The sequence below is a fragment of the Engystomops pustulosus genome, chromosome 8 (assembly GCF_040894005.1).
Source record: "Engystomops pustulosus chromosome 8, aEngPut4.maternal, whole genome shotgun sequence".
In the NCBI taxonomy this organism is placed as follows: domain Eukaryota; kingdom Metazoa; phylum Chordata; class Amphibia; order Anura; family Leptodactylidae; genus Engystomops; species Engystomops pustulosus.
This window is the reverse complement of record NC_092418.1, coordinates 73,098,487-73,355,838: the sequence shown is the minus strand read 5'-3', so window position 1 is coordinate 73,355,838 and position 257,352 is coordinate 73,098,487. Positions and strand designations below refer to the sequence as shown.

The following is a 257,352-nucleotide window of genomic DNA, read 5'->3' as shown; positions in this document are numbered from 1 at the left end:
TTTCTTTAAATGCTGTTTGGAGTCTTATTGATGGCAGGTGATGTTGTAAATCGGAATGATCGCAGCTACTACCGAAACCAAAAGTCACAAAAGAGAGGCTAAACAGGCAACACATCACATGTGGGAAAAAACTTAAGATACATTGCAATGAGTAAGTAGGTCGACTTCAGGAAACTTGAAAAAGTTTCCCACTATCTGAGCAATAAATACCAACTTTATCTACAGCCAGTATTTAAAAAGACTGGTCCTTTTAAGGGGAATAGTTACTGGTTTAGCAAATTTTAATAATAATCTATTCATCAGGGTCGGAACAAGACACTTTTGTGCACTAGGCAGACAAACAAAATTGTGCCGCCCTTCTCTCTGTAAACCTGAAGCTAAAACATGGCAGAATCTGGGATGAGGGAAAAAAAAAAGAAATCCCCCCCCCCCCCTTCCCACCACAGTTAAAAAAAAAAAAAAAAAATCATAAGAATGAAATCTATGTCAACTGCTATGGGATCATCAGCAATAAGGCATACAATCAGTAAATATAGCACAAAGTATGTCCCTCCAGCAAAAATAGCTGACTGCATATACCACAAATATAAATATATATCTGAATGGTACATTCATTTCTGGAATATATTTATGTATTTGCAACAAACACACAGATACTAATGTCTATGCCACATATATAATTTACCAGCAATGAATAAACAGCACACTTAAAAATATCCTGCACATATAAATATATATCAAAAATAAATACTCTGCAAGCATAAATACATATCAGGAGGAAATAACCACACATAAATATATACCAGCATTACATGTACTGCACACCTGGGCTGCATTCAGACAGACATCACTTACTGTTCAAATTAGGTTACAGTCATTTCCTCCTGGTCCGTCCCGGTCTTCTTCCTGGCAGACTCCTCATAGTTGGAATCCTTCTCTATCAGGTAGAGAACATCATGGCAATGACTTATCACTACAGAATGTGCCAACCTGGTGACTTTGGCCTCTGGAGAACAATCTCCACACTCTGACCCTAAAAAATAAAAAAGAATCAGTCAATATAAAGTCCCCTTGATAACAGCTTGATAATGTACTCCTCAGAATGACTAGAGTGTGCCCCCTGAATACACAGATAATACACATGACCCCAAAATATATTATAATATATACTACCATATACCCAGCACATGCCCCAAAGTATATAGGTAGTCTCTATACATGCTCCCAGTATATATGTGCAACAACCCATGCATAGGCTAGATAGGTGGTGCAAAATTGTCCCTCTCCTTGTCAGGAGTTGCCTGCCCAACTTACTCAGAAGCTACCGCCCTGGTAAGCTTTTATAATTGCAGCTGGAAACCACTAGGAGGAAACCTGGGAGGGCAAGAGTTAAGATGTCGATTGTCCTTAACCAATGATATCCTTTGTCTTATTGTAAAGCAAGCTGGAAACTGATTGGAGAGTGCTGCCACCTGACTAGGGGAGTATAAAAACCCCTTGTGGGCCAGAGCACGTGGTCTTGGACAGTATATTCCAGAAGCAGAGGCGTGTGCAGCACTTGCCTGTGCTGCAGAAGTCAGTGTTCCATACCAGGAAGCAGAGGTGTCTCAGACCAGCTGCCTGACACCTTGGGCAGTCAGGAGACTAAGCCTCAGAGCAGAGGTCCACTGTCTGGACTCGGCTCCATCTTTACCAGCCCAGTCTGAAGGTATTACCAGGCTGTGAACAACCCTGCCTGCGGACCTCATCACCTAGGGATCTCAATATACACCTCACGGGTTGCCCCAGGGAGAAACTTATTCCATCAGCCTATCCCTCCACTTTTCTTGCACACACTGCCCTGCTGTAGACGTACCCGGCTGAAGGCTCGTACTCCGATCCCATAACCAAGCACCGTGACCACAGCATGCCTAAAACCGTAGAAGCCAGCCACTCAGGTATTCTGGGCCCCGGCTGCCACCAGCCACCCAAAGAAAGGACAGGCCCCAGTGGGGGAAGTTGCATATGCAGCACAGCATAAAAGATGCACATAGCACTCATTCCTGATATTGGGGGTCGGCGTAGTGCCCCCATGGTGGGAGGTAAGGGTGGTGCCCTTGGCAATCACCTACAATGACCTAGGGGTCATCCGGGCCCTGCTATACATTATTCAAAAAATTTATTTATTGTGAAAATAATTGTAGGATTTAGAATACCAGAAATACTATGATATACCTTTAAAATGAGTCAGCTCTGAAATCATGATCTTTTCATTGTGATCTGTCACTTTTGTAAATAATTCGTTTTAATATTTACACAAATTAGCCTCTCAGAGCACCAATAGCATTGCCACAATTGCTGTTGCACCTGTTTTATCCATGTCACCCAGACGTGCCCAAAATTATTAACATTTCCTGTAGAAATAAGGGCACATTCACATGGCCGTCTGCGGGGACCTACATGCGGCCGCAAATTTGCGGCCGCATGTACGTCCCCATAGACGGCAATAGTGGCGCGGCGCAGATACGGTGCCACACATGTGTGGCACCGATCCGGGCCGCACACCGCAAAAAGATAGGGCATGCTCTATCTTTTGGCGTGTGTGCGGCCGTGCGCCGCTATTCTCTATGGAGGGAGGAGGGGCCGCCTCCTCCTCCTCTCCAGCACACGGCAGTATGTCCGCACGGCGGGCATACCGCTGTGTGAATGTACCCTAAGGTGTAGAGGCTCCTGGTGCAGAGAAGCTCAATAACATAAAGATTAAAATAAGAAAAACTTTCACTAAAATCACAGTTCACTGGGAAACAGTAAAGGTTTGTCTGGGAATTGTCCTACCTGGTTCCATCTTTACTTGTAGGGGGCTGGTGAATTCCCTTTAATAAGACCTGGGAGAGTTATGGAGAAAACCAGGACCCATGAGCCCAGTGTATGGATCAGAAGCTAAATACAACCCGTAATATTATGAGTCACTAAGTCGTCCTTTTTGCTGTTCAGAACTGCTCCTGTAATTATACAAGGATTTGTGCCTTGTAAAATATTACTTGGGAAGATTATATTCGTGTATATTAAATGAATCATCAGGAGAGAAGACAATTATATCGTCCTCATTATAGCTGTCACTATGACAGGTCTCTTCTCTGCAGAACTGTGAGGGGAAGATTCGACATGCAACTTATTAAAGTGAAAAAAGAAACCTGACGCCGCGCTGCTGCGATATTCTATGATCATAAACTTAGTAAATTATTGGGAAAATGTTATAAAGAATCGTAAATGCTGGGGCCTCTCTGCCATTGATTTTCCTGCAAATCTCCTTCAAAATCTGCAATGGATGTGACAATAAATATGAATGTGTAACATGTCATGAGCCTTACCCCCAATTTGGAATGGAAATGACTGTATATATTGCAAGAAGTAAATCTCCATTATAACAAGCTTCTGTCTGCTCGTCCACACTGCAGGTTATTTTCCACTACATTTGGATGATTTTATAAAAACTTTTATAAAAAATGAACTTTGCAAGTAATGTAATACACAATTACTGATGTAAAATTTGCAGTTTGGTTTCTGTTAACTCCTTGAACAATTAATTTTTTTAGGCATTCAATATGAGACTGTATATTTCCTAAATTTTTCCGTTTTGCGCCGAATTCTGCCGGGATTTTGGGGCGCACGTAATCAGATTTTGGCGCAATCGTGCCGGCTTTCACGTGACAGAAATCGTGGGGCAGGCCTTCAGACAATATGACAGATTCGGAAAAAAACGTGTAATTTAAAAAACGAAATGTGTCGCAAGATCAAGCACTTACATGCACTGAGAAGAAGCAGGTGAACTCTGGCAGACCTCGGCACAGCAGCGACACCTACTGGATATCGGGTGCACGACCTTCGTGAATCCCGGCAGAACCCGGATCCACGTCGGACAACCTGCCGCGGGATCGCGACAGGACTGGATAAGTATATGAACCCCATTATTTTAAGCAGGGAAGCACTTCATAGAGAAAAATCAATTAGCAGTCATGTTTCCACTAGAGATCTTCTTTAAAGGGGTTGGCCACTTTTCAATAAATCTCTTCCATTAGATATGCCTCTGCATGTATAGACAAGAATCCTCATGTGGAGCAGCACCGAGCAGGAAATAAAACTGGGTGCAAAAATCTTCCAAACGGGTTCAGACACAACCCACCGTATTAGTAAAGTTGGCGATGAAGCAGCACTCCGTATAGTGAAAAAATATTAACTTTATTCCACCGTGAAAAAACTGCAACGTTTCACCTTATTAATAATGCCTTTATTGATAAGATGAAACGTTGCATGTTTTCACGATGGAATAAAGCTAAAAAATTTTCACTATACGGTGTGCTGCTTCATCGCCAACTTTACTCTCTGCATGTATATGTATCGTGTATTGCCTCCTTTGTGAGCTCCAGCCTTTCCCTGTTCTCAGCATGCTGCCCTCTGCTTCCTCTCTCTCTCACTTCTCTGACCTGTCCTCCTGGTGTCACCCACTGTGCCTCACTTTTCACAGTCCATGATTACTGACAAAAATAGAAAGAGGGGAGGGAGCAGGATGAGTCATAATGTCCTGCTACAGCTTCTCCTATTCAGCTAAGCTTTGACATGTAAACAAAGAAGCATAGAGGGTTTGCACACATAACAAAAGTAGCAGGACTGGTGAATCACTTGATGAACACTCAGGGTTTATCCACAAGAATGTAAAGTCACATGGACAACTTATGTTAAAGAGTGACCAAACTCTTTAAGACAATGGAAACTTAGACCAGTCTACCGCAGGGGAATATTTACTGAAGTGTCTGGATGATAAATCATGTACATTTTAAAAACTTTTTTTTCTAATATTCCACCATCAATTAGTAGGCGTATTTTTCTCCTTAATGAGCTGAAAAATCAAAACAAACCAGAATTAGGCTCAGTGATTAATTTTCCATTTACATTAGTAAATTTGCCCCATTGTTTGCACAAGAACAATATAGCAACAAAGTATAAGAAAGAGCTTTGACCAAATATATACAATTATACAATAATTATACAATTGTACAAATATATAATCATACTGTCAAAATAAGAAAAAAAGAGAAAATACACTCACCGGCCACTTTATTAGGTACACCATGCTAGTAACGGGTTGGACCCCCTTTTGCCTTCAGAACTGCCTCAATTCTTCGTGGCATAGATTCAACAAGGTGCTGGAAGCATTCCTCAGAGATTTTGGTCCATATTGACATGATGGCATCACACAGTTGCCACAGATTTGTCGGCTGCACATCCATGATGCGAATCTCCCGTTCCACCACATCCCAAAGATGCTCTATTGGATTGAGATCTGGTGACTGCTGAGGCCATTTGAGTACAGTGAACTCATTGTCATGTTCAAGAAACCAGTCTGAGATGATTCCAGCTTTATGACATGGCGCATTATCCTGCTGAAAGTAGCCATCAGATGTTGGGTACATTGTGGTCATAAAGGGATGGACATGGTCAGCAACAATACTCAGGTAGGCTGTGGCGTTGCAACGATGCTCAATTGGTACCAAGGGGCCCAAAGAGTGCCAAGAAAATATTCCCCACACCATGACACCACCACCACCAGCCTGACCCGATGATACAAGGCAGGATGGATCCATGCTTTCATGTTGTTGACGCCAAATTCTGACCCTACCATCCGAATGTCGCAGCAGAACACTTTGAGACAGAACACAAGGCATCATGGGATCTGTGGGCAAGCTAACTGGCCTCCGCCTGAAGCATAGACTGACAGACATTAGTCTCTGCTCACTTCACCTCTGGTGAGAAAGGTTTTTGCCAAACAATTTCAGAACAGAAAATGCCATAAGGGTGGAAAGAAAAGGGCAAGCAGCATAAAGTAGGGATCTTTTTGTTTTCAAAGGGGGAATCATATATAATAATTTGGTAAAATCACTATAGCTTTACAGTTATGCTTTAGGTTATTGCTGGTAATGGGTATTTTGCAAGGTATTCATTTGGGTTAATCACATAGCAGTATCCATTGTTTTTCTTATGAAAATCATGTTTTTACGTTTTGTTTTTTAATTATGTCCCCCCCTGTCTTTAATGCTTGAACCTCCTGGAGTCATATTATTTCCCCCTATAAATGAACGATCACACGTTGCTGCAGCCTGTGATGCCATGATCTTGTTCTGCCATCGCTGTGTGATTGGCAGCACAGTGTGTGGGCTTGCGAGGAGAAATTAACTTGCAGAACATTTGATTTACAGTCGATCTGGAAAAATGAAAACAGTTTGTGCTGACTGCAGTTGATAAAGAAATGACAGGTAATTGATGGGGAAAATGTGACAATCTGTGTGGTTCCAGATCACAGGCAATGATGAGAAATTACTGCAGGAATTAGAGGGCTGGAAATGAACCGTCTCACTGATTGAAGTATTGTGCACTGAATGAAAGGAAATAATCAGTTCTTCAGTTTATTTTTCCTGTTTTTATCAAATTCTTTTTTCCTTATCAATTGCTGGTAGAACATTGTTTTTAATCAGGATACTGGGGGATACTGGGTTTGTCCTGGTGTTACCCCTTGCCCCAGGTAATGTTGTTCTGGACAATATATCGATTAAGTGGGAGATTTATCATATCACGCTGTGCCAGAGTATGATGAAACCCCAGCCCTCCAGCACCACCGGATATATCAGGAGGCTGAAGCGACTGTGAAGGGGTGGCAAACTCTGCCGCTGGCCGTGCCCCATCTACACCCCTTCACATGACATGGCAGTGGCATGAAGGGGAAAATAATCTCAATGCCTGGCAGTTCGCCCTCATAAATTTCCCCTAGTAATGTAATGTAATGTAGCAGTTCATACATCCTAGGTAAGCTGTACAAGGGCGAGTGTGGTGTTTGGGATCAGTCCAAAAGTAGAACTGCTGAGCCCAGACCGGTCAATCCCACAGACACATGTAGTAAGTTTTTTCAAGTCTTCTGGATGTCTTTTAGAATTTAACTTTTTTGACACAAATTTTAATTAAGAATGATAAAATTTGCACCATTCATCGAACATCACAAATGATATATTATCCTACTTCAACGGGTCACTACAATTATACTGATACCAACCATATTCTTATTTTGCTTTAATCTTTTTGTACAACATGAACCCTTATTTTGGAAAAAAAAATACAAATGAAAAGATTTTTGTGCCATTATACTCTAGGAACCTTAATTTTACTTATTCAAATGGCTTGTTTTAAGTGGACAGGCTGTGCTTATTATGGGTGCAGATATATTTTATATCAATTTTTATTTCTTTTTCTTTGGTATGCAAATGTAATTTAGTTCATGTAGTTAATACTAGGTAATGTAGTTTAACCTTTTTTGATAATCTTCATAGGATTAGCTAGCGTCCAACACATGGGTGACAGATTAACACTTAACTGGCAGTCTCCGCAATAAGAACTTTTACTTCCCGATCCTAGTCACAAGCCTCTCACTCATGACATCATAGACCACGACTAAGGACAACATGGATGTTACTGTCCAAAACGCGTAGGTCTGCCACGCTATTTTTTAACAGTGAGAAACATTGCTCCTCACATGTAGCACTTTTGTCTTTCTGTATCTTTTGACCTAAATGTACTAAAATAAAGAATATGGACTTTTAATTTATCAAAGAGTGCTTGATCCACCTGCTCCTTTCCAATTACTATGCACCTGCAACGGCCCAGTATTCCTCTCCTTTCCGAGATCCGGGCACCGTTCACACTGCTGGAAGTCTAACGTCTGTAAATGAACAATCCGTCAAGTAGGTGAGCAGGAGATATACACTTTTGCTTTAGCTTGTTGTATAAATTTAGGAGAGCCAGTAATCCTGATAAGCCACATCCATTATACGTCAGGCTATGCCATTTTCATGCTGGTACCATTAATAGTATGAATGTGATGCACTCCATAATAAATTGATTTACATGGAAATGAAGATGAATAATCAGATACGGGTATGGCCTTGCAAACACATTTGTGACTTTGGTGGAAGGTTTGTAACAATAATCCTAATCATTCGGTCCATTTCGAACTCCTTTCTAATGTTCTCTAGTCATGTAAAGCCCCTATGAGAAAGCAGTTTATATTGATAGGAGGGGTCTTTGTGGCCTCATTTATCAGGTTGCTAATCCATTTCAGATTTAGTCGAGTTTAAGGTAGGATTTTTTACTAGCACGCAAATGATAGCAGCTTCCAATTCCTCCTGTGACCTTGTTGATCTGCAAGATTAATTTTCCTTTCCTTTTCCCCCATTTTACAAAGCACATTACAATAATAACATATCATCAAGCACTAATCCACCTCTCAGGGAGATAATGCAGACTCAAATCTCCCATTTAATAATTCATAAACTGTTCCTGCAGAGCCTCCGTACCTGATATTACACGTATACATTTATTGGAGACATTATCCACACCGCTTGGTTGTTAATATTACTTCTAAACATTGAGCAAAGTCTTGAAGAGTGCAACGTAATCGGATATAACATGCAGGAGGCGAATGAACTGGGTGTTAATGTAACCTCATTAGATGCAATTGATTCTGTTAATGGCAGAAATATACACATAAAGCAGCAGCTCCTGAATACCCTGAGTGCACAGTATGTCCCTGCAGTCGTAATGCTGTGACTCTTTAAAGGTCAAGTGCAGGGACGGATCGGTGAGATGATACTGGGTCAGAACTGATGACGGAGGCTTCCTGCAGTCTCAGGAATATCTTGCTGGTTCAGCACTGCATGACTCAGGATGAAATGGGGAACTGATAAATGATTCAATATAACACATAGGACACACCGCAAAAACACAGCACCTTTAGGATTTAGCAGACTTGAAGTTGCAAATATTTATTTAGTGCCTGTCTGACAAATGTCTGCATCTTCTCCCTGACCTTACGCTTATGTTTGGGAGTGCACCATATTCATGGAGCTGCCACCACAGAGAGGGATGTAGGGGACTGTATAGAGGAACAAACAGCCCCTGCATGTCTATACTACAAATTTAGTTTTTTTTTTTTTTTTAAGGATTGCTATTGAATCAGATTGACACTTTAAAAGTACCATGAAAAGACAATATGCATTTTATAACAGCACCATACACCTTGCTGGTTAGCATTATGTTCTAACTTCAGGCCGTCCCCTACTTAAGAACACCCGACTTACAGACGACATCTAGTTCCAAACGGACCTCTGGATGTTGGGAATTTACTGTACTTTATCCTTAGGTTACAATAAACAGCTATAACAGCTGTGCCAGAAATGAAGCTTTAGTGTTAATCCTGATTCTTATGACAACCCAACATTTTTTAAAATCCAATTGTCACAGAGACCAAAAAAATTTGTCTGGGGTTACAATTATAAAATGTACAGTTCCGACTTACATACAAATTGAACTTAAGAACAAACCTACAGAACCTATCCTGTACGTAACCTGGGTACTCCCTGTATATATATACAAAATATATTACTCATAGAATAAATGACTTGCATGTTAATTAAACAATCCCACATAACAGTTATATCTGCTTATTACAGAATCCATTGTAAATCTCTTTGTCCTTGAGTCACATTGTCTTTGGTTCTCAATGAAGATCATCCTTTAACAGAGAATAAAAAATACAAGGGACCAGAAGTGGAATATAATATAGGCGATTTGGGTGGCTAGAAGCTTTGGGCCCCAGGCAACCTGAACCAATCGGCAAGTGTGATACTGTCTTGTAGACAACAAATACGGATACGAGGGTTCTTCCAGGACCGTTGAGGATTCTACAAAAGGTCCTGCAGACTGCAGAACTAAAAGTGGACTGAAGGAACCTCCCTCCTTTCCCAATGCCATTACAAAATTAGACAAAATTAATCTCCAATGTAAGGGGCGATCACTAATATGTTCCTAATCTTTTAACAAAACATTGCATACATTATTTGTTCAGGATATAGAAAAAAAATTGCCTTTATGTGACTTGTAATCTGCATTGATACCAGTTTTTCCCACTGCTCTCTCTCGAATTCTGAGATCTCACTAAACTGTTATATGGAGACTAGCCAATATGATGTCTCCCACACACTGCACACAGAACATAGAGAAGAATTAGCTCCACGACTTTCTTTCTCAATCAAAAGCAACAGCAGGATCATACAAAGTGGTAACCATGTAAGAGCTTGGGATATACAACATTGTCAAGAAAAAGATCCCACCATTGATATAGTTATCAATTGCTAAAAAATCTGTGGTGGGGGTAATCAGGGAGGGAAATGAGAAAGTGATTACTACCCTGTGTACTTTATGCACATGCTCAGAGTAAGGGCTCATTTACACGGCCGTTCATGGGGAAGTACATGTGGCCGCAAATACGTCCCCATAGAGGGCAATGGCGGCAGTACGGTGCCACACATGTGGTGTAACAGGACATCATAGTCACTACAATAAAAAGAAGCAAATACAGATTTCAGTGCACAATGGTGTAATAATACTAACAAGACACCATTATATTTCCATTAGTTGTTCTGCAAATACATAAACTTGTTGTCAGAGTACAATATATAGACATGGCAGCTTCCTTGGTTCAGGTCTAAAGCTCCATTCAAGTGCACTAATGGGTTTTCCAGCTCCATTCTGCAAATCCACTTACCCATTTCCTAGCAGACTATGGGTCTGTAAAACTCATGAGAGTGGGAAACCTATAGGACTCTCGGGATGCAAAGACAATTTCACTGGTTAGAGATCTATAGGGTTGAAAGCCAAGAGCTGTTCCACTAATAGATCAGAATTACATTAAGAGATATATAGGGAAATTTGAGGTTTAGGTTTATTTATTGCCTGCTTTCACTATTGGCCTTGGTTACAGATTGGGGGGGGGGGGGGGGCATTTTAGGAAAAGATATTGTTACAGACAAGATTATAATCATTGCTTAGATGTGGATTCCAATCTCAATACATTTAGGGAAGTTATCTCTTCTTTTTCCATTAACCCCTTAGCACTCTGCGCCGTAGCTGTACTGCGCTGAGTCCTGCAAATAGCGCTCAGCACAGGAGCCGAACCGGCATCGGGGGTCGCGGGATGTCAGCGATAATCTACCGCTGACATCCCCTGCTGACACCCGCGGTCAGAGTGGGCTCCGATTGCGGGTGTTTAACCCATTAAATGCCGTGGTCAGTGCGACCGTGGCATTTAACATATCTTCCGGAGGTCTTTCCCCCACGAACGGCACCCCCAATTTCCCCACATTAGTGTTTTATTTGGCAAATTTAGTAAAACATAAGAAAAATTATTCATGTCCAGTATCCCCGTAATCGTATCGACCCATAAAATAAAGATAACATGATTATTAGGATATACAGTGAACACGGGGGAAAAAAAAAAAGTAAAAAATCCAGTACGGAATTGATGCTTTTCTACTCGTCACCTAAAAAAAAAAGTTCCAAAATTTTCAACAATGGGGATACCAACCCGAAAATGGTAACAATGGAAAAAGCATCTTGTCCCGCAAAAAAAAATGCCGTCACATGGCCCCAATAACGAAAAAGTGAAAATTTTATAGCCCTCAAAAGGGGCCAATGAGGAAACTAAAATCCTGGCAGCTGCAGGGTGCTCCTTCCCTCCTGCGCCTCGCAGTGCCCCCATAAAACAAGTAACGGCCACATGTGGGGGGGGGGGGTCTCTGTACTTGGGAGAAATTTAATAACAAATTACTATGAAGATCTGAAGGGGTTAACAATCTTCTTAAAAGCTGTTTCTGATAGTTTGAGGGGTGCAGATTTGAAAATGGGTTGGTTATATAGGGGGTTTTAATACTAAATATGTAAAATTTCATTTAAAACAGTATTTATCCCCAAAATAGTAAATTCTGAAAATACGGAAAATCGATAATCTATTTGTAAGCCATGCGACATCAAAATAAATTAGACATTTCAAAAATGATGAAAATGTAAAGTAGGCATATGGGAAATGTTATTCAGCAACTTATTTAGGTGGTAAATCTATCTGCCTGAACACGCAATTATTTTGAATTTCGAAAATGGCAAATTTTTCAAAAAATTCGACATTTTTTCTTTTTACAGGCAGTCCCTGGGTTACGTACAAGATAGGGTCCGGAGGTTTGTTCTTAAGTTGAATTTGTATGTAAGTCGAAACTGTATATTTTATAATTGTAGATCCAGACAAAAAAATTTTTGGCCCCAGTGACAATTGGAGTTTAAACATTTTTTGCTGTAATGGGACCAATGATTATCAATAAAGCTTCATTACAGACACCTTACAGCTGATTATTGCAATCTGGTACTTTAGTAAAGCATTCAGAGAGCTTCACCAGAGGTCAGAGGGGTCTGTCTGTAACAATGGGTTGTCTGTAAGTCGGGTGTCCTTAAGTAAGGGACCGTCTGTATTGTAAATAAACGCAAAACTTATCAACCAAAATTTACCACTAAAATGAAGTACAACATGGGGAAAAAATCGTTTAGATAAGTGTTCAAAAGTTATAACCATATAAAGCGATGCAAGTCAGAATACAAAAAATGGGACTGAGCCTAAGCTGTAAGATGGCTGCGTCCTTTTGTAAACCAAGCACACTAACATACTGGTGTGTAACCTCTGGCAGGATCTGCTCTTCTTTAAAGAATAACTGTAAAGCTATAGTGGTTTTACCAAATTACTATATGTGATTCCCCTTTTGAAAACAGAATGATGCCTACTTTGTGCTCCTCTTCCTTTTCTTTCCAAAATTATGGCATTTTCTGTTCTGTAAGTGTTTGACAAAAATCTTTCTCCCCAGAGTTGAAGTGGGTGGAGACTAATATCTGTCAGTCTATTCCCTCAGGCTGAGGCCAGTTAGCTTGCCCACAGATCCCATGAGTAATTTACCATTAAATTAATTTAGTTTCCCACAAGTAAATCCACTGAACACTGCAGACTGCACATACAGGATGTATATGGTGACAGCCTGGCAGCTTCCATCACATGGATGAGCAGGGAACATGTAATAAGTGGTAGAAATCATAAGTAACCCAGTTACATGCAGTCCATAGCCTGTGCTGTGTGAGCACTAAGGGTTAATAGTTTATCTGGACAGAGCTGATACTGTCAATGACAAGGTGGGGGAAGTGAGAAGATAAGAGACAGACAGAAAAAGTTCTGTAGAATCACAGACCGGGATGTGAGGATCTTGTACCTCACTATTCTGTGCAGGAGACATCTGCAAAATTGTTTTGCATCCCAAAAGCTATTGACTTGTGAAAAACAAACCTTTACAGTTACTCTTTAAGCTTCCTATGCCCTGGTTTTTAAGGGAAAAAAATACTTTAACAATTATGTAAGTAAGCATGAGGGGTTTCAGACTCCATTAACACCTATGGAGTCTATTTGCATAATAATAATAATAATAAACTTATAAAAACTAGGGCATAAGAAGCAAGGAAGGTAGAAAAAAAATAGTCACCCCTATCACTTAGTCCACTACACTTTAATCAGTCCTGTGACTTTGTCCCTGAGGAGGAGACAAAGGGCAGAAGATGGCCACAGGTCACATGTCCACATCACATGTTACAAATCTGCCTGGGTAGTTCATGTGATTATTGCTGTGCTTGGCTGTAGTCGGTGGCTTGCAGTGTATATGACCAGTGTTGCGGTAAATGGTCATCTCTGAGGAGATGTGCAGTGATGGATGTTACATACATCATTACTATGATAGCAGGACATTCTGTGAGCAGAGGGAAGCGCCGTTTGTGAGAAATGAGGGATCATGGGAGTTGTAGTTGTAGATGGTGGCCATCTTGGAGATAACTCTGCCTACTTTAGAAAGCCCATAACATTTTATGAATTATAAAAGCAAACTATTGAAGTGATTAATGACATTGAGTTGTGTTGTTTTCATTTATTTAAAGCATTATGGGATTTGGTATCAGACGTCCATATTCCCAGAATTCCCTTTAACTATCAATGAACCAGAGCAAAGCTGCAGGAAAGAGATTGGTGTATTGATATTCAATCCAAACATCTTAGCAAACATAAACATGTGTTCACACTACAGTGTAGAAAATTAGGCATAGAAGTACCATCAGAGCCTCTTACACCACACTCCACAGACAGAGGATGATGCCGAAAAATGTTACAGGTAAGTTGAGAAAAAAAAGTCGAAACAGTCCCATCTTAAAAGACAACTGAGTTTATTACTTCTCATCCGTTCAGAGTAGGGCGCTACATAGGATAGGTGAACGGTCATGGAGGCAGTCAGGATCTCTCTAATGAAGAGAGATCCTTTGCAGTCATTATGCATATTCCTTTCCCACAATCGTTAATAGAGGAAATAAGTTCTATGAGTCTTCATGGATCTATTTTTGCAGACATTGCTGTTTAACATCTATAACATTTTCTGTGACACATAGGACTATTTAATACTTTATATTATAATAGATATTTATTTTATTTTTAGTTCTACTTGAAATTGATATATAAGAAACATAATATTTTTACTTTTAGTATAATTTTTATTAATTTGCTATCATAAAAATAGTGTTTCCTATTTTGTGACAGTCACTAATACATAATATGTAAAAGCTAGGGCAAACAGGGCAACTATTGTGATGTTTAGCATTTTTGTAGACGGGAATTTTTCTTTAGATTTTAAGTTACACTTTATTGTATATGTGTTTTTGTTACATGTTTTCAGTGCAAATTAAGCCTGAATTTCAATCCATTTTGCTCAGTAAATCTGCCCTAATTACTACGTATTACAGTCTCTGACCAGTCCAATCAAGTGCTGATAGATTGCTAAGCAGTGAAAATGAAACAGTACAGTAAGAATAATGAGACTATAATAGGAACACACAGCGCCTTACTGAAGATTCCAGCAGCAGAACACTTCACAGGTAATAATTGGGAAGGTCCTCGCTACAGACCCCGTCCTATATATGTGGCCAACACAGGATAAATCGCTCAATGAATTATACGCATTAATGAAATCTTTTAAAATGGAATTGCCTCACACTGGGATTAACTGAGCGTTAAGTAAAGAGGCGATTCACAGAGTGGCAGGATTCCTGGATATTAAAAATATAAACGGACTGTACAGATGTAATACTGGATTAACCTAGATTCAGGACTCTGGAGAAAGTGGAACCCCACAGACCTGCACCCCTCCCTCCAACTGTCTGCTAGAAATTCAGGGTTATAGAGGGCACTGGAAAACAAGGACTCCTTCCATTATGGTAATTGTTCACACAATGCAGGTATATTCTGTCTTCAGACTGTCAAATGGAGGTACCACTATATGTCCATGCATGGATATAGTCCAAAGGACAATTATTCTCCCAATTCTATAAAATAAAGCAGTAACTGGCGATCTTGGCACATCTGTCATGGTGGTAGTGATGTAACTTACTACCAGTGTGAACACATTTTCACTGGGGATTTCCATAACATGTACACAGAACCTGTATGGAGTCATACGGAGACCCATCTCTTGGAGCAGGTGGCTTTCCTTTTACCAGTTTGGTGTTTTTTGGGGCACCATTGAGGACATAATGGGGGTCATTTACTTTGGGCCTGATTTGCGTTTTCCCGACGTGGTACCCGAATATTTCCGATTTGCGACGATTTTCCCTGAATTGCCCCAGGATTGTGGCGCATCGGCGCTGGCATGCACACGACGGAAATCGGGGGGAGGGGGCTTGTGGCCGACCAAAAACCTGACGGAGTCGGCAAAAAACGCAACATTTAAAAAAAAAAAAAAAAAAAAAAAAGTGTTGTGGGACTCGTGCTTACCTTCACTCGGTCCGGCTTGGTGAAGATCAGTGCATTCCGGGGAACTTCAGCGCCAATGTCCCGGCGTTAGGTAAATCCAGCTCTACATCTCCTTACAGCCGCAAAATGTCTTATCTCCTCGAGGTGGAAACAGGCAACCCCCCCTGCCCGGGCAGATTTTAACGCTCGGGTCCTAGAGGTTCACGCTATGGAGCGTTTAACAGCCCTGTTGAATAACAAATTGAAGCACTTTGACTTAATCTGGGTACTGTGGGATGACTTCTGGAGGAATAAGGACAATTAAGGACACATAAAGTGTCATTCACTTAATAGAGTGGGAGATATAGAAGCATTTTTATGGTGCCTGACACCCCCCCCCCCTCCTTTCTTCGTGTGTCTTTCCCTTGTCCTGTTGATTATACTAGTTAACTGGGGGTTTTCACCACCCTGGGTTTTATGTTACTCTGTATGATGTTCGGGTTAAAAATGTTAGCGGAATGTTGTACCGTGAATCTTCACATAAAAGCAGAAGTCATAACTTATCTCCACTGGTGTATGCACTCCATGTTCTAATAATTCATGTACTGTGAAAATTTAAAATCAATAAAAAGACAATTAAAAAAAAAAAAAAAAACAAAACACCATTGTAAACAATTGATACTTATGCAGCCAAATTAAAATCTCCTAATTTTACCACAATTTATCAATTGTATATGGACACCTTGAAGAGAGCCTATCACCAGGCTGTACCTCACTGAACTACTAGCTCCCTCGGGTAGGGTATGAATTGTCCTAGAATTCCCTCTTTTATGTGAAATCTCACCTGTTTACCACTCAAAAATATCTCACAAACGCATGTAAATTATGACTCTTCCCACCTCATTTTCACATAAGATAAGTCAAGTTTAGCGGTTGCAGGGGAAGTGTCACTTCAGAAGCTCCTGTCTTCCCATCTTTCAGATCAAATCTGACTCACTGAGGTCTATGGTGTTTCTATATAGGAGGGTAGTACGGCATAAAATACCCCTAGAGGATTTCTAAGTAACAGTCTATTATTAAATCTTTGGTCAGAGTGCAAATTGAAGCATATATTGTACTTTTTTTATTATGGTACATTTTTTCAGCACCTAGCACACATCCTCATTTACTTCTATGGGTTCATGCCGACGATTCCACTGCCCCATGCATGAGCCGACTGCCCGGGGTTGAAATTCTATAGCTGGAGCCATTCCTACCATAGTTTGCAGCCTGGGCAGTCTGTTTCTATTGTAATCGGTGCGTGGCTGACGCTTGTGGCCTTAATTTGTTATATATTATTACCATCACATTTCATGATAAATCTGGAATTTAAATTATTTACTCTACCAGAGAATTGAGTAGCGCCCAGGAAAGCGCCAGTCTGCCTTGGCTAAATACGTTGTGTTCCATTTCACAATACTGTGAACTCACAAAGCGTCTTCATGCATTCAAACATCATTCAATATTAATTTGCCCTTCAAAAACACATCATTTTCTGTCTGCATCTCCTGCACAATGTAGAGGACAGACGGGGACATTGGGAGCATCTGTTCTGGCCTGCTCTTGTAGGCATGTAAAGACAGACTGCAGTTTGGGAAAAATACACACTATATGGAAGCAAAATTGGAATAAATAGTAAATAAAGTAAATGGTCGGAACTGGTACTTTTTATGTACTAAAGGTCATATGATAAAACATTTCTACCATATTGTAAAATTAAAAAATAGACCAATATTATCGAAATCGTCAGCTTCAACAAACCTCCACATCGCTTCACTAGCTGCAAACAACCAAACTGTGGGTACGGAAAGTATTCAGACCCTTTTAAATTGTTCACTCTTTGCACCATTGCAGCCAATAGGTAAGCTCAAAATAGTCCTTTTTTGCGCATTAATGTACACTCTGCCCCCATCTTGACAGAAAAGAAACAATAATGTAGATATTTTTGATAATTAATTAAACAAGAAAAACTGAAATATCACATGGTCTTAAGTATACAGCCCCTTTGCTCAGTGTTGAGTAGAAGCAGCTTTTGAGCTAGCACAGCCACAAGTCTTCTTGAAAATGATGCAACAAGTTTTTACCACCAGGATTTGGGGATCCTCTGCCTCTTCCTTGCAGATCCTCTCCAGTTCCCTCAGGTTGGATGGTAAACGTTGGTGGATGCCATTTTCAAGACCGCTGGCACATCTCCACTGCTATCTGAACATGCACATTGAGTGTAGGGATGGCAGGCAGTAAGGCACCAGCAGGCACACAAATTCTGGAGTGTGTTGCGTACCTGCCTCACTACCTAGCAACCCTACACTAGACCAAGCACCGCATTAAGCGTGAGAAACGATTGCTTGGTCAGCAAGGAGGCACAAGCAGGCGGAAGCAAGGAGCGATAGGAAGAAAGGAGGAGTTCCTTTATTCAAATACCCGGAGGACAAGTAGTTATTGAAATAACGACATGAGCAGACAGGGAAAGTTTTTATATAGGTTATTGCTTTACAAAAATGCTGAATTCTGATAAAAAACTGTTTTTGGATAGGCTTGTTATTGACTGTGTGGACACGGGAAGCCTAAAAATGCTCCTCAGATTCCTTTTAATATGAGTCACAGCAAAGGGTTTGGATACTTTTGTCCATGGGAAATTTCAGTTTTTCTTGTTTAATAAATTATCAAAGATATATACATTTCTGTTTTTTTATGTCAAGCTGTGGTGCAGTGTACATTATTGAGCAAAAAAAGAACTTTTTTGATCCTACCAATTGGCTGCAATGAAACACAGCTAGCACCCCTACTTCCCCTGCTTTCTAACACAACCTGAACAACCCCAGGCCCTCCCAAACACACAGGAAACACGTCATGTCCCTGTGCACACAGTAATTGTGCAGTAACATCTTACAGGGGCTGTACCGATGACACATTTGCAGGTACTGCAGCCCCACTAGTAAATACAATCTAAATATTGATGCCATTTACTCCTTCGAAACAGAATCAAGAATGATGTCCTAAGTGGTGATTGTGTAGTTTCGTCACATTTCTTTAATTAAAAATTTAGGCAAAAACACAACATAAACATGTCTCACGAATTTGGGTGGTGACCTAGACGATCGTCTACCAGTCACCGATTTTAGCGGGTCACCATTATAAGCAGTGGTTGCCAATGACAAGCCGCAGTTCCAGGACACACAAGGAGGGGGAGTGGTAGGTAAGAGAGTTACATCGGGGGAAGAGTGATGGGGTCATTTACAAATTGGGGCTGAGCACTTTTTAAAAGTGTATATATGTTTGTATTTTTAACAAAATCCTCTTTGGACCCTTGAGGACAAGGGAATGAGCAATAAGCGTCTGGTGACTTTCTACATAAAAGAAAGCTCAATCATGAAGCTTGTTATGTGTATTTCTGCACATTTCCCGCTCTGTTTAGTGGCAGAGGTCTGTGTAGCATACACAAGCACAATTCCTTTATTCAGCCGGTATAGGATAATTAGAACGCACTAATCAGCCATTATTCATCACCATGGTAGAAGTACTATTATTATGTTCTTTATAGCAACCCCTAGGTTTCCAGCATCATAACAAGCAGGTGCTTTTGTCTTCAAAAAGCAATGTATTTGTCTTTTTATTTTTGTACTTTCACAGTTCAAATTTTCACAGTTTCAAATATTTGCCAGCAATAGGCAAAAGTACACCTGATGTAGGACTACCCCCTAGGCTGCACCAGAGCTGCTTATGTCTACTCTAAAAGATTGGGGCACAAAACACACCACGAGGCATCAACCCATTGGTATTTATACTGCGCACCAGTAACTACAGCACTAGTTTAATCTGACGCCTAAATAAAAACAGACAATACTCACCTGTTAATTTGCTGCTCTAGTACCAATGTTTCTATAACCCTACACTAGTATAGACACGAGGCATCCTCTACGCCTAGAGGAGAGGCGATTCTACCATCCCCATAGACATGGATTCTTTACTGTAAGAGCAGTGAGACTATGGAACTCTCTGCTGCAGGAGGTTGTTATGGCGGACTCTATGTACATGTTCAAGAGGGGCCTGGTTGCCTTTCTGGTAAGCAAAAATATCACGGGTTATGGGGAAAAAACATTTCATTCTTGTCTATTTTAGCGGTGTTGAGGCGGCGCCAGAACTCTTCCTGGGTTGAACTGTTGTCATTCAAAAAAAAATTAAATCATTCCTCATACTGTCTTCCCCAATAGGATTTTCCTGGGTAAAGACAGTTGAGAAGGTGACATTCAATAGATTGGCCCTTGGTTTTTTTTTTTTTTAATCATTTATATACTTGAAATATAATGTGGGACTATTTTTACTTTTCTTAGAAATATTTCTTTCGGTCTCTATTTTTGCTGCCTTTATCCGTGTTTTTTACAGAATTTATTTTTCTCTCTATAATTCTGTAACGCCTCATTGGTACCTTTTTGTTTTATCACCTTAAACTACTTATCTATCTTATTTATTTATACAATAATTTCTAAAAAGACTATAACCATCTATATAAAGAGCCCAGTCATAACTTTTGTACAGCCATGTTTCACCGATCTCCACAATATCATATTTGCCCTCCAACATTAAGAGTTCCAGTTCCTTCATTTTGTTTGAGAGGCTTCTGGCATTAGTGTACATAGATACACTTTCTATAGCTCCCCCTATCCTTATTTTTTTGGCTTCTTTTTTACTGATCTTACCCCAGCCCCTCTTCCTTCCCCATGTACCATAACTCCTCCCAGCTCCCTAGCTACACTGTCTTCTTGCCCTTAAGAAGTGCAGTTGCCCTCCCCCTAGGTCACTAGTTTAAACAATCCTCCAACCTTCTAGTCGTTTTTTGCCCTAAAACAACTGCACCCTCCTAATTGAGATGCAGTCCATCCCTGCTGTAGAACCTGTAGGCGACACCAAATTTAGCCCTGTTTTCCATGAACCTAAACCACTCCTATGCCAACCTTTAAACCACTTGTTTACCTCCCTAATCTCCTGCTGCCTTTCTGGTGTGGAAGGTGATAAAAAATTATCTTTGAGGTCCTTTCCCTGAGCTTATGGCCTAAGTCACCATATCACTACATAGTACTTCAAGTAAACAGAGGAAAGGTTTCAAATTGGAATTGTATTAGTGTTACACATACACATATAAATATACTGTACACACAGATTTTTCACAGTTCAGTTTTTCGAGAGCTTGCAGGAGATCCTTCTTGTAAAGCTGGGGAACATGGACGGCCATTGGCTGGAGTGCATCAAGAAGAAGAAGAGTTTCAGAACTAATCATCAATGATGGGTGGCGGTGCCAGGTGTAACTTGAAGTTCTCATTCTGAAAGACACTGTTTGAGGATACCCCGCCATAAGGGTTATGGGCAGAAGATTTTCCTGGGCTCTGAGAGCGGCACAACTCTGTCAGTAGAGCCAGCTGTAGAGAGGACATCAGAGATACATGTGAGGTGCAGTACAGTATGATCAAGATCTTATAGATCACATCTCTGTAGGACATATGTACAACACTCCTTTTTAGACAGGATGGAATATTATCATAAATATCTATTGAGAAAGAATTTTTTCGTTCATCATGGATATTACTCTGGCATCTTTTAGAGGAACAGGTCCATAAATAACACTTTCTAAAGTAAAACATATGGATATCCAGATTGAACCTGTCATGTAGCTAAAGAGTCTTTAATTCCACCTACACTATTATAGGCAAGCGGTCTGTCATTTAAAAATATACGTTTGTTCTCAGTAGTCACAAGCGTCACAGATATACATATGCATAAGTACTGTATGTATGTGCCTACATAATTATATAGAAGTATGTGCGTATATATACACATATATATATATATATATATATATATATATATACACACACACACAGAAATGTAAAAGGAAATCTACCATCAAAAATCTACCATCTACCACAATAATGCGGTGCTTCTAAGCCAAGCACACTTACATGCTGGGATGTACCTCGTGAAACAGGATCCTTTCTTTTTGCTTCTAATAACTTTACTAGTCTTAATTTTTGAGAAAAAAGTATTTTAAAATTATGCAATTGAGCCTCATGGGCTCCTGTCTACGTCCTGCTGGCTCTGCCGTCTGATAATTATTCATGCCTCCATTCAGTGTTTTGGCCCGACTCTTTCATCCTCTCTTACATGAGTCAGCAGGGTCTCATGTGACGTAGACAGGAGCCTCTGAGGCTTATTAGCATAATTTTAAGAGACCTTTTTCTCAAAAAGTAAGCTATTAGAAGCAAGAAGAACAATGGATCCGGTTTCAGGATTTAAGCTAAATATGTATGCAAGCTGGAGCAGTTATAGGGTAACTCCAGCCAAAATATTTTTTGGTTCCAGCAAAAAGTAGATTTAAAAAATTTTGGTTTGACACGGGAACAAGGATTTACAATAAAGCTTCACTGCAGACATCTTACAGCATACAGAGAGGTCACAGTGGGCAGAGAGGTCAGTTTGTAACTAGGGGTCGTCTGTAAGTTGGGTGTTCTTTAGTCGGGACTTCCTATATATCTGTTTATATTTGCCCAAATAAAAAAATTATTATACTCTGCTCTACTACATCTGTATCATCCCATCATCAACTAGCCTTTCTGATACTAAATACACTTAAGGATACTATAAATTAGGAAAAATGTTTTGTGCAGATTTTATAGAACAGATAAGGGAGTTTCTAGTCATGACACTTGTGAACACTCAGAGAAGCTCTCGAGCGGAGCCAGCAGACAAGAGACTTGTTACTCTACCCGTGAGGTTCCTTTGTAAAGACGGCAGAGTTCATTGAATGCCTGCAGCTGCTGTGGGTCGAGGACGGAATCAGAGCTTGACTGGAAAAAACAACAAAACAATTCAATATTAGTAAAAAAGCAGATGAGCAGTGGCCCCCAACAGGGACCAGTTACATGTGAGACAATTTTTCCAGAGACCAATAGGGAAAGTAGTAGTGGAGGGCGGTTACGGCGCCCCCTGCCCAAAAATATGCTATAATTATAACATTCATAAAGTAAATTACTAAATAGAACCATAGTGCAGAATCTGTGGGGGCATTGAGCTTGTTTCCCTGCACTGATGCGGACACACACTAGAATGAGGGATCTGTGGCGGACACACACTAGAATGAGGGATCTGTGGCGGACACACACTGGTATGAGGGATCTGTGGCGGACACACACTAGAATGAGGGATCTGTGGCGGACACACACTAGAATGAGGGATCTGTGGCGGACACACGCTAGTATGAGGGAGCTGTGGCGGACACACGCTAGTATGAGGGAGCTGTGGCGGACACAGGCTGGTATGAGGGAGCTGTGGCGGACACACGCTGGTATGAGGGAGCTGTGGTGGACACACGCTGGTATGAGGGAGCTGTGGTGGACACACGCTGGTATGAGGGAGCTGTGGCGGACACGCTGGTATGAGGGAGCTGTGGTGGACACACGCTGGTATGAGGGATCTGTGGTGGACATACACTGGTATGAGGGAGCTGTGGCGGACACACACTGGTATGAGGGAGCTGTGGCGGACACATGCTGGTATGAGGGAGCTGTGGTGGACACACGCTGGTATGAGGGATCTGTGGCGGACATACACTGGTATGAGGGATCTGTGGCGGACACACACTGGTATGAGGGAGCTGTGGCGGACACAGGCTGGTATGAGGGATCTGTGGTGGACATACACTGGTATGAGGGATCTGTGGTGGACATACACTGGTATGAGGGAGCTGTGGCGGACACATGCTGGTATGAGGGAGCTGTGGTGGACACACGCTGGTATGAGGGATCTGTGGTGGACATACACTGGTATGAGGGATCTGTGGCGGACACACACTGGTATGAGGGAGCTGTGGCGGACACAGGCTGGTATGAGGGATCTGTGGTGGACATACACTGGTATGAGGGATCTGTGGTGGACATACACTGGTATGAGGGATCTGTGGTCGACACACGCTGGTATGAGGGATCTGTGGTGGACATACACTGGTATGAGGGATCTGTGGTGGACATACACTGGTATGAGGGATCTGTGGTGGACACACACTGGTATGAGGGATCTGTGGCGGACACACACTGGTATGAGGGATCTGTGGCGGACACACACTGGTATGAGGGAGCTGTGGCGGACACAGGCTGGTATGAGGGATCTGTGGTCGACATACACTGGTATGAGGGATCTGTGGCGGACATACACTGGTATGAGGGATCTGTGGTGGACATACACTGGTATGAGGGATTTGTGGCGGACACACGCTGGTATGAGGGATCTGTGGCGGACACACGCTGGTATGAGGGATCTGTTGCGGACACACACTGGTATGAGGGATCTGCGGCGGACACACGCTGGTATGAAGGATCTGTGGTGGACACACGCTGGTATGTGGGATCTATGGCGGACACACGCTGGTATGAGGGATCTGTGGCGGACATACACTGCTATGAGGGATCTGTGGCGGACATACACTGCTATGAGGGATCTGTGGCAGATACACACTGGTCTGAGGGATCTGTGGCAGATACACTGTTTTGGGGGATTTGTGGTGTACACACACTTTTATGAGGGATCTGTGGATCATTTCTTACTTAAAGGCCCTACAATTCCCTCTGAATCCTAGACCCAGAACTCTGTCTGACTCAGCAGCAACACAGGCAAAAGCCGAGGAGGTGGAACAATTCTTTACTTACTGGATCACATGAACAATACAGTGGAACACACTGGTCCAGTAATTATAACCCTTTAAGAAACTCAATGGGGCAGATTTACTTACCCGGTCCATTCGCGATCCAGTGGCGCGTTCTCTGCGCTGGATTCGGGTCCGGACGGGATTTATTAAGGTAGTTCCTCCGACTGTGCTGAAAAGCATCGGAACGCACTGGAGTTCACCGAGCCGGGCTGAGTGAAGGTAAGTGCAAGCTCCGCGACAGATTTTTTATTTATTTTTTAATGCGGCGGTTTTCCGAATCTGTCGGGTTTTCGTTCGGCCACGCCCCCCGATTTCCGTTGTGTGCATGCCAGCGCCGATGCGCTACAATCCGATCGCGTGCGCCAAAATCCCGGGGCAATTCGGAGCAAATCGGAAATATTCGGGTAACACGTCGGGAAAACGCGAATCGGGCCCTTAGTAAATGACCCCCAATGTGTGTGGCAGTAACCTTCCCCCGCATTTACAGTAAAAGGGGAGTGGTTACTGTGGTACAGCCACTGACAGCAATACATAGCACCAGTACCCCCAGTGCAAGCTGTGCTCAGCACTTCTAGAAGAGGGAGTGGTCACTGTGGCTAGGTACCGCTGTCTACCTCTGATCACGGTACCTAGCAATAGTAATGCAGAGTCGGCTGTGCGTGGCACTGCTGTTCCGGCCCTGGAACGAAGTGTTACACGCGCAGCTGCTTCTCTATACGGGAGAGGCCACCCAGCGATCGCGTCCACGGCCCGGAACAAAGTGTTCCTAGACCCGGCTTCAAGTCGCAGCCTGGTCGTTGGGGACCATTCCGCTGAAGGGAAAGCAGGAAACAACCATGGCAGACAGGATTATGGAGAAGAATACCTGGACTGGGCAGCGATCCACCATAGAGGCTAAATTTCTATATATATAGGTTTGGAGTGAACAACCAAAATGTAAAAAACAGACTGTCTGGCTCTGCCAGTACGGATTACTAGTGTATCCATAATGCTTAACATGGTGCATTTTAACAGGAGGTGTCTGGCATTGTTCACTTGAAAATCCCACCCCCTCCCTGTGAGGAGGACCATCCTTATTACAAAAAACTTTACCACAAAGATAAGTGTTATGAGGGACAGCCATTCTTTATGTGCAAGAATACTGGGGGAGGCAGTGGTTGCAGCTGCAAGCTGTTGTTCTGTTTCCTGATTCTGTTGCTGACCTAAAATCCACTATGTATAACCCCAGCTTGTTACTGTTCTAGCACCCCTATCTCAACCCACTACCTGCTTCCTGTCTTTTCTAGTACACTTTCTGCCCTGAATTCAGACTGTCACTAACTATTCTCTTGTGTGAGCCTTTGGTGCCACCCTTCCTTGTTTCCTGGTCTGATCGGCCAAATGCTACGCACACCAGCACCTCTGGTAGCCCCCGAGACTGGCAACGCTTGGGATTAATAACCTTAGAGGTCAAACTGGATACATGCATAGTGGGCTGCATCCACTGGTTGTTACATTGCTTTGATCTTTTTGCCAATGTATGTTTGTTCATTATATGCAAAGTTCATTCTGTACTAGTCTGCACTATGTCCCTTTACAAAAAAAACAAAACATAAAATGTGATGCATGTTTTTTCTGCCAGTCTTTGATACAAATAAAGCTAGAATACTGGTGAATTAATCTTCGTAGATCTCCCCAGTGGAGTAATTTGAGGGTTAGCTGCAAAAGATGCCACACCTGAACCAGGGCCCATAATATTCTCTTCCCTATATGAGAAAACATCCTATAAAGGATACTTTGTAGTAGGGGACACTGTACAGATTTACCATTGAGACCAAGGTGCTTTAAGTTTCACTGCATCTCCCCATCCTATTACTGTATATCCCATTTTGACTGTGTTTACTTGATGAGACCTTTCTAGATTGTATACTACTTCACATTCCTGCCCGATCTTTAAAGGAAATCTAGCACATTCATTCAGTATAGTACACCAAGCACACTTACATGCTGGTGTGCGTCCGCTGAAACTGGATCCGTTCTTCCATGATGCTATAATGGCCCCATTTTGGAGAAAATAGTCTTATAAAGTTATACAAATGAGCCTCAGGGGCTCTTGTCTACATCACAGAAACCCCTTCTGACTCAATCATCTTCTGATTATGACGTTACTTGGAGGAGTGGAGAGAGGAGACGAGCAGTAATGCCTAACAGAGATGTGTATAATTAGCAGAGCCAGACGGGGCTTCTGTGGTGTAGACAGGAGCCCTTAATTTCCATCATTTTAAAAGATGATTTTCTCCAAAATGAGGCCATTAGAAGGTAAACTTATTCACTGATTACACAAAAATGTGAAGACTACATGAGAGTCTTGTGCCAGACGGATGCCATCAGAGTCAAGAATGCGTTTATTTTGAGTAAATGCTGTCAAAGCCGGATACATTACGGTCTGTGTACATTCATATTACTGCGCCTAGTCCTTTTATCCTCCGCCTGGTAGCTATCCGAGGAGCCCCAAGCCCCCCCCCACGTGGCACTGTGAAAATGCAGCGTGTAATTACTTCTTCTGAACTATTTTCCACTATCAACCTGAGCTCCTTCTCCTCCTCAACAACACACATCATTTCTCTGTTGTCATGGTTACTTGTCAACCCCCTTTTCCTAGATCCAGAGTCCACTCTCCGGACACATTCACAAAGAAGTGGGAGATTCATTGACTGGCATCAAGATAACTTACATATTCTATACTCTACATATTCTCCATAAAGATATAGCATAAAATCAGATAAGAGCAGCAATATTCACTAACAAAACTGATGAGAATGTGTCAAAAAACATTTGTAGTCACTAAGCAAGTGCTTCCTAAAAGTGTTATACTCTTTAAATTAATGGCAATTAATGCTGTTAATTATTAATGACAGCTTTGGTGGATACTAAGGGGGCATTATACCAACTACTATGCTCTTTTACAGTGTTCCTGGCAATCATCACATGTGACAGATGGGAGACCTGCTCGAAAACCCACAGTCAGAAAGACCCAGATCCTGCAAATTTAACCCCCTAGATACTGTAGTCAACTGTATGGGTGGTAACTGCTGTTGTAGGGTGACAATGTAGCTGAATTCTATATGTATACTATATACTTATATATAGCTTCCGTGTTTTCCATTGAACGCAAGATACACTACACTCTTTGTCTTTATTAACAGATTTCTATTGTAACATAGATCTATTGTAATGATATCACATAAGTTTATAATCAGGATGTGCTCTACAGTGAGGATAACACAATAGTATCTGTAGTTATCATGGGTCAACCTATATTGTTATGATATTGCTTATCATCATTCTAAACTTGTACTCATGGTTAAAAAGAGATTGTGTTTCATGCTATCATATGTTCAATTTTGGTCATGTTAAAATATTTAGGAAATCTACCATCAGGATGAAGGATTGTACACCAAGCACACTGACATACTGGTGTGTGCCCCCTCTGGCAAGTTCTGTTCTTCTTTTAGCTCCTTAGTTTTTTTTTTTTTTTAAAAAAGGCTTTTAAGATTTTAGAAATAAACCCGAGGGGCTCTGTCATATGTTGATTATACACACCCCGTCCCTCCCCAGCCAGACAGCAGGTGACTCTGGCTGGGGAGGGTACAGGCAGTAAGCCTGCAAGGAGCTAGTTTACATACATTTTAAAAGGCTTTTTTTTGTGTGTTGGGGGGGTGGGGGGGGGGGGGTTGGCGCATAAGCAGCTAAAAGAAGAGCAGATCCTGCCAGAGGGGCCCACACATCTGCATTTAGAAATTTTTCCCCCCCTCATACAACTCTGTAAGGGTGAGTTCACATGTTCAGGTTTCCAGACGTCATTTTTGAAGCCAAAATTAGGCGCGGATCAGAATGGATGAGAACATATAAATTAGAGGTGCTGCTCGTCCTCTTGCTTTTACTCCACTCCTGGTTTGAAAATTATAATCAGCATCTGAAAAACTGAACGTATGAACGCACCCTCAACAGAAAAGTAAAAAAAAAAAAAAAGTGGCCAGTCTTAGGCTACATGACGATGGGGCACGGGAGAGGAGGAGGGGGTGAGCGCCGCTCACCCTCCCCTCTCCAGAGCAATATATGGCACACAACGCCGTATTACGAGGAAAGACAGGACATGTCCTATCTTCCTCTCGACTACAGAAAGGTGCGCCACTCACCCCCACCCCTCTCCAGAGCGATATATGGCACACAACGCCGTATTACGAGGAAAGATAGGACGCTTCCATACGGTGCACTGCGCCCATTGCCGTCTATGGGGGACATATATATGCCGTATATATGTCCCCCATATGGTCATGTGAGTGTATCCTTAGGCTGTAAGAGTAGTATCCACCATATAACTAAAAGCTCACTTTTGGCTAATTTGTTAATTTTTCTGTGCTGGGAGACTAAGTTTTAGCAAATTCTGCCATTGCTGTATATCAAAGTGTTGTTAAAAACTTGGTTATCACAAAATTACATCTTTTAATGAGCCCCTAAGGACATCAGTGACGGGCTCTGCGGCGCTGTATATTTAACACTATACATCTTGTGCTGGGGAGAAGAAGAAATGTAAATACAAGGTGTTATATGGATGAGTGCTACAACGCTGCATATTCTGAATAGATATTTGTGCTAATGTGACTGCGGCCTATGAATACATTAAAGGCATCTTCTTTACACAGGGGCTGTGTGATATTACCGGGTACACAAACACCCTTCACATTTCTATATAGCCTTTAAATATTTCCTTTTTAATAAAATATTTATGAACTGCATATTTTGCATGGGGATATTAATAAAAAATGAGATGTGTATCAGTCTGAGAGTCCAGAACAGCTGCCAGCTTCCTTTCTCTTTTCCCTTCAAGGGTTTTTGCAGGGAGGGCAATTTCTGCAATTTCTGATGAGATAAGGCAGTAAACAAGGGGGAAGAAAGGCCATTTCAGCAGCTCCGTAATTATCCTGTCTCGGGTGAGTTTTTTAGCAGGGCAGCGAGGCGTAATAGTCTGCAGACCTCTCACATGTGCAAAATTATATCTAATATTATAACAATGCATGACACCGCCGCTATGTAATAACATCCACCACGCCCACTGTCTGATCCCACATGATGCACCTTAATCTTCTATAAATGCAGCTTTGCAGTTCTTTATATTTATGATGTAGAAATAGGTATATGTGCACAGTACTGAAATTATATATGTTATAAGCAATATGTTACCAGGTTAACGTTTATAATTTATAATTATTTACATTTCCTGCTAGTAGTTTTTCTTAATGAAACAGCTTCATTTTTTTTAAATTCAATTCATTGTGCAACCTGAATTATGGAGGTGTGTGCTGAAGTTTGTTTTTTTTCATAAACAATAAAAATGTATTGTGAAACACAGATTTTCCATAATAACTGGTACAAATTAGTTACAGATGGAGCAAAAAGGATACACAAAACATCATAGTATAAAACATGATAAAAGTAAAAAAAAGTTGCAAAAAAGTGTGGGCTGTAGTTACCACTACAGAGACACAGGCACAAAGGCTGCAGCTGCCCCTCCCCTGGGACTCAATACAGGCTGCTGGCAGGGAGCAGGTAATGTAAATGAAACTAATATAAAATACTGAAATGATTCGGAATGATGATAAAGGCATTTTTATGAAAATAGCATAGCACAGGCTATTGGAACCTGTCACCAGCTAAAAATGACATTCCTGGTGACAGGTTTGCTTTAAAGGACACCTGTCATCAGGTCTGTGTCACTTGTCCTGTCACCACTACCTGTTGGAGCAGCTCACAAGGATCCCATCCCAGCCTTTATCTAGTAATTTCATACATTAATCATTGCAAAATCATCTTTTCTTTGTTATGTAAATGAGGCTGTTCACATGGTCAGAGGCAGTGATGTCACCACTGTTCCCCCTCTCCTCCCCCTGCTCAAGTCTGTGTGTAATGTATAGTAAAGCATTGCTGGTGTGTGTGCTGCATCTGCTGACATGCTGCATCCTCCCATACACATGTGTGAGACACAGACATCGGCTACACATGTACCTGACATATTCTGCTATAACATGGCTGCATCCTCCTGATACATAGAGACACAGACATCAGCTTCACAAGTACCTGACATGTTCTGCTATACACATGTGAGAGACACAGACATCAGCTACACAAGTACCTGACATGTTCTGCTATAACATGGCTGTCTGGAGCTGTTGTATCTTTCACATATACACACACACATGCACACACAGCCTGCAGGGGGCGCCAGCAACAGGAAGCACATCATTATACAGCCTCACATCATTAAACAGGCTGTCAGTCATGCACTGGGGGTGTGGCTGTGCCTCCCACTCATGAATAAGCTGGACAGCTTGAATATGCTAATGACTCATTGGACATTTCACAGGTCATTTGCATACAGCTTTAGGACCTCATTGCTTGGGTTTACAGGCATGTAGAGGGACAATGAAGGGATAGAGGCAATGCTCTCTTATGGTAGTGTATGAAAATATATTTTGTTTAGGGGGTTATTTTGCCTGACGGGTTCTCTTTAAGACCAGCAGGAACATAATAAGATTCCACAAATAGTTGGATTTAATTAACCAAGAGCGGGATTCCCCCACAGTGCGGGGGAATCCTTGCAATTTAGTGAAATAAAATGCAAGGAAACCCAGCTTCCCTGAAAAACAGGAGTGTTGAACTGTAATCATGAATAGTGTTGGTGCTGTAATTCCACCAGCAAGCAGGGACTCCTTGCATCATTTATCACCAAGATACAAGTCCCTGGCAATGTACTCAGTCTATGAAATCTAAAGGTTTTCCAGACATACCTTTACTGTTACCTACTAAAAAAAAGCCAAGGTGCTGTGCCTCCGTAAACAAACAGGGGCCATGCACTGATGGACAGCAATGTGGGGCACTAGGAGCACCGGAAAAGGTAAGTACAGGTTTATTTTTTTGTACAGCCCCGCACAGGCCACCTCCAAATATTTGTATAATTCTAGACAACCCCTTTAAGATATATCAATCTCTTCATTCCATTTATTTAGCTTTCCATGTTTTCTATGGATACTTCACTAAATGCAGCTATACATTTGGTGTATGCACAAGTCAATTTACCTTTCTTGCAGATTCCCCACTGGGTGGCTGGGCAGAGGCAGTTCTCATCTGTTTAAGAGAAATGTATATGTATTGTTTCATAACAATGCGGGGGGGGGGGGGGGGCATATTTAAAAAAAGCAGTAGAAACTATCCATACACTATGTGGACTGGGATTATCAGTAAGAGTCCTGTGTCATGTACCACATGATTCTATATACAAACCTAATTTGATAGTCTAAAATTTACATCTGGCACACCAGTGAAAATGGATTACCGGGAACCATGCGTTCTCCTTGTTCATTTTCTTAAATATCAACTTACCCATTTGTTCAGTTTGGAAAAAGCAAATCGTTAAGTAATATGACGCAGTGATGCAGCAGGATTCAGAGTCTTGAATTCATCAGTACAAAAACATACAAGGGGAGAAACTAGTAGGATTCTTTAAAGGCCGGGATTACTAATATTTAATAAGCCGCTTACTGTAATTTTAGAAAAGTACATTTCATTGGCAATCACACTTAATACCAGGTGACAACTGGCTGCATTTAGAGTGTTGGCGTAATCCATATGCCTAAAGCGAATGATTGCCAATCCTCAGCTCTTCTAGCTCCGTTTAGACATGGGGGTCTAATCCGGCAGGAGTTAATATTTCACGTTTGCCATCAGATACATGGAGTGTGAAGAACACACTGCTTCTAGCTAAAAGATGTGATTAAAAACCCTGCAAAACTCTTTCATGTTACCTAATTGGAAATGTATGAAAATGAAGCATTGTGAGAAGGTGACACAGGCGTTCACAACCTCCTCGGCGAATATTGACAGGAAGGCTTAACCCTTAATTTGATGGAAAGTTTTCGAGCAAGCTTTTTATAGAAAAAATAAAAAATTCTGTGTAATAAACTAAGGGCTAATATACAGAGCAAGGGATTCCATGCGTTATAATGCTGTTCCGCAAAGGTAAAAAGTTCAGAGGGTCAACAGATTCCCTGACTCATTTCAGAAGAGTGTCGTAAGCGCACATTGCGGGAGATTTGTTACCGATTGTAAAGATACGATGGTGGTGATTCTGACTAGCTGTCAGCTTCCACATTGTAATAGATTTAATATATTTGCAGAGGTGCGCCAAAAATAAAATTTAAGAAAAAAAATAAGAAGATCCAGATCGTCGGTGTTTACATCAGATCGGGTGAGTAAACAATAATCAATTCCCCTTCATTGTATAATGAAAATATCCTGCTGCTGATGCTCTTTACAATAAAGAGACTGGCCTTGTATGATGGTGTACACAGTCGCCATCATATGGTGGTTTAATGCAACTCTGATTGCAAAACAGGGGGCCCCAATGAGTCACAGCCCCGTCCTGATCCTCAATAGTGATCAACAGTGCACCTTAAAGACGCACAAAGTGCTGATCACTGGACCCAGGTTGTGAGGTTTCCGCTGCCTGCGTCCTTTGTGCGACCCAGGCACCGCCGCCGGTGCTTAGGCAATGGCGCCGTCAGCCCTCTGCCAAAGAAAAGCGTGAGTTCACAAAGGAGGCTGCAGGGAGCATGGAAGCGCTGGAAGGTGAAGTGGGCTATCTATGTATGTACTGAGGGGGCACGTGCTTGGGGCTATCTATGTATGTACTGAGGGGGAACGTGCTGGGGCTATCTATGTATGTACTGAGGGGGCACGTGCTGGGGCTATCTATCTATGTACTGAGGGGGCACGTGCTGGGGCTATCTATCTATGTACTGAGGGGGCACGTGCTGGGGCTATCTATGTATGTACTGAGGGGGCACGTGCTTGGGGCTATCTATGTATGTACTGAGGGGGCACGTGCTGGGGCTATCTATCTATGTACTGAGGGGGCACGTGCTGGGGCTATCTATCCATGTACTGAGGGGGCACGTGCTGGGGCTATCTATCCATGTACTGAGGAGGCACGTGCTGGGGCTATCTATCCATGTACTGAGGAGGCACGTGCTGGGGCTATCTATCCATGTACTGAGGAGGCATGTGCTGGGGCTATCTATCCATGTACTGAGGAGGCATGTGCTGGGGCTATCTATATACTGAGGGGACATGTGCTGGGGCTATCTATATACTGAGGGGACATGTGCTGGGGCTATCTATATACTGAGGGGCATGTGCTGGGGCTATCTATCTATGTACTGAGGGGGCATGTGCTGGGGCTATCTATCTATGTACTGAGGGGCATGTGCTGGGGCTATCTATCTATATACTGAGGGGGCATGTGCTGAGGCTATCTATCTATATACTGAGCGGCATGTGCTGGGGCTATCTATCTATATACTGAGCGGCATGTGCTGGGGCTATCTATCTATATACTGAGGGGGCATGTGCTGGGGCTATCTATCTATGTACTGAGGGGCATGTGCTGGGGCTATCTATCTATGTACTGAGGGGGCATGTGCTGGGGCTATCTATATACTGAGCGGCATGTGCTGGGGCTATCTATCTAAGTACTGAGGAGGTATGTGCTGGGGCTATCTATCTATGTACTGAGGGGACATGTGCTGGGGCTATCTATCTAAGTACTGAGGAGGTATGTGCTGGGGCTATTTATCTATGTACTGAGGGGCATGTGCTGGGGCTATCTATCTATGTACTGAGGGGGCATGTGCTGGGGCTATCTATCTATGTACTGAGGGGGCATGTGCTGGGGCTATCTATCTATCTATGTACTGAGGGGGCATGTGCTGGGGCTATCTATCTATCTATATACTGAGGGGGCATGTGCTGGGGCTATCTATCTATCTATGTACTGAGGGGGCATGTGCTGGGGCTATCTATCTATGTACTGAGGGGCATGTGCTGGGGCTATCTATGTACTGAGGGGCATGTGCTGGGGCTATCTATCTATGTACTGAGGGGGCATGTGCTGGGGCTATCTATCTATGTACTGAGGGGGCATGTGCTGGGGCTATCTATCTATGTACTGAGGGGGCATGTGCTGGGGCTATCTATCTATGTACTGAGGGGGCATGTGCTGGGGCTATCTATCTATCTATATACTGAGGGGGCATGTGCTGAGGCTATCTATCTATATACTGAGCGGCATGTGCTGGGGCTATCTATCTATGTACTGAGGGGGCATGTGCTGGGGCTATCTATCTATGTACTGAGGGGCATGTGCTGGGGCTATCTATCTATGTACTGAGCGGCATGTGCTGGGGCTATCTATCTACTGAGGGGCATGTGCTAGGGCTATCTATATACTGAGGGGGCATGTGCTGGGGCTATCTATATACTGAGGGGGCATGTGCTGGGGCTATCTATATACTGAGGGGGCATGTGCTGGGGCTATCTATATACTGAGGGGGCATGTGCTGGGGCTATCTATGTACTGAGGGGACATGTGCTGGGGCTATCTATCTATATACTGAGGGGGCATGTTCTGGGGCTATCTATCTATATACTGAGGGGGCATGTTCTGGGGCTATCTATCTATATACTGAGGGGGCATGTGCTGGGGCTATCTATCTATATACTGAGGGGGCATGTGCTGGGGCTATCTATCTATGTACTGAGGGGCATGTGCTGGGGCTATCTATCTATGTACTGAGGGGGCATGTGCTGGGGCTATCTATCTATGTACTGAGGGGGCATGTGCTGGGGCTATCTATCTATATACTGAGGGGGCATGTGCTGAGGCTATCTATCTATATACTGAGCGGCATGTGCTGGGGCTATCTATCTATATACTGAGCGGCATGTGCTGGGGCTATCTATCTATATACTGAGGGGGCATGTGCTGGGGCTATCTATCTATGTACTGAGGGGGCATGTGCTGGGGCTATCTATATACTGAGCGGCATGTGCTGGGGCTATCTATCTAAGTACTGAGGAGGTATGTGCTGGGGCTATCTATCTATGTACTGAGGGGACATGTGCTGGGGCTATCTATCTATATACTGAGGGGGCATGTGCTGGGGCTATCTATCTAAGTACTGAGGAGGTATGTGCTGGGGCTATTTATCTATGTACTGAGGGGACATGTACTGGGGCTATCTATCTATGTACTGAGGGGGCATGTGCTGGGGCTATCTATCTATATACTGAGGGTGCATGTGCTGGGGCTATCTATATACTGAGGGGGCATGTGCTGGGGCTATCTATCTATATACTGAGGGGGCATGTGCTGGGGCTATCTATACACTGAGGGGGCATGTGCTGGGGCTATCTATCTATGTACTGAGGGACATGTGCTGGGGCTATCTATCTATGTACTGAGGGACATGTGCTGGGGCTATCTATCTATGTACTGAGGGGGCATGTGCTGGGGCTATCTATCTATGTACTGAGGGACATGTGCTGGGGCTATCTATCTATGTACTGAGGGGGCATGTGCTGGGGCTATCTATGTACTGAGGGGACATGTGCTGGGGCTATCTATCTATATACTGAGGGGGCATGTTCTGGGGCTATCTATCTATATACTGAGGGGGCATGTTCTGGGGCTATCTATCTATATACTGAGGGGGCATGTTCTGGGGCTATCTATCTATATACTGAGGGGGCATGTGCTGGGGCTATCTATCTATATACTGAGGGGGCATGTGCTGGGGCTATCTATCTATATACTGAGGGGGCATGTGCTGGGGCTATCTATCTATGTACTGAGGGGCATGTGCTGGGGCTATCTATCTATGTACTGAGGGGGCATGTGCTGGGGCTATCTATCTATATACTGAGGGGGCATGTGCTGAGGCTATCTATCTATATACTGAGCGGCATGTGCTGGGGCTATCTATCTATATACTGAGCGGCATGTGCTGGGGCTATCTATCTATGTACTGAGGGGGCATGTGCTGGGGCTATCTATCTATGTACTGAGGGGCATGTGCTGGGGCTATCTATCTATGTACTGAGGGGGCATGTGCTGGGGCTATCTATATACTGAGCGGCATGTGCTGGGGCTATCTATCTATGTACTGAGGGGCATGTGCTGGGGCTATCTATCTATGTACTGAGGGGGCATGTGCTGGGGCTATCTATCTAAGTACTGAGGAGGTATGTGCTGGGGCTATTTATCTATGTACTGAGGGGACATGTACTGGGGCTATCTATCTATGTACTGAGGGGGCATGTGCTGGGGCTATCTATCTATGTACTGAGGGGCATGTGCTGGGGCTATCTATCTATCTATGTACTGAGGGGGCATGTGCTGGGGCTATCTATCTATGTACTGAGGGGGCATGTGCTGGGGCTATCTATCTATGTACTGAGGGGGCATGTGCTGAGGCTATCTATCTATATACTGAGCGGCATGTGCTGGGGCTATCTATCTATATACTGAGCGGCATGTGCTGGGGCTATCTATCTATGTACTGAGGGGGCATGTGCTGGGGCTATCTATCTATGTACTGAGGGGCATGTGCTGGGGCTATCTATCTATGTACTGAGGGGGCATGTGCTGGGGCTATCTATCTATGTACTGAGGGGCATGTGCTGGGGCTATCTATCTATGTACTGAGGGGGCATGTGCTGGGGCTATCTATCTAAGTACTGAGGAGGTATGTGCTGGGGCTATTTATCTATGTACTGAGGGGACATGTACTGGGGCTATCTATCTATGTACTGAGGGGGCATGTGCTGGGGCTATCTATCTATGTACTGAGGGGCATGTGCTGGGGCTATCTATCTATCTATGTACTGAGGGGGCATGTGCTGGGGCTATCTATCTATGTACTGAGGGGGCATGTGCTGGGGCTATCTATGTACTGAGGGGGCATGTGCTGGGGCTATCTATCTATGTACTGAGGGGGCATGTGCTGGGGCTATCTATCTATGTACTGAGGGGGCATGTGCTGGGGCTATCTATCTATGTACTGAGGGGCATGTGCTGGGGCTATCTATCTATCTATGTACTGAGGGGGCATGTGCTGGGGCTATCTATCTATGTACTGAGGGGGCATGTGCTGGGGCTATCTATCTATGTACTGAGGGGGCATGTGCTGGGGCTATCTATCTATGTACTGAGGGGGCATGTGCTGGGGCTATCTATCTATGTACTGAGGGGGCATGTGCTGGGGCTATCTATCTATGTACTGAAGGGGCATGTGCTGGGGCTATCTATCTATGTACTGAGGGGGCATGTGCTGGGGCTATCTATCTATGTACTGAGGGGGCATGTGCTGGGGCTATCTATCTATGTACTGAGGGGGCATGTGCTGGGGCTATCTATCTATGTACTGAGGGGGCATGTGCTGGGGCTATCTATCTATATACTGAGGGTGCATGTGCTGGGGCTATCTATATACTGAGGGGGCATGTGCTGGGGCTATCTATCTATATACTGAGGGGGCATGTGCTGGGGCTATCTATCTATGTACTGAGGAGGTATGTGCTGGGGCTATCTATGTATATACTGAGGGGACATGTGCTGGGGCTATCTATCTATGTACTGAGGGGACATGTGCTGGGGCTATCTATCTATATACTGAGGGGGCATGTGCTGGGGCTATCTATCTATGTACTGAGGGGGCATGTGCTGGGGCTATCTATCTATGTACTGAGGGGGCATGTGCTGGGGCTATCTATCTACCCTGTTTCCCCGAAAATAAGACAGTGTCTTATATTAATTTTTGCTCCTAATGAGGCACTAGGTCTTATTTTCAGGGGATGTCTTCTTTTTCCATGAACAAGAATTTACATTTATCATTGAACAACAAATCAACTTCTTAAACATCCTTATAACTCTCCAAACTCTGAATTTCATGCTGTATTTCTTGTGACCCCAATCTCTCATGTTTAGTAAAGCACTTCCCATTAATGACCCTTCTTATCCTTGTGGCTGCTGGGGTCACATTTGCAGCACAGCAGACAGTGATTTAATTCCTTGAATTCTTCCCCATAGCACAACCTTCTGCAGCATCTAAAAGATTTCCATATACTAATGTATGGCGTGGGGGAAGCTGCTGCAATGACTGCCGCTAGGTCTTATTTTCAGGGGAGGCCTTATATTTCTAAGCCTGAACAATATTGCACTAGGTCTTATTTTCGGGGGATGTCTTATTTTAGGGGAAACAGGGTATGTACTGAGGGGCATGTGCTGGGGCTATCTATCTATGTACTGAGGGGGCATGTGCTGGGGCTATCTATCTATATACTGAGGGGGCATGTGCTGGGGCTATCTATCTATGTACTGAGGGGGCATGTGCTGGGGCTATCTATCTATATACTGAGGGGGCATGTGCTGGGGCTATCTATATACTGAGGGGGCATGTGCTGGGGCTATCTATCTATATACTGAGGGGGCATGTGCTGGGGCTATCTATATACTGAGGGGGCATGTGCTGGGGCTATCTATCTATGTACTGAGGGACATGTGCTGGGGCTATCTATCTATGTACTGAGGGGACATGTGCTGGGGCTATCTATCTATATACTGAGGGGACATGTGCTGGGGCTATCTATCTATATACTGAGGGGGCATGTTCTGGGGCTATCTATCTATATACTGAGGGGGCATGTTCTGGGGCTATCTATCTATATACTGAGGGGGCATGTTCTGGGGCTATCTATCTATATACTGAGGGGGCATGTGCTGGGGCTATCTATCTATATACTGAGGGGGCATGTGCTGGGGCTATCTATCTATATACTGAGGGGGCATGTGCTGGGGCTATCTATCTATGTACTGAGGGGCATGTGCTGGGGCTATCTATCTATGTACTGAGGGGGCATGTGCTGGGGCTATCTATCTATATACTGAGGGGGCATGTGCTGAGGCTATCTATCTATATACTGAGCGGCATGTGCTGGGGCTATCTATCTATATACTGAGCGGCATGTGCTGGGGCTATCTATCTATGTACTGAGGGGGCATGTGCTGGGGCTATCTATCTATGTACTGAGGGGCATGTGCTGGGGCTATCTATCTATGTACTGAGGGGGCATGTGCTGGGGCTATCTATATACTGAGCGGCATGTGCTGGGGCTATCTATCTATGTACTGAGGGGCATGTGCTGGGGCTATCTATCTATGTACTGAGGGGGCATGTGCTGGGGCTATCTATCTAAGTACTGAGGAGGTATGTGCTGGGGCTATTTATCTATGTACTGAGGGGACATGTACTGGGGCTATCTATCTATGTACTGAGGGGGCATGTGCTGGGGCTATCTATCTATGTACTGAGGGGCATGTGCTGGGGCTATCTATCTATCTATGTACTGAGGGGGCATGTGCTGGGGCTATCTATCTATGTACTGAGGGGGCATGTGCTGGGGCTATCTATCTATGTACTGAGGGGGCATGTGCTGGGGCTATCTATCTATGTACTGAGGGGGCATGTGCTGGGGCTATCTATCTATGTACTGAGGGGGCATGTGCTGGGGCTATCTATCTATATACTGAGGGTGCATGTGCTGGGGCTATCTATATACTGAGGGGGCATGTGCTGGGGCTATCTATCTATATACTGAGGGTGCATGTGCTGGGGCTATCTATATACTGAGGGGGCATGTGCTGGGGCTATCTATCTATGTACTGAGGGGACATGTGCTGGGGCTATCTATCTATATACTGAGGGGGCATGTGCTGGGGCTATCTATCTATGTACTGAGGGGGCATGTGCTGGGGCTATCTATCTATGTACTGAGGGGGCATGTGCTAGGGCTATCTATATATCTATCTAGCTGCAGAGGGTACAGCTGCACCTGGGCCCAAGAGCCTTAAAGAGCACATAATGTGCCTCTTCTTAACATGAAGAGTTACAAACAATACATTTTACTTGGGGGTCTGGTAAAGATTTTGCAGCTTTCAGTTACACCCCTGAAAAGGGGCTGAAATTGAGGTGATAAATTAGAAGACAGATCATTTATATGTGCTCTACTATTACTCAAATCATGACTAACCTGTACTAAAGATGCTGTCCTTCCCTTTTTTAGATCCGCCACTGCTTGTCGACCAGAACGCCCCTTATTGCTTGAATTACACTTGTGACAAATCCACTGAATTTGACCTTCTGCTTCCGCTTTGCAGTCCTTTCCCAGAAGACATAGAGAGTGGTACAGATGTCCACAGCTATGGGAAAAAGAATTAGAATAAATATTATTATTCATGTATTTATGTTGTCAGAATAAGATCTTACAGAAAAAAAAATGATATTATATGTATATATACCGTGTGTATATATATATATAGCAGAATACAGATTAAAGTACATGTTTTGTAGGTCCTCCAAATCTACACATAAATATATACAATTAATGGTTTTCACACTTGTTTAAAGTATTAAACTCCAAAGAATACAATAAATTAAGATATCAAGTATAGAGCCATAAAAGCCATAATCAGCTGCAAACAACCTACATATTTCCAGAAATCTGGTTTCTGATTGATACTACATGAGAAAACTCACAATGACAGGTCTGGAAGCAGAAGACAAGGAGGCATCCAGAAAGCATCCGCTACAGGCTAAAAGCTCATACCCGGAGTTATTACTGCTGTCTAGGGAATACCCTTCCTTTTAATGTGCAGCAATTGATGATGGACTACATACACAATGTTGAGCCTTGAGATAGTTATCCAAAACTTTGCAGCTAGTGCGACATATGTATTAAAGGGCTACTACTATAGTGTACACTCAGTAAAACCTCCACTCTCCCTGAAAATAAAGAGGCCACATTACTCATTCAGGAGCACTGCAGACTCTTCTCTCCATGCACAACCCCATATATTGTACATGACAGCTACTGAGCTGTGACCACACACCATGATGGGACATGCTGTCCCTGGCCAGTTAGGAGAAAGTGGTAGCCCTGATGCTGGGTATTAGACAGCTCCCTCCATCTGAAATGAACCGCTTATCCTAGGGTGTTGTCTTGAAGTGTTGTATTGACACTTAAATAATGACCCTCTATACACATTTTCTTAATTATAACAGCACCAGAGAAAGAGAAAATAACGATGTATCACAGACAAAGGAGCCTCCAAGTCTTGAAGGCTGTTAATAGATTTTGTATGGATTTTCTCTCAGACTCTTTAATGCAATTTCTGGCATAAAACATTAAGAAACTATTTCCATGCAGCCTCAAAGAAATCAGTGAGAGGACAAGATGTTTTAGAAGCTGGTTGGAGAAAGGCCACATAGAGTCCCTCACTTATGAGCTTATCTACACTCCGGTGTTTGTATATGAGGAATGTCACAAGCTCCTGGTCGGACACCAGAAATTCTGTGGCATTCACCATATGCAATAAATGACATGTTACCTGGCACTTCCAATCAGAGTCCCACCAGACCCGCATATGATGGTGCACAGCAACATACAAAGCCATTGCTTTATTTTCAATCTCAGTGCCAGGATACTCTATGTACAGAGATACATTATGGTAATCTGCATGGGTCAAACAACAAATCTTCATACAAAGAGAACCTGTTCACATCTCAAAGGACTTTTGTTGTTATCTGAAGTGCTCTATGGTTGCTTCCATTCCATGATGCTGTTGTATATTATTTTGAGATGAAGGGGAGACTCTCTGTGGGGTTAGGGGGCTTGGACCACCTACCAATGCAGACATTAGTATCAAAAACAGTGATAACTCCAAGCTCCTGTGCTGTAGGAGCTGACTACCACTGTTCCTAAAGCAAAGACACTCAGCTTCTCATCCAGTTACCCTTCTCATGGCCGTAACAAATCAGGTCCAGATGTCAGGATCAGGTCCAAAGGCAGTAAATTAAGGTAATTTTTTGGGTGCTTTTCCCAGTGGAAATGCTTTTTAGGAAAAGAGGACTGTACATAAAGGTTTTCCTTTTATGTACAGTGCCATAGATGTAAAGGGGTTGTCCACTTTTAGCAAATAATTGATATGGTTTGTGTAAGGAAAAGTTATACCATTTTCCAACATACCTTCTGTATAAATTCCTCACGCTTTTCTAGATCTCTGCTTGCTGTCCTTCTGTGGAAAGCTTCTATGTTTAACTTTCGGTGAATGGAAATGTGTCCATGGTCTTGTGATGGACAAGCAGGTGCATGAGGCATTAGTATCACGCTGCTCTGACTGTCTGTGATATTAACGGCTCCTTCACCTGCATGCCCATCACATCACTGGAAGTAAACATAGAAGCTTCCTATAAAAGAGAGCAAGCAGCGATTTAGAAAATTGTGCAAAATTAGTACCGAAAGAATATTGGAAAATTGTATAACTTTTGCTTACACAAACCATACCAACTATTTTCTGAAAGTGGAAAACCCCTTTAAGGCATTTATTTACATGGAGCAGCCAGGAAAAGGTTAAGCAAGAGGGACCAGTTGAGCTGCTGTGTATGAGGAAAGAGTAAAGGGGACAGAATCCAGTAAATATCAAGGAACAATTCTTTAGAGATATTATCAAAGCTAAAACCCTGGAGAATCATCTTGAGATTGTGCAACCATGAAAATGTTCAATGTCACATAGCAGAAACACGTGTAAAGTGTGCAGATCCTACACAATGAAGGGTACAACCTTCAGGCTGAGCTTAAGGAACAGCGAGTAATTAAGGAAACGAATTATGCTTTCTAGAGGTCAAGAATACAGTAAAAAAACAAACTTGTTATGGGAAGGATAGCGCTTAATGTTACTGGTACTCCAATGATAAGCGAGTCTTAATAACAAAAATACAATCACAATCTACTCAGGTCTCTCCCACTCCAGGTACTGTTCTGATGGTCACTATTATTATGCCACCTACCTCTGAATGGAAATTAAATGAGATAAGACATCACATTGATCTTATTGTCAAACCTTCCATTTCAGAAGATCTTTTGTGAAATTTGATCAGATTGAGTTCAGATGATAAAATAGCTTATATAAGAAGTTTGTTAACTGGACTCCACACCATGTAGACGCACTACATTTGTCATACGGAATCCTTCTAACTTTCAATATTCAACAGCTGGACTACAAATGCTCATCTGAAGTGGTTACTCTAATTCTGGAGCCCTGTACATAGGTATAAAAGGTCACCAGAAGAAATGTTACAAGGACAATTGACTTCAAAATCAGTGACATTTCCTTTAAGAAGTTGCTGCTCTGCTGGTATTCAAAACTAAATGCATAAGCCATTGGGGAGTAAAGATCTTTCACCATGACAGACTTCAGACCAAAGGCTGTGTATAATAAGAATATTTATTACAATGTGCCAGTAGTACATTGTAATAGAAGATCAGTAAAATCCCCATAGACTGCTATACTATAGTATAGCAGTATATGGTAGGATCAATCAGACAACCTAGGGTTAAAGTACCCTAGGGGGCCAAAAAAAATAGTAAAAATTAAAAAAATAACCTAAAAAATTCCTATCACCCCTCTTTGAATATAACTGATATAAAAATAAACATGTATTGATACGTCCAAAAATGTCTGATCTATCAAAATGCAATAAAGTTATTTCCCGTTTAACCCCATAATGGAAAATAGCACCCAAATGTCCGAAACGACACTTTTTTGCCATTTTGCAACATATAAAAAATTTTATAAAAAGTGATCAAAATGCCATAAATTAATGGTAGCAATAAAAATGTCATCTCATCTTGCAAAAAAAAAAAAGGCTTGTTCACAGCTCACCGTTCACCGAAGTATGAAAGTTATTAGCGCCAGAAGATGGCAAAATTAAGATTTTGTTGTTGTATAGAAGGTTTTGATTTTTAAAATATATAGCAAAACACAATAAAACCTCATGATCATACTGACCCAAAGAATAAAGGATACATGTCATTTAGGGCGCAAAATGAAAGCCATAAATGCTAAACCCACAAAAAGTGGTGCATTTTTCCACTAATTTCACTACATTCAGATTTTTTTCCCGCTTCCCAGTACATGGCATGGAATAGTAAATACTGACACTGCGAAGTGCAATTTGCTGAACAGAAAACAAGTCCACCCACAGCTCTTTACATACAAAAATAACAAAGTTATAGATTTTTGAATGTGGGAAGTGAAAAACCCAAAATCAAAAAAGGGACTTGGTGAGAAGGGGTTAAATAAAATAATGCCAGCTTTAGCATGGGATCTACCTGAAAATAATGATCTCATCGGATGATTCTTGTCTCTTCTTGTACTGCTGCAGACAGATACAGCAATAATCCTGCTTAGGTACAAGTGCCTTAGTGATAGAAGACTTGAGATTGCGCAGAGACCAGTGCAGGTCTTGGTTCAGAAGGCTTGTGGTGGTTTCCAATAGTGTCTGGAAAAGAAACAGGAGTATTGGAAAACTGTTGTCAATGCAGAAAGTCTGTTTTGGTAAATATTTAAAGTTCCTAAAAATAACAATCCCGGGACATATTTTCTCTGAACTGTAAATAAATTATAGTAATATAAAAGTATAATACGGTGTTCTTATTTCCCTTATAAGTGGGAAGTTTTCTTACACAGTCAGACATTATTCGGTTAGTGATGACATTGTCAAGACTATCAAGAGATACATCGAACTGATAAGATGAACAGATGGCACTTTATTGGTACATTTTCAGGAATAACAGAGGAGTAGGTTAACCCAGCTCTAAGGGTATGTCCCATAAATGTGATAAATGTAATTGGGAAAGCACATAGTAACAAAGACAAGACAGCAGGGTACGGGCTTCATTTCACATTGAAAATACTGTGTAAGAATTCCTGCCTCACCTGTTCATAGTTAAATGTATCCAACATTCCCAATACTAAGCCTTGTATTTCCCCCAACTTTCCTCTCCCGTACACAGGATCCTACAATCAGAAACAAACATGTAATAAAGGACGTGTACATAACAAATGTGAAGGATCATATACAGTATTTACAGCAGTAAGAGATCCAGATCATGCATTTTAGGGATACATTTACACTATAATTTTACGGAAAGGAATATCTGATGCTGTTTGACAGCTTTCTCCCTGTTACTGTGAATGGTGAAAACACTGTCAATCAGAGGGAAGAGGAAGTCTCTTTACATATTTCACAGCCCTACCAGCAGACTGAAACTAAGAAACTGAAAGACAAGCAAGAATAAAACACTTTTCCACATAGGGATAATGTAAATATGCTGACAGAGAATTAGAATTTGTATCCTTCTTCATTCACATTTAGTAAGTGTCACAGGCACTTTGCACTTGTATGATGTGTGTATAAGAACTTTGGGTTAGTATAGGTTTTTTAAGTGTAAAAGGAATAACTTCAAAACTAGATTAAGGTAAATTAATCCAACCCATAACGCTACAGTGTTGATACAGGGAATGGCAAAAAAAACCCTCTAACGTATTGGCCCATACCTCAATATGGCAGTCAGAATAGCAGGATTACACACAAATTAACAAAATGTTTTGTCCTTAAACATATAAAATTCATTGTGTCTGGAAAAGCTTCCAGGCCTCTCTTGAACTTGCACAAAGTAGCACAAAGATCACAGCATCTAGTGGCAGAGGGTCCCACAGTCTCGCTGCTCTTACAGTAAAGGACCCCTGCCTATAGCGATGGCATAGAGCAGCGGTGGCGAACCTATGGCACGGGTGCCAAAGGCGGCATCAGAGCCCTTGCTGTGGGCACCAGGGCCACCACCCCAGCACATCAGACAGAATCTTCTGGCACTTTCAAGCAACTTAAAATATGCTGCTTTCAGTGATATTTTAAAGTGATACTTACTTGGCTGCTTGGGACTGTAGGAAGAGGGAGAATGTGTGGACAGGGTTGAATTATCTTAAGAGTTCCTCCTGCTAGCCACATAATTCTCCATGTACAGTGCGACTCTGGAAAGAAACTACATTGATAGTGCAAGTTTTCCCTCCTTCTTTCTACTGTGTTGGTGTCTTCAGGAGGCCAATATGATTGAACGTTGTTGAAAAACAGGGAGCAATAAGTTACTTCTTTAATTTTTAGTTGGCACCTTGGGATAAATAAGGGGGGCTTTGGGTTGCAGTTTGGGCACTTGGTTGCTAAAAGGTTCGCCACCACTGGCATAGAGGATGCCCACATGGCGCCGGCCTAGGTGTAAAATCATAATTCAGCTTTTTGAAGTCTGCCGATGCACCGGTGTCTATTGAGTGGGAAAGGAGAATGGATTTATTATTAAAAGCAGAGGAATGGGGGTATGGCTTATTGAAACCAGGATTTAGAGAGGTTTGGGTGGCTCAGTTAACTAGGAGTTGTTGATCCTGTAAGGGGAAGATGCAGAGAGGGAGAAGTGAAAAAAATACCGTATAGAAAAACAAAAATTATTGCCCCCCCCCCCCATTTTATTTTCCAATGGGGGATTATGGTTTTCTATAAAAATAATCTATATATATTTCTGTTTCTGGTTCTATTTCTGTTATTGTTGGGATATACGTGGGAAAAAAGGGGAAAAAATGTGAAATGAGATTTGAAAATGTATACCTGATTTGCAAGTTGTGATTTTAATGTGTTTTTTTTTATTTGAATTTGTCTATAAAGAAAGTTGAAAAATAATTCATATTTCAACTCTATGAATCACAGTGTGTCCAGGATCTCCAGGTTCTAGAATCTATGTAGACAAGAGAGGCCATGACTCTCTCCATGCCTCTCAATCCAATAAGACAACACCAGAGAGCTGTGTGGTGTGCTACAAGGATATCCTAGTGTACTACTAGAGAGAGAACATTTTACAGGATTTGATCTGGTCACTTGCATTATTTAATCTGATTATGTAGAGTCCCTTGGTAAACATGTAAGGTTTACATAAAGGGCATTAGTACTACTTAAACCCATACAAACTATTGTAGGGACTGGAAATTGCAGTAACAAAAGTCTATAAATTGGTGTCCCCAAACAGGCCAGTGCCAGCACTGGGCATACCTGGGCAAGTGCCGGGGCCCAGAGCTGCTGGGAGGCCCACATAAGGCCATATATAAGAAGTCAATGGGGTTGAGGAGGGCTGTATCTAATTAATCCATAGGGCAGTGGGGATGCTTTATATAGAATAAGGGGCTGTATATAAAATAACCATAAGGGGGCTGTATATAAAATAACCATAAGGGGGCTGTATATAAAATAACCATAAGGGGGCTGTATATAAAATAACCATAAGGGGGCTGTTTGGTATAATAAACTAGGGAATATTTTAGGGAACTGGAGACTGTAGTTTCTAAATTTGTAACGCCACCATGTAAGTTTACTGGAGCCGACCCTGTCCCAAAATGTACTGCAAATTAGAAAAACAGTCCCCCCACCCCAACTGTTAAAAACTCCAGTGATTACATATGGAACTAAAGCAGTGGGACATTAAGATACATTCACATCACTAATGATCTCTCTGCATAGCAGGATGTCAGGACTGAGACTTATGCTGTGTAATTGGTGATCTAGGAGGGGTGTTTGTGTACAGGGCGCTGGCTGAACCCTTACTTCTAAGCCTATTGTACAAAGGCAAAACCGGAAACAACAGAAAGAGGCTCTGCAACTGCAATGCAATCTGCATTATCAGCCTAATAACAAACTATGTGACATAATGAAAACTAACTCGTAACCAGAAACGCTGATATTATTACATAAAGGTAGTAGGAAATAAGTTTTAGATATCTGCCATTATTGCCACTCAAGGCTTTCAGGTCTTACACCAAATAAAATATTAGACCAATGACAGACCCAATAAACACTTCTGTTACTTTCCACTACCCAATTGTTATTAATAGCGGGGAAAAAATGCAGTTACTCCGCTATTAATAACAGTATGTGTAGCGCACCGTGCCAAATACAGGTCTGAACTAAGACTTATGTGTACACCATGCTTGTTATGCATTAGAAATACTTATAAACTTGGAGGCAACATCTTGGGGTTTTCACTGTAGAGGAGCAGTTTGAGCGATTTTGCATGAGTAAAACTGCTGAATCATGACTTTGTCTGGATCTTCTAGCACATTTAAAAACCATTTTGTGTTTCAGGGCAGGCAAAAAACTATAAAGCAAGCAAACTTCCTTGTCTATGTAAATGTGAGATGTCATTAAGGAGTGCAAAATACAGAGCAAACATTCTACAAAATCAGCAAATGTAGAGAGCGGTGCTCACCCATGTAACCAGAGACCATATATTTTAAGTGCCTTTCTGGTCAATAGCTAGAGCCAGCTCCTGCTAAAGCCTCCCAACTAAATCTATTCTATGTAATGTTTGAAATTATTTTTAGAACACAATAAACCATATATTGCAGTCTTTGCACATTTTCTCCATTTTTTGTCCTGTTAGCTATACTTTCGCCCAGTCTCTTACTTTATAATGATTTATGTTGATACAAAGGGATTGCATGACCGGCATCAATTTTGTCAACAGGGTCGTATTAGGTTAAAGAACTCTGTTCTCATTCCAACTCTGTGTGGATCTCCAAATGGTCTCTGCTTACCTATCCCTCTCCAGTTATGTATCCTGTGGGTAAGTCGCACTATGGCTGTCGTTGGGATTTGTAAAAATCAAAGTCAGATAACCAGAATGATTAGATAAGTTATCAGAACTTTTTTCCTACAGATTCAAACACTTTATCAGATCAAAACAAACCAACATAAGACAAAAGGGTGTGAAAATTCAACCCAAAATAGTAGAAGCGAAGGCGAAGAGGCATGGAGAAAGAGAAAAAATTAGAGGGTAGCATGAGACAGGGTCTGTGACGTCTTTAGAGTCAATGAAGCCATGGAGCTCTTTATAGCTTGGAGAAGAGCAGAAGTTGACCTGTGGGGACAATGTGTGTACTCGGTCAGCGTCCTTCAGGTCAGGATGTATCAAAGAAAATCTACCATCACAATCAAGGGCACATACTCATAGATCCAGTCACAGTTACTGTGGTAATTTTCTGGGCTCTGGGGACTTTACCAGACACTTGCCATGCTGTAGCTTCACGGGCTGTTACACTGTGCAGCAGCACTTCTAAACCCCCCCCTTGTTGGCTCAGCACTTCTCCCTCCCTCTGCCTACTGTAATCTCACACAGTGGGAGAGGGGAAGTGCCTTGGCGTGTGTAACAGTGCTCCTACATAGTTTTCTGACATAGAAGCTCTGAAATAATTGCAATACCTAGCAAATTGCCAAGTGGGCGTGGTGAAGGGGGGAAGAGCGCATTCCTCCCCAGTGTCTGCACATTGGCTGTAGCTTGTGACTGTTGAAGCCTGAACGTTTGCTATTCATAGTGCAATGGCATACAATTGTAAGCCAGTAGAGTCGGTGCCAGAGGGGGGAGGGCTTTCATCATACAATGGACCACTAATGGGGGATCTGTAGATCGGCAACGCATGCAGCATTCAGCAAGCGTGGTATCTTTTTGTATTTAGGCAATGACATATCTGAATGTTGCTAGAGCAGAATTATCAGACAGTCTTTGGCCAGTCAAACCATGTAACCATTTAAAAACACCAAACCAAATGTGAATTTCTGCTGCCAAAGAAGATTCAGGAAACATTTAGAAATCAAACAAATCTAGAATCAGGTAGCAGGAATTATCAAACTCTGGGATGATCCATAAAGCACATTCACACTTTACACCAATGCTTTGATATGCAACTAGAGGGTTAATGTCTATGAATACCCAACCATGATAATACTACAGAGCTGGTATGAAATATGCATGAAATGGTGGCCCAGATTTCAAAGAGATTCTCCGGAACATCTGCATTCTGCAGTGAGCCAAGGACAAGCGGGCAGCAGATGAGACTTTGGTTGCGACTGCCATAGCGTTTAACCCATTAATGGATTGAGTAATTTGGAGGGGGTTCCATGTGTATGACATGTTACAAATTTTATGAAAAGCAAAATAACTTTCCGTCTGTGCCCCTATCTAATACATCTGAATTGCACTAATAATCTGTGGTGACTGCTTCTACAACCGTTCAGAAAGCAGGTATTATCACTATTGAGTCCTAGCAGAGCTGCGGATGTTACCTGTAGGATCCTCTGGAGTATGGACGGAAGAGAGATATAAGCAGCCATGCTATTTAGGACTTCCATCGTCAGACTCTTCAATGCTAATGGGAAAAACAAATAGATGAATATGAGACATCTAGAGGAGACCAAAATGATATCCTGCCTTTAGAACATGTATATGATGTACACATATCTGTATGGTGTATACTCTACAGGAAAAGATCTTGGTGTATATGCCAAGTGTTGCTGATGACTATCCTTATAGCCATTTTTAAAGGGAATCCAGACAATAAGTGACTCTTTCCAGAACATTTGCATATGGCTTTGGAGGAGATTTTTTTTTTATCGGAAAACAGGCGATATTTCAAATAACAGAGGGAATTCTAGAAAAAGACATTTCTTACCCTACTGAGAGGACTAGAAGATTAGTGGGGTAAAATCTGAGGACAGTGTCCCTTTAACAATGGGAGCCTAGTACTGTACGCTTACATAATGAGAGCTGGAGTAGCATTCTGTTGTAAATGTCACCACAGCGGTACATCAACCATAAGGTGATGCATGCAAGGGTGGCATCCCTAGCTTTCTGTTTTCTACAGACTAGTCGTGTACATAGGTCTCTTTGCGTGACATTTCAAACCATTTCTTTACAATTGCTCTAGTAGAAAAGCTTTTTGCAAGGTGATTGCACAGTCTATGCTTATACTTGAAGTACCAGGAAGAGGTAGGCAGGGAAGGTACTTACACTCGGAATATAACGGAGATGGAGAGGAACTTAATAGCTTCTGCGGTGACATCATTGCCTCAAGCAGAGGGAACCACAGCGCCTGTATAGGAAAGTGAACATGTTACAGACATGAAGGAGAAGGCTCTAGAAAATAAAAAATAATACAGCCAGAGAAAGCACATACATTGACAAAGTCACACAGCTCAATATATGCATTATAATCTGACTGAATAGTAAGGATCAAACAAAAATGTATTATGTCATTTTAATACAAAAATGAACTCTGGTTTTACTGATCATAGAACAGAAAGAAGATTGCCCTGTTCCGATCCTCACCTTGTGCATACTGTATATCTACTAGAATGCTGAATTTTATTTAGCTGCATCCACAGCAGTATATAAATGGAGCATGGACCTCCAAGGTGTTGTCATGTTCAAACAATGAAGAATAATGGGATTACAGTGCAGCTGTCACATGCTACACCCCAGAGGATGAAGCTTACACAAAAAAAAAAAAAAAAGCATAGCCACAACTTCAGATAAACCGGAATTCACTTGTCTTTTAAACCATTCACGACATAGGGTCATTGGTACCAGAATGTCCAGGTGAACAGTTACAGTTCTGTTAAGCACTTCTTTATGTTCATGATATGTTTGGAACAGCTTTACATAATAGTTTTTTCTTATTCATGACATGTTAAATTTTAGCTTGATAGGATAGATTTATTTTTTTTTTAATCTTGTTTATAGTTTGTTTATAACAGACAAATAGCTAAACATGTGAAAAAAATAAACTGTTCTGTCATCTTTCCCATTAAACCCCCATCTCCGCAACCATTTTCCACAACAACGCCTTCTACAAGCTATAACTTTTTCATTTTCTCTATAACTGTATGGAGTCTTGTTTTGTTTTTGGGCTAATCCCAAGCAATCACCGCTGGGTCCCAGCAGTATGTGAAAGCTGGGTTCCCACTGTAACAGTCGGGATTGTGATAATCTCAGTCCTGGATGTTTGACCCAATAGAAGCTGCGGTCATGGTGACCATGGTGTCTATAGGGCATTACCAGGATGATCGACAACTTCCGTACAAGAAACGGAAGGGGACAATTGCTTCTATGGCAGCCCTGGGTTCCGATGAAGAACCCAACAGCTGCCATCAGTAGATGCCCTGATCAAGCTTACAGCGTGAACAGTGCTACTGTAAGCCTATGCAGAATGCATAAGCTGACTATGTAATATGACCATTGGAAAGACGCAGTCCAGCTCCAAAAGATAGAATGCACCAAGAAATTAGGATAAAAAAAAAAAACTTTCAATGCTTTAATTTGATCGGAGTAAAAACATTGTATCAGGATACAAAGAACAGAATGAATCAAAATTCAGCCTACGCGTTTCGGATAAACGCTATCCTTATTCACAGCTTGTAGCCATGAATAAGGATAGGTTTTATCTGAAACGCATAGGTACTTTGTGATCTCATTTAATATAAATTTTTTATGGATTATTAAAAGAAGCCTTTATTTCTTGCAAAGTTTTTTTATCCTACGAAATAAATATTTTTTCTTAGATTACTTGGTCTCGTTTATAATGCACTGTACAACTCATGTAGTGCAGTGCATTATACTGTCAGTTACTGGCAGGATCTCTATTAGACCATACTTCTGACATGGGCTAAAAGAAAGCCACCCCCGGGATAACTGTAATACATCGGCCCCCAGTCATTGCTGTTTCGGGGTGTCCTCTTAGACACCACGGTCCTTGTTTGACGGGATTGTCTTAGGGGTTAATCACCCTGGATCTGAGCTTTTACAATCCTGAGTCTTAGTGTGATAACACAGCTCAGCTGTGAAAAGTGTTATTAAGTGTCCATCATCCTTTCCCAGGTTCAGAGACAGATGCAGAGGGTGCAAGTACTTCTGCAAACTGTCAGCTATCTCCCTGCAGCTCCTTCACCATTCTGCCATGTGACGGGCTGGAGTGGGCACACTACATATGGAAGGATCTTGTGAACTGTGACACCAAGAATCTCCCCTTTAATATCACACAAGGATTGTGTTTCTAGGTGACACAGAACCACATATATACACTGTTAAAGTTGCAGTCAGAAACATGATTTTTATATACAGCTTCTCATTTCCAACTTAAACAATAACTTTAACAGTGTATATCTCTGGTTCTGTGGCACCTAGAAACACAATCCTGTTGATTGTTATTTTAACCAGTGCTTCTCGCTGCTATGGGTCAGAGGATATAGCTGTTGTGCCACCAGCCATGAAAGCAGGCCAAAATAAAGCAATAAAAGAAAGTTTCTGGATCGTCAATAAATATATTAAAAAGAAACCTTTTGATGAGTAAACCTTAGGACTGATAAAATGGTGCTTAGTACAGGTAAACATATAGGTGTATAGTACTGTCCAATGATAGGATGTTGCATAAATTATATGTATATGTACATACAAAGTTGCATCATAAACATATCAAACAATTACAAATTACTTAACACTTATTACAAAACCACTTTTCTAAGAAGTATTACCGAGGTGCTGTTGTGTTTGTTGCTTTTTATATTACATTAGGGATAGGCATTTTACAGTACATATATGGATAAAACCTAATAACCATCTCTGCAGTAAAGCACCTATCAAGCATCCCCATACCTCTCTCTGCTGCTGGTTGAGAGTATGTGAAGTCCTTTCACACAAAGAGATTGTTTCTGATAGAGTTTCTTCAACATCTTTTAATACTGGTGTTTGCTTGGTATCTACAATGGGAGAAGTAGAATGTAATAAAGCACAAAGAACATGGGTATTATTCTCCAAATAAGCTTTCCACTAGGGACTGCAATGCTCTTTAGAGAACGATACTTGAGCATTTTAACTTCAAGTGCTCGGTCCTAGTTGTAGGAAATTTCCAATTCAGATCTATTTCATTATAATGGAAAATGCTTAATTTAAATATCAAATACATCTTACAGGAACCTCTTTGGTGTATCAATCACATCTACCTCCGTGCACTGAAATATGCATTTGTTTAAACGCCATCTCTTTCATGATGGTCTCTTTCTCCAGAGAATATGGATATTTCATTTCTGCAGATAATATCAGTATAACTGCTTCCACTTGTGAATATAAATAGGAATAAAACTGAGCAGAAAAAAAATAATGGCCATATATTTTACTGATCACTGAGGAAAGTATAAAGTGAAAATCTTGTTTGGGTTTGATGACTTGGTATCATTCCTTTTCCTGCCTGGCCTCTTTCCTAGACATGCTTAAAGATGTACAGTATAGAGCCAAAGCTTACCTGCTGCATCCACAGAGTCCGCAGTCAATGCTAAAAGTCTGTCTTGTAGCCTCTAAAAATATGATACAAGTACAAGTTACACACCAAGGACACAAAGTGAAAGTATATAGTGTGTATATATATATCTCTATATTTTATATAAAACTTGTATAACATCTTACTTCATGAGCATTACATGACCTACATGACACTATAGTAAAAACAGTATCCCCAAATCATAGTAAAGCTCCTTCAGCTAGCAAAACCAGCTCTGTACTCTGCACTGGTTCTGAGCAATCACCCTACGGGTCCTTTCACACCCAACATATGCTCGCCCGACTGTAGCCAGGCAAGTGTACAGTAGTATTAGAGCTGCTAACCCCTCCGCTCTCTATAGCAAAGCATGGTTCCCCAGGCCATAAAGATAGAGCATGCTCTATCTTTTCCCTGTGCATGGCAATGTACAGTTCCACGTGTGCCACCACTGGGCGCCTTTAGCCGCCTATGGGGATGTATATGTGGCCGTAAACTTAATGCCGGATATACGTCCTTACACGACAAGTGTGAAAGGGGCCTATGGCTCCATTCACACAACTGTATCAGGTGCCGTTATCTGCCAGCACAAATTGTGGTTAGATGATGGTCCCCATAGAGGTTTACGATACCCAATCATGGTGCAGTGCGGTGCCGCAAAATATAAACCAGGTGCTAAGTTTACACTGAGGATTACAGTCCAGGTGAACACAAAGTTGTGAAAATAATGCCCAAGGCTTAAAACACATGGCTGTGCTAAATCAGAGAATCCCAGGCTACGGGCTGAACACTGTGCTCTGATGGAACCCCATGCAACATAGTGATAGATAATGCAAGGACTCCATGTGGAACAACAGCAATAAGCTATCACATTATCAGTACAGTAAAATTGATTTAAATGGACTTGCAATATTGTCCTTTAGCATCTGCTTTACATCTCCTGTTAGTCCTGCTGGTATTTAAACAGATAGTTGGACACTACTGAGCAACAGCACTCACGGCAGATTTCTATGCAATCACTTTATTAGCATAAGTCATAGACAGAACGCGTTTCGGCTTACAAAGCCTTTATCAACTGATAAAGTGATTGCATAGAAATCTGCCGTGAGTGCTGGGATACCTCTTTCTACGTTACCTGGCGGATTCCTCGCCTGTCATCGTGCACCACAATCAACGCGGAGTGCCGTCCTACCTGTATGTTGGATACTACTGAGCAACAGGGCGGCCATCAGGGGGGGCTTAGTGGGACTGTGTTAAGGGGCCCCCCGTTCACAACTAAAAGAGGGGCTCACACAGTAGCCCCCTCCCCACCCCACTGAATGTGCCCCTTAATTGGACGCACCGCACGACACCTGTGACAAGTGCGTCCTCTGACCCCGGAGGATGACGCCTGGGTCAGAAGACACACACTCGTCACGCTGCTCTATAATATAGATAGATAGATAGATAGCGCGAGAGACACACACACTGGTACACGAATGATAATTATCACAGAGAGCAATCAGAGCAGTGTGACATGACCATAGACAGCTTTCTATCCATTGGAAGTAAACATAGAAGCTTTCTATAGCAGGACAGCAAGCAGAGATCTAGGAAACCATGAGGAATTGATACAGAAAGTATATTGGAAAACTGAATAACATTTCCTTACACTAACCATATCAGTTAATTGCTGAAAGTGGACAACCCCTTTAAATCAAACAATGAAAAGTTATTTTGTATCTTATGACAGAATTATGTGTCAATATCAACGGTTATATATACATGAACAGCACATTAAGGAGTGATTGGCTGAGAGGTCACGTTGAACATGGATATGCGGTCATCACTTCTGGAAATGGACCAGAAGTAACTGAATAATTTAGGTGGTGAGTTCTGACAGTTTAGAAATTTCCCTGGATACACCTTTAAATTGATTACATAAGGAGTTCTATAATACTGCAAAGAGGTTAAGCAAAATTCTAGAAGGTGTTCGCAAGAACTGCCATTTCACTTACTGTAAGCATGACTTGGAAAGCCGCCTGGATATCTCCTTTCTTCTCCAAGAGATAGGCTAATGTCTCATGATTATTGTGCTTTTTGGCAATCTGTGATCATAAAAACAATACATTATATTGATAAGATTTCTCAAAGAAGTTAATCTTAGAATAAAATCAATTACAGACAGTCCCCTGGTTACCTACAAGATAGGTTCTTTAGGTTTTGTATTAAAGATAAAACTGGTATACCAGCGGTCCCCAACTTAAGAACACCCGACTTACAAATGACCCCCAGTTACCAACGGACCTCTGGATGTTGTGAATTTACTGTACTTTATCCTTAGGCTACAATAAACAGCTATAACAGTTTTCACTGGTGTCTGCAATTAATTCTGGTTCTTATGAGAACCCATTATTTTTAAAATCCAATTGTCACAGAGACCAAAAAAACATTTGTCTGGGACTACAATTATAAAATATGCAGTTCCGACTTACATACAAAATCAACTTAAGAACAAACCTGTTAAACTGTGTGTAAGAAACTTCTACAGGAGCTCCCAACAAGACAATATCAGTGTCCAGAACCAGCTGAACAACAGTCACTTCCAGTATTAGATCGCATATCTTTATCCAAAAAGCCTGGACAATCAGACAGTCCCACCATATATGCAAAAGGATGCCACGGCCCCCGCACTTTCTGAAACACCCGGGATCTGCAGAGTAGAATATCTGTGCCTCCTTATGAGTCCTTTAGTTCAATTAGAGATGTATTTGCCAAGGAGTTAGATAACACTGTATGTAGCTCTGTCCCTCTATCTGTTTACCCAAATCTTTTTCCCATTTCAACATACACTCACCGGCCACTTTATTAGGTACACCATGCTAGTAACGGGTTGGACCCCCTTTTGCCTTCAGAACTGCCTCAATTCTTCGTGGCATAGATTCAACAAGGTGCTGGAAGCATTCCTCAGAGATTTTGGTCCATATTGACATGATGGCATCACACAGTTGCCGCAGATTTGTCGGCTGCACATCCATGATGCGAATCTTCCGTTCCACCACATCCCAAAGATGCTCTATTGGATTGAGATCTGGTGACTGTGGAGGCCATTTGAGTACAGTGAACTCATTGTCATGTTCAAGAAACCAATCTGAAATGATTCCAGCTTTATGACATGGCGCATTATCCTGCTGAAAGTAGCCATCAGATGTTGGGTACATTGTGGTCATAAAGGGATGAACATGGTCAGCAACAATACTCAGGTAGGCTGTGGCGTTGCAACGATGCTCAATTGGTACCAAGGGGCCCAAAGAGTGCCAAGAAAATATTCCCCACACCATGACACCACATTCTGACCCTACCATCCGAACGTTTTTCCAATCTTCTACTGTCCAATTTCGATGAGCTTGTGCAAATTGTAGCCTCAGTTTCCTGTTCTTAGCTGAAAGGAGTGGCACCTGGTGTGGTCTTCTGCTGCTGTAGCCCATCTGCCTCAAAGTTCGACGTACTGTGTGTTCAGAGATGCTCTTCTGCCTACCTTGGTTGTAACGGGTGGCGATTTGAGTCACTGTTGCCTTTCTATCAGCTCAAACCAGTCTGCCCATTCTCCTCTGACCTCTGGCATCAACAAGGCATTTCCGCCCACAGAACTGCCGCTCACTGGATGTTTTTTCTTTTTCGGACCATTCTCTGCTGATCTACTGGGATTTTCACGCACAACCATCTCTAGGGTTTACAGTTTCTGAAATACTCAGACCAGCCCTTCTGGCACCAACAACCATGCCACGTTCAAAGGCACTCAAATCACCTTTCTTGACCATACTGATGCTTGGTTTGAACTGCAGGAGATTGTCTTGACCATGTCTACATGCCTAAATGCACGGAGTTGCCGCCATATGATTGGCTGATTAGAAATTAAGTGTTAACGAGCAGTTGGACAGGTGTACCTAATAAAGTGGCCGGTGAGTGTATATTGTACTTTGTGAGGGGGAGTCACTAAGTGGTGAAGTAAGCCTGAAATTTTACCTGAAACATTGCTACTCCAGATTAAATATTCAAACAAGGAGAGGGTGGAAACATTTCCAGATGGAAAGGAAATGATGAACTTATCTAAGTCTCTCAGGCAATAAAATCCCTTATTGGTCGGCCACTGAAAAACTCTTCTCTGCATCCCGGAGGAAACTCCGGCTTGCAGCAAAATGGTCGCAAGAGTATAACGACTCGAGACAAGATTGTAATGATGCCTAAATGCATCTCAAACTTGCATATTTTGTGATAACACTCGAGTCGAGTCAGAGGATCGACTCCAGTGATATGGGTTGGCAAGCCACAGCCTCAATCTGGGCCCAATGTGAGTATTAGGCTCTTGCAAACATCTCAGTAAGTTGTGCTAATCATGCCGTATTATAATAATGTCTAAGATTCGGCACCCCCAAGTCAACCGCCAATTTTGTGGTAAAATACTTCTTTGCTTTATTCCAGGGATTCTACTCCCCCATAGAAATATCATGACTTTTGTTTCAAAAGCTCAGCAAAACCCCTCAAGGTACCGGTACCGGGAGAGTCCTAAAATGTACAACAATTTAGGCAGTAGCATCATCTTTATTTAGAGGATCCGCTTAATCCATGGCAACTGGTGGGTAGTCCAACTTTGAAAGCTATTGTCTGTTGTATCCTGGCAAGATGTTTCATTTGGATGGAATTAAGTATTTACAATTTCTTAATCCTACTCTTGTGGAGGATCTGATCTTTTGGAGCTGGACTACATCTTTTTCATGCTCGCAAAACGGAGTGTCTGTGCTCAAGATACACACCAGTATAATTACAATCAGTATACAGGTGAGCTGACTATTTCTCTGTATTGTAGTTAATTTCACTCCTAAATATAAAATAGAATGGGCAGCCCGTTGAAAGGCAAAATTAAGTTTCACAAGCTTAAGCATACAATCTGTGATAGACTGTTCAGTGCTACAGACTTTATGTGGTCGGACACTCTAGAAAACTTGTTTAGTGTGTGGAACAGATTGGGCAAGGATGTATGAAGATAGGTAACAAACATAAATATGTCATCAGCAAATAATGTACATTCATGCCCCAGTGGAGGCCACCCCAATCCCTTTGATGTCACTTTTCTTGTGTATAAGGGCCGCTAAAGGTTCAATAACAAGCGCAAATAGAGCAGACGAGAGTGCACAGCCTAGTCTTGTGCACCTCCTGATTAATAAAAACAGTCTGACTGGAGCTCCTTATATGTCTTCTTGTATATCCTTTAGGGAATCCACAATTTCGTTCCATTTTCCCTCTTGGAAACTTTTCTAGTGCAGTTCCACACAAGTGATATTTGGATGAGGATAGACCACTGTTCAGACAGTCCAGCTGCGTTTTCTTATATCTTGTAACCAAGATATACATTTACATTTATTGAGTGGTTACAAGATATAAGAAAACGCAGCTGGACTGTCTGAACAGTGGTCTATCCTCATCCAAATAATGCTTGTGTGGAACTGCACTAGAAAAGTTTCCAAGAGGGAAAATGGAACGAAATTGTGGATTCGCTAAAGGATATACAAGAAGACATATAAGGAGCTCTGGTCAGACTGTTTTTATTTTTACTATTTGTTGGACGTGGGATTGATCAGTGACTGTGAGGTAGCTCCCAAAAGGGTTAAGTGTGCAACTCAGAATACTTTGACCTCCTGATTAAGAGTGGGTCGGAAAGAAGCCCCTGCAGCATCCCCGCACCTTTGGATCACTATATACCGGTAATCCCTAAAGGAGAAAAATAAAAGGCTTACCTAAACCTTCTCCAGAGCATAAAAGATATAATCCCACAACACTGAATCAAATGCCTTATGGAGGTTTAAACTTAACGGCATACAGTTATTACCCATGGGTCCACCCCACTGAGAAAGCACTGCTCTCCTGGTCCGATCACTACCCTGCCATCCCGGTATAAAACCTGTTTGGTGCTTATGAACATAAGTAGGGAGAAAGGTGTTCAATGTGAGGAACTGGTATATTTTATATGTGTAACTGTAGACAGAATTTTTTGGTGCATGTGACAATTGAATAAGAACAGGAATCATCAATATACCTTCATTATAGAGACCTTTGATAACTCTTACAGCTGATCAATGCAACCTGGGGCTAAAGTATAATAAATTACCGGTATCGAGATGTCTATTTGTAACTAGGGGTCATCTGTAAGTCGGGTTTTCTTAAATTGGGTGACTGCCTGCATTTAATTTTTCTGAAATAGTTTTCTACTGCTCTGACCTGAATAGTCTCCTCCAATCGGTAGTGTTCCAGTATTTGTAGTACTTGAGTCACTTGACCAGGGTCATACTGACACATAAGATCTATGAAGTTTTCTGTGATATGGGGCTGGTTCTGTAACAGCTCAGGGCTCATCTGGGCTCCATCCCTGCAAAAACAAAATACATGACTACTTAATAACCATAGAGATAATGCCATCTGTCCTTTATACTTTGGGTCAGCACACTCACATAAATAAAAAAAAATATATAGTTTTTGCTGTCTTTTAATACCTAAAAAATTTAAAACCTTTGAAGAATTTTTTTTTTGCCATTTCCCTATATTCTGATGCTAATAGCTTTTTCATGTTTCAGTTGACTCCTAAGCTGTCAAAGGTGTAATATTTTGCAGGACGAACTGCCTGGATACCAGTCTTGGGACTGAACAATCTGTTGATCATTTTTTATTAAAATTTTTATGTGTTGTCAAATAGTGAAAAAGTGGGGATGTAAACATTTGGACATTTTTTCCCATTACGGAGTTCACTGCCAGGAATAATAATATTTTAGGTTTTGACAGATCTGGAATTTTTGAATGCAGGGATACCCAAAATATATGATTCTGTTTTGTTATTTATTTGCATTCTATGGAATGGGTGTGATTTGAACGTTTTTGGGTTTAACATTTTTTTTTACTATATCTAAGGCCCCATAGGGTACTTCAAGGGAACCTGCCACTGCTGTTTGCAAAAATTAAGTCATGGGCAGGTTCTTATAGAGTCCTTATAGCATAGGGGTGCCCTTTTTTCACCTAAAAAAAATCTACACGACAGCTCCGTCACGCACTGCGCATGGTAGCCACATGACATAGGGAAAGGAGGTGTGGACTCAAGCGTATGGACTAAGCTCACTTCGACTCACTAGATTCTTTGCCTTTATACCAATCAATGTTTATTTTATCCTTTTCTGAGCAGAGAATCTTTTTGTGTGTAAAAAAAAAGTGTCCTTATGCTTAAGGACCTGTCCAGAACGAAATTTTTGCAAACTGTGGTGGCAGGTTCCCTTTAAAAATGATCCTGCTATGACAGCATTGGGAACTGAGAACATGGACGTTTCAAAAATGATGGTGTCCATGAGCAGCTGGCATTCATGGCCACCGATTATTGGTGGTAGCCACAGCAGTATGTTACATAATACAGCAAACACCCGTAATGTATGGAATAGTATGATACAAGTTAAAAGGGGTTGTCTACTTTCAACAAATAATTGATTACTTCATTGTGATCATAGTACAATCAAGAAGTATGTAGCTGATTCACAGCTCACACGTGTGCGAGCTGATAAGTGAAAATTGAGGACTCTTTCCAACAGGAAATTATGTCAGGTTAAAAGAAGAGCTGCAAAAATGCCTTGTCATAGCAGCAGACAAGTTTTTGAAGCTGTTGGTGCTTCCAACGTCCCCCGGACAACAAGACGCAGGATCCTTCAGAGGTTTGCAGCAGTATGTAAGCCAGCTGTCAACCTCCTCTATCCACTGCCCACAAGAATAAATGGCTCCAGTGGGCCAAACAATCCATGAAAAGTCACTTCAAAACTGTTTTGTTCACCGATAAGTGCCCCGCACCGCTCAATGGTCCAGATGGATGGAGTGGAGGATGGCTGGTTGATGGACACCCCATGCAAACACGGCTATGCCAACAAGGAGGGGGTGGAGTAATGTTTTGGGCTGGATTCATAAGGAGTGAGATTGTCAGTCCCTTAAGGATTCCTGTAGGGTAAAGATGAAGTCCATAATGTATGTGGAGTTTCTCAAACAGCACTTCCTTCCATGGTTCAAGAATAAGAACCGTTGCATCATTTTCATGCATGATAATGCATCGTCTCATGCTGCAAATAACACATCTGCACCTCTGGCTGCCTCTGGCTGCTATGGGCATGGTGTGGCCACCATGCTCCCCTGACCTCAACCCCATTGAGAATCTCTGGAGCATCATCAAAAAGGAGTGTCTATGATGGCAGGAGGCAGTTCACATCTAAGCAACAGCTCTGGGAGGGTATTCTGTTCTTATGAATAACAATTGAAGCAGAAACCATCCAAAAGCTGACAAATTCAATGGACGAGGGGTCATATGTGCAAATGTAAAATCACCAAGAATACATTTTTGACTTGAAAACTGTTTGATTTCAGTTTGTAATGACCTGCTAATGCTTATAATGTCACAAATGACCATTTTTTTGTTCTTAGTAAAAATGAAAAGGTTATCTGCTGTGCATAATAATTTGGACCATGCATGTTGAGTATTTTTTTTAAATAAATATACTGTTATCATAGGCAGTTTGTTCCCAAACTTTTCAATTATACTCGAATAGTTTATCACTGGAAAATTACAATGACTGCAATTCATATAAGTAATTTTGGAAAATATTATTTGCATAATAATTTGGAAAACAGTGTAATTAGCAAGTGATTGAGTAAACTCATGAATAGTGATGAGCAGACCCATTGAATTAAAAAAAAAAGCTGTAAGGGTACTGAACCCGGACCTGAACCAGTAACATCCACAAGCAGCGGATGCACCAAATTTGGGTGTTAACTGTTTAAATGCTGCTGGCAAAGTCGCCAGGGACATTTAAATTACCAGCCTTCACCTTTTTGGGAAAGTCATTGGGAAGTGACAATCCTCCCCAAAATGGCTGCGCCGCTTGCCACCGGCAGGATGGTGCAGGTGCACACCACCACAGGGAATTTAAATACTGCATGCGACTTTGCCAGCAGCATTGGTGCTTAACGGCAGAGGGTTGAGCCAAACCCAGCCACAAACTTATAACTTTCTGCTTTGGGTCTGCTCACCTCAACACTGTCCATGTTCATTGGAAGGAAATCTTTACTGACATAACTGTTCTTTGTTCTTAGCAAGATAATATTAAATATAATACCCATTGCCTATAAAAATATGAGAGAACCGCATCCAATAAATTGGGAAAAAGTGTAAAAAAGACAGATACTAACCTTGGATCTAGAAGGCTTTTAAGAAACTGGAAAACCAAAAATGAATCCTGCAATTGGAACCATACAGTGTTAGTATTATTACTGACACAAAAGAAAAACACTCGTTATACAAACATGTTGATTGGTCATCAATATAGAAGGGTTAATATATGAACTTTAAAAGGACACAAGATTTCTCTTTTATGTGAAGCATTGTCCGTTTACCTATAGAAAAAAATATCCTCCAGAGTCATGTGAAAATGAGCACAAAAAAAGAGTAATATCTGCCTTAGAGGAGTCAAGTTTAGAGGCTGCATGGGGAGTGTCACTTCAGATGACCTCTATCTTTGATTACCTAGAAACATGCAGCTGGAGTAAAAGTAAAGATAAAATAATGTTTCAGATCTACATACCAACCCACAATTCACTAGCTATTTTATGTGTTTTAAAAATTGAGATGATACACTTTAAATTACAAGGACCCTTAATATTACCTGGAAATACAGATTCCAAGGCCCTTTACATTGGTTTTACACACATACAAGACAGTGACATGCCTTGTCTATACTCATATTAAAGTAGTCGCCAGTAAACAGTAGAATGAACCCGGCTCAGTTATGGCAGTGGGCGATGACCACTAGACACAAGGTTTCCAGACAAGTGATTGAAAGGTTTTGTGTGGTGAAGGTCAGGAAGGTGCAGAGCTGTCTATGTTGAGAATGTGCTAATGAACTCATTAAGTGTCTGCCAGCTGAGATGATTCAATTGAGCCGGTTAGAGGTGCATGAGTACAGACAGGAAGCAGAGGCTGGTAAATACATCTCCCTGCTTTCATCTTTCATCAAACGCATGGCAGAATATGCTGGATACACTCTAGAATCAGCGACAGTTACAACATAGTCAAATGTCCTCTTCTCATGATCCTCTACAGAAAGATGCAAATTCCTAACACTTTACTGCTACAAAAAAAAGCAAAAACAAAAAAACTACTTTTCAGTTAATTTTTACTTTAAATATGACGAAGATCATCATAAGATTGCCTGGTGTCTCCTCAAATGGATGAGTTTATTCAAAGACTGCAATCCACATGCGGTTACACATGCTGCTACGTGTTACGTTTGCTAATGAACGCTAGCGCATGGGGAAGGGGGGCGGGCTTTGGCCCGATTGGATATGCGCTTCCAGTGAAACACATGTGATCAGTAACCAGCACCCAACTACTTCCATTTAAACAATACAAGACACCATGTGCTTATTAGGAAAGGCAACACTAACGGCACGTGTGACCGCACTCGAAATAAGTAGTGTAACGTTTTAGTCAATATGGACTATGTATAGGTATGAACTGCGAGGAGAAAGTGGAATAGAACAGAAGGGCAGTGGAAAGAAGTAGCTTTATCCACCTCTGTCTCTGATTAAATATAAAGTCATCAAACTTATCTTAAGAGTGGCAAGTTTTGTTCTACATGTGCTCAAGGGTTGGGAAACTACTTGGGCACCCACAAATTACAGAGTGACGTGTATTTCTGTGCATGATATCTCTACCACTCTCTCATTCAGCTCCATCTACACTCTATAAGCTTCTATGGGAAGCTGTAATTTGATAATTCTGTTAGCGAACATTCCACTTTGCAACAGTTCATATAAGACAATATAAAGAAAACTGATCTGTACTGAAGTAAACAGAGCAATCTCCTCTTACAGTTTCTGCGCACTCCTCACCCCTACCGAATTTATTCCTCTACAAGTCTAGTCCATTTTGTTCTAGCAACGTGAAAGCCATGTTTAAGAGGGAAGAGGAGGAAGAAAATACTTGAGGTAGGTACCCTATTTACTCAAGTATAAGTTGATTTTTGCAGCAATTTTTTGTGCTGTAAAAGCCCCCCCCCCCTGCTTATACTCGAGTATATAAAAAAAATAAACAAACATAGTCCTTACATCTGGCGCTCCCCTCAGCTCCTCTTCTCTCTTCTGGTTTCTGTGTAGCAGCATGGCATGGGTAAAGACGGATCAATATGCTCTGCCCGCGCACACACTATGACATGACTGTGTGGTCACCTGCTGACATCATAGTCAGTGCGCGGCTAGAGTTCATGGAGTCGTCTTTACCCATGCTGCTACACAGTGCCCCAGAAAGAGATGTAGAGCTGAGGACGCGCCGGAGGCAAGTAATGAGTTAAAAAAAAAAAAAACAACAACAACTATAATATATATATGTATGACGAGAGGCCCTGTGTGCCGGGCATATCATTAGTGAGGTGAGGCTGCTGGGCATATCATTAGTTAGGGGAGGCTGATCGGCATATGATTAATGAGGGGGAGGCTGCTGAGCATATCATTAGTGAGGGAAGGCTGCTGGGCATTTCATTAGTGGGTGGGGGGGGGGGCTGTGATAGTCAAGCCAATACATTTTCCCAGTTTTGTGTGGTAAAATTAGGTGCCTCAGCTTATATTTGGGTGGGCTCATACTCAAGTATAAATGAAAAGTGGAAAGAGATGACTTTTTGTTAAATAAAATAAATTGAAAAATATTCACATTCACAATACCTGTAGTTTTCCAATAATCTCATCCAACTGTTCACTGTAATGGGTGCAGACAAGATCAGCTGCTTTATTTGGACTCAGTGTTATCAGTTCCTAGTAAGGAAAAGAAAATAGGGGAAAAAATAGGGAAAATTTCTATGAAATGTATTATATGCTGTAGAAATATAAAGATTACGTTATTATGAGCATAAAGATTTGGAAGCACCTTGGCTGGTTCTTGAATATGAAAATGTCTCCTAGAAGCATATGTCTACTGAGTAACAGCAGTGTAAGGGAACTTCAGCTTAGTCAATATTAACACAAAACTGCTGCTATATTATGGACCGAGGCATCTGATGTATAGGGCCTGGCACTGAGAGGCTGCCAGAACAGCTAACTAGTGAGGACACCAGGACCTAAATATAGGTTATCAGTATGAAAAATGCATAGGGCAAGGAAAACCCCTTTAACACGCAGGGAACCATGAGCTGAAAATCTCGCTCACTGCTTAGGGGAAAACTATTGACAAAATTGCAGGAAATGGTACTTCATAAATGAAGGTTATACAGCAGTTTCATATTATAGTGTGCTCCAACTAACCATTTTCTGTTCTCATTTAGCCATGTACTTTCATGGGTGCTTAATTTTAACATCACAAGAAAGATCTGACTGTTCTGAAAGCATTCCCTTTTTCTCAGTACCTACAGAAAGATAATGACCACTTGAAAAGGAAAGAACCACTACAGGTGGAAAGTAAATGGGATTACAGAGCCAATTGTAGATCTTAAGCCGGTTGCACTCAGTCAAAGTATCATCATAAATATGACTAGTTTTGGGATGTCAAATACACAGTGTAGGTTTACCATTGTTCAAACCATCCTTACTTCTTATAGATTTGCAGAAAAATCCTTTACCCAATATGTGCTTGTCATCATAATTCCTTTCTAGTGGCTAACAATGTTGCAATAAAAGTATAACCTCTAACAGAACCATTAATGTGCCCCCAGTGTATTCAACAAGACCCTTTTTTATTTCTTTATCATGTCCTTATAATTCGATTTAATTCACTAGGATTCAGGAAATTAAATGTAAATAAATAGAGACTAAAATCAAAAGTCGACTTCTCTTCCAAACCCCTCCCCTAACAGGTATAATACAGCCTGTATGACTTTAAGTTTTTCTTATTGTTACAGAAAGTTCCCGTTATCCATCTCTTCAGTTGGGTGATGTGATATAATGGTTGTGTTTTATCTCATGGTAGTCACAACCTCAGCCTTAAATTCCCTGGATGATGAACTGCTAAGGTTGTACCAAACCCTCCATGGAAAGAGAACCGCCTCTTATTACAGCTACAATTGATGATCAAATCGGTGTATGTTACTCATTTATTATGTAAAAGAGGACAGTACAACCTCCCTGAATGTATTGTTTTTTTTTAGAGGGATGTAGGAAGAATAAAATTCACACTGTCCTCCCAGCAGGCAGAGAGGCTACTTGTCCATTTGATGCTGTGCTGAAGTCTTATGGAATTGTTCACAGGAACAGAGAAATCTAACATTCAATATGTATTGAACACCAATGTGTAAGGACATGTTGGTGGTTTAGTGTCAGCTAACAGTTTTCTTATAAAGAACATCTGTAAAGATTTTTTTTTTCAAATCAATAGCTCTTGGGATGTAGAACAATTTTGCCTATTATCTTTTTTTATTTGTTATACCCCTCAGATTATCTCAGTGTGTAAGTAGCTCCTGTGTTGACAAGCCCTGGAGACCGTCTTATAAACGATTCTACAAAAACTCTATAGAGGAAGAGGTCATGTGACTGTGCTCTGTGTGTGTAGCAGACCTCATTGTGTTCAGTGCTGTGGATACAGATGTCTGCTGCACAAAATAGTGAGGTACAAGATCTCCCCTGTTCCCCATCAGTTCCTTCATCCCAGTCTGTGATTCTACAGAACTTTCTCTGTTTTTCTCTTCATCTCATGCTACACCCTCCCCACCTTGTACTCTGCACTATAAACTCTATAAGGATTTATTTGTAGGAAACTCACTGGATTTAATGCTAAATTACTTTGAAAGAAAACACAAGGCTTCATGGGATCTGTGATCAGATTGAATTGGACTCAGTTTCAAGGCAGGTACAGAAAGACACAAGTCTCTGCCCACTTCACCTCTGGTGAGAAAGATCACTTTCAGAACAGAAAATGCCATAACTTTGGAAAAAAAAGGGAGAGCAGCACAATAGGGCTTAAATGGGGAATCACAAATAACAATTTGGTAAAATCATTATAACTTTACAGTAATGCTTTAATGACATCCACCAAGGCGTTTGCTCATGCAACCACAAAAAACAGTTCCCAAAAGTATACAGAAATGGAGGATACCGATACAAACAATTCAAAAACTATAAAAAAGTCCATTTTGCTTATTAAAAAAGGATATAAAATGTAACATGCAAACAAAGTCAACACAAAAGTATATATATATGTTACTACCTTTGCTTTGTTTGTGGCATTTGCACTGGTAAATTTACTAGGATAGTATAACAATATACACCATGTATTTATGGGCAGTAGTAGATGGACATGGGCAGTAGTAGAGGTCCATGGAAGCTGCTGTGATTTCATGCTGCAAAACATCACAATGAAATCTACTGATTTTGACATACCTCCATATGACTCATTGCTTTGTCCCACATTGACTGCTTCTCCTCAGAACTGTATCCAGGAAGTGACAATATATTATGGATATAATTAAAAACTTCTTGCTGTTGAGTATAAATAAATAAGCATGACAAGGTTTATAATAGAACAAAAAAAGATGATACACAAAAGCTTACATCTAGGTAATTGAATGCGAGACTCATAGTTATGCTCTGCCACAAAATCCCCGTGAAAGATTCTCAGTAGGCAGGGGGATGTACAGAGATTCTCAGTGGGCAGGGGGATGTACAGAGATTCTAAGTAGGCAGGGGGATGTACTTAGATACTTAGTAGGCAGGGGGATGTACGGAGATTCTCAGTAGGCAGGGGGATGTACAGAGATTCTCAGTAGGCAGGGGGATGTACTTAGATACTTAGTAGGCAGGGGGATGTACGGAGATTCTCAGTAGGCAGGGGGATGTACAGAGATTCTCAGTAGGCAGGGGGATGTACAGAGATTCTCAGTAGGCAGGGGGATGTACAGAGATTCTCAGTAGGCAGGGGGATGTATGTAGATTCTCAGTAGGCAGGGGGATGTACAGAGATACTTAGTAGGCAGGGGGATGTACAGAGATTCTCAGTGGGCAGGGGGATGTACAGAGATTCTCAGTAGGCAGGGGATGTACAGAGATTCTTAGTAGGCAGGGGATGTACAGAGATTCTCAGTGGGCAGGGGGATGTACAGAGATTCTTAGTAGACAGGGGGATGTACAGAGATTCTCAGTAGGCAGGGGGATGTACAGAGATTCTCAGTGGGCAGGGGGATGTACAGAGATTCTTAGTAGACAGGGGGATGTACAGAGATTCTTAGTAGGCAGGGGGATGTACAGAGATTCTCATTAGGCAGGGGGATGTACAGAGATTCTTAGTAGGCAGGAGGATGTACAGAGATTCTCAGTAGGCAGGGGGATGTACAGAGATTCTCAGTAGGCAGGGGGATGTACAGAGATTCTCAGTGGGCAGGGGGATGTACAGAGATTCTTAGTAGACAGGGGGATGTACAGAGATTCTTAGTAGGCAGGGGGATGTACAGAGATTCTCATTAGGCAGGGGGATGTACAGAGATTCTTAGTAGGCAGGAGGATGTACAGAGATTCTCAGTAGGCAGGGGGATGTACAGAGATTCTCAGTAGGCAGGGGGATGTACTGAGATTCTTAGTAGGCAGGGGATGTACAGAGATTCTCAGTGGGCAGGGGGATGTACAGAGATTCTCAGTGGGCAGGGGGATGTACAGAGATTCTTAGTAGACAGAGGGATGTACAGAGATTCTTAGTAGGCAGGGGGATGTACAGAGATTCTCATTAGGCAGGGGGATGTACAGAGATTCTTAGTAGGCAGGGGGATGTACTTAGATTCTCAGTAGGCAGGAGGATGTACAGAGATTCTCATTAGGCAGGGGGATGTACAGAGATTCTTAGTAGGCAGGGGATGTACAGAGATTCTTAGTAGGCAGGAGGATGTACAGAGATTCTTAGTAGGCAGGGGATGTACAGAGATTCTTAGTAGGCAGGAGGATGTACAGAGATTCTCATTAGGCAGGGGGATGTACAGAGATTCTTAGTAGGCAGGGGGATGTACAGAGATTCTTAGTAGGCAGGGGGATGTACTTAGATTCTTAGTAGGCAGGAGGATGTACAGAGATTCTCATTAGGCAGGGGGATGTACAGAGATTCTTAGTAGGCAGGGGATGTACAGAGATTCTTAGTAGGCAGGAGGATGTACAGAGATTCTCAGTAGGCAGGGGGATGTACTGAGATTCTTAGTAGGCAGGGGATGTACAGAGATTCTCAGTGGGCAGGGGGATGTACAGAGATTCTTAGTAGGCAGGGGATGTACAGAGATTCTCAGTGGGCAGGGGGATGTACAGAGATTCTTAGTAGACAGAGGGATGTACAGAGATTCTTAGTAGGCAGGGGGATGTACAGAGATTCTCATTAGGCAGGGGGATGTACAGAGATTCTTAGTAGGCAGGGGGATGTACAGAGATTCTTAGTAGGCAGGGGGATGTACTTAGATTCTTAGTAGGCAGGAGGATGTACAGAGATTCTCATTAGGCAGGGGGATGTACAGAGATTCTTAGTAGGCAGGGGATGTACAGAGATTCTTAGTAGGCAGGAGGATGTACAGAGATTCTTAGTAGGCAGGGGATGTACTGAGATTCTCAGTAGGCAGGGGGATGTATGTAGATTCTCAGTAGGCAGGGGGATGTACAGAGATTCTCAGTAGGCAGGGGGATGTATGTAGATTCTCAGTAGGCAGGGGGATGTACAGAGATTCTCAGTAGGCAGGGGGATGTACAGAGATTCTCAGTAGGCAGGGGGATGTACAGAGATTCTTAGTAGACAGGGGGATGTACAGAGATTCTTAGTAGGCAGGGGGATGTACAGAGATTCTCATTAGGCAGGGGGATGTACAGAGATTCTTAGTAGGCAGGGGGATGTACAGAGATTCTCATTAGGCAGGGGGATGTACAGAGATTCTTAGTAGGCAGGGGGATGTACTTAGATTCTCAGTAGGCAGGAGGATGTACAGAGATTCTCATTAGGCAGGGGGATGTACAGAGATTCTTAGTAGGCAGGGGATGTACAGAGATTCTTAGTAGGCAGGAGGATGTACAGAGATTCTTAGTAGGCAGGGGATGTACAGAGATTCTTAGTAGGCAGGAGGATGTACAGAGATTCTCATTAGGCAGGGGGATGTACAGAGATTCTTAGTAGGCAGGGGGATGTACAGAGATTCTTAGTAGGCAGGGGGATGTACTTAGATTCTTAGTAGGCAGGAGGATGTACAGAGATTCTCATTAGGCAGGGGGATGTACAGAGATTCTTAGTAGGCAGGGGATGTACAGAGATTCTTAGTAGGCAGGAGGATGTACAGAGATTCTCAGTAGGCAGGGGGATGTACTGAGATTCTTAGTAGGCAGGGGATGTACAGAGATTCTCAGTGGGCAGGGGGATGTACAGAGATTCTTAGTAGGCAGGGGATGTACAGAGATTCTCAGTGGGCAGGGGGATGTACAGAGATTCTTAGTAGACAGAGGGATGTACAGAGATTCTTAGTAGGCAGGGGGATGTACAGAGATTCTCATTAGGCAGGGGGATGTACAGAGATTCTTAGTAGGCAGGGGGATGTACAGAGATTCTTAGTAGGCAGGGGGATGTACTTAGATTCTTAGTAGGCAGGAGGATGTACAGAGATTCTCATTAGGCAGGGGGATGTACAGAGATTCTTAGTAGGCAGGGGATGTACAGAGATTCTTAGTAGGCAGGAGGATGTACAGAGATTCTTAGTAGGCAGGGGATGTACTGAGATTCTCAGTAGGCAGGGGGATGTATGTAGATTCTCAGTAGGCAGGGGGATGTACAGAGATTCTCAGTAGGCAGGGGGATGTATGTAGATTCTCAGTAGGCAGGGGGATGTACAGAGATTCTCAGTAGGCAGGGGGATGTACAGAGATTCTCAGTAGGCAGGGGGATGTACAGAGATTCTCAGTAGACAGGGGGATGTACTGAGATTCTCAGTAGGCAGGGGGATGTATGTAGATTCTCAGTAGGCAGGGGGATGTACAGAGATTCTCAGTAGGCAGGGGGATGTACAGAGATTCTAAGTAGGCAGGGGGATGTACAGAGATTCTCAGTAGGCAGGGGGATGTACAGAGATTCTCAGTAGGCAGGGGGATGTACTGAGATTCTCAGTAGGCAGGGGGATGTACAGAGATTCTCAGTAGGCAGGGGGATGTACAGAGATTCTCAGTAGGCAGGGGGATGTACAGAGATTCTCAGTAGGCAGGGGGATGTACAGAGATTCTCAGTAGACAGGGGGATGTACTGAGATTCTCAGTAGGCAGGGGGATGTACTGAGATTCTCAGTAGGCAGGGGGATGTACTAATATTTTGGGTAGTCAGAAATCCCTCGTATAGTAGACCGTGAAAACCAAGAAATGCTTTCGTAACAAAAACTTGCGTTGAATAATTTAACATTACCTTTCTCATTGGATCTTGTAAATAACATTCAATGATTTTATCATATAGATGCTTTCGTTCATACATAAACTCACAGATCTGGTAACTAGATATAAAACATAGAACAGATTTTATTCTCATTATCCACATAAATATAATGTTAAATGTCATACATACTAGATAAAATGGCCATAATATTGCAATATGGAATATGAAGGTTGATACATAGATACCAAGACTGAAAAAAAGTCACAGGTGACACCAGTCCATCAAGTTAACCACAGTGCTATGGAGAGAGTTCAGAGGCATGAAAAAACTCTACAGCCATTCTTGTGAATGGTTGGAATCCCACAGGTCAGACCCTCATCAATTTTGTCACCTCAGTTGTGGGTAGTTAATGACCTGAAACTTGTCCACCCCTTTTAAAACAGAATGTGACACTTGTAGCCCATCTCCTAGATACAGCTCTGTGTGGTGGCTCTGGAAGCACTCACTCCAGCAGCAGTCCATTCCTTGTAAATGTCCACCACATTTTTGAATGGCCTTTTCTTAACAATCTTATCTAGACTGTGGTTATCCTGGTTGCTTTTGCACCTTTTTCTACCATGCTTTTTTCTTCCACTCAACTTTTACTAATGACCTCTTGTGCCTTTTCCTCCTTGTGGAGTGTGTCAATAACTGCCTTCTGGACAACTGTCAGGTCAGCAGTCTTCCCCATGAAGACCTGGGACCTTCTAAAACAGTGATTTTCAACCTTTTTTGAGCCGCGGAACACTTTTTATACTTAGAAAATCCTGGGGCACACCACCAACCAAAATAAGGTGTACAATGAGAAGTACTATGGCCATGAGGCCAGAGTACAAGTGCCAGCTCATATACTAAGCATATGAACTGGTAGTTGTAGTACTCCAGCCTCATGACTATAGTATTTCTCATTTTACATTTGTACATGTCAGTCACTTGTAAGGGAGGATGGCAGAGATAACATGCTAGATAAATGACAGGACACGGGGCTCTACAGCTTACCAGATGGAGTTCTTGATTTTCTATTGCAATGCATTGGCCTCTGTGCCCTGCATCGGAGCTGGCAGTACCCCTGGTGACGGGGAGGGCAGCTGAGGGAGCTTGGGGCAGCTGAGGGAGCTTGGGGCAGCTGAGGGCACTTCTGCACAACTTGTTGCTCCTCTGCCATGATGATCGCTGATGCTGGGCTCAGTGTGTGAGGGAGGGATAAAAGCAGGACGACAGACGCAGCTCTGCACACTTGTCCTTTACCCCGACCTCCAGTAAATCACCTCCCGTGGCTGTAGGGACATGACGGTGGCAGCTTGTCCGGGGGAGGGGAGGAAGGAAGGCAGCTTGTGGCATACAGCAGTGTGCAGCAGGGTTCGCTTGGACTGGAGGACAGTACAGGGCCAGGTGGTAATAGCAGGATGGGAGCTGGAACATGGCTTTTTTTACCTGGTTCTGCAGTACTGTGGAGCAGAGGAGCGTGTGTGAATGAAGTCTGGCAGTCGCACAAACTAATGAAACACGTGCAGACTCCAGTGCACTCAGCCAATGACAAAGCCCCTTACATGCGGCTTTATACTAACAGCGGGAAAGGAGCGTTGTTATTGGTCTTGTGGACACTGCATCATGTGCCGAGCAGTGCCTTCGCGCTGTGATCACAGTGATACTTTCCTCCACAATTGCAGCGCGCCGGTTTGCTTATCCAGGACTTTACAGGGTATAATTGCCAACCATACTTTTACGCATGGCAATTATTCTGAAGAGTAATAGCGCCTCATCATGCGTCTATGACGCAGCCTCTGGGGGGCACCATAGTTTGGGGAACTTTCCCCGCGGCACACCCAACCATGTGTCGCGGCACACTAGTGTGCCGTGGAACACTGGTTGAAAATCACTGTTTTAAAATGCTTAGGACACCTTTGCAGGGTAAATTATTCTAATTCTCTGAAATAATGACTTTTGGGTTTCCTGGGCTGTAAACCATAATCATCAACATTAACATAAATAAATGCTTGTAAAAGTTAACTCTGTTTGTAATGACTCTATATAATATGAGTTTCACGGACTCCTGGATGTTGGTAATTTACTGTACTTTAGCCTTAGGCTACAATAAACAGCTGTAACAGTTATCACAGGTGTCTGCATTTAAGATTTATTGTTAATCCTGGTTCTTATGACAGCCCAAAATTTTTAAAATTCAATTGTCACCGAGACCAAAATAATTTTGGCTGGGGCTACAATCATAAAATATACAGTTCCGACTTACATACAAATTCAACTTAAGAACAAACCTACAGAACCTATCTTGTACATAACCCGGGGACTGCCTGCACTGAAAATAAAAATGTTTTGTTGATATTGTAATTAATTGAAAGCACTTGTATGTAGGATCTTTCTTTTAAAGAGACACTGTCAAATGTAAGAGACCCCATTTTTTTTAACAATATGCTGTATTTATAAAGTAAAATGTATGTGTGACTATATCATAATTCAGATAATGCCAAACTTGGCATCAATATTATATGCTGCTGTCACTGGCAAAATTAGACAAGACATAAATCAATGAATTTGTAGAAACACCTATTATATAAAGTAGCAATGTAACAAAAAAATGGAGTAAAATGAACTTACAACTGTGCTCTCTCTGCGAGGAGAATCAATCTGTTTTCTTCAAACTGGACAATTCCTCCTGCCTGAAGCAGCTCAAGAAGAACCTAAAAAAGAAACCATCAAAATCCCTGGAGGAGGTCCACATGGTAGTTGGAGGAAGGCTTTTATAATTATGGAAGAATTCACATAAGATGCAGTGTAAATGTAGTCTTTATCAATGACCATTTGTTTAGTACAGAATTATTTTCTATTATTAGCTACAGTGTTTCCCTGAAGATGTAGTTTGCATTCAAATCTACATATAATTAGATATGTGTCACTATTTAAGTTCTGAAGACTTTCAATGTTGATGTCATAGTCACAGAACACTGTATTTTTAAGTGAAATACTTACGAAATAAAAATACAATAAATATGATAGAACAATGCATGGTGAACATGTAAGAGGTTGCACCTGTTGTCTCTCCGAGTGTCTGGAATCATCATCCGGACTGCACAAGAACTCCAGGACCTGATTTATTTAAGAGATTAATATTAATGAAGATAACACACAGTTCACAACACCTTTATAATAGCAGAACTTTGTATTTCCCTTGATTCACTTCTACAAAAAACAATCATCAGTATCTACCCAAGGATCCAATTATAAATGGATGCATGATATGTACCTAGACTGGCTCCCAAGACGTGCCTCTTTCTACTAAATAGGATCCCTAGCGGGTATCTTAAATGGAACAATCTTGGTAATGGAACAATCTTGTTTTTTTTGTTTGTCTTGCATTTACATTGTACACAGTGATTTGTTATGCATTGTTCACCTTGTTTGCAATAAATACAGATTCAACATAAATGGATGCATGTACAGTATATTTAGATCATGCATGTCCTTACATGTCAGGTGTATCCTAGATCACTGATAAAGTGAACAGTCTACATAAAAAGAAAATAACCAATCTGATAACAGAAAGAAATGACCGTCTTACCTGATCGAACAGTACTCGGTTAACAAAGAGTGTATTGTCTGGTTTGGCTAGTTGTCGAGCCAAAAACGTAAAAAGGCAGCCGACCTGAGACGGTGTAAAATCCGAGTTCTCAACCATAACCTTAAAACATAAATAGAGACAAAATATATACACAAACAAAAAGATACTACAGAGAGGAGCAATCACCTTTCCATGGAAGTATCGTACATATAAATATAGTTATACCACTAAAATGATGCTTCAGAAAGTCTGCCTGAAATCTACAGATCATTCCGTGTAACCCAATATTGGTGAAGCACCATAGGTAGAGTAAGACAGTAAGATAATGGTCTGATATTTTACAGCAGAGCCTGTATTTCTCATCGGGTAATGTAATAATTCACTTACAGCCCTAAAATTCTGACCCGGCCAGAGATTTAACTGGAAGGGCAACAGAGATGCAGTCACAACTGGGCCAGGTGCTTTTGGGGGTATACCGGTTTTACATTGAGCTTAGCAGCTTCAAGAAACCATAATCAGGGCACTTTGACTTCATGTTGCTGGGTTTTCCAGTTTAGAAAGTCCATTGTCATAGAGCCAAATCAGAATTCAGAAACAAGTGGCTTTTTAAACTCTTGGCCAAAGTGAAGACTGACACAAAAGTCTCTAACTCTAGAGTGTCGGCCGTACTTATAATACAAAGTAAACCCATGTAGAGATGAATGGCATGCTCTGCTCAGACAGCTCTTTCCTTTTCTATACAGGACATGAAGGACGAGCTTCTCTGGAAGGACAACCAGTTAAAAGGTGTAGAAATCTTTCACAGTTCACTAGGGGGATATATAGCACCGTCTGTTGTGACTACACACTTGTCACTTTATTTATTCTTTGAGTAAGTCTTTGCACTGGGGGGGACGGGAGAGAGGCATTTAAAAAAATAAAGGTATATCCACCTGCTCCGGTGGTATCGGTGTCCTGTGCCACCATCCATCGGATCCGTGTCCCTGCACACTTACTTACCCTAGCCGCGAGCGGTGAAGTCCAGCACAAGTGCGCTTATCATCCGCACTGCACAACCAGCTCACGAGGCACTACACCAGCTCCCGGACAGGGCAAGATGAAGGAGGTATGAATAATTATGTTAAACAGGAGCGTCGGAGCCTCACTTAAATATTTTTATAACTAATTTTTCGACATATTTCCACAGTTTCCATTAAGTAGAAAATAAGTAAGAATATGACCAGTAATTGAGCCCAGTTCAAAAGTCTATTTTAGAAGTGGTCGATTTCCTTTAATGCATGAGAGAATGCTTAGTGTTGAAGCTAAATTAGTAGAGGCCTCTGTAGTAAAGCCATTTTCATTTACCTTCAGTAGGATGTCCACAATCCTCTGTTGGTGTTCCACAGCTTGCTTATCGTTAGTAAAATCTTCAAATGTCTAAAAACAAAAAAAAAAATTACAGTAAGCCTATCAGTATGTTTTCTGTTAGTGATAATCACACTGCAGATCTGCTGCAGAGGAGTGAAGAAGGTATAATGAATGCTGCGTGAACTTATTCCTTACATACTGTATTATTCATCCTAGTTATGTGTAGTGTGTATGAGTGGTGCATGTGCTCAAAGGGAACCGATCATTGTAGTTCAAAAGGCAGTTAGACCATCCAAAGGTCCTCGGGTTAGTGTCCCACATTACCCAATATGGACACTGTCTGTGGCCACCTTAGAAAGAAATAAAGAAAGAAACACCTTTACTCACCCAGATACATACCCATCACCTAGAGATGAGTCCCAACAGACTTCGATGGGGTGTCCCCCACGCCAGAGTAATACTAGTACATCAGATATTTAGTGGTACAGCTACACTGAATGAGGCTTGTAGTAAATTTACACAATTTAAAAAAAAAAACTCTTGAGCTCCAGTACACTACGGCTACTACACACTACTAATAGCTGATAAGATCTGAGATTGATGATCTATAATAACAATAGGTCACCAAAAGTAAAGTCAATTCTTTCTATCGCCAAGCTAAGCCTCCAACACATGAGGTAACTGTTGCAAAAGGCTTTGTTCACATGTTGCGTTTACATTGCGTTTTTGTGTAAATGCGATGTAAACGCAATGTCAACTATGTAAACACTATGTTATCGCATTGTAAATGCAACAAGTGAATGCAGCCTAAATGTTTGTTCTGCTGACAGCTATCTCTCCTGATTCCTTCACATGCTAGAATGATCAGCACAGCATGGGCAGCACGGTGGTTTAGTGGGTAGGACAACAGCCATGCAGCGCTGGGGTCCTGGGTTCAAGTCCCACCCAGGTCAACATCTGCAAAAAGTTTGTATGTTCTCTCCGTGTTTGTGTGGGTTTCTCCGGGTCCTACGGTTTCCTCGCACACTCCAAAACATACTGGTAGGATGATTAAATTGTGAGACCCGTTGGGACAGGGGCTGATTTGGCAAACTTTGTGCAGCGCTGCATAATCTGTGTTCACTATATAAATAAAGGAATTATTTCTTATTTATTTATGTAAATATCGGAGCAAGTTGCTTCCAGACATCTCTGAATGTCATTTATCTACTGAGCACAAAAGGAGCAGTGGAACTAAAATTTTCCAAATCTTCAGGGGCTTCATACACATTAGATGGCTGACTGAACACACTAAAATTAGTGATATAAAAAAACAAAAGGATAAAATCTCGTATTACAAATTCCCTTTTGTATCCATGCTGACATGTTCCCATTGACCAAGTTCCACTGATGACGTAGGGTGTCGAAAAATTGGTGGTAGAGGTAACAGGTTGTAGTGATTATCATGTATATAATTTCCACAAACTTTTACACACCTTCCAGAAAATTAAACAAAGTATACACATAGTAATACTCCAATTAAAATGAAACAATCAGATTAATCCGAGCATTACCTATTCTTGGAAGATTTTACTTGACATACTGGACAGATTTGTGGCGCTCGTGTCTGTGAGGACTCCACAGTCCTAATCATCTGATGCCTTCCAACAACTTAATTATTATTCCCTGTTCTGTTACCAGATTATGAGCTCGGAGGGTGTTGAATAAACCTCATTTAATTTTGCTCAAATCTCCCGAGGACTATGCTTCAAAAAAAGAGACTTCAGAGAGGGAGAGACGCTTGGATTAAATGTCCTCCCTTTGAACTAAAGCCGAGTCGTGGTGTTGATAATAAGCAAGTGTTCCCCAAGCAGATGAAAGCCAAGCATTTGGGGGGAGAGGTGCACATACGTCCTCCCTCTACAGGAAATATTTGGAAAGGACAAAACGGTGGCAATCATGAGAATGAAAGATGTACTAAAACAGCAGCTTAACATTTGACAACTGACCTGCAGCACTATGGTAAGTATAAAACACTAGATCTTCTGCACTTTAGATCAGTGGATAACATAGCTGTGTGTATTAACTCATAGAAATTATTATGTACATGAGGGCTTAGAGAAAAATCTAAATTTAAATATTAATAATAATTAATATTAAAATTTTATTGTTTTCAAATTATGACTATTTTATTCAAAATTAAAATACAGTGTTTTGAATTCCCTATTTTATTTTCCAGAGGGCGAACCATGCAGCACAAACATAAAAGAAATCATTCGTATGGACCACACTACAGTTGTTCCAGATTATTTTCTGGAGCAGCTTATGGAGTTTCAATTGCATTGCACTATCCCCAAGTGCATTCTGTGCTCGCCATGGCCTGCTCCTCTATACTCAGCGTATCCTGCTCCATGCTCGTGGTCAGCAGGGCTAGCTCTGTCGCTTCGGCATCCCCCTTGGCATTCGGTGGGACCTACTCCCTGTAGCACTGACCCGGGCAACCCCTCCCACCTGGGATGACCTATGCCCCCCCTAAATGCAGGACGGCCACTTGATCACACCACTGTCAATCGAATCCACAGGGCTTCAGCACTGGATGGCTCACAGCACCTAGAGGCTCACATTTGAATGCAGTCACCTTACTGCTCTGAGCGCCAATACCAAGTGTTAAAAGGAACCAAGATGCTGTGAAGCGATCCTAACAACTGTACCGAGATGGAAAGGTGCACATAAACCAGGCCAGTCAGGAGAATTAGAGCACCGGCACCTGGCAACACACATCGTCTGCACTAGGCCCCGAGATACGAACACCCAAACCCATCACCGAAGACTAATTCCAGCACAACCCACCTGTGACCCCCCCCCCCCTACCCATCTGTATCAATATGTTATCTGTTCTTCTGTATGGTATGTTGTTTGGATTGATGGTCTTAAACATGTAATCTGCAACATATGTGTACGTCATATGTGTGACCCCTTTATGTAATTAGTAAGCTTTGTAACGATGAACCGACACCACGTTCAAAACAATTTCCCCCAAGGGATCAATAAAGTTTATTGCATCATGGTATAAAAAGCTGGGAAAGGCGCAAGTCCATCAAGTCCAACCTTTAAGAATTAAGCAAATGTTTTTTCCCGCTCTTTTTTTTGCTCTCCAGAAAGTCACCCAGGCCTCTCTTGAACATGTACATAGAGTCCGCCATAACAACCTCCTGCGGCAGAGAGTTCCATAGTCTCACTGCTCTTACAGTAAAGAACCTTTCTCTATGGTGATAATAATAATAATAATAATAATAATTCTTTATTTATAAACAACCTAACAGTATGTTTTTGGAGTGTGGGAGGAAACCGGAGTACCCGGAGGAAACCCAAGCAAACACGGAGAGAACATACAAACTCTTTGCAGATGTTGACCTGGGTGGGATTCGAATCCAGGACCCCAGCGCTGCAAGGCAGAGGTGCCGGTGACGGTAGAATCGCCTCTCCTTTAGGTGTAGAGGATGGCCCTTGTCTTGGTCACAGACCTGGGTAAAAAAAGATCTTTGGAGCGATCCTTATACTGATCATTCAGGTATTTGTACATTGTAATGAGGAAAACAACTCTATTCCTAGAGAAGGGTACCTGTAGACTCCCTTTGCATTACACGTACCACAGGCAAGCTGAAGTTTTGTGATTTTATACTATGTATATGTGTATATCTACAGTTCTCCACTTTTTAGGAGAAACTGTCCAACTCATCACTGCTGGCTGAGGGATTCGTAGCATCTGCAGTGACATAGAAAAGTGATTTATATGAGGCATTTCCAGAAAATGCCAAATAATTATATGGATATTTTTTCTCCAAGTCAGCAGCTGATATCTCACATAAGCAAAGCAGTACAGCAATAAATATTGTCATAGACTGCTCGTCGCTCATTAGGAAGAAAACATGATCAGCAACACTGCAGCAGATATATGTCATCCAGTGTCATTGTATTTTAATATTATGAGTTAAAAAAATATTCTTCAGAAACAGCTTAAATAAGATGCCAGCCGCCTTCCCGTGATTGGCACGGCTGCCTGACAAGAATACCGGATAAGGATACCAAACAAGATTTCTCCCTTTAGATTGTGAATACACTAACAGACTGTAGTATATGGTAATGTTCTCCGGCCCAGCGGGCCATATACATATCACATTTATATAGACCAATAATACTTAAAGGAAATCTACCATCAAAATCAATCATGATAAATTAGAGGCGCTTACTCATAGATCCAGGCCCCGGGACTGTGGTGATCTTATATTTCTTATCCATCGTCATTGGCTGTTGAAATGTCTACCCACCCCTCTGTTTCCTCACCACCCCCCTTCCCCTGGCCTGTTGGGATTTCACGCAATGAGAGGGAAAGTGCTCTTGCACAGTGTAACAACCTGTGAAGCTAGAACATGGAGAGGCTCTGGTAACATCCCCAAGAGCCATTCAGGCTAATTAGCAAAGTTTTAAAAGTTGATTTTAGAAGGGATGAGGCCATGGACAACAAATATAAGTAGATTAACACTTAGTTTAATCTTAGTTTTCAGGGTGATCACATAACACAAAGGATATGCATGTCTGCATATTAAGGTTTTCATTTTAAAATTTATAAGGCGAAAATCAAACATATTTATAAAACTGTATTATAGGGAAGCTGAAATATGTTATCAGTATAACCTAGAGCAGTGTTTGCCAGTTAGTCCTGCACTGGAGTATGGCCACAGCTGGGTGTTTCGGGCACATGACCCTTCATTATTGACCAAAAACTGGGACTGCAGCACCACACAGCCTCAAGACCCACCTAGTAAGCAGTATCATCCATTGGTCTGCACAAATGAGCATATGACCTGGCTGCCTAATAAAAACAGATCCACCCACCCCTGCTCTGCAAAATTAAGGAGCTACTAAGTGGGAATCCATGCCTCTTAACCTAGTGGGCCCAATTCACTTGGTCAAGATGATCAGGCTTCTTAACCCTCTCAAAATCTAACCCTCACTGCTAAAAACTAAGGATCTCCACAAGGCCTTAAATAAACATGTATTCTAGTTGCACATGTCTATGGAACTATTGGTTGGAACCTGCTCTTTCTTCACTTTTGGAATTCATATACCAGGTTTAAGTGTATTAAGAGGTTGACAGGCTTGAGGAGGAGTGAGGGAGCAACATATCTATGCAGTGTATATTGTGTAGAAAATCAAAGTATAAAATGGTTCACTCACAGAAAACTCAACAACCCAACAACTTTTCTCTTACCAATGCCAAAACATTAAGGAACTCTCGTGTATCAAAATGCAACAGAGTGCGAATATAGGGATACACATCCTCATCTTGTAGGGCCTCTGGTGAGTGCAAACGGATCAGGAACTCAAATACCTGGAGAAATATAAAAAAAGGCAAGTCTCTGTGATTCCTGTATATTTTCTATCAGTCTGGTATTGAGTATTAAAGGGGTTCTCCAGTCACTCTACCTCATTTTTTGTTTTAATATACAATATTGCTCTTGTTACCATGTTCATAATCATTACTACACCACCAGTCCTTGTAAATTATTTGATAATATCAGTTAGTTGTCTTGATGTGACCAGTTGCCACTGCTCTCAAAGATGGCCACCCTGCTGGATTGTTAAACTACAATTCCCTCTTCTTGCCGCCAGTGCTCATTCACATTATAAACTGTGCGGAAACTGGCCCACATACAACAGGCGCGCAACCGGACAGGAAGAGGGCAGTGCACATGCGCTAAGGATGATAGATCGTACACTGGTTGTTACAGTGGAAATCAAGTAATGCACAAAGGGAGGTCTGTTCAAAATAATAAATTTGACATCTTAAGAATGGTGCAGTCCTTTTAATAATTAGATATTATATATACAATGATGCAGTACTGTAAAGACAAATCTTCTCCAAAAAAAAAGAACCCCTTTAAGTATTAATTTGTGTGGACATAATAAAAAAAAATTGCATTTATTTAAATAATACTGTACAAATGTACTAAACAAAGTTCAAAAGGCACAATCTGTATAGTTATGTATCATGTATTAGTACTGTATTATCTCCTTATGTACACTTGCAGCAAATGAGCCATCGACACCTAAAATTTATCTCTTATACAGAAAATTTATCTCTTATACAGAAAAAAAACAAGCATTATAATGCTATTCATACCAAATATAACATATTTTAAATAAATATAACATATAGCATAGAAATAGATATCAAGAATTTGTTACCTTATCTAAAAGATCAATGACAAATGTCACAGAAAAGTACATAGAAGGTAAAGAGCCTCAACTGAAAGCTATAACAAATAGTATCATCTAGAACAAAATATCCACAGAGTACTAACCTGGTTCTTCACCTGTGGGACAAGGTCTTCTGGGATGTCTCCTAAAGGGTAAGCTCTCCCAGCTAAACTAGAGCTGTCAAGATTAATAAAGTAAGATTAATAAGTTATTATACATAAATGGAAATCAAATTAGTGGACTAAAATGGTAGTAAAAAATACTACTCAGAACAGTATTAAATAAACACTGGTGTTTCCATATTGTGTACACAGAGTGCACAAAGAGCAAGCGGTCTCTACTGCAATCAAAAAGATGATTTTCATTGGTAAGTAAAAAAAAAAAAAAAAAAAAGACACTTAATCCCTATCCAAAGGTCAACACGACTCCATGAGATGGCAAGAACTGAGGTCTCCAGGCACCCCCTTTAAGGAAGGAAGTCTTATTTTTTTTTTTTGAAATATAGTAAAAGGTTACTAGTAGACAGGTTTTCTTAAAGACTAGCAATATGACACTGATGACTACAGGTCATGGTGAGAAAACGTATAATTTCCATAGAGACACTAGTTTCAATCATTCATGAAAAAATTAAAATTACCCTATATACTCTAGTATAAGACGAGACTTTCACCACAAAAAATGTGCTGGAAAACCCTAACTTGGCTTATACTCGAGTCAAGAAAAAAAACAAAAAAAGTACACTTACCTTCCGACGTCCCCCTGGCAGGTCCTCTTCTATCCATCGATGCTCAGACATCGGATCTGCACCCCAGCGCGGTCCATCGCAGGCATCATGACGTCAGCTGCTCGCTGACACACTAATGCGTGCGCTGGCATTGGTATACAATATGATGTCATCGAGCGGCTGATGTCATGGTGCCTGTGACAGACCGCGTGCCGACACGGAGACAATGCCTGAACATTGATGAATAGTAGAGGAGCTGCTGCAGGGGTGTGAGTACACTTGTTTCTTTTTAAATACAGGCTTTATACTGAGGGCACTGGCTGCAGGCTATATACTGGGGGGGGGGGGAGGGGGCAGGGCTGCAGGCTATATACTGGGTTTTTTTTTCACTGAGTAAATTAGCGATGTTGATAAATAATGATAACTCCTTGATTCACTTAAATTCACTGTAATTGGAGATATAATGTCAAAAAAATAAAACGTATCTTTTATTTCTTCAAATTTAAAATAATGAGACAGAACTCTGAGTGCATCTTGAATTGTTCCTGTATTCCACTGCTAACCCTCATGCGTGCATATGAACATTCTGCTGCACTCCATAGATGGTTAATAGCAGGGGATAGGTAACATAACGGCAGCAGGGATGTGATTATGGATTTGCTCACATCCTTGCTGTTTAGTGAGGCAGTGTGATTACTACTATTTGTAATCTTCTTGTTGCAAGATAGTAGTTGTCAGACTCCTGCAGGTTGGTATCCTGCCTAATCCAATCCAAATGGTTACTGTATAGATTGGATGCTGGTATACTGACTGCCACTAATAGCTAACAGTGTGGTGACCAGATTTCTAATCTGACAGGCTGATATTCTATCCTGTTTATTTCACAGCTTCTATAGGCTGACTGAGCTGTATTCATACTGTGGCTGTACGTGGCTATCACTGCCTCACTACTAAATAACCCTAGGACCCGACGCGTTTCTTTTTGCCATTAATCATCAGGGGTCTTAAAGTTTGGCAAAGTAAGTTAGGGTGCAGAACATAAAGCTGTGTGCGGTGTGCACACCTGGGGGTTCCAGGGCTGCAGGCTATATACTGGGGGACAGGGGGCTGTCTGGCTACACACCACAGGGGGCTGGCTGGCTACACACCACAGGGGGCTGGCTGGCTACACACCACAGGGGGCCGGCTGGCTACACACCACAGGGGGCTGGCTGGCTACACACCACAGGGGGCTGGCTGGCTATTGTGTTAAAATTAGGGGTCTTGGCTTATACTTGAGTATATATACGGTACTTCCGTAAAAAAATATGGATATTATTTTCTTACCTTATATAAACGAGGAGCTTATTGCCCATCACAACTTGTTCATCTAGCATAGAGAAAAAATATAGCTGTAGATCAGAAATCCATAAAATGCCAAATTTAGTCATACACATACACATGCTTCCTATAAGGTTAGAACCACATTATTTTATTACCTGAACACACCCTTTGCTGTATCTCAATTTAGACTTGTTTTTATTTTGTATCCCTCTGTTATACTTGTTTTTATAGCAATATGTAGTCTGGTCCACTGGATTGAACTGCTTCTTCAGTGATGCCTGAATGGTTTTAGCATAGCGATACACAAACCTCTCCCTCGTGTTAGGTTGGCATCAGTTGGGGATATGCAGGTTGTATATTATCCATATTTTCAGAACTCTTTTTCTGGGCCAAGTCAAATCTGGAAACTTTGGGGGACATTTGTCATTAAGCAGCTTGCAATTCCAGACGCATGGGGTCCCCAATGAGGCCAAAGCTTCTTAGTTTATCAGACACATTGGGGCTCATTTACATTTTCGTCGGGTTTCCCGACAATTTCCCATTTGGGCACTTTCATGCGACGCAAATCAGGGGGCGTGGCCGTTGGACAGCCCGACGGATTCGGACTATGCGCGGGATTTAAAATTCAAATTGTGTCAAAGACACGCACTTGCAAGCACCAGGAAGAAGGTGGTGAATTCCGGCGGACCTCGGCGGGGGACAGATGCAGGAAATCGGCCGCACAAGCTGTGCGTGAACTTCATCTTTGTCGGACCATCCGGATCAGGGATCGTGGTAAGTAAATTTGCCCCATTGTGCGCTGGGGGAGTGAGGGTGTATGACATTGGGTGCTTTATCAATATATTCATTAACAATTACCAGAACACTGGGGGAGGGAATTTATGAAACCACTTTGTTGGGACTTCTGGACTAATCTGCTCCAACTATAACCTATTATGAAGGTTTTAGATTAAATTTTCCCCATTATCTTGCTAGAAAAGACGACAGCTGTAAGGGGTGTATTTGGTGCACGACAAATCTTTGTTACATTGCACATGTCACCAGTGGGACGCCTGTTAAACCCCTAAACATACCTTATAGGCTGCATTAAATGTTGTCCAGGCATGTCCCTATAATGATGGTGTGCCAGCCGCATGCTCAAATAACAACTTACACTCACCGGCCACTTTATTAGGTACACCATGCTAGATCTGGTGACTGTGGAGGCCTTTTGAGTGCAGTGAACTCATTGTCATGTTCAAGAAACCAGTCTGAGATGATTCCAGCTTTATGACATGGCGCATTATCCTGCTGAAAGTAGCCATCAGATGTTGGGTACATTGTGGTCATAAAGGGATGGACATGGTCAGCAACAATACTCAGGTAGGCTGTGGCGTTGCAATGATGCTCAATTGGTACCAAGGGGCCCAAAGAGTGCCAAGAAAATATTCCCCACACCATGACACCACCACCACCAGCCTGAACCGTTGATACAAGGCAGGATGGATCCATGCTTTCATGTTGTTGACGCCAAATTCTGACCCTACCATCCGAATGTTGCAGCAGAAATCGAGACTCATCAGACCAGACAACGTTTTTCCAATCTTCTACTGTCGGATTTCGATGAGCTTGTGCAAATTGTAACCTCAGTTTCCTGTTCTTAGCTGAAAGGAGTGGCACCCGATGTGGTCTTCTGCTGCTGTAGCCCATCTGCCTCAAAGTTCGACGTACTGTGCGTTCAGAGATGCTTTTCTGCCTACCTTGGTTGTAACGGGTGGCGATTTGAGTCACTGTTGCCTTTCTGTCAGCTCGAACCAGTCTGCCCATTCTCCTCTGACCTCTGGCATCAACAAGGCATTTCTGCCCCCAGAACTGCCGCTCACTGGATGTTTTTTCTTTTTCAAACCATTCTCTGTAAACCCTAGAGATGGTTGTGCGTGAAAATCCCAGTAGATCAGCAGTTTCTGAAATACTCAGACCAGCCCTTCTGGCACCAACAACCATGCCACGTTCAAAGGCACTCAAATCACCTTTCTTCCCCATACTGATGCTCGGTTTGAACTGCAGGAGATTGTCTTGACCATGTCTACATGTCTAAATGCATGTGATTGGCTGATTAGAAATTACGTGTTAACGAGCAGTTGGACAGGTGTACCTAATAAAGTGGCCGGTGAGTGTATATTCACAGGCAGATACCAGCCAGGGGGGCGGGCTTTGGGGTCCAGCAGTCAAGTGTTCACCAAGCCTCCGGCCAGCTGCGTCATCAAAACTCCTCCTACAGTTCTCTTTTCAACCGATTCCTGCCCTGCCCTGCAGTGCCTTTAATATCTCCTCTTCGGCCCTGCGTGTATCTGGAGAGAGACATGCGCGCTGCACATGCGCCACCAGCTGTGTACTTCACCATTGCGTAATTGATAGCCGGCCGCGCTGCCTCATGCACGTGCATGTGCATGGGCAGTGCACGTTTCTCCCTCCGGCTGAAAAGAGAACTATAGGAGGAGTTTTGATGATGCAGCTGGCCGGAGGCTTGGTGAGCACTTGACTGCTGGACCCGGAGCCCACCCCCCTGACTGGAAGCTGCCTGTGAATATAAGTTATTTCAGCATCCGCCCGGTACAACATCATTACAAGGATATGCCTGGACAACATTTAATGCAGCATATAAGGTATGTTTATGGGTTTAACAGGCATCCTGCTGGTGACAGGTTCCCTTTAAAGGAACAATTCCACCATAGCCAGGACCAAGGTTTCTCAATAGATCATTGCTCTATTGAACTCTTCCACAGGTAAAGGACCAAGATCAAAATTCCATTGTCAGCACTTGGATCTAATATTGATGACCATGGGACCACTTACCAGCCTGTAGTCACGCAGCCTGTAACTGTGATGCACTGAATGTTCAGGCACCTAACTGATTTTTTAAGCTTTAAAATATACGTGAAGCAGCCGGTACACAAGTGTTTTTGGCAACTTAACTTTTCAGATTTGTTGTCACAAGACACATGTTGCTGTGTAGTGTACTGTTAAATAGCCCCCTTAGATGTCGCACCCCCTGACAGGCAATGCAATTAGATGAGCCATGTTATTCCCTTAACTTGTCAGTGGCTTTATCATTATGCAGAGACACACACTAGGAGGGAAAATCCAGCATTCAATGTCACATCATTTAACATCACATTTGCACATACCTGTCAAAGACTTCCCAGAGCTGACAGATGCCGAAATGGATTTAAATAGTTTCTAAATAAGTAAAAATAGAATAATAAGTCAGAAGACTGTGTAAACCACACAATTACCTATTAAAAGTTAAATAAAGTCTAGAATTTCAAAAACCTTTATACACTTTCATATTCATTAAAATTTTAATGTATTTTGTAACCCCTTGAAGGCAATATGACCATCTGATACAAAAACCAATGATGCAATGAATAAATGAATATAACAAAACTCAATGTCATTAGTAGCAAAATGGAGCTTAAAGGGGTTTCTTCAATTAGATGTTATGAAAAAAAAAATGTTCCTGTGTGAAGATAATTTCTCATAAATGTAGTCATATGGTCCCTCAGAAACAAGACTGTGTCCTTGGCTACGGCCACCTCTGCTGGAGGGATTGCATAAAGAAACAAAAAGTTTCTGAATATTAAATGTCCGAGGAGTTACTGCATGTCCTATAGCTGTCCTGTGGTAATGATTGTTGAACCTTGGTGGCCCGGAAGGACTCTATAGGGCATGTCTGGCCACCGCTGCCAGAGTGTGAGGTGGTCGTATCTGAGGAAGCCATCTCGTTTCTAAGGGACAACATGGCTACATTTATGAGAAATTATCTTCACACAGGAACATTTTTTTTTATAACATCCAATTGAAGAAATGTTTACATATGACAAATGAATTTAATTAAATGTGAATGCACAGATGGGAATACCCCTTTAAATAATGTCCACAGCAAAAAATTGTAAATCAGCTCACCTGGAATGCAGATTAATTCCCTGACGGCATGATCCAGCACGGTCTCTCCAGCTTCTTTTGGAGTATGATACTAGTACAAACGAACACGGACCAGCTCCAGGATCAAGTATCCATAAAATCTTCAATGTTTATTTTGAATTTCAGATAAAAGCTTTACATCCGAACAGGAGTCCACATACAAGTCAGGAAATATCGCCTACGCGTTTCGAATAGATACACTATTCTTAATCATGGCTAAGTTTACTTACAACAATCATGGTCTTTATGTGGTGGCGGAGCCTGTCCCACAACCGGAAATGATCAAACAATCAGAATCAGCTGCGGAGGGGGCTCGGCACCGTAAACAATTTAAAAGTTTTTAAACATAACTTTTTACATTTAGCAATTATTAAAACATACACTAGTCATAATACTAAAAACATAGAGGACCCAATGCATGAACAAAGAGGTAAGTATATATGTACTATACTTATCAATACTGACATATCACGTCAACCCTTTTGTTTAACTCTTTCGGGACTCTAGTGTCTAGGGAAAATATCCAAAACGTCTCCCGATTGTATAATTTACGTTTATGGTCACCACGGCGAATCAGTCTAAACACCTTTTCTATAGCCATGCACTGAAACGTACTACAATTGCCGAGCCCCCTCCGCAGCTGATTCTGATTGTGAAATCATTTCCGGTTGTGGGACAGGCTCCGCCACCACATAAAGACCATGATTGTTGTAAGTAAACTTAGCCATGATTAAGAATAGTGTATCTATTCGAAACGCGTAGGCGATATTTCCTGACTTGTATTTGGACTCCTGTTCGGATGTAAAGCTTTTATCTGAAATTCAAAATAAACATTGAAGATTTTATGGATACTTGATCCTGGAGCTGGTCCGCGTTCGTTTGTACTACCCCTTTAAATAGTTAGATTTTTCAATTCCCAAAATTTTACCGCCTCATCTCCAAGATGGCGCCAAACTAGTATAGGTTTTACAATGCTTTCATACATTTACAAAAATTAAAACCTCCGGTACAAAAAAAAAAAAAAATTATGGCTCTAATAACTTTTTTATACTTGAAGTTTGCAGCTGTGGATGGTGTCATTTTTTTGCGCCTTTAAAAGATGTTTTCAAGGCTTCTAGTTTTAGAACTTTACAGCCTTTTGATCACATTTTATTGAATTTTTAAATATTTTTCAAAATGGCAAAAAGTGCCATTTTCGATTTTGGCCGCTATTATCCTTTACGAGGTTAAACGGCATGAAAACCCGGTGTTATATTTTGATAGATCAGGCATTTTGGGACGCGGCAATACCCAACTTGTTTATGATTTTTACTGTTTATTTATAAGAATTCTAGGGAAAGGGGGTGATTTGAAATTTTCCAAGTTTTTTTAAAAAACAATTTTTTTCCTTTTTTATTTTATATTTTATTTACTATTTTTCAGACCCCCTAGGGCAGTGGTGGCGAACCTATGGCACGGGTGCCAGAGGTGGCACTCGGAGCCCTTTCTGTGGGCACCCAGGCCTTCACCCCAACACAGAGTTTGCCAGCGAGGACTAAAGGCTTTCTTCTATGATCCAATAAAGCCCAGGACGTGCCATGCTCAGGTCTATTTGGCTGCCAGGACTAAAGGAGAAGCAAGAAGGTGTGGATAGAGATGGATTGTTATTGGAGCTCCTGCTCTGGGTCTCCTGATTCTTTCTCTTCAGGGACCCTGGTGGGAAGCTACAATCCATCTTTCTATTGTATTGGTGAACTCAGGACGCCAATACGATTAAAACCTGTGATACAGCAGGGATCAATCAGTTACTGCTTTAATTGTCATGTTGGCACTTTGCGACATATAAGTGAGTTTTGGTTGCAGCTTGGGCACTCTGTCTCCAAAAGGTTCGCCATCACTGCCCTAGGGTACTTTAAGCCTAGGTTGTCTGATTGATCCTACCATTTACTGCCATACTACAGTATGGCAGTATATGGGGATTTTCCTGGCATTGTCTATAGCAGTGGTGGCGAACCTATGGCACGGGTGCCAGAAGTGGCATTCGGAGCCATCTCTGTGGGCACTCAGACCATCACCCCAGGACAGAGTTCACCAAATAGGACCAAATCCACCAAGTCCCAGGCAACTTAAGAGATGCTGCTCTCAGCGCTATTTTAAAGCAAAACTTCATTGGCTGTTAGGAACTGCGGGAAAAGTGAGGTGTTAACAGAACTGTAATGTCTTTGAAGGTCATCCTGCTGGACCAATCATTTTTCCTCTTCAGAGAGACCCTGGATAGAAGCTACAACAAGAGTCTCAATTTGCTCTCCTTCTTTCAACTGTATTTGTTGCCTCAGGGGGGCGATACAATTGAAAGATGTAGAAGAACAGGTAGCAATAAGTTACTGCTTCAAATGCCATGTTGGCGCTTCACAGGAAAATAAGTGGAGTTTGGTTGTAGTTGAGCACTCTGTCTCCAAAAGGTTCGCCATCACTGGTCTATAGCATTTTTCTGCTAAAGGTAGCAAAATTTTAAATAACTAATGACATATTCGCTTATATTTTAAGATCCCACTTGTATATGAATTATTCCATTACTGGAATACCACTTTAACAACTTTTTTTTTTTTCTTACGCACTTCATATTTACGCCTTTCGTGTGTGTTTCAAATAAAGCCGTCCCCATTTAATTTTTGGGTCAGTATGATTATGTAGAAACCAAATTTATATAGTTATTTGTTCACGTTTTATTTCCTTACAAAAAAAAATTTAAAACTTTAAAGAAATATTTTTCCATTACTGCCATATTCTGATTTTTCATACTGAGTAAGGTGTCATTTTTTTGCAAAAGTTTATTCAAACTTTTATCTGTGGCGAAATGGCAATTTTTCTTTTTCGATACAGGGGGCAATGCAAGGGAATATCATTTTATGTTTTGATAGATTGGTCATTTTGAGATAATGAACATGTTTATAATTGACTGATGTTATTTTTAGCTTTTTTCATTCGTTTTTTTTCCTGATCCCTCATCCAATATACTGCAATACTACCATATTGCAGTACATTGGAAAGCTCCTAGATTTGTAAAAGACCGGGGGTCTAATAAAGATCATGCTGTGAGCTATGGGATCTTTGATACGGGTTAAGGGCTGTTACAGCAACTAATCGTTGCACAAAGGTTTTTGCTGTGGATTCATTACGGACAAATCCAGAATTGAAAAATATGCCACATGTGAATTATACACAAGGAATAATAATCCCAGTAATATTTACATGATGCAAAGTCTTGCAAATTATCCATGTCGTTTCACATACATAAGCTGCTTAAAATCTGTAGTATGCTGTGCCCATACTATGCCGTCTGGGCAGATTTAACAAAGAAAACAAGCCTGATGTCTAGAAGACATTATATCGCTCTGAACCTCAGAGACAAATTCAATGCCTGTTTACAGCATGGTAGTAATTGGCGACAAAGTCCAATCTCTGATCCAGAGCAGTTCAAACCCATGCGGATTCATTAGTTCCTATGACAGCTGGTCCAACAGAGATAAAAGGACCCGCTGATAGGAAAAAAACTATATTAGAACTAATTTCAAATACCCTTTCAAGTTTTTCATGCTGCATCAACTTTTATATATTTTTTCTTTAGTTTCTAACATTATCCAAATATATTTTATGCAAATTGTTTTTTTTACAGAACTAAAGCTTTAAAGTCTAAGGTACATTTGTCCAAATCTGCCTCGCCATCTCCTTTAATCTGGTTCACAGGGTTCGAAGCATGCAAGAACCAGATTCAGCCTTTAGAATAGGTGCCAGAATAGCCATGACCCGCTCTTTATTGGAGCTCCTGGTCTATCACAGGTCCTAGCACATAAAGCTCATGTGGTGTCCTTACAAGTCAGCTACCTCTCTCCATGCCCCAAATGTTAGAGCCAGTGGCGGTGAGGAGGATGGGTGTTGGGCAAGAGGAGTAGTTCAAAGAAGAACATTACATTTCTACAGTCTAAGAGCCCATGCACACAAATGTATAAGGGACGTATATACAACCACAAATTTACAGCCGCATATACGACCACCAAAGTTGTCTATGGCGCCCGGGCTCGCCACAAATGTACCGTATAGACTTGTGTAAAAGCAGAGTTATTTCAGAACAAAAAATATGCTGAAAAACCCCACCTCCGCTTGAGAGTATAAAAAATATAAGCTCCAAGCTCTCCCAATGCTCCCATCCCTGCGGCTCCTCTTCTTTCTTCTCTCTTCTGTATTAGCTGGCAGAGCGCATGGCCGCTCCTCTGCTAATACAGCAGAGAGAAGAAAGAGGAGCCGCAGGGACAGGAGCAATGGGGAGCCACGCCGAGCATGGGGAGTGCCGGAATGTGAGTATGTAAGTTTATTTATGTATTGGGCAAACTTGGAGCTGGCTGGCTATACTAAAGGGGTCTGGCTGGCCTTATACTAAAGGGGTCTGGCTGGCCTTATACTAAAGGGGTCTGGCTGGCCTTATACTAAAGGGGTCTGGCTGGCCTTATACTAAAGGGGTCTGGCTGGCCTTATACTAAAGGGGGCTGGCTGGCCTTATACTAAAGGGGGCTGGCTGGCCTTATACTAAAGGGGGCTGGCTGGCCTTATACTAAAGGGGGCTGGCTGGCCGTATACTAAAGGGGGCTGGCTGGCCGTATACTAAAGGGGGCTGGCTGGCCGTATACTAAAGGGGGCTGACTGGCCGCATACTAAAGGGGGCTGACTGGCCGCATACTAAAGGGGGCTGACTGGCTGCATACTAAAGGGGGCTGACTGGCTGCATACTAAAGGGGGCTGACTGGCTGCATACTAAAGGGGGCTGACTGGCTGCATACTAAAGGGGGCTGACTAGCTGCATACTAAAGGGGGTTGACTGGCTGTATACTAAAGGAGGCTGGCTGGCTATATACTAAAGGGGTTTGGCTATATACTACAGGGGACTGGCTGGCTATATACTACAGGGAATTGGCTATAGACTGGGAGGCCATGACCAATGCATCCCCCCCCCCCCTCGGCTTATACTCAAGACAATAGGTTTTCAATAGGTTTTGGTGGTAAAATTAGGGGCCTTGGCTTATACTCAAGTATATAAGGTACATCCCTTATGCGTCCGTGTGAATGCACCGTTACAAGTATAATCATCCCATTAAATACAACCATTAAGCTGATGTGGCCCTCGTTGTTATTGAATTTGACACCCCTTCCCTAGCCCCTCTGCAGTATATAGAGGCCTCAGCCAGAAGGCTTGGGTTATATTGAAATGGAGGATCACCAAAGCCCCTAGAAACATTCCTGGTCTGTATCATCTCTGTATAGTTATGTATTTAGTAATGCCTTCCCCTTTTCTCACTAGGTGATCTCTAGATTTATGGGTCATTTTCACAGTTCCTTCAGACACATTCCTTTATTAATAAAAGGTAGTTACATACCAGGGGAGATGATGCAGCATGTAACTTCCTTAATAAAGGCATGTGTCTGAAGGAACTGCATGACGGTCTTGTGGCGAGTGCCCTCCCAACCTTCTACTTTTGCATTTATTAGTGGTTGTGGCAGCATTTTTCCTTTTTAAATTTGTTTCTATCCTGTGAGATAATTATTCAAATAAAGACTAATTGTTTCTTGCATAAAAAGTAATTTGTTGTTGTTAAAGGGAACCTGTCATGAGAAATTGGCTTAATAAACGATTACCAGTTTGTTGGCTTTACAACAAATCATCTTGTAGATCATGCTTCTTTAATGGCCCAGCGTGATTCCATCATCTACAAATTCAACTTTGCAGTGAGACGTAAATTGGTTGCATAAAGTCAAGGAGGCGGAGAGTTTAACACAGACGTCTCCCAACCTCAGAACGCCTCCTCCCCTGTGATTTACATCATGCACAGAACTGAAGATCTGGTTAGTGATTCTTCTGGGTGCAGGACCATCAATTACAATAAATGTGGCATTCTGAGAAGGAGAGAGCTTGAATTAAGTATTAAAATGTCCACCACCATGACTTTATACAACCAATTCAACTTCAAAGTAGATTTTCTAGGAGAGGCTACTACACTGGACCATGAAAGAAACTTGATCTAGAACAGCGGTTCTCAACCTGTGGGTCGCGACCCTGGCGGGGGTCGAACGACCAAAACACAGGGGTCTCCTAAAGCCATCGGAGCCACGATTTTATTGCATTTTTTGGGGTCACAGCATTAGAAAGGTTAAGAACCACTGATCTAGAAGGTATTCAGCTGCATGACAACATACTGGTAGTAATATATATTAGGACAAATTTCTGCTAACAGGTTCCCTTAGCACCTTCGCGACTGAGGACAACCTATATTATCCTCGTGCTACCAAGGGTGTATAGAGAGAGCTTACGAGCTGAGCTCTCTCCATACACAGTGGGTGACGGCTGTATAATACAGCCAACACCCGCCTGTTGCTGCCGCGGTCGAACCCGACCCCGGCACCTAACTTACCGTTATATGAGTGCCGCCATCTTGGCTGGTCAGTTGCTATGGCAGCCTACAGTCTCATTGAGACTCGTAGGCTTGCCATGTACAGTTCAGATGGCAAGCTATTAGAAATCATAGCAAAATAGCTATATACTGCAATACAGTAGTATTGCAGTATATAGTATTAGTAATCGGACCCTGGAGGGTTAAATTAACCTAAAGGATCTAAAATAATGTTTAAAATTTTTTTTAAAAATTATGAAAAAATTCTAAAAAAGAGTAAAAGTTTAAATCACCCCCCTTTCCCTAGAACTGATATAAAAATAAACAGTAAAAATCATAAACACATTAGGTATCACCGCGTCCCAAAATGTCAGATCAAAATATATTAATAAAAAAGTTGCAGATTTTTGAAGATGGGGAGTGAAAAATGAAAATGAAAAACCAAAATGGCCACGTCCCTAAGGGGTTACTCATTGTCCTATGGGACTTGAAACACATTTTAGTTTTTTAGTGATGTGATATAAGAATATGATCACTTCACCCATAGCCTTAGGCTAATCACACAATGTATTACCAGAAATATTTGAGTCATTGAATATGACATCTTTATACCACTGTACTGGTGACTTGCCAGGGCCCTGCATAATAGTGTGAGGTATGTCAGTGGCCAGTGGTTGTCTACTGTAATGTCGCATGTTGGCAAAATACATCATCGCGGCAGCTTATAAATCCCAAACCACAGGATTTTAAAGCAAAGTTGCATATCAATATAGTTAGCATCCCAATTGCTTTGCTATAAAAGAGATGGATTCAATTCAACTAAACTAAATGTACATCTACCACCAGGATCAAGGATTGAAAACCAAGCCCACTTACATGCTACGAAAGGGGGGGGGGCGTATGTATGAAGGAATGCTTGTATGTATGTGGTTTGCGGTGTAATGCCATTTAATATTGTGTTTCGCTCTTTTGCTCGGCACATGAGGAATCTTTGTGTTACGATGTGTTAGTTATTGAATCTATGTATCATACTTTTGTTAAGTATGTACTTAGCCTGTGACAAGTTTATTTTGTCATTGTGTTCTTTTATATAAAAAAAGTTAAAAAATCAAACTAATACCATACAATTGTATTTAACTTGCCTGTTCATGTCCTCACGCCTGCGCGTGTGAGAAATTATTTGTATGATGTACTTTGCTTTACATGATTTGACTTTTTGAATCTATGTCATATTTTACTCAATAAAAGAGAATGATACAACAAAAAGTTAAAAATGCATAAATAAACACTTAAAAAAATAAAAGCATAGGAAGCTTAACCCTTTAACGACCCATGACTTAATAGCACCTCGGCTGCGGGTAGATGGAGAGGGATCACGGGCTGAGCCCTCTCCGTAGCCGGTAAGTCTTACCGGTAACACAGGCGATCGGTGCTATCCCGTACATCGCCACTGTCAAAGCTTCTGGCAGCTTCATAAAGATGGCGGCGCATGGGCGCCACCATCTTGGTGGAGATCGTAGCTCGCTCTGATGTCACCGGGGAGCGGTCGTTCGGGTCTTTCGAAGCACCAATGCTGTCTAGTTTTAACCCATTGTAATGAATGAGGAAAATCCCCATATACTGCCATACTGTAGTATGGCAGTATATGGTAGGATCAATCAGACAACCTAGGGTTAAAGTACCCTAGGGAGTCTGAAAAATAGTAAAAATAAAAATGTAAAAAAAAAAAAAAAACTTAAAATTTTTTTTAAAAAAAATTAGCGCCTGAAGTCGAAAATGCCACTTTTTTGCCATTTTGAAAAATATAAAAATTTGATAAAAAGTGATCATAAGGTTGTACAGTCCTAAAAACAGAAGCATTGAAAAAGTAATCAAAAGTCGCCAAAAATGACACCACCCACAGCTCCATACACCAAAGTATGAAAAAGTTATTAGCGCCAGTAGATGGAAAGGTTTTCATTTTTGCAAATGTATTAAAACATTATAAAACCTATACAAATTTGTTATCCCCGTGATCGCACTGAACCAAAGAATAAGGTAGACATGTCATTTGGGGTGCATGGTGAAAGCTGTAAAATCCAAGCTCACAAGGAAACAGCATGGATATTAAATACCACCACTATGAGGTGCAATTTGTTATGCAGAAAACAAGCTGTTACAGAGCTCTTTTGATGGTGGGGAGTGAAAAATGGAAATGAAAAAACAAAAAGGTCAGGCTGTTAACCCCTAGGGGACACAGCCTATTTTGGCCTTAAGGACGCGGCCCCATTTTTCAAATCTGTCCTGTGTCACTATAAGTGGTTATAGTTTTGGAACGCTATGAGATATCCAGGGGATTTTGAGATTGTTTTCTCGTGACACATTTTACTTCAAATTAGTTTAAAAATTTGGATGATATCTTTTGCGTTTAATTATGAAAAAAAACAAAATTTGGCAAAAATTTTGAAAAATTCTTTATTTTCAACGTTCTAAATTCTCTACTTTTGATGCAGATAGTCAAAGCACCCAAATAAATTCATAACTTACATTTCCCAAGTGTCTGCTTTATGCTGGCATGGTTTTTTAAGATTCCACATATTTTACTAGAATGTTATGAGGCTCAGAATTTGGGTGCCATTTTTCACATTTTTTGTAAAATTGCCAAAACCCGTATTTAGATGGACCTGCTCAACTTCTAATTGACACTGAGAGGCCTAAATAATAGCGAGACTCGTAAATTACCCCATTGTGGAAACTACACCCCTCAACGTATGAAAAAGCACTTTTAAGAAGTTTGTTAACCCTTTACGTGTTTTATAGGGGTTAAAACAAAACGGAGGTGGAGTCTGCAAATTGTAATATTTTTTCACAATACACTCATTTTGGGTGGAAAATTAAACATTTAAAATGGATTAAAAGAAAAAAGGCTCCACAAAGTTTGATACCCAATTTCTCCCGAGTACACGGATACCCCATATGTGCTGGTAACCTGCTGTATGGGCGCACGGCCGGGCATAGAAGGGAAGGAGGCGCCATTCAGATCAGATTTGCTATGTCACATTGTACAGGCTATAATTTTTTTCTTTTTTTTAATGAGGACCTATAGGGGCTTATTTCTTTTGCCACATGAGATGCACTTTTCTGGTACATAATTTTGGGGGAATCTATAGCTAATTGGTGAGATTTAATTAACTCTTTGTTGGTGGAGGAAATGAAAATCATCAATTTTTAGGAAAATTTTTATGTGATTTTTTTTTTTTGGCCGTTAACCATACCATAAAAATAGTATATTATTTTTATTCTATGGGTCGCCACGATTATGAAAATACTTCATTTATATATATTTTTAATTTTTTACCATTTTTACTGAATAAAAAGTAATTTGGCAAAATTGTTGTTAATTTTAGCATCACCGTCTTTCATATGTATAACTTTTTTATTTTTCACCTCACAAATCTGTTTAAGGGCTTATTTTATGCGAGAATGATTGCTCTTTTTAGTGGTCTTATTTTAGATTGCGTAACTTTTTAAAATCACTTTTTTTAGAGCATTTTTAAAGGGCATTAATAAAAAATCATCTTTTTCAGAGAGAGTTTTTTTAGGTTGTTTTTTACGGGGTTCACTTTGCGGATCTAATAACGATTCTGTTTTATTATACAGATTGTTACGGACGCAGGGATACCAAATATGTGGGGGTTTTGTGTATTTTATTCAATTGTACTGAATAAAAACTAATTTGGAGAAAATCTTATTCATTTTAGCATCACCATCTTTTTATATGCATAACTTTTTTATTTTTTGGCTGACAAATCTTGTTAGGGGCTTATTTTTTGCGAGAACAGTTGTTCTTTTTAGTGGGCTTATTTTGGAGTGCATAAAATTTTTTAAATCACTTTTTAGAGCATTTTTTATAGGGTATTAATTAAAAATTATCTTTTTTCGGAACGTTTTTTGCGTTTTTTTCCTCCGGCGTTTACCGTGCGGGTCCTGTAACAATTCTGTTTTATTATGCAGATTGTTACGGACGCGGCAATACCAAATATGCTGGGTTTTTTTGTGTTTTTATGTTTTTTATACTTTATTAAGTTTTTTATGGGAAAGTGACATTTTAGGGGCTTATATTTTATGTATTTATTTTTTATTTATTATAATGTGTAGTGTTAAGTGTTTTTGCATTTTTTTACTTATACATACTTGAACTTAAACCAGTGATGCTCTGATCACTGGTTTAAGTTCAATACACTGCTCTACAATACTATTTTATTGTAGAGCAGTGTAAACTGTCTGAGCAAGCTTGCGCATGCTCAGACAGTTTGCAGTCAGACCCGGAAGGGGTCTGGCTGCCATGGAGACCGGGCAGCTCCGGGGCACATGCCAGTCCTCGGAGCTGCCCGGAAGAGGATCGGATCCCCCGGTAAGCGGCACGGGGGATCCGATCCACAGCAGGAACACCCTTACACGCCGCGGTCATGCTTGACCGCGGCGTGTAAGGGGTTAACACCCGCGATCGGAGTCGGCTCCGATCGCGGGTGTTACAGCGCGGTGTCAGCTGTGATAGACAGCTGACAGCCGCTGCTTCTGGTACCGGCTCCGTTCGTGAGCCGGTCCCAGAAGCTGGACGTTATACTACGTCCCGGTGCGCTAAGCATCTAGCCCCAGGGACGTAGTATAACGTCGTGGTGCGCCTAGGGGTTAAAGAAGAATGGATCCTGCCAGAGGGGGACACATCAGTATGTCAGTGTGCATGGTTTACAATCCTTAATCCTGGTGGTAGATGTCCTTTAAGTACATTTTGAAGTCTTCAGATCAACTCATTTCTATACACTTCTAATAACATAATACAATTCATACCTCCATGGGGCTGATAAAGTCATTTGTCCCACTATTGTACACGTAGATCATTGCATCATACAGTCTATGCTCCCAACACATTTGAACAATCTACAAAAAAAATAGTTTTTGTTACATGTAGTCCAAGGTAAACAAATAAATAAAATAAAGGATGCAGAAGACAACATTATGGCATTAAAGGGGTTATCCGAGATTAGCTTGGGCGGGCTTTTTAAAAAAAATGTGTACTACCCTCCTCCATCGCTGCTGATATCCCATGTCACGGTCCATCTGATCCATGCCCCTGTTTGTTTACAGGGACACAGAGGGTGCGCTCGGGGAGCTTTCCATCCGTCACCATAAGCCAGCGCCGGCTGGAAGCTCCCCGAGCGCACTCTCTTTGTCCCTGTAAACAAACAGGGGCATGGATCAGACGGACCGTGACATGGGACATCAACAGCAGCGGATGAGGTGAGTACACATTTATTTTTTTTTTATAAAAAGCCTGCCCCAGCCCGTCACTAATTGATTGCTAATCTCGGATAACCCCTTTATAAGTGTTGCTGAAAAGGAACATTATACCTAAAGTAATGGATATCCCTAATGGGCTGGTTCTTGCACAAGTTCATTTTACAGTCACTAATCATGTAGAATAAGACATAGAAGAGCGGAAAAAGTCAGCGTGATACCTGCTGTATGTCAAGGCTTGTGATGTCCATATGTATTATACAGGCCTCAACATTCTCCATTAGGCCTCGATCCTGAAAGTGGAGGAGAAGGTCCTTCATTACTTGAGTGGTCAGACCAGGGAGCTGGTCACGCAGAAGATATGGCTCTAAACACTCCAGAAAGACTCCTTTGGCGACACAGTTCTCACTCAGTTTATCATACATTTGACTGAAGAGGATATCTCTGTAAGAAGAAATCACAAGACGATTCAATTAGCTGTGATTTACAGATAATAATAATAATCTTTATTTATATAGCGCCATCAAATTCCGTAGCGCTTTACAAATCAATACAGCCTTGCTGGTTAGTTGTGATTTTAGCCTTGGTGGTACTTTTGCATCTAGTGAATATATTGTTTCCCACCCCAAGAGAATTAGATAGGCAGCATGTGCAGGGTGCACAAAAAATTGTAGAAAATCCCTAAACAGTGAGTGGCCAGGAGCGTTTCATGCTCCAAAACAGCTGTAGTCCTAAACCGGCTTTATGAAGTCCCTTTGCACTAAGAATTTAAGTACCCAGATGTCAGATCATCACCAATCAGCAAATGATGGCATATCCTATAACAGTCTGTCAATTTTTGGAATATGGATACAGCCTTACTAGTTCAACTCAGAGGTGAGTTTACAGTTTAAAATGGATCACACATAAGAAAGTTGCTATACAGAACAGCTCTGAAGATCCAGATGCCCAGACCCAATCACTGAAACTAGTAAAATTAATGTCTAGTTCTGTGTTTGTGCCAAGGTTAACTTTAAGTGTTGAATGCCAAAAGCCGGTTTACATTCACAAACATTAAAGCAGGATTAAAGTCAACATCTGTACAGTATTATGGATCCATTGTGTGGAGGAACTACTACTATGACCTTCTCATAATAATAATGAGCGCCTACAACAATGTAACAGCAAAGAATATTTAAAAAAAACAACTTAAACAGTGTAGAAAATCTATGGCCGCATTGGGCATGTAAAATACACTACAAATATTCCACATGTTAAAAAAAGACCCCAAGGAACCCATGTGCTACCACCAATACTGTCCTTACTTATGACAAGTTATTTATGTTACAGAGATGCAGAAGCTAAACATAATGATATACTGTTTACATTTATTAGAAAAGATTCAGAGCACTTTGCAGTTTATTAATCTAAATATCTGCTTAGGAGTCCAGTGGGTGGAGCTACTCAGTGAATGCCAGCCTTCCTTGTACAAGTGTACATGCAGAGATTACTGACAATCTACTGGTTTGCTGCCAAGGCAAGAATGAGAAATGTCCAAAATAAAAGTTAGTGAATATCTGCCCAAAAAAACTATATACCAATCTGCTAATCTCATGATGCGATGCTGGCAGATCAGGCGTTTTCATGGTGGCAGGGTTCCTTTAAGAGACTTCAGACATTTCTGTAGCATAACATCTCAGAACAAGCGGAGTTTCTAAGTCAGTTACCAGAAAATGTACCCCATTCACATGTGCATGAAAATACTTGGCCTTCTCTATAATCACAGGCCACGTGAGCAGATCTCATGGTAAGAGCAGTACTTGTACGCCTTCTCATCCAGCTGCTCTAATTTCATCTGCTTCACCATCTGCCACTTTAATAGGTTCCCCATTCATGTGATGCTGGAAAATATTATGCCCTTCCGGAGTCTGATATTGTAAATGCCAGCGTTTGTAACACTACGTAATACAAGAGCTGTTCTTCAGCCGCATGATTATTTCCAATCAATGTAAATCAAAGTGTCAATGTCAGACATTCTCATTTTCCTGCGTTAGTTTTTACACTACTATAAACTTTTCTCCACCAATGTACTCCCCACCTAACTGTATATCAAACTACGCACTTCTACTATACCTACTGCAAAATTCTTCTTGATTTTGGATTCCCCAGAATTCTTTCCAACTATGGTTTGCTATCAATTTCATGATGCCTCAGAACAGCCTCACATGACTAGTAAGAGGCAAAATTATTGATGCAAACCGGGGCTGCACTGTGAATTTCATCCATACTCTCCATACCATACGTATACAGTAAGTGAGTCAAATGTCAGCTCCTTATTTCTAAACATGTGAAAGGAACCTATCAATATTAGGAACTGTGATGCTTCTACAACCTCTCATCCCTTCATGGTGGATATTCTGTGTTGTACAGTCCATCATGCAGGAAGATCAGATGCGTGTTATCGGTGACACATAGTGACAGCAAGAAAAGTAATGGGTGAGAGACTGATCCCATATCACATAGAAATGAAGCACATAGGACATTTCCATTTTGGTTGGGGTGTCCTTTCAAATGCCTTTTCCTCCTGCTTTACTACAAATATCAATTCTGTAACCTAAGGCTTCTCAGATATATAAAGAGGAAATATGCTAACTGTATGGGGATGAAAAATTGTCCCACATGGAGATAGTAGCGATCAGTGTTAGGCTGCATTAACACGAACGTATGCTCGCCGGGCTTTAGCAGGGCGGGAATATGTTTGGCGCCATGGAGATATACGGCACTGTAACACTGGGAAAGATAGGACATGTCCTGTAAACGGAGCGGTACAGTGCCGCACATGTGCTGCCCCTTATCGATCTGTGTGCCCATTGCTGGCCTATGGGGGACATATGTATGGCTGCAAGCTTGTGGCCATACATACACCCCCCTATGGTCGTGTGAACATAGCCTTACACATACAATCATTGCAGATACGCTTACAATGATCAGAAAAGATCATCCATTCTTGATCTCTGCTCCAATTCTTGCCCAAAATAAAAGGGCCCTTACTGAATGATGTACTACACAATGGTTAATAGCAGTGACCAGATTATTGGTAATGTGTACGTTTGTGTGCTTTGCAGAAACCCAAGTATATTGTGTTGAAACATGAAGTATGCAGAATACCACTTCAATGGAATAACCCCTTACTGGAATAACCTCTTACGCAGTCTGTCAAAGTGAAGCTGCCAACTATTTATCTCTATGCGTATAAGGACAGAACATTCTAATGGAAGATCTACTGGGTACACACATGTGTATCAATATTGGATGATGTAACAAGCGCACTCTCAGGGTGCAATTCTGGAGTCTTCCACCAACAACCAGCCACTCTAATTTGGGTGAAGGAAGACTAAGACATAGGTCGGTTGCGTACTTGCCTATGGGCAACAAGCCTAAGATTCAACATACATATTCAACATACAAAAAGAAGCTCTCTGACTTACGTGCGTTGTAGAAGCAGACAATATTCTACAATCACTGGTACAGTGTCCTAGAAAGAAGAATATAACTTATAGGTTATCGAAATCAAAAGAAGTCAATCTCTCATGAAGTCAAAGATCCTTAGCTGCTTCTGTAACACCCAAGGGGTGAAAGAGTTGTCGCCAATGTTCTTCGAGAGACCATTACTTGCATAGTGGACTCCAACAAGGGACAAAGAGGAACCTTTTTCTTCTACCGTGAGCTGAAGTAAACTGCTGGATGACATTTCCCCAGAGTCCTACCTACTGTAGCCTGGCTTCTAGTGAACTGATCTTCCATTTGGCCAATTGTCCGTGCCTACTCTTGAGCACCCTCTTAAAAGATTACAAAACTAGCACCACAAATATTGAAGGTAGATCTCTTCATTAAATGTACAGACAATTCTCATTGCTAATAACACACAGGAAGGATATAGTCTAGAACTTATGAAATCATTTACATTCATAATGTTCTATGTTAACAGGGCGTGATGCAAATTTAACCAGCCAAAAAAAGGATAATAATGTTGGTTTGGCAACTACAGGCGGTCACCTACTTAAGGACACCTGACTTACAAACGACCCCTAGTTAAAGACGGACCCCCTCTGCCCACTGTGACCTCTGGTGAAGCTCTCTGGATGCTTTACTATAGTCCCAGACTGCAATGATCAGCTGTAAGGTGTCTGTAATGAAGCTTTATTGATAATCCTTGGTCCCATTACAGCACTGTCACTGGGGCAAAAACAAATTTTTGTCTGGATCTATAATTATAAAATATACAGTTTCGACATACGTACAAATTCAACTTAAGAACAAACCTATTGACCCTATCTTGTATGTAACCCAGGGACTGCCTGTATAACAATTTAAATACAATAAAAACAACACTGGACTGTAACCATGGTGGACTTAACTTGTTGCTCACATACCTGGAAATGCTGCTCCATAATCTGGATTTTTCCCTGCTCTGGGCACTTCCTCAAGGCTTTGTCGGTGTACTGAAGCAATATTTCCACTATCTATGATGAGACAAATATTACATAAAAATTGTATAAACATATTAATAACATATTTTGTGAACACAATTTAACAAAACATATGAATTAATTCTCATTTTTTTTGCATTGCTTTTAATGCACATTCAGCCTTTATTATAATTCTTGACCTCGATCGGCGCCAGAAACAAACACATGTGTTAACCCTTTAATCACCACTGGCGAAGCTAATACGTTAATTTGAAGTGCAATTTGTTATGTACAAAACAAGCCCTCACTCAGCTCCTTACATGGAAAAAAATAAAAAAGTTACAGATTTTTGAAGGTGGGGAATGAAAAATAAAAACGCAAAAAAAACCCAAAAAGGGCCTGGTAGTTTAAGGGGTTAAATTCTCTTCATTGCATATTGAGTATGTATGTATACCCTGAATCTCAATTAAATATCTGGATGTTAAACTTTGTAAATGTGTTCGCATTTAAAATCACACAGAACTTTGGTTTCCTGCCCAGAATCTTCTGTTTCACTATCACAAGATAGAATCTCACCTTATCAGCTACCACACTCTTCCTTTTCTTTGGGTCTCCTGAGAGACCTACAAAGAGAAAAAAAAGAGTTCATCAATTAAAGTAGCATAGATATAGATTTACAATTTAATAGTTTCTGAATAGTTGATATGTTAATCAAATCGAAAACTGAGATCAAACCACTACTAAGGCCACATACAGACGGCTGTGTGCTTGCCTGGACCACATCCCAGGCGAGCAAGGGGCCGAGAGGAGGATGGGGAAGGGTTAGTGCTCTTCACCTCTCCTCCCTCCACAGGCAGATGAGTGGCCGCCAACTTGGTCACAGTGTGGTGAGACACTGGGGCACATTTACTTACCCGATCCTGTCGCGATCCCGCGGTGCGTTGTCCGACGAGGATTCGGGTCTGCCGGGATTCACCAAGATCGTGTGCCCGAGTTCCTGCAGGTGTCGCTGCTGCGCTGAGGTCCGCCGGAGTTCACCTTCTTCTTGCTGGTCAAGTGAGTGCTTGATCTTGCAACACAATTCGTTTTTTAAACTCCGCGTTTTTTTCGAATCCGCCGGGTTGTCCACCGGCCACGCCCCCCCGATTTCTGTCGGGTGCATGCCGACGCGCCACAATCCGATCATGTGCGCCAAAAATCCGGGGCAATTCGGCACAAAACACAAATATTTGGGAATCCCGACGAAAGTGCAGCGTTCGGACCTTTAGTAAACAAGCTCTTCTGTGTACTCACCGCATTGTAACCAGGAGCCATAGTCTTCTATCGAGGTTGTGATTTAGCAGCAATTGGTGTGGCCAGATTACGGCCACATTTGCGGGCGTGTGAAAGAGTCCTAATAGTACAAAATCCATACAGAAGAAAAAACTATACAACAAGACCCATTCAAGCTGTACTGGACACTTGGCATATAAAACATATCATGTTGTTCAAAAAGTGTGTTTTTTTTACTTACCAACAACTGCTTTAGCTTTCCCTTCATGGAAGGACCAAGCTAACGCTAAGGCTTCATTGTAACAGTCCTGCTTCAGCAGATGATCGATTCTCTGAAAAGTATAAGAGGAAAACTTTGAATTTCTTCACCCACTCAACCATGATCAAGTCTATCACTGCCATGATTTACCAAAACCACTTTGGTCTGATGATGGGAGCAGAGTTCAAAACAACCACTCACATTTAAGTCATTTTCAAAACTCCTCATTTTGGACATGTAGTCTTATTGACAGAACTGGAAAGGCTAAGCATGTTGTTCTGAGAAAACACTGTGTGAGACCGACCCCACGGACCGCACGCCTTGAAGAGAACGGAAGTCCTTCCATTATAAAAAAATATGATGCAAGGACTTCTCGTCTTCTGTCTAGACCATTAATAAAAGTTAATACAGTGCTGGTCTGCAATCTGTCCGGCAGAAGAGAAGACAAACAGACTTTTAAAGAATGAAAGGACTTCTTTCCTCTTCAAGGTGTGCAGTTGGTGGGACTGGGCCAACATATGGGACTGTATCCATGGACTGCACATGTCCATGAGAGCTAACAGGTAGTTTATTCTTGCTCTTACGAGCCTAGGATTCCAGTGGGCAGTCCTGACTTGGAGCGTTTCAAGTAGGGACCTACGTACAGAGATATCCCAAGCTCGAGATGCACAGATATTTTAATAAAAATTTGAAAATTGAAGTGATGAATGCTGCACTTGCTCTATGTGGCCTGCAGTTTTTAGTCATTTACATTGTGTGCCATATATAAAAACATTAGACCTGTATTATATTGTTAGGCAGGTCTACTCTTTCTGCATGAGATTGTAACATGTTAGTCACTCATGTCATGGTTAAATAAACTAATACATTTGGAGTATGTAAGTTTAAGTAAAATGTGGCCTGGAACAGGAAACATAGGATGTTAAAGAAGCGGATCTTGCAGCTTACCTCTCGCCAGTTCCTCAGCATCATAGCATGTACCGACTGTGGAAGGCAGAGAAAAACAGTGAGAGCTGGACTAGGAACAAGGAAGTCAGAGAGATACGATGAGAGACAAAAAAGATACAGACAGAGGAAAGCGCAAAAGGCAGGAAATGGTTGGTCTAAAAGAAAAAGCAACAGAAGCATAAAAAGCAAACAGCTCACATCAGCGCAGAGCAAACATTCTGAGGTACAGAGGTGATTTTTCCACCCATTTTCCAAAGGCATGGAATACATAGATACCTTTGTTCCCAAGTAGAATATCTGCCCTCCATAATTGCTGATAGACTGGTAACAAGCTTTCTCTCCTACTAGTGCCTGCAAAAAGATAGATTCAAAATGTATTAAGATCAATCTCAAAGAGGCCCCATACATAGAGGGTCGGTTAAACCCACCAAAATCAGTGAATTTAAACTATATTTATCTAATTTGTAGCTACAAGCCTCTCACAGACAACTCTGTTAGCAGACTATGTTACTGAGGAGCTTCACTTAAAGGACATCTACCACCAGGATTAAGGATTGTAAACCAAGCACACATACATACTGGTGTGTGACCCCTCTGGCAGGATATGCTCTTCTTTTTGGCTTCTTATGCCCTTGTTTTTAAAAAGGCTTTTAAAACTATGCAAATGAGCCTGCGAGGCTCCTGGTCCCTGGAGTGCCAATGTAGGCCTAGCAACCGTATAGATCAATCAGAATGGTGCAGCAATCACACCATTCTAATAACTCATCTCATATCCAAATAATAGGTCATAAGCATTGTAAGGCTGCAATATTCCTCACCAGAGCCGCGCTCACATTGCCCCCTGTAGCCAGAGACTTAAAGTGGCTGCTGTTGTAGACAAGTTGGAAATCAGAGATCTCCAGTGTCTCCAGCTCCTCTTGACTCTGTCTGTCGATGACATGGAGCTTTTCTGCGCTGTCCAGGAGGGCCACTGTACGAGCATTGATCCACTGTAACAATAAAGAGATAGTGTAACTATGGTAGTAAAGGGAGCAGCAGCTGCTAATATACCAACAGGTGGCTGCAGCGTACTTACTGTGAAGTTGATAAGATCATAATGTAAATGGAGCTGCTTTTGTTTATTTATATGAATTGCTCCAGATTCGTCCCTTTTCACCTGTGGATACAAGATTTCTGTTAATCATACACTAATATGGCGTAAGCAGCACAAAAAGGGTCTATTTGTAGAAATTATAGAATATTGTGGTAAATGATACAAAAATGTGGTTTAAATGCAAGATTCAAATCACTGATTTAAATCCTATTCAAGTCTCTGGGATACTGTTGCAGTACACAAAACCACCACACAAAATAATACAGGAAATTAGAAGCGCGGCTTTTGGGGACAAGTTATTAGTGATCAGGGTCCCTTTTGTTGTATCCTCACAGATCTAAACGTGATGGCTAGCCTTACCATCATTTTTAGAATATTCACAAAATATGCCCATAGAGGTTTGTAGGTGTGCAATGTGCCCTGCCAGCAGGGTGGTCATGGTGGCCTTCTACAACACCTGTCAGGACTGACAGGGACCCTCTAGGAAGGGGGGACGCATGGCTGTAAGGATCCCACTGGGGAATCCATGGCTAGAGACAGTCCCTGGCTGATGGTACAGGGGAGGCCCATTATGGTAAGCACGGCTAGTCCATGGACACATGTTAAGAATGATAATTTCAACTCACAGTTCATTCCAGTACAGGAATCCAACCACAACCATACAGTACAGTGCAGGATCTGCTAGCAGGCACAACTTGTGAAAAATGTAAGACAGGCTGTCAGTAGGCTCAAGATAACGTCCTCAGGTACTGAGATGAGATGGTCTGAAGACCATCCCCTGGATAGGGGCCAAATCTCAGTCTCTTTCTCTCTAACAATCTCCACTCTGATACACCACAAATTTATCCTTCTGTAGACCCAGCAGACACAACTTTCATAGGCTTTTGTTTGAATTCAGCCAAGTGAAAAGCCCTCCTGGTACCATGTGATCTAAACACATTTGTATATCATAACCAATTATATTAGATTGCATTGCACTATTTTATAATCCACAGAATTAGTAGGGTCCCTACAGATGCAGGTTCCAGCTTGGGAGCTTGACTTATTAGGCATGGTTGTGCCCATATGCAACATTTAAGTGGCCAAGTATGGAAATTTATAGAAAATGATTAACAAGCAGTTCAATGCAGAGATTGCTTTATTCACCAAATAATAATCTATTTAATAATAACGTCAAAGCAGACCTAAGACCAAAAACATTACTAGTTGTTCCAGCGTATCTTACCAAAAGAAAATGAACTACATCTCCTCTGCAGAAGGCCAGCATGGGGTTTAAGGCCCCCTGCAGAATCACAAAGTGCCAGGCTAGAAGTGGGACACTAGAGGGATCCATCTGTAAGATTAAAAGAAACAGCAATTAAGAAATACATAATAAACCTATGAAGTGAGAGGCAAATTGATTTCTGGTCCTTACAAAGCATTCATGGAACATCAAAGATAACCTAGTTATCTTTAGAGGCAAAATAAACCTGTCCTCCACTTTTTAAGATAGCTAAAGGGTGAGCAATTAAAATTTGTACAATACGCTGGCACAGTTGGCACCACTGTTGTTCAGAGAAGTTGGAACAGTGATCTTGTGCTTTACAATTATTTCTCTCAATGCCTCTACAGCTCTAAGTGGGCTTCTCTGGCGAGGGATGTAATTTGTAGGGGATAACTTTGGAAACACTTTCTAAAATCTCTTCCATACCCAGAGCCCCCTTGGTGTCAACACTTTGGGTCAAATCATGTGACAACATCCTCCTATAAAAGCTTAAGGTTGCGGTGACATTTTTTCTCCTGGATATATGCCATTTGTCACTGTGATTGAAGAAAGTGACAGATATTAAGTGTCAGGGGGATTCAACATTTTTAGAACACAATAGCACATAACTGTCTCCAGATTTTACCCCATTATACTACTAGCCCCCTTCAGGTAGGGCATGAAATGTTCTTTCTAGAATTTCCTCTTTTTTAATTTATAGTTTTTTTATGCATTTTTTAATTTTCTAATAATACAATAAACTTGAATTGGATAACAAGGTGGCATACTACAGCGTATTATTGTCAGAGCTCAGACAATAGTGGATACAATCTTGTATATAGTGAGCAGCATAACAAATCTGCAGTATGGGTAGTACTCACAAAAATTTACAGCAATAAAGGTAAATGTCAGCCCACACAATAAAACCCCATTGACGCAAGACAATCAGACACATTCTCACATCCATACCGACATCCACACCTGGACCAGATGAGCTCAAATTTTTGAGGGCATTTCCTATTAACATAAACCGAACGGTAATGAGGAATTGCACTATGTACAAGTAGGATCCTTTGCTTTAGGTGAGGGGAGGCGATCCTTCCAGGACGTCATCACCACTTTCCTGGCATAGTATTAAGTAAATCGGAAGAAGATTTTGTCTAATGCCCATGGATCATTTCATTTACAACCCCGAGAGACAAACCTTTTTGGACATTAAAGGACATTTACCATCAAGATGAAAGACTGTATGCAAATGAGCCTGAGGGGCTCCAGGCTCCATTAACATCAGACTCATTTGCATCTAGTCCTTCATCCTGGTGGAAGATGCCCTTTAAAGAGGACCTGTCACCCTATAGTAAGCAGCTCCTAGTGCTTGAACAAACGCTGCAGTGTTAGAGTGATAGCGTTACCGCAAACCTCCAGTAACGCTATCAAACACTGCGGCGGGGTACAATGTAATCATCAAACCGCTCGCTCCATAGGCCGGCAGTGACTGCCGCGTGCCAGGTGGCAGTCACCACTCCTAGCCACGCCCCGCCCCCTCATGAATACGTCAGACAGCTTTGCGAGCTGTCCAACAATTACACTGTACAGCTACTGGTGCCAAAAATTTGGGTGACAGGTCCTCTTTAAGCAAGAGAAGTCAAAGTTCCTATTGAGACACACCAGGACCTCTGTCCAGAAAACATTAATGTTTGGACAGCTCCAAACACATTGCAAAAAGGATCAGTCCAACAGAGGAAACAAGAGTCATCGGGTATGACCCCCGTGCATAATAGTTTTGCATGAGTGAAATATACCTGGTATAGGAACTAACTGAATCAGAAACTTCCCTAGCACTCACCACAGATTCAAAGTAGGAAAGCTCGTCTTCCCTTCAAGCATTATCCAACAGGTCAGGAATGTTGCTTTTCCAGCATTCAAAAGCTTTATCAAAGGGTCTATTGCCCTGTACAGGCGGTCCCCTACTTAAGAACACTCGACTTACATACGACCCCTAGTTACAAACGGACCTCTGGATCTTGGTAATTTACTGTACTTTAGTCCCAGGCTAAATAAACAGCTATAACAGTTATCAGAGGTGTCTGCAAGTAAGCTTTATTTGTAATCCTGATTCTTATGACAACCCAACATTTTTAAAATCCAATTGTCACAGAGAACAAGAAAAAAAAATTTCTGGGTTACAATGATAAAATATACAGTTCCGACTTACATACAAATTCTACTTAAGAACAAACCTACAGACCCTATCTTGTACGTAACCCGGGGACTGCCTGTACTTGCAATAAAGCGTAAACCAGGGTGAGAGGATTAGGAAGGTCTGGAAGTGCCTATCAAAGTTTCCAGTTTGAAAATTCAGGCTGGTAGAACCAAACTGGGCACTGAAAGCTTTGTGTAGCTGTGCATAATGGAAGGAGGCTATGGCAGGCATAACAAATCTTTCACGTAATTTAGTTGGGGTAAGAAACTACGAATTTGTGGATAGAAGTTGACCGACGAATTTTAACCCCGCTGTCCCCCACATTGTTTATCCAGTGAGAGAGAGGAAAAGAGACAACCATGGTTTCAGACATAGAGGGGTCCTAGGAGAAGGGGATGAAGAGTTGGCACTACCAACCAGTGTCTGAACCCTGTGCCAACATAACACAAGTGTACACATGGGGAGCAGGACATCTCAAGGGGACTTGTACCGGTAGAGGAGGTTTGTAAGGGCTTCATATGATCCCATTATGGGCATCGGAGATAAATACCCTTCCATTATCAACAATAGAAGGGACAGAGGCACATGGACGCTCAGCCCTTGAGAGGTATGCTAACAGTTTCCCATTTTTATCCCCAAATTCAGATATGGACACCTCCCTAGAGAGCAAATTTTTACTGATACATTGTCTCAGCCAGGTCCTCCCTTCGTGTTTGGGCTACCGCTTTCTTGTTATCAGAAGTAGGATGATCAACGTATTTCTTTTCAGCAGCCTCCAAAGCCGCAGATAGTCCACTCTGCCGCGTACTTTGCGTCATCCCATGCCAGAAATAAAAGCATCCGTAACAGAAGATTTCCTGGATCCCACACTTAAACAGGATTTGGGTGCGCCAAGCACGTATCCTGGACAGCTGGGGATGTTGCCATGCCGGGTGCAAGCATCAGAAACACGGAGGCCGGGTCCCAAGACTGTTTTCGCGCGTCTGTTACCTTGGGACCCCAGAGTCCGTGTTCCTGTCTGATGTTGGCAAGAGAATAAAGATTTTTTGGATCAGAAGATGTGAGTGCTGTCCGTGTTCCTTCTATTTTCATGAATACTGGTTATGCTGTGAGATTGTTGCGCGGCTGGAGATCCAATGCTGTGATGTCTGAATAAGTACCCGTAGTGCAGCACCAAACCGCTCCGTATCCGGGAGAAAGATAGGACTTGTACTATCTTCTGCCGCAATATGGTGCTGTGCGCCATATATCACTATGGAGAGGGCCGGGGGTGAGCAGCGCTTACCCCTCCTCCTCTCCCCGGCGCCAACGTGTGCATGTGGCCTTAATTGGTAATAATAAAACTGGTAAAATGCAAACGGAGCGTTTAAAAATAGTCCAATTGCCAATAGAAAACAATGTTGCCAGTGACCTGTGTGTTATGTGTGCTCAGCAGACATGCATTTATGCACTTACATTCTTAATAAAGTTAATAAAGTATGATCAAATATAGCTCAGTGCATAATAACACGTAACAAGCGTGAATTTGGAAAGCTGACGCTTCTGATGGTTGGTTTGCACTTTATGTATTTGGGTTTAAGAAAAGGTCAGAGCAGGAATCTGTACTGAAGAGAGGAAGCAGAAGGAAGGAAGTCAGGAAGGGCCAGGGACATTTGTATGGCTATGACACTTATATGTGCAGTCCAAACAGAGTTTATATAGAAGAAAACACAACACCAGCTAACGTAAAGGGAAACCTCACACTGCGGTACTGTATGTGTATTGTATCAAGAACAAAGTTAGAAAGTATTGGATAATCAACGGCGGTTCATAATCTGGTAATGGAATCATGGACAGAAGGCTTAGAGTAATTCTTGGGGTGGGTTCAAGCAGCATTTTTGGATTGGATTTTGAGTTGGTAACAAGTCTTAAAATGTGATACAAATACACTCACCGGCCACTTTATTAGGTACACCATGCTAGTAACGGGTTGGACCCCCTTTTGCCTTCAGAACTGCCTCAATTCTTCGTGGCATAGATTCAACAAGGTGCTGGAAGCATTCCTCAGAGATTTTGGTCCATATTGACATGATGGCATCACACAGTTGCCGCAGATTTGTCGGCTGCACATCCATGATGCGAATCTCCCGTTCCACCACATCCCAAAGATGCTCTATTGGATTGAGATCTGGTGACTGTGGAGGCCATTTGACTACAGTGAACTCATTGTCATGTTCAAGAAACCAGTCTGAGATGATTCCAGCTTTATGACATGGCGCATTATTCTGCTAAAAGTAGCCATCAGATGTTGGGTACATTGTGGTCATAAAGGGATGGACATGGTCAGCAACAATACTCAGGCAGGCTGTGGTGTTGCAACGATGCTCAATTGGTACCAAGGGGCCCAAAGAGTGCCAAGAAAATATTCCCCACACCATGCACCACCACCACCACCAGCCTGAACCGTTGATACAAGGCAGGATAGATCCATGCTTTCATGTTGTTGACGCCAAATTCTGACCCTACCATCCGAATGTCGCAGCAGAAATCGAGACTCATCAGACCAGGCAACGTTTTTCCAATCTTCTACTGTCCAATTTCGATGAGCTTGTGCAAATTGTAGCCTCAGATTCCTGTTCTTAGCTGAAAGGAGTGGCACCCGGTGTGGTCTTCTGCTGCTGTAGCCCATCTGCCTCAAAGTTCGACGTACTGTGAGTTCATGGATGCTCTTCTGCCTCTCTTGGTTGTAACGGGTGGCGATTTGAGTCACTGTTGTCTTTCTATCAGCTCGAACCAGTCTGCCCATTCTCCTCTGACCTCTGGCATCAACAAGGCATTTCCGCCCACAGAACTGCCGCTCACTGGATATTTTTTCTTTTTCGGACCATTCTCTGTAAACCCTAGAGATGGTTGTGTGTGAAAATCCCAGTAGATCAGCAGTTTCTGAAATACTCAGACCAGCCCTTCTGGCACCAACAACCATGCCACGTTCAAAGGCACTCAAATCACCTTTCTTCCCCATACTGATGCTCGGTTTGAACTGCAGGAGATTGTCTTGACCATGTCTACATGCCTAAATGCACTGAGTTGCCGCGATGTGATTGGCTGAATAGAAATTAAGTGTTAACGAGCAGTTGGACAGGTGTACCTAATAAAGTGGCCGGTGAGTGTATGCTTCATTATATCCTCAAAAAGATTTATTATGCTGCTTACATTACACAAGTAAAAAACACAATACTCTGACTTATTTATTATTTTTTTTAACAAAAGTATTTTTGTTTTGTAAAGGAAACCTACCAAAGTCAAGCACGATTAACCAGGGGCACTTACTTGTACTGTATATCCATGCACCGTGACTGTGATAATCTTCTTATATTTGTTATCCATGGTCTGCATTGTTCTAAAATCAACTTTATGAGTCTGGGGTTGTTAGCAGGCCTCTAGAGTGCTGTAACAATACTGACTGCTACACTGTCTCACCAGCTCTGTTCCCTCAGTACTACCCCCTCCCTCTGCCTTCTGTAATCCCTCACAGTGGAAAGTGCTCCTGCACAGTGTAACAGCCTGCAAATCTGCAGTTTGGATTCCCCATGAGCCCTTCAGGTTAATTAGTACAATTATTAAAAGTTTATTTTGGAAGGAAAGAGGCCATGGATAACAGATATAAGAATATTACCACAGTCATGGTGCCTGGATGTGGATTACAGTGTAAGTTCTACCTTACTGTGACCACAAGAAGCACGAGGCACTTTTACTAGAGGATCATTACAATACTAGATTTGATTATTACTATAAGTAGGTTTCATTGAAGAATGTATTCAAATAACAAATATCATTACATATGCAATGATCTACCTAGTAAGTTGATGTACACAAGAGGAGACTAAATATCTAGCTGGTTGTGTTTCTGTGTATTATCTGTAAAATGACTGGGTGTCCAGCCAATAGGGATAGATGTGCATGCTCAACCAGTGCCTTATTCCCTTCTAAGGGACACCTGGAGACCGCTGTCACAGAGCAGCTTCCATTGTTCTAATTACTCTGGGTCCCAGCATTAGGAGTCCTAGGAGTCCAGCCCTCCCATCATTTTATCTCATAACTACTGGACCCCGATTCCAGGCTAATAACAGTGATGACATGACCCATGACACCAAGCGGAGAGCCACAAAGGTACATAAAGTGCACTGTCTATTACATTGGTTAAGAGACCCATTTTAAAGACTGGATTTATTTCTAGCAATGGCTGCATGAAGTCTATGAAACTCAAGGCTAGGAGCAATCCAATTAAAATAAGGTCCGAGTTCTACCCTTGTGTCCTGTGTAATTACAGATGGGAAGTTCAATATGCCGCCTGCAAAACTCATAAGAGGCTTTATTTAAAGATAAAAATCTTTAATTTAACGATATGAAGATTAATTTGAAAAAAAGTTATTACCCGTCCATAGGGAAATGTCATCCAGACTTTCAATGAAGGTTTTAGACCAATCACCAGTATCTGTAGAAACACACAGTCATATTAGATGTCAATTTACAAAAGCACATCAAACAATGAGAGATTAAGTAAAAGTATAGAAGGAGAACCATTCGTAATGTTTTAAGCCATTAGCATTTTAACTAGTAGTGATAACAGTTCCATCAAGTCAAGACAGCTATGGCCATATGAACAGGGATATTAGCTCAATAACTTGCAGTTTCATATAGCAGAAATATGCTTGTAGTTTCTGTGCCCTCGTTTTTAGAAAAAAGGGTATACAAAATATGCAAATGAACCTGAGGGCTCAGCCTTGCATCATCGGAGCCCCTCTGGGCTCCACCTTCTTTTAATTATTCACACCTCCCTTCAGCTTACTCTCCGCTTCCTCCCTTCTCCAACCGGAGAGAAGGCTATGCAGTGGGGATACTACCACGCATGTGCGGCAATTGCAGACAGCCAGCTGACATCACCGGCTCAAAAGCAGAACTAAACTTTTAAAATACAATTTTCATTATACCGTATTTTTTGGACAATAAAGCACACAAAAAATTCTTTGATTTTCTCAGAAATCAAAGGTACACCTTATAGTCCAGTGCGCCTTATATACTGTATGAACCGCACTTACAGACAACAGCTGCCTTGACCTGTGCACAGGTCTGCCACCTGCTGGTCATTCAACATTATAATCAGGTCGCCTTATAATCCGGTGAGCCTTATATATGAACCAAGATATTTTAGAAGGCATTTATTGATGGTGCGCCTTATAATCCTAAAAATACGGTATTATAAAAGTGCAGGTAGTACTTTACACACTTCTTTCTTAATAAGATTTCCCTCCAATCTCCCACAGACATAAAGGACTTTGTCCCCTGACCGCTGAAGGGGAAAGAAAGTCTAATTGGAGGGGGTCTACCTGCAAGAACCCCCCCATGGTGGAAAGTACCCCTCCGCTACCCTGTACTTTCTGCATCAGCTTGTCCTGTAACCCATGCAGTTAAAATGAAGTTTTTGGCACAGTTGTGGTGCAAATAATGCTTTGCAACTTTTCATTGCACCAATTAAACATAGGACAATGCAAAGTAACTTTTACATTGACAAGTTTGCGCAATAGGACTGAATTTCTGAATTGAAATTTCCATTTTGGCGCAAGTTAAACGCTTACTGTCACTGGCTAGAAATCTCTCCTTACACAAATATAATCCATGTGGTGTGTAAGGTGTTAAGCTTTAACGTGTGTGTGAATTCAGCCTAATTTACATAAAGATTAAAGTTTTTTCTTTTACAAGTAATCAGCAGGCTTTTATCTTTCATTAAGGTATGCCGTGGTCAGCTTTTTGACCGTTAAATGAAGCTGCAGATTTCCTTTAGCAACCCCTCTTTATCTGTTTGATAGGTACAGACTTGAGAACTGCAAGGCCAATGATAGTAGGTTGCAAGAGGGATGTTGCTACTGTTGGCATGTGTAACAAACCTCCCACTCTCGAGTGACGTCACTCAAGTGATGGGGTGCACCTAGGCTAAAAGAATCTCACATTAAAGAGAACCCGCCATGCAAAATAACCCCCCTAAACTAAATATATTTTCATAAACTGTCATTAGAGAGCATTGCCTCTATCCCTTCATTGTCCCTCTACATGCCTGTAAACCTAAGCAATGAGGTCCTAAAGCTGTATGCAAATGACCTGTGAAATGTCCAATGAAGCATTAGCATATTCAAGCTGTCCACTCTATTCATGAGTGGGAGGCACAGCCACACCCCCAGTGCATGACTGACAGCCTGTATAATAATGTGAGGCTGTATAATGATGTGCTTCCTGGTGCCGGTGGCCACGCCCCCTGCAGCCTGTGTGTGCATGTGTGTGTATAGGAGAGATACAGCAGCTCCAGGCAGCCATGTTATAGCAGAACATGTCAGATTCATGTGTAGCTGATGTCTGTGTCTCTCACCTGTATATTAGGAGGATGCAGCATGTCAGCAGGTGCAGCACACACACTAGCCATGCTTTACTATACATTACACACAGACATGAGCAGGGGGAGGAGAGGGGATGGGTAACATCACTGCCTCTGACCATGTGACCAGCCTCATTTACATAATAAAGAATAGATGATTTTACAATGAATAATGTATGAAATAACTAGATAAAGGCTGTGATGGGATCCTTGTGAGCTGCTCCAACAGGTAGTAGTGACAGGACAAGTGACACAGACATGATGACAGGTGTCCTTTAAGCACATGAAGCTCCACCCACCTACGTAAGATGAAGTTTTACTCCCCCAGCACCCAATTTTGTTAGGGAAACCCCACTCATCAGGATCCAGGGGGGTGCACAACCCCCTGAAATGCTACTGCCTAGAGTCACTCTGCTCACTGATACAGTCACACACTTATTTGATACACTTCCTAGCTGCCACCATCTGTAATTATAGCTTACGAGATGCCTACACAAGGACGACACACGTACACCCAGATACACACTCTTCTAGGTCGCGTACATATAGCCAAGTGCTAGCACTCACAGGGTAACACCACCAAGTGGTAATTCACCATGTAAAGCAACAAGTAGAAAACTTGGTGAAAACTGATGAAATAGACATACATAAAAGTAAAACAGTAAAAATAAAAAGGGATAAAATTAAGAAACACAGACCTCTTACTGATAATATAAGTAATTAGTTATATAAGTAAGAGGAGAACCAATTAAATCCAGATAGCTTTGCAAAACATCTCCTGAAACTGACCCTTGTGAATGGTGGTATGCTCTTTTTTTTTTTTTTTTTTTTTAATAACCACCCAATCCGCCTGGCTGCATGTGGATCAAGGTGGGATGTTGGTGGACATATTTCCTAATTACTTACTTCCAGGGGTCACCCAAGGACAAGATATGCCAGCACCTTCCCTAGCATGAATTTACAAATCTAGCAATACCAGACACCACTGTGAAATATTTAAGCCAATAGCCTAATTGGCTCACAATTTAGTTGGCTCCCTGAGTCTGAAATGCATGGCGCTTGACGCCCTAGTAATATCTGAGGATGCTGATCACAGATTCATTGACAAGAAATTGATATATACGAGATGGCTGGCTTTGATGTATAGTTATGCATAGTCTAAGCAACCAGTTTACAGACACGGAATACACACATGGCACCTGGAGCCGCAGTGTCTACATCAATGGTGAATAGGTGTTAATTACATTTTCTTATAGCTGGGGAAAGGGTGCGTAATAATCTAAAACTCATCAGAGCATGTAAGACCAAGAGAGTCACTGTAAAGGTGGGAGATATATCTGATAGGTTATAGAAATTCTGTAATTTTATCACATTTATTTTATCCCTTAAATAAACCTAATAAGGATTATATAGGTAGATGGTTTGAAGTGACTTTATCTTTGTTTTCACCAACTATTAATCTAGAATTCCAGAGCTACTAATTTCAACGTGGTCACATTTTCATCAGGTTTATTAAATCATGGGGGAGGAAATTCTGATACCTTCGTCAACGATGCCATAGCCAAGAGTGAGTACTGGGTGATTGGATGATCCCGTAGCTCGGGCTTGGTGTGGAGGGGCTCAATGCAGCAGACCTCTCCTTTAGAGCCACTGAAGAGACATCTGGATTCACACGTTCTCACTCCCATGACGCGCCTGCAACAAAAAGCAATTCAATTTTATTTCTCTGTATTAAGGGATGAAACAAAATTTCTACAGCTCTCAGCCTCTCTTGTGGCTCTATTTCCATAATGTTATAGATGTGAACTTAACATGGTCTACATAACATAAAAAAATCTTCTATGATATTAAATACTTTTGTGTACAAACTACAAAAAGGGTGTAAAGGGGGGGCAGAATATTAGGTAATTTATCAATATACATCTATTAATAGTAATAATTCTTTATTTATATAGCGCACACAGATTACGCAGGGCTGCACAAAGCATGTCAAATTGGTCCCTGTCCCCAACAGGCTCACAAACTAAACAACCTAACAGTATGTTTTGGAGTGTGGGAGGAAACTGGAGTACCCGGAGGAAACCCACGCAAACACGGAGAGAACATACTTTTTTTTATATTACTATAAAAAGGCAGATCAGACAGTACAAGCAATTCAACATTGAGATTTTTGGTTATAAATAAATAATGAACCTACTTGAATGTCAGCTCAAATACAGATCCTCCACTGTCATTACAAACAGCAAGAGTTGGATCATCTGTAAACTGGAAACAAAAGCCATGTAAGACTTTTTAGTACAGGTTGATGATAATAACATATAATGTAGAGTTTGATGGGTAATTGTGGTAAAAAAGCTGCATTAATATACATTTTATAACAATAAAAATATGTAACAGAAAAATCATATTTACTTGTAAAATTAAAAAAAAAAATTCACAAATGAGAATTTTTTTTCTTAGAAAAAAAAATTGAAAGCACTGCTATCAAAATATAACTCCCCACCAACTGTAGTAGTTTACTAAAACATAAAGTAATAAGTGTGTTCCCATGGGAAAAAAAAACTACACTCCAAAGCCTTGAGCACATATTAACGAACTATAATTTTCCACCCATCAATCTGCAGTCAGTACCCCAGAAAAATGAAAAAAAGCTGAATTTTAGAAATTTTTACAAACTTACAAAGAAAACCTAAAATTCTGCATTGACATAATCAGGGTCGGCACCAGCACTGGGCATACCTGGGCAAGTGCCGGGGCCCAGGGCTCCTGGGGAGGCCCACATAAGTCTGTACATATGAAATCCATGCTGTGAGAGGGGCCACATTCAATGAATCCATAGAGGGTCAGGGGGTTTATATAAAATAACCATTAGGTGGCTGTATATAAATTAAACATGATGGTATGATAAACTAGGGAATATTTAGTTTCTGAATTATTAATGCCACCTTGTGATTTCATTGCAAAGTGGTGCACTGAGGATCTGTCACCCAGGGGCCTACTGAAACCTGGAGCCGACTGTGAACATAATTATATGAGACCCTGTGACACATTATGGAGCCTCCCATTTCTTTTGATCATCTTTGCTATATTTTTACTCCATAATTTAAATCCACTTGTGGATTATCAGATTAAGATTATTGGGCTGATAAAATTAATATTGGACTTTCCTTTGCCAAGGATTATATAAATCTATAAACAAACATACTGGTCCTACATTGAAGCATGAGGGTGTCAGAATCAATGTAGGGGCGTTGTTGTGAAAGGGTCTGATTTTTTTTTTAATGCACTGTAAATCAACGTTCCTTCCTCTTATATCTACATATAAATTCAAAAGACAGATCATTCAAGGGGTTGTCCAGTAGTGGAAAAACATGTCTGCTTTCTTCCGAAAAAAAAAAAAAAAAACCCACACCAGACCAAGCTTTGTACCGCTGATTCCGCTCAGCTGTAAAGCAATGCATGGAGCATAGTTAGATGTAATCCTATGCTCTATCTATGGTCAGATGTCTCTGGAAAGAAGCCCCAGAAAAAAAAAATACAAAAAGTGTTTGTATAGTGTCTGCAAATGTTTTCGAAGGGTCGTGGGTTAATTAGGGGGCTCAGATGGGAAAGGTTTTACATCAGATGAATATGTACCTTTATATGCAAAATGGCAGTTCCTGGTGGATGAGCATCTGTTATGGAGCGCAGCAGTTTCCCTCCAGCCAAATCCCACATTGTAATCTAATAAAGCAAGATATCATTAGTATGAAACCATATACAGATTGCTGTCATCAAGTAGATGCAATAATACACCTGCAGGCAGTAAGCTCCATCGGTTCTTAGAGTGTTGGTACAAGGGGATCCAAATGTCATAAAAGATAGGTTCAGAAAATAAACGGAAAAAAATTATAATAATTTCTTTATTTATATAGCGCCTACAGATTACGCAGTACGCCGTATATAGGTCCCTCATATGGTCGGGTGAATATAGCCTTATTATTCAAATTCTTGAAGTACATACAAAAGAGGGCAAAGATAGTCTCAGCTTTTACAAAATCTACAAAATATACAGTGATATATACCGTCCATCCATACATTTACACACACAGCTCTGCTACATCCATACATTTACACACACAGTCTGCTTCATCCATACATTCACACACACACAGATCAGCTATCCACACAGACAAACAGAAATAGGAACACTCACCACTACTGCATACACTGTGCACTACTATACACATAAATACATACACAGCTCTACTATACACATATAAGGAACACTCTGGAAAGTATTACACACATGAATACATACACAGCTCTACTATACACATATAAGGAACACTCTGGGAAGTACTACACACATGAATACATACACAGCTCTACTATACACATATAAGGAACACTCTGGGAAGTACTACACACATGAATACATACACAGCTCTACTATACACATATAAGGAACACTCTGGGAAGTACTACACACATGAATACATACACAGCTCTACTATACACACATAAGGAACACTCTGGGAACTTCTCTACACATGGATACATACACAGCTCTACTATACACACATAAGGAACACTCTGGGAACTTCTCTACACATGGATACATACATAGCTCTACTATACACACATAAGGAACACTCTGGGAACTTCTCTACACATGGATACATACACAGTTCTACTATACACATATAAGGAACACACTGGGAAGTACTACACACATGAATACATACACAGCTCTGTTATACACACATAAGGAACACTCTGGGAAGTACTACACAAACGAATACACACACAGCTCTACTATACACATATAATGAACAACCTGTGAAGTACTACACATATAAACACATACACAGCCAGGAACACACTGGGAAGTACTACACACACACAAAACCCTTCTCCCTTCCCCCTTCTTCTTACCCTGTCCCTGCACAGCATGGCAGTATCATGGCCTGTGGTGATGTAAGAAGCATGTGATCCTGTAGGACACTCAGGAGAGGGGAGAGCAGTGCGGAGGCTCCTCTCTGGGAGATCGAATGAAGCGCTAGGTCAGGGCATCATCTGATCTCCATTACAGAGGTCAGGAGGGTCTGGCAGTGCAGGATCCTCCTGACCTTCGGTCTATAATACACAGGCACTTTTTAGCAAGATTTTTTCTTGCCAAAAAGTGTGTCTTATAATACAAAAAATACAGTATATGATAAGCTTACACTAATCCTTATTAGGAAGCTGGAAAGCAGAAGAAATTAAATGTACCTGTCCTTTGGCAAAACCACAAAGAAGTCTGGAGCAGTCATTATTAATACTAAGTGCTGAGACGGCTCCATACTGTGCGCCCACAGCTGTGCTGCCGAGACAGAGCCGCAGAGCCTGGTTTGTGTCTGTGGGAGTAAAAGTGAATATGCATTTTATGCAAATCACAATAATTATCATCACACATTCTTCTCTTATGAAACCTAAAACGTACCTGTGAATCCATCAACACCTTAACAAACAAGCTAACACTTCCAGAAATCAAAAAACTAAAAGCAGTTTTGAAATGAGAATGTGTGAGGTATACACCTTTCTGGTGCCAAGTACATTCTAGATGAGTAGCATGAAGAGGTCTCATATGTAAATGAATCCTAAGCAATTATATAAATAACTGTCTGATAATATCTAAACTCAACTTGGAAGGAGTCTACCAGAAGATTGGCCATAAAAAAAACTGCAAACAGTAGAACGGAGCAGCCCTGGAGAACTGTGAAGCCATATCTGTGATGTTGATAGCAGGATTGTAATTCATACTTCAGAAATAGTTAAAAGCTATATGTATATTAAAGTTCATGTATATTAACAAATGGTACAAAGCTCCATGAAAACACATAAAATCAATGGAGTGCAACCCATCAAGCATCAGTCCCCACACTTGCTGGCATGCAGAGGGTTATCATACCTTTGCCTTCCCAGTTCCATCAGAAAGGGAGGATAGATAGAAAAACAGGTTGTTAGAAGCAAAAAGATGTAATTATTACCGCAATGGATGCTGCTATGTTACACATGAGCGGGGCAGACCCATCCAGCATAGCGCATACATAGTATGTGGGCCCTGCAGAGAGTGAGATATCCCTGTACTACACCATTCTACTTGTCATGTAATCCTGTGTCAATCTCGCCCATGGAATAAGACCTAGTAGTAATGATCAGACATAACAAACATCTACAGTGTTGGACATAAGGTCCAGCCATTATCTGGAAGCATGGTTGTGAGCCTTCTTGCCTACACATAGGGTATGTCTGTTCCTGTACTGTATATGGTTCAGTTCTAACTATGACATAGTAAGAAAAGTAAAGGGCTCCACAGAGGTCACACAAGCTCTGCACTCATGTTGGTTCACATTACAAGGCTCACCTAATTGTGCATTATCAGGATTTGGAGAAAATAGAAGCTTCAAGAAGGAGAGATTTATAAAGGTCTGGAGTATGCATCTCAAAATGACTGAATGTAGTCAGATAGAACATGCCATAATTGACTGTACTGTCTACAGATATTAAACAATAATGTGGAGCTTTGGTTATTAAAGTGACCCCTGGATCATAACAGTAATTTATGATCAAAATCAAGTACAATAAACCAGAAGCACCATGGTAGTGGTAATCTTCTTAGAAGTTAGGAGGCAATGGATAACAAATATAACAAACTTTTAAAATTAAGGTCATGAGCCTGAAGTGCTAAGGGGGGTTGTTACCAAAGCCCTTTTCAGACTGTTACAAGATGCATGAACACTTCCACCTCCTGCCGTGTGCTGAAACTTCCTCTCTTACAGCGAGTTTACATCAGGCAAAGGGTGGGGGTGGGGCACTAAAGGAGCAGAGTGGGAAACAGTGTAAGAGCATGTGAAGCCAGAGCACAAAGGGGCAACACCCACAGAGCCCTCCTGGTTCATTAGAATAATTTTAAAAGATTTGATTTTTAGAATGAAGGAGGCCATGGATAACAAAACCTTTCTGGCATAGGTTTTTTAATATTCCTAGTTCCCACCAACCTCTCAGGCTAGACTGTGGAAAATGCACCCTGGTAGTCTGAGAGACTCCCTCTATTCTTGGTCAATTCTAAAAATAAGGGCAATACACTATGGATGTAAAGCATATTAATTTTTTCCTTCAGATTTTCACCATGGATATAATTCCTTGCAATGCATGGGATTAATATGTTTCTAATCTATGACAAAATCTACATGCAACATAATAGACACATGCAGGTTGTGATGCATTTTTTGTAGCCAAAGTAAGGACCGACACAAAAAGAATAAAAAATAACTAAGACTTTTCATCTAGTTTACCTCAGGAATCAAGCTCAAAAATATGAATGTGTGATTTTACCATTAAAGCTAAATCCAACCATCAACTAAAATGCATAAATGAATAGTGCAGATGAGAATGGTAAGCTTGGTTGAAATATGTTCAACTGTCTGCTGCATTTCTTCCTTTTTAAGCAGTTTGTGTAATTCAGCTTTCTGTCCTGTTTTCCACTGACAGCTGACAAAGCATCTAATGACTTGACCCTGGATAGAGTAATCTCCTCAGAAAGATGTATCGTGTAAGTGAAATATTCTTTTCATATGAAAAGAGTTAATCATGTCCCTCCTTATCTGACTTCGCAATATACTGCTCACTGCAGGAGAAAGAAGGCACAGAGAAGTTGCTTCAATTAATGAAATATATTACAAAGGTTACTGTTATCACCTGCTCTATTTATTGCTGAAAGTAAGAAAATAAAATAATTTCAAAAGTATAGTATTCAAAAGAGAACCACATTCCACATTTACATGCTGGAATTATCTGCAAAATTCCATCCATTAACTTACCAAATATTAACGCTAACCCATGAGAAGTGCCTACTGCAATGAGATTGGAAACAGCCTAAAAACAAAAACAAAACTTAAGGGGAGTTCTGCATATGACTATGCGACAGGTGTTCTGTTATATACTTACAATGGCTGTAGGCAATCCAGCATCCACCTTATCCTATAACGAGAAACAGAAGGATAACTTTCTTTTTGCCCTAACCCAAGCCATCTTGATTTGTCCACTCTTAGTTCACTGAACTATAAGTTGATTCTTATAGTGTTAAAACATAACCTTTATTGTACCAGCGCTGCACTATCCAAGCATGAAGGTCAGGGAACATGGCTTCTTTGTTGACAGTCTGTAGCCATTGATACCAATGTCGGGGGAACCCAGACTACATGTGGCTGCCACAATAAATGGAAAATATAGTTACAATGTTTCAGGCTGTAGTTTTATGAGCAACTAATGATACTAGGACTGAGGCTGGAAAGATGAAGATTACTTTTACTGGTACAGTACTTGGATTTTCCGGTAGCTCAGCAACAGAACTTGACAGCAGTGATTCCCCCCCGACGGATGCAGGAACTTGGGCGCACGATCTTCATGAATTGCGCCGGACTTCATCCTCGTCGGACCGTCCGAATCGGGGATCGCGACTGGTCCAGGTAAGTAAATTTGCCCCATTATGGTCCATCTAGTTCTGTGAGCTGACAATGTGGTTAGATTATCAGGGTACAAGGTTTATATACACTTTCAATTACCACCTGAACATTCACTAGTATCTGACACATAGAAAGAAAGAGAGATGTGAGATCAGAGATGAGATCCATGAGATGCCTATCACACACTGTCAGCCCTGCTACATATGTGCACCATGAAATCTCCTGTACCACCCTCCCCAGATAAACAACTTATCTGCCTGTAATTTGCATGTTCTCTCTCCTCGTGATGTTTTTTGCCAGCAGTTAGTGAGCGAGTGTCTGTGAGCTCCGTCCTGGAAGGCAGGGTGTGTGTGTTTGGGGGGGGGGGGGGAGGGGCGGGGGAGTAGATTGAGACACAAAAATCTCAGCTCTGCACCCGTCACACTGATATCCAAGATGGCAGCCCCGATCCTAAGTCAGAAGTTACAGATCCTGGGGGCAACTGAAAATGTGTACACCAGGACTGATAGAGACAGGTTGGACTTATATCTGTGAAATGCTGCATTTTTGTTAATAACATTGAATTAGAGAATGAGTTATTTTGTTTTTCTGAGCATATTTAACCGGTTCGCGACCGCGGTCGGGTCGCGCTGCATGGAGAGGGCTCACGGGCTGAGCCCTCTCCATAGCCGACAAGTCTTTGCTGCATATTGCAGCAAGGGCTCAACGGTAACACCGGGGTGTTATGACAGCGATGGCTGTCGGCAAAGCTGCCTGCAGCCTAAAAAAGATAGCGGCGCATGGGCGGCGCCATCTTACCTGGGATCGCCGCTCCCCGTGACGTAATCGGGGAGCGGCAATCCGTCTCCATGGTAGCCTCGGGTCTTCCGAAGACCCGAGGCTATTTCGTTTTAACCCCTTCATTACAATGTGCCGATAGCACATTGTAATGAATGAGGAGTAAAATCCCCATATAATGCCATACAGTAGTATGGCAGTATATGATAGGATCGATCAGACAACCTAGGGTTAAAGTACCCTAGGGAGTCTGAAAAATAGTAAAAAGAAAAATAAAAAAAAGTTTAAAAAAAAAAATTATAATAAAAAAACCTAAAATTTCAAATCACCCCCTTTCCCTAGAACTGACATAAATAAACAGTAAAAATCATAAACACATTAGGTATCAACGCGTCCAAAAATGCCTGATCTATCAAAATATGATAACGTTTTTTCAATGCTTTTAACCCCGTAACGGAAAATTGCGCCCAAAGTCGAAAATGGCACTTTTTTGCCATTTTGAAAAATATAAAAAAAAATCTATAAAAAGTGATCAAAAGGTCGTACAGTGCTAAAAATGATATCATTGAAAATATTATGAAATTTCGCAAAAAAATGCCACCACCCACAGCTCCGTACACCAAAGTATAAAAAAGTTATTAGCGCCAGAAGTTGGCAAAATCAAAAAAATAATTTTTGTACAGGAGGTTTTAATTTTTGTAAATGTATGAAAACATTATAAAACCTATACAAATTTGGTATCCCTTTAATCGTACCGACCCAAAGAATAAAGTAGACATGTCATTTGGGGCGCTCAGTGAAAGAGGTAATATCCAAGCCCACAAGAAAATGGCGCAAATGCGGTTTTTCACCATTTTCACTGCATTTGGAATTTTTTTCAGCTTCCGAGTACATGGCATGGAATATTTAATACCATCACTATGAAGTGCAATTTGTTACGCAGAAAACAAGCTGTCACACAGCTCTTTACTTGTAAAAATAAAAAAGTTATAGATTTTTGAAGGTGGGGAGTGAATAATGGACATGAAAAAACAGGAAAGGGCCCGGTACTTAACCGGTTAAGAAACCGGTCTTCGTTGGAATACCCCTTTAGAAGAGAAGAGAATCCAGTTACTGGTAAAAGTAATCTAAATCCTAACACCTCCGCAACGGCACTGCCAAGAGCACATTCCTCCTGAAAAAGAGATTGTAAGAAGAACTAATATCCAATTTCTAATGACGAAAAAATTTTAATGGATTCTTCCAACTGGCTGCCTTGCAGATCTGTTCTTGGGCAGCGAGAGCCTCTGCATTGGTAGAAGTGGAGACTGCTCTAGTTGAATGAGATTGCAGGTTTTTAGGCAGAGATAATCCCTGATAAAAGTCTGAAATAGTGGTCTTTATCCATTTTCCAATGATAGCTTTATCTGCTGGAGCTCCATTCATTTTTCCCTTCAAATTAAATGAGTAGATGACCTTTGGAAATCCTATGTAGCTTTTAGGTATGTAAGAACACATCTTCTCAGATCCAATCTCCTTCTGAGATTTCGCATCTTGGCAAAAAGAGGGGAGAACAATGGATTGTTGTCTATAAAACCCTAAAACCCCCTTCGGTAAAAACAAGGGATGATGACTAAGAATCATTTTGTTGTCCACAGACAACAAAAATGCAGTTTTAAGCGAAAGGCATCTCAAAGAGATTTCTTGTATGAGTTCATATGGAGGTTTGAGGAAACATGGGAGGACTAGAGACAGTACCCAAGGTGGAACACTGGGGCGGACAAAGACATTCTCTGAGAAGCTTTCAGAAACCTCTTAACCTAGTCTTTCTCGATGAGGCTTGTATCTAAGAAAGTACTGAGAACTGAAACTCGTACCTTAGGGTACTAGTTCTGAGACCCTCTCTAAACCTTTTTGAAGAAAATCAAAAATGTTACATATATTTGAAGTACCATCCAGAGAATTCTGTTCTTTAAGAAACCCTAGAAAGGATTTCCAGACACATTGATAGATTTTTTTATTTTATTTTCTTCCTGCACTGGAGTAAAATTCCGGAACCTGTCGATTGTTCCTGGATGCAAAAAGATCTAGTACCGGAATTCCCCATCTCTTGGTGATTTAAAAAAAAATTGCTGGGGATAGAGTCCATTGTCGGTCATCCAGGCATACACGGCTCAAAAAATCTGCCTTGGTGTTCAATATCCCCTTTATTTAAACAACAGAGAGGAAGAGAATGTTTTTTTCTTTCCAGCTGAATATTTAACATTGACAATTTCTACCAAAATTGTTCTAACAATTTAACAGTGTGCCCCAGTGCTTGTTTAGATAAGGAACTATGGTAGCATTGTCCGACTTGATTTTCATGTGATATGATCGGATTTTGGAAGAAAATGCTATAAGGGTTTACTGAACCCCTAAAACTTTTCTGAAGGAGGTCAAGCCCCCCATGACTCCGCACTCTGCAGCAACCCTCTAGCCCCGGAGCACAGGGCTGGGACCAGGTAGGCTGCCACGCAATGCTGCTACTCCAAACTGTCTTGGGAGGAGGATTCCACGTATCCCAGGGACAGGAAACAACTGATGAACAAGGGGGAGGAACCCCTTTAAATAGATTTCAAGTTGTTCCGTGTTCCTGGAGAGGATTGGAACCCTCCTGTCAAGTGCCGTTGAGGAAGTGTTAGGAAAATCGGAAATTATTGTATGCAGAAAGCTTGGAATAATCAGAGCAGGTATAGGTCTAGCAAGAAAAGGAGAAAAAAGTACAGGCGGTCCCCTACTTAAGGACACCCGACTTACAGACAACCCCTAGTTACAGACGGACACCTCTGCCCACTGTGACCTCTGGTGAAGCTCTCTGGATGCTTTACTATAGTCCCAGACTGCAATGTACAGCTGTAAGGTGTCTGTAATGAAGCTTTATTGATAATTCTTGGTCCAATTACACCAAAAATTTTGAAACTCCAATTGTCACTGGGGCAAAAGAAAAAAAATTGTCTAGAACTTCCATTATAAAATATACAGTTTCGACTTACATACAAATTCAACTTAAGAACAAACCTCCAGACCCTATCTTGTATGTAACCCGGGGACTGCCTGTAAACAAAACTTAGTTTGCATAGACCCCTCTCAAACCAGCTGCTATAGCATCCAGCAATCATGGTGACTGGTAACAAAGCAGCAATCATGCTTGACCATAGTGCTCGGATAGTGCAGTGCTAGCCATGGTTATAATGTTTTTGTATCTCGGTTATTGATCTTCTTTGTGATTTTTATGAAAGGTAAAATAAAGATTATGTTTTAAAACTTAGGTTCCATGAACAATACAAGGGGTGACACAAATATAAACTTAAGGTCCTTCAGTGAAATATACATATACTTACTGTAGCAGACACTATCTGAGCAGAGATCCCTTTGAGCAGAGTGTGGCGCATTACTGATCCATGGCGTGAAAATGCATCGGGCAGCCTCTTTTTCCTAAAAAATTAGGAATGATAAAAATTATGTATTCAATCTTGGATTGTAAACAGGTTTCTTCTGTACATCACAGAGAGCATCAGATAGATAGATGTAAATCTATAATAAAGAATTACAAGTCATGTGTGGTTACCTTTTATGAGCCCGGTCACCACTGTCGGAGCTGGCTAAGGATGAGGTGTCACATGAGTGGGTGTCAATTGTCTCTATGTTTAGAAGAGCTGGATCCTCAGGTATAAAAGGTTCATCCTCATCATCTGTCTAAAAAGAAAATCATAACCAAAAGTAAATCCCAGCATAAAACCACATATACAAGTATAGTTTCCTTCTTTTATAGTTTTCCTTTTTTTTTATTTTTGCTTGTGCACAGCTCAAATTATGGCGGAGAGGGACGGGTAAGTAGTGGCTACTGGGGACGTGGAGCCTTCGCCCCCCCCTTTACACCCCCCTCCGGAGCCAGGATACTCCACACCCCCAGTAGCCTTAGAGCTTAAATAGCATATTGATGACTATATTTCTGCTACCCAGACGGTGAATCTACCATGAGGAATCGCTCAGAAAGTAGATTCCTCATGGTAGATTTCCTTTAAGTATCCTAAGGCTGCAGATCCAGTAACAGAAACCTGTAATGCTTCCATGTATACATGAAAATATGAAACTCACCTCATTCAAAATGCTCTCTAGAGTAGGAGGAGTGTCAACCTGGGGGATGTCAAACTCCTTGTCATCGATCTAATACAGAAAAAAATACATATAAACAGGCAGGCAAGATAATATAGGGATGAGGTATTTAGTATGTCACTCTATTTTCTACACCATCCAATTACTAGAAAGGATCTAAATTATAGCAAAATGTACATCTTCACAGTCCTCTAACCCCTACTACGGGAGTAGTTATGATGGAGGGAGTGTGCAAATAATAATGACTGTGTGGCCCCCTCCATCTGCCAGATGCGAGCCGTCACAGTAAATCCAGAATCTCACATGAACTGCGGCTCCTGGTAACAAATGAAAACGTAAACATAGGAAGTAGAATATTAGTGACCTTATTATGGTCATATACCTACCCTTTAAATGAAAGGTCAAGAGATGTAGCTACCAAGGGGGGGGGGGATGGGGAAGTAGCACCAGGACCCAGAACTTTGAGGGGCCCACCTACCAGCTTTTAACTTCCTCTCTGTCCCTAGGACACAGATAGAAGTGTATACGAGTGTATACAGTCTTTATGGCTCTACATGTGTACAGACTGCTGACACACATTCAGTACCATTTACCTTTCAGGAACTGTGAGTCCTCCAAAGGTCCTTTTCAGGCAGCACTACATCAAAAGCATGTGAGGTATGTATGCTTTTTATGTGCGTCTCTGAGTTGGCGTGTCTGTGGGTTTTCTGTTTATGTTAATTTGCTTTCTTTGTAACTCTTTTCCTACTTTGGGCATAGCAGGGCACTATTACACCTATCCTACACTAGGCTATAGAACACAACTACCACTCATATCCTTCACCAGGCCATTCTACTCTATTACTAGTAGTATCCTGAATACTGGGCAAATCAAGGTACTACTGTTCCTATCCTGCATATATGGGCACAACACATTATTACTATCCTGTCTATATGGACAAAGCACAGTACTACTCCTATCCTGCCTATATGGACAAAGCACAGTACCACTACTCTTATCCTGCCTATATGGGTACAAAACAGTACTAGTAATCAAAGTGCCAGGTTGATAGATTTGTAGCAAAGATTTTCCTTTTCATATCATGGAAAGCCATTTTAACACAAAAATGTGAAGACTGGCGGCTTTTAGCATTTTGTGGAATTGATCAAAATAAATGTTGTTGTAAACTTAACAAATCCAAGATGCAGCTGGTAGAGGTCACAGCAGACCTGGTCAGATGTAAGAGACGGGAAAGGTGGATGAATACCTTCATGTCTCCTATAAACCACTACTCTGTAAGACGGGCTAGTATCTACTACTATAAGGTCCCTGCGTGGTTGTAATATTGGAATAGATGGGTTGGAGGCACACTCGTGAGGGTTTTGTGCCCTATCCTACCTCTGGGAAGGACCCATATATGTACCTAGCCTTATCTAGTCACTTCATCTATACAACTAGTATAATATTCACCAGTTCCTGCTTAGAATCCAAGTCCTTATCCACATCTAGATAGCTTATAGAAGTCTGAGATTTATTGAGTTCATCTTCTATGCTTCCAGATAACCCAGCAGCTTCAGCAATAAATCTTCCTGACTCCCATCCCCTTGAGCTTAGATTGTCTTCTCCAGGGTCCGGCTCCACTGCACAAAAACAATAAATAAATACATAAATTATAGATTTTAGATGAGTAGAAAATCATAGCTGTTTTTTGTCAAAAACATTGCTACATTTATCCAGAAGCTCTACAGAACTGAATATAGCTAAAATACTACTAAACAACACAGAGGAAATGTTTTGTTGGAACAAAGCAGCCATGCTTTCAGTAGTACAATTCTGTATTAAAGTCATTAAAGCGTCTGTAAGAGGACCAAGTTGCAAGTTTTTTTACAAATAGATGGGGGTCTCTAGGTTGTGACAGTGTCGGACTGAAGTACCTTGGGCCCACCGAAGAAAAATTTGGGGGGCCCACCCCCCACCCTTCATGAAACGTGAAAGACTACCAGACTACTCCTAGTTGAAATGTAAAACACGTTCCAGCGGATTTATTAGAAGCATCTAACATTTAATGCAGGATCAGTACCAAGGTCAGTACACAACTGCAGCATTCATGCAAGCTCACTCTATACATCAGAATTACAGAAATACAGCACCAAAATATGCTCCATACAAACAGAAAAAAGCTTAGTGGGAACAGCACAGATGACATAACGGTACTGCGATCCCTAGGTAGGGAACAGGTGGTTGTTAATCCACTAACTTGTTAAAATGAGACACAGACCTGAGAACAAAATCTAAAGGGTGCTAAAAAAATGTCACAAATGTCCACTGCACCAAACCATGACTATATAGCGGTCACATACTATATCTACAAAGGGGCTCTGCGGTGTCCACCCCTGTCCATAGGAGATAGCGGTGCACAGCCGTGCACAGGGGGAAAGATAGAGCATGCCCCGTGTATGGTGCCACACGTGCGAGGCACTGTACCACCGCCGGGAGCCTATTGCTGTCTGGGGGGACGTATATGGACGCAAACTTGGCAGTGGCTGTGTACCGTAGCTGTAGCTCCATGTATGACTGTGTACTGGGACTGTAGCCACATGTATTGCTGTGTACTGTGGATGTAGGTCCACGTGTGGCTGCGTAGTGCGGCTGTAGCTCCTTTTTTGGCCGTTGACTCCTGCTGCAACTTCATGTATGGCGGCTGTGCCTCTTTGTATGGCTGTGTAGTGCCGCTGTAGCTCCTTTTTTGGCTGTACACTCCTGCAATATCTCCATGTATGGCTGTGTACTGTGGCTGTAGCTCCATGTGTGGCTGTGTTATGTGGATGTAACGCCATGTGTGGGGGTCAAAGGACAGATGCTGCAGAATTGTCAGCTTACGGGTAATACAAGCACTTGCTGTTGATCTGGTGACTTACAGACTACAGACATGTAATTGGAGGAGTTCTCTTATCTTCTTAGGCCGGCGCCACACGTAGCGCTTTGTCTGCGCTTGCAAACGCAAACAAAGTCGCGCCCACCGAGGCGGGCCTCGGCCGATCGCATCGGCGTTTCTATGGAAACGCCTGCGATCGGGAACGAGCCACCGGTGTTTTGCGTTAATTTAACGCGAAGCACCGTCGGCTCGTTCCCGATCGCAGGCGTTTCCATAGAAACGCCGATGCGATCGGGGCGAGGCCCGCCCCGGTGGGCGCGACTTTGTCTGCGTTTGCAAGCGCAGACAAAGCACTATGTGTGGCGCTGGCCTTAGACCTAGATAACCATGTAAAATCATACCAGCCACGATTTGAGTCTGTATATTAAGCAACACAAAACTTTTAGGTTTCTCAATTCATTACAGTTGCCAATATAGTAACAGTGCCCCACGGAAGGCAACTTTGAAATGCTGACTCCACTGTATCGGGTATCATAATGGTGCCATTATAGTAACAGTTCTCTCACAACAGCCAATATAATCACAGGGGCCCCACAGTAAGAAATTAAGTCAGTTATGGTGCCACCACATTAGTCATTGGAGTAACAGTGTGTATACAGTAGCCAGAACATTGATAGATAGCTAGCGAGAGGAGTAAGTATAGTCAAAGCACCCCACATTGTAGCCATCATTGTCACATAGCCCCATCCCCCGCAGCAGCCATTATTGTCACAACGCCCCCCCCCAAAGCCACCATTATAGTGTCACCTCCCCAAAACAGACAATATAGTCACAGACATCCCCCACAGCTGCCCTTATAGTCAAAGACTCCACACCCAAAGCATCCATTATAGTCAATCTAGTCGCATGGCTCCCCTCCCCCCACAGCTGCCATTAGCGAAACCAGGGCCCCCTCCCCCCAGAGCTTCAATTAGTATCAGGGCCCCCTCCCCCCACAGCTTCCATTAGCATCAGGGCCCCCTCCCCCCACAGCTTCAATTAGCATCAAGCCCCCTCCCCCCAGAGCTTTCATTAGCATCAGGGCCCCCTCTCCCCAGAGCTTCCATTAGGATCAGGGCCCCCTCTCCCCAGAGCTTCCATTAGTATCAGGGCCCCCTCCCCGCAGAGCCTCCATTAGCATCAGGGCCCCCTCCCTGCAGAGCTCCCATTAGCATCAGGGCCCCCTCTCCCCAGAGCTTCCATATGCATCAGGGCCCCCTCTCCCCAGAGCTTCCATTAGTATCAGGGCCCCCTCCCAGCAGAGCTTCCATTAGCATCAGGGCCCCCTCCCAGCAGAGCTTCCATTAGCATCAGGGCCCCCTCCCAGCAGAGCTTCCATTAGCATCAGGGCCCCCTACCCCTAGAACTTCCATATGCATCAGGGCCACCTCTCCCCAGAGCTTCCATTAGTATCAGGGCCCCCTCCCAGCAGAGCTTCCATTAGCATCAGGGCCCCCTCCCAGCAGAGCTTCCATTAGCATCAGGGCCCCCTCCCTGCAAAGCTAACATTAGCATCAGGTCCCCCTCCCAGCAGAGCTTCCATTAGCATCAGGGCCCCCTTCCAGCAGAGCTTCCATTAGCATCAGGGCCCCCTCCCAGCAGAGCTTCCATTAGCATCAGGGCCCCCTCCCTGCAAAGCTAACATTAGCATCAGGGCCCCCTCCCTGCAGAGCTTCCATTAGCATCAGGGCCCCCTCCCCCCACAGCTTCTATTAGCATAAGGTCCCCCTCCCCCTGCAACTTCTATTAGCATCAGGGTCCCCTCCCCCAACATTTTCCATTAGTATCAGGGCCCCCTCCCCCCACAGCTTCTATTAGTATCAGGGCCCCCTCCCCCCACAGCTTCCATTAGCATCAGGGCCACCTCCCCCCACAGCTTCCATTAGCATCAGGGCCCCCTCCCCCCACAGCTTCTATTAGCATAAGGTCCCCCCCCCCTGCAACTTCTATTAGCATCAGGGTCCCCTCCCCCAACATTTTCCATTAGTATCAGGGCCCCCTCCCCCCACAGCTTCTATTTGTATCAGGGCTCCCTCCCCCCACAGCTTCCTTTAGCATCAGGGCCCCCCACCCCAACAGCTGCTATTAGCATCAGGGCCATCCGCCCAAACAGCTGCTATTAGCATCAGGGCCATCCGCCCCAACAGCTTCTATTAGCATCAGGGCCCCCCGCCCCAACAGCTTCTATTAGCATCAGGGCCATCCGCCCCAACAGCTTCTATTAGCATCAGGGCCCCCCGCCCCAACAGCTTCTATTAGCATCAGGGCCCCCCGCCCCAACAGCTTCTATTAGCATCAGGGCCCCCCGCCCCAACAGCTTCTATTAGCATCAGGGCCCCCCGCCCCAACAGCTTCTATTAGCATCAGGGCCCCCTGCCCCAACAGCTTCTATTAGCATCAGGGCCCCCCGCCCCAACAGCTTCTATTAGCATCAGGGCCCCCCACCCCAACAGCTGCTATTAGCATCAGGGCCATCCGCCCCAACAGCTTCTATTAGCATGAGGGCCCCCCGCCCCAACAGCTGCTATTAGCATCAGGGCCATCCGCCCCAACAGCTTCTATTAGCATCAGGGCCCCCCGCCCCAACAGCTTCTATTAGCATCAGGGCCCCCCGCCCCAACAGCTTCTATTAGCATCAGGGCCCCCCGCCCCAACAGCTTCTATTAGCATCAGGGCCTTCCCCCCACTCCGATGGGCCACTCTGACACTGGATTGTGAAGAGGGGGGCTCAAGGAGACAAGGAGAAAGAAGCCTGCAATAGAGCCATTGCATGTTTTGTTTTCTACTTTTATTTGCTAGATACTGTTTATATTTCTTATTATGAAGGCTCTTGACCTTTCTCAAACTTTAGCAGCTCATACTATAATATACCTATGTGAAATAAAACATAATGGTGCGCTCTGTGATATAGCTATGCACTTTCTCTTCTTTATAGAAATAATATAAAATAAATTGAAATAAGTAGTTAAATCATGCACTTTATGTCAGAGCTGCCTGTACATGGGTCCTCTCATGCCCCTTGTGTCATGCCTTCCTTTATCAGGGGTGTAACTAGAATAGGCAGGGCCCCATAGCAGACTTCCAAATGGTGACCCCTTCCTGCTTAAAAATATACATATTACACTCATATAGACACATTTATACACTGTGTAATAAATGATGGGTTTCTCTTTCCAATAGGAAATCATCTTTGCCTTATAAGATAACATAATTAGCACCTGGTCCCCCCTTCCCCTTTGTGTTTCCCATAAATAGAAAATGGTAATCGATAGAGACTTTCCTCTGTCCCATGAATAGAAATATTAAAACGTAACTGTAAAGTAAACTGTCAAATATTTCGATTTCTGGCCAACAAATCTGTGATCAGTATCCTCTGATAATCCTGGGGTGTAAAGCTCCAAGGATTTCGGAGTTGGGGAACCAAGAAAAATAGCTTTGAGACCATTGGGCCAACATTTTATAATGATGTTTGATATTGTTGGATTTGTAAATGCATGCTGGGAAATGTGCTGGGCAAATCTTCCCCTTAGGAGAGCCATGGATGTGATATAATTAGGAAATACGCCCACAAATTTCCACCTTGATACAGTTGTAGCCACGCCCCTCCCACATAACCAAGGGGGCGGATTAGGTGGTTAGTCAAAAAGCAGCATGCCAGCATCAATTCATTGTCAGTTTCAAGAGATGCGACCTGTTGTTTAGAGCTGTCCAGGGTTTCTCCATCGGTTCTCCTCCTAGGATCTCTATGCCAATCCAATTGGTAAGTGGTCTGTTTTTCTTCATTTGATCCCGTTTTATTTCACTATGTATGTCTGTTTATTTCAACATCAATCGTCATTTACGTGTGCTGTCCTAGTGTGGGTGCCTTGTAAACCGTAACTGAGTGGTGGAGGCTGTGATAAATGTTAGCAGGGGACTGTATCGGGTGCAGAGTGGCTCTGTGCAGTAGCATTCCATAGGCACATAAGTGGTAGGGAGGTACATAATGTGGTTGTGCGCCCCCTGGGCGGATGCCTTTGGTTTCCCTGACAAAATTGGGATGACTGGGTGTGCTGAGCGCTTGGGAGTGGAAATTAGTGTAAGAACACCATTTTGTGTAAGTGGGCAGTTTAAGGGCTAATTTGCAAGGTTCCCTAGCGTGGGTGCACCCCATGATATGTGTTGGTATGTGTGAAAGGGTGTCATGAACCCCAACTCTCCAGTGTGGAGGTTCATGACACACTTTCACACATACCAACACATATAGAGCACGTACAAATCACATACATCGCTGTACAATGTATTTAATGGGGCACATCCTCCATTCTTTAGTGTCAGGTTGGGTGATGTGGCCCCCTGACTCTGTGGGGCCCAAAGAGGCTGCTATCACTGTAGTTACACCACTGTACTTTATTCATAACTGTCCCATGTCCTTTATTCAGAACAGCAAAAATGCTAAAAAAAAAATAAATATGGGAATAATGGAAAAGTTGTAGATGTAGATGCAAACTGGGCATTGGTTTTAGTTTAATTACTACTACTTTGAAACCAGTGGTGGGCATCTTGCAACCGGTTAATGCTCACCATGCGGTTACTAAAGAACTCTATGTATCCTTTTCTGTGTTATATGCATCTTACAGGGTCCTTTGTTGGTGATTAGTGCCAAGTATTAGTAGATAATACATAAACATAGGAAAACAAGAAGTATAACTGTCAAAATGGATCAGCACTTTCTTCTGTAACATTGGTCTAATGTATGCATTGGTACCAGTCCTGGTTGATGAGTTAGCCTGATATCAGGCTGGTCTGGCTTTCAAGCTGTGCAAAGTTTGAAAGCCGTGGTTAAACCCATGGAAAAAAATGGACATAATACAGAGGTATGCCCTATACACAGAAAGAACCATTTACTTTTGCATATGAAATGCATGCTAGTTATAGCATGTCACACAGGCACTGTGACTGTGCTAATCTTCTCATATTTGTTATCCATGCCCTTCTACTTTCTAAAATCAACTTTTCAGCGATTTGAGGTTCGTTACAGTAAATCCTACAAGCCTGTCTGAGTTCTTCAGACTCAACTCATGCATGGGACAACATCCTCTAAGTTCTACTTCACATGTGCTAGGAGATATTTTACGGTTACCTTAATTGCATTTCATTTTATCAGATCTTTTCTCACAACTTGTCTTAGTCAGATCTGCTTTTCACTAACAGACTATAGTTTATAAAGAAAGGTGATAAACATGGAAGAAACTCATCCACAAGATGAATTGAGTCTTTCTTCTGTTTATCATGGCTGAGAGTCAGCTTGTTCATGTGAATATCGCCCTAAACTGATATAAACACAATGGATGTTATATTATAAGCTCATGTGCAGCATGAAAACAGATAAATAAAATGCACGTTAACAATCACAAATAGGATAAAGGGAACAATGTGTAACACTGCTCTTAAGGACAGGCAAGCTGCCCAAACAGCTGATAACAGAGAGCAGTAGACTGCATAATACCTCTTTATAATGTACAGGAGAGTATAATGCTATTCTCAGGTAAGATACAAAGATGTTGGATAGAATCCTCTATCACCCTCCCCCTGTATAGGATAGCAGTGTATGACCTCAGCCCACCACACCCACACGTCACTTACTCAGTCCAGGTACACAGGAATTATAGTTTATCAGGGAACAGGGGCAGCTGAATTGTCGAGCACTGCGCATGCGTCAAGCAGCCCGGAAGTCATGCTTCCCCTTTAGCTTGTCTGATATGCGTTCCACGCAGACTTCCGTATTTCTCAAGGATGTCACGTGACACGGTGGCCGCTGTTATTTACATTTGTTTTGCATCACTATAACAAATGGCGAGGGCGTGGTTGCTTTAGTCGCTGTTGTTATCGCTATGTTTACAGTGATTTAACCTATCACCTAAAGCATTCCAAAATTTCCAAAGTAAATCCAGCGTTAAAAAAAAGCCTTAGCCAATGAAACGCTACGCCAGCTTCACTGACGTCGTCACGCATGACGATGACAACTTCCTGCTCTACGAAACAATCTGCGCCTGCGCGGTATGTGTGTGAGTGAGGACAGAAGTGGAGAGTCCAGGTAAGTAGTCAGGTGTGTGTTGTACGGTTGTGGTTTTATTATGGTTTTGTGAGGATTGAATGGACAATGATAATAATAATGGAAAAGGCGATCGGCCAGGGACTGTTCACACGTGGCCTTTTCTATGGCTGCTCCCAGGCGCGGTATTTTCTGCAGCATTTGCCAGGTCACTGCAAACTACAACTACATCTCTCTGGGGATTTACTGCTCACTATCTGGTGTTTTTAACAGTTGTTTATTGATTTTTGTTAACGCAATAGAATGGCATCCTGTGATTTCAGTGTGAGATGTTTAGGGCAGTGGAATTATGGTATCTTTAGTGAGAATGGGATCTCCATTGTCTGGATTGCGGGGTCAGTGTGGATCCCAGCAGTTGGGAACTTTACCCATCGCCTTGTTATAGGAACCTCTGCACTCCCCCCCCCCCCCCCCTGAAGGGGGGTGACAAAAAAATAATACTGTGTCCTTGCCCTGCTCGTGGTCCCGGGTCCGGGTGGTCTTTTGCTGATGGCTTGTGCCTGGGAGATCACAACCCTACTATGGCCTCTCCAGGCTCCTCTTAGTCTTCCTTCTTTTCCTCCCCTGGCTTCTGATATTGGCTGTGTGTGCTGGCGTGGACCCAAGGCATAGCACCCCTGGGAGCAGGAGAGGAGCTGAGCGGTGAGTACAGTGTAGATGACATGTCCTCACCACTTCGGGTCCCCTCTCGACCTGGGGAGATGCCAGGAGAGTTGAGCACTTGTCTTGTGTTCCCACCGTTGCTGGCCTCCCGCACCAGTGAGCACTGCTATCATTGAAGGTAGCCATCATTGATCTCAGCAGGGATCAGCATGTGAGCCACAACCTGAGGCTCTGTTGGCTGCATGTCTCCGTTAGCCCTTTAGAATTGAATAGTCGTTCATGAAGTCATCATTTAAAGGTAGCCTCTCATGGGGGATAAAATAGGTTTTGTTGGACTGTACTTTTACACATTGTTCACTTTTCTTGTGCAGATGGGCTTGTAAGTAAAAATCATTGCTCTCAACCTTGTGATATACTACACCTAACAACAACAACAACAATGAAGATTGCAGTAGAAGGTTGCTGCCATGGAGAACTCGATAAGATCTATGAGACCATCCAGTACATGGAGCAGAAGGAGAACACTAAAGTAGACCTCCTGCTCTGCTGTGGGGACTTTCAAGCAGTGAGAAATGAGGGGGATATGAAATGCATGGCTGTGCCTCCAAAATACCGCCAGATGCAGACCTTTTACAAGTAAGTCCTCATTGCTTACATTATACTTACAATAGAGGTAGCCATGATTCTATGCCTCTGCCCGTGTGTATAACCTAACCACCAAATCAGGTAATCCAGGCCGTACTAAATGGAGCCATACTGTAGATTTGTACTGAAGACAGATATTACACGGCCAAGATTTACTGAAGCCTCTGCGCCAGTCTTCTTGTACATTGTACTGAGGTATAACTGGAACGGGTGCAGAGGTGAGCAACCAAGATTATTAGAGGAATGGGGGGACTAGATTACAATGGCAGATTACAAAATTTGGGATTATTCAGTTTAGAAAAAAGATCTCCCCTCAGCCATCTTTTTTTCTAAACTGACTAACGCCAAATTTTGTAATCTGCCATTTTAATTTAGTCCCCTCCCATTCACCTACAAATCTCGGGTGCTCTCCTCTGCACCCGTTCCAGTTCTACAATGTCCTTTTTATACACTGGTGCCCAAAACTGACCAGTGATTTGTATAAGGGCAAAACTAAGTTCTCATTATAAGGACAATCTACTCTCTTGATACATCACATTTATCATGCAAAGTCCGACAGAAATGTGTTGCATGCCCTATGTTAAAGGTGCACTCGGTCAAAGCAGTGCACGGATCGCCAGATTCATGAATAACGTGGGCAACAAATCATGAATCTGGCGCCCTCTGTACTCTACACAGGCAAAGTGCACACAAAGCAGTTTGTACTGCTTTTAGTAAATGTGCCCCTTTTGTGTTATATATTAATATTTTGTTATTCTGCAGGTATTATTCTGGTGAGAAACAAGCTCCAATACTTACCATCTTCATTGGAGGGAATCACGAGGCTTCAAATTACCTTCAGGAGCTACCCTATGGTGGTTGGGTGGCACCAAATATATACTATTTGGGTAGGTAAAACATTTTACACTACAAGCTTTGTAACTCCCTTGTATACACACAGCAGTCCCGCTAGAGATGAACAGAGTGGCAGGACACCTGCTTACCTTGCCATATAATATGTTGGGAAAACTTGGATTTCCACCAATCAGCATGTACCCACAGGATAGGGAATTTCATTTAAATGTGTAATGGTTCCTTAAAAGGAGTATTGTGACTACTGCAATGAAGAGCTTATTCATAGGATGTATAATTTGGCAATCTAACTGGTAGGACCTAAATAGATATCTGCATTGAAAAGACTAAAGACAGTGTTCGTAATGCAACTCAAAGAAAACACTATGGGTGGGCAGCTGCATGAATGCCCCGGGCCGCCACTTTTTTATTATGCTGTTTAGCCTAAATCTACGGAATTTCAGACCTGGGCTTGTGTCCAAACTGACGCACATTATGCCGGATCTACTAAGAGGCTGGAGCGTCAGGGGGGAATTGAAGGCTCATGTTTAAAACTCCAGTTTTAATAAATTCACCCCATTGGGTCTGCTTCATTCTAGGTATCTATAGGAACCCTAGGGGTTGGAATCCAGTTGACCAATAAAGTTATTCCACTAATGTTAGTTTTCAGATTATCTTTTTAAAACCTAGCGTTTATGGGTGCTTGACCAGACAGCATATGCTAGAATTTAGAATGTAGATTAATTTTCTTTTTCCTTCCCCACCTTAAGGGTACGCTGGTGTTGTGAAATATCGTGGGGTGCGAATTGGAGGAATTTCTGGAATTTTTAAATCCCACGATTACAGAAAAGGTACGTTTAGATGAGTGTCTACCTTTTGTTCATACAAAATAATAAAATATTTACTTAACATTAAGATAACATTTCTCCTGTGTCATTTTTCTAGGTCATTTTGAACACCCACCATACACGAAAGATACAATTAGAAGTGCATATCATGTGAGGAACATAGAGGTCTTTAAACTTAAGCAGGTAAGCAGATAGTACTGCTGGTCTCCTTGCTATTGTCTACCCGATCACCAGATTAAACACCTCATTTCTGTTATCTTGTATTTGAAGCTGAAAGAACCTATGGATGTGTTTCTGTCCCATGACTGGCCCCGTAGCATTTATCACTATGGGAATAAGAAGCAACTCTTGAAGAAAAAGGAGTTCTTTAAACAAGAGGTAGAGAGCAACACCCTGGGCAGCCCCGCAGCTAGTGAGCTCCTCCAGTACCTCCAGCCATCATACTGGTTTTCCGCTCATCTCCATGTCAAATTTGCTGCTTTTATGCAACATCCGGTAAGAAAGTTTCCTTCCTGTTTTAGCTGAATTTTTTAAGTTCTTTACAATATTCTATGAAATTGAGTAGAGAAAGAGCAGTTTGAGTGCAAGAGGTCCTGTTCCAGATATTTAACCATTTTCTCTTCAATTTTAAAGAATAAAGACGGCAAGAACCCAAAGGAAACAAAGTTTTTGGCGCTTGATAAATGCTTACCACGTCGAGAATTTCTCCAGGTGAGGAGGGGTTACTGTTCTCTTGACATTTGCACATTCTTATCATTGTCACTTAGATGTACTATTAAGCTGTGTGGTATAATGTCTTTTTACTTCATTTAATTTTTTTCAGATTATAGAGGTAGAGCATGATTCAAGCAAGTCAAATCAACTAGAATATGACCTAGAATGGCTCTCTGTTCTTAAAGCAACTAAAGATCTTCTGAACGTTACACCTAATACATGGAATATGCCTGAGAACAATGGTCTACACAGCAGGTAAATTTCAGAATGAGGAATCGTATTACTCGTACACAAATCTTTAGGCAATTGATTGTCACATTTGGCATATTGCTAGACTATATCTCAAAGGTTCAATTGCTGTACAAAATGGTAGTAACTTGTCTGTCTCTGACAGGCCCAATGTGGCCTCCTACATGAAGAGTAAAGTCATATTGGTGTGGCACCCTCTTAGGATTTTGCTGATATTTACTGTTTCTATTTTAGGTGGGATTTCAGCGCCACTGAACAAATAAAAGAAGAAGTTCTAAATGATCTAGGCAATGATCTTGCTATACCACAAAACTTTAGTGTCACCATGCCAAGTTATAACCCTAACAATCCTCAGTATAAGAGAGTAGCTTCCCATATAGTTAATCCACAGACAACCGAGTTCTGTGCCCGTTTTGGACTTGTGGACATCAATGCCAAGGTCCGTCAACAAGATGAAGAAGGTGGCGAATTCGATGCGGCAGAAGATGATATTGACAGTGGTGGGTCTGTGGAAGATCCCAGTGAATATAGCACTGATAACTCTGTCCTTTCTTCTTCAATTAACCCTGATGAGATAACTTTGGAGGATGATGACGATGAGGAGGATGAGCAAGAAGACATCTCTGTAAAGTCTGTGGATCCTTCTCCAGAATTGACACCAGACTTTTCTAACCTTCGTGTGCTGTCTGATTCGTTGGCCGGCTCATCAGATGATGCTATTGATTCCACCAATGATGAGACAGAACGGTCAGAAAGCAGTCAGACAGAAGGGGAAGGAAAGAACACAGAGAGACTCCTCAAGAGGTTAAGTGATGAGAATGGACGAGGTAGTGTGAAGATTAAGAGACGGAATCAGGCCATATATACAGCTGAAGATGATGAGTAAATGGCCAGGTAAAAAGAACTGTTCACTCCTCTTGTACCAGCTGGTGGTGGTGTGTGAGGTGTACCCCATATGTAACTCATTTTATAAAACTTCTGTCATGTCACAGTGATTAGTGACAGGCCTGGTTCTGAAGTCTCACATATCGCTGGAAAAGCAAAATGGTAGAAACACAGAGATGAACAATATGATTAGACAAAGTGCACAGTGGCAGAGAGAGGCCATAGAAGATCTTCACTCTACTCACCCTTCCTCTCCTGATCCAGCTGTAACCTGCTGGGGGCAGCTTTGGTTGCTTTATTAATAAGAGAGGTGTTTGTCGCCAATCAAAATCCCTGACATGTCAGAATGGTTTTGCAGTGATTGTTACAATTGGCTTGGCACAAGGTTTACATTCTTCTTCCTTTTTTTTTTAAGTTTTATATTTTGAGTTTAATATAATAATATTATTGCCCTCAAAACATGTTCCTGTAAAATAACATTGTATAAAAGATGCTTTTTAAATAAAGGGAACCTGTCACCTCTGCTACCCACACAAAGCCACAAATATTACTCGGTCCTGCAGTTTGCAAGTCTGAAAAAGGTGTCCGATCAGGCAGTCAAGCAACTCCACCTCCTGACAGCTGGTTGCACTCCCCAACCTCCTCTGTCGTCAATGTCACTCTCCTGCTCTCTGGTGTACTGGTGCATGGGCACTGCGCTTCTGATCTAGGTGACGGCTCAATACGTACGCGGTCGGCTAGCTGAGTGACGCTCCAGCGGTACAGTAGTATAGGTTATTCTGCGTGTGCTTGTAAAGGCAGCCAAGTACTTGCTAGAAAATCAAGATTAGAGGAGTAGTGTGCATGTGCAAGTACTCCAGCGAGCAAGAGAGTGACGTCACCAATAGGAGAGGGTACGGAGTGCAATCAGCTGTCGGGAAGCATAGTAGTTTGACTGCCCAGTACAGTTCCCCCACCTCCTTGACCGCATCTTGGCAGAGGAGAAGAAGAAAATTGCTTTTTACAGGCATACCACAACATTGAGAAACTATAAAAACACTTTCAACAGACATGCAAAATGCAGAACCAGGTACTATTTGTGGTTTTGTAGGGGTAGCAGAGGCGATAGGTTCCTTTTAAGTAACCGTATTTTAATATTTCTTTAAAGTTTATGGGATTAAATCTAATTTAACAGAAAATACATTTTTGAACTTGTAGTCGTGTGTTTTATTGACTTTTAATAATTGTAACCCAAGTTTTATATATGTCAAATCAAAAAGGTGTAGATCATACAGGGTCCTAACAGCTCAGAGACTAAGAGCAAACCCAGAGAACTGCTGGAAAAATTACAAGTCACATCATGTCCAGAAGCTGAGTAAGGGCTTATGCACATGACTTGGAATTTTAGTTTCAACAATATTTTATTGAAAGAAAATCGAATAGTGCCTTACAATACGTCACGGCAAAACACATACCCCTCGCAGGGGGAATTCACAAAGATTAGTTTGGTATGATACATAGCCAGCTACTGTATTAATCAAGATCAGTATAGTTGGTTGTGAGAAGTGATAACGGGAACAGCCATGTGTACAGATAATTATAATGTAGTGTGACCGGAACTCTATATAGTCTTCTAATTCCTCAGTTTCCTTCCAGATTCGTATTATATGTACATCCTTCAATAAAATCACTTGAACTGTTGAAAGGCACCATACAGACACGGAAACGCTTAAGTGTCTTTTTAATCCTCAATGGTAGCATACTCCGCTAAACAGGGGAAAAGATGCAGACATAGCGTAGACAGTTCCAAAATCCAATAGTTTTATTTTTAAAATCTACTCACATAGAGCCAAATAAAATGCGCATAACAAATGCATGAGTACGCCAACTCATCGCCCGACCCAGGGTTTCGCTGGTTAGCTTCTTCCGGGGCATCGTGCTCATGCGTAGTAGCTCTGGCTTTGGAGCTGAGATCGTGCAGTTGCTGGCATGCGCAGAACTCCAGCTTTGTGGATGTGAGAGGCTACTGAGGTGTGGAGTACCCGCGGCGTGTAGCCTCAGCTCCGGCTACTCCAAGCCTCAGTAGCCTCTTTAGAAAATTTGCATATCAAGGCCATTAAACTTCATAAAAGATTGTAGGGACTATGAAATATGGTGTAGTGTAGTAGTAGGGTAGACAGAGATGCACACATAGACACACACAACTCATAAAACTTACACTTGCACAACCAGGACCTGTGGATGACTCGTCTCACAATTCTTGAAAAGTAAATAGTAATACATTTTGGATACCATAAGGCAGTGATGGCGAACCTTTTAGGCACTGAGTGCCAAAACTACAAGCAAAAGCCAGATATTTTTCGCAAGGTGCCAAATGCCAATTCAAAGTAACTCGCAGGTGTCAAACGTATTGACGCCCAGATGACACCAATACAAGGGAAATGAGAAATTTGGATTGTTATTGTAGTTTCCCTCTAAAGTCCTCTTAACAGGATGAATCATGGGTCTGGAGAAGAGGCTACAATGATAATCAAGCTCTGTCCACACCTCCTTTATTCAGGTCTTGAGTCCTGAATGGTGACCTTTGTGCTGGGTGATGGCCTAGGTGCCCAAAGAGAGGGCTCCGAGTGCCACTTCTGGCACCTGTGCCATAGGTCGACAACTGCCATAGGGAGTAGGACAGGGCTGGTCCCTGCATACAACTTATACAAGTTTCATACGGAGCTGAAGGTTCTCAGTGAGCCCCTAAAAATTAATGATGATTCTTCTTGAGAAAAAAAACTCAAACAGTGCTATGGCCGATGCAAAGTACAAACAAGAAAGCTCAACCCTCTGTGTATGTCCATCATTCCATGATAATACAGTAAAATTAAATCTTTGACAAAGATTTTACTGTAAATATCATTGTGAAGTGTATGAACATTGCACAGGAACAATTTTACCATAATAAAACTGGACTTCTGGCCTTGGTCTCTGTGAGGATCATTCCCTTCCTCAGCTCAGACCAGGGCTTCCAGAACAGGAAGTGTCTGGCCTACATGAAATAATATGAAGAATTGAGGTTAGAACATTTTAGGTGATAAAATCCTATCTAAAATATATAGAAAATAGTTAAAGAGTAACTGTAAAGTTTTTTTCCGCAAAAATCAATAGCTCTTGTGATGTAAAACATTGTTACTTATACACAGCAGTACACCCTCAGATTGTCTCAGTGTTGCAGTAGCCGCTTCCCCTGCCTGCCCTGGAGTCTGTATTATAAGCAAACTCTACAGACTCCTGGGAGGGTCTTGGCTTCTGCTCTCTGCTCAAAAGGTAGGAGGCAGTGGCGTAACTAGGAGAGACTTCAGTATGGGCCCCCCCCCCCTCCCCTTCAAATAATATACATATTTGTATACACATTTATATAATTATATACACACACAATGAGGGACATTTACTAAATACAGTGCAGTCTGTATTGTGTGCAGTTACCTGTGTAGTGTGCAGGGGGCGCCAGATTTAGGATCCCTTGTGCACGTTCTTCATGAATCTGGTTTCCCATGCATTGCTCCTACAGAGTGCATCACTTTTTTTTAGTGCACCTTTAACGTCGGGCGAGGGACACATTTCTGTCAGACTTTGCATGATAAATGTGGGCACATGGTCTGGCTGTACACCGGTCACGCCCATCAGTGCAGAATTTTTTTGTTGCATGAAGAATAGTGCAGCACTTCTTAAATACATATGCAAGCAGTTCGCACTAGAAAGAACATGCAAAATCAGACAGAAAACGGGCGCACGACCAGTAAATGTGCCCCATAAAGTTCTACACTCACACATGCATTTATGCACTGATATAGATTTATATAGATAGCACTTGAGATTATTTGCCCCAATCCCCCACCTTTACGCCACAGGGGGGGGGAAGTGCCAGCCAGGAGTGGGCCGGCGCACTCGCTGCTGTCAGCGACTTTGCATCAAGAGGCGGAAGCACACAAAGCAGATACGACTACATACAGTATATACAGCATATAAACAGCTTACACGCACAGATACACACATACACATAATAAACACACATAATAATACAGTAACATTAAAAATTTGATTAAGATTTTACTGTAAATATCATTGTGAAATGTATGAAAAATTTGCTATAACAAACTGGACTCCTTACCTCATTATTCTTCTAGTGGTCAATGGAACAAAACTTCATGAATTCCAAGGATCATTAAAGGGGATTAAAGGTTAATTAGTAATAAAAATACAATCTCAATCAGAGGAAATTTAGCTCTCTGATAAATGATGACTAGATTCAACTAAATTAAAAACTAATTGTATAAACAAAAACTAGTATGGCATAATCAAAGGATCAAGGGATATCGCCAAATATGCAATACTGCTTATCCCGGGTACATAGGATACTGTGAACATATATGGAATAAAGAGAAATAGCAATATGCACCAACTGTAAATATCCCAATAAATTTGTTATCTCAATAAAAATTTGATTATATGCAGACCTTATAAGCAGATATTATATCATCACATAAAATGACAATATATCATATTATGCTGGGCTAAAAAAAAATTATACCAATAGTGCTGGAGTATTAGTGTTATTCAGAGAAAGTTCACAAGAAATTTATAATGTCAGTCTATAAGGTCCACACACTTATGTCCAGACAGAAATTCCAACTTAGCGAATGATTATGTACTCAATTAGAAATATATTCCTCAGTCAACATTGTTCTATGAGCATTTGCCATATATAATGTAGATTTTTATAGTTTAAACGGTTGAAAAAAGACACTTGTCCATCAAGTTCAACCAAGGAAGGGAAGGGATTGGATGATGAAGGGATTTAGGGGAAACAATTCTATATAACTTAACCATCAATGTTATATAGGTGTAAAAAGGCATCTAGACCCTTCTTGAAGCTCTCTGCTGTCCCTGCTGTGACCAGCGCCTGAGGCAGGCTATTCCACAGATTGACAGTTCTCATAGTAAAAAAGCCCTGTCGCCTCCGGTGATTAAACCTTGATTTCTCTAAACGGAGACAGTGCCCCCTCGTCTTTTGATTTGATTTAATCTGAAACAACTTACCACCATATTTTTTGTATGGACCATTCATATATTTATATAAATTAATCATGTCCCCTCGTAGTCATCTCTTTTGCCGGACTAAATAAATCTAGTTGTTTTTTTTTTTCAGATTTTTATAACAGTAAAAGAATCAGAAGGGAAGGGAGGCAAAACAATGTGAAAGGAATCATGGATACCAAGTAGTCTCCAATATGGGGGGGGGGGTTACAAATAAGAATAACAACAAATTTCAATTTGAAGAGAAGATACAAAGCAACAATAAAAACAATAATACCATAAGTTGTCACACAGTGTTACTGTAGTTATCCAGAATATCCTTATTTGCCTAACGTTCTTAATCAGTTACCTAGAGTAATTTCCAGATTAAATGGGGAACCAGAAAAGAGAAGTAGAGAATCGGGGAGAGTGGGAAGGAGAGGATAAAAAGAAAAAGAGAGAGAAATAAGGGAAGGAGAAAGAAGGTTGAAAGATTGAGGAAGGATGGGAGGAGGAAAAAGGGCCGTGCCTCCCCTCTACCTGGTGTTCAGTGCTCCATTTCACCATCTTGTGGCCGTACCGGAAATCTAGTTGTTTTAATTTAACCTTTTAGTTTCTTTTCACCATTGAAAATACTTGTATTTTTTATACAATAATACAATTTCTGTAGATTCCTATTGAGATGAAATCAGTAGCAGAAAAGATCTAATACAGTGCGCAGAATCATCATATGTGCTAAATCATAGATAGATTTGATAGCGACATTCTAGCGGACATAGACATCTGGTCACTTACCACCATTAGGGTTATATATGCACAAAATATTTTGCTGACCAAGCAAACACTATTGATATAGTGGAGCTAGATATCATTGCTATCTCCGCCATACCATCAATATAGGTGTGGGTTTCTACCTTGCTCTCCACCCAGTGGGGAGATAGTATTTTTTTGCACACACCCATCTATTTATTCCACTATATCTGATGAAGCCATGTTAAGAGGTTATGTAACATTGGTTTAATTTTAATTGGTTCTGTCCCTCCCAATTTTTTATATTAGACACCATAATAAAAGTTAAGTTTTATTGATATTATTCCGTTGTTTTCAGTGAGACTTTGTCCAAAATTCAATAACGGTATTGACATCAGTTTATTCTGTGATACGTAGATTCCTATTGAGTCAGTAGGTACACAAGGAGGTATATTCAACTTACCACAGATGTAAGAATGGTAGCGGCTGTATCGTGATCTCAGTCAACGGCATAGGATTTAAAGTCCACTTCTTATTTATTTTAGTCTTTGTTCTTTAGTTGGATTTTAAAAGTGTGGGCCCAGTACAATATGATAAATTGGCATTTAATGTTATGATATAATATCTGGTTATTTGCTTTTTCAATATTTAAATAATAATGACATTTCTATTGAGGGATCACATTTATTGGGTTACTTACAGTTGGTGCGTATTGCTGTTTACATTTATTCCATAAATAAAAAGCTAGATTGAAATGTTTTTAAAATTGGTAGATTATGCATTACTTAACAAACCTACAGGTTCCGGCCCAGGTGTTTCTGATCTAGAACCAGGGCTTTAAGAATAGGAATATATCAAGGAATCAAGATAGTACAAGTTAGGTAATAGTATCCTTCAATATTGTGTAGCATAAAATTATTGAGGAAAAATGATTAGTCTTATTACTTTATTCAGAAATCGATTGAATAATCTGAATCTTTTCCATGGGTCTTGATAAGAATCCTATCTTGCATGACGGTCTAAAATTTATGTTCAATCAAGTCGACAGATGACACTCCATTCATAAAAAGTGAAGGCACTGCTTCATGATTCTTCTTGACAAAAACCCTATAAACAGTGCTATGACCGAGGCAAAGTACAAGGGAGAACACCCAACCCTCTGTGTATGTCCATCATTCCATGATAATACAGTAAAACTAAATCTTTGACAAAGATTTTACTGTAAATATCATTGTGACATGTATGAACATTGCACAGGAACAATTTACCACTAAAAACACTGGACTTCTTACCTTAATATCCATCTAGCTATGTGGCCAATGCAAGGAAACTTCATCAATTCCAAGGTCCATGAAGGTATTCGGTTCATTGAAGAGCTCATCCTGTTTGAAACTAAAACATAACTGGTTAAACAGTAGTAAAATACAATCTCAATCAGAGGACTTTTCGGTCTCTGATACATGATGACTGCATGAAACTTAATTAAAGGCTTCATTGAAAGGCAGATTTTCCATTTCTTACCAACCATAAGGGCTTCTTCTGAGAATCCCTCACTTTCACAGCTCCACCCAAAGGTTCTAGAAAAGGAATGTTCTGACCTGTAATAAATCATATCCTGAGATAAAGTTAGATCACGTAAGTGCATATGATTTTAGTAAAACCATATAGAAAATGGTTGTGAATAAAAGTGACACCTGCCTACTTACTTTCTCGTGGGTTTTCAGCATATTCACAAAGAATGTGCAAGAGTCTTCTCCATGTGACTTCCAAGTCTTCCAAGCAGGTCAGAAATCTTCTTCAAATTAAGTAAACAGATGATGCTCCACAAGTCTTATGGCCTGGGTAAAGTATAAGCAACAAAGCTCAATCCTCTGTGTATTCCCATTAGTCCATGATAAAACTGTAGATTTTACTGTAAATATTATTGTAAAATGTATGAATATTGCACAGGAACAACCATTCTATAATATTGGACTTCTTACTTTACTTTCCTATCAATGTGCCAACGTGTTGCGATCATCGCAGTTCTCTCCTGCTCATTCTCTGATTGTGGGAGATGGACCAGGTCTTCAGCTGTCAGAGAAAGCAGAAGACCCCAGGTGGATGGTAGATGGGTTTTATTACAGCTTCTGCCTTTCCTGGCTGCATAGATCTGAAGTATCGCTATACTGTGAATCAAGGAGTCAGATTGTAAGCCTCGGTTGTCGCATGATTACCGCTTCAAAAAGTGCAATTCAGAGTTGCTGGGTCCAATGGCCGATCTTCATGTAGGCGGTATACCTGGGCTCTACATGGAGATTGCAACAGGTTCAGGTTTTCTCCCAGCGGCTCCCTCTTCTCCTTTTCCGGCCCGGTTGCATCACTATGATGTGTTGGGAGCGCGTGCCAGAAAAGGAGAAGATTGAGCCATGGTGAAAAGTAGACAGAGGTGACTATAAATTTTTTTTTTTCTTGAAGGAGCTCTAATGTGGACATTTTGTGAGGCATTTTATTTGTGGGGGCTCTACTGTGGCCTTTTTATTTATGGAGGATGTTTCTGCTGGGACCATTTCATTAAAGGGAGCATCTGCTGTGAAAGAGTACATTTTATTAAATAGGGGCTCTGCTGTAGAAATTGCAATAAATGGGGCATCTGCTGTGGCTATTTCATGAAAGTGGCCTCTGCCATAGAAATTTCATTAAATGGGGCATCTGCTGCGGCCATTTCATCACAGGGGCATCTGCTCTGGCCATTTCATTAAAGGGAGCATCTGCTGTAATCATTTCATTAATTTCCTCTCCATAGCCCTCTCCATAGCCGGTAAGTCTTTGCTGCATATTGCAGCAAAGGCTTACCGGTAACACCCGCGATCGGTGCTAGCACCGATCGCGGGTGCTTTCACCGCGATCACCTCCGGCAATGCTGCCGGAGGCTTCAATGGAGGCTTCAATGATGCCGGAGGCCGCCATCTTGGCGCGGATCTTCGCTCCCCGATGACGTCACGGGGAGCGGTGATCCGTTGCCATGACAGCATCGGGCCTCACGAAGGCCCGAAGCTGTCTCGTTTTAACCTATTCATTACAATGTGCTATCAGCACATTGTAATGAATGAGGAGTAAAATCCCCATGTACTGCCATATTGCAGTATGGCAGTATATGGTAGGATCGATCAGACAACCTAGGGTTAAAGTACCCTAGGGAGTCTGAAAAATAGTTAAAGTAAAAGTAAAAAAAAGTTTAAAAAAAAAAAATTATATTAAAAAAACCTAAAAATTCAAATCACCCCCCTTTCCCTAGAACTGATATTAATATTAATAAACAGTAAAAATCATAAACACATTAGGTATCACCGCGTCCGAAAATGTCCGATCTATCAAAATATAATAACGGTTTTTCACTGCGTTTAACCCCGTAACGGAAAATAGCGTCCAAAGTCAAAAATGACATTTTTTTGCCATTTTGGAAAATATAAAAAAATTAATAAAAAGTGATCAAAAGGTAGCACAGTCCTAACAATGATAGCAATGAAAACGCCATCAAAAGTCGCAAAAAATGACACCACCCACAGCTTCGTACACAAAAGTATGAAAAAGTTATTAGCGCCAGAAGATGACAAAATAAAAAAAAAAATTTTTGTACAGGAGGTTTTAATTTTTTTAAATGTATGAAAACATTATAACACCTGTACAAATGTGGTATCCCTGTGATCGTAGCAACCCAAAGAATAAAGTAGACCTGTCATTTGGGGCACACAGTGAAAGCTGTAAAATCCAAGCCCACAAGAAAACGTCGCAAATGTGTTTTTTCACCATTTTCACTGCATTTGGAATTTTTTTCCCGCTTCCCAGTACGCGCCATGGAACATTAAATACCGTCACTACGAAGTGCAATTAGTTACGCAGAAAATAAGCCATAACAGAGCTCTTTATGTGGAAAAATAAAAAAGTTATAGATTTTTGAAGGTGGGGTGTGAAAAATGGAAGTGAAAAAACTAAAAAAGGCCAAGTCGTTAAGGGGTTAAAGCAGGGCTCTGCTACAGAAATTTCATTAAAGAAGGCATTTGCTGTGGACATTTCATTAAAGGAGGGCTCTGCTGTAGAAATTTAAATAAAGGGGGCATCAGCTGCGGACATTTCATTAGAGGGGGGGTCTGCTGTGGCCATTTCATTAAAAAGGGTATCTGCTGTGGACATTTCATTAAAGGGGGGTTCTGCTGTGGGCATTTCTTTAAAGGGGGTTCTACATGGACATTTTATGAAACTGAGTCCTGATGTGGGCTTTTAATAGATGGGGGCTCTGCTGTGGACATTTCAGTAAAGGTGGGCTCTGCTGTGGACATTTCTGTAAAAGAGGTCTCTACTGTGGACATTTCTGTAAAGGGGAGCTCTGCTGTAGACAATTCTGTAAAGGGCACTCTGCTGTGGAAATTTCATTAAAGGGGGGGCCATTATAGTCTGCGGTGGTGTCATTGGGTGGAGGAGATAAGGCCTGGGGGGCACCAGGTTGGTTTGGACGCTGGGGGAACCCTAGTTGTGTAGACAGGCCAAGGCCCATAGAACACTTAATTTGCCACTAGATGGGTCAGATTATACCCAGTATAGCCCTGACCAGACATTATCCCCCACAGGGGGTCATTTCCAGGGGATCTTATAGATGCCTTAGTTACTGTTAAAAACTTTACTGCAAAAAAATGTTATTAAAATTCTTTAAAAAGTTAAAATCTTATATGACATCATGGAAGACAAATAAATAAATAAAAGCACACACGCAGAATACATACATTATATATACACAGTGTGTGTGTGTATATATATATATATATATATATATATATATATATATATATATATATATATATAAATGCCCATTACTATTTCCCTATAAAATTGTAAAAGATCCTTGCTCCAAACATTGCCATTTTCCTCCCTTTTGCCTATACTATATATATATTAAAATGACCATCACACACTAGCGTTGAACATTTATTGTGGAACCCACATAACATAAAACTTTTTTCTCTGGGTTAATACGCATGCAGCAATACCAAATTCATACGGCTTTTTTAAAATTATCTTTATTTGCATAATGAAATCCTTTTGGTGAAAAAAAATCCTTTTCACCATTGTCTTAGAAGCCCCGTATAACGAATTTAATATAATTGTAAATTTAGGCATCATTTTTTCTTTAAGTTTTTTGATGTATGGGATAAACAATATTATAGTTTTTTAGCCTGCGTTGAAACAGTTATGGAAGTTCAAAATGAGTGTGATTTTAGGTTTTAACCCCTTACGGCATTTGGACGTTACTGTACGTCTAGTTGCAGAAAGGGGAGTATGAAGCGGGCTCACTTCGATTACATCCATCGCATTTCAGCGTCGCCGGCAAAGCTGCCTGCCGCATTCAATAGCCGGCAGCGTACCATCTTGGCTTGGATCATTACTCCCCAAAATGCCATCGGGAAGTGGCGATCCATTGCTATGACAGCCTTGGGTCACACAAAGACCTGAGGCTATCATGTTTTAGGCTATCTATTACAATGTGTGATTTGCACATAGATGATGTGCAAAATCCCCATATACTTCCATACTGTAGTATGGCAGTATATGGTAGGATCAATCAAACAACCCTAGGGTACCCTAGGGTCTGAAAAATAGTAAAAAAAAAATAAATGAAAAAAGTTGAAAAAAAGTAATTAAATTAAATAAAACCTAAAAATTCAAATCGCCCCCTTTCCCTAGAAGTGAAATAAATATAAATAAACTGTAAAAATCATGAACATGTTATGTATCGCCACGTTCCAAAATGTCAGATCTATCAAAATATAATATCGTTTTTTTCCCTGGCTTTTAACCGTTTAACGGAAAATAGCACCCAAAGTCCAAGCCCACAAGAAAATGGCGCAAATGCATTTTTTAATCAATCATTTTCACTGCATTAAGAATTTTTTTCCCATTTCTCAGTAAATGGGATGGAATATTAAATGCTGTCACTATGAAGTGCAATTTGTTACATAGAAAACAAGCCCATACACAGCTCTTTACATGGAAAAAGAAAAAAGTTATAGATTTTTGACGGTGGGGTGTGAAAAATGAAAAACCGCAAAAACGAAAAAGGGCCTGGTCGATTAAAGGGGTTAAAGAGGTTGGCAATGTTGTGTTTTAAGCTTTTTTTTTTTTTTTACTTTATTTATTACGTAAAATTTATATTTTTTGTAACATTTTAATTACTTTATAACTTTACCGCACAAGGTGGCACTGACAAGAGATCACTGGATCTCTTTTACTCTTTAATAATGCACGGCACTAGCACGGCGCTACATTTGTAGCGCATTATCCTGTTAGGTACTGATGGGCATCTTTTAGAAAGATAACACAGGATTCAGGGATGCTGTTCTATTAGTGATTTTGGGCCCAAGACACAAGTGATGTTTTAGTCTGTAGCGTATAGATAAAGTATAAGAAAATAAGCATTAAATATACAATGCCATAAGCTCTCATTTTTCCCCAGAGGGTAGTACCAGAAGGTGCCCCCCACACTCCCTGAATCTCTGCATGTTCATTAATGGATTATTTGTTTTATTTCCTCAGCTTATCCCTAGTGCTCTTATTTTTACAGGAAAACATTGATTGGTAAATTTTTTTTTTGTAATGAAATGTTTTTCCACTTTGGATTGCCTCTCTTTTTTCTTAACACTTTGTTTAACCCTTGATGAACAGCCCATATAAATGAACAGGCTATAGGGATGATCCTGCTACCTTTACATGGACTTATTACAGAGCCTGTCTAGGCTGCTTCAGCGCTAAGAACCACATTATCATTGTCGTAATAAGACAATCATGGTGGTCACATGAAAGTTTGCTGTATCAACAACATGCTGGAAACTTTATTTCTCCCTCCTCCTTGTCAGATCTCTGAGCTTTGGAGGCCACTGTATACATGTATGTCTGACAGTGTAAATTACAAGTGAAAAACACCACCAAATAGTCCTATTACTTTTCTATAGTTACTTCAGTAGTATCATAATTACATTACTTGCATATTATTACATTTATTATTCTAATTAATAAATGAATTAGATTAATACATCAATTAGATTCAATACATCATGAAAAGCAGATGAAGCTGTAACGCAGCCCTATGGAATAAAGTCTGATTGTTTCACTATCTTACTAAAAAGAGGGTACTTTATTCCCCCAAGTGCTACATTGTGGATCCTTTTCAGAATCCTTTCTCTTGAATGTGATAAGAATACCCACATATAAATAGGGAATTAATACAAGTCAAGTGACAAAATGCTGGTGTTTCAAACACTTCAAATACAAAACGTGGTATATTCTATGTAATATATCACTGTATTACATAATAAATCCTCAATAATATTATACAGTTCATCATTTTCACTATACTTCGATATATAATGTTTCTAGTGATTAGTGTATTTACCAAACTACTAATGCAATACAGAATATACAGCACTCCTCTCCCTCTCCGCCATGTTCTAAAAACAGACTGAGCTTGCACTACCAATTATATTGGTGCCCATAGCCAAACAAATTCCTCAAATGGAGACGTTGATCTGCAAATTCCAACGCAAGTGCCAAAATCTGGCGCAGGCACACGCATATGTATCCTTCTAGGACTTCCCTCTACCATGACAGTCCGAAACCTCATACAACAGCTTATTACCATGGTACAGTGATGGGATCACCTGACACGGAGCACAACAGGGCTATGTATTACATTCCTGTGTGCTTCCTTTTTTTAGATTATTATATATTGAGTGAAGTGTCCAACTATTTAAAGTGTGTGCTAGAACCCACATTAAGGGCACAGTAAGGCTTCTTTCACACTGCCGTATGCTTGCCCGGCTGTAGCTCAGCAATGTGCCCGGCAGTAAGCACGGGAAAAGGCATGCTGCAACATTTCCCCATGCACAGTAGGGTGGCCAATGTGTGTCTGTGGGGACGCATATCGGCCGTATATACGTCCCCACATCGGCAGTGTGAAAGGGGCTTAACAGCTATTTCTATAGTGGTGCTGCTGACAGTTTTATGACTTTCAACATGCACACGTCTTTCTTTTTTATTTCTGGATGCACAATGACTACACCTGTGGATATCACTGGGACTGGCAGCCACAAAGAGGATTGCACCCAGATGATACCGGGAGGACTGGATGGAGACGCCACCCTTATTAGGGTGCAGTCACACCATACGTTCTTGTTCCATTCTTGGCGCCTTTTTAAATGCACTGAAAACGCATGTGTTTGTGCATCTTTGCCATGTGTTTGAATACGGTTTTTTTCATTGCTGGAAGTGTAAGCAGCCGCATTAACATGTTCACAGCTGCTTAAACTTAAACACAAATGAAGAATAATGGATTCAAAGCAGCCAAATGTTTGGTAAACATACCATCAGTGCATTTTAAAACGGACCAAGACTAACAGACCGAGAAGCACCATGTGACTGCATCCTTTGCACTGAGAAGCTTGTGAGAGAAGCAGAGATTCAGCTGCCGGCAGTGTGTGCTGAGGGAAGATTACCTGATGCAGCCCTCTGTACAGGGGAAGGGATGTCAAATACTTTGTGTAGTATTTGGGGAAGGAGATGGGAGGGGTCTTTGCCCAGCTCAACTTACTGACTCCAGTATAGGGGATCATTTGCATCATAAAGAAAAGGTGATTTTACAACAATTCAAGGATAAACAAAATAAAGGCTGGGATCGAAAACTTGTGAGCTGCTCTAAAAGGTAGCCAATACATTTCCTTTAAAGGAAAGGCCAGTCAACAGGATAGTGTAACAGCACTCGAGATGTAGAATTGTGAAAAGATACGTGGATTTATTCCATATTCAAAGCAATGTTTCGGCTCAAAGTGTGAGCCTTCCTCAAGCTTTTTTTAATCTTTTTCTATTTCTGTGCTGCTTGGATTATCTGCAAGAATGTTGCAAGAAATATTTGCATGTAGGTGTACAGTGGTGGACCCCATGAAAAGATTTTACTGGTGGGCCCTATGGATAGGTTATTAGTAAAGTGATCCAGAAAACACCTTTCACACTTAGAAATCAAGTGTCCATAGACTTCTTCAGGGGAAATTTGCTGTACAGTATTTTTTTGATATCAATATTCTTGTGTATCAGGACCTCTTGAGAACATAAAGAACTAGACTTGCACATGGTTCACTTTACACATACTGTATGTTTAGGGGGTTGTTCAGTTTCAGTAAAGAAATGTTATTGCTTGTATAATATACATTTATAGAATTCCCCAATACACTTTCGGTATCATTATCTCAATTTTTCTAGATCTCTGCTTGCTGTCATTCCATAGAAAGCCGCATTGTCCTTGCCATGTGATGTGACAAAGGTGCTTGGCTCAATAGAGTCACAGGGGGAGATTTAACACTGCTTCTATGCCACTTCTCTTACTGTCACTATGTCACCTCGGTTTTTGCTCAGGTTGGAACTGGTGTAGTTTTGCCCTGCGGCAAAAGCTTCTTTTCCTAAGCTTCTTCAAATATCCAGTGGGATGCAGGTTGACGTGGTTACCATCATAGGCTGCCGCAGGAGCGTCGTATGATACATCTCCCCCACAGAGATGTGTAATAAGCCATGCACCTGTGTGACATCACATGACATAAGAAAGAGATTAATAGGGTAAATGGGGAACCAGAAATCTAGGTATGTATGTATTAGCTAAAAGTTTATATCTATTATTATAACATATGCAGATACAACGTATTACCTTACCCAGGTTAGGCTGGGTTCACATCTAATTTTGTGCCATACATTGTAAGGACGCATTGGGGGGGATTAAAACGTGTCCTTACAACATATGGCAAAGACATATCCCCTGAATGTGGAGTGGGGGGGTGAACAACCAGCCAGATTTACTGCTGCCGATGCAATGTTTTCCATGCATTGTCTAGTCTTACTCTACACTGAGCTGTAGTTACCTGAATTTATATCACTACATTTTGCTAAATAGAGCTGCCAGACCACACATTACACAAGAAATGAAAAAAAAAAAAAAACTTTATTGAAATTTCACTTAACATTTCCAAAACAAGAGATGCAGCACATCATAAAATGGGAAGGCTTTTAACATAATCTACATAGTCAGCTCACATAATACATTGTAACCAGCGAGACAAGCACATGCATCGCTACATGATAATGTTGGTGCATCCTTGGTCACAACCTCTTTTACCTAAGCCCCTTCCCTTTTTGAATTCAAGCTGTAAAAAAGTCACAAGGTCCAGGCCCATATAATTGGCAGCGCCATGGGCTTGCTAGCTTTGCTGGTCAGATATGACTGAAGGTAAAGAGTGTTCATTGATAAGTGTTAGGAGTCTTACCCATGAGTAGAAATGAGCTGACCCATTGTTTGTGTTCTTGATTGGGATTTGGGTCCATCCCTCACAACCCAGACATATTGCGGAATTGGTGGCTGGCCAATTGACACCCCTAGATACTAGTTATGGCTATGATTGGCCAGGGACATGTTGTACCTTCCTTCTATCTTACAGTGTTTCATGTTTTTCTTTTTTTTAATTGATATACAATTTTTATTGACAATTTTAGGTTCCACAAAGAAGAAATAAAACAGAGAAGAAACCAGAAAACTGACATACAATAATCTGTAATTCACAAGGAGATACCCACGCAGGGGTAGACAGTATGTAAGTTGTTGCTTTTTGGAAACCATATATACAATTTTGTATATAAACTGTAAACTAAGTCCAGGTATTCCCAAAATGTCATTCTCTCTGTTTTCTATTTTTATTACTCATTTTTATTTTGTATTTGTTCAAAACTTAGATGTATGAGCATAAGGATTTACTCTTATCTGCTAAAATGTATTTCCCATTAACAAAAGCTCCAGCCATGTACATCAGATAACAATCTCATTAGCTTCTGTTAATCATTATGTAACTTTGTATCTTATTGCTTCCAGTTATACTGCACATTGTTTTATGTGGTCCCTCTCTGTGTCTCGTCTTCATCCAATGAGACATGAGGTGCCCAGTACTACTTAAGGTGCCTTAGGCCCACATCCAACCTTTCATACCCCAACCATCTGCTGATATCTCCTACCCAACCATGTGACTGCTCCATCGCCTGTCATAATCCTGACTCTCCTGTGAATGTGCAGGTCCTGGGAGGTAGATGATAAGTCTTTCCACTGCTGGGACGTGGTCTCTGAGATCTCTGCTCCTACAGCCACAGTCACATCCCAACTGTCGTCTCCTAAGCAACAGAAAGGAAGCCTCTGATTGGTTTCTGCTAATAGGTCTTTAGATGAGAGAAAGAAGAAAGAATTTGATTTGTTAGTTTTAACTGTCACGTGGTAACACAGCTGCCAATTGTAATTTTTTTTCATCAATATTTTTTGCAGCATTGACATAATAGGGCAGATTTATTAAGCTGTCTGAAAGTCGGAATATTTCTAGTTGCCCATGGCAACCAATCACAGCTCAGCTTTCATTTTACCAGTGCTCATGAATATTGTAAAGGGGAGCTGTGATTGGTTGCCATGGGCAACTAGCAATATTCTGAGTTTCAGACAGCTTGATAAATCTGCCCCATTATGCTGCTTATTGTACAGCATAATATGTATATAACATATGCAATGTATATGTACTGTATATATGTGTGTGCATCTGTGATGTGTATATGCTGTATGGGTATACGGTGTATAGTGTGTATATATGAGTGAGATATATATATATATTGTGAGACACTGAAGGGGTTAACTGTGGATGGGTGGTATGTTTCCCCTAGGTTTTGCTATTATGCAAGGCCTTAGTGCTGAGGTTGGGTTGTCCAACACCTTGGACACAGGTGGTGGGAACAGCCCAATCAGCCTGCATAAAGCCGCCCAGCAGAGCTGAGAGTGTGTCTCTCTGAAAGGAGGCTGGAGAGCACACAGCCCTGACCTCTGTGCCTGGAGCAGCCAAGTGATTTTGTTTAGTGGCGAGTTAGTGGAATACCTGTATAGTTAGCACCCTGACGGGTAGGATTTTTGTTTATTTAATGCCTGAGTGTAAAGGCTATTTTATTTTGCTGCTGCAATAAACGCAGGCGAGACCTGTTTTGGACTAAACCTTGGTGTCACTGTCTTGAACTGCATCACAGCACCCCGCTACCACGGTCTCTACTGGGCCAAATCCCCACATATGGTGCTTCGGATTGCGGGCAGCTCAAAAAGACACACACCTGAAAGGCTCGCTACATCCTGCAACATTGCATGGCCTGGGTGAAAACAGCAGGAAAATTGCAGGATACAGCCAAGATGGAGGACTTTATTAAATACCTGCAAGAGGAGGCCAGAGCTAAATCAGCAGCAGCAAGCCATGGTCCGGCAACAGCAGGAAGAGTCCCAGGCTAATCGGCAGCTGCAGCAAGCCATGCTCCAGCAACAGGAGGAGAGGTCCCGCCAGCAGCAAGCCATGCTCCAGCAACAGGAGGAGAGGTCCTGTCAGCAGCAAGCCATGTTCCAGCTGATGATGGAAAAGTTTTCTGGCATTATGGCGGCATCTCAGGCGATGGCTACGGAGGGGTCCCATACTGGTTTGCAAGGGTACCCGGTAGTCCAGCATTCCGCACGGGCTGCAGTGCAGAAGGCCTTACAAAAGATGACGGCGACCGACGATGTGGAGGCGTATCTCACTGTGTTCGAGCGAGTAGCTGAGCGAGAGGAGTTACCAGCTGAGCAGTGGGCAGATGTCCTGGCACCGTTCCTGACAGGCGAATCGCAGAAGGCTTACTACGACCTGAGTGAAACGGAGACCCGTGAGTATCCCCAGCTAAAAACGGAGATTCTGGCTCGTCTTGGGGTCACCGTTCAAGTTCGTTCCAGCCGGGTCCACCAGTGGGCTTACTCAGAAAAACTACCCCCACGCTCCCAAATGCATGACCTGATCCATCTTGTCTGGAAGTGGCTACAACCAGAGGACAGCACCCCAGCACAGATGGTAGAGAGAGTGGTCCCCGACAAGTTCACCCGTTCTCTGCCCTCTCGGCTCCAGCGGTGGGTTGGACAGGCCGGTCCCACAAAAGCTGAGGAACACGTGTCCCTAGTAGAGAGATATCGGGCTACGGAGGACCTTCTACTTACCTCTCCCACACGAAGCAGTGCCAGTGACAGGGTCACCAAACCATCTGGTAAGACTGCTACGGCGGAAAAGGGGAGACATGTCAGGTTGGGAGGGGGTTCATTGGGGGGCGTGGATACCCAGAAACCCAGTGAGGCTCTTGACAGAGGTCATGGCCGTATCCAGTGCTGGCGGTGCCATGAAATGGGCCATATTGCTGCCAACTGTCCCCTGTCAGTGGAGCCAATGGACTGCAACCAGACCCGGCGAGTGTCACTGTTTGCCCGGCCAGTTCTGGCAGCCGAGTCAGTCACGGATGCAGAACCCCAAGTGTGCATGGTCACAATCTGTGGTCACACAGTGGAAGCCTTGCCAGACTCAGGGAGTCTGGTCACCCTGGTGCGGGGAACTTTGGTTGATCCTGGACTATACAGTGGGCGGAGAGTGGGAGTGTTGTGTATACATGGGGACACTCGCGAATATCCCACTGCTGTCATCAACCTACATACCCCTTGTGGTACTATTGCCCATGAAGTGGGGGTGGTGGGGACCCTGTTTCATGAGGCTATTATCGGCAGAGACTTACCGGTGTTTTGGGACCTCTGGAAACGAAGACCCACCTCAGGTGCTGTTGCAGATAATGGACAACAGGTATGTCCGGCCTTGGCCCCTGAACCCTTTGAGTACCCACACCAGCAGTAGGGGTGACCCCATGTGATGAATTTTCTCCCCTAGAGGTCCTAGCTGGTGAGGTCGAGGGCCACGGGGAGGTAGCCGACATGCCGGACCTTGAGATCTCCCGTGAAAATTTTGGGGCTGCAGAGCTACAGGACCCTACCTTATTTAAAGCACGGGAGAATGTTAAAGTAATAAATGGGGTACTCCAAATACCAGGGGCTGACAAAATAAACCCCCGAATGGCGATTGTTGGGGAACTGTTGTACAGGGTTGACCAGATACGGGGTGAGGAGATTGAGTAACTTGTAGTACCCCAATCTCACCGTAGGCTGGTGCTAGATTTGGAACAAAAACATGTGCTGGGAGGGCACTTAGGTGCTGAGAAGACCCGATAGAGGATCCTGCAGAGATTTTTCTGGCCTGGGGTGTGGGAGAAGGTAAACCGGTATTGTAGCTCCTGCCCTGAGTGCCAACTTACTGCCCCGGTGTCCCACTTCAGGAGTCCTCTGGTACCGTTACCAATCATAGAGGTGCCGTTTGAACGGATTGCAATGGATTTGGTTGGCCCCATAGTCAAGTCCACAAGGGGGCACCAGTACCTTCTGGTTATCCTGGACTACGCTACGCGGTATCCAGAGGCAATCCCGTTAAGGAACACCTCCTCCAAAAACATTGCTAGGGAGCTGTTCCAGGTGTTCTCCCGTACAGGCCTCCCCAAGGAAATCTTGACTGACCAGGGAACCCCATTCATGTCTAGAGTAATGAAGGAGATGTGTAAATTACTCCAGGTTAAACAGCTCCGCACCTCTGTATATCATCCTCAGACAGATGGCCTGGTCGAGAGGTTTAACAAGACCTTGAAGGGGATGCTAAAGAGGGTGGTCAGCAAAGATGGGAAGGACTGGCATTGTTTGTTGCCTTATTTGATGTTTGCCATACGTGAAGTTCCCCAGTCCTCCACGGGTTTCTCACCCTTTGAGTTGTTATATGGCCGTTCTCCACGTGGGCTTTTGGATGTAGTTAAGGAGACCTTGGAACAGGAGAGGACCCCCCACCGTAGTGTGATTGAACACGTCTCCCTTATGCAGGACCGCATAGCGGCGGTAATGCCCCTTGTAAAGGAGCACATGACAAGGGCACAAGAGGCCCAGTCTGGGGTCTACAATAGGTCAGCCAGACTCAGGACCTTTAACCCAGGCGACAGAGTGTTAGTTCTGGTGCCCACCCGTTGAGAGTAAGTTCTTGGCGAAATGGCAAGGTCCATATGAGGTCATGGAGAAAGTGGGGGACGTTAACTACAAGGTATCTCAGCCGGGGAGGAGGAAACCCGAACAGATATACCACGTGAACCTCCTAAAGCCATGGAGGGAAAGAGAGTCCCTGATAGCTGTGGGAGTAGGAAAAGCGTCTGTCCCCGAGAAGGTGACACCGGAGGTGGGTGTACCCGATGCCAAGGTGCCTGAAGTACGGATCTCGGAGTCCCTCTCCAGGGCCCAGATTCAGGAAGAGAAGGAGTTTGTGCTCCGAAACGTTGATGTGTTCTCTAAGTTACCGGGACGTACTTCAGTCATCAAGCATGACATCATAACCGAGCCCCACATCCGGGTACACCAAAAACCCTACCGGGTCCCTGAAGCGCGCCGGTTTGCCATATCCGAAGAAGTCAGGCAGATGTTAGACCTGGGGGTTATCGAGGAGTCTAAAAGTGACTGGTCGAGTCCTATTGTGTTGATTCCCAAACCTGATGGTTCCCTACAGTTCTGCAATGACTTTAGGAAGTTGAACGAGGTGTCCAAATTTGATTCTTACCCTATGCCCACGAGTTGACAGAACGACTTGGACAGGCTAGGTTCTTCTCCACCCTTGACTTGACGAAAGGGTATTGGCAGGTACCCCTTACTGACAGGGCTAAAGAGAAGACCGCTTTTGTTACTCCTGATGGGCTTTTTCAGTATGCGGTACTTCCCTTTGGGCTACATGGGGCTCCTGCCACATTCCAGAGGTTAATGGATCTCGTGCTAAAACCTCACCGGAGATATGCCTCGGCCTACCCGGATGACATCATAGTCTATAGTAACGATTGGGAGAGTCATCTGGCCAAGGTGCAAGCAGTGGTAGACTCCCTGAGGGCAGCAGGGTTGACAGCGAACCCCCAAAAATGTGCACTGGGTCTGGAAGAGGCCCGTTACCTGGGGTACCGTATTGAGCGAGGTGTCATCAAACCCCAAGTAAATAAAGTGGAGGCGATCCAGCAGTGGCCACGACCTATGAGCAAGAAGCAAGTGAGGCCTTTCCTAGGCATAGTGGGCTATTATCGCCGATTTATTCCCGATTTTGCTACCATAGCGGCACCCGACTGACCTGACCAAGGGTAGCAGGTCGGTGATGGTAAAGTGGAGTGAAGAGGCTGAGGGGGCGTTTCAGCGACTTAAGATGGTTTTGTGCAAGGGACCGGTACTGATCACCCCTAACTTCACCAAGACCTTTATTGTGCAGACTGACGCTTCTGACGTGGGCTTAGGGGCTGTCCTGTCCCAAGTAGTGGAGGGAGAGGAACATCCCGTGACATTCCTGAGCCGCAAGCTCACACCTCCTGAGAAGAACTATAGTATAGTTGAGAGGGAGTGCTTGGCGATAAAATGGGCTCTGGAATCCCTGAGGTATTACTTGATAGGGTGACAGTTTACACTAGTGACCGATCACTCTCCCCTCACCTGGATGAGTCAGGCCAAAGAGAGGAACGCCAGGGTCACAAGGTGGTTCCTAATGTTGCAGAATTTCAAATTCACGGTAGAACATCGAGCAGGAAAGCTGCATGGGAATGCCGATGCCCTATCTCATACCCACTGTCTGATGGCCAAAAGTGTTCGCCCTCACAAACAGAGGGGGAGGGTATGTGAGACACTGAAGGGGTTAACTGTGGATGGGCGGTATGTTTCCCCTAGGTTTTGCTATTATGCAAGGCCTTAGTGCTGAGGTTGGGTTGTCCAGCACCTTGGACACAGGTGGTGGGAACAGCCCAATCAGCCTGCATAAAGCCGCTCAGCAGAGCTGAGAGTGTGTCTCTCTGAAAGGAGGCTGGAGAGCACACAGCCCTGACCTCTGTGCCTGGAGCAGCCAAGTGATTTTGTTTAGTGGCGAGTTAGTGGAATACCTGTGTAGTTAGCACCCTGACGGGTAGGATTTTTGTTTATTTAATGCCTGAGTGTAAAGGCTATTTTATTTTGCTGCTGCAATAAACGCAGGCGAGACCTGTTTTGGACTAAACCTTGGTGTCACACTGTCTTGAACTGCATCACAGCACCCCGCTACCACGGTCTCTACTGGGCCAAATCCCCACAATATATATATATACCGGCTTGAGAAAAGCTCCAGGCCACAGGAGCTGAAACGTAGCTGTTTGGCACATGTTGGAATAAACAAGTACCTGTTTTTTCACACTTAATTTGGAGTGCTGCCTTTTTTGCATTTTATATTGTGAAAGGATTGAATGGTCCAAATCCTGGGATGTGCACCCGACTACCATTTTTCTCCATACAGAGCCGGAAGAGTGCTGCTACTGCTTTTATATTTACGGTATATATTACCGGTATATATATATTTTTTATTTTAGTTTTTTTAAAACCAAAAGGAGGCCCCATTCAGAAGTCTGCTATGGGGCCCTGCCTCTCCTAGTTACACCCCTGCATTCCAAGTTTCTACAGATACTACTAGCACTAATATTTTAGTTGCAGGCAACTTCTTAAAACAGCTGTTGATTGGACTTTTATGAGGATAAACAGGGTCCTGAAAAAAGCTACAGATCTGGAGCCGTATCTACACATTACTGGTTTTGGTCTAGAATGAACAGACATATGAAACACCCATTGACTGATATGACAAGATTTTATAAACCTGCACAGGAATAATTGTTCTCAACATAAAGAAACAAGAGTAGACAAGTTACATAGTATACTTTGCTGACATAGAACTGACAGGGAAACATTGAGCCATTTGGCAGTAAAGGACTTCTAATACTGACTACTGTAGGGATCTCCCTGTGCTGGCTAGGGCAAGCCACCACCCCTCTAAAGTGGAAGAAATCTAGTAAATTCAAAGCAAAGACTGCACCTCCAGCAACTTGGACAGGTCAGAGTTAAAGAGGTATTCCGGGAATATGAACGTCTGACACAAAAACCCATGATGATATAAATAAATGAATGTCACAAAACTCAATGTCATTAGTCACAAAACGGAGCTTAAATAGTTTAATTTTATGATTTACATAATTTATGGCCTCTCTAAAGTAGGTGCAGTTATCACTAAGATGGCCGCCACTGGATACTACAAGTTCCATGATCCTTTAGTTCTCAGTAACTCCTTCTCCCTCTTATGCTCTGCTCCCAGTGATGATATAAAAGGTTTTCTTGCTCTGTTACTATAGTAATGATGTGTAACGGCCATCACCACAACACTGACCATACTGGATGCACTGCAACCAACCAACTACAGCCAAACATAGTGGTGATCACATGACCTGCCCAGGCAGGTACAGGACATGTGATGTGGACATGTGACAAGCAGCCATCTTCTGTCCTGCAACGGACCGCGCGGAGGAAATTAACGGACTGATTGAAGGGCCAGTAGCATTTTAATTCTCCATTACAGTCTATGTCACCAGCATTTTTCGGCTAAGGGGAGCAAAATTTTAAATAGCAACTAATTACACAATAGCTTATATTTTGAGTGCCCATTTGTATATGAATTATGCTGATTCTTGGAATACGCCTTTAAGTCTGTGCACCGTGGTGTGGCTGGATGCATAAACTAGGCCAAGCCTTCCATTATTGATGCTTTATTACTGTGACTTATTGAAGGAGAAGGGTTGGAGATGGAGAAGCAAAAATAGAGGAAGATGAGGATGTGCAAGAAGTAGTACTCTCCCTGAATGAGGGCTGACTGCCAAAAGGGTGCCTAAGGATCCAATTCCTGTAGCTGACAGCATGCCAGACACTTTGCTCTGAGAAGTACACGGTAACAATATGTGTGTGTGGTCCCACACAGTGCTGGAGGTGCCAAAAGTGATCTGGCTAGAAAAAGATTTGTAAAAATGTAACAGGTTAGCACCTTTTATTAAATATTACTGATTTAGACTACTCAAAGTGGTTATATACCTGAATTGGATCTTAGAAAAATTTGGCTAAGCTTCAGCTACTGTAATAGAACCTCAGATGATTCACTCATTACTAAACACCACCACCTTAAGGTGAATAACCAAGTAACCATAAGCAACTATGAGCCTTGTCACATTGGCCCCAGGAGCACCTGAGTGAAGACCATGGAATAAAGGCCAGAAGGGCACACAGCAAAGATACTTTATACAAATTATAAGGGCTACAGATATTCAGGCCAGCAGAACCTATAGAGAAGGCCAACCGGGCCAAGACCTACAGATAAATCTGACAGGTTCAAGAAAAGATATAACAATATAGTGAAGATATGAAAAATGTAGTGGTGTACCATTTGGGGCCGGTCAGTTATACTTATTACAAGGGTGGAAACTTTAGGCTTCAGTCTTAGGCCTCTTGCCATGTGCTACCCCTACCATACTGCCACATTAACTTCAACGGGCAATACGGTAATCCGTTTCAATGGCCGTATTGCTCACCGCAACCATGTGACCACCTGGATTCCTATGGAAAGAGGAGGGGTGAGGAGTGCTCCCCCTCACTCCTGTACCTGGTTGTATGCTAATCCCAGGTGAGCACCCAGCAGTGTGCAAGCGGCCCTTAGAGGTATTATGTGCCTCCATTCTATGGACAATTGGATCTTGCCTCTCTAGGATCACCTCTCCCACCTTCTGTTCCTTTTTGCTGTCAACATGAAGGAATCCTAGATTCCCCATTTGTAGGCCAGCACACCACAGCCACATTTTCACTACATGTATATTGAGCCCCAAAGTAGCCAGTTATAATATACACTTGTGAGAGTGTCCTTTAACTTCTCTAATCTTCATAATCAGCCTTGAGCCACTAAAATCCTCACAATTAAGAGCTGATTGGTGCCAGAACTGATCGTAGGTGTTAACTCTTTAAATAGGAAGAGTGCCATTTCAATGAAACGCCACAGAAGTAGCATGCCAGCGGCACAAGGCTCAATGAACATTGCTTCCCAAGAGCAGGACTAATATAAATGCTGCTGGCATTTAAACAGTTAACACCCAAGTGTTAAATTTTAAAATTCAACTTTGGATGGGTCCACTCATCACTAATCCATATACTACAGCCTCCCTATCACCTTTCTGCAAAGGTGTCAATAATAGTTTCAAATCGCTTTGTCCCTAGTTTTATTACAATATGGACTATTTTTGCCCATCAGGAATGGAGGAGGTTTCTATATGTGGTTAGCAGTGACAATTTCTATAATGTTTAAAGAAGCTCATAGACAATAAACAGGGACAGGGGGACCATGGGACAGATCACAGAGGTGCAAATGCCAAAAACATTGTGTAAATAGTCTAATTTAGAATCCTCTATTATAAGAAAACCCTCTCAAATCTCCAGTGTCTGTTTCTATGGTGTTACTTCAGAATTCCCAAAGTTGTATAACACCAATAGTTATTGAGTTATTTCTAACTTACGGGTTAACTTACCAGTTATTGTTAAGGATAAATGATAATTAACAAATTAAAGAATTTTAAGACATTTTTTTCTTTATGTTGAGTGATAATTTACATGACAGGAACAGATAACACATGCATCAAAGTGCATCAGCACCAAGTCCAATTTTATCCAAAATGTCAGAAATGTCTTTAATTGTAATATCTGCCCTTTACCTCTTGGAGTTTCTTTACATTTGGGTGCATCTTCTTCCATGTAGACAGGTGGATGATTTCATCCCAGGAATATCCATCTCCAACAGATGCGGATTTCCTGAAGATTCTAAAGCTTGGACTGTGATGTCATTCTTCTATTATGTGCCATCACCTCATCATTCCTAGTGTTACCATGAATTAATGGCTTCCTCTGGGGAAATGACCAGAAACAATGACAACCTATCTACAAACCTATGGGATAAACCTTTGGTGATAAATGGAACAAGGTCTTTTAGACCTTTATATATAATATTGCTAGACTGTGAAAAAACATCATGTCAACAAACTGTATGTCATTACAGCAAGAGGAGGACTTCCAGAGACTATTTTGTAGCTTCAACCCAACCCTAATTTACACATCATTTCCTGAAGCATAAAACACAACTTGTTATGAAAACGCTTAAAAAGTATAATAAATATATTATCATCCCAAAAATAATAAATGCTTTCCCCCAAACCATAGACTGATTTTTTTTTTGCATTGTATTTTATGATAATAATAAAACATCGGTCCATAAAAGTTGTGCCTGATTTGCCGTAAATTTGTCATCCTGTGCCTACATTTCAAGTGTCTTCTACAAACGGCTAGTAGCTTTTAATTTAACTCCAAGCAGAAGTGTGTGCACTTGTCCGATCCGTGCACATGGTAAAGAACAACAGGGGCACTTGGATAAGTCCCTTGGGATTAGCTCAAAGCCAAACGTATTCATATCTCGGTGCTCTGTGATCATAGGGTATATTTATGATTGGGGACACAGCATGGGGCATAGTGTCTTCAGGTGCAACAATGTAAGAAGGTTTTATGTTGGAAGGTGTCACGGCATGAGGTACGTAGGCAAAGTTTTATTCAGGGCCACAGCATGTAATATGTTTATACACAGGGCATAGCATGGAACAGTGGGGATATGGTTGTAAATATGGCTAATCAGAGGGCACACGCTAGCGGGTGAGGTGAGGACACTAAATTAATTTAAATGTAGGGGTAAATGTGCAATGGGCCACGAATAAGAGTGTCAGATGACACTGGAAACGCGTAGGCCAAGCCAGGCTAGAAATATCATCATATAGCCAGCTGATGACATGTGACACAAGTGGTATCGTGTGTTTCATTTTTTATTGGGTAAGTATCATTCCCTCAATAAAGACGAAATTTTAAATTCAAATCCTGGAAGCAGACGCTGGATTCATTACCTACTCTTCATTTGTGAATTTACACGCACCAGGTCCGTGTGGAATCCAAGACGCTGAACAATCCAGGACAACATTGGGTGACCTGCAACTAAATTTTGTTTCCTTTTTTTTTTTTTTTAAAGATGTAAACTGTCTTTTCGTAGTTCAGTGCATAAGTGCATATGATCCTGGGTTATTCTAGTTAATTTCTCTACTTTGAAAAGTAATGCTAAATTCAGCTGCTGGTTGTTTTACACGGACTATGAAAGAATGAGTCCACTTTGCGTAAATTTATTATAAAATAGAAAAATTATTCTTAAAAATAATACACCTAGATTATATCAGTTTGTAGATGCTGGATTCCCTAAGTTGGGTATGTCCATAGGTATTATTTATGAAAAAACAAAATTTAGTTCAGCTCACCAAACTCCTAAATGCTCACAGTCCCATGATGGCATCGCGTACACGGACACACCGCAGCCAACGGGTAAAACTTCAAGAATGTGTCCAGTGCGATCTAATAATCACTCGGGATTGGAGATAAAATAGTATCTTTTTTATTAAATCAAAAGTTCTCCCATAAAAACAGCAACTAGTCACATGCAGTTAGCGGCACCAGTCCGGTCTATGTGTTTCGACGCAGTGCGTCTTAATCTTAAACCGGACTGGTGCTGCTAACTGCATGTGACTAGTTGCTGTTTTTATGGGAGAACTTGTGATCTAATAAAGAAGAAATTATTTTATCTCCGAGTGATTATTGGATTGCGCTTTACAATTTCTTGAAGATTTGGCATGTCCATAGTTATTGGTCCTTTCCATGCATATGGTCGTGTGCATGATGCCTATAGTTACCTTGTTTCACCTGCATAGAGAGCTCCTTGAAGGCATGTTTTCTAAACAGCAAAATTTTCCAAATGCCAATACCACACCTTAACTGGTTTACCACGTATTCACGGCGGCGGTCGGGTCCCGCTGCATGGAGAGGGCTCATGAGCTGAGCCCTCTCCATAGCCGGTAAGTCTTTGCTGCATATTGCAGCAAAGACTTACCGGTAACACCCGCGATCGCACCTAGCACCGGCAAAGCCGCCGGCAGCCCCAAAAAAGATGTCTTGCCTAGGATCGTCGTTCCCCGTGACATCATCGGGGAGCGGCGATCCGTCTCCATGGTAGCCTCCATGGTAGCACCCAAAGTCAAAAATGGCACTTTTTTGCCATTTTTAAAAATATTTTAAAAATCCCACAGGTCCCACTAAAACAGACTCATATATTAATATGTGAAGACCCTGGGGCGGAAATGTATAGCATTCAGGGTGGGTCCTACCTTCTTCTTACCTCTTCTTGGTTTTATTGCTTTTTACCAGTTACGACCAATATATTATTCTATTTGTACTATTTTCCATTATTTTATGTGATATGTCTATATATGTTTCATTATATTTTACCCAAGCATTCTGATTATATATATTAATTACTACGGACCATCAGTATTCATTTTATATCCATTTATTTCTTTTTTTAAGAAAAAAATTTATGTAATTTCAATTCTATTTTCTATCAGTCTAAATTATTGACGTCTCACTTGTGTTATTGTGACCTATAGATTTACTTTTGTTGTCTGTAAAAATCTTTTTAGAAACTTATTTGGACCTGATGAAGGGAACAGTCCGTTCCCGAAACGCATTGTCCAGTCACTCTGTGTATTTTGAATAAAACGTATCCACAGAGCAGTACAGACTTGTTCTGCATCTTCTCCCTACATTCTTATCCGCTCCCCACCAGTTCTGGATACCAGGTCATCTGCAGCAGCCTCTGGACAGCACGTATTTTCCCTATCACTGGATTCACTGTATAGATTGAATTATCCATTGACTGTATCCACTGCCAGCGCTGTGTTATATTTTCTTCTTTATATATAACCTCCCGATTATAGGGCTTTCTTCTATAACATTTCTATTTTCCTCTCCCATCCCTTGAACGTTATTCTCCTGTGAATTATAATGATAGCATGGCTATGATTGTTTGCCACTGTCGAATTTACTAATGTATCTGTATGATTGATGTTAAATGTTGTATGTTTTATTGAGTCTTCATATATCTTAACCAGTTATAAAAAATAAATAAAAGAAGTTGTGTATTTTACCAGAGTGCCGTGGCTGATCTCTTTACCAAGAAGGATGACAACTCCCCCCCCCCCCTCCCAAAACAAAAAACCCTCAACTAAACAGGTAAAGCTGCAATGCAAAACAAGCGATAACCAACATGTATGTCCAGTGATCCTACCTTCTCTATATCCATGGAACCTAGAGTGTCAGTGAGACAACATTCTGAGGGTGCTCCTACTTTCTCTTCGTGAGACACATAGGTGATGGCATCTTTACTTGTTTTACATGGTGTACTGTAAAAGGTTTTATTTGGTATTGGTGAAAGGGCTGGGGAAATGTGTCTCTAGTACCATGTTGAGGTGGCGACCTGCCCTACATGGTATGGTCTTGCCCTAACTTGGAATTGTTCTGGCAGTGATTATTGATATTGTGCCCTCTCCTTTCATGTGCATATTGGGATATGTGGAGTGCCAGGCAATCGGAGTGGTTGTATGTTATATATGGACCTCATAAATTAATTGTCATGCACTGGTCAATCATGGAATTCACAACCAGGGCTGAATTCACTGCCAAAATGAACTGGCTAATACTGCTGGAGAAGAGGATCTGCATTACACTGGATGCCTTGCTTTAACCCTGCTTTGGATAGACCCTTCAGACATGGCATCCTGGGAAGCTACTTGTTATTGTCTGGGTTTTATTTAGTATTTAGCCCTCATCTGCTTATGGGGAACCCACAGCCGCCTTCTGTTCATCGTGTGGTTCTTGTGGAGGAGGATGTGTTTCAGTTGTATAGTTTAATCTCTCTAAAATACCACCGCCCTAAAAAACAGATTTCAGGGTCTGTTATTTCCCCCCATAATACTCTATTGAAGCTGCCACACTATGAGCACACCACCCCTTTTAAAAGACCAAATTTCAAATAGGTTTCCCTATAGCACGTGAAATTTCCCTTCTGGAGAGATATATATATATATATATATATACTTATATCCAGAAAGTGAAATTTTACGTGATATCATGGGACTTCCTGCAGAGAAATTAGGTGAACAGATGAATAGATTTTCTCTCCAAAAAACTCACAATATGATCAAAGTTTTTTTTAACATTTTATATTTTAGCATATTACATATCGCTCTACACCTACATTAAGTAGTAATTGTAATGTTTTATAGATAGAGTAAACATTAAAGATAACGTTCCAACTTACATTATTAGCTTTCAGTTACAACAGCGCTTTTTACACATCCCTTTTTCAATTTCTCAAGTTGCTCTCTAAAACTTCCAGCCTGCACTGAATAGATGCTTGGTGCTGTGGCATCATGCCCGTTGTTTCCAACAAGTGGTGACTGGTCAGTAGCTGTGGTTTCTGGTTTATGTAGACCACCACCTGTAGAGAGGTTCTCTGATTCACAAGGTTTCAGAGGTAATTTCATTCTGTTATTAGTTTCCAGCTTGAATCTTTTCATTTCAGGATCTGCATCTTCTTCCTGACTCTCTAACACATAGCTGAATGACTTGCGACCTTTTTTGCCGGTTTGAGACTCTTCTCTATAGTTGCTCGGCCTAGACTTGTTCATCCTAGTTTTGCGATTATGGGTTCTATTTTTTCGCTTCCTTCCACCTTGATTTTCAAGTAACAATCTCTTCTGTTCTTCTTTAGAAGTGAGAATATTTCTAAAGACAGAATAACAATGTGATTTGAGTATGAATGACATAAATGTAGGCCAACCCATATGTTTCCATAAACAAGGTTGGTGAGATAATTAAACAATAAGGATAATTATCCAGTTGGTTAACAATCAGTTGTGACACATTTGGGTGGAAATATGATGAAGATTTACCAAGTCCATGTCTTTTGTGAATTGTATGCAAAATGCACATGCACCATATTCTTGTGGGCTTTTTACAGGTTTTGCTGTGCGCCCTAAATAACACCTCTACTATATTCTTTGGGTTGGGGATATCAGATTTATATAGGTTTTATTAGTTTTTTAATAGATTTTTTTAAAAGAATAAACCCATTTGTTAAAAAAAACCTTATTTGTTTTGCCATATTCTGATGCCAATAACTTTTATTTTGGGACTGTACAACATTTTGATCACATATTATTCAACTTATTCTGTGTTGTGAGATGGGCAGAAAAGTGGCGATTTGGCCACTATTTTCCATTACTGGGTTCACTGTAATAACGTTTTAATAGATTAGTAATTTTTGGACATGGCAATACCTTACATGTTTATTTATTTGTTATCAAGTGAAAGGGAGGAAATTTGAACTTTTAGGGGTTTTTTTTTTGCTGTATTTCTAAGCCTAGAGGGTCTGATCACTTATACAATATACCGTCATACTACTGTATGGCAGTATATTGTAAAATCACAGGATCTGTTAGAGACAGCCATGCAACCCTCGGCAAAAGTTCTGACTGTCATAGCAACTGGCTGACATCCTCCAATGATGTCCGGGAGGGTTGGATCCAAGATGGCAGTGCCATCATACCAAGCACTTAAGGACTTTAGACCCTTGCATAATGCAACCAAAACCCGCCCAGGGGCCGCTATACACTTGCTTAAAAGACATGTGATGTACACCGTATATGCTCAAGTATAAGTCCACCCAGTTATAAGCCAAGGTACCTAAATTTTAACACAAAAACTGGAAAATATAAAAAATATATATATAGACTTGAGTATAAGCCGAGTATAGGAAATGCATTGGTCCCAGCCTGTCCCCAGTATATAGCCTGCAGCCTTTGCCCCCTGAATATATAATCTGCAACACATGTCCCCCCCCCCAGCAGCCCCCTGTCCCTTGTATACAGCCCTTGCCCAGCCTATAAGAAAGAAGAAAAAAAAAAAAGAAGGAGTACTCACCTTCTGACGCACCCCGGGCCATCCTCTTCTGTCCTTCGATGCCCCGGCTCCCTCTCTCCGTGCGGTGCCATTGCTCGAGCTGTGACGTCAGCGGCTCGTTGACATCACAGTGTGTGAGAATGGCGGCGCACAAACTAAAACGTCAATGAGCCGCTGACGTCACAGCTCGAGCGAAAGCATTGTACAGCTCGAGAGAGGGGGCGCCTGAACATCACTGGACAGAAGAGGGAGCGTCGGAAGGCGAGTACACTTTTTTTTTAAATAGACCCGAGTATAAGCCAAGTTAGGGTTTTCCAGCACATTTTTTGTGCTGAAAAACTCGGCTTATACTCAAATATAAACGGTAATTATTGTCACACGTTGTTAAGAAGTTTATTCTTTGCTTGCATCAGATGCCTCAAGGTGTGAACATGTGGTCCTGTTTTCAGAAATTGGAACCTATGTCAAATGTAAATGTTCAAATTGCTGGATGGCTAAACCTTGTCCACCATTGCTAGAAAGTAGTAGTAACAAAACATAAAGTTTTGCACAGAGGGCTTTTGCCACCCCAACACCCAAATTATCACTTGTAACAGTAGCCAGCTCTTTGGGGTTCCTATATTCTTCATGGTTACCCTGAGTAAATGTGCCCCTCAACCCTGAAAAGTGGACCAGGCAGGTGTGGTAATAGGGTGGTGAAGTTCAAGCTTGGAAACGACCCTAGGCCTATAGTGTACTTAAAGGGGTTATCCACATTCAGCAAACCATTGATATTGCTTGTGTCAGGAAAAGCTATAAAATTTTCCAATATACTTTCTGTATCAATTCCTCGGTTTTCTAGATCTCTGCTTGTTGTCCTGCTATAGAAAGCTTCTGTGTTATCTTCCAGTTGATAGAAATCTGTCCATGGTCATGGATTCGCTGGTGCACGAGCTGTTACAATCACAGAAAGTAATCCGAGCCATGTGATAAGTAATCAGACTGGAAGCAAACATAGAGGCTTTCTATTGACTATATAGAATATATTAGAAAATTGTATAACTTTACTCTTACCGGTAATTGGATCTTCCAGGGACAGGAAACAACGTGGAACAGAAAGGGAGGTCCCTCTCCTTGGTCCCCAGTTAATATCAGAGTACCCGACTTTATAATAAAATTTGAAAGAAAAAAAAATAAAATAAAATCAAAAAGAAAGAAATTCGGGATGGGAAAACGCCATGCCGTTATGGAGGTTACAGAAAATCTAATTACAGGTAAGAATAATTTTCATCTTTTCCTAACATCTCTGACAGGCACTGACAGGAGGATAAAATAGGAGTAATCTACTCAGGGCGGGTCTACAGCTGAGAGCACCTTCCTGCCAAAATGCTAGATGTGGGTCTGAACCCACATCTAATTTATAATGACAAAAAAAGGTTTGAGGGTTTTTCCACGTAGCAGCCTTGCAGATCTGCTCTTTTGAAGCAGATGCTCTTTCTGCCCATGAGATGGAGACTGCTCTTGAGCTTTCCTTCAAGAGTGTAGCAAGTGGAAATCACAGATTTAATCCACCTGGCTATAGTGGATTTGCTAACACTGGACCCCTTATTTTCCCCTCGACACTGGATCAATAAGTGTTACTGACTTATGAAAGTGTCCTCCAAGTTAAACAGCACACATCTTATTACGTACAGACAGTGGAATTATTCTTCTTTGCTGGACCTAGAAGTAGCACAAAATGAGGGAAGAGTAATTGATTGCTGTTGATGGTATCTAGATTCAACTTTAGGAAGAAACCGCGGGATGATGAAGAAAAGAAATTTTGTCTTCAAAATATCTCTAAGTATGGTGGATTGCACGAGATAGCCTGCATTTCCCCCACTCTTCTGGTGGTGGTTATAGCTAGAAGAAATGAAGTTTTCAATTTCAGGCGTTTCAGAGAAATGTCTGATATAGGTTCAAAGGGTTCTTTTGTTAATGCTGCTAGCACCATGGATAGGTCCCAACAGGGAACAGTCGGATGCACATATGATCAAATTCTTTGAGAAGCTTTTACGAATCTCCTGATCCAAGGGTTATCTGCTAGTTTGATGTAAAAAATAAAAAAAAAGCCAATGAGAGCCAATACTTGTGCTTTAAGGGTGCTTGTGCTCAAGGTCTTTTTGTAAAAAGTCCAAAATAGTCACTATGTTAGGGGTATTTGTAGACTTTCCTAGAGGTTCGAAAAGGTATTCCATACCCACAGATACTGTACATTTTTATGTGTCTTCCTTCCGGCTTTGAAGAAGAGCCCATCACCGGTTTTGACAGGCCTTTCCTTTTTAGCATGAACCTTTCAGCATCCATGCCGTGAGTTGTAGGTGGTAAATGTCTGGATTATGTAGAGGGCCTTGGGTTAGCAGGTCTTCCACCACTGGAAGGTTTCAACAGAATGGGAAACCAGGCCCACATGGTCCAGTTTGCTGTTATAAAGATCACTTTAGCCATTGTCTGAGAAAGTTTCTGAATCATCCTTGGAATTAATGAGAAAGGGGGAAAGCATATAGAAGGCCCTGAGGCACCTCTTCGTTAGAGCATCTATTCCCTTTGGGTTGTCGTCTTTGTGCAGGGAGAAAAATGTTGACACCTGTGCATTCTGCCTTGTGGCAAGTAGGTCTATTATCGAACTTCCTCATTTCTTCATTATGAGGAAGAAAATCTCTGGAGAGGGAGCCCATACTTCCTTTTTTCTAGTTACTCTGCTGAAATAATCCACCTTGATGTTCAGCTTCCCTTTCAAGTGCACCTCGGAAAAGGAGAGGATAATTGCTTCTGCCCATTTGAATATTTGCTCTGACACCTTCTGTGGTCCACTGGTTCCTCCCTGTTTGTCCAAGTCCAAGTACGCCAAGTCCAAGTACTGATGTGGCATTGTCCGTCAGGATTTTCACAGGCTTGCACCGAAATTTTGGCAATAACACCTCCACGACTTTTTTCTAATTGCCAAGAGTTCTCGGACATTGGAAGAGGCTACAGATAGCTTCTGATTCACTGCATATAATCTTTCGGGTTTCAACGTTATTTTTTCCTCCGGCAGGAAAGACATCTGTCTCTGGTTATCCAGGAAGCACTTTTGCTGGCTGGGAATTAAACTCAAGTTTATGTTGTTTAATTTCCACCCTAGATAAAGTAAATGCTAGGTTCTGTTAAAGTTGAGATTCTGAATTTGCAGTCAGAAGAAAGTTGCTCAGGTACAGGATCACCTTTATGCCTCTCTGGTGTAAAAAGCCTGTCACTTCCGCCATTACCTTGGTGTAGATGCTCGGTGCCATGCACAATCCAAAAGCCCTTAACTGAAAGTGTTGAAGGGTGCTGTACATGTATCTTGCTAACCTGAGGAATTGTTGGTATGATTGGTGAATAGGCACATGGTAATATGCATCCATCCTCTAAGTCCACTGTGATCACAAAGATATCCTTTTGCAATAGAGTTGCTGTCTTGACCGTCTCCATCTTGAACCTTTTGTATGAAAGGTAAGAATTCAGCTTCCTCAGATTTATGATGGAACGAAAAGTTCCATTCGGTTTCCTCCGAAGGAACATGGGTGAATAAGATCCTCATTTTTCTCGAGTTAAAGGTACCCTTGTGATAACTTGTTTGCTTAAAAGTTTCTTTAGTTCTTTCAAGATTATCTGAAAATGATCCTGCGGAGGTTGGCTCTGAAATTCCAATTGGTATCCGTTTCTTATGAGATCCAATATCCATGGCAATGAAGATATCTTCGCCCAAGCTTCCACAAAATGCATTAGTCTGCCCCAGACCGGACAGCTGGTGTCACTGGGAGGAGGACTTGTTAAGTTGGTTCCTGTTGACAAAAATGTTTTTACCTCTGTTTTTGTAATGTTGGAACCTGTTAAAATGTTCTTTCTTCTTTTCTTCCGGGTGAAGCTTTCTTTGAGCCCAAAAGGATGGTCCTCTGCTGGTAGAATTTTTTCTCCTGAGGAAAACTTTTTCTTCCTTTCTGACGCCTTCTCAAGGATATCATCCAAGCTAGACCCAAACAGTCGATCACCTTTGCAAGGTATGCCTAATAATTTGTCTTTGGATTCTGTGTCCCCTAACCAGATTCGCATCCAAGTACATCGTCTTGCCGAGTTCGACAACCCGGCTGCTCTGGCTGAAAACTTCACCAAATCTGCAGATGCATCAGCCATGTAATTAGCTGCTCTTTTAAGTAGTGGCAGAGATGCCAAAATTTCCTCTCTTGGCGTGCCTGATACCAGATGTACTTCTAATTTTTCCAAACAGCAACTCATTGATCTTGATGTGCATGTTGCTGCTATTGCCGGCCTGAGCATGGCCATGGAAGTCTCCCATGTCCTTTTTAGTAATGCTTCTGATTTTCTGTCCATCGGATCCGAGTAAGCCTGCGTCTTCAAAGGGGAGTGTTTTTTTAATATACCGGCAATCGGAGCATCTACCTTCAAGATTTTGCTCCAAGTCTTAGACTCGGATTCCGCTATTGGGTATTTCCTCTTAAAGTTCTCTGTTACAGAGGTTTCCTCTTTGGATCTCTCCACTCTTTATGAATAAGAACAACTATGTTAGAGTGTATCGGGTAACTTGTGTTTTCTTTTCCCCCAGACCTCTGAACATGCGATCCTGAACGGACATGGGATCCATAGTCATTCTTACTGCCTCAATTATTTTGTCAGCGTTGTATTGTTCAATGCTTGACTCAGTGTTTCTAATATAGCATGTGTAAGGGCTTATTTTGTGAGTAACAAATTTTAGTTTTCCATGATGTTATTTATTATTCCATGCCGTGTACTGGGAAGCTGGAAAAAAAATTCCAAATGTGGAAACATTTTTTAAAACAAAGCACACGTTCTTGTGGGCTCAGTTTTTACGACTTTCACTGTGTGCTCCAAATAATATCTCAGCTTTATTCTTTGGTTCGGTAAGATCACGGTAATAGCAAATTTATATAGGTTTTATTGCGTTTTAATACATTTTTAAAAATTAAACGAATGTGTACAAAACACGCTTATGTACATGTGTACAAAAAGAAAAACATTTTTTTTGCCATCTTCTGACGCTAATAACTTTTTCATACTTTGGTGTACGGAGCTGTGTGATGTGTCATTTTATAGCGAAATGAGCCGTTTTCATTGCTATCATTTTGAGGACTGTGTGACACTTATTACATTTATGTCTTCTAAAATGGTGTAAAAAGCGTGTTTCAGACATTTGGGCGCCATTTTCCGTTATGAAGGTCACTGCCAGCAATAACTGTTTTTATATTTTGATAGATCTGACATTTTGGGACGCGGCAATGTGTTTGTGATTTTTACTGTTTATTATGTTTTCTATCAGTTCTAGGGAAAGGGGGGTGAATTTTTAATATTTTATAAATTTTTTAAACTTTTTTCCCCTTCACTATTTCTTAGACCATCTAGAGTACTTTAACTCTAGATGGACTGATCGTTCCTACAATATACTGCAATACTACTGTATCACAGAATATGGAGTTTTTGCATAGGATTCATAACAATGAGTCACTGGCTCACTGTAACGAATCTTCAGAAACCATGCTGCCATGGCAACTGATCGCCTCCCCCGATGACGTTCGGGGGGAGCGACGATCTCAAGAAAAATGGCGGTGCCCAGGCGCCATGTTTTTAGTGCCGCCGGCGTCTTTGCCGATCAACACTAAGCAAGCACCATCGCTATAAAGAAGACCATGTCTTTAAGAATTGGCCCCTTAATGGGCTATGCATTCTATAAGGAAAAGATCACCCCAAATTCCAGCCCCAAGCCGACCATGGTCATAAGCACTATCTGAGGTATGTCCATACCTGGGCAGGGGCATCGAAGTGTTCCACAGATCCACAAGGTTCTGACTCCATGGCGCCCATAAAGCTAAAGATATTAGCACTCACTCGGCATCCTGAAGTTACTTAAATTTAAAATTTGTCGCCAAACTTGCTAAGCTCTGACCCCTCTCTTCGACACTGATTGGTCCATTGTGTCATATGATGGACAGGAAGCCGGAAGTAAAGCGGAGAGGAAGCTGCCTGCCATCCTCTATATCTGCGCAAGCCGCACGCGCGACAAACCCTACCAGGGAACCCGGAGGCACCTGGTCTTCCCCAGCTTGCTCTCCAGGAGAGCCTTACAGCTAGGAGACTAGCTGCACAGCCCTCCGGATGCCACAGCATCTTCGGAGCAGCATTCCACATATCCTGAGGGACTGGAAACAACTGGGGAACGAGGGGATGGACCTCCCTTTTATTCTGTTCCACGTAGTTTCCTGTCCCTAGGGAATCCCTCCTGTCAGTGCCGTTGTGGAGGTGCTAGGAAAAATATCAATTATTTGCTGAAAGTCGACAACCCCTTTAATCCACCATTGATGCAGACATACTTTCTCTCCTTGCAGAAGAGCATATACTCTTTTGAACAAGTAGCCATTGTTGTTTAATGCATGATGCAAAATTATTTAACCATTTAACACTTTGCGTCCGATATATATGACGCAGAGCTGATGCCAGCTCAGTTCGAGATCAGAACAAAGCCAGCATCGGGATACACTGGATGTCAGCTGTAGCCAGTAGCACCCATGGTTTGAGTGGTCTCCGATCATGGCATTTAACTCGCCTGCCAGGGCTCTCTAACCCGAGGATCGCCCATCATCCTAAATCATGACATCTTAAATCAAAAATCTTAAAGTCACCTTTCAGTATAAGGACTTTTAAATCCTTCTCGTTGTGGCCTGGTCTAGAAAAGGGTTTCCCCACAGATGTATCCATCCCCTCGCTTATGATGTGTCGAGAATTCATCCTGCTCTGTAGTTTTTGTTGAGTCTCCCGAATGTATATATTATTTTTGTGACACCTCATGCACAGTATCATGTACACAACATTGGAGGATATACAGGATAATGTGCCCAGGATTTAATACTCCTGTTGTGTATTGGGGATGTGGACTGTGCTTGATGATAGAACATGGGCACAAGTTTTGCATCTTTTGTTGTTGCAGGGAATGGGGATGGATACACCTTAAGGAAAAACACTTCTCTGGACCAGGCCACAGCGAGAAAGGTCCTAATACTGAGAGGTGACTTTAAGGATAGCAGAGAAAGGAAAACATCCCCTGGGAGTGGCTATAGAGGAGCAGTTCTCTTCTCCACCATTGGGAAACCGCTCCTCCATGTGACCTTTTCAAATATATGAAAACACCCAGCACTTGACTTCGCGGTGCACATGAAGTCACTATATAAATATCTTTTTTTCTGCAAAACCTATTTTTTTTTTAATACAAAAACTCTTTGGCAGTGTATGTACTATGCTCTGTGGGGACTAGGGGAGTGCTAAAAATGGGTCTCCTGGTGACAGGTTCCCTTTAAAAGGGTTAAAAAGTAGGATCATAAGGCACCAAATGTTTGTTTTGCTTCCTTATTTCCCAACAAAAGAAGTTGTTTAACACAGTGACTAGTCCTTACAATCTAGGCTTATACTGTGGTTTCCTCTCCCGTTTCTGCTCCAGGTTTTTTTCTGTGAATAGACCTGAGTCTTTTCCTTGCCCTGATCTGTATATGTCATTACAGCAGTAACGCTGGGAAGGGACTTCCGCTTGAGATCCTGACTGCCTGGGCTGTTTGTGCTAATGCATGTGAAAGCACACAGCATTATGGGAAGCTAGGGAATCTGCTAAGGCCTCAGGGCCCTTAGCTGATGTCACAACCGGAAAGTGCTCAATTCAGAAGAAACTCAAGAGGATTTTACAAGTAGGGCTTATAGACATATCAGGCTGGATCTCGGGCTAGGAAAAAGCCAGCAGCATGATCTAGTTATCATTGTAATTGCCAGAGGCTCTATTCATCAGAGCAATGTAAAACAGTTATACATTTGTACAATCTCTTTACCTCTTCAAAAATAAGTGTAGTCGGCAGCATGTCCTTGTAGCTGGAAAGGATCTTGAAATCTGCATGTTTCTTAAACTCTCCAAAACATTTTGTAAACTTCTAAAATTAAATTTTTAAAAATCGTTACCATAAACAAAACATAGGGCACACACAGGTACCTCCACTTGTACTGAGAATTGAGAGCACTTCCCGCTCTAGCAGTCCAGTTATTACATGAACAACCATTCGTACAGCAGTGGCTTTATCCTAAAAGCCAGAATGGGAACAATTTACTGCCACATCGAGCTGAATGTATCCTAATACTCAGAATGGCCGGAAACAAGCAGAATGGTGAGCCACTGCCCCTATGGTCTATTCCACTGGACAATAATCTATAGGACTGTAGGACATCTAAGATCACTTGCTGCAGACTGTAGAAATGGTAGGCGGAGAATAGAGGCTACTGGGGCGTGGAGTAGCCACGACGTGTAGCCTCATGTCCATCTACTCCACGACCCAGTAGCCACTTAAAAAAATGTACATACCCACTTATTAAAGTTTAATAAAAGATAGCTGGGAGGGGAGGATTAGCCCAAAAAAGGGCTACCCTCACGTCCCATTCATCCACCTACCACCCAATCTACCTTTATAGGTAGAATGGTGGTGGTAGGTTACCTTTAAACAAATCACAAAATTATATTGAAAACACATTTTTTTGTTATTTCACCTTTTTTTTTTGGATCCTCTTGCTGTAATATGATTTACAAATATCCAGGATTTACTACACCAGGCCCTTGGGTCTAAAATACACAAATGACGTCAAGTTTAAAGAGGACCTTTCACTACTTCACTTATATGGAGATTATATACCATTCTGTAGGGGCTGCTACATAGATTCAGGGGCACTTTGAATTTTCCTTCTAGCCCCCCACGGTTGTGGAGTTATTAGTCTCAAGGTCTGACCATTATAATCTGTGTTTGGTCAGAGAGGAGGAGCTGGGCCGGGGTTCTGATCTTTTCTCATACTGGGGCAAATTTACTTACCTGGTCCTGTCACGATCCCCGATTCAGACGATCCGACGAAGATGAAGTCCTGCATCCGTCGCTTCCCCGCTGAGGTCCACTGGAGTTCACTTTCTTCTTCCCAGTGCTTGTAAGTGAGCGTCTTGCAACACAATTCGAAATGTTAAATCCCGCGCGTAGTGCGAATCCGTTGGGTTGTCCGACGGCCCGCCCCCCAATCTGTATCAAGTGCAAGCCGCGGCGGTGCGCCAAAATCAGATAGCGTGTGCTAAAATCCCCTGTTAAATACAGCGCAAAACAGAAATCGTTGGGACACCCGCGAACCCTTAGTAAATGAGTCCCATTCTCAGTGGTGAGATGTAATTTCTGTGGAAGTGTAAATGCGCCGTAAATGCAAGCGGCGTTTACATAAGCAAAAACACAAGTCAAACTCGACATAAACGCAAATGCTATGCAAGCATAAATGTGATGCAAATGCAAATACCCCACGAGCTTAAACACACCGCAAATTCAACATAAATGGAAAACCTGCATATGAGTAAATGCACCCCTAACACTGCATACACGTAAAAGCGCCACAAATGGTGCATACACATAAATGCAAACATAAACATGAGGCAAATGGCACATAGGTGGAAGTGTGCCGCAAATGCAGCGTAGCGCAACCGTGACACAAATGCAGTGTAAGCGTAACCGTGACACAAATGCAGTGTAAGCGTAACCGTGACGCAAACGATGTGTAAGAATAACCATAATGCAAGCGCTCTGTAAGCGGAACTTAAATGCAGCATAAGTGTAAACATGTCATAATTGCCACGGAAAAGTGATGCAAGCGCTTTGTTAGCGTAAGAGTGACGCAAACTCAGCATAAGCACAAACGTGAGGGAAACGTTGCGTAAGCATAAACATGACGCAAACGCGGAATAAGCTTAGACGTGCTGCATAAGTGTAACCGTGTAACACACGGCGCTTAACATGCCGCAAGCGCCGCGCAAGTATAACCATGCCGCAAACACTGCACAAGCGTAACCGTGATGCGAATGCAGCATAAGCGTAACCATGGCGCAAACGCTCGCAAGTGTAACCGTGACGCAAACACTCAGCAAGCATAACCGTGACACAATCGGCGCACAAGTGTAACACAAACGTTGCATAACTATGGCGCAAATGCTGCGTAAATGCAACCGCAAGCAAAACTGCCAATACATTTTGATTATGTAAACACAATGTCAACAGAATATTAGCAAAATGTGTGTAAACACAGCCATTAGATGAAAAACTCAAAGCTCAATATTCATAATAGCTTCTGACATTGCCTGCCACTGATTGGACAGTATGAGAGACTATTATCTTAACACACGCCTCCAGCCCCTCCTCTCTGACCAAACACTGATTACAATGGTCAGAAACTGGGAATGATATCTCCGCAACCGCATGGGCTAGAAGGAAAAGTGGCCCTGAATCTGTGTAGCAGTACATACATCTGTAAGCAAGTCATAAAACAGTAAGTGCATTCAGAATATTGGTAGGCACCGACTCAAAGGGAACCTGTCAACAGTTTTTACCCCACTAAAATACTAGTCCCCTCAAGTAGGGCATGAAATGTCTTGTCCAAATTCCCTCTTATGTGAAATTCTACATGTTTACATATATAACAAAAATCTCCCCCTAAGTCAGGTAAATATGAGACGAGTCAAGATTAGAGGTTGCACGGTTATTGTCACTTCAAAACCCCATGTCTTTGGTTCTGTTATACCTTATAGTTCTGTGAGCTACAGAACTGGACATACAGGCAGTTACACAATAGGAAGGAAATGGATCTTTATTTGCAGCTCCCATTCTGTGGCTCACAAAATCATAAGCTGGATGTGACCTGAAAAAGGAGATTTTTCTTCTTCATGTTTCTTCATTGTATTACAGAACAAAAAATATGGGCTTCTGAAGTGAAACTACCCCAGCAAGCATTAAATTTGACTCATCTCATGTAAAAATTAAGAAGAGTCATATTTGCCTGCCTTGGGGGGAGATTTTATTTTTTTTTTTATAGCTAAATAGGCAAGACATCACATAAAAGAAGAAAGACTATAAAAGACATGTCATACCCTTCCTGAGGGAGCTAGTAGTTTAGTGGGGTAAAACCTGGTGACACCGGACTTATAAACGCCTCCTTGTTAGACAATTTTGCCCATTGTGACCTCTGGTAAAGCTGTCTGGGTGCCTGTAATTTACGGAATTTTATTTTACTTTTATTTACCTTGGGCAAAAGTTATCACAGGTGTCTGCAATGGAGCTTTATTGTTACTCCTTGTTCTCTTGACAATCCAAAAATTTTCAAAATCCAATTGTCACAGGGACAAAAAAATATATATGGCTGGAGACACAATTACAAATATTCCTCTTCTGAATACAAATTCGACTTAAGAACCAACTCGACAGAAACTATCTTGTTTTTAACCCAGAGACTGCATGTATATTTTGGATATGTGACACATTGGTCATTGAAGGGATAGTGTCGCCACCTTAGGTAGTGACAATATGCTGAATTTAGAGCCATGTCTTATAGGTCCATTGTGCACATTATCTACAGTTTATTCGCTTCGGCACAGCGCACAGTGCTTAAAGGGAACCTACCACCACAAATCTATCTATAAAGGTAGATTGGGTGGTAGGTGGATCAATGGGACGTGAGGATAGCCCTTTTAAGGGCTAATCCTCACGTCCCCACACTTTTTTGATAACTTTTATTATCCCTATATTCAAATTTACTTATGCGGCTACTGGGGCGTGGAGTAGCCGCATCTGAGGTTACACGAGGCGGCTACTCCACGCCCCGGTAGCCACTTTACCCCTCCTACTCACCCATCTTCGGCGCGCAGCTCCGCGTAGCTGCGCGCCCTCGTCCGGCGATCCTGCCGTCTGCGCATGCCTTTATAGGTAGATTTGTGGTGGTAGGTGCCCTTTAAGGAAACCTTGTGGTTCCCCCCAGAACCTTATATTGAGGCCCATTTAAGGCTAGGCACCAAACGGTCTTTTATACTATGTCCACATTCAGAACCAATATTTTTATTGTCGCAATGCCATGGCAAAAATGTATGACTACAGGTAGTCCCTGGGTTACAAAGAGGATAGGTTCTATAGGTTTGTTCTGAAGTTGAATTTGTATGCAAGTTGGCATTGGTATATTTTTTTAAGTGCAACTTTAGACAAATATTTTTTGGTCCCTGTGACAGTTAGATTATAAAAATTTGGGGTTAATCATAATTGCAGAGACCTTAAAGTTAATCAATGCAGCCAGGGACTAAACTTTTTAGCATCCAGAGATCTTCACCAGAGGTCAGTGAGGTCTTTTACTTCTTACGCCCCCCCCCTTCATCAACATAGCCTGTAAGCTCTTGTGAGCAGGGACCTCACTCCAACTGTTTCATATGACGCTTTGTAATGTAGTATTTTATTTGTACATGTCCCCTATGATTTGTAAAGCGCTATGGAATGGCGCTATATAAAGATTATTATTATTGGTGTAGCCAAGAATTAGGCAAATTTAACATGCCCATTGTTTTGTTATACACAATTTAAACACAAGAAGACTGTGGCAGGTACGACATAGCTGTAAGTCCATAGGGTTCAAATATGTATGGTCAGCTGTAGACAAACAAAATGAACTCATTCAGACCAACCTGTATTATGTGGATCTTCAATGATGTCGGGTTGCTTCCATTTTCTCACTTTCTTGTAAAGAATTTTGCAGTCTTTGCACAAACGTTGGACATCGCTCATTTTGGATTCACCAGATTGATAGCCATCAGTGGCCTCACAGGTATACTGAGAAATGGAGCACTCGGACTCATGGTCATCCCGACCGAGTGACTGTGCACATGTCATGTTGTTGCTACGGAGTCCAGAATATACCAAGCTACTTTCTTGATGCAGCTCTTCTTTTACAAGCAGAATATCTTCACTTTCACATATAGATGTGGCGATCTGTTCACTCGCGGTGGCTCCAATCACTGTGCCCTCTCTCTTTAGACTATAGGTGAGCTTGGCAGAGGGCTGACTGCCCATTATTATGGTTTCTGACACAATCTGGATTGAGGCTACTGAAGTTCTCTTGAAGATTTCATATTCTACAGGCCTGTAAGATCTTTCTTGGATACTCACATTTTGTAGTGGCTGCTTGAGTGGCTGCTTTACCTGTTTCTGTATTAATGACTGATACCTAAACAATAATAAGTAAAAAAAATAAAAATCACTTCTCTGCAGAGATATATTCATTAATTGTTACAGGGGACATATAGATCTCACAATAAACATATTGGGGAAAGGTGATATACTGTATATGTATATATCTATTTTCTGAAATAAAAATGAGAAACAGTACAATACCCGGGTCCTGTCATTTTGGATATTGGGGAGAAAAAAAAACAAACAAACAGTGTACACGGAATTACAATTATTTCAACTTTTGTATGGCAACTTTCGGAGTTAATGTCTGATCCGGCACAGCAGGAACCAAAGTCATTGCGTAATATCACATATATGGTAATTTCACATTTGTCACCCCCTTCACCTCTGGACACAAGTTCTCTTAATTGTTTAATGTTATTGAGTTAACCTCGACTTATCGATAAGCATATACTGGCAGACAGGCCGCCTTATTTTGTATGCACAGAATATGTTGCATCCAGCAGGAAGCATAGAGGGGAAAGAGCAGGCAGGCTGCATTTTTCCATCCTGCTCCCTCCTGCTGAGGGAGTATTTCTAGCCGAGGAGCAGTATGATATTTTAATAAATACAAATACTCCATAGGTATATACATCATAACTGTCCTGTGTTTCAGTGCTTATTTAGGCAATTGTAAAAATAGTGCATCATACATTAAACTTTTTTCCACCTGTGCATTTTGCCATCTTCTCCCGCTTCATTGTACGGAGCTGTGGGAGGTGTCATTTGCCAGAGGCATTTACAAGGTGAACACCCAAGATCAGTGACAGCAAACGTCCACCTTGTATAGAGAGGGCTCAGTTCGTGAGCCCTCTCCGTACACTCACAGCCGGCATGTGATGTAATGTTAGTAAGGGGTTAAAGGAAATCTACCATCGAAATCAAGCATGATAAACTGCTTACCATACCAGGCAGTGGCTGACGCCGCAGACCCCCACCAGCCCAGGCAGTGGCTGACGCCGCAGACCCCCACCAGCCCAGGCAGTGGCTGACGCCGCAGACCCCCAACAGCCCAGGCAGTGGCTGACGCCGCAGACCCCCAACAGCCCAGGCAGTGGCTGACGCCGCAGACCCCCAACAGCCCAGGCAGTGGCTGACGCCGCAGACCCCCAACAGCCCAGGCAGTGGCTGACGCCGCAGACCCCCAACAGCCCAGGCAGTGGCTGACGCCGCAGACCCCCAACAGCCCAGGCAGTGGCTGACGCCGCAGACCCCCAACAGCCCAGGCAGTGGCTGACGCCGCAGACCCCCAACAGCCCAGGCAGTGGCTGACGCCGCAGACCCCCAACAGCCCAGGCAGTGGCTGACGCCGCAGACCCCCAACAGCACAGGCAGTGGCTGACGCCGCAGACCCCCAACAGCACAGGCAGTGGCTGACGCCGCAGACCCCCAACAGCACAGGCAGTGGCTGACGCCGCAGACCCCCAACAGCCCAGGCAGTGGCTGACGCCGCAGACCCCCACCAGACCAGGCAGTGGCTGATGCCAGAGACCCCCACCAGTCCAGGCAGTGGCTGACAGCACATGCTGGGTTCCATTTTTTCATGTGATTCCATTTTTTTTGTTTTTAACTTAGGGTTATCTCTTTCCATTTTTATTCTTTACCTTTTAATTGGGGAACCAAATATCAATCAATCCTCCTTGCCTACAAAACCCTTCTGGTCCAGGAATCCCAGTGATGACATTAGTGACATCACCAGATCCCCCCCCCCATTGGTGGGCAAGGCTTTGTGAAAGGGCACTGATTGTATAGGTTCCCCGTCACTCGTAGCCTGATTCTACTGATGTAACTGTGCCTTATGGACAATCAGCAGCAGCGCTAGAGGTCATGTGACTGGAGCATCAGCAGCCTGAAAAGAATTACTGGGTTCCTGTTACATTACCTTCCACAGGGGCTGCAAATTACAGCAGTAAACGAACATGAAGAGGCTGAAAGCATGGACAGGACTGACGAGATTTATTATGAGCTAATTTATTCGCATGATGCTTTTTTGAAGGAGTAATATTGCTTGTACAAGCCTTGTAGAGGCGTTTATGCGACCTCTGTCCCCATTTATGTAACTCTCCAAATAAGAAACGTTACATCACTGGGGAAACACCCTGAACATCGGCAGCAGCTAACCACTGGAACTGTCCGGAATGTGACCTCTGTATCCATACAATACTGAATTCCAATGTGATGTGACCGAAACCTAGAACCAAATGTGGGACTGGATCACAGAAGATAAAGAGGGAAAAATTCTAAGAAAACCGTCACAGGATTCTTAGCATTTCATTTTCAAAGCATTTTCACCATGGCAGTTAACACAATTTGCTATAGGCATTGGCATCGTTTTCTAGGCATGCTTGGTACAGATAATTGTCTGGTCTGTAGTAGATGTACTGATGGTGTTTTCTATAGGAAGTTATGTTCTATTATAATCCTGTCTGTAATATAAATGAGAAAAAGCTTACTGAATAAAAAACTATTAAAAGACTAAAGCACTGATTTGCATAGTTTTCTACTTTATTTGCGCAATAGAGTAGAACCGGTGCGAGTGGAGAAAAGGCAGTGGCATAAGGCTCCACCGCATTTAGTAATTTCCCGCCAGTCTTTATTCAGGGAAGAACTCCCTGGAGTAAGAGGGCATCAACAATGTTCTTGATAAATGCTCTCCAATGTCTGTAAGAAAGCTGGAGATGTGCTTGCCAGTTTACGGCATTGAATGGAGATGCACGACGCATTCTAGACTTGTTGTTTTATCATGTACCTAGATGGGACCTTGCTTTTTGTGACTCCGGGGGTCCTAGCGATCACACTTATCACCTATCCTTTGGTTAGAAGACAAGAGTTAAACATGGCACAAGCCTATATGCCCGGTGACCCCATGAATATATAGTAATTAGTCAAAGAAATCCCCTACCCCCTGTCTTCTAGATACTAGAAGTGCCCTAATTGCTGTCTTCTAGATACCGTATATACTCAAGTATAAGTATATTACCACAAAAAAAGGGATTACGTATTGGCTCGAGTATAAGCCGAATTAACACATTAAAAGCAGAATCCTAGTAACAGCTTCTATGTAGGTTTACTACACCACTTTAAGCCACAGTTCATTTTGGTTAGATGTTAGCCGTCCCGTGACTTAATAGCATGTCAGGGGTCGGCTGCGGGTGCATGGAGAGGGCTCACGGGATGAGCCCTCTCCATAGCCGGTAAGTCATATCACAGCAAAGACTTACCGGTAACACCCGCGATCAGTACTAGCACAGCCTTCTGAAGACCCGAGGCTGTCTGGATTGTGCATATTGCACATTGTAATGAATGAGGATGAAAATCCCCATATTTAGGATCAATCAGACAACCTAGAGTTAAAGTACCCTAGGGAGTCTGAAAAACCCTAGGGAGTCTGAAAAATAGTAAAAGTAAAAATAAAAAAATTTTTAAAAAAAGCTAAAAAAAACCCCCCCTAAAAATTCAAATCACCCCCCTTTCCTTAGAACAGATATAAATATAAATAAACAGTAAAAATCATAAACACATCAAGTATCGCCGCGTCCGAAAATGGCTGATCTATAAAAATATAATAACTGCGTTTAAAAGGAAAATAGCGCCCAAATTTGCCATTTGCCACTTTTTTTTTCCATTATGAAAATTATAAAAAATTCATTAAAAACAGATCAGAAGGTTGTACAGCCCTAAAATGCTAGCATGGAAAACTTCATCAGAAGTCTCAAAAAATGACACCACCCACAGCTCCGTACACCAAAATATGAAAAAGTTATTAGCGCCATAAGATGGCAAAATCTGTAAAAAAAAACCTGTAATAAAAATCTGTAATAAAACCTATAGAAATTTGGTATCCCCGTAATCGTAACGACCCAAAGAATAAAGTAGACATGTAGACAGCCGTAAAGTCCAAGCCCACAAGAAAAACGGTGCAAACGCGATTTTTCACCGATTTCACTGTACTGCTTCCCAGTACACGGCATGGAAGAAAAATTACCATCACTATGAAGTGCAGTTTGTTACACAGAAAACAAGCCGCCACACAGCTCTTTATGTGTAAAAAAAAAAGTTATAGATTTTTGATGGTGGGGAGTGAAAAAAAGGGTTAATGTGCAGATGTAACAGTCCTTGTATGCACACATGCTAGGAGCACAGACAGACAGACTGAGTGTCAGGACTACACTTGTTCTACTTGAGCAGTCATCTAATTGTTACAAGATTTGTATAAGGCCCCTTCCACACTTGCGTTGCAGATCACGTCAGAGTTTGATCAGGGTGCGATCAGGGTTTGGCCAGTGAAAAACTGACATTTTTCATCAGAGTTCAATAAGTTTTCAGCCAGAGTTTGTTCAGTGTCTCAGTTTTTCACGCGCACTTGCATTGCACTTGCGTGTGTCTCAGAGTGCGATGCGTTTTTGATGCATCTCCATAGACTTGTATGGTGAGTTTTTCACCCGCGTGACTTGCAAAGTAGAGCATGCCGAGATTTAAACACGCGTGTGTGCATGACAAAAAAAAGCAAGTCTGAAAAAGCCCATTGATTACAATGGGTCAGAGTGCAATGCAAGTATGAGCCGAGTAGGGCTTTATCAGAAGATAAGGGTGATGCGACACACGGCGTTTAGAACCAGTTTTTGGTCTGTTTTTAAGCAGTCCGTTAAAAAAAGCGTGCGTTTTTGACCAGTTTTAATTGAGATAATTGGTAAAACCTGTCAAAAACGGCTGAGCTTTCAAAAAACTCATGCGTTTTTTAAAGGTCTGCTTAAAGACGGACCAAAAAGGGGTTCAAACCGCCATGTAAGGCATCAACCTAAGGCTGGTGCCACACGTAGCGCTTTGTCTGCGCTTGCAAACGCAGACAAAGCTGCGCCCACCGGGCAGGGCCTCGGCCCGATCGCATTGGCGTTTCTATGGAAACACCTGCGGAACGAGCCGCCTGTGTTTTGCGTTAGTGTTTAGCGCTACCAGCCTAAGTTGTGCTGAAAAACTCGGCTAAGGGTGATGACACACATGGCGTTTTTAGGCCGTTTTTAGTTAGTAAGTTTTCAGATTGTAAAAAACGTTTTTGACCAGTTTGAATTAAGAGAATAGGTCAAACCTGTCAAAAACGCATGCATTTTTTACAATCTGAAACGAAAAATGGCCCAAAAACGTCATGTGTGTCACCACCCTAAGGCCCCTTCCACACTAGCGAGTGTGATGCGATGAACTCGCATCACACTCGCAACGCAAGCTGCCGGGAACGCATGGCCCGAACGCTGCACCGCGGGAGTGAACTCAGCATGTCAGTTCACTCCCGCGGTGCAGCGTTCGGGCCGTGCGTTCCCGGCAGCTTGCGTTGCGAGTGTGATGCGAGTTCATCGCATCACACTCGCTAGTGTGGAAGGGGCCTCATACTCAATATATACTGTAACATAAGTGCCCTAATTGCAGTTTTCCAGCTGCAGGCTCCCATTTCATTATAGAGCTACAACCTCTCACCTCCTCTGTATACTGGATCTTGTACCTGGAAGGAACTAGTGACTACAGTAGGACGGGGTCTCTTATGTACCACACACAGACATGATAATATACATAGTAGTAGATAATGGCAGCGCTCCCTGAGAGGTGTCCACACACCTGGATATTCCGGTAAAGTATTGCATAGCGCAAGAGCATAGTAACGTCTGGTAATATTTATAATGCTATAGATATATAATCTCATTAGCTCAGTGCACATCTACAATAACGCAGAATTACAGCTGCAGGTTGTGGACGCGTTTTGCTACAATTTCTGCTAATCTGCTAGTCCACTCACCCTCAACACAGAACGTATATATACACATTGGGGGGGATTTATCATTGAGTTTCTGAGGTAAAAATGGTCTAGTTGCCCATGGAAACCAATGAGAGCTCAGCTTTAATTTTATAAACAGCTGTGGGAAAATAAAAGCGGAGGTCTGATTAGTCTGCTCTAAAAGACTTATGAGGTCATTATGACAGCCATGGTGTCTGAATCTATAGATCATACTGCATCACGTGTATGCACATCTGTATGTAGCTACTATACAGCGCATCTACCATCAGATTGACTGAATGTAGACCATTAAAGGGGTTTTCCAACAAAAATAAGTTAGGCCCTATCCACGGTGCTGAGACCCCCGCAGAACATGAAAACACGGACCCCTCGCCACTCCTCAGACTAATGGAGCAGACAGCCATGCATGACCGTTCTGCTCAATTAATCTCTATAGAGCAAACGGAAATTGCCAAGTGCTGCATTTACCAATATCCATCAGCTCCATAGAGATTAATGGAGCAGAATGGTCATGCGCGGCCGCCTGCTCCATTACTCTGAGGAGTGGCGAGGGGTCCAAAATAAGGTATGGATCATAATCATGAGAACACACAATGGAGATGCGCTACTTCTCATTTATACAAAGACTGCATCTGAAAAACTGCAGGTGAGAACACACACCCAGGCTGCTTGCATACATTATGTGGGTGGAGCAGAGAGGCGCTCAGCTGACCTAGCCTGAGCGCCTCTGGCTAATCTGTAGATTTTTAAACACTCTATTTCTTGATATAATAAGATCAGTTCTGAAACCTTTAATACAGAACCAGCATGTGAGTGCGACAAATCAATTAGTCAATCGGGCATGTGATGTGGTCAGTGTGTGATGTGTATGGCAGTGCCCACATCAGGACAGTGCCAAGTACCAAAGAGGACTTCAGTACCGGGCGTATAGTACAAGCTTTCTGGAGCTCCCCTATACATATACATACAGCTCTTCGAACTTGTCATTCCTATACATTGCGGCTGCTCAGACGGGCGCGACTCTACACCAACAACAGCTGAACCGCAGGCAAACCCTAGAACTAGTGCAGGCGGGAGAAGAAACCTGCTGCGTCAGGTCCCTCCCCTGCTCGCCCACCATTGGCTGCGGCACACCCTCAGTCCAACGTGAGCCGGTAAGACACGCCTCCTGCGTTGCATTGTTATGGAGACCGGGGAAGCTTTCTTTCACCTAGGAGACAGCGAGGGACGTGTAAGAGGAGCCCTGATCAGAGGCAAACATGGCCGGCAAGAAGAAGGACATCATCCTGCAGGTGAGACCCCCGTGCCCACACACACGTACCGACAGCGCCCCCTTCTCAGTCCAGGCCACGTGTGGTAGTGAGACTAGGGAGTCACTGGCACCGTACAGGATTCATCACAACCTGCACAATGTCACTTACTATTTGCAGGATAGTTCTACATATGATGTACCTGCCCTATAAGGCAAAGTATAAGGATCCCTTAAAATGTCCATTGATGTCAGCAGACTTTTAACGCCATAAGCAGACACAGCCCTTTCATTTTTATTTTTTCTATTTTTCACTTCGAAAGCCACCTCCACTTTATTCTTTGGGTCGGTACGATCATGGTGATACCAAATGTATCTAGGTTTTATTGTGTTTTAGTAGATTTAAAAACATGTTAATCTTTTTTACAAAATAAATTCTTCATTTTTCCATATTCTGAGGCCAATAACTTCCATTCCTCAGTGTACGGAGCTGTAAGATGTCATTTTTTACAGGATGCGATGACGTTTTCATTGCTATCATTTTTGCGACCTTTTGATCACTTTTTATTCATGGCAAAAAAGTACCGATCCAGACATTCAGCAGCTATTTTCCTCTACATGGTTCACTACTTGAACTAGAGTACCTGGGGGATCTAATCGATCCTAACATACTACAGTCGGAATAGGCTCATCAGACATATGACATACAAGTCTATCATAAGGAAACCCCTTGAAGAATATTGGATCATCAGTATAAAGAGTCTTTGTAAGGCTAGCTGCACATGAACGTGCTCAGCCCATGGGAACGGACCTGAATGCTGGTCAGCTCCCATGGCCAAAACACATTGGAGTAGACGGGAGTCCTTGCAACATATATGTATGATGCAAGGAGTCCCTCTCTGCAGCAGCACTGGCATTGTAACAGTTGCTATTAAAGTTGAAAACAGGGGCGGAAGAAACTGATATAATACACACAGTGATGTCACTGTACAGGGATAATGCACACATTGATGTGATAGCGAAGAGAAACTACATACAGGCAGTCCCCGGGTTACATACAAGATAGGGTCTGTAGGTTTGTTCTTAAGTTGAGTTTGTATGTAAGTCGGAACTGTATATTTTATCATTGTAATCCCAGCAAGAACTTTTTTGGTCTCTGCGACAATTGGATTTTAAAAATGTTGGCTTGTCATAAGAATCAGCATTAACACTAAAGCTTCATTACAGACACCTGTGATAACTGTTATAGAAGTTTATTGTAGCCTAGGACTAAAGTACAATAAATTACCAATATCCAGAGGTCCGTTTGTAACTATGGGTCGTATGTAAGTCGAGTGTTCTTAAGTAGGGGACCGCCTGTACTATAATGTCACAGTGCAGGGACAATAGACACAGGGATGTCACAGTACAGGGACAATACACAGTTCATGGATAATGCACATAGTAATGTCACACACGGGGATAATGCTAACAGTGATGTCACAGCACAGTGAAAATACTAACTGTGATGTCGCAGTGCAGGGATAAAGCACACAGTGATGTCTCAGCACAGGCATAATACACCCATAGTGTTATGCACATGTAATTAACCATTAACCTGATGTGTTTCTCTAATATTGATTTCTTTGTACTGCTAACCCTAACCTTATGATTGTGCCAAATGCTTCCATGAGGCGGATATTTTGTTGCCTATTGTGCATTGTTGTAATTTTGAAAATGGAAAATAAAATCTTTAAAAAAAAACTAAAAACAAAACCATTAACCTGACTATGTTGTTAAAACTATACATTTTTGTGATTTCCAGATAACCATAAATAATCAGGAACAATGGGAGGAGGTACTAACATCCAAAGGACTTATAGGTAAAGTATACATATAAAGTACTTATTTATATATATCACCTGATTCTTTTTAGGATAGTCAGGAATAACACTGGTAGTAGAAGACAGCGCTCGGCACAATCCAATTTCACTGATCGCAGTGCATATCAATCATAGGGCACTATTATATCACTGTGGCGGACTCCGGCAATACAATCCTTTTTAACGTTACACTGCCGGTGGTAGACAAAAAGTCCAATGGATATTCAAATGCGACAGAAGGAAAAGCGGCACTCACTATTGCTGTGAAAAAATGAACTTCTTTATTTCGGGTGCATAGTACAGGGCCAAAAGGCTTGATGACGCGCCAGTAGGCGCGAAACGGCTCGTCGCCACGGTCCCGCTCCTCCCTTTACTATGCACCTGAAATAAAGAAATTCATTTTTTCACAGCAATGGTGAGTGCCGCTTTTCCTTCTGTCGCATTTGAATAGTCAGGAATAACCATGTTGTTTACACTCACCCTGTGATTATCAGAGTCATAGGGAATGTTTTAGCAGTTTTGATTCCATATAACTAAATAGTCTTTGCATTTGCAGGTGTCAGATCCTATGCAGGGTATTGACCTCCTGCCTTGAACACTCTCAAACCCATCCCCTCTCTTGCTTGAGTGACACCTGTAGATGTCATTGTTAGGCTTCATTCCCATGGTCATATGCTCGCCCAGACCGGATCCCTGAATCTGTGCCCATATTGTCTTCTATTTCTACTTATTTCTTCTCTGTCATTTCTGTGTAGTGGTGGATGTCTACCAGGCCTGGTGTGGTCCATGCAAAACAACTGTGAGTCTGTTCCGAAAAATAAAAAATGAACTAGGGGATGACCTCCTGCAGTTCGCTGTGGTAAGAGCTGCACCAAAGTATATATGTTTAATGAAAAACAGCTGTGTATTGGAATAAATAAAACTTTATCGTGCATACTATTAATTTGGTTATCTGGGATCAAGAAATGAACAACTTAAGGCTACATGCACACGATGTATGCCCGCCATACATCGGCGCCAGGGAGAGAAGCAGGGGATGAGCGCTAGGGGCCCTATTCCGTAGAAAGATAGGACATGTCCTCTCTTTCTATGGGCTACGGAACGGTACGGTGCCGCATGTGTGCGGCACCATACCGCTCCTTTGCGGTGCCATGAGGCCATAGTGTCACGGGTGGTCCCCTGATCCCCGTCGCGGATCGCAGGCTCACCCGTGCCGTCGGTCCCCCGCCAGCGCGCCGCAAGCGCTACTTACGAGTCCCGGCTCCTGCCTCGCCGGCGTCGGCTCCGTCCGCAGCTTCCTCGTCCCCTTCGGCTGTGCGCGCGCGTCCCCGACAGCTAGGGCGAGCGCGCGGCAAGTTCTGTAAATTTAAAGGGCCAGCGCGCCACTAATTGGCGCTGGCCTTTTCCCTTTAACTATTTAACCCTGCCTCTTCCTGTTACCCTTGCCGGATCTTTGTGCCTTGCGCCCTAGAGAAAGCTGTATTTGATGCCTTGTGCTGTTCTTGAGATTTCCTGTTGTGACCCCAGTTCCGTTTCTGACTACGCTCCTTTGCCGCCTGTCCTGACCTGTTGCTACGACTCTGACTACGAACCTGTGCTGCCCGTCCTGACCTCCTGCCTGACCCCGACTACGAGATTGCCTGCCGATTCTGTACCTCGACCATGGCTGCCACTGCGGACAAGTCACGCCTGTGGAACGACCTGGTGGTACCACGCCGCAGCAAGTCCAACCCGCTTTGCGGCGGGCTCTGGTGAAAACCGGGTGCCACTTAGACTCCGGTCCCAGGTAGTGGCTTGTGCCATCGTCCGCAGTGGTTCAGAGGATCCACAACCTCTAAGCCTGACAGTAAGATCCGGCCATGGATCCCGCTGAGGTGCCGCTTCCTACTCGGCCGACTCTGGTTGCCATCGTGGGTCAACAATCCCGAGAGATTGTCGCTCAACGCCAACAGCTGGAACAGGTTACCGCCATGCTGCAGCAGCTGCTGGCCACCCAGCAGCAACAACAGGTTCCTGAGGCCGCTCCAGTGGCTCCCGCTACCCCGGCTTCTCTTCCCGCCGCTGAACCGAGGCTACGGCTGTCTATGCCCGGGAAGTATGATGGTGATCCCAAGTCTTGCAGGGGTTTCATAACCCAGTGCTCCCTGCATTTTGAGTTGATGCCGTCTCAATTCTCCACGGAACGATCCAAGGTGGCCTTCATCGTCAGCCTTCTCTCTGGTAAGGCCCTGGCCTGGGCTACTCCTCTCTGGGACAGAGACGACCCGGTCACAGACAATCTCACTGCATTTCTGGCGGAGTTCCGGTCCGTTTTTGAGGAACCTGCACGGGCCTCTTCTGCCGAGACTGCGCTGTTGAATCTCTGCCAGGGGGGCTCATCCGTGGGAGAATATGCGGTCCAGTTCCGTACCTTGGCCACGGAACTCTCCTGGAATGATGCGGCCCTGTCCGCAACCTTTAAGAAGGGACTTGCCCCTCATATTAAAGACGCTCTGGCCGCTCGGGATCTGCCGTCTACCCTGGGTGGTCTTATCACCTTAGCCACCCGGATTGACGTGCGATTTAGAGAGCGTGCTGAGGAATTACGCCTAGAGCAACCGCAAGTTCGCCCACGGCGATTTTCTCGCCTGGCTCCTGCTTTTCAAAGACCGCTCCAGCCCCCTGATGTACCACCCGTGGAGGAGCCTATGGAGGTGGACAGGCTCAGACTCTCTCCCCAGGAGCGTATCAGAAGGCGTCAGGGAAACCTCTGCTTCTACTGTGCCAGTCCTGGACACTTCCTGGGGTCTTGCCCAATCCGTCCCCAACCTTCGGGAAACGCCAGCACCTAGGGTTCTTGGGAGAAGCGTCCCTAGGTGTGAGCAAAGCTTCTCCACGTTTGATGATACCGGTGCTTCTCAGCGTGGGCACCGGCACCCAGATCCAGGTCTCTGCCTTCTTGGACTCAGGCTCCGCGGGGAACTTCGTGGATGCCGCCTTGGTCTCCCGGCATCACCTTCCTGTGGTCCGTCTTGAAAGGCCGTTGGTCATCTCCTCCGTCAGTGGACAAATCCTTTCTGACCCGGTCCACTACCGCACCAAGCCACTGTCTATGCAAGTCGGTGTGCTGCACAAGGAGAGCCTGTCCTTTTATGTGCTTCCACGTTCCACATGCTCCATCCTGTTGGGTCTACCATGGTTGCAGTTCCACGCACCCGTTCTTGACTGGAAGACGGGGGAGATCCTTCGGTGGGGACCCGACTGCCAATCTCGCTGTGTGGATTTGCCTCGTCCTGTGCCAGTTCTGGTCTCTTCTGTGTCCCTTAAGGCCCTGGAGGGTCTTCCGGCATGTTATAAGGACTTTCGTGATGTCTTCTCAAAGAAGCAAGCTGAGACGTTGCCACCTCACCGTCCCTACGATTGTCCTGTGGATCTGTTGCCGGGCACTTCTCCCCCACGGGGTCGTGTGTATCCGCTTTCTGTACCAGAAACCTCAGCCATGTCGGACTATATCCGAGAAAATCTGCAGAGGGGATTTATACGCAAGTCTTCCTCCCCGGCTGGTGCAGGTTTTTTCTTTGTGACCAAAAAGGACGGGTCACTCGACCATGCATAGACTATCGCGGTCTTAACAAAATCACGGTTAAGAACCGTTATCCGTTGCCATTGGTCACTGAGTTGTTTGACCGCCTTCGTGGAGCCAAGATCTTCTCCAAGTTGGATCTTCGTGGGGCTTACAACCTCATTCGTATCCGCCAAGGGGATGAATGGAAGACCGCTTTTAATACCCGTGATGGACACTTTGAATATCTGGTGATGCCGTTCGGACTCTGTAATGCACCAGCCGTCTTTCAGGAGTTCGTGAATGACATCTTTAGAGACTTGCTTTATTTCTGTGTGGTGGTCTATCTGGACGATATCCTCGTGTTTTCTCCGGACCTTGAGACCCACCAAGTCCAAGTACGGCAAGTACTCAGTCGATTAAGGACCAATCGTCTCTATGCCAAGCTGGAAAAGTGTCTGTTCCATCAGCAGAGTATTCCATTTCTCGGCTATGTCATCTCGGACAAAGGCCTTCGTATGGATCCTGCCAAGCTGTCGGCGGTTCTTCAGTGGCCTCGCCCAGTGGGACTGCGCGCTATACAGCGATTTCTGGGCTTTGCGAATTATTACCGCCAGTTCATCCCACGTTTTTCCTCTCTGGTGTCTCCAATTGTGGCGCTTACCAAGAAGGGTGCCAATCCCCGACTCTGGCCTTCGTCAGCTGAGGAGGCCTTTAAGAACTTAAAATCTTTGTTTGCCTCGGCTCCAGTCCTGGTGCGTCCCGACATTGAAAAGCCTTTTCATCTGGAAGTGGATGCCTCCTCAGTAGGGGCCGGAGCAGTGCTCACGCAGAAGGGTCCCAAAGGCCGCACCGTCACCTGTGGATTCTTCTCCAAGTCTTTTTCCTCTGCAGAGAGGAATTACGGGATAGGAGATCGAGAATTATTGGCGATCAAGCTTGCCCTAGAAGAGTGGCGTTATCTCCTGGAGGGAGCTCGGTTTCCGGTCAGCATCTATACAGACCACAAAAACCTCCTCTATCTCCAGACTGCTCAGCAACTCAACCCACGCCAAGCTCGTTGGTCACTCTTCTTCGCCCGGTTCGATTTTCTCATTCATTTTCGTCCGGCCAAGAAGAACATCAAGGCAGACGCCCTTTCTCGTGCTTCGGATGTCGTTGGGGAAGAACCGGTTCCTCGTCATGTTATCTCTCCTGACCGACTTGTACTGGCCGCGCCAGTAGATCTTCGTCTATTACCTCCTGGCAAGACATACGTACGACCTGCGCTACGGAGGAGAATTCTGTCTTGGGGACATTGCTCCCGTGTGGCTGGGCATCCTGGGGTGCAGCGTTCTATCGCCCTCATTACCCGATTCTACTGGTGGCCAGACCTGGCCAGAGATGTCCGGGATTTTGTGGGTGCCTGTACTTCCTGTGCCCGGAATAAGCCTTCACGTCTTAAGCCTGCTGGTCTTCTTCTGCCGTTGCCGATACCCAGCTGCCCATGGACTCATATTGCTATGGATTTCATCACGGATCTACCATCTTCTTCAGGCAATACCGTCATCTGGGTGGTGACTGACCGGTTCTCTAAGATGGCCCATTTTATTCCTCTGCCAGGTTTGCCAGCTGCTCCATGTCTTGCCGACCAGTTCTTTCACCACATCTTCCGACTCCATGGACTTCCACGACACATAGTCTCTGACCGTGGAGTACAGTTTGTCTCGAAATTTTGGCGTTCTCTCTGTAACCAACTACAGGTGAAGTTGGACTTCTCTTCCGCCTATCATCCCCAGTCGAACGGGCAGGTGGAGAGAGTTAACCAGACTTTGGGCTGCTATCTACGCCACTTTGTTTCTGCCCGTCAGGACGATTGGTCCCAATTGTTGCCTTGGGCGGAGTTCTCCTATAACTCCTTGGACTCTGCATCAGCGGGTTCCGCTCCATTTTTTGTCAACTATGGACTCCATCCTCGCCAGCCTCTACCTCTACCCGTGGCTTCTGATGTTCCTGCTGTTGAGGAGTTGGTACAGGACTTAAAAACCATCTGGGAGCAGACCCGCCTTTCCTTATTACAGGCTTCGACGCAAACTAAAATTCAAGCCGATAAAAGACGCAGGCCTCCCCCCTTATTCTCTCCTGGTGACAAGGTTTGGCTGTCCTCCAAATACGTCCGGCTTAAAATTCCTGGCTACAAGCTCGGTCCTCGTTTCCTGGGTCCCTTCGAGGTGATGCATCGCATCAATCCAGTCTCATATAAGCTGCGCCTTCCTCCCACCATGCGCATCCCGAACTCCTTCCATGTCTCCCTGCTCAAGCCCGTCATCTTGAACCGCTTGCCGTGCCGTCGGTCCCCCGCCAGCGCGCCGCAAGCGCTACTTACGGGTCCCGGCTCCTGCCTCGCCGGCGTCGGCTCCGTCCGCAGCTTCCTCGTCCCCTTCGGCTGTGCGCGCGCGTCCCCGACAGCTAGGGCGCGCGCGGCAAGTTCTGTAAATTTAAAGGGCCAGCGCGCCACTAATTGGCGCTGGCCTTTTCCCTTTAACTATTTAACCCTGCCTCTTCCTGTTACCCTTGCCGGATCTTTGTGCCTTGCGCCCTAGAGAAAGCTGTATTTGATGCCTTGTGCTGTTCTTGAGATTTCCTGTTGTGACCCCAGTTCCGTTTCTGACTACGCTCCTTTGCCGCCTGTCCTGACCTGTTGCTACGACTCTGACTACGAACCTGTGCTGCCCGTCCTGACCTCCTGCCTGACCCCGACTACGAGATTGCCTGCCGATTCTGTACCTCGACCTTGGCTGCCACTGCGGACAAGTCACGCCTGTGGAACGACCTGGTGGTACCACGCCGCAGCAAGTCCAACCCGCTTTGCGGCGGGCTCTGGTGAAAACCGGGTGCCACTTAGACTCTGGTCCCAGGTAGTGGCTTGTGCCATCGTCCGCAGTGGTTCAGAGGATCCACAACCTCTAAGCTTGACACATAGAAGTATATGGGGGTATATACATCCCCCATACGTTCGTGTGAGTGTAGCCTAACACTGAGCGCCATAATAGTACAGAGCAATATAGTTAATGGAAACCTGTGTGGCACATCTAGACCCCCAAACTGAAGGTCTCGCCTCATTTACTGTAGTGAGTTGCTCTGCATAATGGTAAATTTCCTTTAAGGCTTTATATGTAGAACCCACAGTCTGAACCCATACAGGGAGTGACTGCTGTATGACACAGCAGATACCCTCTGCTAACACCTGTGACTGGTACTTAAAAGGCACCATACACGTGCAACAGCATAGTAGATTGCTAGCTCACGTCCCCATGTTGTTAATGGGCTCTTACTGACACGTCTGGTTTCTACAGCCCCTTGTGTGAGGAGACTGCCCAAAACAAAACTCAGAGTAGATCCTATTCCTTGCTGTGTTAACAGGGCCTGGCAGTCCTTTCCTATTGTAATAGGCACATGAGTGATACACAGGCCGCATGAGGCTGTGGTTTTTGTCCTGATATTGCACATGTTCATGTACAAGAAGCCTAAGGGTAGAAATAAATCTGAAGGAAATTCCCTTGGTCTGATTTTTATTTTTTTTTTACATAACAAAAACCAATGATTTCAAAGGTGGTTTGTAGACTTCTATATCCATTGAGCATTTCATTACTATGCAAAATGAGATTTATATGACACTAAAATCACATCTTGTTCAAATTATATGTTTTATAATGATAGTATTTTGCTTTTTGTTATTTTTATGATTTTCTGTTGACCAGGCTGAAGTGGACAGCATCGATGCTCTTGAGAAATACAGAGGCAAATGTGAACCCACCTTTCTTTTCTTTGCGGTCAGTAATTTGCTATTCTTTTCATATAAGTTATATGCTGCCCACCGAAAAGTTTTTGTACTTTCAAGGTAAAACCCTCCCACTTTATCTAATACTACTAATCTGGGTGCTCTACATGGCTGACTGAAGTGTAAGGCAATGTGATGGCCCTCTGTGCATGAAGAGACCACTGTTGTCCTGAAAAGGGAATAATACACATTGGGGGACACTGTGACTCCGCAAGAGGGGTTCACATACACTTGTACAGAAATAAGAGGTGGGCAGAGTCAGCGCCACTTTCTTTCCTTTGCCTTACATGGTCATTGTATGTGATGGATTCATGCAAATTGTGACCAACCTGTAGGGCGCCATTTGCTTCAATTTGATTCATATTCTCCTAACGATCAAAGAAACCAGTCAACAAAGAAAACTTTTATGTGTTAAAGTCTTCTTTAAGCTCTAACCACATTTGTAAAGAAAATAACACTGATTAGGTTTTTTAATGTTATTTTTTCCCACTTTGTTCTTTTCCTTTTTATACATTTGTTTTGTATCGTGCAAGGGAGGAGATCTGGTCGCAGTAGTCAGAGGTGCTAATGCTCCATTGCTGCAAAAAACTATCCTGGAACAACTTGAAGCAGAAAAGAAAGTGTTAAATCATGGGCTGGATCGTAAAGTGGTAAGGGGTCCTTTTAGTTATTATATAGTAACAAATAGCTGTAAACGTATAAATATGTGAATCAGGGGTGAACCTATACTGTCTGATGCCTGAGGTGAACTATAAAAACGTGTGCCCTTCCTTCCAGCCCAATAGTAATATATCATGTGAGTTCTCCAAGCAGCCTCACAACTGCACTGACATCAGGTGTGAAGAGACACTATTTTTAATTGTCACGTCTTGCTTTGTAGCATGTGACTGTGACCCCCCTACCTCCAGTTGGCGCTGCCGGAGGCGAGGGGCTCAACTTGCCTCATGCCTGGTGCACCTTTGGTGTGAATGCTACTTATATGAATACATATTTGCCCAGCTCTGCCATGTATTTACAGTCCAGAGTGTAACCTTTTCTTCATAGGAACATTTGAGCCCACATGGTAGAGAATTTAATTCATACATTTAAAATGGAGTAAAAATATATATTTTCTTTTTTAAATGGTATACCTAGGAATTTATCACAGCTTGTAGGTTCTAGCAGAATTCTACACCAGCCCAGACCTGGCATAAAATTCAAACGTCAGAGCCTCTTGGTATGTCCGATTTCAATAAATTAGCACTTCAGGTTGCAGATAGGCTGTGTGTAGTGATCTGATCTGAGCAAATATCATCGATACCTTGTGAAATATTCCCTACAATGCAACCAAATGGTTGTAATATTTACAGGTCATGATGCCATTTTATCCCAAAAAGTATCATAATCTCTGTATGGGCTACATAATGACTGGAAGAAGTGGCTGCAGTTCCACTCTACTTATTATTTCAGCCTTGTAACTGAGATGAATTGATACAAATTACTATAATCTTGAATTTTGGTGAAGTCCAGGGGTGTAATTCCAGGGGATCCAATAGGCGCTCCCCCTCCCCCATATGAGGAGACCAGTACTATACTAAGTATAAGCAGGTTATTTATCCATTTTTCACAAACTTAATACAGGTTTAGTGGAGGAAGTATGGAATGCACTGAATGTATATCTATTGTATACAGTATTGCGCATGCTGAAAATAAACCTTATTAATTACTATTCTGCTACCATTTCTAGATAAAAGATGAGGCACTCCTGGAGGAAGAAGAAGAGTCATCCCCTCTCCCAGCTCAGGCTGAAGATGATGATCTAAGTGGGTAAAAATCTATGGCCTCAAACAGAATTAGGTTCCATGCACATGTCTGTATGAGCAGATGTGTGCCGTGAGCCACATACTGCCAGATGGCTGAGTGGCCGCACCACAAATCAGGGCAGGATTAGGAACTGCCCTATCTGCCCTGTCACCTGGCTGCCCTTGCTCAATGCAATCCTGAGCTGCAGAAACACATTATAGTCACTATATAGTCAACAGAGCTGTCTACCTCTAGCTTTCTCCACTCTGGCACTGGAGACTTCATAGCACAGCTAAACAGTGTAGGGGCCGGGTGTCAGACAGTGCTTGGTCCAGTAGTTTAATCCTTTCAGTACAGATGGTCATTGGTGCCAGAAAGACCAGGTACATTTTTGACCTTCTGCCATGCACTTCATTAAATGATGATATCTCTGGAAAAGCTTTACATATCATAATTAAAAAAAAAATTCCAAGACATGTGAAACGTGAACATTTTGATACAATAGTTTTAATAATTACATATTTAAAATTTGTCAATAAATTGACTATAAATGTGATAAAATAAGATTATTTTGTCACTTTTACATGCATGTACATTGCGCATGTACTTCTGCCGTAATGAAAAGTGAAAGTGTTTCCTGCAACTCCTGCTATATTCTTGTGTCATATTAAACAGGAGAATTTCCCCTATGATATATGGAATGTGTATGGATGCTCAACACAACTGCAGATATCCACTCTTACTGCAATCGGCAATAAAAAAACTGTACATAAAAATCTACTTTTTTAGGGCAACTTTAAGGGTGGATATCTCTGGCTCTGTGAAGCCTCAATACACAATCCATATATCATATTAAAGGGGAGATTCTGTTTAATTTGAAACCACAATTGTTTTGCTAGATGCCAGCGTTCAGGAGGTTTGAAGTTGGCCACTGTCATGACGTAAAAAAACGTCCTTTCTGCACTCTGTCACAGTAAAAAACAAATTAAAACAAGTTAAAACAAATGCTAACTCTGGTAACCCCCTTTATTCCATTATTCTGCTTTACTTTAAAGGACATCTACCACAAGGATGAAAGACTGTCTGCAAATCATGAGTTTTAGGGCTAAAGTACACGATCATGGCTGCATGTCATTGATCAAAAGTACGGTCAGTTTGATTATAGTTATACATAAGGCAAGAAACTGCCACATAACCTCCAAACAGCACCATACTGTAATGTGAGGTTATTATCACATACTACAACTGATGCAAATACAAATTTAAGGACTCAAACGCCGTTATAATTGGTTTACTAAGAATGTGTAAATTATCAAATTAAATTTTTCTCTTTTTCCCTTTCCTGTTGCAGTTCCATCTGGAAAATCTTACACAGTAGCCATCATTAAACCTGACGCTGTAGCTCATGGGAAGGCGGATGAAATCATTATGAAGGTAGAAGAATATGTAAAAGCTTTCATTGTTGTGTCACATTATAACCAATCAAGGATATTTGATGTGGTCTCATGTCAGAAGGCGCATTTGTACAGTAAACTACAGAATCTCATTTATCTTCTTAAGCATTTTCATATTTGGCCAAATTACTGTTTTGCTACTCTTAGATACAAGAAGCTGGGTTTGAAATTTTGGCCAATGAGGAGAAAACTATGAGCGAGTCTGAAGCCCGAGACTTTTATCACCATAGAGCAGGAGAGGTAAGTGATTGATATAGCAGGAAGTTTGTTTTACATTTGCTGTACACTAAGACAATGACTGGTGGTCTACAAGTCTTCTCGTGGACATAACTACCGGGTTATAGAGACTGAGAAGCTTCTATGGGACCAAGAACTCAGGGGTTCTATATTGTCAGAGAAGTCAAGAGCTGTCAATGGGACAATTGTGGTTCCATGACTCTCGTATACAGAACGTAATATTATTCAGCTTTGTCACTAATATTTCTACAAAACTTTTACTTAATTTGATTTGAGAAGTTATTTAATAAAAAAAGAAATTATTTTACCCAAAACAACTAAATAAACGCTGAACATGGCCTTATGCCAAGAAACTTTAAAGTGCGGGGGCAGGATATTAGGTAATTTACCTATATACAACTATTAAAAGTTTTGCACTGCTTTTTTAATATCTAAAGTGAAGCCTCCTGTCCATAAAATGGCCAAAATGGAGGGTCATGGGATTTATCAGTCTATTAGTCCATGTCCAATCTCCAATTCAGGACCTTTATCTTGTATTCATTAATACTATCAGAAGGACCTTAAGGTAGATTGTTTATGGACATTTACAATCACATGAACCACCATCTGCGGCCATTTTACAGATGAGAATGGCGGCTAATGAGATATAATGTATAAATGGGCAACCAATCTTATGTACTATACTACCACATACCCCGAACACCAAGGGTTAAAAATATTTAAATAATACTATTGGAAAATGTGAACACTAATAAGAAAGGTTTACAGAATTATTGTTTGCAAAATTAGATTTTAATTTAATAGTAAAATTCATATAGTACAGCAAACATACTCCAGCTATATAACTTCCAGAATATCCTCTAAACTCTATAACCCAGAAAGCAGGGCCCTATTTCTGGTATACAATGAGATTAATTAATCCAGCACGATATATGTAGAAAAGTGGAAGTCAGCTCACCTGGAGACACAGCAGTATATGACCACGAGTCCAAGCACGGATTCTCTTTGTTCCAAGTCGAGTATAAGCCGACCCGAGTATAAGCCGAGACCCCTAATTTTACCATCAAAACTGGGAAAAACTACTGACTCGAGTATAAGCCGAGGGTGGGAAATGCATTGGTCAAACCCCCCCCCCAGTAGTATACAGCCTGCCAGCCCCCAGAAGAATACAGCAGCCCCTAGTAGTATACAGCAGCCCCCAGTAGTATACAGCAGCCCCCATGTAGTATACAGCAAGCCCCTAGTAGTATACAGCAGCCCCCTAGTAGTATACAGCAGCCCCCTAGTAGTATACAGCAGCCCCTAGTAGTATACAGCAAGCCCCTAGTAGTATACAGCAGCCCCCCTGTAGTATACAGCAGCCCCCATGTAGTATACAGCAAGCCCCTAGTAGTATACAGCAGCCCCCTAGTAGTATACAGCAGCCCCCTAGTAGTATACAGCAGCCCCCTAGTAGTATACAGCAAGCCCCTAGTAGTATACAGCCTGCCCCTAGTAGTATACAGCCTGCCCCTAGTAGTATATAGCCTGCCCCTAGTAGTATACAGCCTGCCCCTAGTAGTATACAGCCTGCCCCCACGGCCCTTAAAAAAAATAAACGTAAATATTCACCCTCCGATGGAGTGAAGAGGAGCCGCGGAGAAGAAAGGAGACGGGTCGCGCTGACATCGGGGACATCGGTAAGCCGCGCTGACATTGGAGGGTGAGTATTTAAGTTTATTTTTTTAAGTGGGTAATTTTTTTTTTGGTAATAGACTTGTGTATATAATCAGGCGGCATTTATCAGATGTGAAAAATAAACAGGCATTAAACATATCTATGGCGTCCAAACACTTCCAAACAGCTCATGCAGGTGATTGTACAAATTTCTCTGTGACTGCCATAGAAAAAGTATTCAAACCTATCAGAGGTGGCGATCATAGGCGCAAACTGTTAAACAGAGAGAGTTTTGGGATTTTTTCTCTAGCCACAAGGACTAAATAAAAGGCAAGACATGATATATCAAATCTAAAATCTTATTGATTATCCTCCAACTCTCTCTGTTATCAGCATCTTTTTTCTTTGCTATTCCATAGTTGTTGTTATCCCATTTTTATACATGTGTAACACTATTTGTATTAGATTTTATATGTATATGTTTCCTATGTAAATTTGACAGGTCATGTGACTGCAGGTAGTTGGGATTTATTCACACCTGCTCACATGCCCAATCAGGTCATGATTAAGGAGTTTTCTGAAACGCGTAGACCATTGCCGTGGCTCTGTGTGTGTTTCCCTCTGCTTGGCTGTATACCTTCTTTTTGTACTTCAATAAAGAAAACATCATGTTTTTATCTACAACCGGAGCATCCGTGGAGATGGGTTATTTGCATCTTATATAATTAATCCAGCATTATGTGTCTTGGTAAAGGTAGATCTCTATTCCTAGAGTTCTTCAAGACTCCTGTTTTGGTTTTAAAGCAAAAACCTGGGCGCACTTCGTTCCAGTGGAAAGACAATTTTATTTGTTCCAATTAAAATAACATATTAAAATATATGGAAAGGCAAGACGCGTTTCGGATCCGAACGGGATCCTTCCTCAGTTAGCGTATATTATCACTACTCTCAGTAGAAGCTAAATATGTAGATATTAATCATTATTATCTAAACGGAGCGTGGCTCTTTGCTTAGTTTCACAATGGGATCAAACAGCTTAGAAATAATCACTGCTGGGATGCTGCGTGTTTTTAAATATAACAATTAATTTTGGAACAACAAATACTCAGCAATATTAGTTTAATTTTATGTATTCATTATACAGGAGAAATTCCAGGAGCTGGTGCAGTTCATGTCCAGCGGCCCATGTCATGTCCTCATCATATCTAGATCAGGTGATGAAGATGTAATCCCTACATGGAGAGAATTTATTGGTCCAACTGATGTGGAAGTTGCCAAGAAGGAGAAACCTGAAAGGTCAGTAGACAAAACACAAAATGTGAGATGATTAATCTCTTAGTTCAACATTTTTTTGGTTGTTTATTTTACTTCCAGCATTTCAACTTCCACAACTCTTTATTTTTCTGTTTATTGAAGTGCTAGAAGGATCATAGACACTGTGTAGTACAGTAGACACTATCAATGGATGGTGAGCCCTCTATGTATACTTTTGTAACATATGTGATTTCACATGTATATGCACAGGGTCAGCTGTGTACCTAAGATTGCAACTTTTGGCACATCTGCACCCTGCTTGCTCCTCTACTGGCCCAACGGATTGACTATAATTTTAGACAGAAGATCGCACAGATTACAGTTTACATCTATACCAAATACTAGGCAGACAGCACTGAATGTAGCCATAATGTTATTGAGCAGTTTTGTAATAGCTATTGTTTATTTGCAGCACTGACAATTTATTGTATGTAAAGTATATAGAAACAAACTATATATATTGAAAAGTTAAACACAGAGAACTTCCTGTTCTTTCTAGTTTGCGAGCTCAATATGGCACCGAGGTTCTGTACAATGCCGTCCATGGAAGTAATGACAGGGAACAAGCTAGCAGGGAGCTGGCTTTCTTCTTCCCAAGTTTTAAACTTCAGCAGCAAAACACAGAAGAATCAGCATCAAGGACCCCAGAAAGGACCTTAGCATTGATCAGACCAGATGTCTTAAGGGACAGTAAAGGTAGGAATATGGCATGGAATATCAAAATGCTTAAACACGGGGGTACAGACCTAATGTACCACTGGATATACATCGTTGTCCCTGGTTTTCACTTATCAACCCCTGGACTGCAATTACATGGAACCACCATGTAGCTACCTAAAGAGTAGTCCTAGTTTCAGTGTTGGCTGATCCAGAGAGGTCAAGAGCCAACAGTTAACTGCACCCAAGGGCCAGCTGGAGACATGGTCACTGGACAAATGGTCAGAACAAATGGAACCAACATAAAACCAAACTGTAAAGTTTAGAAAGTTTTTTTTCTATAGCTGCAATAACTGAAAACAAAAATATACATTCATTATTGCAGCTGTTTCTCGGCTAATCCTAATCCGCAGCTGTTTAGTTTAATAAATTAAATAAAATCTATTATCATCCATAAGCCTTCCCTGCACACCACCAGCTTCTCTCTAGGCTATGACAAGTCTATAGTCGGGTCAGTGAAAAGAGGGGGGTAGGATCAGCACAGCAGTCTGATACACAGGATGAAGGCCATTTACTTCTCTGTACTCCCCATGTCCCAGGAAATTTGCTAATGAATCTCCCCCAGATTTCTGGGTACTATACAACCAGAGATAGGGGCATCTGAAGTGACACTCTCCCTGCAGCCTCTAAACTAGACTCATCTCAGGCAAAATATGTCTCTTTGCTGTTCATTTTCACATGACTCTAGAGGGGATATTTTGTAGGTAAACATTTGAGATTTCACTTAAAACATGGGATTCTAGAAAGGATATTTCCTACCCTACCTGAGAGGGTTGCTAGTTTAGTGTTGCTTAGATTTGCTGTGAAGAGATTGCAGACAAGAATTGGATACCAATTCCAGGACCAGCCAGTCAGCAGGGAGACTTGAGTAGCATTTCTGGTACCCACAGGGTGCTGACATTAGAAGATAGTTGCACAGAAAGTTTATGTTTGTGACCAGGTCGGTTGTTACTGTTTATACCAGCCCTGGAGTCTTGTACCTTAACTTTTTTCGCACATTTCAGATGAGGTTCTACAAAGCATCCGAGATGCTGGTTTCTCTATAGCAATGCAGAAAGAAATAATGTTGACGGAGCAGCAAATCAGGGAGTTCTACAAGGAGCATGTCGACCAAGAGTATTTCCCAGCACTTCAGCAGCAAATGATGAGGTGAGGTAATGAATAACGATTTAAATATTTCATAAATGCTTAGTAAAAATATTCTGATTTCCTATTTTATCTCCATATACTGCTAGTGGCCCTGTTTTAGCTCTAGCGCTTGTAAAGGATGATGCTGTAAAGCACTGGAGGAATTTGTTGGGCCCCGCAGACCTTACTGAGGCACTGAGCAACGCACCTGACAGGTTAGTAACAGATTGGCCAGAGTTTTTCTCATAAATGTTTTGGTGCATTTTGTGATGCCTTTTTGCTATCCACAGTAGGAGAACAATGAGTTCACCATCTTTTGTAATCTGAGATATGTACAAATATTTCCGCATTGTATACAGTTGATTTTATTGCACCAGTTTTATGTACTCAAGGCCTAAACCACCTGAGGTTCAACAAAACCAGAGCTACGGTACTTAAAGGAAACCTACCATTTCAAATGGTAGGTTTAAGCTGTAAACACCGAGCACCAGCTCAGGGTGAGCTGGTGCCGGCGCTTAGTTTCGTTAGTGTTAAAACCGCGGTATCGCGGTTTTAACACTTTTTAAACTTTATAGCAGAAGCCGCTTCGGCACTGCGGCATTTCCTATGTAGGTGCGCGCACGAAGCAGTTTATGCTATAAAGTTTAAAAAGTGTTAAAACCGCGATACCGCGGTTTTAACACTAACGAAACTAAGCACCGGCACCAGCTCACCCTGAGCTGGTGCTCGGTGTTTACAGCTTAAACCTACCATTTGAAATGGTAGGTTTCCTTTAAAGCCTCTATGGTATTTACTGTGTAATTTATTGATTTTACAATTTATTTACCTATCCTTAGTTTACGGGCCCGGTTTACTCCCAGAGAATCCACAATCAACCAATTGCATGGAAGTTCAAGCCCCATAGAGGCAGAAAATGAGATTAATTTCTTCTTCCCTGTAGAGAAGACATTAGCAGCTATTAAACCAGATGCAATGGAAGAACATAGAGGTATGAAACAGAAAATAGAACTAGAATTTATAATGCCATCAATTCTGAAAAATCCAGTTATGGTTGGTCTGTAGTACCTCCTCCCCAACACCGGTGTTTTATGATATCACAATGGAGTATTGGGATCCCATAACAGGAATTGTGATGTTATATTGGGCATTGTGTTGTCAAAGTTGTGTAATGTTTTTCCCATCACTAATATTTAGTATTTGCCCCCACTACAAAGGGCATTCACAGGGCTAGTAATGATGGTCCTGACTAGTAGGTGAAAGCTTCAGATAAGGAGGGGGCACAGCACACACAGACACACTGCTTCCTGATATCTACTTGCTGCTCTATCTCCTGCAGTCTCCCCCCAAACCTTCTCACTGGGTCTAACAGCTGTAAGAGATGGAGCTTCCTTAGAAGAAGACTGTGGACACTGTACTTTCTCCTCTCACTTGTTACTGTTGTGCCCCACACACACAGCGCAACTAAGCTGCAACCTGTTTAGTTGCCCCCCAACGCTGGAGGGATCCCCATTCAGGAGCTAGAATTGAGAAGGAACAGGGGCAGAGAGGATTCTCGTAGTGACAGAACGCTGATACAAGCTTTCCGGCTCCCGCTTTTCTTTTCTGTGAATGCAGCCTACTGCAGCTGAACTGTGGCTACCACAGGCTACTCCTCACATGTGCCCATTAAAGTTGATTGAGTTTGAGTAAACATGGGCCCCTCTGCAGCCCAGGGCCCTTATGTTCCTTCCCATACCACCTATATTATAGTCCGCATTGATCTACTTCTACAATTCATCATCAGAATCTGAAAATGTAGTGCGATGCACTCTTTTATTACAGTAGATTCAAACACAATTCGTTTGAATATACCTAGCAGAAATCTCCATGTGTCCGTCCACGCTTGTATATTACCAACATGAAATATAAATGAGCTGTACTACAGTCTGAATTTTAATTTCTAGTTGAGTTCTCGCTTCTTACTACCTTTAAACTATCAGTTGGTTCTTCTGAGAAAACATTGTCCAAACATTACAAAAATAGCAAAATTTACTGTACAACAGCCAATAAGACTGAGACCCTCTGGGTGCAGTCACGCATGCAGCTTGTGTTGCGTTTACATGGATCGGTATCCAGAACCCAGTGTCTTGTATTTTGAAAAGACCGCACAAGACCGCACCCTGAAAGACCAGTGCAGGTGTTTTGCCTTGGTCAGATCTGGACTCTGTAGTGACATTCGCTTACATAACCCTTGGTACCCCTTCAGATTTATTTGCAGGAGTAGCAGCTGCTATGGGGCCCACAGCGTCAGTGGGCACGTCCACATGACCAGCTGTAATAAAGAGAGGAGCATGTTCACCTTTATATACCGCATATGTATAGTGCACATCTTCTACAGTATACAGCTGAGGTGACAGCTAAGATAAGAAATGTTGTGGACGGGATGGCAGGACAGGAATCTCTCATCTCTGCTTCCTGCATGTGGGCTGCATGAAGTCATATATGTGGCTTATGACACGCCCTAGTCTGCCTGAATTACACACGCCATGCGAGTATGCATATGCCGTGTGTTTGCCTGAGTAAAGAGCTTTATGTGTGTGTACAAATATGTCTATGGAGAAGGGGGGCCCCATGCAAAAGTCAGGTAGTCTCCCTCCTAGTTATGCCCATGTTTGTTTCATTGTAATTCTATATCTGCAGATGAAATCATGGAAAGGATTCAGGGCGCCGGCTTTACGATCTCTCAAATAAAAGAGACTCATTTGAACCAAGAGATGGCTGAAGAATTCTACAAAGAACACAGGGGGAAGCCATTTTTTGATGAGCTTGTGAAATATATGTGCAGGTGAGTCCATCCTGATGCAGTGTTTATAAGGTGACGGGATGTCATTGGGTGATGGGAGATTATGATATCTGCAGTAAATCGGTTGAATGTTGGCCATTCATTTATTAAATGGAGAAACCACATGATACACAGACAGCTGACTTTCTTCTCAGATCATAGATGGACTAGCCTAGCATAGAATTGTTGCAATTTTTCATGATTTTTTTTTAACTGATTTCAGGGGTCCCTGCCTAATGATGATTCTTAGTAAAGAGAATGCAGTGCAGGAATGGCGGTCACTAATGGGTCCTACAGACCCTACTGAAGCACATACATCATCCCCAGATTCCTTGAGGAGCTTATTTGCAAAGAGTGTCCTGCAGAATGCAGTCCATGGGTCCTCAAACGAAAAACATGCCATGGAAAAAATCAATTTCATATTTGGTGACATTGAGCTGGAAAGAGCAAATAATGGTAAAGTTAAGAATCATGACTGTCACACTAGGTACAACATGAATGTGTAGGTGTCATTCTACAAAATCCTGAGGTTTTTTTTTCCCTATAGAAACGCTATTAAGTGATGATGCTGCAGATGATATGAAGCAGAGTGAGGACAACAGTGAACATACAGCACCTGAAGGTAATGGCGTCCCATAATAAGGACATGCAATGCTTAAAGGAAATTTATCACATGGGTGCAGTGTTTTACACCAAGCACACATACAGGCTGGTGTGTCCCCCCTGAAACAGGATGCATTTCTCCTTCAAATGGCCTAATTTAGGAGAAAATTGACTTTTTAAACATATGCAAATGAGCCTCAGGGGCTCCTGTCTACATAACAGAAGTCTGCTAATTATGCATTCCTCTGTTCGGAATTATTACCTGCCTTCTCCATCTGCTATCACAGAGTCAGTGACATCATAATTAGCAGACGATGGAGCCAGAAGGGGCTTTTATGATGTAGACAGGAGCCCCTAAGCCTCATTTGCATAACTTTAAAAGATACTAAATATACATATATATACGTAAATATATCAAATATGGGTCAGAAATAGAAAGTTGCATGTTGGAGGTGTGGAGTTGCAGAAGCAGGATTTATCTATATGTGCTGGAGTTGTCCAAAAATTAGGCACTTTTGGGAAGATGTCCACCAAAAACTGAGGAAAGTCTGGATATCTCAATAGAGAATTCAGCAGGGGTATTGATTCTCAATGTGCTCAGTCGAGACTCGCATCCAGCTTTGAGGAGAAATCACATTACATCTATATGCAGATTATCGCTCGTGGCAAAGGTGATCATAGCAAAAAGTTGGAAGAAAACTGAGCCACCCCCAATAAAACATTGGGAGACACTGATTAAAAGGGTCGAGAAATATGAAAAAGTATATTATTCTAATAGAAAGCGGATGTTAGAATGGAACAACATCTGGCCCAGTTGAGATGAGAAATAGAAGAGTTTTTGTTTTTGGTTCCATCTTTGGTCTGGGGTAGCGGGTGGAGGAGGGGTGGGAGGATGTGTTTAAGACAGAATAAGATGGGGATATAGAGTACTGGAAAGGTAAGAAAATATTAACTACAAAAATATAAGGATGATATGTAACATTAATGTACGGAACTTAAAAATTGTTACTCTTTAATAGCTTTTTAGTGTACTGTATTATAATTATATTGTATGTTGAATTGACAAATAAAAGAATAAAAATTAAAAAAAAAAGCATGGTATACATTGCTACATAGATATAGTAAATTTACTTTAATTGTTTGGTTCATGAGTGATGAGTGAGTGCAGTAATACTGCATAGAAAACACTTCATATATGTCATTCTATTTATATCAGATGTCACCATTATATGCTAATTCCAAATTGTTTATTTACAGAACATGAAGCAGAACCTTCTCAAGAGAACAGCTAATCCCAAACCAATTTACTTCCGATGTGGTGGATCTCAATCAACCTATTACTTAAATAAAAGAAACCAAAATGTAGTATATTGCCCAGAATAATAAAGAACTGTCCATACACAACGATGTTATAAGAGGCGCCAGGTTAGAGCTACACAGAGACATCCTGCTACTTCTAAAGAAGTCGTTTCCAAATTTGGTGCATTTCTGACAATTTTGCAGACACCACTTATTGGATCATTTAGTTTGCACAAAAAAATTACATACAATGTTTCATTTTAAACAGCAACCTCCCTTTATTCCAAGTTACACCATGTCTTTTCTGTTGAGACGCAGACAGTGCCGCTGCCAGTTGTCTGATGTGAACTGAGCACAAATTCTGGCGTATCTTCCCCAATGAGTTCCATGTCATTTTGTGGACTGCAGCTGACTTTTATTATTCTACTACTTTTACATTTTATTCTTTTATGTGTTCTAAAAAATTAAATATTTTGGGGTATATGGGGTATTATACCTTCTGGCTTTTCATTTAATTAAGTTTTTAATAAAAGTGCAAAGGTTTACAATGATAGTTCACCAAATTAAGGCTACATTCACACGGCCGTATGGGAGACGTAGCCGGGAGAAAGAGAGGACATCCTATCTTTCCCCGTAACATGGCGACGTGGCGCCATATAACGCTATAGAGAGGGGCGCGGATGAGCAGTGCTCATCCCCTCCTCCTCTCCCGGGCGCCGACATGTGCTATGGTACGGCGGGCAGAACGTTGTGTGAATGTAGCCTTAGACGGATGACTGCTTTTTAGCTTCATTCAAATAGCAGAGACACCTGTAGAAACCACTGATATTGGAAAGGGAGTCCCTTTTGCAACACAGAGCATCAGGGAATTTGATGGCACTATATAAATAAAGATTATTATTCTTATGTGTACTACTGTTCATAGTGTATCAGGAAGCAGGATATTACCTGCTAGAAGCAATTGTATGGAAATAGTCATTAATTTCAGATCACTGGGGGTACCAGGAGCTGCAGCTGAGCCCTTACTGAAGTTCTCTATGCAGCCCACTACACAAGCCAAAGATAGCGGTCTATTTAATATCTTAAAGAGAACCTGTCATCAGATTTTACCCCACTAAACCATTAATCCCGGGAAGGAAGGAGATGAAATGTCCTTTCTAAAATTCCCCTTTTTCATGTGATTACCTCAGTCCCAGTGCCTGGATGTATGAGTAAGTGTCACTGGTTTATCGTGATGGATTGTGAAGGTAATTTTGATACATTATTTATATACACATGGTCTACATTTGAAAGTTTAATAAATCCAATGTAATTATGGACCCTTAAATTTGCTTGCCAACAGTCTTTGAAAAATCATCCACCATTGAGTTTAAGTATCAAGCCCAAACTTCCAGATGAGGAACTTTCTGTCCTGAAGAAGGTGATGAAAAAATCTGTAGAGAACACAATCGAATGATAAGCAAAATAGGAGACAACAGTCAGAACACCTCTTTGCTTACAGTGACTTTCATGGTGAAAATAAGAAATGCATATTCTTCTTAACAAGGGCGTTTATGTAAGGCGCTTCATTAAGCCCCGGCGCTGTCCCTGCCTACACCAAGTGATAGCCCTATAGGGGGCGAAAATTCTCTACATGCATAATAGGGAGAAGAGGGAACCAAAGCCAAACTGAGAAAACAATAAATCTCTTACACTCTCCACACTCACGTTCAGCCGTGGCGCCATCTTTGAATGATGGTGATGCCTCCCCGACCACAGCCATAGACGGCCTAATGCGAGCCACGATCTGTAAAAAGAAAGACTATGGACTGTAATACTACATCAAGTTCTATGATTTACAACTAGTTTAATGGTAACAGTGACTGTGCCAATTTTTGATGAATAATGTTAAAAAAAGAGACTTGTATTACGGTAACTCCTTAATGACGCACCCAGTTCATAAGTTAAGGCTCAGTCCTTTTTCTTTTACATTTTACCAGTGGATCTTCCTGTGGTAATAACTTTTCAACACATTAAGATGTCCCTGTGATTTTGAGATTGTTGAGATTTTGTAGTTTATGTTAGTAGTATCATTTTGGTGGTCAGTTTCTTTTTTGGGGGGTAGAAATTCAATAATTTAAAAAAACTTTAAAAAGAAGAGAAGTCTGTTAACCCTTTAATTCTTTCTCTGGAAGCAAATAAAAATGGATTGGAAATTTTGAAATTTCAATTTTTTAATAAGATTATTCTCATTTAGCCCTAAAATGGACACATTCAGAAGGAATTTGAGGTAAATATACATCCCCACATTTTTGCCCTGCTTCTTCCGAGTACGGTAATACCAGACATGTGGATGTCAGCTGCTGTTTCCCCGCACAGCGATGTCCAGAACAGAGTTAGCGATACTGGGAATTTGGAAGGCCAATTTGGCTGCAAATATTTTGTGGTGCCACAGTGTAATTGAAGAGCCCCTGAAGTAACAGCACAATATAAAACCACCAAAGATGTCACCATTTAGGAAACTAGACCCCCTCAAAGAATTTATCTAGGGCTGTAGTGGGCATTTTAACCCCCAACATGCTGGTGAAAATCTAATTCAAATTAAATGGTGCATAGCAAAAATTGCGTTTTTACCTCAAAATGTGTTCTAGTGCCTAATATATTGTGCCCAACCCATGCCACTTTAGACAAACACCCCAAAAATCATCCTTCGGGTTGTCCCGAGTACGGCAATACCACATATGTGCCAATAATTGACAGGTTGCATACGTCCGCTCTAGGTGGCGCAAGGTTACCCATATCCGGACAACTAGCGTGATTCTAAAACGTCACTTTTATTAGTATAATTATTTAAAAAATAGTAGTAGTGCAACTACTAATTGCTCAATCTGAGAAAAGGAAAATATTAAAACCACAGGTGCCTCAGGTTAAAGAACAGTAAAGGGAAACCACTAGTGTTTGTGGTATCCTAAAGCTGTAGCTATGGGCCCTTACTCCGACAGTCAGTGAGTCAGGACTGCAGGGTATGAGACTTGATGGTTGTCTGATGGGAGATATTCCAAGACAAATAGGTGACCTGATGGGATGTATCACGTCAGGGAGCAGGGATAAGAGTCAAGGGGGCAGATTTATCAAGTGTCCGAAAGTCAGAATATTTCCAATTGCCCATGGCAACCAATCACAGCTCCCCTTTAAAATATTCATGAGCACTGGTGAAATGAAAGCTGAGCTGTGATTGGTTGCCATGGGCAACTGGAAATATTCTGACTTTCAGACTGCTTGAAAAATCTGCCCCAAGGAGTCTATACAGGCGGGGTGACTGTGTAATATGCACAAAATGTAATGCAGAGGGTTATTATCATCTAAACCCAATGCATTGGGTACTGTGATCACAGATCAAGCACGATCCCAATTGTACACAGTCCCTGTCCAATGTGTAATGCAGAGGGTTATTATCATCTAAACCCAATGCATTGGGTACTGTGATCAGAGATCAGGCACAATCCCGATTGTACACAGTCCCTGTCACTCTGCTCGTAATACAGATAGGTATGCACCCATTACTATGTAAATGATCACCCCTGTGCTCCCTGACAACATCTAACACTACCCAGCTCACGGCTGGTTGTATCACCTAAAGGTATTGAGGTCCCTGACCAGCCCTGTCGCACAGCACCATTCAGAGATGTACTACAGCTAACAGATAATAACCAAGCAACCTTTAGCACACTGCTTTTTTTTAAAAAAAACACTACACAATTAGCTCCCCGACATGTTTCGCCAGGCAACTGGCTTCATCAGGGGACGGGCTAATAGTAACCTTGCGCCGCCTAGAGCGGACGTATGCATGTAAAAAGTTGTCATTAAATCCCTGCTGTGACAATAGGTCCATTGTTTAGAATAATTTAATAATTGACAAGTTGGGGACACAGCAGGGCTGACAAGGGAAGGAGCAAAATTTGGCTTTTGGAGCTCCGTTTTCACACATTTGGATTTGAAGTGAGGTACCAGTGCAATAGAAACCCCTAAAAAATTATACCATTTTGAAAACTAGACCCCTCAAAGAATTTATATGGGGTGTGGTGAGCATGCTGGTCAAAATCTAATGCAAAGTAAATGGTACAGAGCAAATATTGCATTTTTATCTTAAAAATGTAATTAGTGCCTAATATATTGTGCCCAACTAATGCCACTTTAGACAAATACCCCAAAAATCATTCTGCGGGTTGTCCTGAGTACGGCTATACCACACATGTGCCAATAATTGACAGGCTGGGCACACAGCTGGGCTGAGAAGGGAAGGAGCAAAATTTTGCTTTTGGAGCACCCTTGTCTCTAGACTGGTGTTGGGGTGCCCCTGAGGTACCAGTGCAATAGAAACCCCCTAGTAGTGATCCCATTTTACGAAAGGGCACCCTGCAAATAATTTATCTAGGGTTTTATAAAAATTTTAATCCCTGAGATGCTGGCCCAAATGTAATACAAAGTGAAAGGGGCAGTGTAAAAATTGCATTTTTTTCTCAAATGTGTCATTGTAGGAAGAAATGTGTTCACTCCAACTAATGCCACTGTGGATAAACACCCAAAAAATAATTCTGTGGGTTATTATGGCTATGGCAATACCCCATGTGTGGCAATAGTCTACAGGCTGGGGACACAGCAGGGCAGAGACGGGACAATCACAATTTAGCTTTTGGAGCACCTTTTCACTAGACTGATGTTGGGGAGCCCCAGAGGTACCAGTACAATAGAAAACCCCGAGTAGTGACCCCATTTTAGGAAAAACATGATGTGGGTTCTCCCGGGTTACGGCAATACCCCATATGTGTCAATAATATACACAATCTTTCATGCATTACCCTGGTTTCTCGGGGCAAGTGTCAAACTGGAATATGGTTTGTTTTTTATGCTCCTTTTCTCCTGGAAAGTGCTGCTCTGGTACATTGCCTGATGTGGCCTAGTTTCCAGACGTAATAGCACTCCGCCCTTCCTGGTCACCAAAAATCAACTGCTTGACTCCCACCTCTTGAAATTCCAGGAAAGTTCCCCTCTGGCCTGCACATCGATGTAACACGTAAGCATTATATAATGCCATCTGCATGATGTACACGGCCAGCTTCTTATACCACACCATCGATTTCCGCATGGCGTTATACGGCTGTTGCGCGTGGTCCGACAAATCCACCCCTCCCATGTACCTATTATAATCCAGAATACAGTCCGGCTTGGATGCTTCTGTACTGCTCCAACACAGAACAACGCCTACTCCTCCACACAACGTCTACTACTACTCCTAACGGATCGCACTTAAAAGTGCGGTTGTGGGGGGTAGGGAAAACTGACAATGGGGGGGGGGGTAATCGTGTGCTTTGGAGTACAGTAAAGGGACAGATGACAAGCACAACTCTCTCCGACATCATCAATGACAAAATAGCAATGTTGGAGAGTGTCGGGCTAGTAAGATCTTCCCAAAAATTGTCACAAATCTGTATTGAATGGCCAACGGTCACAGGACTTCCCGTCTCATTACTTCACAATACATTTTATTGTAATCCAAATGAATCCTTTTTCTGCTGCCAGTTTTACTTATATGTTATTATGTAAAAGACCAATGTCAGAGGCAGGTGCTCATCGCTTTGTGCAGGTCCATATCTATAAACATAACTGCATGTTCAGCCCGAAACCTGCAGCAAAATCATACAAGATGTAGGTATGACATATTAGCTATAAAAAAAAAGTTACTCGTGTTAGTCATGTTGTCTCCATGGAGCACTCAACTCAACTTCATCCACACGCCACACATAAGCTGGATGCCTCTGGCTACTTACCCAGTCTTCCAAACAGATAAATGGACATGCACAGCCATCTGCTCCGCTCATCTTGGGGAGCGATGAGGGGTCTGACGGAGGTAACCCCGGCCCCCCGTTCTCGTGATCTGTGGGGTCTCATCACTGAGACCCCCGCCGATCAGAAAGTTAGGCTCTATCCTGTGGATAGGGCCTAGCTTGTTTCCTGGAACAACCCCTTTAATTCTCGAACCAAGCACATTTGTGTGATTTCAGCTTTAGACGGCAATTTTTTTTTTTTTTGTGAAATGTGATATTGAATTTGGATATGGAGGGGGCATCACCAAATACGAGGGCTAAGGTGGATAAAAGTTTATTTTATTGTCAGTTTATTCATGATAATCATCCTCGTAGGTTAAAATGAAGTTCTCTTGCAATTTGTAAAATGATACGTGACATTATATAGGCCAAGATCATCATCCAAATAAAGTAGAAGCCTTCTTGATTTTCAACTTCATGGCACAGCAGGTTCTTCATGAGACTTATTCCTTCATTCCTTTCCCTTTGTCTTACGCTGTCTCATAAATGGTCTGCAGCACAGTACAAGATATCCAAATGTTGGACAAGCAGTCTTTATTTTACATGTGGTTGTTTCCCTCAATATGAGGGCTGATGATAAAATCTAGAATATGAGGAATCACAGTTCATGCAGGGTCCTGGCAGTCTGTGGTTCCGGCTCCATCACAGGTCGCTTGGGATTCTGTCAGCTCACTTGGGTTGTCTTGACATTGCTCAGTGCAAAATGCGTCAACAGAACCAACTTCAACTAAAATGGATGAAGAAAAGGGAATGAAGGCAAATATCCATCAACGTCTTCATTCTAAACATTCTCTTTTTTACATTATTCATCAAAAATTTTCAGTACAGCAGTAATGTTACCATTTAACTAGTTCTAAATGATAGAACTTGATGTAGAATTACAGTCCATAGTCTTTCTATGTAATTATAATCCCTCCCTGAGGAAGCACTTTGAGCATGGGGTGGGGGGGCACAATCCATTTACAGGGAACCTGTCATCAAGAACAGGCACAATAAACCTTACTCACATCCACATTTGCCAACTTTTTTGCCTATTGTATTCATACCAAATACCAAAAGGTATGCATTACATTGTAGTACCCTTTGTATAGCTATACTTGTAAACTGATGACACAAAGTACAACTCCCCTCATCATGTTCTGCAGCAGTAGAACTGCTCTTTCTATGTGCGCCTTCCAGAGCAGGGGCCTAATGTAGAGAGAGGAGGGGGCTGCTGAGGACTTTTAAGGAGGCACGGACATAAAAGACTAAAGCACAAGTTACATAAGCTAAATCGTGCCTCTGATTAGACCATTATTAGTAGTAGTAGTAGTAAAGAATTTGATGGCGCTATAAAATTATTATTATTTATTGCACTATGCCACCCCAACTCTCAACTAGCCTTATGGTAGATGAAGCACTATGAGCAAGATGCAGGAGGTCAATTCCCTGTATCCGCTGGCTCCACCAAGCTCTGCATCTCAGCCTAGCCCCCTGCATCTCACAGGAGACCACTCAGTCTGCTCACTCCCCCTCATTGTGTAACACTCACTCACTGCTCAGTCTTTACTCTCCCATCTCTAGCAGAGTCAGTATATAGAAGAAAAGAATCTTTTTATAAATCTCTCTGTATTATCAGTATAACACAGTAACACAGGGCAGATGCCATGTGCATGGATTGGGGGGTGGGGGCGGAGAGATTTCCAAGTATTTTCCAATGTAACTCGAAGGTAAATATTTTCTGACGTACTTACCAATAGTTGACTGGTTGTCTAGAATCCTAATAGGAATAGGGTGTAGCTCCCCAAGCAGAATCTGGTGCACTTCTCCAGACAAGCTGGATGTTGGATCTTCCACAGTAACCAGCTGCCCCATACTAAGCAGGTGATTGTGACCCGAGGGAGACAGAGCAGTGTCATTTTGTTGGCTCTGCAAGTGGCTAAGCACAAGGGGCTGACTACCTGTTCCAGCATTCAACAGCCCGGGTTGGCTGACAGTAATGAGAGAGGTTGTTCCATCAGTAGATGTGAATGCTGGGGACTCGTGATTCACTCTAATGAGCGCTGTTGTGCCATCAGCCGAAGTGAAGGATGGCGTTTGTGGGTTCACAGTAAGTAGTGCTGTAGTTTCATCAGGAGATGTGAATGCAGGAGAAGGCTGGTTCACCGCTATAAGGGCAGTTGTCCCATCAGGCGATGTAAAGGATGACTGCAACTGAAGGCTCTGGAGAAAATTAAAAAAAAAATTAAGAAATAAATTCAATATGAAACTCCAAAACATGTAGATACTGTGTATGTTACGTTTGTATTCTTTAATATTAAGCTACCCAAAGAATTTAGTTTTTTGTTAGGAAATCCTAATTTTTTGTTCAGGCTCCTCCGCATCTAGTTCCAGCCACTCCTTCCCATCTGTTTACATCCGTGGCTGATGTCAGCAATAATGTCCTGTTTGTGGCAGGTCAGCTACAACCAATCATAGCAGGGAGAAAAAAATGAAAACGGACACGTTTCAGATCTAAACAATCCTTACGACTAAGGATTGATAGATCTGAAACACGTCAGTTGTTTTCTTTTTTTTTTTTGTCATGGCATTCTTCTTACGTTTATAAAATGATGGAATAAAAGTTGTTTTTAACCGGATCATTCCATGGATTTGGTTGAGTGCTGGAAAATCTTCACTTTTCTCCCTGCTACAACTGATTCCGACTCAGGTACTCCATGCACCGGCAAAGCAGGACATCATAGAGGTGAGATGAAAAAAAGTTTTTTCTTTTTCTTCTGCTTTAACATCCAATCATAGGCCTGAGTGATGACCAGGCACAAGTGTCACTAGCTGTGCCAAGGGCACCCTGCGGCCTATAATTGGCTGCGGCTGTAATCTGCCCCTGAGCAGTACCTCAAAGCCAATGTCATTGGGGGATGTAAAAGACAGGAAGAAGCAGCTTGGATCTGGCTGTGACAAATAGAGATGTATCCCCTATTAATAAATGTGTAATTACTTCTATGGGACTTCTGGGACCACCATATCGAAAGCTGCCACAGAAGTCCCATAAGTTTAGTATGGGACATACATTCCCATTGATTGCAGAGCAAAGATTGGCAATATTGGTCTGACACTTCCTCTAAGCAGAGCACAGTTTCGGCCATGTCAGTAGTGTTTTGCATAATGAGGACTAATAGCTAGGATTGATCATCAATGTCAGATCACTATGGGTCTGACCACGCAGATGAGTAGTGGCTGTGCATTTCCTGCAATTCATCTTATTAGGAGTGGCCACTACACAGATGATGGAGCTGCCTGCTTACAGCTTTGTACACGGTTGCTCCTAATATATACTGAAAAGCAGGGGTATCTAAAGCCAGAAAATAAATTATTTTGGACAGTGAGTCTGGTGTGAGTCTTTTTTCTTTTCCTAAAGACGGAAGGCAGTACGCTTGTTTGCTAATTTTTTTCGGGTGTGTGTTAGAAGTCAGACAGGGGGGTCAGCGCCGACAGGCAGCGGTGCAGAACGATGGGAGTGATGGAGGAGGTTATATAGTTTATTTAAGCCTGGACAACCCCTTTAAGCAAGTATGAAAAATATCATATTGTATTGTATTATAGGAAGATCCTTTTTTTTAACCCCCCTTCCCCCATAAACACGCTCCTTGCTCCTTTACAAGATGCTGAGGAAATCTAATATGTCTTCTTTTCGCAAGATTTGTATCAACCAATATGTTTATGTTGAAATCACCAACCTGAAGCTGGGCAAAGATTTTGGGTTGCAGAGAGGTTAAAGATGAGATGAGCTGAGCCGTTTCTTGACAGTCATCTTCATTAGAAGAGTCCTGGCCCTTCAAGGGATCTTGTTCTAAGACAGACAGCGGTCATTTACATTTTACATTTCAGTTATTTTTACCACTGGTTACAGTGTCCTAAACTTTTAGCTATCATTTTATCATTGATAAAACACGTGTGTTACTGTGGTCCATGCTCTTGTCTATCTAGTCAAGATCTTTGGACATTTCTGACAGTACTGACTGCTTTTTTAACATTAGTTAGAGGGTGACTCCAATATATTTTTTTGTGTAATGTACATAACAAAGTTCCTGTCTCCTCCACGAGGAGTGATTTTTATATTGCAGCAGCCATTTTTGTCTTTATATACACTCACCGGCCACTTTATTAGGTACACCTGTCCAACTGCTCGTTAACACTTAATTTCTAATCAGCCAATCACATGGCGGCAACTCAGTGCATTTAGGCATGTAGACATGGTCAAGACAATCTCCTGCAGTTCAAACCGAGCATCAGTATGGGGAAGAAAGGTGATTTGAGTGCCTTTGAACGTGGCATGGTTGTTGGTGCCAGAAGGGCTGGTCTGAGTATTTCAGAAACTGCTGATCTACTGGGATTTTCACGCACAACCATCTCTAGGGTTTACAGAGAATGGTCCGAAAAAGAAAAAACATCCAGTGAGCGGCAGTTCTGTGGGCGGAAATGCCTTGTTGATGCCAGAGGTCAGAGGAGAATGGACAGACTGGTTCGAGCTGTTAAAAAGGCAACAGTGACTCAAATCGCCACCCGTTACAACCAAGGTAGGCAGAAGAGCATCTCTGAACGCACAGTACGTTGAACTTTGAGGCAGATGGGCTACAGCAGCAGAAGACCACACCGGGTGCCACTCCTTTCAGCCAAGAACAGGAAACGGAGGCTACAATTTGCACAAGCTCATCGAAATTGGACAGTAGAAGATTGGAAAAACGTTGCCTGGTCTGATGAGTCTCGATTTCTGCTGCGACATTCGGATGGTAGGGTCAGAATTTGGCGTCAACAACATGAAAGCATGGATCCATCCTGCCTTGTATCAACGGTTCAGGCTGGTGGTGGTGGTGTCATGGTGTGGGGAATATTTTCTTGGCACTCTTTGGGCCCCTTGGTACCAATTGGGCATCATTGCAACGCCACAGCCTACCTGAGTATTGTTGCTGACCATGTCCATCCCTTTATGACCACAATGTACCCAACATCTGATGGCTACTTTCAGCAGGATAATGCGCCATGTCATAAAGCTGGAATCATCTCAGACTGGTTTCTTGAACATGACAATGAGGTCACTGGACTCAAATGGCCTCCACAGTCACCAGATCTCAATCCAATAGAGCATCTTTGGGATGTGGTGGAACGGGAGATTCGCATCATGGATGTGCAGCCGGCAAATCTGCGGCAACTGTGTGATGCCATCATGTCAATATGGACCAAAATCTCTGAGAAATGCTTCCAGCACCTTGTTGAATCTATGCCACGAAGAATTGAGGCAGTTCTGAAGGCAAAAGGGGGTCCAACCCGTTACTAGCATGGTGTACCTAATAAAGTGGCCGGTGAGTGTCTAAAGTCTTGTTTTATCAGAAGAAGTTATTTGCTTACAATCCCTTAAAGAGATTTTCCCGCGAAGGCAAGTTAGGCCTTATGCACAGGATAGGGCCTAACTTGCTGCTCCAACTAATGGAGCAGACAGGTGCGCATGACCGTTCTGCTCCATTAATCTCTATGGAGCTGATGGAGATCGGCGAGCGCCACGACCCCCACTAATCAGCAAGTAAGGCCCTATCCCATGTATAGGGCCTAACTTGCCTTCGTGGGAAAACCCCTTTAATTTCCTTTTTTTCTAATTTCAGGTTTACAGTCTTGGGGATTTTACAAGTAGATTTTTCAGGTCATACAAAATTTTAACTTACAAGAGCGATCCCATAATTATTGTAGCTGGAGAATCCACTATATTTATTTCCTAATCAGCATTACACAGATTTGAGCAAGGTGAAAAAAAACAAGCAACCAAACTTGAAGAAAGGTTAAAGAACACTTCAAACACAAAAGGACTGCTAAAGTGTATGTATTTGTATGGAATAACTGATTAATACAAAAGAAATTTTGAAATTAATTGAGGGTACGTGTACGGTATTTTTCAGGCTATAAGACGCACCCCAGATTTAGCATTCTAAAAAAAGAAAAAATATATTTTACACCAATTAAAATATCCTTGTTGGTCGCCCAAAGCACAGCACACACAGATCCGCTACATCCATACATTTACACACACAGTTCAGCAACACACACACAAAACAGAAATAGGAACACACTGGTACAGCGCTATGTCAGCGCCTCACCTCATCTCCATAACAGCGGCCAGGAGGGTTTGGCTATGCTGGAGCCTCCTGATCTACGGTCTGTAAAACACAGGAACTTTTTAGCAAGATTTTTTCTTGCTAAAAAGTGCGTCTTAGAGTCTGAAAAATACAGTAGTTCATCAATAATGTTATTATTGATTACTAGGTCAATAATGGGCTGGCTATATAACGGGGGCATTGGCAGGCTTTAAATCCGGGGGTAAGGGCTAGCTGGCTATACACTGGGAAGCTTGGACTGTCTGGCTATGTAATGGGTGCATGGGCTAGCTATATAATGGGGGGCATGAGCTGGCTGGCTATATACCAGAGAACATGGGCTGTCAGGCTATATACTAGGGCTTAGAGTTTTTTTGTGTTAAAATTAGGTACCTCGGCAGATACTCAAATGTATACAGTATATCCTTTAATAATATAATACCTTCGTACCTTCATGAGAGGAGGACTTAAACGTCACAGTAACCATTTCATTGAGAACACTCCCGCTTTCTGTACTCCACTGTAGCTATAAAAGAATAAGTATATGTTTATTAATGAATATGAAAAAAAAAATAGTTTCAATTACTATACATCAAAGAATTTAAATGGTTTAATGGGCCAATGAAATATACAATGCCCCTTGTCATCTCTCTTACTGCTCTTGGGATAGTCTCCTGCTCGTAGATGAGCTCTCCATTTCCCAGAGCTTTCTGTGCTTCATGGATGTGGTTCTTCAGGTCATTTACAGTTGGGAAGTAGGACAAATTATGCCGTTCTGGAATTTCATCTGGTTTGAAGAGCTCTCTTTCCACAAATTTCCTAATATCAAGAAAGACAATGTTAGAAAATCTATTAATTATTATTTACCATTGTGTAATGGTGTCGCCTCTTTACCTCAGCTGTTTCCTGACGGCATAAACCTCCTCAATGCCTGTGGCCACCAATTCCCGGATTTTTTCAGCCACGCAAGGATGGAGACGAGAGGACAGGGCCAGGTTGTCCTCATTAACCATCTCTTCCTCCTCTTCATTAGGCGGCTGATATGAAGTGGGTGAAGAAGAGAAACAACCTGAATCCAGGTTGTGATACTGATGTGCTTCCTTATCAGGTAGCTGGACATACCATCTGTGTGAGGAAGAAGGGAAAATGGGAATTATTCTCACCGTTAATTCGGTTTCCATTAGTCCACCATGACGGCCCCACTTGGAGGATGACCCCTTGACCTCTGTAGGGACAGGAAGCAGAGAAGTTAAATACCCCACCCCCGGCATCCATACTCCAGTGACTACCAAATAACTACACCGGCAGCGGATGCAACTCATTTATTGTATGTTAAATCACACACAATTTTCCAGTAAAGTACAGTATAATATACATGGGTGGGAATATATATGGGCCGTCATGGTGGACTAATGGAAACCGAATTAACGGTGAGAATAATTCCCATTTTCCATTGCATCCCCCATGACGGCCCCACTTGGAGACAGAACAGATTAATTTTTTTCAGGGAGGGACAACAGCTTGTAGTACTTTTCTGCCAAACGCTAGTTCTTTTGTACTCTGTAGGTCTAACCTATAGTGTTTTACTAACGTCATTTGACTAGACCATGTTGCTGCCCTACAAATTTCATTAATGGAAGCTCCCCTTTTTTCGGCCCATGAGGTTGCCATGGCCCGTGTGGAATGAGCTCTAATTGTTTCAGGTATAGACATATTTTGCGCTACATAGGCATTTTTAATGACAGTTTTGATTCATCTTGCTATAGTGGATTTTGAAGCTCTCGTGCCTTTGTTTTTCCCGCTAAACTGTAGAAGGATATTTGAGTCCTTCCGCCATTGCCTGGTTGTTTCCAGGTAGAAGAGAAGAATACTTCAGACATCAAGAGAGTGCCATTCTTCTTCCTTCTGAGTTTTCAGATTTTGACAGAATGTAGGTAAAATAATCTCCTGGCTTAGATGGAAGCTAGAGGACACCTTGGGAATAAAATTTTTATCAAGCATTAATGTTATTCTATCTTCAGATACTTTCAGGTATGGTTCTGTGATAGATAATGCCTGGATTTCTCCTAGACGCCTGGCTGATGTTATGGCAATGAGAAAGGTTAATTTGAGCGTCAATTCTTTAATATTTTTTTAGTCTAATGGCTCAAATGGAGGACCGGTAAGATAATTTAAGACAACAGATAAGTCCCAACTTGGGACAGCTATTCTTATGGTAGGTTTTAGTCTGGAAGTAGCTCTTATAAATCTCCTTACCCATTGGTGATCTGCTAGAGGACTATCGAAGAAGGCACTCAACGCAGATATCTGGACCTTCAAAGAGCTGGTCTTCAGGCCCTTGTCAAACCCTGCTTGGAGGAAATCCAATACCTGGGAAATATTTGGAGAGTTCTGGTTAGGAATCTCAGGTCCACAGAATGATACAAACTTATTCCATATGCGGGAGTAAATAGCCTGAGTGACAGGTTTCCGACTCCCTTTAAGGTGGAGATAACCTTGTGGGACAAGCCCTTGGTTTTTAGCAATTCCCTTTCAGGATCCATGCTGATAATTGGAGAGCCTGGGGATTTGGATGTAGAAGTGGTCCCTGAAATAGTAGGTCCGCACGAGGAGGGAGGTGAATAGGTTCTTCCAGAGATAGCCTCCTGAGTGATGGAAACCATACCTTCTTTGGCCAGCAGGGCACCACGAGGATTACTTTTGCCTTCTCTCTTTGGATCTTCTGAATCACTTTGGAGATTACTGGTATTGGTGGAAAGGCATACACCTAGTTGGCTCATAGGTGTTGAACTGTCTAGCGAGAAGAAAAGTTTTGTCTTTGCATTTGTGCGGGTTGCAAATAGGTCTATTTCTGGAACACCCCATTTTTGGGTTAGATGTTTGAAGACCTCGTTGTTCAGACACCATTCGTTCTGGTTGATGGTTTTCCTGCTTAGATAGTCTGCTACCGTATTTTCTTCTCCTTTCAGATGAACTGCAGATAGGGATAATATGTTCTGTTCTGACCAACTGAAGATTTTTTCTGATAGAAGAAGAAGATCCAAATTTTTTGTGCCCCCTTGGTGGTGTAGATATGCCACTGTGGTGACATTGTCTGAGTATATTCTTATATGGTGGGATTTCATTAAATCTCCGCTGACTTTCATGGCTTCCCACACTGCTCTCAACTCCCGGTAATTGGAAGAACGGTTTTGTATGGATAGAGGCCATTTCCCTTGAACAAGGGATCCTTCGAAATTTGCCCCCCATCCAGACCGGCTTGCATCTGTCTGGAGTGACCACAGGGGCCATGGGTGCCAAGCTATCCCTTTTTGTAGGTTCTCTTGATGTGTCCACCAGGCTAAAGCTTCTCTGACCTTTGCAGGGATCTCTATCTTCCAATCTAAATGAGTCGGATCTTTGTCCCACACTGATAGGAGCCAATTTTGTAATCTGCGGGTATGAAACTGACTCCACTGTACTGCTTGGATACATGCCGTCAGCTGGCCTAATAACTTCATCACATCTCTTATGGAACAGTTGACCCTCTTCTGAAATGATTCTACTTCTTGACAAACTTTTGATAATTTTCCCTGAGGAAGGAAGGACATCTGGAGTGATGAATTTAGAGAAATCCCCAGGAACGTAATAACCCTGCTGGGATTCAGATTTGATTTTCCCCAATTTATGATCCAACCCAACTGTTTGAGGGTGGTAATTGTGAAATCTCTGTGATGTGTTAGCTCTTGTTCGGATCTTGCCACAATTAGTAGATCGTCCAGATACGGGATTATGATTATCCTTTTTGTTCTTAGGAAGGCAACTATTTCGATGATAATCTGCGAGAATGTCCTGGGAGCTGAGGATATTCCGAAGGGAAGTGCCTTGTACTGGAAATGACTTATGATGCCTTCTGGGTTGAGGACCGCAACCTTGAGAAATTTCTGGGATGCTAGATGTATTGGCACGTGATAATAGGCATCCTGCAAGTCGATTGTGCACATGAAGGCCTCTGGGGGAATCTGAGTGATTGCCGAGTTTACAGTCTCCATTTTGAATTTTCTGTATAGGATGTATTGATTCAGGTCTTTCAGGTTGCATATCATCCTGAATGTCCCGTTGTTTTTTTTAATTAGGAATAATGGGGAATAGCGACCTTCCCATATTTCTGATTCTGGAACCGGAATGATGACATCCAGATTCAATAACTTCTGAATTTCCAACCATAACTGAAGAGCAAGCTCTGGAGATGGTTGCCTGGTGAGAAAGAATCTTTGGGGAGGAAGAGATGTAATTTCCAGCCTGTATCCATCTTCCAACATCGGTAAAATCCATGGATTCTGCGTAATTTTCATCCAATGTTGGTGAAATTTCAGGAGTCTTCCCCCAACTCTGGTGTCATTTCCTAAATGATGGGGTGGTGTTGCTGGAGCTAAGGAGGAACCCCCTTCCTCTACCCCCTTTTGGGTAGCTCCATTTCCCCTGCTTTCCTTTCCCTCTATAGGGAAATCTCTTTTCTTTCTGGTCCCGAAAGGGCTGCTTCTTCTGAGTCATTTTTGCCTCCGGAAAGCCCTTCTTCCTATCGGCTGCCTTTTCAAGAATGGTATCCAACTCCTGTCCAAATAGGTATTTCCCTTGGAATGGAAGGCCACACAGTTTCGATTTTGACCTGAAGTCTCCTGTCCACTGTCTTAGCCACAGTGTTCTCCTTGCCAAATTGGAAAGTGCTCCCTCTTTGGCGCTAAACCTTACACCCTCTGCTGAGGCGTCCGCAACAAAGGCTGCTGCTGATTTAAGTACAGGAATTGTTTCTAAGAGAATCTCTCTTGGTGTTCCATCCTTGATGTGAGTTTCTAACTCTGATTGATATTCAACTCTCTGTCTCTTTTGTACAGGTTCCTGAGGTAATAGGTTAGCTAGAGATGAAGCTAATGAACACTGAACCTGAACCTTTTATAAAAGACCTCATTTCGTTCATAAAGGATGACTTTTCCTCTTTCAAGAGGCTATCAATACAGTCCTTGCAAACTGCCTTTTTATAATCGTTAGACAATTTGTAAAAGCACATATTGCATCGACGGGAGGTAATTTTTCTTTTCCCCGCATCTTTGGGAGGTGGATCCTTAGATTCTCTATGCTTCTCCTTCTCTTTCGGTTCCTACCAACAGAGAAGGAGAACAGTGAATAGTAATACTAAATCTTTAGGCATAAATGAATTTGTGTATGTTAGGATATGACCCACAGTAACACTTAGATACCCCGAAACCACTCACAGGAGCTATAGGCGGGGGATCTATAGACACAGCATCCATAGTACAAGATTCCACGTTGCCAATGGTAAAAAACGGCACCTATGTATACACATATATATATTAGCATATTCCAAATAAACGTCATATATATATATATATATATATATATATATATATATATAATGGACTGCTGCTCATACTTGCCTTGGACACACAAGACCATGAGGTAAGGCAAAATTTTGGCCCAATATGGTTGTGCCTGAAAAATATACAGCCCATATATAATACCGAGTCATTGTATATTAAATGTTTCAGGCCAGGTTTACAATGAAAAATACCTTAATAGACCGCAGTGGAGGATATGGTGCGCCGGAACACAGGAGCATTAGACCTCAGATCATTGTGCGTCCCCGCCAGCTTTAAATCTTACCGCTCCACGCACCTGTTTCCGGACTCTGCGACAGATTACCTCACTTCCAGTGCGCCACCGGAAGTTGTCACTGGCGGCCGTGTCAGGCACGCCGCCGCCATTTTGTTGAAGTCCGGGTGTCGTTAACCTCACGGGGTCGCAGACAGAGCCGGAACTACCGGCCCCAACATGCCGACAAGGGAAGGGTCGTATGCACCGATCGCTGTCCTGGACCGGAGGGGTAAGAGGAGGATCCCCGCGCCACACATGCTCCCCTCTCACTGTCCTCTTGGATGGAAGGATCAGAGGAGAGATTTTCTCTACAACCTGCCCTGTGTAGGGACAGGAAGACACTGGAGTATGGATGCCGGGGGTGGGGTATTTAACTTCTCTGCTTCCTGTCCCTACAGAGGTCAAGGGGTCATCCTCCAAGTGGAGCCGTCATGGGGGACGCAATGGAAAATAGAGTTATTACTGATATCACAGAATATTAATGGTTAACAAAACCATAATAAAATGTTTAAAAATAAAATATACATACAGGTTAATCAGTAAATACATTATTGATTTCTAAAAGTAAAGGGGAAGTTTAGCCAGCAATGGGCTTGTAGAAAAAAAAAAAAAAAAAAGATCATCCCACTTGATGTAAATATTTCGCTGCTGGTTTCTACCAATTTTTCAAAGCTCTATGCTCCTCCGTGTAATGAAAGCTGCCAGGCTAGTCACTATATAGATCCCGTATGCGAACAGATTAATTTTTGGGAATCTAATTTGATTTGCTGCAAAGCTACTTTTTGAGAACCATCAGTAGAAATGTAATAGACTCCGATTTAGGGCAAAGACTAGAAGAGGTTAGTCTTCACCCACTACACTGCTAGTTGGGAAGATTTCTGACAAGTAGCTTTAGAAAATTCCTTAACTCTGGAACGAAAAGGGTGACCAGCACAACATTGGCATAATTCTGTTTGTTTTAAAAGGAGGAGCCATTTATGACAATTGGGTAAAAATCATTATAAATGAGTTACACTTTGCAGGACACCAGTATTATGATGTCTTCTCGGTGGCTCCACTATGAGCAGTGACATATTTAACATCTCCCTCTGGCAATAAGCGCAGGAACCAGTGTCTGCCATTAGGCATATCCTTCAGTCAATGGCACCCGGACGAATAGCAGGTTCTCATACTAGCACTTTACATTAGCAAGCTGACAGAGTGTAAACTACATAAGTGATGTATACATTCAGTGGTCGGTATACCTTAAAACACCCTCAATAGTTTCTAAATCCTTTTTTAATAAGTTAAATGCTTTTTCTTGTTCCAGTTTAATCAATTTTTTGTCAATCTTCGGATCTGTAGGAACTCGATAAGAAGGGAATTTCTTCACCTTTTTAATGTATATCCTATAAAAATAGAGATTTGTCAATAATAAGACTTCATTTGTACACAACAAAATATATTATTTTCAAAAGTTAATATATTGGGGAGAATACACTAGTCTAGTCTGGTGCCCCCTACTTTCTCAAAGCCAAAAATTGTCTATAAATGTGTTGGAAGGTGATTTACACTGGATGTTTTTGGTGCAAATCTGGTGCAGGTGATTAATGAATCCTCATAACAAAATTATATGGAGGGATAGATAAACTGTGTATTTATATTCACATTCCAGTTTGCATGGTTTCTTAGAGTGCACCAGAAATGCCAGATAGGTCAGCATCCTCCCAGCCTCGTGTGCACTAAGAGTGTGGTCATGCTTCTATAATACACATTGGGATGAATTTATTAAGACTGACCTATTGATAGCAAGATATAGATTTCCCAGTCTGTGTACTACATGCCAGATTTACTATAAGGCACCGGCTGCTTAGTAAATCTGGAGATGCACTTCCCTGCACCTCCTAGAATGAAACCTCAGCCAGTTCTAACAATAGTTAATACAGCGTCCAACCCCTTGCCCGTCCACTTGCTGACAAAAGCAGACATAGACTGTCTGCCAGGAATTAAGACTTTTTACATGCCTTGCCTGCTAGAAAACAGGTGGACACTTCATAATAAATGTCCCCATTGTCTTCCTTCTGTACTGCCAAGCACCACCTCTTTACGCAATGATTGTTCCCTTCCCCCACACAAAGAAGAATACTGGTGCACTAATAGTCACAGCTACAAACCTACCGCACCACCAAGGGATTATTTACATAAAAATATAAACAGAATTTTTTCTAAATAACAGATCACTAGGACTCATTGGGAAATATTTTCTGATTATAAAAAAGGCTCCATGATATGTATTTTTCTATTATAGCTCTTCCTAAGCTGTGGTGTATACCTACCTTGCGGGACATGTAGCTTTATACATCTGCCCAGCAATGGTTTCACTCTCCCCGCTCTTCTTGGGTTGTGATCCTTTTCTTCTTGGTCCGTACTGACATTCCATTACAATTGCTCTGCTTCCTACAATAATAAATTTGCATCCATTTTTGAAGCCTACTACCAGATTTTAAATAATGCTGTCATGTCATCAGTCCCTTTCTATATGGCCGATTAGGGCTGGTCGACTTCGCTCTAGAAGATTCCTATTTTCTGTAACATTGTACACTGTACATCAGCGCAAGAGACACTTATTCTCCTGCCATAACTATAGATTACTATATCTTCTAGGCTTCAGTAAGACACTGATTCAAGATCTATCTGGTTAGAAATCCATCAGACAACGCTTTGCAATGTGCTTGATATATCACAGATTAATGCAGTGGCTGCATTACAACTTGGCAAAAGGATGGATACTAAAAGAGCAACTCAACTGTTATATCTGGTCAACCACATATTTTTTGGAGAAAACAGAGTATTCCAGGGAGATTTGATAGAGAGAACCATGATGTACAGCACCTTGTTTACCTGCATTAATGAAGGGGATCCCATCATATGGGACATACTGAGACTTCCACATTAGACGAGTGGCAGGTTTTGCAGGGCTTGGAGATTGTCGGGTCCCCCATACGCTCAGTGTGTTCTGCTTGTGAAGACCTAAAATATTCATCAGTTCAGCCTCACTTAGACAATAACCACGATAAGAATCTCCAATTCTCTGAAAAATGGAAAACAAATAGAAAATGTAGGATCATAAGCAAGTTAAAAGTTATGTAATATGACCCGTCGTTATACAATAGTTTAGAATTATTTTGAATTACACCTAACTTAAGAGAAGGGACGGGGAAGAACAGAAAACTGCGCAGAGGGGTTTGTTCTTTGAGAAATGTACACAACTCCCCGAATGACAAGCTGAAGATTTTTTTGGGTGAAATACAGAGTTAAATTATGTGTATATAATCTGCAGGAATCTGTCATTACACATACAATATGAATCTAATTTAATTCCGTGCTTCACTCTTACTAAATTCAACTTACCTCACAATTCCTGAGACGTCGTGCCCAAACAGGAATGTTGGGAGGAAGAGGTTGAAGAGGTTTTGGAAACTGTTCTACAGATAACCTAAAAATTGGGTTAAATAGTTTATAAGAGTTTTCTTTATCAGTTTCCTTACAACTCTGCAGAAAATGACATAAATGAAACAAGTAGGACATGATCTTTTATTTCCTACCTGGGAGGTGATGTCTTTGATACGCCAAGTGTAGTGCTGGAGTGAATCACCAAGCTGCTGGTGGTTTCTGGCACATCAGTACCTGAGACATTCTGGACCGTCTGCAGATTCTCCCTTGTCTGGATGTGATCGCCCGGCTCTTAAGAACATAGAAAACAGACTGTACATGATAATCACATTAATCTTGTTCCCATGTAACAAATGATATCATTACAATACATCTGGCTCTTACAGAAATGTAAGCTGTAAAATACAAACATTTACAGATATGAGGCTCTTTAGCTCACTTATAAAAGTCATTATTGCATGGCAGTGCATTAGACACGTATAAATATATAACAATACAAACTCCCTGATTAAGTGGTGCCCCCTCAAGGCCAAAACTCTGAATAGCACAGTGTATTCATTTTGCCTGTAACATCCTTGCAGCTGCAGTGAATGGAGTTGAGCCTGCAGATGCGAGTCTCCCTACACTGACAGCCGTGGGACTTAGGAATAGCTGAACAGGGAAGTGGGTATACATGGCATGTGGAAAATATCCATTTGATATCAAAAATAGCTGTTCTTTTTCCAAACATTACACTGCTTTACATGGGCTGTGTCTGGCATCCCAACTCTTTTTTATTACCACATACAGGGCTATTAGAAAACTAGAAATCCAAGCAATGTGCCCTTCCTAGAGGAATCACACTTTTTGTAAGGACCCTCATTCTGAAGCTTGTTATAGGAATATTTGTAAACCCTATAAAGGCATTTTCTTTTAAAATCTACAAACTGTTACCTTGAGGAATAAGAAGCTGGGCAGTTGTTGTCTGGTTGGTAGGAATAACATTCACATGGAAAACTTGTCCGCCCTCTGATTCACTGGCTAATATCATCTTTATCAAAAAGAAAGCAGAGTATTAGATGTTACACAACAATATACATACCCATGTAGCTAGAAACTCTTATACAGTTCAGTCATCATTCACAAACATATTGCATTCTCTCATAGAGTGTTATGTCCTTCATGCTAGGAACATGTGAAATCTGCATTATGACTTACCATCTGAGGACTGGTGCCAGGTAGTGCTTGAATCTCATAGCGGATGGTATTGCCATCTTGATCTATAAAGTGGTATTGTTCAGTAAGTGCTGAGATCTGCTGTTGAGAAGCATCCTAAGAGAAAAGCATGGGATAACTATGGGAATATGAAGTGGTGTACGCACATATCTGCTGCAGGCAAATAATGAAGATAGTGGACGCCCATTCCATTTGAGTGAGGGACTTTTGGCCCTGTTCCCATGAACAGAGGAGAATCCAGTGGTAGGACATCCAGCAGTCAGACATTGTACCCTATCATTTTGATTAGGGATTATGCAATCCCAACTCTTTTCAATTAAATATATGTCCAAACTAATAACCTATCCGTAGCAAAGGGCATCGGTAAATGTGACTGGTGGGAGTCTGACAACATGACCTCATGCTAGGCAGCCATTGGGTCTGCCTGGGGGAAATATTAACCTATACATGGCAAATAGCTAGAAGTTGAATGCTCCATCCAATGTGGAAGATACGTTCAGGAACAGGGGTCGGGAGAGATTCCTGTAAACATGGACCGCTACACTAACACAAGGGACTCCGTAAACGTGGTCTATGTGTCAGCCGGATTTACTAGGCTGAGCAGGTCACAGCATGTCACTGCAGTATTGGGGCCAGTAAATCCAGCCACTACAATGTAACAGTGTAAACTATGAAGGCTATGAAGTTAATAGAAGAACAATGATTTTTTTTGGTATAGTAACCTTACTTTGCATATGTTGGTGTACAGTGTATGCAGCCAGGCTGCCTCACTGACCTCTAGTTCCAGTATTGGTTCTCCTGTCTGGCCATCTGCGCTTGTGCAGGTGATGAGAAGCTCTGTGGGGTGCGCCACCGTGTCACATTGTAGCCCACTACTCTCCATCTCTGTGTGTCCTGCAAATATAATATAAGGCGTCATACAGAAAACAATATAAAGGGAATCTATCACCAGGCTTTACCACTAAACCATTAGCCCCCTCGGGTAGAGCATGAAATGTCCCTTCTAGATCTCCCTCTTTTATGTGAAATTTCACCTGTTTACCTATCTTAAAAAATCCCCCAAAGGCAGGCAAATATGACTCTTCTCAATTCCTTTTCACATAAGATAAGTCAGGTTTAGTGGATGCAGGGGTAGTGTCACTTCATTCTCCTCGATATGCTGTACTATAGCACCTGGAAGCATGCGCTGTATTAAAGATAAAGATCTCTTCTTCAGATAAAAATCTAGTTTCCACCTATGTCTGGTTCTACAGCTCATAAAACCTGTGGTGATCTGAAAGATGAGATTCCCACAATAATGACACAAAAAGCATGTTACTATGTATTATATCACAGAAGATAGGGCTTTCTGAAGTGACACTACTGCCACAACCACTAAACTTGACTCATCTCATGTGAAAACAAGACAATTCAATTTTCATGACTTTCATGAGAATTCACATAAAAGAGGGATCTCTAGAAAGGAAATTTCATACCCGACCTGAGGGATCTAGTAGTTTAGCAAGGTAAAACATAGTGACAGGGTCTCTTTAAGGTTTGAAGCCAAGTGCAAAGTGTCCTATGGAGGAGGGATACAAGAGAGGAACTAGGGCAGAGATGAGGGAGATCACTGCCCTCACTGCTAGCTGAGCTTTCCCAAATATACGCTGAGCGTACACAAAAACATGTGTGACCCCAGCCTAAAAGGGGTTGGCCACTTTAACAGGGCATGTATAAAGCCCTAATAAGGTCACACATATTATACTATCCCTGTTATATTTTACTATTTGTCACTGGGTGCTGCAAGTCACGTGACCCCCAGGCAGCAAGACTCTGGACTTCCTGTGACGTCATGTTTTGGATGATGTAGGAGGTCGTGCAGTCATACCTGTCTCCACGCCTGTCCTAAGACCTGCTGCAGGCAGGTCATATGACACATAGTGAAAAGCAAACTTTAACCAGATAAAAATATGGGTGACCCTATTAGGGCTTTATTCTTACCTTATTATAGTTTGGTATAAGTGGCCAAGCCATACTGCTGCATTTTTTTTCTTTATTAAAAGAGGCTTTTTCCTGGATTTTTTCTTTTACTGTCAAGAACATATACATTTTACATACTATGTGGCGCCTATAGAGTCTGAGGTTTATCTCCTAATGGTTTTGTGATTTCTCTGAGGATTGATGGAACTTGAAGATAAATGTCCACTTCTGGGTAATTTGTTCACTCTCTCTTTTTTCCATTTGTAACCTTTCTTCCAATGGACTTCAAATAGTTTGGAAATAAACCTTCCCAGCTTGATGCACAGCAATAATTGTTTCTTTCAGATCATTGCTGAAGTCTTTCCCCCTTGCCAAAATAACACACGTCTGAAAGTTCCAGACAACTACCAAAACTTCTGCTTTTCTAGAGGTGGTCACACATATGGATGATCAATAGATGTTTGACTCTGCTCCGTGCATTGAACTATGTGAGGGTCCCAGGCATTTATAACATATCCTAAGTACATAGCAATAACTGCTGAGATAAGAATATAATATACCGTCTCAACATCAGCACATTCCGACTGTGAAATATCAACAAGGTGGCATGTTACCTGGACTGACACTACCCTAGATGCACATTAGTATGGTCATCTATGACTTCCACATTGCACGACTATGGTCAAGCATGATTTTTGGTCCCCCCCCCCCCACTCAAGCAATTGCTGTGATTGGTCATTTAGTACAGACTGACAAATCACAGCAGAAAGCAGGCATTCCCCCTCTGAATTTCCAGAATCAGTATCTGATCTCCTCATTCTCCTTCACAGAGAATGGGATCAGATGCCTGCCCATAAATCACACCACAGACAATTAACCCCTTCACTGCTCAGCTGATACCTCTCCCCTCTGTCCTCTACTCTCCATTTTGATTTATCTTTGAAGAAACCTAAAGGGTTAATAAAACTCCTAAAAGCCATTTTGATAATTAAATGGATATAGTTTCTTAAATGGTGTCATTCACGTATTTTCTGTTGTTTAGGTCCATTAAAATCACTTGAAAAATGAAACTGCACTTAAAATGAATTTGGAAATTTTCTTGATAATTGCTACTAAACATAAAAGCTTTCTACCATCCTACAGATGCAAAAGAATTTTAAAAATGTTGCTTACATAAAGAAGACATATTCTGAATATTTATTAAGTCATTTTTGTGGTATGCCTATTTGTTCACAAATTTTAAAATTTCAAAGTTTAAAAAAACTTTTGTTTTTTTTTTTAGAAATAAATTCAAAACATATCACTCAAATGTTTCAACTAACATGAAGCACAAGTCCTATTTACTGACTGACACCCTTCTTTTAGCTAAAAATAGTTTTTCTTACTTCCAAATAAATCCCCTTTTATCTTATATTACCTGGCATCAGGGGGTGGTGGTGTCCTGCTCAGCTGGCCCCTCCCTTCTAATCCTCCCCATGCCTTATGCCTCCTAACTGGTCACAGTTCATGTCATGTGACCAGAGTGACATCAACTCAGGTCCTTTAGCTTCTTAATAATAGCAAACTGTACCCCCTGCATGTATCTGACCACATGAAGTCACAGCAGCCTCCATGGACTTCTACTCCTCTCCATCCTCCATGGAGGCTGCTGTATGGTGTACAGTTTGCTATTTTTAGAAGTCCGAAGAACCTGTGATGATGTCACTACAAGGCATTGTGTAAAAAGATTGACACAATATTTCCCATCTGTACATGGAGCTTTATATGTCTGTAGTTGAATATTAGCAGACGGTCCCTAAGTTCAAGGAGGCAGAGCAGGGATTTGAAGAGACACAGAGCTGTCAGTCAGAATAACAGGGTATGGTTCACTGCTAGCCTGAGAGAGAGAAGAGTCACAGACATAAGTCACTAAAGTTAATTTGCATATCAGAAAAATGTCTGTAATTAGGGTACAGTACCCCACTGGCAGCTAATTTTAGGTGATATGGGGAGGACTTGTAACTCTTTATCAGCAGGCATTGTTAGACAGTGACTGGATCGTGTAATCACCTTAAAGAGCGGAATATTATTTGGGTATAGAAAGAGTTAATCATTTGCCTCCTTTCCTTTTTCTCTATATGCAGGACTTCACATACACTGCTCACAACAGGAGTAAGAAGGGGCAGACAAAATAGGCACAGAGAAGCAGTTTCAATAAATGAAATATAATATATTAATGCGCCACAGAATATGATAGCGCTATAAAAATTTATTATTTATTTATTTCTCATTTCACATCACTATTTAGCTTCAAAGGTTTAGTTAAATTCAGATTTTCTCAATTAACATCAAATGTCAAAAACTTGACAAATGACTGGTCACTGAGGCTGCACCGGACTAGTAAAGGTTAATGGCTGTGGGGTAAGTTCTCATGTATTTGGTATAATTTCTTCATGTACTGAACCCGCTTCACCAGATAATATACGGGTCAGTATGAGAGGCTGAGGCCACTAGCAGCAGGATAGCCCCCAGGAAAGGCAGCGCACTACCCCTTTAATAGCCTTTGCACGTCCTGGGCAGTGCATGGCGCTGGCTGCGGTCTCTTAGCACAGCTCCGCCATATTAGAATCTACACAATAAAAGGACTACACGTCCCGCAGCCGCCGCACGCCCCGGGTCACTGCACGGCTCCGCCGGAGCTCGGCCCCTCTGTGTCCCCTGCACGCAGTTCTATAAAGGGGGAGGGGTGGGTCCCAGCCACCCAAGGAGAGAAAATTCAAAACGAGTCTACTCAACCTCGTCTTGGCTTTCGCAGGCACCACCATGGAGACCAGGACACTCGCGCATGCGCACAAATAAACAAAAGCCTACTGCTGTCCGTCCTTCGCGGCTTCCGTAGAGCGGTGGAACGCAACCCTCCCGGATATGGAAAGTATTCCGGAAACAGAAATGGAACGCAGATTATGAACAATATTAACGCAACAATTTTTTTTTTTTAAATAAAGAACATTTATGAACAGTAGTAATGTATACAGAAAAATGGGAAGATATGCGGTGGCATGACAAGGCGCGGGGTGGGAGCGCTGTCACTTTAACAGTAGACCTGACTAGTCGATAGGATTGGACGCGCTCGACGTGCAGGCTTGCCCCATGTAACACGTGGTTAGTGTGGAGGCATCACGTCTGGATCGGAGTGTCGCTGTATCCCCCGGCTTGTGTGCAGCGAGTGAGGGCCATTCTTCACCATGGCGCAGATCCAGGCACGGTTCTTCACCAAGAATAAGGAGTAAGTGACACGGTGTGACGTGCATGGTGGTCAGTAGCTAAGAAAAAAGCAGGGCCCGATTCTAGTGTTCTCTGCTATCAGCCGATAAGCTGGACTGCTGGTGGGTTGTTTAATATGATAACTGCTGGTCTTTTGAATAAGAGAAGCTTTACTTCTAAAGTCCACACAAAGGGCACATGAAGAAGGAATTTACTGCACAATCCAATAGGAAATGCACAGTAAGAGCTTTATGACTGTGGGTGATTGGTTACGAATATCCAGGTCAATTTTTGCAGTTCTGTTATGCTCGATATCTTTGGAACAGCATTACACATCACAACCATTTTTACTTAGTTATTTTTAAGACGTAAGCATGATAGGATAGTTGAATAGGTTACATTTTTTCTTTATAGAATTAGCAGACATTTGGCCAGGTTGGAGGGGGGCACACTATAAAAGGCTATGTTTTCTGAACTGTTGCACCGAGAAACATCTCCCCTTTAAATTAACACCAGAACTGTGGGGGAGATTTATCATCTAGTAAAACTATTCTTGTTGCGCATGGAAACCAATCAAAGCTCAGCTTTAATTTTATAAACAGCTGTGGCAAAAATGAAAGCTGAGCTCTGATTATGTGCTACGCAAGAGACTTGTGATAAATCTCCCACAGAACCAAAGATATCCACTGTTAAAGAATCCATAGTTCATGTCAATTCCGTGTCGATAAGTTCTGCATCAAGCATATAAGATTACAGGAATCTCACAGTGGTGTAAAGTGTAGCAGATGTTTTGCTCTCAAATCCGCAGCTTTTCCTGACAGGGACCAAAGAACAAGATGGCATTGGGGTCCTTGGACCACTGTCAGTCACTGTCTGACATTTTTTGGTGTGAGGAAGCCCCTGGTTTACAAAAGTGGGACCCACAGGACTGAAGCAAAAAGGATCTACTGGAGACAGCCTGTCCAGGCCCCAACAGGGATTTCCTCAAGTTTTTTTCAGGCTATTGCACTTCCCTTCCCTTTGGAACACATTTAAATGCTTGACACAAATGAATAGTAGTGTAGATTTGTACCATGTAAGCGTGGAGAGCAGAAGAAGATTTAAGAAATCAGGCGATACCTTTTGATGGTGAGCTTTCGCGAATACTAGCTCTCTTCATCTAACATGTTATACATGAAATACCACACAAATGGAGACCATGATGTGTTTATGTACCCAGCATTTGTAGAAAAGTTCTGTAGTCTAGTAACTACACATTTTTTTTGTTTTAGGTATGAAATCGATGATGTTCCTTTTTCCATACCAGCCACATCTGAAGTTAAAGATCTCAGTAATATTATCAACAAGGTGCTGGAAACCAAAAATGGTACGTTTGTGTGTTGTGTAATTTAATGGCTCAGAAAGAGAAATGATATTGGAGTGATATTGAGTTCAATTCTTCAAGCAAATTCAGTTTATTTTTCTCAAAGGCCTAAGAAGCTGCAACTTAGGCTAAAAATACATGAGCATGCTAGGTCCATGTGGTGGCAGGATTTCACTTACTAAACACTGTACCGTGGACTGGATGCGAAGTATCATAGTTATACATGGAGCTGCCGTAAAACCTCCAGATAACGCTAACATGATTACATTTCATTTTGGAACATATTCCATAAATAAAGTGTATTACAAAGTTTACTATTATAATCTGCACTATTCATTTAGCAATTGTTGTTGAAAGTCTAGTAAAGCTTTCAGAAATGCATCAGTTTTAACAGATGTGTGGTGTTTTCTCAAATTACAGAAGAGCACACTTATGTGGAGTTTGACTTTCTCGTCAAGAGCCAGTTCCTGCGGCTGCCACTTATAAAACATATGGAATCGGAAGCCATCTCAACAGTAGGTTATCCCTAAACTTTGTTTCTGCCTAATAATTACAGGCAGCCACAATTTTATGTACAAGAATTGTCTGCAAGTCGGGACAGATGTATTTTTGAAGAATGTTTCTCCAAAGCAAAAAAAAATTTTGGTCCCTTTGACGATTAGATCTTGTTTTCAAAAGAACAAGGATTAACAATAATGCTTCATTCTTTATACCTTTGATAACTCTACACAAGTTCATCCAGAGGTCCATCTGTAATTTGGGAGTTCTTAAATTGAAGCCTGCCTGTACTTATATCTTGGATATTCCATCACATTATGATTGGCAGGGCTTTCTAGTGGAACTTTTATGTAGATCTATTCGATACAAAGATCAAATAAGATCAATAGGTGTCACAGTCTGGAGTCCTGCTGGAAGTGACTGCAGAGAAGCCTAGAGCTTGGTATCTGGTTTTTGCTGGATAACAGATGGGAGGAAGGCACAGGATGGATTAGTAAAAAGAGAGTTAAAGTTTCATGCAGTTAGGGAATGTGATAGTACTGCCTAAAGAAATGGGTTTTAAGAGTACATTTGAAGCTTTGGAGGTTGGGTATTAGCCTGATCTTGGAGCCTGCTCTAGTAGGTCCCAGTATTGAAAAATATCACACAGTGCATTTTTGTTGTACTGCACATATGAGTTCTCGTAGTTGCTACACAATCTACAGACAAAAGTGTCTTACTATGGATGAATGATCTCCAGATATTTCATTTTTCATCCTGTTTCTTTTTATTATAGGAAGAAGTGGTTGAAGTTGAATATGTCGAAAAGATCACAGCTCCGCAGCCTGAAGAATGCATGCTACATGATGACTGGCTCAGCTCCATTGCAGGAAGTGAAGAGTGGTATAGCAGACTTTGGATGTCCATTATATCCTTCGATACTCCTTGTAATGTGATATTTAATGCTTTTTTTCCCCCCCTTATTTTGTGCTTAGGATTTTAACAGGCTCATATGACAAAACCTGCAGAATTTGGTCAGTGGAAGGAAAGTCGCTCATGACTATGGCAGGCCATACTGAAGTAGTGAAAGATGTGGCCTGGGTAAAGAAAGGTAACATCATTTTCTTAAAGTAATATATGTATATTATTTTATTTTTTAAACAATTTCACAACTAATTGTCATAAATCAACAGTTCAATCGTAATTAGTCTGAGTAGTATCATAATTATTATATTAATAACTTTCTGGTAGTGTAGAGTTCTGACACTTGTTGTTCTCCATAGACAGTCTTTCCTGTTTGTTACTGAGTGCATCAATGGACCAGACCATTCTTCTCTGGGAGTGGAATGCTGAGAAGAACAAAGTCAAGGCTCTTCATTGCTGCAGAGGACATGCTGGCAGCGTGGACTCCATAGCCGTGGATGCTTCCGGCAGCAAAGTAAATGAATGAATATATTTACTGTTTTATATAGTTTTCATGTAATCTATCAATATGTTGGAGTTGTATGATGCTTAATAATAAAAAGTGCCCCGAATATAGCATCAATATGTTTTCTATGCTCTGCTGTACCAATGCAGAGGCTGCAACCCCTACAGGCCTTTGTTTTTTGGGGACCTTACCGCACTAATTTTCATGCAGTTATGGTCCAACTACCCAATGTACATGGCTGCTAAGTTAACCTGTAAAACCCCTTCAACCATACCTTATGCATTTATTGTAATATTTAAATGATTTATAACACCACCAAATTTTACATGGAATAGTACAAGTGAATACAATAAAATATTAATATGTAATATCTCTAGAGCAAGAAGAACTTTTCTTCTTTGATCAAATACTCCTCCTTGTCCTATCTTTTCCCCGGTTACAGTGTGCTGCACTATAGCTCCCCATACCATTCCATACTCCCATTGCTGGCCTATGGGAGACATACCGGTATATACAGCCGCAAGCTTGCAGCTGTATATACGTCCCCCCCAACGGTCGTGTGAATGTAGCCTAAATCTGTAAGAATCTCACTGAGGTGTCCGATTAAATAAAAGTCCTATAGCAAAGTGGGAGGTGGGGTTAATGTCAGAAATTAGGTCTTCACCTTCCTGCGCACAGAGGGCCACAAACTACTGATACTTCTAAAAATGAAGAATTCCTTGTCTAGAAATAGTGATATTCTCTTTGAACACGTTGGATTATTGTTTTATTATGGCATGCCCTAATGTTTAACACTTTGCTGATTTTACCTGCTTTTCACTATAATTTAACATAAAAATATTGTCTTTTCCAGTTTTGCAGTGGCTCATGGGATAAAATGCTAAAGATCTGGTCTGCAGGTTAGTAATACTTATTGGGTGCCATAAATCTGAATAATATATTAGGATATCACATTGGGAGATTTATCAGAAGTGTCTGAGAGCAGAACTGTGCTAGTTGCCCATGGCAACAAATCAGCGCTCAACTTTCATTTTCCCACAGCTGTTAATAAAATGATAGTTTGGCTCTGATTGGTTGCCATGAACAACTAAAGCAGTTCTGCTCTCAGCCACTTCTGATATATGCACTCGGAGGGAGATTTATGATATATTAGTGATGAATTAAGGATGGACAAGCAACAGAAGTCCTGAAAAGAAAATAGTCATTATTGCCTATTAAGAGGAGAATATTTTGCTTTATTTCATCAATATCGTTCCAACTACTGAATTTGCATTAGATGGAAGATTCAGTGACCACAAAAATAAGTGGCACTTCATGCATTTGTTTTCAGTTCATTGAAGATCTAACATTTCTATAGTGTAAAATTATTTTCTACAAGATGCCTATATGTATCAATGAGAAGTTTGTTACATTACAGTTCCCACCGATGAAGAAGAAGAAATTGAGGAGAAGTCAAACCATCCAAGAAAGAAACAAAAAACTGAGCAGCTTGGATTAACAAGAGTGAGTAGATGAGTCCTGTTAACACCATGTATAAAAATTCCTCTATTTTGTATTGGTTTATGGATATTGTCATTCAGTTTCAATGTTTCCTGTGTGGTCATTGTCTGTTCCAGGGATGGAATAATAATTATTTTCCTAGTAAAATTACAATGCTCTAGTGATTTGGCTTCTCTAGATGGATTTTCTTAAAGGACACATGCATATTAAGCTGTACTTTGTCAATACCATTGTCATTGTAATTATGAGAAAATATGTCTGCAGATACAATTTCACTGAGGATATAAAACATTTTTTTTAGACTCCAATTGTTACTCTTTCTGGTCACAATGAAGCCATTTCCTCCGTGCTGTGGTCTGATGCAGATGAGGTTTGCAGTGCATCTTGGGATCACACTATTAAAGTATGGGACGTTGAAGCCGGAGAAACTAAAACTACTTTGGTAAGAACTCTATAGAATAAAGTTATGCTTGATTTACCATTACTACTTCTATTGTATTAAATGGCTATATTGCCTTTCAATATTACAACCTCACACACTGTCCACACCCCCTTGTCTTTAAGCTTGTGCGTTAGTTATTTATATATATATATATATATATATATATATATATATATATATATATATATATATATATAATTTATTGAATAACTTGTGTGTAAATATAAATATTTTGTTAATCCTATGGTAAGTGTAGTTAATAAATGGAAGTTCTAATGTGTAATAAGTCTGATTTTGTTTTATCTACCAGACCGGAAGCAAGGTATTCAGCTGTATCTCGTACTCGCCTCTGTGCAGACGACTGGCATCTGGTAGTACAGACAGACACATCCGTTTATGGGATCCAAGAACTAAAGGTTAGCAATCATGTCACATGGAATCTATTTACTCTGAAATTGCTTTATATTGTAAATTAATTGTTTGGCTGCTTAAGACACATATATATATATATATATATATATATATATATATTATTTGTACATCTTTAATTGCCTTGTAGACAATCACCAGGGCAAGTCAGTATGTCCTACAGATCAAACCGTGCCTGTGCAGTCGAAAGTGTAAAATCTACAAATCTGCATGAGACAACAGTCTAAACGTCCAGCACTAATATTACTAGTGGATACTAGGTATTATAGCTTGCCCTTGCAGGCTAGTATCTGACCTTAGGAGAAGGGTCACCAGAGAATCTTTTTTTTTTTTTTTTTTCCTTTACAGATGGGTCCTTGGTTCTGCTGTCATTGACGTCTCACTCGGGTTGGGTAACAGCAGTGAAATGGTCGCCCACCAATGAGCAACAGCTGGTGTCTGGATCTCTTGATAAATATGTGAAGCTGTGGGACACGAGAAGGTAAGGCTCCACACTCCGTATAACTGCCTTTTTCTTTTATTGCACTTGGTGACGCAGTTATTTATTTTTTGCTCTTGTTACAGTTGTAAAGCTCCTCTTTACGATCTTGCTGCACATGAAGATAAAGTCTTAAGTGTTGACTGGACAGAACATGGGGTAAGAACTATAACAAGCGGCATGCTGGTTTCATTGTACCCTTTTAGAAAATATGTGTGAAATATTAAATCAAGAAGCCTTCCCTTCTATGATATATATGACCCTTGTACAGGATATGCCAGAAATGTCCCATCTCTGTGACCAACTATAACCCCCAGACAGGATGGATGGACATGCAGATCTCTCTTTCACTTAAATACCAGCTGTGCCTCCGTGCTTGGCTGTTCTTGCCTAGACTTTATTAGATCTGATTCCTTAAATTGAATACACGTATATAGACGTACTCTAATTCAATATTTTCTATATTTCTATTTGAAGTAACCACAATTTTTATTTTTTCCAGTTGATCCTAAGTGGAGGGGCAGACAACAAACTATATTCCTACAGATACACAGCGCCCCCTTCAGATGTTGGTGCCTGAACTGCAATATGGACCAGTCATTGATGGGCTGAAAGATTTTTTTTATTATTGTTGCTGCAAATTCAATTGTAAATGACGCTGTATGGAGAACTGGTCATTTTTAATATTATAATTTGTACAGAAATATTGTGCCGATGCAGTTTCTTTAGTTTATGTACAATTTTTTTCTTAAGTGTTTTATATCGCCACAATTTTTAGGTTTGTCTCTGCAATTTTTTTCTATTACTATGGAAATACTGAAGCAGAGCTGACTTGTAGACACTACTTATCTGTATCTGCTATGCAAACAAAAGGTCTCCCAGTGGCCATAGACTAAGCAGAGATGCAAATGGGGTAATGTGCAATACTAGCTGCATTTATAGGTGATCATAAAACCATATATAGAAGGCTAGAAAAGGATGCAAGTCCATCAAGTCCAACCTTTAAGAACTATTAAAAAAAAAAAAAAAGTTTTTTTTTCCCCATAACCAGAGATATTTTTGCTCTCCAGAAAGGCATCCAGGCCCCTCTTGAACATGTACATAGAGTCCGCCATAACAACCTCCTGCGGCAGAGAGTTCCATAGTCTCACTGCTCGTACAGTAAAGTACCTTTGTCTATGTTGATGGTAGAATCGCCTCTCCTCTAGGCGTAGAGGATGGCCCTTGTCCTTGTACATCTGATATGTCCCAACAGTTCTAGAAAAAAAACTTTTTAAACAACCCTTAAATGTTGGGATATGCTATAAATGAATGCAAGACCAGTTGCAGGGCCTAACTTTTAGTGACTCAACTCTTACAGAATTGCTGTGAGGTTAGCAGCTAGCATGATAGAGAGAGGACATCCCTTATAGTGGAGGTTGACAGAGAAGAGCTCTGCCTACGCCTCTGACATGCCTTTTGGGTATACAGACGGTCCCCGTGTTACGTACAAGATAGGTTCTTTAAGTTGATTTTCTATGCAAGTCAGAACAGGTATATTATGTAAGTGTAACTTCAGAAAAAAATATTTTCGGTCCCTGTGGCAATTGGATTTAGTAAATTTTGGGTTTTCAGAAATACAAGGATTAATATTTAAACTTAAAGAAAATCTATTATCAAAATCCATTCTGATAAACCATGGCCACCTCCCTTCTTAAATGAGCGTTTAACATTATGTTAATGAACCTTAGGGCTCTGGGGGGCATTAAGAGAGCCCCTCAGTAATGTCTTTTCACTCACTGTTACATTAAGCAGCACAGCACTCTACACCTCTGCAACTACTGCTGCAGCTAGATTACACTGTTAGGGAGAGGGAGAATCATGTTCTGCTCATTGTAATAGCCTATTAATCTGCAGGACTGAGGGGCTCTGGATACACCCACCAGAGTCCTTCAGACTCATTGGTATAATTTTAAACGTTTATTTTACAATAAAGAAGGCCATGGATAACAAATATAAGAAGATTACCACGGTCATGGTACCTCGAGCTATGAATAAGTGTCTCTGGTTTATCCAAACTTGATTTTGCTGGTAGATTTCCTTTAATTGCAGACAGCTTTGATATCTCTTATAGCA

General features: G+C 42.0%; 6 protein-coding genes and 1 long non-coding RNA gene across 13 annotated transcripts; 4 read left to right on the top strand and 3 right to left on the bottom strand.

Moving 5' to 3' along the window:
* Nucleotides 1–20,845: 20,845 nt before the first annotated feature.
* VPS8 (VPS8 subunit of CORVET complex) lies at nt 20,846–173,277 on the bottom strand. Of its 2 annotated transcripts, XM_072121231.1 has the most exons (48): nt 173,093–173,277; nt 163,601–163,753; nt 134,425–134,594; nt 132,957–133,025; nt 132,427–132,554; nt 132,200–132,293; nt 127,546–127,578; nt 127,419–127,473; nt 124,828–124,952; nt 123,211–123,297; nt 121,772–121,839; nt 121,116–121,269; nt 117,583–117,642; nt 110,948–111,055; nt 109,705–109,785; nt 109,448–109,618; nt 108,906–108,980; nt 108,630–108,665; nt 107,664–107,754; nt 106,727–106,773; nt 106,115–106,204; nt 105,170–105,216; nt 101,924–102,146; nt 101,256–101,345; nt 89,211–89,262; nt 86,047–86,089; nt 84,101–84,173; nt 83,008–83,127; nt 77,754–77,825; nt 76,410–76,529; nt 75,881–75,937; nt 75,449–75,531; nt 72,827–72,911; nt 68,809–68,907; nt 66,166–66,255; nt 63,640–63,686; nt 60,652–60,799; nt 56,394–56,483; nt 54,385–54,436; nt 53,739–53,842; nt 51,099–51,180; nt 50,375–50,457; nt 45,154–45,234; nt 44,547–44,716; nt 40,407–40,575; nt 31,560–31,607; nt 22,510–22,590; nt 20,846–21,165 (listed from the first exon to the last, which is right to left on the bottom strand). In XM_072121231.1, exons 1-48 carry the CDS (start codon nt 173,130–173,132, stop codon nt 21,019–21,021), a joined length of 4,491 nt encoding a protein of 1,496 aa, XP_071977332.1. In that variant the 5' UTR covers nt 173,133–173,277; the 3' UTR covers nt 20,846–21,018. The 2 variants fall into 2 exon arrangements, with proteins under 2 accessions (XP_071977332.1, XP_071977333.1); XM_072121232.1 differs by lacking the exons at nt 163,601–163,753; nt 173,093–173,277 and adding an exon at nt 141,494–141,787.
* On the top strand, nt 139,522–147,933 carry DBR1 (debranching RNA lariats 1). 4 transcript variants are annotated; one of them, XM_072121236.1, is made up of 9 exons: nt 139,522–139,628; nt 142,937–143,201; nt 143,973–144,097; nt 144,812–144,892; nt 144,987–145,072; nt 145,160–145,384; nt 145,523–145,600; nt 145,713–145,858; nt 146,087–147,933. In XM_072121236.1, exons 2-9 carry the CDS (start codon nt 143,005–143,007, stop codon nt 146,736–146,738), a joined length of 1,590 nt encoding a protein of 529 aa, XP_071977337.1. In that variant the 5' UTR covers nt 139,522–139,628; nt 142,937–143,004; the 3' UTR covers nt 146,739–147,933. The 4 variants fall into 4 exon arrangements, with proteins under 4 accessions (XP_071977337.1, XP_071977338.1, XP_071977336.1 ...); XM_072121237.1 differs by lacking the exon at nt 139,522–139,628 and adding an exon at nt 141,809–141,956; XM_072121235.1 differs by lacking the exon at nt 139,522–139,628 and adding an exon at nt 141,820–141,944.
* On the top strand, nt 160,141–176,283 carry LOC140075402 (uncharacterized). The gene is made up of 3 exons (XR_011849412.1): nt 160,141–160,197; nt 163,088–163,185; nt 175,937–176,283. It is a non-coding gene; the product is annotated as an uncharacterized lncRNA (long non-coding RNA).
* A 1,224-nt stretch (nt 176,284–177,507) lies between these two features.
* On the bottom strand, nt 177,508–199,271 carry LOC140075399 (uncharacterized). Of its 2 annotated transcripts, none has more exons than XM_072121229.1 (5): nt 195,053–195,145; nt 191,821–192,359; nt 187,848–187,920; nt 187,142–187,240; nt 177,508–178,082 (listed from the first exon to the last, which is right to left on the bottom strand). In XM_072121229.1, the coding sequence occupies exons 1-5, from the start codon at nt 195,085–195,087 to the stop codon at nt 177,620–177,622; spliced, it is 1,209 nt and encodes a 402-aa protein (XP_071977330.1). In that variant the 5' UTR covers nt 195,088–195,145; the 3' UTR covers nt 177,508–177,619. The 2 variants fall into 2 exon arrangements, with proteins under 2 accessions (XP_071977330.1, XP_071977331.1); XM_072121230.1 differs by lacking the exon at nt 195,053–195,145 and adding an exon at nt 199,118–199,271 and having other exon boundaries at nt 177,509–178,082.
* A 17-nt stretch (nt 199,272–199,288) lies between these two features.
* Nucleotides 199,289–222,538, top strand: NME9 (NME/NM23 family member 9). The gene is made up of 17 exons (XM_072121228.1): nt 199,289–199,441; nt 201,203–201,260; nt 202,016–202,119; nt 208,542–208,613; nt 209,155–209,271; nt 210,348–210,423; nt 211,755–211,837; nt 212,005–212,097; nt 214,895–215,046; nt 215,564–215,760; nt 216,786–216,930; nt 217,017–217,124; nt 217,746–217,897; nt 219,589–219,733; nt 219,954–220,186; nt 220,278–220,352; nt 221,591–222,538. The coding sequence occupies exons 1-17, from the start codon at nt 199,409–199,411 to the stop codon at nt 221,623–221,625; spliced, it is 1,878 nt and encodes a 625-aa protein (XP_071977329.1). The 5' UTR covers nt 199,289–199,408; the 3' UTR covers nt 221,626–222,538.
* A 5,216-nt stretch (nt 222,539–227,754) lies between these two features.
* Nucleotides 227,755–248,781, bottom strand: CARF (calcium responsive transcription factor). 2 transcript variants are annotated; one of them, XM_072121219.1, is made up of 15 exons: nt 248,652–248,781; nt 244,693–244,811; nt 243,900–244,013; nt 243,636–243,732; nt 242,855–242,993; nt 242,661–242,745; nt 242,151–242,340; nt 241,586–241,706; nt 240,515–240,658; nt 234,513–234,743; nt 234,275–234,437; nt 234,069–234,144; nt 231,213–231,325; nt 229,230–229,698; nt 227,755–228,223 (listed from the first exon to the last, which is right to left on the bottom strand). In XM_072121219.1, the coding sequence occupies exons 2-15, from the start codon at nt 244,798–244,800 to the stop codon at nt 228,102–228,104; spliced, it is 2,172 nt and encodes a 723-aa protein (XP_071977320.1). In that variant the 5' UTR covers nt 244,801–244,811; nt 248,652–248,781; the 3' UTR covers nt 227,755–228,101. The 2 variants fall into 2 exon arrangements, with proteins under 2 accessions (XP_071977320.1, XP_071977321.1); XM_072121220.1 differs by lacking the exon at nt 248,652–248,781 and adding an exon at nt 247,926–248,618.
* Nucleotides 248,782–248,785: 4 nt separating this feature from the next.
* On the top strand, nt 248,786–255,941 carry WDR12 (WD repeat domain 12). Its single transcript, XM_072121227.1, has 13 exons — nt 248,786–249,141; nt 250,391–250,485; nt 250,903–250,997; nt 251,756–251,862; nt 251,955–252,070; nt 252,243–252,397; nt 253,242–253,287; nt 253,806–253,891; nt 254,190–254,330; nt 254,641–254,746; nt 255,108–255,240; nt 255,324–255,396; nt 255,740–255,941. Exons 1-13 carry the CDS (start codon nt 249,101–249,103, stop codon nt 255,815–255,817), a joined length of 1,272 nt encoding a protein of 423 aa, XP_071977328.1. The 5' UTR covers nt 248,786–249,100; the 3' UTR covers nt 255,818–255,941.
* Nucleotides 255,942–257,352: the final 1,411 nt, after the last annotated feature.

Coding starts and splice junctions, on each gene's coding strand:
- DBR1 (XM_072121234.1), top strand. CDS start 142,011: ATGATAATAATAATGGAAAAGGCGATCGGCCAGGGACTGTTCACACGT. Junction 144,098..144,811: donor ACCAAATATATACTATTTGG/GTAGGTAAAACA, acceptor CCCCACCTTAAG/GGTACGCTGGTGTTGTGAAA. Junction 145,601..145,712: donor CACGTCGAGAATTTCTCCAG/GTGAGGAGGGGT, acceptor AATTTTTTTCAG/ATTATAGAGGTAGAGCATGA.
- VPS8 (XM_072121231.1), bottom strand. CDS start 173,132: ATGGAAGAAGATGCACCCAAATGTAAAGAAACTCCAAGAG. Junction 133,026..134,424: donor TGGATTCTAAGCAGGAACTG/GTGAATATTATA, acceptor TTTCTGTATTAG/ATCGATGACAAGGAGTTTGA. Junction 84,174..86,046: donor AAGCTCCTCGTTTATATAAG/GTAAGAAAATAA, acceptor TAATCTTGACAG/CTCTAGTTTAGCTGGGAGAG.
- LOC140075399 (XM_072121229.1), bottom strand. CDS start 195,087: ATGCGTCGTGCATCTCCATTCAATGCCGTAAACTG. Junction 192,360..195,052: donor CCATTCAATGCCGTAAACTG/GCAAGCACATCT, acceptor ATTATTGTTTAG/GTATCAGTCATTAATACAGA. Junction 178,083..187,141: donor CTACACTTATTTTTGAAGAG/GTAAAGAGATTG, acceptor TTCTGTCTTTAG/AAATATTCTCACTTCTAAAG.
- NME9 (XM_072121228.1), top strand. CDS start 199,409: ATGGCCGGCAAGAAGAAGGACATCATCCTGCAG. Junction 209,272..210,347: donor ATGGGCTGGATCGTAAAGTG/GTAAGGGGTCCT, acceptor TACCATTTCTAG/ATAAAAGATGAGGCACTCCT. Junction 212,098..214,894: donor ATCACCATAGAGCAGGAGAG/GTAAGTGATTGA, acceptor TTCATTATACAG/GAGAAATTCCAGGAGCTGGT.
- CARF (XM_072121219.1), bottom strand. CDS start 244,800: ATGGAGAGTAGTGGGCTACAATGTGACACGGTGGCGCACCCCACAGAG. Junction 243,733..243,899: donor CTGGCACCAGTCCTCAGATG/GTAAGTCATAAT, acceptor TTTTTGATAAAG/ATGATATTAGCCAGTGAATC. Junction 242,994..243,635: donor CCAGCTTCTTATTCCTCAAG/GTAACAGTTTGT, acceptor TATGTTCTTAAG/AGCCGGGCGATCACATCCAG.
- WDR12 (XM_072121227.1), top strand. CDS start 249,101: ATGGCGCAGATCCAGGCACGGTTCTTCACCAAGAATAAGGA. Junction 250,998..251,755: donor AATCGGAAGCCATCTCAACA/GTAGGTTATCCC, acceptor TTTTTATTATAG/GAAGAAGTGGTTGAAGTTGA. Junction 253,892..254,189: donor AGCAGCTTGGATTAACAAGA/GTGAGTAGATGA, acceptor CATTTTTTTTAG/ACTCCAATTGTTACTCTTTC.